This window comes from Harpia harpyja, chromosome 9 (genome assembly GCF_026419915.1).
Source record: "Harpia harpyja isolate bHarHar1 chromosome 9, bHarHar1 primary haplotype, whole genome shotgun sequence".
Classification (NCBI taxonomy): Eukaryota; Metazoa; Chordata; class Aves; order Accipitriformes; family Accipitridae; genus Harpia; species Harpia harpyja.
The window spans coordinates 24,769,178-25,032,500 of NC_068948.1; the positions used below are offsets into that span (position 1 = coordinate 24,769,178).

Consider the following 263,323-nt stretch of genomic DNA (forward strand, 5'->3'; position numbering starts at 1 on the left):
AGCACACAAAACTCTGGGTCTGCACACACTATTTCATACTGTTTCTTGAAATTGTGATCTGTTGGGAAGTAGGTAAGAATGTGAAGAAACTGGTGGACGTAACCTAGCCTTCTGCAGTCCATGGTATTTCCAAACTGCTTCTGAGTGCATCAGCTTGACTTCAATTTTTGGCATTAAAGACAGTAGATGATCTGCCAGATGGCCACAGGAGGGCATAGTACAGCTTGCCTGTTCCTTCATAAATTACTATTTCCTGGTTTTCACTCATTGATTCTTAATTTGAGGTCACAAATTCATGTATATTTCTGCTGCCAAGTCATATCCAAGACAAGTAGATGTATTTATATAAAAAAGAGAGTCTATCTGTAGCATTTTCAACAAGTGTGAGAGGACAGCAAGGTATATTATATCTCAGTTAGTAGCTGGGGAAGTTACAGAATGGAGAACGGTTTCTGCTGAAGTGAAGCCAGAGCAGTTGTGATGAGAGTCACCATTTAAAAACCCCTATTTTTTGGTCTGCTACCTTGAGCTCTACTTCTCTTGTGAAGACTGACTTCTTACTTTTGAGTCTAATAGTGTAGAGAAGTGCCTTGTTATATACAGAGAAGTGTAAAATGAGTCCTTGGAGTGGAGCCTGAAATGTTTAGGTAAACTGCTCAGCATATGTATTCCTGGTTTGCATTTCCTTCTCCATCACTGGAGGAAAGTCAACTGTTCTTGTTTTCAATTGTTACAAGGTTGGAGTCTGATTTGCAGTGCTCGTAGGGACTTTTGAGGAAAGTTGCCAATGCCTGTCTTTAGGCAGAGGCATGGAAGAGGAGAAAAAGCAGGTCCTGCTCGTCCGTCCTCCCCAGCTGCATCGTGCTGCCACTCCTCTTGTGTCAAATGGAGTGATTGTGCAGTTGTGGGAGGAGTCGGTCGGAGGAGCTGATCCGGCAGAAAACTGCGCTGCCAGAAAAGTGACTCACCGTCCATCTCCCTGTGGCTGCACATGGCAGGGCCCTTCAGCAGCAGCCTGAAGTCACTTCTCATTACATGGTGTCTGAAATCACAACCTAAGGATGTGGGTGTCGGATGGGTTTGTCCGGTTGCAGCTGTGGGCTGCAGTGGGGAGGGGTGATCCCACTGCTGCCATGCTTCTGGCCAGACCTTTCTGCGCCCTCCCCTGTGACTCCTGCTCCAACAGCAAACCGCTCATTTGGAGGGGAAGGGGCAGCTGAAATAGTAGCGGAGAAAAGGCAGAGAGGTGCCTTGAGGGAGAAGAAGTGTAGTTGTGCTATGCTGATGTTCCCTCCAGCAAACCTGGTAGCCTGCACATGGAAATGTGTTTTGAAGTGACGTGCTGAGGGGCACCACGTGTCCTGGGTGTGAGTCCAGTAGCCCTGTGACATTTGGTTTGTTTCTGCTCAGTGAGGGGATCGATAGATCCAGGGTGTAGGGTCTGAGCTTTGCACAGTCTGCTTGCTTTTAAAAACATTTGCCTTTTGTCTTAGATGTGCCTCTGCACTTCAGGCTGTTTGCGTACCACTTGCACCAAAGTTTTGAGCACTCTGTCTTTCTGTCTCACATGCCTTTGGTGGACTCTTCTGTGCTGCCCCCAGAGTCATTTGTGTCTTGCTACTGCCTATGTGCAGTGAGCTGTGCCACCTGCCATCGACTTCGTGTTGCTCCGCTGGGGATCTGCAGCTGTCAGGGAGGTTGTCTGCCAGGAATCTCACCATCCTGCTCCTTTCTGCTCTCTCCTCTGCCCTGGCAAGAGGTGAGCTCAGCTGGTTTTGCTCGGTGTTTGCCCGTGCCATGAATTTACAGCTTGCCAGCAAAGCTCTGTTTCACAACATCTTCAAGGGTTGGATGGTGTGGTTTTCCTTCTGCTCCTGAAGAGGGGAATGGACTGGAACAGAGTGAAACCCTTGGGAGATGTGGAGCCTGGGAAGGTCAAGGAGAATGTACCTCTGCTGGCATTTTTTGCTGGGGCACTGGCACTGGCTACAGTCTTTCCAAACTCTGCTGCTCTCATGGTGCTTAGTGCCTTGCTGACCTGTTTGAGTGTGGCAGAAAACTGTAAAGAGAGTATGGAGGCCAGGACAAAAGTATAGGACTGAGGGATTTAAGAATGCAAGATGATGAGCAACACTTAGACATCCTGGAGCACCTCCAGGGTTTTATGGCACGGTGAGGTGGGAAGCGAGAGAACCTGGAGAACGAGGGGAAGGTTGGAGGGTGCTCCCATAGTTGGGACAGATCTTGCTTGGGTGTTTAGAGCAGACGTGGTTTTCTTGGTGAAGCAAGGTCTTCTCCCAACACATTTAGTGCGCTGGGCCAGTCTGCACCAGGTTGTATCACCTTGTCTTGCCAATTGCCAAAATTATAGCATGTTCTTCCCTATCAGGGTTGGAAGAGATGGTCAGGAGGAGGGGAGTAGTTGCCACCTGACTGTGGGCTGTCCAGTGAAGCCCACAATTGCCTGGAGCACATGTTTGGGCCATACATCCTGCCAGCCTAGAAATTGGAATTTCCACTCTTTCTGGAAGGAGTGAAAATGAGCCTGCATTTTTTCCTTTTCTACTGCCTGAAACAAGCACCTGCCTCTGCATAGTGCACTAATTATTTGAGAAACTGCTTAAAGCTGGGCACTGATGCCAGGTGCCAGGCTACTCCCGTGTCCACCTGTCACTTGTTTAGAGTGCTGTTCTGGAACCAGAGAGCCATTAATTACAGCCCTAGTGAGACAGGCTATCTCTTCTGGTGGAGATCTCCCAAGGGCTTCTTTAATGGTGCTGTCAGATGTTTCTGCATTCCTGCGTGGAGCAATTACTTATCCTGTGTAATTTGCCCACTGATTGAGGAGTTCTTCCACAAGATACGATGCTCGTTCACGTTCCATGGCACTTGGTGTTTTCTTCCTGCTTTAGTTTGGCAGCTGGTGGCAGCCAGGCTCCTGGTGATCTCAGGAGGGGACCCTTCTTCCAAAATTCTTCTCTCCAATACCTTAATCCCTTTAATGGAGGCCTCTGCTGTTCCCATGGGTGTTTTGTGACAGTTTAGTCTAGTTTGTATGTAATTCAACCACACTGGTGCCAGGCACTTTGCAGCGTTAGTGGCTGCTATGGGGCTTTGGGTGTTCAGTGAGTGGACTGGTGGGGAGAGTAAGTAGCTACTGCTCAGGCACTGTTTCACGGTGCCCAGTTGCCCCGAACCCTAAAGGTTCCTATTTTCCACAGGTGGGCTGACTTCCCCACATGGAGATGCAAACCTGAGAGGCAGCAGGCATGTCTTGACCTTGTAGGTGCTGCATCAACAAGATCAACAAGGGCACAGTTTGCTTTTCCTGAGGCACCCATTCCTAGCCTGATGTGTTTTCTAGCTGTTTGGGAGCCATCAGCAGCTCCTCAAGTCTCTTCTGATGTCAGTACTGTTGGAGCCCCCTCCCTCCTCTGAGTGCTGTATCCCAGTTAGCAGTCCTTAGGAGCTCCCAAAGTCTTCTTTGTGGGTAGAGGCACCTCTGGGCCTGGCTTTCTGAGTTGACCCCAGGGAGCCCATGATGCCTTCAGCTCAGCCCTCAGAGAGAGACGTGCCTTCTGTCAGGGTCCAGGTTTCAGAGGTGCCTTTGGTGGCCTCCGTATGTTGAAACCTTGTAATTTCCAGGAGGCTGCTGGTGGGGCCGATTATCTAGCTGGACTTCTCATCCCTCGTGTGGAATTTGCAGCCACTGCACATTTGTATGGCAGGAGCCTGGGTATGGGGGATGGCTTTAATTAGCTTGTTTCTCGGCTGGGACATGGAGGCCTCCAGAGCCTGAAGAAGTCATTGGAAATCACCAGAGCCCCAGGATCAGATATGGGAGGTTGTGTTTAAGGAAAAGACCTGCATGGACCAGCAGATTTTTCCTCTAGATTGGTGGTTAGCAAGGCGGAAACAAGCTGCAGTGCTGGTCTGGCACCTCCCAAAGGCTTAGGAGTGATGGCTCCTCCCTTGGCAGCTTGCTTTCTCCCCCCACCCCTTTGCCTTGTATATAAGGCCCCCTCGGAGCAGCCTTGGCACAACACAGCCCACTCCAGTGAGGCAGGCAGCAAGCTGCACCTCCAGTTCCAGCACCTCTGCTCTTGAGGAGAGTGAACCAGAAGGCCTTCAGCATGGGTAAGAGATACTCTGCAGCCTCCCCGCAGCCCACAGCAGCTCCAAGCCTTGTAGCCCCATCCTGGATCTGGCTCCAGCCACTGCCTGGAGGCTGCAGACATCCCACCTTGAAACCCATTTGTGGACTGGTAGGTTTGTTCCTCTGCAGCACTGCAGGAAGGAGAAGAGTGGGACTGAAGTTTGGCGTGTTGTCTGACTGGTGCCAGAGGTTTCTATTGTCTTGCTACCGTTCTGCTTCCAGGGGCTTCTTTTTGCCTTGAAAAGCTACTTGCATGTGGCTGTAGCATCCGTGCTGAGGGGAGCCTCCCCTTCTGCTGCGGAATCATCAGGGAGACAAGAAACCAGACTTATTTTCCGGGCTAGACCTTCAATACTGACGTGGTTCTCTGTGTAAGCTCTCTCTCCTTCACTGCTGATGGGGAAGCGATCAGTGAGGTGCTCAGAGGATGCAGAAGGGAACTGAGCAGTGGTTTGATCCATGCTACGCCAGGTGGCACTTGAGAGAGGATTCCTCTCCTGCACCTGTGATTTGTCAGTGCCATAACAAGACTAGATGCTGGTCACAGAGGTCCCCATTGACAGCGGGGGTGGCAGAAGGTCCATCAGGTAGGACAAAGTCCTCTGAATAGGCACCTTTTAGGATGTGGATGTTTCTCATTTTATTCTTCTCTTCTTCTCGAATCAGACAGATGCAGAGTTCAGTGCTACGAGTACCCCACCTGCCCGGATGTTGTGAAAGGCAAGTCCTCTTGAGCGTGTTTTGGAGTGGGTGGTGTTTGGGAAAGAGCTCCGTGTTAGTGGAGACCACCATTAACTGTGTGTGTTATAGCCTCTCCAAAGGGAGAAGGCTGTAACTATATGGAGATCCACTTTTGTTCTCTTACCTCTGGGTCAGTAATGGAAGCAGGGTTGGACAGTTGACAGTGACCAAGGAGGAAGGTTGTAGCATCCAGAAAAATAAGTTCAGTCCTATCTGAGAGTCTGTTGAAGCTTTTCTTTTCCTTTCTGGCTGGTTCATGGTGTGTTTTAAAGGAAGCTTTCTATATACCCAGCTCCCAGAGAGGAGGTTGCCTACGTGACCTGTACCTACAGGGAAACATGCATCGACCAACCTGACTTCCTGGCCACCATCGATCTCAACCCCAGATCTCCATATTATTGCCAGGTACCTGTGTCTTGACTGTTTTTATTGGGCTGGTGACTAGCTGCTGGCTCTGTGCTTTATAGTGCCTCCAGATTCAGGACATCTACTCTTTTTTGCTGGGGAAAATCAGATTGCTTGATAGCCACCCTGTCATGCCAGCTGTCTGTTTATGCCTTACACCTTCTTGTCTTCCTGCATCTTTCTGTCTCATCCACCCTGAACTGACTTTTTTCCCCCGCTGCCTGTTCATATCCTGCCAAGACCCATCTGGGAAACCCCTTGTGAGTTTTGTCATGACAGGTCTACTTCTTGCTTCTCCACCGGTATTATGCGTGAGATAGGGATGTTGTCTGCTAGGAATCTCACCTTCCTGGTCTCTTTCCACTGTCTTCTGTATGCCTCACTCTAGTTGAATCACCTCTGTCTCTGTGTCCCGGGGACAAGTTGGCTCTGACTCACTTCCCAACTCACTTCCAGAGAATCTTGGTGCTGCTAGTGAGTTTTTGAGCAAATGCTCTGAATCACCCTGTCAGTGGCTGCTCAGCATGGAAAATGGTCTCCAGTGATCCAGGTGGTTTAGGGTATCCAGCACTTTTGCAGAGTTCAGCAATTTTCTACTGTGCTGCAATGTCGGCGATGTTCTGTTATGCACTGTACAACCTGTCTGCTGTCATCCTAAATGGGAAATTGGAGTTTACCTGTCTCCAAAGGCTGCAAAGACACATTATCTACATCTACTGTGCGTCTTTGAACTGATCAGTCACATTTAACGTTTCCGGAGATCTCCTTTGGTGTGGGCAGTGGTGTTATCATCTCTATGTTGCTGGTTGCATTAGGGTCCCCATTTCTCTGTGCCTCCCTGTGCGAACCCTAACTCTACCTTGAGTGCCTAGGTGATTCACCGCCTGCCCATGCCCAACCTCAAAGACGAGCTGCATTCCTCGGGGTGGAGCGCTGGCTGCCCCTGCTTTGACAATACCACAACGAAAAGGAACAAGCTGATTCTTCCCTGTTTGATTTCTTCCCGCATTTACGTGGTGGATGTGGGTTCACAGTGCCGGGCTCCCAAGCTGTGTAAGGTATGCCTGAGGTGATTCAAAGACAAGCTTCTGGGAAGGAGTTGGGAACTGGTGCTTCTTGAATAATGTAGAGGGAAGAAGGGTTCTCTCTTCATCTTCTCTTCCACCCTGATTTTAGAGAGCTGGGTCACTTTTCCCTCTCGGCTCTCTCCTTTTCAGACCAAGGAAGGCTCCGGTCATCATTGCGTTCCCTTCTGTGTGCCTGTTGCATTCAGAGAGAGTCTAATAACGGGAAGTCATGCAACACACCACACCTGCCCCCCTCCCAAATAGTGAGGTGGACAGAGAAGCTGTTATGAGTTAGGTGTTGCTGCACTCTTGTTGTCTGTGTAGAGGGGAGCTCAGAGGCTTCTGTGCTCCTCTCGAAGGAGGAGCAGGCCCTAGCAAGTGTGAGTTCTGGGAAAGAAAGCTCCGGCAAGCGTCAGAGATTTTCAGAAGTCTCTGATGGCCAAAGGCTCTGCCAGGGAGTGTGAAATGAGCTGAGCAGTCAGAGGCTGAAGTGTGTGTGTGTCAACTTTTTTCAGATGATTGAGCCAGTGGATGTCTTCTGGAAGTGCAACAAGGGATACCTCAATATACCTCGCAGCCTGCCTAATGGCGATATTCTGATTGCCAACACAGGAGATCCATCTGGCAATGCGAAAGGTACTTTGCCCTTTAATAACTCCATGAACAAACTGATTGGTTTGGAAGTGGAGTATGTGATATTTCGTGCATCCCCTTTTTGTATCACAGGTGAATTTATTGTGCTGGATGGAGAGACCTTTGAGCTGAAGGGGAACTGGGAAAATGAGTGTGACAGCCCGCCGAGTGGATATGACTTCTGTTACAAGCCACGCCACAACGTTCTGGTCAGCTCTGCCGGAGTAGTCCCAAAACGTATGGGATATGGATTCAGTCCCGATGACTTCAAGAAAGGTGAGGGAATATGGGTGCAAGTGCTGAGCCAGAATTCACTGAGGTGGTGGGAGGGTGTCGATGCCGTCAAAGAAAGGGCCAGAGCTGGTGAGAGGACACGGGCAGATTTCTTCCCCAATGGCCCATTTTACAGACACGGCTACAGGACGTGCAGCATCTGTCCTTAAGACAGGCTGGTTCCTGTCTTGTCCCACTGCTCCCTAAATCACTGCAGTTTCTCTGCTGATTCTGGCTCATCGCTGCCACGGCTGTCCCTGCCTGTGAGCGTTTTGGGGAGGGATTAGGGTAGCCCTCCCTCTTCTGACGTGGTTTTCCTTTTCCTCAGGGGTCTTTGGGCGCCACCTGAACGTGTGGAACTTGTCCTGCCGCAGCCTCATCCAGTGCTTTGACCTGGGGGAGGACTCTCTGCCCCTGAGCGTTAAATTCCTCCACAACCCCGATGCTGCCGAGGGATATGTCAGCTGTGCCCTGAGTGGCATCGTCTACCGCTTCTACAAGTGCGAGGCAAGTATTGTGCCAGCAGCCAGGGGAGACCTGGCCGTGGTGAGCTACAGAGGGATTGAGAAACACACAGAAGAAATTTTGGGTAGCAGAGAGAAAGAAGGGGGCGTGTGGAGAGTGCAGTGTCCAGACCCTGCTTTGGATGTGTGTGCTAGGACGAGAGGAGTCTGTTCTTCCACTGAGTGTAAAGGGAGCCCATCGTGACCAGCTGGGATGAACATGTGGGGGATTAATTTGAGCGATGAAGACCAGCCTTGCTGTTGGTATCAGACGATGCTGTCCTAATTGTGTCTGCTCATAGTAGCTGGGTGCAGTGGTAGCCTTCCACAGGCAACTTTGCCTAGCTGTGCAAGTGTGTGAGTGCAGGGGAGTGCTCTTGCCTGACCAGCCAGGAACGCTCATGGTGCGGTGCCTGTGTTTCTTGTGCAGAGAGACAACTGGGCAGTGGAGGAGGTGATTCGGATACCGGCCAAGGACGTGACGGGATGGATTATGCCCAAGATGCCAGGTTCGTGTGCCCTGAGGTGGTGTTTCCTTTTTCCTCCGGAGTGTTGTTTTGCACAGCCTGGCAAAGCCCACTCACTGACCGCCAAAGCCTTGCTGCGTAAACACGACAGAAGGCTCGTTGGAGGGGCTGAGGGGCTGCGCACACCCCCAAGAAGACAGTGCTGCCCCAGCTGGAGCCTGTGCACTTGAGCCTGTGAGATGTACAGAATGGCAGGGAGAGATGCGAGCTGGGGTTCGATGCAAGGCATGTTTTCTATTGCTGCTGTCTTCTCTGGAGCTTTTTGTTTCTGTGCCCTAGCATTCACAGTGGACCTTATCATCTCAATGGATGACAAGTACCTCTATCTCAGCAACTGGCTGCATGGAGACATCCGCCAGTATGAGCTCTCCAAAACCTGCAAGCCCAGGCTGGTGGGACAGGTAAGGCAGGAGCAGAAAGGCTTGCGCTGTTGGGTTCCTCGGCAGGATCTGGTGGTGGTTAGATGACAAGGCAACATGTCTCCCACTGCCTCACTTACAGGTGTTTGTGGGAGGCAGTATCCTCAGAGGTGGACCCGTGGCTGTGTGTAGAGACGAAGAGCTGAAGTGCCAGCCAGAGCCCGTGGTGATCAAGGTGAGTTCCGTGGCCTGTTTGCCCTCTGGTGTCCTTTGGACTTTGGCTCTGCTCTGCTAATTCTCTGCCCAGGGTTTCTGGGGTAGGTCGCCACCACGGAGGTGCCCCCATGTCTGCAGCATCTGGTAGCTTGTCTGTGTTGGGAGGGGAGGCAGCCACTCTGCTCTGCTCCCCTGCTCCTGCTTGTGCTTGACTGCTCAAAGAAGGAAGCCAGTAACATCACTGCTGTCTGTTGTGCCTTCAGTGCAAGAGAGTGTACGGCGGCCCTAGTAAAATGCAGCTCAGTGTGGATGGCAAGAGGCTGTACGTCACCAACTCCTTATACAGCACATGGGACAAGCAGTTCTACCCAAACTTGGTCAAGTAAGAAACATTTGGGAGACAAGGGGTCTCTTTTGCATGGCCTCTCTGTTAGAAACAGGAAAGGTGCCTCATCAGGGGGGCTACAAGGACGTGTTTGTGATTGCAAGGGGACAGCTCTTTCTAACACCATCCCCGCAGCTTCCTCATGTTGAATTTCACATTGTGAGTTGACTCACAAACATCTCTGGCTGGGCAAGGTGCAGCTGCTGCCTGTGTGGAGCTGCAGTGCCAGGGATTGGCTTGGGAGAGCCTAAGTGTTTCAGTCTGAAAGGTGGAGTGAATCCATCTATGGATCTCTGGGAGCCAGGCCACATCTCTGCTACAGCATCTCCCAGTGTATCCACCAGAGATGTTTCGATTTAGCAAAGCAGACGATGATCTCCAACACCAAGGCAAGCTCCGGCCTGCCTGTCACATCATGCCTAGCAGATACGGAACAGGAGGGTGAAGGGCAGGATCTCTTGAACAGGACCATGGTTTGCTTGTCTGTAATAGCTGTGCTCTTGTCCCCTCGCAGGGAAGGCTCTGTCATGCTGCAGATTGATGTAGACACTGAGAAAGGAGGCCTGACCGTGAACAAGAACTTCCTGGTGGATTTTGGAAAGGAACCCAATGGGCCTTGCCTTGCCCATGACATCCACTTCCCTTGTGGGGATTCCACCACCGATATCTTGGCCTAGGCGCCATGTGAAAGACTCCCTTCTTCTCTCTCTTCTGTAGTGCAGCCATTAAGAGCGTAGGGTAATTGGGTCTGGGGGTCCTCATTCATTGCTGGAGTCTAGATTTCTGCTAACATAAGCTATGGAAGCTCTGCCTTGTTGCGAGGGTTTGGTTCAGGCCAGTGAACAACGACACAGGCATGTTTTCAGTGCAAAGCAATCCCTGGGTGTGATTCACAGAGCAGAGCCCAGGGCGATTGCTCAGATACAGACACGTGCAGTGCGCACAGGGCCTTTCGGCAGACATCTCCATACCCACCATGCCTTGCCTCATTGCTACAGGCCTGTCGGACACCTGCCTTGATGTCCCCAGCCTGTTAGCAATCGCTGTCTAGTACCGGGGCCGGTAGCAAGGTGTTGGACTCTCAGTTATGCTTCAGAGCTTGTTCACCCTTGAAAACTAAGGCAAAAGAAAGTGAAGTGCCCAGTTTGTCCGAGTTACTGTTCTTCAGCCAGGACATTCCTGGATAGTCTTCCCCTGGCACAAGAGCCCTCTTGGCTCGCTTCTCACGTGCTTGGGTCGGTATGCATTATAGCTGAAGGAGTATGAAGTGCTTTATTTCAAAAAGAGGTGCCTGTTTCATGACACTGGTTTGCTCTTGTGTTCTGCTTTAAACAAGAATAAAATTGTTCTTTGCATCAGCTGGATCTTCACGTGTCTTATTTCATTGAAGCCTTTCTATATTGTTTTCAGCAGTGGTTAATGATTAGGTCAGGGGTTTAGAAATCCCTATGACAGAAACACTGTCTGGTCAGGAGTGCCTGTTAGTCTTCCTGAAACCCAAAGGTTGCAAAAATGTGGATCTAATGTGAATCCTTACAAATTTTAGCTTTTTCCATATTTACCTTGGAAGAAAAGATCTTTGCTTTCTTTCTTCACACTTCCCATGGACAAACATATTGCTACAGCTCTCTTGTGCCCCCTTAATGGTCCCAGGAGAAAAACACTCCCTTCTGGAGAACAGTTCCATAGCTTCAATGAGGTGTCCAAGAGGTCTGGGAGAAATTGCCCCCTTGGGGGTCCTCTTCTCACTGGCTAGAGAGGACGACATTAGACGAGGTCTTGAGTTTCAGGAGGTGAGAGGCATCCCTGGGGTGCTGCTTGAGGGTAACACCCCGTTCTGATCCTCCAGAGCTGCCTTGTTTGAAGGCCTTCTCGGGGGATGTCCCTGCTGTTGAGGTGGCTTTGGAATGAGCCTTATCTCACCTGCTCTCAGACCCTGCAAAGCCTCTCTCTCAGTAGAGGTGCCTCCTCCTCTCCCTTGGCTGGAGGGAGAGTCTGGCCAGCAGACATCCCTATGCCAGCGTGTGGTCCAGGTGGCTGGAGGCAGCTGTGCCAAATCCACCCTGGAAACCCCTCCTTGGGGTGGGGCCAGGCACCATCCACCTTAACGCAGGGAAGAACTCCCTTACCGAATGGCCTTCTTTATGGGGTCGATCAGAGAGTCTGCTGTCCCTCACACTGTCAACTGACCGCCCTCTCTGACTTGCAGGTGGTCACACAGCAAGGCGAGGACTCAGTCTGGGCTTTGAGCTGCAGCTGGACCGTGAAGACCAACAGGCAACGGTGCAGAGGTGACCCAGCAACTTGTTCCACCATCAGGCCATGCTATGCCCAAGCTGGATGGATGCAGACATGTTTCTGCTGGTATGAGCGAATTCCTTTGTCCCCTCCAAGGCCTGTTCCCAGGTCCTTGGGTCCTGATTTCAGTGTTTCAGGTCGTGTGGGCCTTTCCTCACGCTTGCGCATGAGTTACCCCGAGGAACGTGGAACGCGGTGCATCTGCAGTGGCTGAATGTGCCTTACCTGAGGAGATGGTGAATTGGGGTGGCTGAAGTTGGATGCTTCGACTGTTCCCTCTCGTGGTTATTTGGAAGATAGGCTTCTCCCTGGTGCCAGCACCCGCCAAGTCCTTCCCAGCTTCCAACAGCTTCCCAAAAGTGCTTTGTTCTGGGGTACAAGCTCGGATGGAAGATGGCGTTTCATGAAGGGCATCCTTAGACTGCACTACTCATTAATGCACCAATTTAAGATGAGGCTTGTAGCTGGAAACTAATGTCTTGAAAAAACTTGCTGACAGTGCAGCTGTTGTGAGTGCTCCATTCTGCCCTGGGTCTTCTTTTCAGAGGAACCTTCAATTTTCTGTCCCCTTCCAGATAGCAGCAGAGGCAAGAAATAATCCCAGCCTATATTCCACTCTAAGCAGCAGAAAACCCACACATTTGATCTCCTCCCCTCTAGTCTGCAGGCTGCAGCAGATGAATATTGAGATCTCCTAACCCTCCTGAATGCTTTTTGCTGTGCTTTTGTAGCATTTGCTCATTTCAGTGTTTAGAAGCCTGGCTGAATATGTGGAAATAGCACTGAGTGTGAATGTGACCTTTGCTTTCTTTAAGGGATGTTGCCAGGGAGAGGATGCAAATATAACTTTCTGTCTGTTTCTTAAAGTATTTTGCAGAGGAATCATAGATATTGCAGAGAATGGAAAAGGGTATTGCTTAGGTTGTTTTACCATAGATAAAAATATTGTCTCCTATAATAGATGAAAAAAACACTGATACATATTCTGCCTTTACATTCATAGTAGGATGAATAGCGACTGACCAGAAACTCATACAGAGAAGTGTAAAATGAGTCCTTGGAGTGGAGCCTGAAATGTTTAGGTAAACTGCTCAGCATATGTATTCCTGGTTTGCATTTCCTTCTCCATCACTGGAGGAAAGTCAACTGTTCTTGTTTTCAATTGTTACAAGGTTGGAGTCTGATTTGCAGTGCTCGTAGGGACTTTTGAGGAAAGTTGCCAATGCCTGTCTTTAGGCAGAGGCATGGAAGAGGAGAAAAAGCAGGTCCTGCTCGTCCGTCCTCCCCAGCTGCATCGTGCTGCCACTCCTCTTGTGTCAAATGGAGTGATTGTGCAGTTGTGGGAGGAGTCGGTCGGAGGAGCTGATCCGGCAGAAAACTGCGCTGCCAGAAAAGTGACTCACCGTCCATCTCCCTGTGGCTGCACATGGCAGGGCCCTTCAGCAGCAGCCTGAAGTCACTTCTCATTACATGGTGTCTGAAATCACAACCTAAGGATGTGGGTGTCGGATGGGTTTGTCCGGTTGCAGCTGTGGGCTGCAGTGGGGAGGGGTGATCCCACTGCTGCCATGCTTCTGGCCAGACCTTTCTGCGCCCTCCCCTGTGACTCCTGCTCCAACAGCAAACCGCTCATTTGGAGGGGAAGGGGCAGCTGAAATAGTAGCGGAGAAAAGGCAGAGAGGTGCCTTGAGGGAGAAGAAGTGTAGTTGTGCTATGCTGATGTTCCCTCCAGCAAACCTGGTAGCCTGCACATGGAAATGTGTTTTGAAGTGACGTGCTGAGGGGCACCACGTGTCCTGGGTGTGAGTCCAGTAGCCCTGTGACATTTGGTTTGTTTCTGCTCAGTGAGGGGATCGATAGATCCAGGGTGTTGGGTCTGAGCTTTGCACAGTCTGCTTGCTTTTAAAAACATTTGCCTTTTGTCTTAGATGTGCCTCTGCACTTCAGGCTGTTTGCGTACCACTTGCACCAAAGTTTTGAGCACTCTGTCTTTCTATCTCACATGCCTTTGGTGGACTCTTCTGTGCTGCCCCCAGAGTCATTTGTGTCTTGCTACTGCCTATGTGCAGTGAGCTGTGCCACCTGCCATCGACTTCGTGTTGCTCCGCTGGGGATCTGCAGCTGTCAGGGAGGTTGTCTGCCAGGAATCTCACCGTCCTGCTCCTTTCTGCTCTCTCCTCTGCCCTGGCAAGAGGTGAGCTCAGCTGGTTTTACTCGGTGTTTGCCTGCACCTACAGATTCTCTGGCTGAGGCTGGGAGCAGTGTCCCCTGAGCCTGGTTCATGAAGTCTAATGGCTCAGCCGCGTAGGGCATCCAGCAGCTTTGGCAGCGTGCCTTGTAACGTCCACGCTGTTGTGTTGTCCACTCTACTAACCACCCTTTCTCATCATATATGGAAAATCAGATTTGACCTCCATGAGGCTGTAAATTCTGTTTATCTTCTCAAACCATCTCTCTGAACAGATTAGTCTGCTCTTGCAAAGAGTATTCTATAAACCAATGTGTCTGTGGCAGAATCTGTCTCTCCCATCCTTGGAGCAGGAGACTCTGGAGTGGACACATACATAGTTGCCTGCATTGCCTTTATGCTGTGGAGAGAGAAAAGGGCATCCGGGGAGTATGTTCCAAGTCATTCAAGTTGGTCATTTCAAATAGGTTAGATGAGTGACACCCAGAAAAACTATCTTCTGATTTATTCTCTCCTGAGGCTGTTTGCCTAAAATGCTTCAAAGCATTGTGAACTTTGAATCCAGTGTTGAGGGCACTGGAAAAGTCCTATCTCTGGCTTCAAACAGGACATTTACAGCTCTCTTATTTATTTAGATAGTTGTTGTTCAGGTGTTCATTGGCATGGGATGTGTAATCCAGTTCCTGAAAGAATGTAGGACTTCAGCTTTCAGCTTTCCACATGTCTCAGGCAGAGATGTGCTACCAAACAGAAGCAGCAAGCACAGTGTTACTCTCACTCAGTCCCTAGAGGCAGTCTCAGTGCAGCAAGGCTTAAGTGACTGTTTGCATTAAGGTCCCCTTTTCTCTCTGCCTCTCCAAGTGAAATAATTCTGCCTTTGACTGGCTGTGTGATCCACTGCCTATCCATGCCCAACCTGAAAGATGAGCGTCAGCACTTCAGGGTGGAATGGAGGTATCACTGTGGTGGGTTGACCCTGGCTGGACGCCAGGTGCCCACCAAAGCCGTTCTATCACTCCCCCTCCTCAGCTGGACAGGGGAGAGAAAATATAACAAAGAGCTTGTGGGTCGAGATAAGGACAGGAGAGATCACTCACCAATTACCATCACGGGCAAAACAGACTCAGCTTGAGGAAAAATAACTCAATTTATTACAAATCAACCAGAGTAGGGTAATGAGAAATAAAACCAAATCTCAGAACACCTTCCCTCCACCCCTCCCGTCTTCCCGGGCACAACTTCACTCCTGGATTCTCTACCAACCCCCCCCCAGTGGCACAGGGGGACAGGGAATGGGGTTTACGGTCAGTTCATCACACGTTATTTTCTGCCGCTTCATCCTCCTCAGGGGGAGGACTCATCACACTCTTCCCCTGCTCCAGCGTGGGGTCCCTCCCACGGGAGACAGTCCTCCACGAACTTCTCCAACATGGGTCCTTCCCACGGGCTGCAGTTCTTCACAAACTGCTCCAGCATGGGTCCTTTCCACGGCGTGCAGTCCTCCAGGAGCACACTGCTCCAGCGTGGGTCCCCCACGGGGTCACAAGTCCTGCCAGAAAACCTGCTCCGTGGGCTCCTCTCTCCACAGATCCGCAGGTCCTGCCAGGAGCCTGCTCCAGCGCAGGGTTTCCACGGGGTCACAGCCTCCTTCGGGAACCCACCTGCTCTGGCATGGGGTCCTCCACGGGCTGCAGGTGGATATCTGCTCCACCGTGGACCTCCATGGACTGCAGGGGGACAGCCTGCCTCACCATGGTCTTCACCACGGGCTGCAGGGGAATCTCTGCTCCGGCGCCTGGAGCATCTCCTCCCCCTCCTTCTTCACTGACCTTGGTGTCCGCAGGGTTGTTTCTCTTACATGTTCTCACTCCTCTCTCCGGCTGCTCTTTCCGTCTGTCCCAACTTTTTTTTTCCTTCTTAAAAATGTTATCACAGAGGCGTTACCACTATCGCTGATTGGCTCAGCCTTGGCCGGCGGTGGGTCCATCTCAGAGCCGGCTGGTATTGGCTCTGTCGGACACAGGGGAAGCTTCCAGCAGCTTCTTACAGAAGCCACCCCTGTAACCCCCCCCCGCTACCAAAACCTTGCCACACAAAGCCAATACAATCACATGTTTTGTAGATGTGTCATCAAGGAAAAGAAACAAGGTGATTCTTCTGAGTTTAATTTTTTCCTTATTTTGTGTGGTGGATAGGAGAACAAACTTCTGAGCTCTCAAGCTGTGTATGCTATGCCTGAGGTAACATGCCTCTGAGAAGGAGATGAGATCTGGAGCTTTTGGAAGAAGATACAAGGAAAAGGAGTTTTGGATTACCCCTCAATGCTTGTGTAGGCAAATATGGAACTGGGACTCATCAGTAGTCACTTAAAATACAAGTCATTAAAAAGGAGATCTTAGATACAGAAAAACAGTAAAAAGTGGGAGACACTTATATTAGGGTATAGTTCCTTTGTCCATAATACCAGCTTTCTTGTTCTTTTTCAGAGGAGGTTGGTGGATTTGGGAAGGAACTCAACCAGGTTTGCATGCTCATGATAGTTGCTTCTCTTGTGGAGACTGCACATCTGATGTCAAGGTGTAGCAATGCAAGGAAGAGCCCAGATTCCTTTCTCTGTTCTCAAATGTAGTTGTTAGAGAAGGACATAAAGTGACTTTTTTCAGCAGAGACTTTGTCCACAACTTGAATCACCATGGTTTAGTATGTACTGCAGAAGCTGTTTTACTCCAGTGATCAGATTGAGAAAGAACAATTCCTCCGTTGGTCTTTTTCTGCACCTAACAGACAAGTGCCAGTGAGGTGACCTCCCGTTGTCACCTTCCTTTCTATCAGCAGTGCAATTTCACATTTCTTAGTTGTCATATTTTTCCTCACCCAACAGAAGGTTTCTGATGAGCGCATGTATCAGTCTGCCAGCTTCAAAAAATCATCCCCTTTTTCCTCTCTGTTTCATGTTCACTGCTCATGGGAGAGTTCGGACGCCTTCATATACACATTGGCAATGATTCCTTGGTGCTTGTAGATGAAATGCCAGGCCCCACAGCAGTTCAGGTAGGAATGACAAATGGAAATGGGGGCTCACTCCATGAATTTAAATTTGTCAGCAAAGCTCTGCTTCAGAACATCATCAAAACCGACTGGCAGCTGCTTATAATCAGACTCCCTGCAGGTCAGGATCATTAGGCAGTAAACACTGATGTGCAGAGCTGTGGGGGCTCCAATCTAGCACTCTCTAAGCCACATCTTGAAGAAGTTGACAGTAGACTTTATTAAGCTTCCCATACCACATCAGCAGCTTGTAAATTAACCTCCAAACCTTGCCCCTGCTGTTTGAGGTGATAAATTGTGCCTTTTTTGACACAAGGGTTGGATGGTGTGGTTTTCCTTCTGTTCCTGAAGAGGGGAATGGACTGGAACAGAGTGAAACCTTTGGGAGATGTGGAGCCTGGGAAGGTCAAGGAGAATGTACCTCTGCTGGCATTTTTTGCTGGGGCACTGGCACTGGCTACAGTCTTTCCAAACTCTGCTGCTCTCATGGTGCTTAGTGCCTTGCTGACCTGTTTGAGTGTGGCAGAAAACTGTAAAGAGAGTATGGAGGCCAGGACAAAAGTATAGGACTGAGGGATTTAAGAATGCAAGATGATGAGCAACATTTAGACATCCTGGAGCACCTCCAGGGTTTTATGGCACGGTGAGGTGGGAAGCGAGAGAACGTCCTCCCTGGAGAACGAGGGGAAGGTTGGAGGGTGCTCCCATAGTTGGGACAGATCTTGCTTGGGTGTTTAGAGCAGACGTGGTTTTCTTGGTGAGGCAAGGTCTTCTCCCAACACATTTAGTGCGCTGGGCCAGTCTGCACCAGGTTGCATCACCTTGTCTCGCCCATTACCAAAATTATAGCATGTTCTTCCCTATCAGGGTTGGAAGAGATGGTCAGGAGGAGGGGAGTAGTTGCCACCTGACTGTGGGCTGTCCAGTGAGGCCCCTGATTGCTTTTCCATGTCATGGCTTCCCATCTCTGCCTGCCATAGGGAGCTTTTCTTGGGCCGAGAGCAGACCACACTGATTGTGTTCTCTGCTAACCATCGCTTGCTTGCTTGTTGGTGTTGCTGAGCCTGCTCTTATCCTTCCTACTATCAGTTTTAATTAGAAAACTCTACATCCCCATAGCTTGGTTTTGTGAGAGGTGCCAAAGACGTCACCAAGGAAAGCCAAATAGGATGACCAGCAAACTTTGTTAATGAGTGGAAGACTAATGAACTTTTTAATTAGCAGGTGTGCAGGTGCAAGAAGAAGGTGCAGTGAGACATGCACATTGTGACAGCAGAAGCATGCAAAGAGGCATCACCTGAGCACCTGAAATTGCCTCTGATGGAGCAGGAGCTTCTCTCATGTCCTTGGGCCTGGTCGTGCTTCCTGCCCGCCAGGCAAATAAGGACGGCAGCAACTGAGGTACAATGCCTGAATCTCTCTTGGTTTTGATCGGGGAAAGATGGGCAGTTCCACCCAGCTCAGAGCAGCATGGGAGAGCAATGGTGAGCTCTGTGCAGTCAAGCAGAGGAGAGGGAAGGGTCGTTTTGAGTTGCTCTGAGGAGGACAGCTAGCTAGCTCCAGCTATGGAGCTGCTCATGGACTGGGGGCTTCCTTCTGATTCTTGAGGTGTGAGCTCTTGAAATCTGCCCAGTGATGATCGGAAGCCAGGTTGGTTCCCAACACTGTCACCTCTTTGTGAGCCCAGGACAAGCTTGCTGCCCTTAGGAGACATAGAAGAGTTTGCATCTGAGAATCGGAGATGGAGACAGATTCTTTGCTTCCACTTGTGCAAGTGTGGCCCAAAAAACGCATGGCATGTTGTGAAAATGTGTGGGTTGCAGTCTGATGAAGCAGAGCATTGACAGGCTATAGGCACTGCAAGAGGCAGACCCAGGCTGAAAGCTGTCCCAGGCAAGCAATACTGAAAGTCTCTGTGCTGCATTTTACAGAAAAGGTTGTACCAGCTACTTCCACATCTCTCTGCAGTAGGAGTTTGCTGGTGAAGGATGGGATGTGCAAACTCCTGCAAAAGCAGTGCCACAAGTCCTGTTCAGAAGCACACATCTATAAAATAAACTCTTTGAGAATTACTGTAAAAGGGCTATGACTGTTCTTAATCCAGAGGGAGAAATCTAGCAATATCCTGCTAGGCTTAGAAAGCAGTGCACAGCCCTAGGAGGCATCACTGTGTCCTTCACCTTCAGAGTGCTGCTGGCTTCATACAGCTGAAGTAGAAGTGTTTAACATTCATATAGCCATGAGGGTGGAAAGATGGCCATTGTTCAGCACTCTGGGTCTTTCGGCATTGGCCTGTCAGTCTTTGTTTTGTCCAATGTGGATTTACAGTGGTCTTTCATTGAGTGTCCTTACCTTTGGAGATGGTGTCATCCTGTACACATTGAACCTGGTGTTACACTTAAGCCCTGAAGTCCAGTGTGGAGGCCAGTGCCTTCATCCAGTTTGGCCTGGTGCAGCTGAACTCCCCCATGTACAGTGTAGCTCTTCGATACCTCTTTCTTCTGGCGTCCTTTGCAGTTCCTCCTTATGTTTGCTAGTTTTTCTGACATCCAAGAAAGGTCCCTCTGCTCGGGTCTTCCAGGTCCTAGGTGGAAACCATGCTCAATTAAATGGGCTGTTCTAATGCTGTGGAAAAGCCATCCAGAAGTGTCTCCATTACATGTCTGATTTGATATGAGGATAGAATTTCTTTCCATGTGGTTACTCTTGCCCAGCATGTCAACTTATTTCATAGTCAATAACATAAGGCTTTGAGCCACTACTGTGCATGCTTTCTCCTTTCATCCACGATACTATTTTAACACCTTCTCCTTGCCTTATAGTGAACCTTGATGTAACTGGGACGCAGCTGGTCAGTAATACATTGACTGGTAGCATAGAAGTGGCTGGCTTGGTAATGATCCCTCTCCTGACTGTCTTTGTCCCTTGCACTGAAAATGCTGAGATGGATTTCAGCTAAACAAATCACAACTTCTTCCAAGTGCAGCAGTTTGATGCTCCTCTCTCACAGAACAGATCAAGTGTTTGGCTGTTCCCATGTCCGCCTGTCACTTGTTTAAAGTGCTGTTCTGGAAGCCATTTAATTACAGCCCTACTGAGATTGGCTAAGCTGTCCTCTCTTCTGATGGAGGTCTCCCGAGGGCTTCTTTAATGGTGCTGTCAGATGTTTCTGCATTCCTGCGTGGAGCAATTACTTATCCTGTGTAATTTGCCCACTGATTGAGGAGTTCTTCCACAAGATACGATGCTCGTTCACGTTCCATGGCACTTGGTGTTTTCTTCCTGCTTTAGTTTGGCAGCTGGTGGCAGCCAGGCTCCTGGTGATCTCAGGAGGGGACCCTTCTTCCAAAATTCTTCTCTCCAATACCTTAATCCCTTTAATGGAGGCCTCTGCTGTTCCCATGGGTGTTTTGTGACAGTTTAGTCTAGTTTGTATGTAATTCAACCACACTGGTGCCAGGCACTTTGCAGCGTTAGTGGCTGCTATGGGGCTTTGGGTGTTCAGTGAGTGGACTGGTGGGGAGAGTAAGTAGCTACTGCTCAGGCACTGTTTCACGGTGCCCAGTTGCCCCGAACCCTAAAGGTTCCTATTTTCCACAGGTGGGCTGACTTCCCCACATGGAGATGCAAACCTGAGAGGCAGCAGGCATGTCTTGACCTTGTAGGTGCTGCATCAACAAGATCAACAAGGGCACAGTTTGCTTTTCCTGAGGCACCCATTCCTAGCCTGATGTGTTTTCTAGCTGTTTGGGAGCCATCAGCAGCTCCTCAAGTCTCTTCTGATGTCAGTACTGTTGGAGCCCCCTCCCTCCTCTGAGTGCTGTATCCCAGTTAGCAGTCCTTAGGAGCTCCCAAAGTCTTCTTTGTGGGTAGAGGCACCTCTGGGCCTGGCTTTCTGAGTTGACCCCAGGGAGCCCATGATGCCTTCAGCTCAGCCCTCAGAGAGAGACGTGCCTTCTGTCAGGGTCCAGGTTTCAGAGGTGCCTTTGGTGGCCTCCGTATGTTGAAACCTTGTAATTTCCAGGAGGCTGCTGGTGGGGCCGATTATCTAGCTGGACTTCTCATCCCTCGTGTGGAATTTGCAGCCACTGCACATTTGTATGGCAGGAGCCTGGGTATGGGGGATGGCTTTAATTAGCTTGTTTCTCGGCTGGGACATGGAGGCCTCCAGAGCCTGAAGAAGTCATTGGAAATCACCAGAGCCCCAGGATCAGATATGGGAGGTTGTGTTTAAGGAAAAGACCTGCATGGACCAGCAGATTTTTCCTCTAGATTGGTGGTTAGCAAGGCGGAAACAAGCTGCAGTGCTGGTCTGGCACCTCCCAAAGGCTTAGGAGTGATGGCTCCTCCCTTGGCAGCTTGCTTTCTCCCCCCACCCCTTTGCCTTGTATATAAGGCCCCCTCGGAGCAGCCTTGGCACAACACAGCCCACTCCAGTGAGGCAGGCAGCAAGCTGCACCTCCAGTTCCAGCACCTCTGCTCTTGAGGAGAGTGAACCAGAAGGCCTTCAGCATGGGTAAGAGATACTCTGCAGCCTCCCCGCAGCCCACAGCAGCTCCAAGCCTTGTAGCCCCATCCTGGATCTGGCTCCAGCCACTGCCTGGAGGCTGCAGACATCCCACCTTGAAACCCATTTGTGGACTGGTAGGTTTGTTCCTCTGCAGCACTGCAGGAAGGAGAAGAGTGGGACTGAAGTTTGGCGTGTTGTCTGACTGGTGCCAGAGGTTTCTATTGTCTTGCTACCGTTCTGCTTCCAGGGGCTTCTTTTTGCCTTGAAAAGCTACTTGCATGTGGCTGTAGCATCCGTGCTGAGGGGAGCCTCCCCTTCTGCTGCGGAATCATCAGGGAGACAAGAAACCAGACTTATTTTCCGGGCTAGACCTTCAATACTGACGTGGTTCTCTGTGTAAGCTCTCTCTCCTTCACTGCTGATGGGGAAGCGATCAGTGAGGTGCTCAGAGGATGCAGAAGGGAACTGAGCAGTGGTTTGATCCATGCTACGCCAGGTGGCACTTGAGAGAGGATTCCTCTCCTGCACCTGTGATTTGTCAGTGCCATAACAAGACTAGATGCTGGTCACAGAGGTCCCCATTGACAGCGGGGGTGGCAGAAGGTCCATCAGGTAGGACAAAGTCCTCTGAATAGGCACCTTTTAGGATGTGGATGTTTCTCATTTTATTCTTCTCTTCTTCTCGAATCAGACAGATGCAGAGTTCAGTGCTACGAGTACCCCACCTGCCCGGATGTTGTGAAAGGCAAGTCCTCTTGAGCGTGTTTTGGAGTGGGTGGTGTTTGGGAAAGAGCTCCGTGTTAGTGGAGACCACCATTAACTGTGTGTGTTATAGCCTCTCCAAAGGGAGAAGGCTGTAACTATATGGAGATCCACTTTTGTTCTCTTACCTCTGGGTCAGTAATGGAAGCAGGGTTGGACAGTTGACAGTGACCAAGGAGGAAGGTTGTAGCATCCAGAAAAATAAGTTCAGTCCTATCTGAGAGTCTGTTGAAGCTTTTCTTTTCCTTTCTGGCTGGTTCATGGTGTGTTTTAAAGGAAGCTTTCTATATACCCAGCTCCCAGAGAGGAGGTTGCCTACGTGACCTGTACCTACAGGGAAACATGCATCGACCAACCTGACTTCCTGGCCACCATCGATCTCAACCCCAGATCTCCATATTATTGCCAGGTACCTGTGTCTTGACTGTTTTTATTGGGCTGGTGACTAGCTGCTGGCTCTGTGCTTTATAGTGCCTCCAGATTCAGGACATCTACTCTTTTTTGCTGGGGAAAATCAGATTGCTTGATAGCCACCCTGTCATGCCAGCTGTCTGTTTATGCCTTACACCTTCTTGTCTTCCTGCATCTTTCTGTCTCATCCACCCTGAACTGACTTTTTTCCCCCGCTGCCTGTTCATATCCTGCCAAGACCCATCTGGGAAACCCCTTGTGAGTTTTGTCATGACAGGTCTACTTCTTGCTTCTCCACCGGTATTATGCGTGAGATAGGGATGTTGTCTGCTAGGAATCTCACCTTCCTGGTCTCTTTCCACTGTCTTCTGTATGCCTCACTCTAGTTGAATCACCTCTGTCTCTGTGTCCCGGGGACAAGTTGGCTCTGACTCACTTCCCAACTCACTTCCAGAGAATCTTGGTGCTGCTAGTGAGTTTTTGAGCAAATGCTCTGAATCACCCTGTCAGTGGCTGCTCAGCATGGAAAATGGTCTCCAGTGATCCAGGTGGTTTAGGGTATCCAGCACTTTTGCAGAGTTCAGCAATTTTCTACTGTGCTGCAATGTCGGCGATGTTCTGTTATGCACTGTACAACCTGTCTGCTGTCATCCTAAATGGGAAATTGGAGTTTACCTGTCTCCAAAGGCTGCAAAGACACATTATCTACATCTACTGTGCGTCTTTGAACTGATCAGTCACATTTAACGTTTCCGGAGATCTCCTTTGGTGTGGGCAGTGGTGTTATCATCTCTATGTTGCTGGTTGCATTAGGGTCCCCATTTCTCTGTGCCTCCCTGTGCGAACCCTAACTCTACCTTGAGTGCCTAGGTGATTCACCGCCTGCCCATGCCCAACCTCAAAGACGAGCTGCATTCCTCGGGGTGGAGCGCTGGCTGCCCCTGCTTTGACAATACCACAACGAAAAGGAACAAGCTGATTCTTCCCTGTTTGATTTCTTCCCGCATTTACGTGGTGGATGTGGGTTCACAGTGCCGGGCTCCCAAGCTGTGTAAGGTATGCCTGAGGTGATTCAAAGACAAGCTTCTGGGAAGGAGTTGGGAACTGGTGCTTCTTGAATAATGTAGAGGGAAGAAGGGTTCTCTCTTCATCTTCTCTTCCACCCTGATTTTAGAGAGCTGGGTCACTTTTCCCTCTCGGCTCTCTCCTTTTCAGACCAAGGAAGGCTCCGGTCATCATTGCGTTCCCTTCTGTGTGCCTGTTGCATTCAGAGAGAGTCTAATAACGGGAAGTCATGCAACACACCACACCTGCCCCCCTCCCAAATAGTGAGGTGGACAGAGAAGCTGTTATGAGTTAGGTGTTGCTGCACTCTTGTTGTCTGTGTAGAGGGGAGCTCAGAGGCTTCTGTGCTCCTCTCGAAGGAGGAGCAGGCCCTAGCAAGTGTGAGTTCTGGGAAAGAAAGCTCCGGCAAGCGTCAGAGATTTTCAGAAGTCTCTGATGGCCAAAGGCTCTGCCAGGGAGTGTGAAATGAGCTGAGCAGTCAGAGGCTGAAGTGTGTGTGTGTCAACTTTTTTCAGATGATTGAGCCAGTGGATGTCTTCTGGAAGTGCAACAAGGGATACCTCAATATACCTCGCAGCCTGCCTAATGGCGATATTCTGATTGCCAACACAGGAGATCCATCTGGCAATGCGAAAGGTACTTTGCCCTTTAATAACTCCATGAACAAACTGATTGGTTTGGAAGTGGAGTATGTGATATTTCGTGCATCCCCTTTTTGTATCACAGGTGAATTTATTGTGCTGGATGGAGAGACCTTTGAGCTGAAGGGGAACTGGGAAAATGAGTGTGACAGCCCGCCGAGTGGATATGACTTCTGTTACAAGCCACGCCACAACGTTCTGGTCAGCTCTGCCGGAGTAGTCCCAAAACGTATGGGATATGGATTCAGTCCCGATGACTTCAAGAAAGGTGAGGGAATATGGGTGCAAGTGCTGAGCCAGAATTCACTGAGGTGGTGGGAGGGTGTCGATGCCGTCAAAGAAAGGGCCAGAGCTGGTGAGAGGACACGGGCAGATTTCTTCCCCAATGGCCCATTTTACAGACACGGCTACAGGACGTGCAGCATCTGTCCTTAAGACAGGCTGGTTCCTGTCTTGTCCCACTGCTCCCTAAATCACTGCAGTTTCTCTGCTGATTCTGGCTCATCGCTGCCACGGCTGTCCCTGCCTGTGAGCGTTTTGGGGAGGGATTAGGGTAGCCCTCCCTCTTCTGACGTGGTTTTCCTTTTCCTCAGGGGTCTTTGGGCGCCACCTGAACGTGTGGAACTTGTCCTGCCGCAGCCTCATCCAGTGCTTTGACCTGGGGGAGGACTCTCTGCCCCTGAGCGTTAAATTCCTCCACAACCCCGATGCTGCCGAGGGATATGTCAGCTGTGCCCTGAGTGGCATCGTCTACCGCTTCTACAAGTGCGAGGCAAGTATTGTGCCAGCAGCCAGGGGAGACCTGGCCGTGGTGAGCTACAGAGGGATTGAGAAACACACAGAAGAAATTTTGGGTAGCAGAGAGAAAGAAGGGGGCGTGTGGAGAGTGCAGTGTCCAGACCCTGCTTTGGATGTGTGTGCTAGGACGAGAGGAGTCTGTTCTTCCACTGAGTGTAAAGGGAGCCCATCGTGACCAGCTGGGATGAACATGTGGGGGATTAATTTGAGCGATGAAGACCAGCCTTGCTGTTGGTATCAGACGATGCTGTCCTAATTGTGTCTGCTCATAGTAGCTGGGTGCAGTGGTAGCCTTCCACAGGCAACTTTGCCTAGCTGTGCAAGTGTGTGAGTGCAGGGGAGTGCTCTTGCCTGACCAGCCAGGAACGCTCATGGTGCGGTGCCTGTGTTTCTTGTGCAGAGAGACAACTGGGCAGTGGAGGAGGTGATTCGGATACCGGCCAAGGACGTGACGGGATGGATTATGCCCAAGATGCCAGGTTCGTGTGCCCTGAGGTGGTGTTTCCTTTTTCCTCCGGAGTGTTGTTTTGCACAGCCTGGCAAAGCCCACTCACTGACCGCCAAAGCCTTGCTGCGTAAACACGACAGAAGGCTCGTTGGAGGGGCTGAGGGGCTGCGCACACCCCCAAGAAGACAGTGCTGCCCCAGCTGGAGCCTGTGCACTTGAGCCTGTGAGATGTACAGAATGGCAGGGAGAGATGCGAGCTGGGGTTCGATGCAAGGCATGTTTTCTATTGCTGCTGTCTTCTCTGGAGCTTTTTGTTTCTGTGCCCTAGCATTCACAGTGGACCTTATCATCTCAATGGATGACAAGTACCTCTATCTCAGCAACTGGCTGCATGGAGACATCCGCCAGTATGAGCTCTCCAAAACCTGCAAGCCCAGGCTGGTGGGACAGGTAAGGCAGGAGCAGAAAGGCTTGCGCTGTTGGGTTCCTCGGCAGGATCTGGTGGTGGTTAGATGACAAGGCAACATGTCTCCCACTGCCTCACTTACAGGTGTTTGTGGGAGGCAGTATCCTCAGAGGTGGACCCGTGGCTGTGTGTAGAGACGAAGAGCTGAAGTGCCAGCCAGAGCCCGTGGTGATCAAGGTGAGTTCCGTGGCCTGTTTGCCCTCTGGTGTCCTTTGGACTTTGGCTCTGCTCTGCTAATTCTCTGCCCAGGGTTTCTGGGGTAGGTCGCCACCACGGAGGTGCCCCCATGTCTGCAGCATCTGGTAGCTTGTCTGTGTTGGGAGGGGAGGCAGCCACTCTGCTCTGCTCCCCTGCTCCTGCTTGTGCTTGACTGCTCAAAGAAGGAAGCCAGTAACATCACTGCTGTCTGTTGTGCCTTCAGTGCAAGAGAGTGTACGGCGGCCCTAGTAAAATGCAGCTCAGTGTGGATGGCAAGAGGCTGTACGTCACCAACTCCTTATACAGCACATGGGACAAGCAGTTCTACCCAAACTTGGTCAAGTAAGAAACATTTGGGAGACAAGGGGTCTCTTTTGCATGGCCTCTCTGTTAGAAACAGGAAAGGTGCCTCATCAGGGGGGCTACAAGGACGTGTTTGTGATTGCAAGGGGACAGCTCTTTCTAACACCATCCCCGCAGCTTCTTCATGTTGAATTTCACATTGTGAGTTGACTCACAAACATCTCTGGCTGGGCAAGGTGCAGCTGCTGCCTGTGTGGAGCTGCAGTGCCAGGGATTGGCTTGGGAGAGCCTAAGTGTTTCAGTCTGAAAGGTGGAGTGAATCCATCTATGGATCTCTGGGAGCCAGGCCACATCTCTGCTACAGCATCTCCCAGTGTATCCACCAGAGATGTTTCGATTTAGCAAAGCAGACGATGATCTCCAACACCAAGGCAAGCTCCGGCCTGCCTGTCACATCATGCCTAGCAGATACGGAACAGGAGGGTGAAGGGCAGGATCTCTTGAACAGGACCATGGTTTGCTTGTCTGTAATAGCTGTGCTCTTGTCCCCTCGCAGGGAAGGCTCTGTCATGCTGCAGATTGATGTAGACACTGAGAAAGGAGGCCTGACCGTGAACAAGAACTTCCTGGTGGATTTTGGAAAGGAACCCAATGGGCCTTGCCTTGCCCATGACATCCACTTCCCTTGTGGGGATTCCACCACCGATATCTTGGCCTAGGCGCCATGTGAAAGACTCCCTTCTTCTCTCTCTTCTGTAGTGCAGCCATTAAGAGCGTAGGGTAATTGGGTCTGGGGGTCCTCATTCATTGCTGGAGTCTAGATTTCTGCTAACATAAGCTATGGAAGCTCTGCCTTGTTGCGAGGGTTTGGTTCAGGCCAGTGAACAACGACACAGGCATGTTTTCAGTGCAAAGCAATCCCTGGGTGTGATTCACAGAGCAGAGCCCAGGGCGATTGCTCAGATACAGACACGTGCAGTGCGCACAGGGCCTTTCGGCAGACATCTCCATACCCACCATGCCTTGCCTCATTGCTACAGGCCTGTCGGACACCTGCCTTGATGTCCCCAGCCTGTTAGCAATCGCTGTCTAGTACCGGGGCCGGTAGCAAGGTGTTGGACTCTCAGTTATGCTTCAGAGCTTGTTCACCCTTGAAAACTAAGGCAAAAGAAAGTGAAGTGCCCAGTTTGTCCGAGTTACTGTTCTTCAGCCAGGACATTCCTGGATAGTCTTCCCCTGGCACAAGAGCCCTCTTGGCTCGCTTCTCACGTGCTTGGGTCGGTATGCATTATAGCTGAAGGAGTATGAAGTGCTTTATTTCAAAAAGAGGTGCCTGTTTCATGACACTGGTTTGCTCTTGTGTTCTGCTTTAAACAAGAATAAAATTGTTCTTTGCATCAGCTGGATCTTCACGTGTCTTATTTCATTGAAGCCTTTCTATATTGTTTTCAGCAGTGGTTAATGATTAGGTCAGGGGTTTAGAAATCCCTATGACAGAAACACTGTCTGGTCAGGAGTGCCTGTTAGTCTTCCTGAAACCCAAAGGTTGCAAAAATGTGGATCTAATGTGAATCCTTACAAATTTTAGCTTTTTCCATATTTACCTTGGAAGAAAAGATCTTTGCTTTCTTTCTTCACACTTCCCATGGACAAACATATTGCTACAGCTCTCTTGTGCCCCCTTAATGGTCCCAGGAGAAAAACACTCCCTTCTGGAGAACAGTTCCATAGCTTCAATGAGGTGTCCAAGAGGTCTGGGAGAAATTGCCCCCTTGGGGGTCCTCTTCTCACTGGCTAGAGAGGACGACATTAGACGAGGTCTTGAGTTTCAGGAGGTGAGAGGCATCCCTGGGGTGCTGCTTGAGGGTAACACCCCGTTCTGATCCTCCAGAGCTGCCTTGTTTGAAGGCCTTCTCGGGGGATGTCCCTGCTGTTGAGGTGGCTTTGGAATGAGCCTTATCTCACCTGCTCTCAGACCCTGCAAAGCCTCTCTCTCAGTAGAGGTGCCTCCTCCTCTCCCTTGGCTGGAGGGAGAGTCTGGCCAGCAGACATCCCTATGCCAGCGTGTGGTCCAGGTGGCTGGAGGCAGCTGTGCCAAATCCACCCTGGAAACCCCTCCTTGGGGTGGGGCCAGGCACCATCCACCTTAACGCAGGGAAGAACTCCCTTACCGAATGGCCTTCTTTATGGGGTCGATCAGAGAGTCTGCTGTCCCTCACACTGTCAACTGACCGCCCTCTCTGACTTGCAGGTGGTCACACAGCAAGGCGAGGACTCAGTCTGGGCTTTGAGCTGCAGCTGGACCGTGAAGACCAACAGGCAACGGTGCAGAGGTGACCCAGCAACTTGTTCCACCATCAGGCCATGCTATGCCCAAGCTGGATGGATGCAGACATGTTTCTGCTGGTATGAGCGAATTCCTTTGTCCCCTCCAAGGCCTGTTCCCAGGTCCTTGGGTCCTGATTTCAGTGTTTCAGGTCGTGTGGGCCTTTCCTCACGCTTGCGCATGAGTTACCCCGAGGAACGTGGAACGCGGTGCATCTGCAGTGGCTGAATGTGCCTTACCTGAGGAGATGGTGAATTGGGGTGGCTGAAGTTGGATGCTTCGACTGTTCCCTCTCGTGGTTATTTGGAAGATAGGCTTCTCCCTGGTGCCAGCACCCGCCAAGTCCTTCCCAGCTTCCAACAGCTGTCCATGAGGACAGGCACTGCTGGCATCACCCGTCTTCCCTAAGGGAAGTAACCCCATTATGGCAATCTTGCTGAACTGCAGCAGAAACACTTCCATGTAGGATGACTGGAAGGTGCATGAGAGGTCCAGATGAAGCTGGGGTGCTGCTTAGACATGCCTTGTCCTTTGGATTTAAGCCCTGAGGCCTCCTGGAGAAGCCTTCCTTGGTCAGAGGCAAGGTGGGACACAGGGGGACGTGCTGACCACCACATTGTGGATCTGCAGTGTGCTCCATAGACCGTGTTGAGCATCAAATACAAACAGATGAGCCCAAGCAGGTGAGTGTGGGAGAGACTCAGCCAAGGCCATCCGTCTTTTTGCTGGCAATCTTCAGGTGCAATGGGCTGAGAGCCTCTGATGGCAGAGTGATTGACTGTTTGAGCTTGCTGGTTTCAGAGTCTACATCTGGGGTGAACACTGGAGAGGACAAGGCAGCAACCTGCCAGCAAAGATGTGCCTGTGAAGGCTGAGCATCCACTGCACAGCCCTTATAAGCCAAGCCGGCTGACGCCCAACTTTGCAGCCAGAAGCAGTAGCAGGCACTGTGACTAAGACAGATGTGTCATGGGGAAAACTGTTACATAGCTTCTGCCCTCCTCCCAGCCAGCAAATTAACATCCCACAGTAAACACTCATCCTGCAATTAAAAGAAACCCAGTCCTCACTTTTCATTTTCAGTTGTGATTAACATCTGCAACCTCATAAAATTATTTCTGTGGTTGGGAATGCAGTGCTTGCCCGTTCTTCATCAGGGGCACCCTCTCAACCCCATAGGGAAATTCAAGACACTGCTTCTAGCAGGAAATCAGAGCAGAGGAGCAGCCTGCTTTCCCTTCATGGCTAAAAGCCCTTGTTTTTCCAGTCTGCAAGAATGTGTGCACTATGCAGTACAGAAACAGCCCTGTCCCCTACCCCTGTGGGAGGGAAGGAGGTTCTGGTAGCACTGAAACAGCTTCCCTGCACGTTTCCACTGCTGTAAGATGCTAAAGGCTGCCCTGGTACCTCCCACACCCCAAGGTGTGTGGATCCTCCCCTTGGCATGCTTTTTCCAAACCCTCCTTCTCCCTGTCCTGCTCCCTATATATTTGAACCCCCGCAGAGTTGCATCTTCTTTCTTGACTTGCTACTAGCAGGCAGAATGCAGGCGGGATCGTCTCCTTCCACTGCTCATCAGCAGGTGAGATCCAACCCAGCCTCCAGCACAGGTAAGACATCTCTCCGTTGACTGCAGCTTGCTCTCAAGAGAAGGCTTGGGTCTGTTGGTGGCTTGGTGCCTTCTGGCTGTGGGCTTTGCTCCAGAGTCCTCCTAAACTCGTTTGGAGCTGGGTCTTGTGGATTTGTTACTCTGACACCCAGAAAGCATAAAGTAAAAAGAAACGTGGGGATGAATGTGGTGTTTTCTCTGGCCAGGAAAGGGTTTCTTTTCTTGAGCTACTAAAAGTGCCAGGAAACATTTAGGTAGACTGATGATTAAAAGCCTTCTAACTATTCCCTCATTTATTCAACTGCAACTTGTACAGACTGTGCTTGCTATAGTCAGGTATACCATGGCAGGCGGTCCGCAGTGCAAAGTCTGGCTTTGATGGGGCTATTTTCCCAGGAGTAACATAAGGAGTAGGGAGAAGCAAGCTGGAGGGGTGGTTTCTCAGTGCTTCAGGTAGGAGCGTTTCCCTGGAGGAGCAGGGACATGAGTGATAAATAAGAATAAAAACAAATAAGAAGCTGATGCAGCAAAGCCAAGTCATACAATTCAGGTGGGGGTTTTCCTCCCTCTCCTCAGGCTTGCTGTTGTAAATGGGGAGAAGGGGTCCTTTTGGTGGTGGTGGTTGTTTCCTAACAAGCTTTTGTTCAACTGTATTAAGGACAATTTTCTCAGCAGTTTTAAAGTCTTTTGGAGAACGAGGCTGGCAGGTTTCAAAGTGCCCCGGAGACACACAGCAGCGTGATGAGCACTCCCAGGATGATGCTAGGGGCTGGTGAGGAGGCTGACGCCTCGAGCACTGAACATCTTGGGTGGAAACAGGCTTTCTGTGCAAAAGCTTTGCATTAATGTCCCCAAACCAAGGCACAGCAAAGTGAAGCCATCCCAAAGAGGGTCAGGAGGAGCCGCAGAGCAGAGCCTGGGGCTCGGCTTATCCCCCTCCTCATCCCGCAGCGAGGGGATGCTTTCTCCCCACTCAGCTCCCAGGAGAATCCTCTCCCCTCCCTCTGCCCCTGGTGCAGCAGCCCGGCCATACTGCCTTTCTTCGCTGCTGCCTCCCATCCTCCTCCTCCTTGCAGAAGAACCGCAGAGCTTTCAGCATCTCCTTGAGGCCATGCAAGCCTGGCATTGCCCCTACACGTGTTGAGCAACCCTTCCTCTCCACCACAGGGACATGCCGGGAGGCAAAGCGGAGAGACACAGCTGTGAGCCTTGTACCTTTCTGTACTAGAAATATATCACTGGCCTGTTTGGCTGCCCAGAGCCCCAAACCTTTCTGGGTTCATTTGGATGCATGTGGGCATCCTGGTTCACCTCAAACATTGCCATAGAGTGGGAGCATGCACAGCCACTCCAGTGAGCGGTTCCTTCGTAAAAAGAGGATTAAAAAAAGTCACTGTCATCTAATTTCTGTTTGTTTCTGTTCTTCTCAATGCAGAAAAGTGTGGAGCATGTGGTCCTGGCTTCGCCTCACCTCTGGATGCAATGAAAGGCAAGTCTGAAATCCAGGGCAGGCAGGGAAGAGCCCTGCGCTGTCTGTGATTTAGGTGAAGATTAAAACAATGCTTTCAAAAGGGCGTTATCAATTAACTCCATTCTCGGAGGAGGCTCCCAGCAAGCGTTAGGGAAGCGATGGTTTCACTTCTGGCCTGTCCTGAGGCCAAACATCAATTGCATAATGACAGCTTGGTGTCAGAACAAACCTTTTTAGGTTTCATCATGGCTTGGGATGGGTCATAGCTTGCAGCAAAGTCACCCGTGGCTTCCTTGTGCAAAACCAAATGGGATTTTTAAGTGTCTCAGAGGCAATTGTATTGCTATAGCCCCATGACACCACTACTGGAGCTAAACCTGGGGAGGGAGAGGGGACCATCCTGATTTTTCATTCCACTCTGCTCCTGATGGCTGGGATCACATGACAAAACCTCATTGTATAAAAAACAGCCTCACAGGCTGCTTCCTTACATGTCTGAACACTTTGCCTGAGAATCCTTCTTGCTGCATTGCCGAAACACTGGTGCTCTGATGTGAAGAGACTGATGAATGCATCATCTCCAGCTATCCCTCCCTTAATCCTCTTCTCTAGGGTTTAGCAAACACAACCCTGAAACCTTGGAGAGCTCTGGAGCTTGCTCATGATCTGTCATTCCTGTCCCTGAACCAAGAAAACAACAATGAAGAGATGAGTCTTTAAAACATCCCCGTGTGTTAGCAGGGCTGGACAGTGATTTAAATTATTAGCAAATAACACAAAACCTATTGACTCTGCTACTCTGGCAAGTTCCCTTGGGAACTATCTGGTGGCTTCAGTGGTGCTGAGTAACTTTGGCACCCAAAAAGCTCTTCCATGCAGACATCTGGCAGGTTGGGCTCCCGAGCAGGTGGTGAGAAGCTCCTTGGTGTCCTTTGGATACCTTGGGAGGTGTATGAGCTCTGTGGCTGTGTCCCATACCCTGACTTGTGGTGCCACTGCAGCTGCAGGGTCAAGACCCCTCGGCGTTTGGCAGCTGCTCTCAAACCCAAGACTGACACAGGCACCACTGTATAAAGGTTTATAAAGGCACCATGTTGCAAAGCCAGCTATTACCTGTTTTGGATCAAATCCAAAGGTCCCAAATCAGCTCTCTCTCTGTTTCCCACTGCTCTCTCTTCCTTAGCATTTCCTAAACCAGTTCTTCCCCACTAGCCCTCACTTTGGCAGTACTTTATCCTGACACAACTGAGAGCAAGTACCACCTCCGCAGTAATAAGCAGATTCTGTGGGGTCTGAATGCCCTTGCTTGAGGGCTGGGTGGTGCTTAGGTCCCAGAGCAAAGCCATTTCCCAGCAAAGCTGATCACACTTGCTATGGGGAGCAGTGCATGGAGCAGGGAGCATGGCAGACCTGTCGCGGCAAGGACATCCCTGGGGCAGAGCCCTTCTTTTCCCAGCAGGATGCCCTGCAGGCAGAGAGCTCTTGCACCACTGTGTCACGGTAGATTTTCACTGCTTAGTGGGACTATGGGACTGCACAGGAGGTTGGGGGGGCTTTCTGCCTTTGACTTCAGTCTGGCAAGCACTTCTCATGTGGTTTTAAGGCTTCTCCTGTGTAGATGTGATGGCAACAAGACACAATGTAGTTTGACTTGTGTGACTGATAGGATTGGGGAAGGGCTGGCATGTCCTTGCAGTCCCAAAGCCGTGGACTTCCTTAGGGACTCTGAGGTCCGGAGATCCCTTCCCAGGGCAAGGGATCTGAATAAGCCCAAACCCCCGCAGGGCAGCCCCCTGCAAACAGACACTAGCCTAGTGCCTCTGGTACGGCAGAGAGACAGAGATCCACTGCCCCATACCTATGGGGGAACACACCACCTCCTTGGGAGGGAGATCTAGGCTGACCAGAGACTCCTGCAAGGTTTTTATTCTGTCAAAGGTGGTTTCTGCTGATGTTCATGCAACATTTCTGTCTTGAAAGGTCCCCGGGAGGAGATTGTGTATGTGCCCTGCATCTACAGGAACACTGGGAGGAAGAAACCCGACTTTCTGGCCACTGTGGATGTCAACCCCAAATCTTTGGATTATTGCCAGGTACCAAATGCTTTATCTCGGTACTAAACTGGCCTGGGAAACAGCTCAGTGCTTGTCCTTCATGCTCCACAAAGCTGCTGGCTCAGTACCGAAGGCTGATGCCTGTTCAGTTCTCCCCAAGACTCTGAGCCTTCCTGTGCGTATGAAATGCATGTAAAATCCACTTCACACCCCACCCTTAGGATCCCCTGTGCACCATTGCTCCCCTCTGCAGGGTGAGACTTACCTGAGGCATCCTGACCCTGTGACAGGGTCTGCAATGCACTGAGTTCCCTGGTCTGCCTGTGATCCTGCACTTGGCAGAGGAAAGACTGGTGTAAGCAGGGCTGGGACTTTGCAGGTGATCCACCGCCTGCCCATGCCCAACCTGGGGGACGAGCTGCACCACTCGGGGTGGAACGCCTGCAGCAGCTGCTTTGGGGATGCCACCAAGAAGCGGAACCGCCTGATCCTCCCCAGCTTCATCTCCTCCCGCATCTACGTGGTGGACGTGGGAACTGACCTGCGAGCTCCCAGGCTTTTCAAGGTACCTGGGAGGTGGTTCCAGTACACATTGAAGGCTAAAGGACTGGGATTGTGGCTTCTGGCTGTGGTGACAGCTTGGCAAAGAGGCTTTGGGGTACATGTAAGAGCTCTGCAGGACCCCAATGCCTGGATGACAGTACGGGAAGGCTGTGGAAGGTGGTTGTTCTCCTGCTGATGTGCAAATACCGAGTTCTCCTTCTAGCTCCATGCAGGAGGGAACCAGGGCACACCAGGTGCCAGGCACAGCACTGCCTGTCAGGTTTACATTCCATGTCTCACCTGTGGCGTGTGTCTCCAAAGAAGCCCCAGGCATCTGCATGCAGTTTGCCCCAAGCCTGGGTGTGCGAGGGCCTCGCTGGTGGCCAGTAGCCAGCTTCTCGGGGTGAATGCAGCAGCCGCCCCATGTACCGGCATGCCTGGGGATGCAGGACTGTGCACGCTCTGCCCCAGCTCACGCGCTCAGCCCCTCTGGCTGCATGGCAAGTCCCATCTTGAGGTCAGGCAGGAACTGCCCGGCTGCGCCACAGAGTAACACCAGGCTTGTGAACCTGCATTCAGTGCAGCAGCAAACACACTTCTCACCTGGGACAGCCCGGCACGGAGGATATGACGGTGCCTGTGAACTCCCGGCAGGTTGTCAACTCGGAGGACGTCTTCTGGAAGTGCAGCCTGGGCTACCCCCACACCTCCCACTGCCTGGGCAACGGTGAAATCATGATCAGCACCCTGGGAGACCCAGCTGGCAGCGGGAAAGGTACCCCAGTCCCCTCAGTCTCCCAGGGAGAGGGTGCCAGGACAGGAGGAACAGTCCCCACATCCAGAGCTGTCCTGGAGGCTTCACCCAGGTCTCTCAGCCCATTCAGCAGCCTCGTCTGCAGTGGGTCGATTTGTCTGTTGCTGCTTGTTTTATAACATGTAAACTGTTAATCTGGATGATTTCCTCACTACCAATGTATTTCTGGTTTTGCATCAGGTGGCTTTATTCTGCTGGATGGAGAGACCTTTGAGATCAAGGGGAACTGGGAGAAAGGGGACAAGATCCCCCCGATGGGTTATGATTTCTGGTACCAGCCACGCCATAATGTCCTGATTAGCACTGAATGGGGAATCCCAAAATGCCTGGGATATGGGTTTGATCCAAATGATCTGAAGAAAGGTGAGAAAACAGTTGTTTAAATACTCCAGGAGGGAGATGCTGAGCAGGACTGCAAAAAGGCCAAATTTCAACTCTCTTCTGTTGCTAGTGAGAGCTGGCATCTACTGGGCATAGATAAAACTGTCCAAGACAGTTTGCTTGCAAAATGAATTTCACACCAGTTCCTAGAGATCCCGTGGATTTAAAAAAGACAAGCCCAGCCCATTTACTGGGAACACACTTAAGATGCAAGCACCAGAAGTTCAACCCAAGGCAGTCCATAAATGCCACTGTTGAGCGGTACATGGGGTTGGATTTCAGCCGTAGGGATGAAAGATGAAGCCCCAGCTCAGCCCCACTCCTCCCCAAAGGTCACACTGCCCTTCCCACCCCCACGCTAGCGAGATAGTCGCCGTTGGATGCTGGGCATCTTCCCATGGCTTTTGCCAAGGTCCAAAGCAACTGGTGTGTGCTGGTGCAGAGACCACGGGGTTGCCCCTGGGGAGCTAAAAGGGCTGAGGACTCACCGAACCCATAGCACATCTGCTTGAGACCTTGCGCATTGCAGCAGCCCCTCTGACCCTGCCTCTGCCCTCCCCTCCCAGGGTGCTACGGACGCCGCCTCAACGTGTGGGACTGGACCACTCACACCTACATCCAGGCCATCGACGTGGGTGAGGACGCGGCCCCCCTGGAGATACGCTTCCTCCACAACCCTGACGCCGCCGAGGGCTACGTCGGCTGCACCATCAGCAGTGCCATCCACCGCTTCTACAAGACCGAGGTACGTGCTCCCCCAGGGTTAGTGGAAAAGGGGTGCTGCCCCTTGGTTGACCGAGCCACAGGACTCTGCGCAGCATCCCGCTTCCCGCACCCCCCACTGTCCTCCCAGCCCAACTCCGGTCCTTGCTGATGCACACACCACCTCTCGTGCTGTGCAGCCACCTCCATGCACCCAGAACATGAGCTGGCTTGGGGTAATCTCACCAGAGGACTTGTTCTGACTGGCAGCAGTTTAGGCTGAAATGATTTAATTTAAAGGAGATTTATTTATACCTTTGTTGTGGATTTACAACAGCCCAAGCAATACTCTTCTTGGTGTCTGTTGTTGTGCATAATGACGAACTGGGTGAGGAGAGAGAACATCTTTCACCAAACCAGCTAATCTAGCTGGAAAATTAGACACGTTTTTGGCCCCCAAAGCCCTTCCTCAGGTCCCAGAGCTCATCCCCATCTTCCCCGTGGCTCTGCAGAGCCAGAGATGGCTGGCAAAGTAGCTGAGCTACAGCCCTAGAGGTGGTGGACACACACATGCAGCATCTGCCCCAGCACCAGGTCTTATCCTGCCTCCACCATGCACGCTGAGCCCCCCCGGGGCCATGCTCTGTCCCGCACCTCCTGCAGCGAGGAGACTGGGCAGCCGAGAAGGTGATCCAAGTCCCCAGCAAGAAGGTGGAGGGATGGCTTCTCCCAGACATGCCAGGTCAGTGTGTCCCCGGGCAGAGTGCCAAGGTGCTCCCTGGCTTCCCCAGGCGCTGCTGGTGCTGCTGCCAGTGCTGCTGCCGGTGCTGCTGCCTGTTTGTGCAGCTCTGTCATACCCTCCCCAAGGCTTCATCACCGACATCCTCATCTCACTGGACGACAGGTTCCTGTACTTCAGCAACTGGCTGCATGGAGACATCCGCCAGTACAACATCTCCGATACCCGCAAGCCCAAGCTGGTGGGGCAGGTGAGGCAGCAGCAGGCTCCTGGTCACATCCATCTCTTTGGAACAGCTGGAATCAGCCCCTCCTTACTGTCTTGGCCACCCAAACCTTTGGTCTCCTGCAGGTCTTTCTGGGTGGCAGCATCACCAAGGGAGGACCCGTGACTGTGTGCAGGGACGAAGAGCTGCAGAGCCAGCCAGACCCATTTTTCATCAAGGTGAGCCCAGCCATCTCCCCAAAATCCCAGCCTGGGCAGTGGTGGCAAGGCTGGGGAGCGGGTCCTTGCAGTTCTGCTCCACCGCATCCCATGGGATGGATGTGGCAGCCTGCACCGCTGGTCTTGGGGAGGCAGAGGCGTGTCCCGGTCTGGCACCCTCTGGCAGCACGTCCGCTCCTCTGCCTGCTCCCAGGGGAAGAGGGTGCCGGGAGGGCCCCAGATGATCCAGCTCAGCTTGGACGGGAAGAGGCTGTATGTCACCACGTCCCTCTACAGCGCCTGGGACAGGCAGTTCTACCCCAACCTCATCAAGTAAGAAAACTTTGATAAAACGAGGATGATTGTACGAGCTCATCAGGCGGGAGGTGCAGACCCCGCAGCTCGGGGACCAAATTTCGGCAGCTCCTTGGAGGCAGGAGCAGGTCCCCCCACACCCCAGCCTCCCTGCTCTCACCCCTCTGCAGGGATGGCTCCGTCATGCTGCAGCTGGACGTAGACACGGAGCAGGGCGGCCTGACAGTCAATGAGAGCTTCCTGGTGGATTTTGGGAAGGAGCCCGATGGGCCCTGCCTGGCACACGAGATCCGCTACCCCGGCGGGGACTGCACCTCCGATATTTGGGTTTAGCCACCTTCTGCTGCCCCCGAAGCCTCTCCGCACCCCAAAATCCCAGTGCACAAGGGCTTCAGGAGTTTCACACACTCAGCAAACTGCTGGTGACCCATGCATCCTGCCCTTGCTTAAATAAAACCAAGATGTTGTCGTCCTCTGCAGCAGCAGCTCTCCTCGCCTCAAATCTTGTTTTTAAATGGTTTTCAGGAGCCAGAAAACAAACCAGGGATGCGACACCGTGAACCTCTCCTTAACAGGCTGGATTTTCCTAACACGCCCCTCATGCCGCCAGGCTCAGCGCCGACAGCATTTTCTCCCAAAAAAGCAAACTTGGTTCATATGCTGGGAGCGGGAGCCTCTGGCTTGCACAGACACGGGCTGCACACACAGTGCACACACCCTGCCCAGCACATGCATGCAGCACACACGCGTATTGTGTGCACACGCATACTGCATACACCCCCATAGGGCACACACGCGCGTGCCACGCACACTTGCACACACGCTGTGCACGTACTGCATGGATAAACACACTGCACGCACGCTGTGCACTCACACATTGCAAACACACGCTGCGTACACAGGCTTTGTGCACACGTGCGTATGGCACACGCGCATATGCACTGTGCACACCGCATGCCCATACCCTACATGCATGCACACACGCTGCATGTACACTGAGGGCGCGTTCTGCACCCCTTGCATGCACACCCCATGCACACATGTTGCACGCACACGCACTACTCACGCACATGCTCGTTTACACTCGTGCTTCCTCCTCCCGTCTCACCAATCAGAAGCCTGTTGCTAGGCAGACTTCAGCTCGCGCGCGGCCACTCAGGACACTGACCTCGCTTGTATCCGGGTAGGAAAGCCAGAGCAGCGAATCGCATTAAAGGAGAGCGCAGTATCCGGGCTGACCGGCGGCGCCGTAGCCAATCAGAAAAAAGTGGCTGGCGGGGCCCGAGGGCGCGTCCCGCTGGGGCGCAGCACTTTCGGTTCCTGTTGCGCGCGGGGCAGCGGCACGTGGCGGGGACCGAACCGGACCGGCATAAGGCGGACCGTGCCGCCGCTGTAGCCGCCCGCAGGTGGGTGCGGGTCGGGGCGCTTCGGGCCCGCCGGGCTAGGGGAAGGAGGGGGGGGGGGACGTCGGTCCGGCCCGGTGCGACCCCAGCCCCGCCGGGCCTGCCCCGGTGCTCCCCGGCCCGGGACGCGGCTGTCCCTGTCCCCCGTCCCCTCCCCGGCAGCCGGCACTGGCGGGGATGCGCTGTCACGGAGCCCCTGGCACCCCCGTCCCCCAGGGACCTGCCCCGATGGTGGCCCTGGCCCTGGGGACCTCTGCCCTCCTGCTGCCCCATGTCGCCATCTCCCTGGGGACCTGCCCTGATGGTGTCCCTGGCCCTGGGGACCTCTGCCTTCCTGCTGTCCCATGTCCCCATCTCCCTGGGGACCTCTGCCCTGATGGTGTCCCTGGCCCTGGGGACCTCTGCCTTCCTGCTCTCCCATGTCCCCATCTCCCTGGGGACCTGCCCTGATGGTGACCTGCCAGGAGCAGGGTACCTGGAGCCGGCTGCAGTCTGTGCTGCTGGAGACATCCCTCTTGGGACCACTGGGGCTGTTTCCGTGTACATTGGTGCCTCGTGTCCAGCTGATGGAGCTCAGCTTGCAGAGCTGGGGCACGTCTTCTGACCAGGATGGACAGGGGCTGAGGACGGGCAAGTTTTGGGCTGCGCCAAGCGCCACAGCCGCCCTGCCTTCCTCCCCGAGCCCAGCCCAGGGGCAGGTGGCTGGAAGTCAGCCCTGTGGGTGTCCACTTGGGGCTTAACAACTCTGAAGGGTTTCTCTTCTCTTTTTTTTAGTTGAATTTTTGGTTTTCACCTCCCAACAGGAACCAAATGTCATGGCTGACGAAGAGCTGAGCGCCCGAGCCACCAAAAAGGGAAGTTTGTCACCCAGCAGCTCCCGGGGCAGCACGACGGAGTCAAGCACACTGCTGCAGGAGCTGAAGAGCACCATCTCGTAAGGGCAGCACTCACTTTTCCTTGGGCAGCTCTTGAAGTTAATCTGAGCATTACCAAATGTGGCTTAATTTAACAAGGTTGATTAATTTGCAGCCCCACGACTGAAGGGATAAGTGTTGCGGTGCCTTGCAGCGTTGCTGCTGCAGAGTGGCATGGCCTCAGATGTGCCCTGCTCTGTCCCGTGCTAGGTGCTGTACACAGAGTGCAGCCCCGCGCTGCGCTGCCAGCAGCTTGCTGCCTGTTTTGGGTGCAAAATCAATTCAGGGCTTCACAGTAGCGCAGACTGGTCTGCTATGACCTCGTGGGATGTGGTTTTACGCCTGCTCTGCTCTCCCTAGGGTTAGGGTAGAGCACGCTGCTCTAGAGCTGGGTTGTGGGTGCACAGGGAAACTCGGAGCATGGGAAGAAAGGGCTGTGCTGACCCATGGGTGCAGGCAGCCTTCGGCTCTTGGTGCTCCAGTGTCCCTGTCTGGCATTGTCGCTCACGCCGGGGTGCACATGTGGGGTCTGGAAGGGCCTGGGGACAGCGCTGTCCTCGGGAGCCCTGGGCAGCAGCTGTGGCAGAGAGCTGGGCGGGTTGAGGAATGCCCTGGCTGCTGCGGTGTTGTACTGCTCTGCACTAACACCTTTTGTCTCTGTCCCACGCAGCAAATCCGTGCAGAACAAAGTTGACGCCATCCTGGTGAGTGCCTCTGCGGCACGTTGGGCTGAGGGTGAGGGAATGATGTGTCTCCACCTCTCTCCTATCCTAGCTAAACTGAACCCTGGGCCCCATTTCCCATTGGGTCAGGATCTGGCTGCGGGGATTAGCCCTGAGAAACCCGTGAGCACCCTGCCTAGTGGGTGGCACCCAATCCCCCAGCCCTGTGTGGGACAATCCTTTCCAGTTGCCTCAAGGGGCAGTTCCCGTGACTTCATTTGCCTGGTTCCTTTGCGCGCAGGCAGTGTTCACGCTGACAAAGCTGCTCTGGTTTCAGTGCCCCATCATATTCTGCCGTTCAGAGGGTAACGAGAGCGCCGCCTGCATCAGCTCTTCCTTATTTTGGATCCTTAACCTTTCTTTGTCTCTGGTCCGTTCTCCCCCTCCCTGTGGACCCTTTGACCATAGCAAGATGTCCAGAAGTTTTCAGATAGCGACAAGCTCTACCTCTACCTCCAGCTGCCATCAGGACCAAGCCTGGGGGAGAAGAGGTGGGTGCTGGAGTGAGCTGGGGCTTTGTCTGTGGGAGCAGGGGCTGTCAGGATGATGGTGGGGGATACAGATCGCAAGAGGCCAGGGGGAGATTGCCACAGCTCCGCCTTCTCCTGTCCTGCTTGTGCTGCTTCTCCGCTAATTAAATGTTTGTCTCGGGCTCCCACGGGAGCAGCGGTAGCCTGGACTTGAGCTCACTGAGCACGGCCGAGTACATGCATGCGTGCAACTGGATCCGGAACCACCTGGAGGAGCACACGGACACCTGCCTGCCCAAGCAGGACGTCTACGATGCCTACAAGTGAGCGCAGGGGCCAGCCTGGCACGAGGAGCGTCTCTCCCTGGGGCCAGGCTTGTCCAGCAAAGCCCGGTGGAGAGGTCGGTTTGGAGGGCAGCGAGTGCCTGGGATTGTTTGGGAATGGCCTGGCCCAACCTTGGGTTCCTGAAAGGAGCCACATCATCGGGGAGACACTGGTGCGTCCGGAGGGCAGTGAGAAGGGCTTGATGGCTTTAACCCACAGCTCTCCCCGGCAGGCGATACTGTGATAACCTCTGCTGTCGCCCTCTGAGCACCGCCAATTTCGGCAAGATCATCCGGGAGATATTCCCAAACATCAAAGCCCGACGGCTGGGAGGCCGAGGACAGTCGAAATATCCTTCCACATGCCCAGCTGGCCAGGGAAGCCTGGGGAGCTGCTCAAACTGGTGGCGACTGCTGCTGCTTCTCCAGCTTCTCCCATTTATAAGTTGGCATACGAGGTGGTATTTTGTAGCTTCTGAGAGGGTCCAGTTCCTGGTTTTTTGGCTCCTGAAGGCTCAGCTCAGTTGTCTGAGAGGGGCTTGGAGTTGCCCCAGCTTTGCCATACACTCGGGGCAGCCTGGGGGTAGCTCATGGCAGGCAGGGTGCACACCGAGAAGGGGGCAGCTCAGCTCGGTCCAGGGCTGGCTGCTGTCACGCCTCCAGGACAAGCCCACCCTGAGCCCTGTACCCCTTCAAGCTGTGATCCGTCGCCTGTTGCGGCCGTGTTCGTGTGACAGCAAAAGACCTTAACCCTGCGAAACGTACTGCTACAGCGGGATCCGGAGGAAGACGGTGGTCAGCCTGCCGCCTCTGCCCAGCCTAGACCTCAAAGTGACCGAGACCGTAAGTCCTCTGCTGCCTCCATGGCTTGGGTTTTGCCCGCCTTCTTTTGGCAGGGTAACGAGCCTCCTCGCTCATTAGATCTAACAAAGGCAGGGGTGGAGGGACACCCTCTCTGGGAGCAGGTTCTGCTCTGTCCCATGAACCTCCCCAAGGGTGGACGAGGACCTGCCTGCCTGTGCAGGCTCGTGAGCTGCCGGGGTGTCAGGATCAGGCCCTATTGGCATCCGGGGGCATCCTGTCCCATGCCGCGAGGTCTCACAGCTCGTTCCACTGGCAGCAGTCGGAGCTGACGGACCTGGTGCAGTCCTACAACAGCGAGGTGATGGAGGCAGCCTGCGCCCTGACCTGCGACTGGGCCGAGAAGATCCTCAAGCGCTCCTTCAACAACATCGTGGAGGTGGCCCAGTTCCTCATCCAGCAGCACATCATCAGCTCCCGCTCACCCCGCGCCGACCTGGTCATGGCCATGGTGGTCTCAGGTGGGTGGGATGGAGCCCCAGCCCTGCTCAGCCCCCTGTCGGGCTCACTCGGACCCCCAAGGGGCACAGATGGTTTGGAAGACAGGGTCCCCTGGGACACGGTGTCCCCTTCCAGCTGCCCATGGTGCAGCTCTGCTGCTGCCAGCCCTCACTCGTGGCTGAGCTGTTGAGGGGCCCAGGGGGACGTCCTGCCTTTGTCACCTTCCGTGCACCCGCAGAGAGCATGGAGAAGGTCCACCGCGAGATTTGGACCCCGTCGACAGCGAAGAAGAATGGCCTGGACGCCTCCGAGAGCAGCGACAGGAGCCAGGGGCAGGTGAGACCCCCACTGGAGCTGGGTGGGGAGCCAGGACCCCCCCGTCTCCTGCTCAGCCTGGAGGGGGGCACGCCTGGGGAAGCAGCCCTGCTCCGCCACGCCATCCCCCCTGCCAGCACCTCTCTCCGTCCACAGATCAAGAAGGACAGCAGCCCCAAGCCCCCCGGCCCGCCCCGGCCCGAGAAGAAGAAGCCCCCGGAACCCCCCAAGGTGGCCAGCAGCCCCCAGGTGAACGCCTTGGTCGCCCGCCTGCCCCTGCTCCTGCCCCGCATCCCGCCGGGGGAGTGCCTGACGGCACCTGGCGCCGCAGCTGTCCGCTCCTCCCCTCCCGTCCTGGCCCCCAAAATCACGGCCGCCCCCCTGGGGGGCACCATCAAGGTGGCCCTGCCGCTGCCGGTGGGCACAGCCTCCCCCTCCCTACCCCTGGGGCTGGCCCCGGGGGCCAATGGGCCAGCGGGGCTCCTGAGCCAGCAAGCCGCTGTGCCGGTCCTCAACGTGCTGCTGCCCGGCATGGGCGTCCCCACGGCCGAGACCCCCGCCAACCCCCGGAGCGCGGGGGGCAGCGAGGGTCCCGGCCCCCAGGACTCGCAGCGCCCCAGGGCCACCAAGCGTCCCCTGGAGCTGGCCGGCGACGCTGCCCCCCAGAAACGGAGACGTGGGCGGCCACGGAAGAGGCTGGAGGAAGGGGCCACGGGGTCCCCGGGGGAGACGGCGGAGCTTGGCAGCGGGGCGGCTGTGGGTGCCGATGGCGGTGGCTCTCCCGGAGGTGGCAGTGCCACCGGACCCCTCGGGGACAGCCTGGCCGGGGGGTCCCTGCCCACCCAGGTCAGCGTCATCCAGGACGGCAGGACCAGTGCCAAGGTTGTTGACGGCCACGAGCTGGCACCAGAGGAGGAGGAGGCACAGCGGAGCCTGGACGAGGCCGGGTCCCCACTGGGTGACACCGGGACTGCCTGGGACCCCTCTGCCGGGGAGCCCCGTGCCTCACACCACGACGGACGGACACAGGCAGGCACCGGTTCCGCTGCTGACACGTCCAAGGGGGGCTCACCGGGGCGGGCAGGGCTCTGCGCCCACCCTGGCACTTAGGGGCTGCTCCCCGGGTGACCCCCCCCCGTGCCTTGCCCTGCATCCCGCCATTAAAAACCAAGCGCTCTGTCCATCCGTTTGTCTGTCCTGTCTGTGACCCGCGGCGGGGGTGGCAGCGCCGGGGCTCCCCCACCCCGCGGGGGGGGGGGGGCGAGGGGTGTGTGCGGGACGCCCCCCTCACCAGGGGGTCGGCCCAGCCGCGGTGGGGGGGGGTCAAATGGCCGGGGTGGGAGTTGTGCCCCCTCGGCCGGGGGGGGGCGGGGCCGGATGCGCGTGGAGCCGTGCCTCAGTTTCCTCTGCGTGGGGGGGGGGGGGCGCCGGGCTCGGCGCGGGGACCGCGTCCTGCGCCTCCCGCGGGGGCGACAGTGACGGCAGAGGCGATTTTCAACGGGAAAAAAAGCCAGTTTTGGCCAGCCTCCCCTCCGGCGGCACGCCCCGCCCCTCCGCTCGGGCCACGGCCCTCGGCCACGCCCCCTCCGCCGCACGGGTGCCGCCGGGCCGGCAGGGGGCGCTCGCGGGCGGCCCGCCCCCTCAGCCCCGTCAGGCGGCGCCGCGGTCAGCCTGGGCCGCCGGGGCCTGCGCCTGCTCCTGCCGCTCTGCCGGTCCGGCCCGCCCCGCTCCGCTCCGCTCCGCTCCGCCGCTCCGCCTCCGGCCCCGGCCCCGGCCCCGGCCCCGCGCAGGTGAGCGCCGCCCCGGTACCGGGAGACCCCGCGTCGGGAGGCACTGGGCTCCCCCCGCGGCCTCCTGCGGTCCCCGGGCCACGGGCCGCGGCGGAACCGTCACCCCGGCGAGGCAGGGAGGGATGGCGGCCGCTCGGGGAGGTCAGTCGGCGGGCCCGGCCTTCGCCGCTCACCGGGGAGCCGCCTCCTGCTTCCCGGCAGGGCCGCGGGGGTAGAGCGGGGCTGGCCGGGGCTCCGCCGCCCCCCCCGGGCCGGGGCTTTGCGGGCCCGGAGGGCAGCGCCTCGTCGAGCAGGAAAATCATCTTTTCTTCTTTTTTTTCTTCCTTTACTCCCTCCCTCAGCAGCAGGCGATTGTCCCCGGAGCCCCGCAGAGCCGCTGCCCAGGATGAGCCGCCCGCACTGCCCTGTCCGTTGGCATCCCAGACCAGAGACTCGGCCGTGCGGGATGGGATTGTACCAGGTACCGCTGCTTCTCCTTCTCCTTCCAGGGGACGCAGGCAATAATCTCTGCCAACCATCTTCCCTAAATCCCGCTGTGCCAGTGGGAACGACACCATCCTCTCTGGCTTCAGCGCTGGCCCGAAATCACAGCTCCCCTCGGGGATGCAGCCAGGCTCGTGGCCTAGGCCAGCCGGCTGGAGAAGTGTCGCAAGAACCCATTCAGAGACTTTTTCAGCTGATTTTCTCCATGCTGTTACTGTCATTTCTGACTAGGCTTTGCCACCCCCCCCTCCCCCAAGCCATCTGGTGCCCCTCGCGCTTTGTAATTGCCTAAAATATCTACTTAAAGACCGGAGAGGTTATGTAACACGCTCAGTTGGTGGGCTGCTGATTTGTCAAGATACGTGTGTTTGGCGTGGGTTAGTAATCCCTCGATGCTTTTTTCCCCCTGAAACTTCTGCTTCAAGTTGACAGTATCTTTAGGTATGATAAATAATAATAATAATATTTAATCACTTTGCTATCCCCTACTTCTATTTAACCCGGGGTGAAACTTTGAGAAGCGTTGTGGGGAAGTAACTGGGTGCAGATTTGGGTGGGAACGCTGGTTTCCAGCTCTTGCACCCAGCACTGCTGCCATCCTGCTCTCAGTGCTGGCTGGAAGAGCAGAGGCTTTTCAGCACCTCTGAGGTTTTTTAACTCCCCTTCGGGACTTCATCACCCTCTGTGTGAACCGGCAGCCGTGTCGGAGGCAGCCCTCAACTCGTGTGAATCTGCTCCTGCAGCCAGCCCCAGGACTGGGGCTCAGCCTGCAGTCTCTGCTCGATGGAGATAATAGTCTCTGACTTCTTGCTTGCAAATCTGAATGGGATTTCAGTCTGTGCCGCGGCCGTGTGCTCCTTAAATCACAGGCGATTTGTCATCACGCAGTTCAGGGTCCGTGCTTGGATCAGCAGCAGCAGAGTTGCTCTTGGAGTCCGAGCCGGGGATGTGGGCTCCTGCTTTTCTCCTTCTGTTTTCTGTCGTATCTAGACAGCTTATTTCAAGTCATGCTTTAGAGAAAGACTCAGATATGACTGTGGGTAACAACAGCAGCTTGAAATAGTGAATTTACATATCTAAACGAGTGTGGGAACGTTCAGGCACAAAGTACCTTGTGATCACTGGGAGGAGGAAACTTCCCATGGTGGCTGTGCCAGCATGGCTTGCTTAAGGGTTTGGTGTGCTCTGAAACAGGTTGCTGGGATGGAAGGGTTTGTCCTCCCTTGCTCAGGGATCATAATTAACACTCATCAGGGGCAGAGAGGTGTGAGGGAAGAGGACAAAAGGTTGGATGTGTTTGTGTGAGTAACGTGTTGGATGAGCCACCACTGTGGTATGCATGGAGTGAGTTTGCGAAGGGCTTCCTCCTGAATCGATGCCTGTTGCAGCAAAAGAAACCTTTTCCAAAGGGTTGGGCCACTTCTCAGCATCTCTCAGAGGTGAGAGAGATTTTAGTGCTCCCACAATTTTTTTTTTTTTTTAAATGGGGAAGTTAAATCCAGTGATTTGCTCATAGATTAACTCCTTCCCGTGGGGCTGTATCATTTGTGGAGGAGGAAGGAATGAAGAAAGTGCTGGTGGTGCGGTTCTGGGGCTGGCAGGCTGTGGCTTTCCCTCTTCCCTGCGCCTCTGTCCCCTCTGCAGCGCCGGGACCATTGCTCTACAGTGGGGGAGGAAGGATGCCACAGAGACAAATTATGGTTTGATGTGGATGGACATTCGGAGTAGGGAGTTAGTGGCGTCTCCCTTAAGGAGCCAAGAGGCCGAGGAGCGTTGAGAGCCATTCTTTAATGTGTTGTGTAGTTTGTCATTCTCCTGCTGCGTTTCTTGCAGTGTGGCTTTTATTTTATTCCAAATTTAGGGGCAAGCCATTGTTTGGCCTGTGTGAGCCCCAGGGTTATTGCTATTTCGGGGACACAGGCTTGGCCAAACACAGCTCGGCACCGGGATGCAGAGTCCTTCCAGCAAAAGCATCTTGGTGAGGCTGAACGGGAGCAGAGCGCTCCTGCATCCCATCCTACTGGAGGAGCCAAGCGGTGCCGTGCTGCCACTGAGCCAGTGAGACCCGCTGCGGGGCTGGGGACCACGATGGGTTTTAGGAGCTGTGCATCACGGAGCTAAGGTGTGAGCGAGCTCAGGCCACCCACGGCGGCTGCTTTAGCTGATGCTGTTTCTTCCAGCAGAGCGTTGCTCATAACTGCTGTTTTGTTAAGAAAACTGCTGGTCCGGTGTGTCGGGGCTTTGACATACTGGTTTGAGGCACCAATTCAGCTGAGAGGAGCTGCACTTGTCCTGCGCTTGTTCTGTTTCCCAAGTAAAGGCTCTCAAAGGCTGCTCCATCCCGAGGCCTCATGCAGGGCAGTTGCATTGGATGGAGGAGCCCATGCTGTCTGTCTGTGGTGGCAGCAATTGCTCAGTCTCTGGCTCAGGGCCTCCCATTGCCCATTTCCTTGAAAATTCACCTTTTTTGCTTTCCCTCTGCTATGTGCTCCATGGTGTGCATCCTTCAAGATGGAAGCGGTACTGTTCCATGGGAGGAAAGTCCCCAAGCAGTGCCCGTGTGCAGCAGGGGAAGTTTACAAGCAGAGTTTGTCCTCAGGCGATGTCTGGAACGTGGCTTTTTTTTTTTTTTTTTTGAAGTGGAGTGAGACCTGTGTGCTGTGCAGAGGTTGAATCTGCTTCAGCCAAGTGTGAAAAACAGGTGGGAGCCCATCTGTGTTGGTGCCGAGTCTCTCCTGAAAGGCCTTTTGGACTTGCAAGAGGGTGAAGCGTCCCCCAGGAAGAATTATTTGTCCTCTCTTCAGTGGTGTTCACAGCATGCTGCCCATCTCCCCCACGTGAGCAGAGTCAGTCACAGTCCCTTTGTGCCTCAGTTTCCCCTACCTTTAAGCTATCACCTAATAAGTTGCATTGAGTTGTTCTGCTTGCAGCGGGTCCAGAGGGGCACTCCGAGGAGCAGGGGCATTCCAAGGAGCAGGGGCTCTCCCCTTAGTATAGTGAGGGGCACTGACAGTGCATCCTTCTCCAGCCTCCAGCGCTGCTGTGGTGTTTTCTGCGCCCATCCCAACTCCTGTGGCCTTCCCGAAGGCACAGCAAGATGTCGAAGGCCCTCAGTGCTGAGCAAAACAAAAAGTAATGCAGCATAATAGAGACCAGATGTCTTGGTGAGGCTTCATCCTGTCCTCCTGGGTTTTTGCCAGGGCTAATATTTCTTATTCAAGTCAGGCAGGAGCGAGACTTTTCTTTTTTTTTCCTGTAAAGCCACAGCTCTGTTCCTGTAGATCTCCCTTTGCTTTTGTCCCTTCCTGAAGGAACCATGCTCTTGAATTGCTGCACTGACATGCGGCTGCTTCAGCGGTAGTTTCTGTGCTAGTAGGGGCTTCCCTTTATTTTGTATTTAATCACCGACTTCAGGGCCATTCCACCAGCGAGAAACTTGAACACATGAATTCAGCTCAGCCTGTTTTCCAGACTGGATTGCTTCATTGTGTGCAGCTGATGGGGTTTTTATCCCTGTTGAGACCAGCGATGTGGAATAGGGGAGTTATGCTGAGCCTCGAGAGGTAAATAGTACATTGTGGTATGTTTAACAAATGGTGATGTGAATCACAGAAAAATGCAGAGAGGTGCAGGAGGCAGGGAGTGAATTCCCTCGCTGGGATTTTAGGGAGCGCTAGGAGTGGAGACGTGTCCTTGGCGAGCTCCAAACAGCCCCATTGCTGGGATGTCACCGAAGAAGGTGGCTGTGTAAGTGTCGGGGGGGGGAGCTGAAGAGCAAAATAATAATAATAAAACAAAAAAGAGCAATGCACTGATTTAAAAAAAAAAGGCAATGCACGGATTTCAAAGCCATGCCTGCGGTGCAGAGGTAACCATGCAGGCCCGTGGGTGGATTTATCTTGCGCAGTTCCTTAATCCAAGTTTAACCCACTCAGCAGTTGCGAGCTCTGGCCAGATGTCTCCTCTCCGGTGCATGGGGCCCCTCCAGGCCTGGCTGGCTGCATGAAGGTGGCAAAAGGATCGGGGCGTTTGGGCTGGTGGTGGGAGCGACTCTGCTCGCGGTGACTGTGACGCGGGTGCCTCGGAGTCATCGGGATACCTTGCGTGAGTAGGTCAGGTTGGATCTAGCCTCTTCCGTGGACACGGAGGAGGTTTAATGTCCAGAATTGTGTGTGCCGTCACGCTGCACCAGGCTTCACCTGCAGGACCTGTGTTTATGGGGAGGGAGGTTTAACGGGATCCTACGCACTTTTTCTCCCTCTACAGCCCAGCAAGGAGGATGTCAAAAGCATTTCCCGGCATCAGATAAACAGTTGGGGCTCGGAAGGCCCTCTGCGGGTGACCGAGCTGCCCGGGATCGCAGGTACTTCTGCATCTGGCGTGTGGCCACGCAGCCATGTTTGGGACTCCAGCAGATGCCACCACTGAATTTTTTTATTTTTCATTAGTTTGTAGTCCCAGTTGTCTTGATGCAAACGTTTGAAGGACCCCAGAAGTGCTGGCACAAGCAAAGCTCTGTGCGACTCTTCCTTGGACCCAGCTCCACTCCGTGCATCTCCAAACCCCGCCTTGCCGAGTTACACCAAAGGATCTCGTTTTTGTTGGCGTGGTGTTAAGTTAAAAACTAGATCGTCTGGGCTTTTGTGGGGCAAGGCTGGGCTCACTAAGAAGGAAAAACAACTTCCTTCAGCTCCCAGGGTCTTTAGGATCTAATGACCACAAATATTTGAAGCATGCAGGATTTGTACCGAAGGGAATGGCAAGCACAGAGAAAAACGTTGTGTGTCACTGCCGTGCGGACGGGGTGAAAGATGCTATTCATATCAGTTCAGACTGCTGAACTTTGGTCAGCCTTTTTTCACCTCGTAGTTAGAGCTTAAGTGCTTTGAAAACAAGAGGAAGAAACCAGTCTCTGGGAAGTGGCGCTTGCATCTGGACACACCGACCTCATTTTTACTCGCTTGGAATATTTAGAAAGAAACGCTGTGGGTTTCCTTGCCCCTTTCTCCCACATCGGGAGCTGTAATGACTTGTAAAAATAAACAGATAAAACAAGGTCATTAAATTAACAGGGAAATATCTCATTGCAAGAACCTGCCGGCGCAGCTTCTGCAGGCAAAACAGGGGCTGGGGGTCGTTGGGGGAACAGACAGGCAGAAAATGGTTCAGTGAACTTCTTTTCCAAAGACAGTAATTTTTTCCACCGTGCTGGACGTGAAAGGCAGGAGGGAATTGGCAATCTGCTTGCAGTGCTTAACATTTGTAAAAGGCATTGTGCCCTTCTGCTGATCACGAGCTGTCTTGTTGTAGCGTATGAGCAATAAAGGGAAGCAGTCAGAGCCGCAGTAATGATGTTAGATTGAATAGAGTGCCTTATTTTATTTTTAGAGGACAATTTCACTTGGCACTGGCCTTCTTTATTCTTGCTGGTTATCCACAGAGATTCACCACTGCTCTTTTTATCAAGATGGGAAACCAGGAAGTGTGTTCAATCCCTCATTTATCTTCTTTTTAAAACGTAATTAAGTGCTAATCATTGGTGAGGATACGTAATCTGGGCAGTGGCATCTGGACTTTGAAAACAGGGACCTTGTTGCAACAAACTTAGTTCTTGCTCCAGCTCTCTGCTCACCCAGCACCGGCGAGGGATTTCACCATCAAAGTGCCATGTACCACCCTCACCCTCCGTCCCGAAAGGAGGCTAAAGGAGCAAAAGCTGAGCACGGGGGATAAACTTCATCTTTGCTAGCAAGAAGCAGAGCCACTGGGTCCACCCAGCCTGTGGCCCTCTAATCCCAAGCGTTGCAGAATGCCTTTGGGGTGGAGAGCATAAAGCAACCTGATTTCTCCCCCCACCTTTCTCTTTTTGGCTTGCTCAATTTTTTTATCGTCATGGTAACAGGGAAATTTTGTGTAATGGCTGATAGATGCTTACAGCTCTCTTTCAAGTCTGAGTGGAAGGGGCACCGAGAAGACCTTTAAAACCCAACATGACTAGCTTGGCATTGCGCTGGGCCGGCTTGTGTTGTGTGCGTTGGCTTGGGGTACCTTCCCTCTCTAGACAAAGGCTTTTTGAAAAGGTTTGCACCAAACCTCATCTCAGCTCTCGTTTCCCTTGAGGTGTATCCTGGCATGGATTCCTGTTTTCCCACCTTCAGGCTGGAAGCAGGTCTCCTCCACAGATTGTGTCCCTGACTATTTTTGTCTTGTTTTATTTCAGCTTTGAAGTGTGCAGACCTGCCACTGCTATGGGAGACTCTGTTGTAGACCCAGCCCGAGGGACAGGCTTGGACCAGGCGCCCAGCTCAGCGCCCCAAGGAAATGGCGGGACATCTCTCAGCGTCATCACAGAAGGTGTTGGGGAGCTGGCGGTCATTGACCCCGAGGTGGCAAAGAAAGCCTGCGAAGAGGTCCTGGAGAAGGTCAAGCTGATGCATGGCATCTCCTCCGACAGCTTAACAAAACCGGCCAATGGCAGCGAGGCAGAGCGCGCCCCACGGACTGTGGTGGATTTGGCCAACGGAGATATCAGGGAGGGCTGTGAAATCAAGTGCTTGGACGATCCGCCCAGCATGGCCTCTAAGATCCAGGAGGATGACGAGACCATGGCCAACACAGTGAAAACCGCCCGGAAGCGGCAGAAGAATAACTCTGCTAAGCAGTCCTGGCTCCTCCGGCTCTTTGAATCCAAACTCTTTGATATCTCCATGGCCATTTCATACTTGTACAATTCAAAGGAACCTGGTGTGCAGGCTTACATTGGGAATAGGTTGTTCTGCTTTAGGAACGAAGAAGTGGACTTCTACCTGCCGCAGCTGCTGAATATGTACATTCACATGGACGAGGACGTGGGAGATGCGATCAAGCCATACATCGTGCACCGCTGCCGGCAGAGCATCAACTTCTCCCTGCAGTGTGCCCTGCTGCTGGGCGCCTACTCCTCGGACATGCACATCTCCACTCAGCGACACTCCCGTGGGACCAAGCTGCGGAAACTCATCCTCTCGGACGAGTTGAAGCCAGCTTACAAGAAGAGGGAGCTGCCATCACTGAGCCCAGCCCCCGATATGGGGCTGTCTCCTTCCAAAAGAACTCACCAGAGGTCCAAGTCGGACGCCACCGTTACCATCAGCCTGAGCAGCAATCTGAAGCGCACAGCCAGCAATCCCAAAGTCGAGAGCGAGGAAGAGGTAATGTTGGGGCTCTCCAAGGCTCAGCCTGCCTGGGAAGGGATGCCCCCAGGGCTGTGCTCGTGCAGTTGGTTCTCATCTCATAGCTCCTCCTGTACCACGGACTGTTTTTGTCCAGAGTGTTTTGTCATTTGCTGCAAATGATTGAAGTTTTGATTCCTGTGTCTCTAAGCAAACTGACACGCACCGGTGGGTCATGCTTGAGGGTGCTGGGGCTCCAGAGGAGGAGTTTTCTTGGTGTGAGGGGAAGGGAGGGCATTAGAAAGCTGGGTCAGGAGGACTGAGTCGCTTCCTACACAGCTGAATTCCCGCACGATTTGGGCAAGTCGGACGGTGTCTCTGTTTTGCAATCAGCAGCCATCTGATTGCTGTTGGAAATCTCATTTTCTCCTTGTCCTGGCTTGTTCAGATTTAGCAACGGTGAGGTTTATTCGCAGGCAGAAAAGGCCCCAGGCAGGCGAGAGCTGGGAGCAGAAGGAGAGCAGATAAACCCATCAGCTCCGCCGTCCTAGGGCCCTGGCCAAAACGAGCCTCTCATGCACACACACTTCTGGCTGTAGGGCTGAGAGCTGCAGCTGTGGGATTTGTCTGCAGGTGCTGCCCTGTGCCGAGCTCTGCTTTGGATTTCTGTCCTCTTTTCGCAGCTCCAAGACAGTGGAAAGCCAGGTTTTCCCTGCTGGAGGGGGTGGGTTGCACGGAGGGGACGCTTCCAGTTTCCAGGGTTGGGCACTAATGCAGTTTTATGCCAAAGCAAACAGCAATTAAATAGGTGAACTGAGGCATACCTGCGTTCTGTGTCTTCCAAACCCAAATAGCTCCCGTGGGCTTTGCGGCATTTATGTTTAAGTGTCGAAAAGTTATTGGCACAAAGTTGCTTTGGCTTTGGTGCTGAGCTGCTGTATCGGTGCACGGTCACTGGAGAGGGAGCGTTTTCGCTTGAGTGGGATTTCTCCCAAAGAAAATGCAAATTATTCATTTCGCACATCTGCTGACAGAGACTTATGGAGCAAAAGGATGAGCAGCATCCTTGGTAGTGGGCATGCAAGGCTGGAGGGAAAAGAGCTGGAAATGGAAATTTTTTATTTTGCTGCTTTGTTTTGAAGAGCTGATGGGTTTTAGCGTAAGCATCAGCCTGAGATGGTGATGCCAAGCGGGAGAGGATGGAGGAGGTGAGCTGGTGCTAAATGCAAATTTTATGAGCAGTGCTAACCAAATCCGAGAAAAGCAATGCCTCTTCCAGAACTCAAGAAGTTGAAATGCTCCCCCGGGGAGGTGGTTCACCTCTCCAGCGGGGTGGCTCAGCAGGCTCGGAAATGGCTCGTAAAACCACAGTACCAAAGGTTCGGTCCCAGCGGGGCTTCAGCAGCCGTTTACCCAGCACCCGGGCAGATCAGTTAGACTCCACGCAGCTCCTTTTCTGGGTCATCCCTGTGCCTCATGTGGATGAGACCTTGAAAGCAGACTTCCCCGTGGCTCCGTCTAGACATTCGAGATCTCATGACTGTTTTCGTAACGGTGGAGTATTTCTTGGCTTTCCTGCCTTGCCTGAGATTCCCCCTTTCCCTCAGTTCCGCACTGGGTTGTAAATCGTTGGAAGGGGCTGCATGATCTCCCGCCTGTCTGCCGGACTTGGGGAAGGCTTCTTTGGATAGGGATTTGAAGGAGGTTTTGGAGGCATGAAGCGGCAGTCATCCAGGTGGGTTTCAAGTACAAACCACCCTGTCCTGCTCCCTACAGTTCTTGGGTGAAAACCCAGTTGCAAGCTGGGGTCGCAGCATTTGCTGATGGGTGAATGAAATCTTTCATATCTCTGCCCATCAGCTGCTTGGTGGAAAACAACCGACTGATGGAGAGCAGGATGCGCCGAGGTCTCTCTGCTCATGCTAGATGCAGCTGCTTGAATAATGGAAACCGAAGCTTTACATAATGATGGATGAAAGCAGCGCTGCAAAGAGTTTCACTTGGCAGTGTTTGAAATGTATTTTGATCCAGAGGCCGGGCAAGCTGTTTAAACGGTGCACAGCAATAGGGATACTTGAGGCGCTGTGAGAACTTTCCTGGTCTCCAAATATCCCCCACCAGCTTCCTGGACTTGTATTATTTTAAGTGCTGAATGTTTTTGCCTCCTGTTTGAAACCAGCAATCCCCTGCAAAAAGCAGCTTCCCTGGAGCTGGCCAGGTGGTGGTGGGGCCGGGAAGGTCTGGCATAAATTCCAGCAAATTCTGGAATTCACTACTTTAATCTACTTTAAGATACTTTAATCTACAGGTTGCTTGGTCCAGGAAACCCGCAGATGTCTGAATTGTGTTGTGCTGGCATCAGCCCTTACCTTGTTCCCCAGACTTTCTCAAAATAGAGATTTTACATCAATAAAACCTCATGTGTGCTCATCTGGGAGTTACTTTATTCCCTTTATACTGTTTGTGTCTCTGCCACCAGTGTCTGTGCCATCAAGTGTGGGTCGGGAACCTGCTTCTGCAGCTTCTGCTGCACCTCCTGAGAAACTTCTGTTTCTCTCTTTGCAAAATGTTGCAAAACTCGAATGTAAAAGCAAGAAGTCATTTGTCTAGATTAAGGAAGGCTGCAATGCCTGAATCTCCTTATCAAGCGCTGCCTGCAGTGTCTGGTCTCATGTTGGCCTCAGCCTGCAAAAACCCCAGATATAACCCAGCCAAGGGTAAAACATGACACTTCTTCAGCGGTCCTGTATTGCTAATGCAGCATTTCTGTGCACTGCAAACGTGGAGCTGGGGTATGAACATGGACAATTCATTGTCTGGTGCAGATGGAGTCAAATCAGCTGGGCCCAGGGGTTGGTCCTGGAGGAGTGGAGGATGGAGAAGAGGCTTTGCGGAGAAGTTGGCTGTTTCTGATCTATGGCTGAAGGCTGTTGAAGAGCAGGAGAAATGGAATAAACTCAGTCTGGAAGAGCTGTAGGGAGGAAAAGCTGAAGTGTTGGGCTGGTGCCTTTGCAGGTGGGCGTAGACCTGAAATACAAGCTGTAGAGGACAGGGCTGGAGATGAGTGGTGCAGGGAAAGGAGTGGTACAGAGAAGGCAGGTATGTCCCATCCGTCCCTGAAAGACTCTTGTGGAAGTGTCCTGCAAACTCTGCCCACGCCGGAGGCTCTGCAGCCTGCTGTAGGGCTTACATCCAGGCTTTTTCCCGGTTACAGTTTCTCACATCCAGGCTTTGTCTCCCCTTTGTTACTGGAGCCCGAAGCCACTTTTTAGCTCTACCGAGGAGGTGGTGGCACCACATTCCCTTCTCTGCAGCATCCCTCTGTGTCTGGCTGCGTTATTTTCCCATCAGTCTTTTCTCCACTGAACAATTTTGGGGTTACTTTCCCATGTCCCATCAATCTTCTCTCCACTGAACAATTTTGGCTTTTGGCCTCTTCTATGTTTCCCATAGGTCACCTATTACAGACCTCTGGGGTGTTATTTCTCCTCTGGACCTTTGCCTGTTGCTCCACATCTTCCTTGAAGCATGGTGCCACGTCTTCCCTGTTTCTAGGCTCTTAAAGGTGCCTCTGTCCTTTGCTGCTGGTCCTTGCGAGGGGCTCCGATACCTGCTGTTCCCAGATTAGCTGAGTCAGACCCAAAGCAGGTATTAATGCTACTTAAGAAAAAAAAGTCTGCATTGGTTTTAGAGCGGGGGGGGGGGGGGGGCAGCTCTTAGCAAAGTCAGTAGTCACCCCTGGGATGAATCTGTCCTTTCCCCCACAGCTGCCTGCAGCTGTGGCGCTTTGTTTCTAGAGAATAATTCTTCCCGCTGAGGTCTCTATGTTCCAGTTGTCACTTCATGCTGCATAGCCACCGTAATAACAGGCAGGAGAGGTTTTATTTCAAGTGCCGTTTGCGCTGTGGGTTTTTAATCCCCCCCCGGGTTATGCATCCATAACGTAATTCCATGATAGGGTTCTAATGGTATAAATTTATTTTGCATTTGTTACTTTTCAATTAATACAAAGGCATGCAAAGGAAAAGCCGCTCATGTCGTCTTGCATCCCTCCAGCTTGAGGTGGATGGACTCAGCTGTTCTTCCAGCCCTGGTATCCAGGGTGGTGGTTGTATTTTGCCAGAATCCAGGTGTGTCCTGTTCTCTGATCCATTTACAGACAAAGGGTGGATTAAAAGTGCTGGCTGGGGCTGCTCAGCGTTGAATTTTCCACCTAAGCAGCTTGAGACCTGGCGGGGAGGAACTTGCTGTAACCTGATGCTCATGCTGGAAACCAGGGGAGCACTGATAAGTGTTTCATTGTAGGAGATGGTCTGAGATGTCGTGGTTGGGTATCTTTGGCTGCACAGTCCGCTGGGATGCCAGAAGATGGATAGACTGTGGCTGGGATCCCCATGCTGCAGACGTGGGCAGATTGGCGTCCCAGCGCTGTGCAATGGGGATGCTTTACTTCTTTCTTGCCTGTTTAAATGTTAAACCTCTAAGACAGGTCCCTTGCTGTCTGCGGCACAAGCTCATCCTGCTGGTGCCTTTGGTTGCACAATAGTGCTGTTAAGTTGGTCTTGCTGGGCAGAAATATGGTGGAGTTGGGCTGCGTGGCTGGTGAAACCTCGTTGGGGCAGAAGCTGGCCGTGGGTGGGACATCATGTCTGGCTGCCCAGGGCTTTGGCAGGGCTGCAGGCAGCAACCTGGAAACAAAACCTCTCCCAGGGCAGAGCAGCTGCTTAACCTTCAGTAAAACCATTCATGTCTGGGCCAAGCTACTAGAAACATCTCAAGCTGACCTAGAGGTACCTGTTGGGGTGAGAGAGAGCTGAACTTGGAGCAGAGAAAGTCATCTTGCTGTCTGATCACCATTTTACCTAGCTCTACAAAACTCAAGCGTTGCTGGCTTTGGGGTGGTTGGTTTTTAATGACGCCTCCTCCGTAAACCCAACAGGATTTGCTGTAAAGGTGCAATGAGTCCTTGCCAGCATCCGCCCCGGGGGATTTGTTGCACAAACAGGTTGTGCTGCCTTTGCAGCATGCAAATGTCTTTGCCTTGGTTCTTCCTCAGCAGGCGCTGACCAGCGATGGCAGCACCTTAACCGCTCCCTGGTTCTCTGCTCTCATCTCCCCCACCTCTCTAGGGGTGGACAAGGACCCCCCGGGGTCTGCGCCGCTGAGCTGAGCCGAGCCGGGGCTTGGCTGAGTTGGCATTTTCAGGGATGAATGTGCCCGGGATGCACTGCTGCTCTGCTGCACCTTTTTGCATTTCTCATAGGGCTGTTGCTTTTGGAAAATACTTTTCAAATATGAAACCCCACAACTCTGAGTTAAAGCTGAGGCTGGTGGTGAGCTATTTCACTCCCCAGTTTTCCCGTCTGGCGGGCTGGGGTTTGCACCAGTTACCAACATTCAGCCCTTTATCTCCCCTGCAAGCCATTCTCCACAGTTTGACCCCGGCATCCCTGCCAGCGTGGCAGGGTGCAGCGCTGATGGTGCTGAGAAATCCGGGACCGTGATGGCGAGTCCTGGAGTTTAAGAAATTTTAATATTAGGGCACAGCGTCAAACTTTATAGCTGAGACCTTGTACCTGGATGAAACAGGGAGGATGCTCCCTGTGCCCCACTCTGCCTCCCACCAGTGTTTTAACTCCCAAAGCCTTGGAGGTGGGAAGAATAAATCACACTGTCTGCCTAGAGACGGGTTCATGTCTCGGATCCCTTCATGAGCTAAGATCAAGGTTCAAAATATGCAGAGCAGGAGGGGAAAACCAGCTTTTTAATTTTTTTTTTTGACCAACTGGATTGAAATCAGCTATTTTTAAATGGGAACAGCTTGCTTTAGCTGTGAGCCTGAACTGAGCTCCTGCTCAGAGCCAGGCTGATGGTGGAGAGAGCCGGGCAGACTTGCATCTCAGTGCGAACAGAAACGTTTGGCTGAACTGGTTCCACTAGTCAAGTAAAAAAATTTTAATTAGAAAGCTGCTAATTGAATAATCAGTTAAGAATCTAGGCTGGCTGCCGGTAAGGGAGCGCTGGAAATGGCAGCTTCTTAAATGCCAGTGCCTCGCTGTTAACTTGGAGCCATTGTGTGTGGGTGGGTGGTGGAGGAAGAGCAAAGCTTTCACGCGACACGAGCACTGCCCACAGCGTGGGGTTTTTATTTTTTTTAACAGCAGCATCAGTGTTCTCTTGAGGAACAGCAGCGAGGGTTTACATGCAAATCTGTTTACGTCTGCGTTTCTGCACAGATTCGCTTATTGGAGCGTGTGCGCTGGAAGGCGACTTCTGGATTTGAAAGCTGCATTTTATTCAAGGTTGCCAAATGTGTCTGACCCCAGTCTTTCACTTTTTAGCCCACGTCCCTGCCCTGCCTTTGCCAGTCGGGGAGTGGAGGAGCGTTGGCCTTTTACCTTTGGAATTGCACCTTCAGCGATGCTGGCAAAGGTGCTTTTTCTGGTAGAGCTTGTTTCTCTGCTGTGATAACAGCAGCATGGCTACCAGAGAATTGCTTTCAATGCTGTCATGGCAAATTGCTGTGAGGGCGGCGCTGCCAGGTGCGCCACAGTCCCATGGATGGGTCCAAGTTGGCAGGTTTTGCATCTTTTCTGCATCCTCCCTTTGGATTTAGTAGGGCATCCCTTTGCCTGTTAGGTTTCCACTTGACCACAGTGATAGCAGTCACTCAAGCTGCAAAGTCTGACTCCTCCAGGCATCCTGGTTTGTCTTTTAGCTAAAACTTCTACATTTCCCCATAATACAAGCAGTGTTGGTGAGGCGTTTGCCTCTCAAAAGCTGTCTTGATTTTAAATTATTTTTTAAGATATAAAACACTGCCATCCATAATACCTGTTTTCATTTTATAACACGTAGGAAAGTCCTTCTGCAAAGGATTTGTGGAGGCAAAAGCAATGTTGGGGCCAAGGTGTGCTGAGCTCACTGTCGAGCTCTTTACAAAGAGAGATTAAGTTATTTTTATCGGTATGACAGTATGTGTTTACTGGGTAGAAACTTGTGCTGAATGTTCCTACATCTTAAGAGAGACCAAGAATTTTAGCCTTAAAACCTCAAAGCAAACCCTGCAGAGATGGTGGCTGCGGATGAGCCTTGTCCCAAGCACAGGGCGGAGTGATAGGCAATGGGGAGAGAGCGGGTGACGGCCACGACTGACCGTAAACACCGCTTTGCACCTATGTTTCAGCTGAGACCAGGGTATTAAACATTCAAGGCTTCTTGTTTCTCGAGTGACAGATCTGGAAGCTCGCCCGCGCTTGGCAAATGGCTCATCCATATGTCGAGTTTGCAAGGGAGAGGAGTTGTGCTGCTGGCACCCTTTGAATGTGGTTCATTTTCCTGCTCCTTCCAGCCTGGTTTCCCAGCGAAATGAGTCTCGTGTGATCTTTGTCTCCTCCAGCAGCAACTTTTTGAAGCATCGACCAAATGCCACAGAGAGGAGAAGCCAGAAATGTGCTGAGTTTCTTTATGTTCTGTGGAATCGGCTGCTCTGCGGAGGTTTGTGCCCCTTGCCCGAGGCTGGCCAGCGTGCCCTGTGCTGAAGCAGCCCCCCTCGGTCACCAGTGAGGGGATGTGTGAGGTGTCAAGGTGCGGCAGGAAGCTTTGGGGTGGTTGGAGCTGTTGGAGGGGGAGGAAGGTTTGGGGGATGTAGGATGCATCTGGAGGAACCCAAACTTCGCTGGGTCTGCTCGCACAATGAGCTGTGTTCCATATTGCACTTTTTTATTTCAGTTTGCTGGCTGCCTGCCGTAAAAGTACCTGACCTCACTGGGGAGATCATCAGAAATTGAATAGAATCCCCAAAAATGTCTTTCCTTGGGTGGCCAGTGGGTCCGGCTACCCTGCTGTGTCTGGACCAGAGCCGTGCTGTGATGAACATGGGGGAATAGGGAATGACCGAGCCCTTGGGGGGCTGCAGCGGGTCCTTCTGCAGCCTTATCCTTTGGGTGAAGCAAGTGGGTTTAGGCCAAGTTCTGCCCCAGCTTTTCCTGCCCCTGCAGCTTGTTGTCCTTCAGAGTTGGGGAGCGAAACTGCCCATGAAATGGCATTGCTGGAAGCGCAGGCAGGTGGGGAAGAACAGGCTCCGAACATGTCGGGAGCTGCTGAGATTATGTCAGAGGGTTAGATGCTAAGCAAAAAAATAAGATGCACTTAATTCCCCCTCCAAGTTTGTTATTCCTGTTCTCTGGATCCAGGCCTCATGCTGCAAGCAGGTTTTGTTGCTCACACCTGGCATGGCGAGCAGGTGATTTGAGCCACAGCAGATACTGGAGCCTTCCCAGAGAGGAGGTTAAAAAGCCGAGGTCTCGGCTGCGCTCCATCTGGGGAGCGGCTTAATGACAGACCCGGAGCTGAACCTTGGAGGAACTCGCCTTGCCCCCCTGGGGCCATCTCTGACTCATTTTTCTGCATGATGGTGCAAACCCCTGTTGCATCAGCATGAGGCCGACAGGGCGGCAGCGTGCCGGCTTCCCAGTACCATGCAACACACCCCTGGTTTTGGCAGCTGTGCGTCACACAGCCAGGAGAAATCGGCAAAATCCCAGTGCGAGTAGCCTCTGGAGATCAGAGTCCATATTGATAGGGGCACCTTCGGTGGTTTTGGGCTCACGCAAGCTGGAAGCCGCCTGGCTCAGCTTAGAAACTGCCAGCGCTGTAGGTTGTCTTCAGGAAGAGCAAAGCTTTAACGGGCCGAGCTGTGGGTTTGCCTGGAGAGTTCGGACACGGCAGTGGGAGCTCCATCTTTCTTACTCCGTGATGGTTCACACCGGCATTCCCATCTCCATGGGGAGGCTGTTGCAGGTGCTGTCCTGAGCACGGCTGTTTCTGCTCCAGTGTTGCAGGTATTTTTCAGTACACTTTGCAAGTAGATAATTCCTGCCTTGTTTGAAGGTAGACCCTTCATTTAGATGTGTTAATGCACTGACACCTCAAATTCACTGAAGGGCTTTGGTTTAACAGCAGGTTTTGCTGAGCTGTGTGATGCCTGCATGGGGGGTTGTCTCCACCTCCTGTAGTCAACAGTTGCGATTTTCAGAGCCGGCATTTTTTGATAAAGTTGAAAAATCAATTTTAAAAGTTTCCAGCCAGATTGAAGACCTAATGTCATCGCAGGTGCTGCTTGTGAAGCTGTTGGGGAGCAGAGGCTGTGCACAGCAAAGGAGAGGGCACGCCTCTGTGCTGGACAAGTTGTGTGTGACCTTGATTAAGACTTTCAAATGAAAATTGGGAGCTTGGGTCCTAAATCCAAGAGGAATTTGAAAACTACCCTCAATTATTGCAGACTGGCACAGCTTTAGTGGAATAGGCTCTGCTCGAAAATGTACTGGGGACAGGGTCTAGCCCTGGCTCAGCTTGGCAGGTGCCAGGCTCATGGCTGCCAGAGATGAAGGAGGAGCAGACCAGATCATCCATGAGATCTGCTTTACAGCAGAAGATGTATGGATGCTATGAGAAGATGAGCTTCTGAAATCGCGTTTATTTTAATGGGAGTTGAACTGGGCAAAGTGCATCTGATAGATGTGTTGATATCTTGATTTAAGATACAGGAATGAGTCTGGTGCCTGTGAAGGAAGGCAGCAACGTGAGCCCAGAGCAGCCTCTGGGCTCCAGATATTTTTTTTCTTGGTGAGCCTTGCGGGGTCTCAGCACTGTTAGGGTTTTTATGTGGTCACGCAGAAGAGATTAATGTAAATGCTGTTATTTCTTATGGTGAGACTAAGCCTGGTGGAATTAGCGTATCCCTGTAATTAACATACTAAACCCAAACCTGTTTGTTTCTTTTGGGGAAATGAATTTTAAAACCAATTACACACCGCTCTTAAGGGCGTGAAGCTCCATTTTTTCTCTTTTTGGCATGAAAATAAAGGATTTATGGGCTCTAAGCATGGCACTGCTGAAATCATGGGACGTCTGGGATAGAGATGGAAATCACTGTTAGGTTGGGTGCACAGGGTAGCTTTTGGTGGCTGCAGGAAAACGTGGTTGATGGCTCGTGCTCATGGTACGCAAGGTTTGCTTGGCTGCACAGGGATGCTGCTTCATAAAATAACCCCTCTGCTGATGAAAACGGTCTTGTCAACTTGAAAATAGTTTAATTGTTGGGGGTTTTAATTTTAAGGACAGTTTCCATGGGGTTAATTTTATCCGCTGAAATTAGAGGCTAAACTAGAGTCCAGGAGAGAAAAATAAAGTGTTTTATTGATGGAGAGAGGCTGGTCTCAGGGCAGATATCAGCATGAGCGTCCCTGCCTGCCCTAGCAGCTCCCGCCTCTGCAGCTGATTTGAGCCAAGAAAGTCAGAGCTGAAACCTTAGTTATGCTTCTGGGGTAGAAGAATATTTTAAAGGATGTAAATGGGGAAAATCTGTGGGGATTTTATGGGCGTTTAGTGGTAGAATCTGCCGATGAGCTGTGAGCCCTGCTCCCTGTTTGGTACCACCATAAGCGGCCTCAATCAGAGGAGGCTCTTGTTTAGACCTGTGAAATTGTTGTCGCATTACTCTGGAAGCATCACTTGCCAATTTAGGTGCCGCTTCCTATCCAAGAGTAAAAGGCAGCAAAATTATGATGGGGTGGGGGAAAAAAAAAAAAATTAAATGAAAAGTGATCGTTATGAACCTGGAGCTAAACTATTGCTTTTTCTCCCCTTTTCCCTCCTTCCTCTCTCTCCTTTTAAACAAACACCACCACCCAAAACTGCCAACAAACCCCCTTTCCTCCGTTTCCCAGGAGCTCTCCTCGAGTACGGAAAGTCTTGATAAGTCATTCTCTCCCGTAAGTGGCCCGTTTCATTCCTGCGCCCGGGCTGCCTGCCTTCCCCGCGACAGCAGCATTTCCTCTCTGCCACGAAAATACTAAACTCTGGCACCCGGCGATGCACCGCAAGCAGCTCTGGTCCCCAGCCACCCCCCCCCAATGTTTGCACCGCTTGAGCCCCCAGCGAGGGCAAAGCCAGCATCTCTCCCCACCGCCGTTGGCACCGTGCTGGCCGTTTCTCGTGCCGCAGCAGCCGGCGTCGCGGTGGTGCCAGCTTCGTCTGAACATTTCCTGCTTGTTCAGCGAAACGCCTGCGGAAAGGGAGCTTTGGGCAAATTTGCTTGCACCAGTTTGGCTAAAATAAAGCAGAAAACCCCGAGGGGCTGGGGGGTGCCCTGGGTGCTCATTCCCTGCCCCCCCACCCCCCAAAAAAAAGGCAGCGAGGGAGAGAAAAACCCTCGTACCACTGACAAATGGAGGCAGGGGAGGGACTTGGCTGATGCTGCCGATTTTGGTCTGAGCAGTCGCTGACCTTTGCATGGCGGCGTCCGCACACGAAAGAGGAAATGCTGTTTCCTTGAATTTTACTTAGAAGTTCTCTGCCAGATGGGATTTAATTTGCTTTTTCCACGAATCATTATTTTTCCCCTTCTGTGTGTTAAACTTTGGTCTTTCAGTCAAAACCCAGCATTTCCCTAATAGAGCATTTTTCTTTCAAAATGAGCCTTTTTCATTTTTTTTTTTTTTAATCAATAGCATCTTCCTCATCTGTGTTGTTTTCCTGCCGATGGGTGTGTCTTCTCCATCTGGGATTCCCAGTGGGCTTCCACATGTTGAAGATGTAGTCCATGATCAAAACCACTTAACCCTGGCAGCGGTGCCTTGCGTAGCCCCCATCCTCCAGGACAGCGTTTGTATGGTGAACTCCAGCCTCTTTAGCCTTTATAAAGAGTTATTTGACACGTACCCAGCTCTTGTCCCTCTGTCCCTTCAGAGGGAGAATTTTCACACCTTTTACGCGTGGCATGGTGGGGGCAGGAAGGCAGGCAGGAGCATTGATGCTGCGGTCGTGGACAGACACCAGGCACAAGGCTTTTACCCCTGAGCCCACCCCAATGGAGAGTCCTCCTTTCATTTTTTGTAGAACTCCTCCAACTCTACTCTTTTTAAGAGGTGGAAGGGACAGTAGGATGCTCGGGCAGCCATGGGTGCTGGTGGTTGGGTGGGAGGTAGGACACCAGGCTCTGAGTCCCAGTTTGCCACCCAACCTGACTTAAGTTGCTTTATTTTTTTTCCCCCCTCCTGCTCCTCCCAGCAAAGGCAGTGACATCTCTTCCTCCAGTGGCTTTTTGAGGCTTGGCACCGGTAGAGCTCTTGAGGCTCCTCAGTCCCAGGACGTCGCAGAAGCATCCTTGCAGTCCTTGGGCTGCGGCGATGGTTGTTGCCATCACCTCATCCGCCTTGACCATGACACCCGTCTTGCCATCACCTGGGGCTGGGTGGTAGCGAGTGCCCATTCCTCTCCCATGTAGCAGGAGACCTTTTCTTCCAGGCTTTGCACACCCAGGTTGTTTATCCACAGCAGATGGTTATTGCAGCAGCTGGGGCTCTTTGCAAGCGTTTATGCCAAATTTAGAAACCTGCTGCAGGCACCTGCACTGAGCTGAATGGTCAAGGCATTTATAAATCATGCCAGGAATCGGTTATCAGTGCTGATGCTGAAATCCTCCTGGCAGGCAGCTAAGCTAAAGGGACCAGGTAGCAGCCCTGCTCCGCACTGCTGAGTAGTTTCCAACTCTGAGTAGATCAGGTGGGTCTCACTCCTGTGGAGTGAATGACCATGGACAGCAGAAATGGGGGGTTGCCACAACTTTGCTGTATAAAGCTCTGAAATGACAAATTGTGGTGGTTTGAGCAGGGGAGAGGTGGGATGTCAGGGTAAAGGTAGGTAGAACAGCGGAAAGCACTTTGGCAGCTGAGGCTGGAAAGTGTCCCAAATTAACCCCCCTGTTTTTCGAGATGCTTAAACCTCACCCAGACAAAACTGCCCAGATGTGATGGCTGTGCGGAGCTGGACCAGCCTTTCCCATTCGCCATGTCATGACACCTCCAGCACCACTCTGAAGCTGTCGGCTGAAGCTGAGTCTCCCTCCTCTGCCAGTCCTTTAGCCACAAACGCATCTGTATCATTGTCCCTGCCCAGTCCTGGGAAGTGTTTTAAACCACGAGGGGAGAAAGATGCTCCTGGAGTGTGTCTTAGCAAAACAAACACAAAGCCCTGCCTAATTTAAGAGCAGGAATTTTTTTTTTTCAAAGCCCTGCCAGTGAAATGTTTTGCTGTAGTAGACAGTAAATGGTAGAAAGTAAATATTTATGTTGGCTCAGAGCAACAGAAGGATCCTTGGGGTGGTTGGATGAGGGAAGAGCATCTCCCGTCCTCTCTCTTTGCTTGGCTTCAGGACCCTGATATTAATGAGCCGGGGCAAAAGCAGCTCTCCGCAGCCCAGCTTCAGCATGACGGGCTCTTTCAGCAGGCTGGAGACAGCGTTTCCTGCAATGGCTCGGGCCAGGGATGGCCCCGGTTCAGCTGATGCCATTTCCAAAGCTGCTTCTCCATAACAGGATGTGAAACTTCCCATGCCGAGTCCCCCGGTAACACCAAAGACCGGAGCAGAGCTCAGTGGGATGCCTTTGGAGCGCAGTGGGATGGGGAAGACATTTCCCAGCCACGTGTTTCAGGCTGGAGGAGCTGAGACCTGAAGGTTTTCAACTGAAGCATGAACATCAGAGGTGCAGAATGGGTCACGGAGGCGGCAGGGTGCTACCAGGGTCGGGACAGCTTTGCTCTGCTCACTGTGAAACTGGGAGAAGATGCATCAGAAGATGCTTTGGGATCCCTGGAGAAGAAGGGGTTTAAAAAATGCCTGTGCTTGCGATACGCCGATTGATATAAGTCTGAATCAGGAGGACTTTGCTTGCAATCTGCTCCTGCATGTGGGCACCTCCTTGCCTGGGCACAATCCCAAATTCTCACCAGTGACTCTGTCATTAAATTATTCTGCCGAGACAAGTAATGCACGGAGACCTCAGAGTGGGTGAGGGGGCACAGAGCTGTTTTGGGGACATTATCAACTAAGTGCCAAATCTGGGAACCTGCATCGACCAGAGAGCAGAAGGCCCTTAGTGGAGCAGGGACATCACAGCCATTAGGGTTTGATGGGAGCGGATGGGAAGAGGTGTCGGAAGGAGCAGAGTGTCTGTTGAATATTGTTCTGCTCTTTGCAGAAATTGGATTAAATGCAATTGAGGGAAATGGTCCCGGAGGTCAAGGAAGCATTGGGGCGCAGGGTGGGCTGGGTGGCAGGAGCCAAGGCAGAGCAGGGTCCGGCTGGGACCAGGCACTTTCCAACCTGTCAGGGGACAGCGTCAGCTGGTGCAGGGTTTTAAATATTTATCCTCTGCCTGGTAGGTGAAAGCGATATCGCTGGCTTAGATGCTGTGCAAATGCTTCCTCCTGTCCTGAGGATGCCTCTGCTGCGCTCACTAGCAAAGTGGGCAGGAGAGCAGAGCACGGTGGAGGAGAGGACAGCACTTACCCCTGAGTTTGGAAGGATTTTTGACGTGGACTACAGATACAAATGATTTCCCACCTGCCCTTTCCAAAAAGGGAACCACCAGACTGATCCTTCTCCTCTTTTTACCATCCCTTTATTTTGCCATGCAGCCATTCCTGGCTCTCTGGTGTTTTCCTTTGCTTCCTTTTCTCACACTCCATAGCTCCTTGCATGTGCATTTCCAGCATGATTGTACAGTAAACACTTTGCAAGTTTAATTCTGCATCTTAAATGGCAAAATCAGCTGCAATCGTTTGTTTTTCTGATTTAAAAGCTTGAAAAAGTCGAGCAGAGAGCTTGACTTAAGCTGCGGGGCGTGGGGGGCCTCCTGGGTCTAAGGGGCTTCCCGAATTGCAGTTTGATCTTTGCAAAATGGTTGAATTGAGCCAGGATTGAGGCTTCGGGATGAGGATACAACAAAACACCCAACGCCAAGCCTGGGATGAGGCCGATTTGCGCTCCCTCTGCTGGCTGCGGGCTCCTGGCCGCTGTGGCCCTGCGGGCCCGGGGGGTTTTGGGGGGACGTGAGCTCCAGAGTTTTGGGGAGGAGGATTTCTGGACAGGACAAAAAGTGCTTTGATCCTGCCCTGCTCTGCTCCTGGATAATGAGCCCAGCTCTCCGGTCACGGGAGTATCGTCCAAGAGTGGGGAAGAGGGTGGGATGGGAAGAGCCTCCTTCTCTATCTGGAGTTTATCCCGGTGCTTTTAGACTGCAGAGCCCAATTGCAAAACTGCCAGTGTCTTATCAACCTGCTGCCTTTGTAACACTTTCCCCCCCACCCTCCTTCCCTAAACCTTTTTTTTAGCCTGTCAGACTCGCCCCTGAGAGAGAATTCATCAAATCCCTCATCGCCATCGGGAAGCGCCTGGCCACCTTGCCAACCAAAGAGCAGAAGACCCAACGGCTCATTTCGGAGCTTTCGCTGCTGAACCACAAGCTGCCGGCGCGTGCCTGGCTCCCAACGGCTGGCTTCGACCATCACGTGGTACGGGTGCCCCACACCCAGGCAGTCGTCCTCAACTCCAAGGACAAGGTACAAGTGATCGGAGAACAGTTTTGCCTTGAAAGGCAGATTTTTGTCCTGCACACAGGCCCTGTTTGGGCATCTAGTGAAAGAAATGCTTTGAGCATGTGCTTAGGACATCTCCTGGGTCCCGAGAGTAGTGTTACCGCTTCCAGGGCTGGGAGCAATGGGGAGAGAGCTCTGTGCAGGCAGCTGGGAGGGGAAGACATACCCCTGAGAGTAACTGTCCTCTGAAACGTGCACTGTAGCAGTCTCTGGGAGGTCCAGTCCTGCCCTGGATGCTGTTCCACATCTAGTGAAAAGCACGGCTTTGCCCCAAAAACCATATGCCAAAAAGGAAAAGCATACACCCTGCAAGAGCAGAGAGCATCGTGCTGCCTCCTGTAGCTGCCTGGCACTTGCAGCGACTGTGCCCTGCTAATGCTTGGTTTTGCTTCCTGCAGGCTCCCTATTTAATCTACGTTGAAGTACTTGAATGTGACAATTTCGACACAGCGAATGTGCCCGCTCGGATCCCCGAGAACCGCATCCGGAGCACCCGCTCGGCCGAGAACCTCCCTGAGTGCGGGATCACGCATGAGCAGAGGACCAGCAGCTTCACCACCGTCCCCAACTATGACAATGATGACGAGGCTTGGTCCGTGGACGATATTGTGGAGCTGCAGGTGGAGGTGAGGCCGGGGGTGCCAGGCAGGGTTTGTCCCTTGCTGGCGCTGCAAGATGCTGCCGGGACCCGGTGCAGCAGCGTTGCAGGACAGGAACGCCCTTCGAGGAGCCAGTGCCAACCCAGCTCCTGCCTGGGATAAAAGATGAGTGGGAATTGCGCTTCAGTAGCCACTACATCCCCCCTCTCGCACCTTTCCCCTTCCAGCTGCCAGAGATTCACACCAACAGCTGTGACAACATCTCCCAGTTCTCTGTGGACAGCATCACCAGCCAGGAGAGCAGGGAGCCTGTGTTCATTGCTGCTGGAGACATCAGGTGAGGCTGGCATGGCAAGTGCAGCCCAGGCAGTGGCTTTATTGGGGTGGGTTATGAGTTCAGATGCAAAGAGGCAGGGGCATGCAAAATTTCTCTGCTGGATTCCTGGAGAAAAAAACATCTGCATGGGTTAAGGAGGGGCTGTGCAAATTCTGGGCAGTGGAAGTTTATGAGACCCCTAAATAGAGGCATGTAAGAGATGCTCTGGGCTGGTGCAGCCTCCTCTGCTCAGCCACTGGCATCTTCCTTGCTGGTGAAGCGGTGGACGTGGCCCTGGCTTGGGGTTTGGAGTGAACCCATGAGCTTTGTAAAGTGCTTTGGATCGAAGAGGCTCTGGGTGTGTGTGGTGATGCCACTTTCTCCCTCAACAATGGGTTTCGCTGCTTAAAAGCTCTTGTCTTGCAGACGGCGGCTCTCGGAGCAGCTGGCACACACCCCCACCTCCTTCAAGAGGGACCCCGAGGACCCGTCTGCTGTCGCCCTGAAGGAGCCCTGGCAGGAGAAAGTCAGGTAGGGCTGGAAGTGCTGGGTTGGTCTCAGCGCTGCAGGGACTTTGTACGTCCTGGAAATCCAGGGAAATTGCTCTCTGATTTGCCCAGTAAACAGCCGTGGCCTCGACTTTAGGCCCTGCTTGTCCCCAGGGTGGGTGTGTTGACTCGGGACACGTGGAGGCAGAGGGCAGCGAGCAGTGGGTGTGCTGGCAGAGAGAGAAAATCCAGGGCAGATTTGCTGCTGTTGGGTTAGGCTTTGAGGGGCTTTACCAGGTATTTATAGGCATCCTTTACGTCAGAAGAGTTTGGCCTGTCCCAAAATAAACTCGTTCGTGTTCTTGCTATATCAGAGTTGTACGTCCAACCCCCAGATTTCTCCTTGAGCAAAAGGGAGAGTCCTCTGGGCTCTATGGGTTTGGGGTAGTCTTGTCCACACAGTTCTGATGGAGGGACTGGGGGATTCAGGGAGAGTTAATTCCTTTCTGCTGTTCCCGGAGACAGCTTGTGGCTCAGGTAAGATTTGCACCATAGTTTGGTGAGGGCTCGATGTGCAGTTCTTGCAGTCCTAGGCCCTGGAGCTTGTTCTGCTGCAGTCCCCATTGAGCAGAGCTGCTGCATCTCCAGAGGCTTTCCTTGCCCCCGAACCCCTGATGGGAGACCTCCAGGCTGACTTGCTGCCCATGCTCCCTTTCCTCACGCTCCCATCCTTGCCCGTTCCCTGCAGGAGGATCCGAGAAGGGTCCCCCTACGGCCACCTGCCCTCCTGGCGCCTCCTCTCTGTCATTGTCAAGTGCGGGGATGACCTCCGGCAGGAGCTGCTCGCCTTCCAGGTCCTCAAGCAGCTGCAGGTGAGAGGGGAGAGGGGCTGCCCACGGGGTCTGCGGCTGCGTGGGGCCACCCTGGATCCTGAAGGATTTTGTCGCTCTCTCCCACAGTCCATCTGGGAACAGGAGCGTGTCCCGCTCTGGATCAAGCCATACAAAATCCTCGTCATCTCCGCCGACAGCGGCATGATTGAGCCAGTTGTGAATGCTGTGTCCATCCACCAAATCAAGAAGCAGTCCCTGCTTTCACTGCTGGATTATTTCCTGCAGGAACATGGCAATTACAATACTGAATCCTTCCTGACAGCCCAGAGGAATTTTGTGCAGAGCTGTGCCGGTTACTGCCTGGTGTGCTACCTACTGCAAGTCAAGGACAGGTGGGTCCCCACACCATAGCTGTGTCTTCTACCGGGATTTGTCATTTTGTCCCCGGGTACAGCAGGGAAATCCTGGGAGCAGAGAGTGCTGCCATGTATGCGCTTGCAAAGTTTAATGGAAAGTTTCCTCTCTCCCATGCAGGCACAACGGCAACATCTTGCTGGATGCGGATGGACACATAATCCACATCGATTTTGGGTTTATCCTCTCCAGCTCCCCCAGGAATCTTGGCTTTGAGACGTCTGCCTTCAAACTCACCACAGAATTTGTGGATGTAAGTAAGTGAGCGGGGGACGTGATGGTGAGGGCTGATCCCAGTGTCGGGTGGCAGAGTAGAACCCTTGGCAGCTGGGTTGACACCATGGCAGTTCTTGGCCAGCTCTGCAGCCTCAGCCGAGCTGCTCTTGGGACCCAGCTGATGAGCTGAAAGCTGGGGGCACTCTGTTTGCTGCGTGGGTTCACTCGGAGAAGTGAAATTCCCTAAAAAATCCCATTGTGCCCCTCCTATTGACAGTCCCTCTGCTCAGGGCACACTCTTGTCCTAAAGCTTCTCCACCCACTGGCCTCCACCCATACAGCCTCTCCCTTCCAGGTGATGGGCGGGCTGGATGGGGACATGTTCAACTACTACAAGATGCTGATGCTGCAGGGTCTCATCGCTGCCCGGAAGCACATGGATAAAGTTGTGCAGATCGTGGAGATCATGCAGCAAGGTAAGGGGATCCAGAGCGGATCAGAGCCGGGTCTTCCCCAGAGGTGCTGCGTGTGGGTCCAGGCTGTATAGAGCATTGCTCAAAAATGGCTTGGTGACCCTCAGCGCACGGAGGAAAGCTCGTGGGGTTTGGAGAGCGCCTGGAGAAGTCAGGAGAGGCTTTGGGCAGCCCTGCTAGGGTCTGGGGTCTGCAGGGGGAGCTCCTGGCTCAGGGAAGAGGGTTGGGGCACACTGGATCCCATGAAGCCAAGGCATTCCTGCATTCACCCAGCTATGTCAGAGGTGTGAGCGCTGCATGGATCAGAGCGGGTTGGTCTGAGCAGGGCGAGTGTTTCCTGGGGGGGAGAGGGAGGGTGTGTGTCCCCCAGCCCTCCTTTACCTCTCGGATCTCGCAGGGTGTGGGGGGTTCCTGGGCTGTGCTGCGGAGCAGGAAGGGAGCGGAAAGGTGCCTGTGGCGATGGCCAAGCACCATTGTGCCCCAGGGAAGCCTAAAACACACCCAAGGGAAGGGGGTTGCCATTCCCTCGGTGTGGGAACAGGCCATAAATGCTGCGGCAGCAGTGGCGTGCTCCATGACAGCGGGTTGTGACTAACCCTGACACCGCCTGGCAGCTACCGGGAAATCCCTGTGCCACAAACCAGCCTCAGAGCCAGCGACAGCCACGCTGGATGGAAGCCATCAAGCCCTTGGGGACTGTGCTCGCCCCAGTCCCGCTCCCCCCCCCCCGCCAAACCCTGTTCCTCCCTCCCTGCAGGGTCACAGCTCCCCTGTTTCCACGGCTCGAGCACCATCCGCAACCTGAAGGAGCGGTTTCACATGAACATGACAGAAGAGCAGCTGCAGCTGCTCATCGAGCAGATGGTGGATGGCAGCATGCGCTCCATCACCACCAAGCTCTACGATGGCTTCCAGTACCTCACCAATGGCATCATGTGATGGCCGCGGGCCTCCCTCTCCCAGACCAGCTCTGTGCCCGCTGCCGTGCCCGGCCCAGGCCTGAGCTTTGCCCCGGGGAAGAGGTCTCGGTCCTCGATGGTTAAAAAAAAAAAGGAGGCTGAGTCTCAGCATCTTCCTGGGGCTGCTTTTGCCAAGACTCCTCAACAAAATGAAATGAAAAAAAACCTGAAGCAGTCGAAGCAGGAAAAAAACCCACTCCTGAAAAATCAAAGCGAAATGGATCACGCGGTAACCGTTGCTGTCATGCAAGCGCAGGGTCTGGCAGTGGCCGGGTGAAAGCCAGCAAAGGGCCTCAGGACGTGGGGGTAGCGCTCGCCCCCACGCTGCTGCCTCTTCCTCCCATCAGTATTACGCCCATTGGTGTCCTGTGAACTCTCCCACAATCTCATGAAATGTTTGGGACCGGGTGGGGGTGGGCCTGGCCCCCACCCTTTGGCATCTGCTGTGACTTGACCCTTCTGCCAGTACCACTTGAAGGCAGCGGCGGTGAACCCTGATGGCCCTTCCCTGCATGTTCCTCCACTGCGGCCTCAGCATTCCACCCTTGGCCCCTTTGTTTCTCGCACCCCCCTTTCCGCCCTCCACACCTTTTAATGAAAGCTGAAATTCCCCTCGTCCCACCCAGCATAGGTCACTGCTCCAGCACCATCCCGTAGCACCCACGGCCGGTACGTCAAGGTTGGGTTCCCCTGAGGCTGGTGCCCACCTGGGGTGTTGGCGCTGCCTCCTGCGCTTTCGAGCAATTTTCTTATTTCTTTTTTTTGACTCTGTTCCAGGAATTTGGGACTGTGAAGCTTTCTCCCTGCCCCCCTCCCCCTTGCAATAATTTCTCTCTGCTTTTCCTTGCCTTCAAGTGTCAGGCAGGGGCTGGGCAGCTGTAGCTGGGCTGGTGGTGGGGGCTTTCCCTCCCCTGGAGCCCTGGCATGGGTTTGCCCAGGAGATGCTCCGGGGATGCGACAGGAGTGCAGAAGGAACCTGGCGCTGCCAGCCCCAGGGGAAGGAAGGAAGGAAGGAAGATGTGGCAGCCCAAAAGTTTTAACCGCCCCCCAGATGCCTAGGCTCCAAGAGGCCCCCTGCAACCCCCCCCCATTCTCCAGCCTCTTTCTTTGCTTTAAAAGCAGTGACACCCCCACACACACACACACCCCTGCACCCCCTGTCCCCCCAGTCTCAGCCCGTCCTGCTGGTCAGATGGTGACACCCCCACCAGCCCTTGTCCCCTCTGTGGCTGTCGCTCCTGGTGCCTCCCCTCACCCAGCGCGCCAGCCTGTAACCCTGGATGTCCTCGGTCTCTTTGTTTAGCACTAATTATTTGTCATGTTGATTATTTAGCATTAAAAAACAAAAATTCTATTTTAAAATGCTGGCTGCCAGTGGCCAGGAACCACTGGGGGTCGGGGGGGGTAATCAGGGACTGAAGGGGGGGGTCCCCAGGCCAAGGGCACCCTAAAACCTTGGTCAGAGGCAATCACAGACCTCATTTTGGGGTTCCCCACCAGCTTTGCCAGGGGCATGGGCTCAGAGCAGCCCTAAGGCCTCTCTGGGGCAGCAGGGAGGGAAGGGGGGGGGGGGGGGCCACTCAGCCCCTTCCACCCTCATTTTGGGGCAGGACCAACACCTTTGCGATGGGGTGGGGGACACAGACCCCTCCTGGGACCCACGCAGGGCCATGTAAACAAGACAGGGCACAGCAGGGGTTAAACCACTAAAAGTTTAATTGCATTATTACTACAAGAATAAAGGATACCTGAGAGCCTCTTGCAGTGCCCGTAGTTTTAATGTAGCATAATCGCAACCCCTAAAAACAAGTGTACAGACACCCCCCCTGCCCGCTTTAACAGAAGTCAATCTAAAGGCACTGAAGTGCTTGAAAACCAAGATTACAAAGCAATTTGTTTTGTTTCCTTCCTCTAAAACTCATAGAAACTTTAGGTTCTTCTCTATTATTAAACATCATTTACACGTTCACAGCCCCACACGATACAGCTGAGGGGGGGTCAGGGAGGCGAAGGTGGGGGAAGCAGCGGGGAGGCTCAGTGCCGGGGGGGTGACCTGGCCCAGGGGCTGTGGGAACCGCTGGTTGCTTTTATTTTTTCTCCTTTTATTTCAAAAGCCGCCCCCCCCGCCTCTGTGTGTGCCATTCAGCTGAATCCACCTGCAGCAAAGGGGAGGATTACCCCCTTGCACTTAAAAAAAAAGGAGAAAAAAAAAAAAAAGGAAAAAAAAAAAAAGAAACCCAACCCCAACCCTGGCAAACCAGCTTTCCCCACCCCAGAAAATAAAAAAAAACCCAAACCAAAACAAAACCCAAAATCACAACAGTAGTTTGGTTTTTTTGTCACTTTTAGTGTATGATACAACTTTACACAGCGTGTTAGAGGTTATTCACAAGGAAATAAGGAGCCCAAGGTTAAGTTACTGAAATAATTACTCACACGAACACCCTACCCCAAGCACAGGCGCTAAACGAACAGAAAAAGTAGAAAGTTTCTTTTCTGGCTGTTTTTTTCTCCTTCCCCGAAGGTAATGGGGGGGACACGGTGACAGCCCCGTGCAGGCGAGACCCTGCTGTGCCGGGGCTGAGCTCTCACATACGCATGAGTGCGGGGACGTGGTTCACAGTGGCCAAGGGAGAGCTCGGTCCAGCCCTGTGGTCCTGAGCCGCTCTGCACCCGTGAAGGGGATTGCAGAGGAAGACGAGCAGCCGCAAAACCGCCTGCAGGCCAGGCGGTAGCAGAGCTCTCAACCCCCAGAGCTGGGCGAGAAGGGGGCGGGGGGGGGGGTGGCAGTGGGTGACACCAATGCCCCTGGGAAAAGCCCCCCCCAAGACTCACCGTCAGCATTTCAGTCTGTAACGGGATTCGGCAGCGGCTTTCCCTCCTCATGGCCGGCACGGATCCTGGTCAGGGCATGGGGAGATTTCCCCCATCGGTGCAGCTTCGTGGTGCTGGGGGGGGTGTCACACCCAGAGGCCTTTTTTTGGCTTCTGTTTTTCCTCTGCCAAACGAAAATCTCTTCCTCCTCCTCCCCGGGGAAGGCTGCCAGCTGGGGCCCGAAGCGCAGCCATCCTGGGGCACAAAGCGACGAGCGTCCGAATGCCTGTGCCGCTTCGAGTTAGTGCAAGTGAACGTGATGAGGGACCTCGCACCGCTGGCAGGAGAGTAGAGCCAAGGACGGGCTGGGTTGTCTCTCTGTGACGACGGAGACCGGCCATGAGTCTGGAATCTGCTTTTCCCCACAGCCCCCGGCAAAATACAAAATAAGCAACATTCAAAAGGGAAAGAAGAAAAACAAATAAAGGCGGATTTTGCTGTGATGTCATTGTCAGCACAGACATCTCTGTCCTGCGATGGAGAAGTCTCCCCTGGTCCCCAGGTCCCGCCCAGCTCCAGCGCTCCCCCAGGGCTGCCCCTGTCTCGGCTGGGCTTCCCTTCCAGCATGGCACTTCCCGGACAGAGCAGCTGGGAAGAGACCCACGGTGTAGAAGAAGAGCCCGTGACTCAGGATTGCCAACAGCAGCCGCGGAGTGGGAGGTGTGATTCTCCCGTCCTTGTCCCCGTAAGAGGAAGGCCACCGTCCCTCCCCGCAGACAGGAGCGGCTGTGGGGTGGGTCACGTCCCCATGTGAGGACAGAGCAGCAAACAGTGAACAAACCATTTGGTCTCCCCGAGAGCAGGGCAGCAAGTCCGGACTCTGCCCTTCACCTCCTGTACAATAAGGCAGCTGAAATCCTGCCTTCCTCCGGCTCTTGGCCACAAACCAGGGTGGGCCGAGCCCCCCGGCCTAGGGGGATGCCGGCCGAGCCGATTCAGCAAGCCAGGCACAGGGAGTCAGGCCGGATTGTGCAAGCCGGGTTGTCGTCTCTCTTCATGACTCTTTGATCCAACCCCACGTCGAAATGCTGCCCAGGAGGAGGAGGGAGGGAGGAAGGGGGAGCCCAGGCGGGCACTGGCAGCCTGTGTTGCAAAGAGCTCTGTGCTGATTATATACATGTCCCGTTCCCCCTCTGCCGGGGCCCTAGTTTTCAGGGCTCGCGTTCTGCCTGGCACGGATGAAGGCCATGCCGTGGGTGCGGAAGTGCGTCTTGAGGTTGAGCTGACTGTCAAAGCACCGGCCGCACACCTTGCAGGAGAGCTTGCCGTCGGCCGCGTGCTGAGTGCCTCCTTCCAGGGGGCTCCGGGGCCCCGGCTCCTCCATCTCGCTTGCTCCCTTCTTCTTCTTATGAGTGATGAAGCGGTGGCGGTTGAGGGAGACCTGGGAGGTGAAGCAGAGCCCACACTCCCGGCACTGGTGGGAGCTCTCGTCAGTCCGGTGCTGGGGGATGTGTTCCTGGAAGTCGGCTGAGCTGCTGGCAAGGTAACCACATTTTCGGCACCGGAAGGGGGCCTTGCGGTCGCCCTTGGGGTTTTTGGAGGGAGGGGTGGTGCTGTCAGGCTCCTCGCTGCACGAGTCACCCTCGTCCGAGGACAGCTTCCGCTTCCGACTGGACACCTGCAGGAACGGTTTGGCTAAGCTTTAACGGGTGCCCGATTCAAGCAGCTCCTGGCATAACCCAACCTGCTCGGGGATTTCCCAACAGGCCCCTACAGATACTTGCTCAGATAAAGGCTGAACGGGCCTTGGCCAGCCCCAAGAGCTGTGCCCCTGCCGGTAATCCCAGCCAAGGGGCTCCCACAATGGCCTTTGACTTGCCTGTACCCCTCGTGCCAGGCGCCTCTGCCCCTCGCAGCCTGGGGCAGCTCCTGCGCAAGCTCTAAGCAAGAAGGGATGTTTTGCCTTTTCTCCCAGCGCACAGCAAGAGGCTGAGCCAGCCAAGTTCAGTCCCTGCCCTGCTGGCAGGGAGAGGCAGGAGCTAGGCAAGCTGTGCCCAGACAGGGTCCACACCCACCCAGCAGGCGCTGGGCCTCACAGTGGGAGGAGCTGCCAGTCCTAAGCACTGCAGGAGGTGTGGAGGCAAGAGTAAACCAGGATCAGGACTCACGGCGATGCCTTCAACCCTGCCTGAAACCTCCACAAGGCTCCAGCCTTTTGCGAGCACCCCGAGAGACCACAGAGACCTCGTGTACCTGCGTGGTGCCGGTCCCTATCCGGGCAATAATGACCTCCTGGCTCTTCGTCTGGTCGGTTGCCTTGATCCCATGTCGCACCTGGATGTGCTTCTCCAGGATGAGCCGGCTGCTGAAGGTCCTTTTGCCCTCTGTGCAGTACCTGCAGGGCCAGAGCAGGGTGGCAATGAAGTGATGCTCCGCAGCGAGGAGCCAAGCCCCAGGCCTGCTCCAGCACGGCTGTGCAGCCACTGAGCCCTGGCTCCCCTGGGAAAGCTGGCTCCGGCATCCTGACCCCCGACTCCAACCACGAACATGCTAATCCACATTCCTCTAGAGGGTATAAAACCCCAGAGTCCTTCCCAGTACCTCCTTTCCCTCCTACTTCCCAGACACTTGTTCAATCCCCATCATGCTTCAACCATCTGTACCTTTATACTCCCCACCACAGCTTGACTGGGGGAAACCAAAGTCACCCCTCTTAAACCAGACCAGACCCCTTTTCCCAGCTAAACCCTGGGGGTACCGGCAGGGATAGACGCGCTTGATCCCTTCATGATTCACTCGCACGTGTCTCCGGAGGCTTGGAGCGGAGCAGAACGAACGCTCGCACAGGTGGCACGGGAACTTCTTCACCGACTGCAAGAAACAAAGAGGCAAGTGGGTACTGCACAGCGAGCCGAGAGGCCAGAGAGCGGGGCTCCCTGCTTGCACAGAGAAGCCAGACGTGGGAATTCGGCGCTGCCTCAGTTTTCCTCTCCTTGCCCATCCCACAGCTGCACATTTGGATAACGAGTATCTGATCTCTGCTGTTCACCAGAACAGGTAACGTCCCTGCTCCCCAAAATCTCAATTTGTACCTGTGGGAGAAGTAATGTTCGGACTGTGGCAGAACATGGTCCCAGCCCAGCAGAGAACCCAGGTGTCCTGCCCCACTGCTCTGTGCCATAAACATTCCCTGCCCACATTTCCAAGTGCTTGGCAGAGCCAGAGCTGGAGCCCCCAGCTTTCTCCTCACCTTGCCGTGGTCCTTCTTCATGTGGGAGACGTATTCGTCACGCTCTGGGAACCAGGAGTGGCAAACACCACATGTCCACCCACTGCCCTTCGACTTGTTGACCGTCTTGCGCTGGAAGCGGCTTCGCTTGGTCTTGCGCAGCTCCGGGGAGCTGGGGGGCTCATCCTCCTCCGTGGAGGACGATGACTCCTCTGAGATCTTGGACACGGGGGTTTCAACAGGCTCCTGCTTTGGCGTGAGCAGGACGGCCGCCTTCTTTGCCAGGTCTTCCTTGGGTTTCTGGGGCTGATGAGTGTTCTGGAAAGCAAAGACAAGGGTGTTGGCAGCTGTCTAGGGTCAGGATTTCGCCCCCCAGCACTGCAGCAGGCTAGAAGGAAAGCCTGCCCATGCCCAGGCCCCAGCCTGCACAGACAGGCTCATCTCCTCAGGCTTTGGGACAAGGGTGTGGGGGACACCAGATCTCAGGGTCCTGCTGCACCAGTGATGAACTGACAGTCTTAACCCAGCCCCAGATGTCCCTGGTGAAGGACAGTTCTCAAATATTAATACCAAGGGGTTGTGGAAAGAGCACCAAGCCCAGCCACAGCATTACCTTGAGGTGCTCCAGCATGGTGCGCTTCTGGGCAAAGAGCAGCGGGCAGTCCGGACACTTGAAGACGCTGACCCGCTGGTTGAGCAGATGCTGATCAAAGTGGGAGGAGAGCAGAGGCTTGTGGGTGAAGACCGTGTCGCACATTGCACACTTGTAAATCATTCTGTTGGAGGAAAAAAACACCACTGTTTGCACAGCCCAAGTTTGGATCAAGAGAATCTTAGAAGAACCCTTTTGGCACGAGGGTTGAGAGCAGCCCTGCGCGCAGACTTACCCAGGCCAAGGGATGGGACAGTAAAAAGGAGATGGATGCAGCTCCCCACACTGGTGCTGAGCTCTTCCCCCAATGTCCCACCCACCAAGGATGCTCCTGGTTCTTAGAATCATAGAATCATCTAGGTTGGAAAAGACCTTTAAAATCATCGAGTCCAACCATAGCCTAACACTGCCAAGTCCACCACTGAACCGTGTCCCTAAGCGCCACATCTACACGTTTTTTAAATACCTCCAGGGATGATGACTCAACCACTTCCCTGGGCAGCCGGTTCCAATGCTTGACAAACCTTTCAGTGAAGAAATTTTTCCTAATATCCAATCTAAACCTCCCCTGGCACAACTTGAGGCCCTTTCCTCTCGTCCTATCACTTGTTAGGAGTGATCTCTTCTGGCGATATCTGTCGAGACGTCAGCTCACAGGGAACACTTACTTGGACTGCTGATTGCTGAAGCCAGGGTGCTGCGTGTAGACATGCGCGTGGGCGCTGGGGGCTGACTTGAACGCCATGGGGCAGATGGGGCATTTGTGGAACACCTCGCAGTGGGAGGTCTGGATGTGGGACTTGATGGAGTTGACCCCGCCGAAGACCACAGCACAGCTGGGACACCTGGAGAGCAGAGGAGAGCGGGAGGCAAGGGGTTGGCTACAAACGGCACAGGGGAGCTCAGCCGTGCTGCAGAGACTGGTGCACACCAAGTGCTAACAGCAAAGAGAAACCGGAGCACAAGGGCCCACGCCTGCTCCCTGTCCAACCACGGGACTTGGGATAACCCCCTGCCCCAACAGACACAGGATCCAAACCAGTTCTGGGCTCTGGGAAATCTCCAGTTTGGAGCAACCAGTCCTGCCCACTGCTGGTGGAGCCAGGGCCCAGGCAGCTCATCAGAAGGAGCAGGGAGAGATTGCAGGGGTCTGATGCTGCCAGCCTTGACTGAGGTGAAACAGTGGCCAGGAGGTCCCAGGAGGAGGAAAATTCCCCTGGGGTTAACAGGGTGAGGGCCAGAGAAGGGGTAAAGCGAGACGTTTACCCTCAGCCCTGCACCCAGCACCTGTGGGGAGAAAGAATGTAGATTCCTGCCCCGCCTGCAAAATGGAAACCCACTGCGGACTTGGGACTCTCCCCTCCAGTCCTGGGCATCCCCCCAGGTCCCTCTGCCCTGACCTCAGGCCACAGTGCCCTACCTGTACCCCACTCTGCGGGAGAAGTGCAGGCAGGCCTCCTTCAGGTGGGCCTCGAAGTTCGCCAGGAGGAAATTCCCTCCGCACTCGGGGCAGACGTGGGGAGGCCGGTTTTTGTGCATCCGCTGGTGGGCGTTAAAGCTGCAGCGATTGGACATGATCATGGGACACGTGGTACAAACCTAGGGGGAGAAGAGCATCGAGAGGTTCAGCCTGGCACATTCACATGTGTACAAAAGGGCTTTTAAGCCTTTTCCACAGATGGACAGGCTAACAACCTGCAACACCCAAAGCAGCCCCAAGCCACGTGCTGCAGGGGGAAGAGAAGTGCTGTGACCCTGCAGGGCACGACGTAGGAGATAATCTGCTTGTGCCGGCTTGCTGGGTAATTGTTGAGGGCGTTTCGCAAGCAGACAAGATGCCTTTTCCAGGCTTTTCATCACAGATGGGTCCCAGATGCAGTGTGTGCCAAGGGTTAGCTGGGGACCAGCAGCTCGGCAAGGGAGTTTTACCAGGGGGACCAGGGGCGTACTCAAACCAGCTGCCAAAACCGTTTTGAAACTATTTCCAACTCCATGCCAGGATATGGACATGGGAATATCAAGGGGAGAAGCTGACAAGGACTCGAGGAAACAGGACAGGGCTTCCAATAGCAGCTGCCCTGAAAGATGCAATAACCAGAGCAAAGGTGGGGCAAGGAAGGAAAGAAGCAGCCCCCAGCCAGATGCCACGCACAGCAAGCTCTCCTCAGGCTCCCCTCACTGCCGGTAGCCAGACCAGGGTCCAAAGCGCTGCCAAGAGGGACCCAAGGGTGATTTTGGCAGCAGGGTAACAAGAAATCGGACGGGGAACAGCAGCTAAAGACAGCCTGGGAGACGGAGCAGGGACACGGGGGCACATCGGGAAGGGAGAAGGGATGAAAGGTGGCGTGTGAGGAAGAGGATTACAGAGGCTTACGGCTTCAGCCATCCCCATCCCTCGCTGTGCCGAGGAAAGCCTCCGGGTCTCATTTTTTTTTAAAGGAAAAAAAAGCTGTTTGTAGGCGGTGTTGGTTTAGGGAAGAGTCCATCTGCTGGGTACGGGGACAAAGGTACTCTGGGTAGGTGAAGGCTGTTCACAGGTTTTGCCCTGCCAGCAACTTCACATTGAATTTCCAAGCTCAAGCACTCCCCAGAGATGGGCCCTCTCTGAGCTAGAAATATTACGCTGCTGCATTCACAGGCAGCAGGTGCCTGCAGGGAGACAGAACGATTGCCCTCAGCTCTCCTGCTCCTGATCTCCTCCTCTTTGTGCCCTCTCACTGTTCCTGCCGCAGCCCCGGTGTGGATGTCCCGTCTTCACTGTGTCCCAAACCCTCCATCGATACCAAGGCTAGGAGAGGGGGTGGGAGTAAAAAATCCTCCCCTGTTAGAAGAAAGCTCCTCAGGACAATCCATATAAGTGAATTTTGGTGCTCCTGGTGACCTTCAAACAGAAAGCAGCCCTCCTCTGTAGCAGCAGGACCACAGTATCTGCATTTGAACAGCATCCTGGAGACAGCAGCAGCTTCAAAGTAAACAGAGTTACCAGGAAACAGCAAATTCCTTCTATGCAAAGGAAGCCAAGGGGGCTGAACATCTCTGGACAAAGGGAAAGGTGAAGACATGCCACAGGGAGGACAGGGCTCCTCTGTGGACCTGTTTTCCCTCCTAGCCTTTTAAAGGTCATCCCTCGGCAGTGTTAATCCTGTGTGTTTGCTGGATGCTGCCTGCACTAACAAACCAGGATGTGTTGGCAGCAGCAGGAAGCGCCTAGGATCTCAAGGTTGGCTCTCGAAGAGGGGGAAAAGAAAAAAAAACCCAACACACACATGCTGGTTTCTCCAGACTCCATTTGTGCTTGAAGTTGGCAAAAGAGGAAGCAGCCCCCACAGCTCTAACATGGCTCTGTGGGGACGGTTACGTCCCACAGCGGGTGCCAGCACGCAGGGCACTGACGCTCTGGGGACTCACTCTTCCCTCCCTGCCACACCCCAGCTCCTGCAGCCATGAGGCAGCTTTATCACCTGCCAACAACTGACAACAGCCTCCCTTCCATCCACCCAGTGCCTTGTGGGCATGAAACGAACCCCAGCTCGCACATTTTCCTTCCTGCACAAGTTTTACATTGGGAGGAATCAGGCGTGCACAGGCAGGCGCTGCCTAGATTACATTTGGAGAGTCCTCCACTTCTGTCCCGCATCCCCAGGGATGGTTTGCTGTGGCTCTAACATCCAACTCCCACTGCCCTCCCACTCACGTACCGTGCTGCTGGTCGTCCCCGTGGTCACTGCCTGCTGGAAATGTGCAGCCAGCCCAGCTTTGTCTTTGCATTGCTCTTTGCACTCCAGGCACCTGAAGCAGCTGTAGTTGGTCTGCTCCGAGCTGTTGCTCAGAGGCAAGATGGGGAGGTCCTGAGCCCCGTTGGCTGTGGCCAAGGCATCCTGAGCCACACCAGTCACTTTGCTAGCGGGGAAGGAGGTCACCGAGACCAGGGGGGTGATGTCCGGCTGTCCGATCATTTGATCTAAAGCAATTGGCCTCATGACCAAATGGGAGCACTGCATCACCAGGCCTTTGTCCTTGTGCTCCCGGGCATGCAGGAGCAAACTGCACTTGTTGAAGAAGACGAGGCGTTTGGTGCAGTGGTTGCAGGTTACCTCTATGCGCATGCTTCGCCGGTCATAGTGGCGAGCCAAGCTCTTCTCCAGGGCGAAGGAGTCCCCGCACTCCAGGCAGCGGTAGCCGAAGGGAGGCAGGGTGAGGCTTGCATCAGCTGGAGGATTCAGGTTGGGTTTGTATGTTGGCAAGAGGTTTTTACTGTTGAGGATCTTGTTAAAGGCTTCCACGAGGCTGGACTGGCTCCGGGAAATGACCGTGCCCGCAATGGTAGGGGAAGGCTTCTGCGGCTGCACCATCACAACCGTGGTGCCGTTGACTTTTTGGTTGGCCGTGGTGGTGATGGTGGTGGTCTGCGTCACGGTGCTGATGTTGGTCCTGGTGTCAGCTTTGGGCAGGGTCTGCGGCACCAGATTGATGATGTTCTTGGCCACGGCTTTACCCGTCTTTGCTGGCAGCACCACGGATTTTTGCTGAGCCACGCTGGCAGCGATCAGCATGGCGCTGCTGGCATTCTGGATGGTGGAGACAGGCAGGACAGTCCCTTTGAGCTTGGTGCCATTGCCAAGCTGAACACTGACGATTTTTGGCCCCTCGACAGTTTTCAAGGGGCTGGAGAGCTCCATTTTCTCCTTGGGCATCTCCAGCATGATCCCTTCCTCTTTCTCTGCTGATGCTGAGAAGCCAGCACCCTCAAGAGAGGTCTCCCGAGAGCTCTGCTCGGCCGGTCCCTTGGTGGAGCCCGGCTCTGAATCTGATGACACCCTGGTCACTGTCCGGGTGATGCTGCCACAAGATGTTTTGATGGTTTTAATCCGCACTTTCAGGGGCCGCGAGGAATTGGAAGAAGGGGAATCATTGTTGTTATCTTCTTCCTCCTCCTCTTCCTCAGCACTGGACATACTCTGTGGACTTCCCATTGACTTCTCCAGAACTTCTTGCTCTTCCTTGAGGGCGATATTGTCCAGCTGCTTTGGAGAAGTGGGGAGTCTGGGGCTTTGTACCACTGGCGAGGAAGGTTTGAAGAATGGCTCCTGGGGGCTGGCGGGTGAGCGTTTCACTTCAGGAAGGTTGCTGGTGCTGCTGTCGAGGTTTGGGTCAGAACCGGGCCAGGACGTGATGGGAGAATCATCCGTGGAATAGCGAACAGTGACCGATTTCAGGTGATCCAAGGGACTGTCACCCAAGGCTGCAGCCAAACCCTTCGGGCTGGCTTCGTGGCCCACCTCCTCCGAGTCAGACTCCTCTTTTTTGATGCAGGGGATGGTAGGAGGGGACCCGTTTGCACCCCCTGCCTGGCTTGTTTCGAAGGACTGCGGGAAAGCTGGGGCCAGGTTCTCTGTGCTCTCTCCCATGGGCTCTTTGCAGTCCAGCGACGGGGTGGGAGAGGGTGAGAGGGAGGGCACGGCAAGGGATTTCTCTTTCGGCTTGCACTCCCGCGGTCTGTCAATCAGGTTGGCAGCGTTGTCTTCATTGGGATCGGGGCTAAAATGGGCGAAGATATCCAGGGGTTTGGGGCCTTTTTCCTTCACCCAACACTCCCCATTGGAGGATACCACAGCTTCCACAGACCTAGAGGTGGGGGACCTGGGCATCTCGGTGGCCCCAAAGCCATTCTGCAGCAAGCGGGGCCCAATGACATGCCCATCTTTACTGCGCCCATCCAGGGCATCAAGCTGCTCGGGGCAGACAGTGTTCTTCACAATCACACTGACAGCAGTGATGTCCGTGTGGGGGAGGACGTGGTCAGGGGGTCCTGGCTCCCCGGGGACTTGCTTGATGTGAGTGTCAGCTTCCTCGTGGCCAGAATGGATGGCCTCGTTTGTGTCAATGTCAGGAATATCAAAAGCTGCCAGAAGGTCATCGAAGTCTGGAGTTTTCATGTCACCCATGGTGGGGAATATGGCAGAGTCTGCAACAGAACAAGGAGAGGAGCATTAGCACCGTGACCTGGGCACGCAAACGAAGCCATCAGAGACACGTAGCAGAGACACAGACAGGAACTTGCTTTTCCTGGGCCCCATGCTAAGCACAAAATCCCTGTGCTGCCTTCCCTTTGAACCCCAGCCTTGAGCCCCTCGGGCAAATCGCAACACTTCTCAGCCTTTTTCGCTTTGTTTCTTTGCATATCATTTCTTGATTCCCAGCCAGGATGGCAGAAAGTTCAGAACGATCCCAGTGCCCTGGGAGAGACGTCTGAGACTGAGGGATGCAGCCCGATAAGGAGCACTGCTCCGAGGCCGGAGCCATTCCCCACGTAAGTACAAGCTGAGGAAGGGCAACAGCTCCATAGCAGAGGATCAGCGGGTTGCAATGAATCACCAGGCGGATGCAAGTCACGACCAGACAGCTGCAGAAAGAGCAAACACCTCACAAAGGGAACACACCGTTGGGGGCACCCGATACGACACAGGAACCATCCTTCCCCCCACAGCAGCAAGGCTGTCCCAAGGCCAGCCCCACAAGGACACAGATCACGAGGAAGGTGTCCAGACAGTAACAAGAAGACTCAGATAAGAGACCTTGAACAAGTGGGCTGTGGAGCAAAGGATGAAGAAATAGGGGAGGCTGAGGGGAGAGATGGCAACAGGTTTCAAAACACAGCTGCGGCAGAGACAAAGGGAATAATGTTCCTCCTGTCGCTGCAGGCTGCGTAAGAAATCCCAGGATTAAGCTGCAGCCAGGGGATGTGGCTTAGACAGCAGGAAAGACTCTGATTTATAAGGATAACCAGGCAAAGGATCCTGCTAGGCAGGAGGATGGTGGACACCCCACGTGCTGGAGAGCAGCTGGACGTGTGTCTGTCCAGGGTGAGCAGATCTGCCAGGAGGGGACAGGGAGGGTCTTGGGGATGGTATTGGGGTACACTGTCCTCAGGCTTCCTGCTCATAGCACGGAGGGTGGATGGTTACTCCTAACATCAATCAGCAAAAGGAAGAAAAAAAAGAAGAGAAACCCTTATCTCAAATGCTGTAAGGAGTAAACCCAAACACCCTGCAGCCCCACAGAGAGCCAGCCCTGGCAGTTGCCTCTTCCCCCAGCTCTCGGCACTGCCTCTCAGCTGCCGCAGATTAAGCCAAGGCCACTGGAGCGCTCACTGCCCGTCTGCCTTCACCCTGCCCTCGCCCTGCCTCCCTACTGCAGGGTGGCATGGCAGGACATTAATCTGCTCCTTGGACAGCACAGCTTACGCCTCAGGGAAATGGCTGCAGCTTACAGCCTGGTCCAACTGCTACAAGGAGATTCACAGCCGGTCCGGCTGTCCCTGAGTTGGGTGGCAGCTGCTGGCAGTGGGAAGGACAGGCAGCAAGGGTGTTCCAACAGCCACAGCAAAATCCACCGGCAGCCCTGTGCCGCAGCAGACTGGACAAGGACAACACACATCGTGGGCAAATCTGCTTTTTGCAGAAGGGAGGGATTCTCTCCCGGGAAGCCCCATTCAGTTAAAACCCACCAATGCCAATGGAGAAGTTTAGCCTGCGTGGCCAGCAGCCAGGGGACCGACAGCCCCCGCAACCCGGTGCTGGAAGCCCTCGACCTTGCCACAACTTATGCCAGAAACAAGTCACTGCTCTGAAACCTGCCAAACCACCAACAGGCAGAAAACCTGCAGCGTTTGTCTCAACAGATTAGCCAGAGCATCCTCACAGCCAGCGGCACATTACAAACACCTTTAGCTGTCATATCTCCTGGTCACAGCATCCGTCCCCATGTCCTACCCACTGCCAGACTCCGCCATGCTGCAAACATGCTGCTGTGATATATATTTCTTTAATAAAGATTTAATAATCTCCTCAGTCCTGTCCACTTATTTGTGAAGGGAGGGAGGGAGGGAGGGATGGGTTCTTGGCATCTTGGCGTTGGCCAAACAGGCAGCAGCACTAACGAAGCTGGTTTCCATCTCTCCTATCTAATCAGGGATGAATGCAGACTAGCTTTCCCCTTGCAGAAGCAGCATCCCTTCTCAGACACGTCCCTGTATGAGCTTCATGCCTTGGAGGCCACAACATGTTCACCTTCACCCCTACAAAACCCGGAGCAGCCAGTTCAGCATTTAGACCCTTCATCTCGCCTCAATGTGATGCTCCAGCTTCCTGCTGGTCACAGAAAGGCTTTTTCTGATGACTGCAGCCTGGCAGCGTGCAGTGTCCCTGGGAGAGGGCACCATGTCGCAGGCCAGGAAAGCATTCCTCGCACGCTGGTGCTGCTCAGGGGAAGGGCTGCATGCTTGGAAGAGCAGCTCTGAGCCTCCATGGCCATCTCCATTTTGGAGACCCTGCAGTGTACACGGAGGGCCAGACACTCTCCCACAGCTCTTCCTTTCCCAAACTGGAGGTGGATGGAGGAAACAAGCAGAGCTGATGCCCATCACCTCCATATCAGCATCTGGCCTCGGGGAAGCAGCAGCTCCCACCTAGCCTGGGTTTCCTTGGAGGCAAGCAGCAGCAATCACAGCTCCCCTGTGCTTGTGTCCAAAGCAAAAACTACCTACTACTTTGTGCAGCTGGAAGTCTCCTGACCAGCCTTCACTCTCTCCAACACAAGTACCTGGTGACAAAGCAGTGCGGAGGCCAAACGGGGTTCAGAAACAGTCTTGGGACTGCTCTCACACATGGTTTGGTCTTTTTTTTGTACCTGGCAAACCCCCTCATACACCCAATTCACCTATTCTCAGGCTTAGCGAGTCTATAAAGACTCTGGTGGTTTTCCTGACAGACAGCTTAGTAAGGAGGCTTAGTCTAGCTTTATTTTAACTCTCACCGTAGGTCACCCCAAGGGATCTCCGCTGGGTGCAGTGCGGGGTCTGTGGGCCACCAAGGAATCTGCTGCTCCAGAACGACACTGACATTTAAAATGCAAGTGGGCGACTTTCTACTGGCTTCACTTCTGCAATGCCCAAGCAGCTCCGTCTGCTGACCCACAGATCCTGCTGTGGCATTGTGGGGGAAGAAGTTAACAGGGCGAGTGCTCGCTGGCACTTAAATCTCCACTAAAGCTGAAGAGGAAGACAGCACAGAAAAAGCTGTCTTGCGTGGCAACAGTAATATTTATTGCCTGCAAAAGCACAAAGGATTCAACATCAGAACAAGCCGCTGAGAGACAAGAAAAGGGTAACCTCGGAGGAAGGCATCCACGCCTTGAAATGGAAAACCACCGAGACAAACAGCAGAGCCGCCTTCTAGCCAGGGACATTCCCATGAGAGCAGAGCAGTCTCCCCTGGGGACACTGAGGATGCTACGGCACAGGCCTCACCAGCCAGGCGGCGGAGGGGATTTTGTTAGCAACAGGAAGATCATCTTTGCAAGGTTCAAATACACAGGAATAAGGTCTCAAAGAGCACAAGCAGGATTGTGCTTCTTTATCTCCCCATAAACGTGTGGGAGTTTTAACCAAATGTCCTATTCCACTTTGGGAGGAAGTCAAAACACGCCTGCATTTGGCAGGAAAAGACTGTTCCTACAGAAGGGCTGATAATCTAGATCCCAAAAAGCAAAACTAGCCTTTGCTGCCAGTTGCCACGACTGCCTGCATGTGCCCCCTCAGACCTTCCTTTGCCCAGCAGGCCACCAGTCTGTGCTGCTAAACATCTCCTGCCAGCACCGGCTTTGGGGAAGCAGACTCATTTCTCGGGAGATTTCAACAAGTTCACCCCACTTTCTAAAACCAGTTTTCACCACATGCTCCTTTAGGCGATGCAGGACTTCAGCCATGACCTCAGCAGAGGGAAGCCATCGGTGAGAGGACCAGAAGGAAAAGCACCAGGCTTTAAAATACTGCAGCAGGGGGAGATACCGAACACTACACTTCTCTTCCAGCACTGCCATCTGGTTCTTCAGCACAGGATCTCTGCTGAGAACGGCGTGACACAAGGACATTTGTTTTTCAAATGACTTTTCTAATCACCGTTTAGCAGGATACAAATATTTACAGTAAAGTGGAGAGAAGCAGGTTGCTACGCTTGAAAAGATTCCCAAGAAGAAAAGAGGTGACGCGAGGGAAATCCTCCTCTATCCAGCACGGAAGGAAAGAGTGCCAGCTCTGTCCTCAAAGTGGGTTCGGGTCAGCAAGCTGAGCAGAGCCTGAAGGGATGACAATGGATCCGTCTTCAGGCTCGATACTGCTTTTCCCTGTGCCAGCGGGATGGCTCATAAGCAATGCAGAGAAGCCAGCCTTCCTAAACACCCAGCACCTCCTGCAAGGCACAAATCCCCCTGCCACACCTCCCTGAGCTAAACCAGACTAGGCTAAAAACACACAGCTGCCAAGAAGAGCTTCTCTCCTAGACAGGACGCACGAGCAGATGCTAGTAAGACAGTGAACCTCCATCAGGATGCCTGGGTTGAGCAGAGCCTGAAGACACTGGCAGAGGCAGGACTGTGCACGGTGGCCCATCTCTGGGCACAAAGACATCACTCCCATCTCTGAAGCACTGGCTTGTGTCACCACCGGCCCCTCTCGCCACTGATTAAGGGAAATGGAGTGGTCTTGTGTGCTAATGCCACAAAGGACCAGCCCAGTGCTCGGCTCGGCTTACTGCTTTTATTTGTGCTCAAGACCTGCTCTGCCATAAACCCTTAATTCGTTTTTATCAGGCTGTTCGATGGGGAGAGGAAAGAACAAACCCACAGCACCTGATTTCTCTGGGCTCACAGGTGGGTTTTAAATACATCCCACCGATCTTTTTTAAGTGTTTCCTTCAATCATTTCCTTCCCAGCCCCTCACTAAAAAGTTTCTGGCCCTTCTTGCCTTTAAACACCCTACCTCTGTCTTGGCCAACCATGCCCTGCTTTTAGCATCCCTGCTTTTAAAAGCAAAACTGATTATGGATCCTCTGACTCTTTTTTAAAAGCTCACAGCTTTAAGGCAGGAATGAAGTAATTTACAAACCGTTCATCACTTCGATGGTCTCAGAGATGCTCTTCAACTGATGGCTTCCCATGAAAGGAAAGCCCCTTCTTGCAGGAGTCCCTGCACAGGACTGATTACACGAGTATTTCTCCTTGTTTGGTGACAACGGGAAGGTCTCCACCCCAGAAGGGTTTTTGTTGTTGTTGTTCTTAGAAATCCCAAGTCTAAGATTCCCCATTCAGCCCCTTCTGATGGAAGAGGAAAGTCATGGTCTCGAGTCAGTAACTCCTATCAAAAAGGAGTCAGCAGAGATGGAAAGAGCCGAGCTCCACCTCAAAATCTACCAGGCTGACATGGGGAGTTATTTTGGTAGCTCAAAACACAACTATTTTCGTAGGCAAAAGAACTATTTTTCTTAGGCAAAACAAAGCCAATAAGGAGGGAAGGGAAGGGTATTTTTAACCTTACTGGCTAAGTGGTGTTAACTATCTTGCCTCACAGAAAAAGAGTTTACAACAAGCACCAGCTTTGCATGGAAACAGCTCTCTGATGGGGGCAATGGCACCCCACCGTGCACAAGCCCTCTGCATGCAGGCTGCCTTCAGAAGCACGGGCAGCACCAGTCCATGGTCACGTGGCTTGGAGCCGGTCTGATCATCCGTCAGTATGCTGGTCACCAGTCCCCTGGCTTCACAGCTTTGGAAACCATGGCACAGGGGAGACAACGAGTCAGAGATCCAAATCCATCTGTGGAAAAGATCCCCAAATCCTCTCTGGATTTGATGAGGAAGAGCTACAGGCAAAAAGGTTGCCAAACTTGTTCGCCAGCCTGCCCTGAACATCACACCCCGGGCTCTAAATTAGAGGCCAGCAGACTCCACATCTGAAAGTCCCCGCTCTGTGATCCTGCCTACTACCAAAAACACATCAAAGCACACGGGGCACAGGATCACCCTGAAAAACACCCCACGGAGATGGTTACCCTGATGGAAAACACAAGGCAGGGCTGTGCACCTCTGCGTAGCCAGCACTGCTGGCCACCCCACTGGGAGATGGCACATGGTGATCAAGCCATGTGCCACTCGGGAGCGGGACATGTCACTGGATCAGCAAGGAGGCCAAGCTGGGTAACCCAAATCCCTGGCTGGAGAAGGAAGTCAGTGCAGGCTGCCCAGTCTGAAACTATGGAGTTACTAGCATCCCCTTTCCACCCCAACCATGCTGCCGACCCAGCCGCCTCGTGCCCGCGAACCATAGCCTTTCGGTAGGTGACTCCTGACCTTAGGGTCAGGAATGCCAGACGTCACATCTCTAGAAGTCACCCCAAGGTTACACAGGGTTTTGAACTGAACTCATCAACTCTATGCTAAAACCAGCCCTTCCTCCAGCAAAGCACAAGGCTAGAGAGACAGGCCTAGAGCTGAAAAGCACGGCAGCCACAGCCCCTTATTTGCATAATGAATATACACACACACAAGCCCCAGCTAAAGCAAGTCATACCAATAATCACCAGGCTTTCAGTTTCAGGCAGAAGGAGATAGTTTTGCATTAGTCTGCTCTTCACAAAACCATCCCCAGCATCCAGCATGGCTGCCCAGGCTCTGGATGCACAGGGAGGATACAGCTCTCACAGCACAGCTTTGCTCTGGGATCAGCTGTGTCACTGCTGTCCAGATCTACACAGGACATAAACTGAGTGCAGGGACTGCAATCAGCAGCCCAGCACGCTTATTAAACAACAGCAGATACCTGGGATGTAACGGTGTCTGGCTGAGACGCGGCAGGGACGTGTTTTAGCTGGTCCCTGGCAGGAAGGGGAAGCAGTTCTGCTAATGCTCTGCTGCGAGGTTCAGGTTTCTGCCTTTCAGAAGAGCAGGAGGCTGGGCAAGAGGCAGGTCTTGGGTGGCTGCCCTCCACGGCACAGCAAACACAATAAAAATCCACAAGCTTTGGAAGAACAACCATGAGGAAGAGGAGGTTCCACTTTCCAGGTCTAGGTCCACAGACCTGCAGCTCCAAGTCTGGAGCAACCTAAGCATCTCTCCACCAAATCCAACCACGCAAGAGGCCAGGTGTTTCCCACCAGCAGATTATCCCCCACCAGAGAGAGACTGTCACAGGTGAGGCCCAGACAAACCAATGCCGAGCTCCTATTAGCAATGTAGAAAAGCTGGCCTGGAGGTTAAACTGGCCCCAGCTCCACCGCAGCACCACCGAGATGCAGACCCTGAATCAGTCTGGTTGAGGGGAACCACTGCAAGCCCCCCAGAAGTTAATGAGGCTCACAGCTAAAATAATAAGACAATGAGTAACTGCTAAAACACAACTGTTATTTTTATGGCTCACTTGCTTATTTAGTTTACCACAAAAAGACAAAATGTTGTTAAAAATCTTCTCTCCAGTAGTCAAGCCTCCCTTAAAAGAAAGCTTACTTGTTTGCCCAGCTCACTGTTTCAGAAGGAGGCTAACACCAAAGTTGGCCAAGGCACGCAGGGAGACAACGCTGTTTTCCTTTCCCCAGACTCCTCCTGCTTAAAACCCCCCAAAATGTGCCAGCTCTGCTCATGCCATCAGCTCGTACAACTGCTCACCCATCGCCACCCCACATCCTCCTCCATATGCCAAATCAGAGGCAATTCTCCATCTCCACACCATGTTCCTATGCTGGTCCCGTACCGGGTCATGTTAGAACACATTCGAAGGATCCCACCCTTGCAAACCATCTGGCTGTGCCCACCATGCAGCCCTTAAAATGCTCACATGGTTTTTGAGATTGACTTTCTGATCAAAGCTGCAGCCACACCAGCCCTTGCAAGCAAGGGGCTCCAAAACGCCCCTCAGCCCTGGGTTTGGCAGGGGCACAGAGGATTGCACACACACCCTCGATGCCAAGAGCACCTGAAGGGCTTCCCACTGCACATTTTTGGCACAGGACTGGCAGGCACCGTCTGCGGAAGTACCGGGCCCCCAGCTGCCGAGCCTGGCCCACTGGCCAGCAGGGCCTGCTCTGGAGCAGCCAGAGTGGTTCAGACAAAAGAGACCGAACGCTGGGACTATTTCAAGGGCTTGCTATTTTTAAAAGCTGCTTTTCCTGTTTCCCTTCCTGACCCTCGCGGGGACTTGCTGTCTGCCAGCAAGTTTGCACCAAAACAAGAAAAATTACCCTCCGAAACCCGACTTTGGAAGAAAGTTAAGCTAGGTTTAACCCCCCACCCGTGCCACCCTCCTGCATACACGCACATGGGGGACCTGCTGCCCTGCTTGCTGCCCTGCCTGCTGCTGCCATGTCCGAGGCTAACGGGAACGGCCGCGCTCCCGGCACCACGTGACAGGCGGGATTAGCTTCCGAGGCACAGAGGAAACCTTTGACAAAGCCTGTCCCCATGCCACTGCTCCCAGGCCTCGAGCCAGTGGCCGCCAGCACCCAGGGAGCCCTGGAGAAAAACAAACCTCCACCATGGGTATCTGCAAAACACAAAATAATAAGGACAGGTTCACCTGGCTGGCAGGGAGCCGAGCGGATCGCTGCCTCTCTTGTCCTCCTGGGGCTCTCGGAGCTATTTTAAAACTGATCCCCTGCTAAAAAGCCCCAGCCTTTGTGCAGAGGAGACATCACCAGTGAGAACAACTGTTTTTAATGAGCTGAATGAGTGCTGGATGTTATACAATCTCACTCCCCAGTGGAGACCTCGCAGACAATCTTCAGAGGACCTTGCAGGGGGGGAGGACGGGCAAATTCCCTGAGCAACAAAATCGTAGCACCTGGCGCAGCTTTTCTCCATTTCAGTACCTCCTTTTGCTCTCCAAATCCTCCCCAGCCCCCTGTTACTGGCAACTGGTGGAGAGGAGGAAAGAAAAGCCCGTGGTAGCCCCACTCTCAGTTATTTATGCAGCAGCTAGTGTTCATTTGTTCCCCTTCCCTTCTCTCCAGGGGCAGCTCCTCCTGCCGTTGCGCTCCCACGAAACAGCCACAATAATGGTTGATGTGGCTCGCAGCTGGTGCCAGAGAGGGACAGGATCGGCAGCATCTGCCCCAACACGGATAAAGCCATGGCGCAGCAGTCTTGCCTTCCCCGCAGCCCTGCAACTTGTCAAAGAAAGCACAGCTGGGAGCAGAGCCCAGAGCGCTGCAGAGCCACTGCCCGGATTTTGTGGTCGAGAGATTGTGTGAGATAAACGCGCAGCGTTCCTTTGTTTTGGGAGGAGAAGTGTAGTTTTGACAAGTTTTGCACAAGTTAGTACAAGCAGCCATGGCTTTGTAGTAGAAAGCCACTTTAAAATGAGTGGCTTTTGTTTAGATGGTTTAAGTTTCTCACTGCAACACACACAGCGCCCTGCTCCAAAAAGGGTATCTCCAAAAAGGAAAATTCCCTGAAAACAGCCAGACAGAGCTCCTCCCCACAGCAAGAAGCCGAAACCAACTTGTTATTTTTCAAGTGACACAGAACAGTGTCATTTTACTGTCCAAATTGAGGGAAGGCCAAAAAGTAAACAAGATTTCAGAGACGAAAGGATTTTAAGAGATACTATTAGTCTGACAGCAAGCTATTAAGGAATCACCCGGAAGGATCGCTTGCTCGGAAAACACTGGCTGCGCTGCTGTCAACCCAGCAGAAAACCGTACGCTGAACCTTCAAGAGGACTTGGTTTTTCTCTCCATCTCCAAACAGCATTTCCCTCTTAAGTGAGATCTGGTGTTTGGGTAACATCCTAACCAGCTCACACTCCTGACAAAGTTGGGTTTTAGCCCCTGTTCCCTGTTACATGTGAGGAAACTGAGGCACAGGATGATGTGAACACCATGCAACAGAGCCAGAGCAGCACCTAGCCCAGGACCATCTCCCATCACATCAGGACTCATTCTGCCACCGATGGATCCCACCCCACCAAAACCCCATACCTGTTGGAGCTACATCCTTCCCCTCTCTGTTTTCTTCACTTCTGCGTAGGCCCCTCCTGGGCCGGCTGCTCTGGGAGCCACCTTCTGGTATCTAGCACGGTGCCAGACAGATTCTCCAACTTCAACGTTCGTTAGCCACCCCTCACTACTTTCCAGAACTATAATTAGTTTTGCTAATATAAAAGGCAGAAGGGATTCAGCCAAGCTTCAGAAGAGATAACACAGGTCAGAAGAGAAACAAAGGTTAACATTAAGAATGGCTCTTGCACATTAGAAGTCTTTATTTAATTCTGTGTCTGTGGATCCAAAATTAAAATCTGTGGATCCACAGACATAGAATTAAATCTCCCACGCCCCCTTTTCTCCTTCTTATCAGGGAGGACATATTACCTCCTGCTTTTTGGGATGAAGGACGCAGGTAAAGAGTAGAAGCATCAAGGGCAGCAAAGCAATTTGGGGAACAGCCCGTGCAGGGAACTGGCACCGCCACGTCCCCAGCCCTCACGGGGTTTCTGCACCCAGCAGCCCCTGCTCGTGCCCATCCCTCGCACTTGTCCCACACTCCTCCACGACCCCAAATGCTTTTCCGCCCCTTCCCATGCAGCATTTACACCTCAAGTGATCCACACGGTCCCCTTGCCATCACCCCAGTGACACGCCCCTGCTCCCATTCGCATCCACTTGCCCGTAATCGTAGCACAAACCTGCACAGCCTATTTCCAAATCACAGCACCCAACCCCTTGCCAGCACATGGGATTTCTCTCTCTGCCTCCTGATCTCCTAAGAATTTGCTTATCTAGCAAGCCTTTAGTGGCACAATTTGCAAACGCCGTCCCCATTGCGTTTCCGGAGAGGCAGGCGCTGTGCCAGGGACCCGAGCCCAGTACTGACCTGATGGGAAGGAGTTTCTGGATGGAGCGGAGAGGGAGGAAAAGAGAAAAAAATTGGGGGGGGGGGGGGGGAAGGGGCAGAGAGTGGTCTCAGGTTTCACGTGTAGGAGAGGGGGAAAATGATAGAAAGGCAGGCTGGTTAAACAAGAACCAGCAACACGTCCTACTCCCAGCATGACATCACGAGGTCAGGGCTCAGCGGGGACGGCTGCAGTGGGAGGGGAGGTTCAGAGGGAAAAAAGCGAGAAATAAATAAAATAACCCAGCACCAAACTCCTCTGACTCCCTGGCACTTCGGGAGGCTGGCTCTGGGTACGGTGGTGGTCTAATGGCAACTGCTGGTAGCTCTGCAGGCGGTGGCGATGCGAGCTGGAGGGGTCCCTCCCCACCGCCTTGTCCCCCAGCGCAGTGGCTGATGGCCAGAGCGGCCCCCCGTTCCCCTGCCATCTGCCAGCGCTGGGATCCAGAAACTCTGCAGCTCAGCCTCCCTGCTGCTGCCATCCGCACGGGCAGGTCAGGGTGCGGGAGAGACGGAGGCTGCGAGAAGCAGCAGCGACTGCAGGGTGCCCGGGCTCTGCTGACATCAAATCGGGTTTCTCAGCCTCCCCGGCAGCATTTGCATCCTCCCCTCCACTTGAAACCCAAAGCAAAATCCTCGATATTCCTGGAGAGGGTCTTCCCTATCTCCAGGCAGGTGTCCTGGCCCTTTCCAGGGAGCTCTGGGACAGAAGAGGGTCTGCATTTGCTGAAGCAGCAGCCTCTGCAGTCCCCTGAGCTTGGCCAGACTTGGATCTGCCACGCAGGGGAAAAGGGAGCAAGAATCCCTGTGCTTCACCATCCGTAAGATCAGGGTACCCCAATGTCGGGCTTTAAAACGCATCAAGAACCACACAGGAGAGATGTTAGAGAGAGAAAATATCATCTGATGGGGGAGCACAGACCATGGGAAACCTCCAGCCCCCTGAAGGATGGAGTAAGGCAAAAGGCACAGGGTCTCTGGTTTTATGATTCTTCAAGATCTTGCACAGGGGGAAAGGTCCAAATCAAACCCCAGAAGCATCCAGAGGCCCGAGCTGACCGGTCCCCGCCTTCTTCACCTTAACAGGGCTGTTGAAGCTTCAACAGCTCAGTTAGAAGCAGGCATCAAGGAGGTAAGCTCAAGAAAAAGCAAGGCAGCATCTGGGGAGTTTCATAAGCCGTCATCTCCATGCCAAATCCCCTGAGCTCCTCCTGCTCAGAGGGAAACATACACACAATACCTGAGGTTCCCAGCTTTGGGACCTCAGTTTCCCCTTCTCCAGCAGGGAAGCTGCTGCCTGCAGCCTGACACCCACTCAGACCCAAGGAGAAACCCTCTGACAGGTGCCAGGCTCAAAGCACGCAGGAAAAAAGCACCTAAGGGAGGTCTAAAGACCAGTTGTCCCCAGTTTAGAAACCCAGGGCTCACTGAAGCCACCGAACAGCACAAGGAGCAGAGCAGGAACAGGCGTTCCAGGTCCATCCATGTCAGCCCTTCCCTTCACCCAGCCCGTGGCATGGAGGCATCAGCAGATCCTGCCGGATTGCGGAGAGGTGTGAGGCCTGTTCCTTGCTCGGGAGCAAACCTCAGTCTTATTTCTCGCACAATCTGGGCTGCTCTCCTGCCCAGCGGGGCCTCCACCTGCCACATCCAAATCTTTGTTCAGCTGTTTTCCAGGGTTATTGCTAGCCAACAGTATCCTTTTCTCCCAAATGCCCAGCTCCGCTTGATTTACCCAGAGTGCGGGGGAGAGACATTTGCTTCAAGCTTTCCAAAAAACAGCTCGCACCTCCTGGTTCAGACCAAACAAGGAAAGGATCACCCGCAAAAGAAACATTTTTAGCACACGCTCAGAAGGGGAAACAGTGCTGGAGGAGTAGCTGGCAGGGGCTTGAGCAATTAAGGCCTCAGCACAGCAAAGTGCAAAACGCTACTGGTACAAAATCCAGGCACTCAGCACCTCCGGGAACAAAGTCTACACCGAAAAACACCCTTGTACTCCATGTGCGACGGCCACCCCCTCCCTGGGATTTCATTCCCCCCCCCCCCCCCCATGTTAAGTGGCAAATAACACTTGGCCATGTCGGGAGGGCAGGGTTTATCTGCTTTCAAGGCACACGCACCATGTGCTTCAAGCAATGGACATGCCCCTGGCAGGCACAGCCCCCACGCAGGCTTTGGGGTTGTACTGTTTTGGCACACCCAGAGCGGCTTTCGCAGCATCCCTGTGTGTTTCCAGCCACAAAGGCTGGACCTAAAAGCAGCTGTGGCTGCAGGATTTGAGCGAAAGAAAAGAGACAATGATGACATGATCCCAGCAGAGTTTGCTCCAGCACTTCAGGCTTTTTTTTTTGTCATTTATTGAACGCAAATGTGCTTGCACACCCACAATAACAGCAAACGCTGCTGCCGAAACAGCTCCTGCAGACTATGATCCGATAACCTGTCCCACGAGGACTGGTCTATACAGAGCAGCCCACGGCCATGCTTCCTGGCATGTCCCATCTCAAGGCCAAGGGGACAAAAGGGGTAACGTGATTCAATCCGGATTTGATTTCAATCGATCCCAGCACACCTGGATATGTATTCCCAGCAGCTGTTAACAAGGTGGGAAAGAATGGCCCAGCAGTACCGGTGTTGAGGGAAGAAGCCAGGCAGGTATTGTGGCCTCCAAACATGAGCATGGGCTCAGCTTGGACAGCCGATGCTCACAGCCAACACGCTGGCTATTCGCTTCCAATCCATTCTCTCCAACACCTCCAGCCACACAAATTCAGCTTCTGCTGGAATAAAGCACACCCTCGCACTGGGTCTGCTCTGAGATACTCTTCTCCTCGCAGCCTGTTCCTCTGTTTTCACTGAGCTGTAAGCAGGGTACCTCTCCACGCTGCTCTGTTCCTCTCCGATCACACCCTTCCGAGGCCCAAGCTGTCCTGCTTAGATGGTTTCAGCAGGGTCCACTGCAGCAGGTCCCCTCTCTCCAGCCGCAACAGCCAGTGGATAACCAGCATGCTCTTGGAGAGCGGTGTGGCCAGAAACCCAAACAGGTCTGGTTCATCCCATATCCAGAGGCTTTTGCAGCACAGCCCCGATAACACACAAGGAGAAGGTGGCACGATGGGATGCTCGGCAGCTCTTGCCAAGCCTGGCTATCAGCTCACTGACAGACAGGGAGAGAACGGTCCCTTTAAGGTGCTCCAAGAGTTTAATTATTAATTTTTCCCAACGAAATCTACTGCCTCTCGGGGAGGCATGCTGCCTTGCCCCAAGCAGAGCCTGTGCCCTGCTGCTGACATGCCTTGGAAAGGGCTCCGTCTGTCTGTCCTTCCTTCCCCCTTTCCTTTTTTCTTTGCTTCTAGCACATGAAAAGGCTCTCTGGAGGTACCAGGTAGAAAATAATACTCTGCCAGGGCGCTCGATGGGCCATTTGAAACCCTCGGCATTGTTTTCCCTGCTCCAGACGGCAGCAGGGGATTAAAACTTCAGCCATTACGCGCATGTTTTGTGCTCCATTGTGCTCCGCTCAGCCGTCCCTCTGCATTAACATCTAAACAGGTCGCACGTCCAGCCCAGAGCCGGGTCTGGGCATCTCCCCGCCGCAGCAGCTTTGCCAGGGCCCGCTCTCCCTTCCTCCCTGTACGCCCAACCACCGGACCTTGCACAGGAGCCAAGCGAGCTGGATGTTTCCACAGGTCAAGAAGGAGCTGAGGAGAAACGCAGGGCGCTGGCAGTGGTTTTCTGAAGGGCCACGGCAATCCCATTGCCTGCGGTTCTCCCGCATGGTGTGGCAAAGCTGTCTCCGACGGCCAGGAGTGCAGCAACAGTGGGATCCCTTCCCGGGGAGAACAGGCAGGCCCTTCTCATCCTTGCTCTGGAATAAGCACGTCCATGCTTATTACTGCAGCTCACTGCAGCAGCCATTCCCCTTTGCAGAAAAAACCCAAAACCAAGGACTGCAAACGCCTTGGCTGAACCGGCTGGCGAGTTGCGTGCCTGCACAAGCCAGCCAGCACTGTTTCAGTTCAGCCCAAGGAGGAGGAGCACCGCCTGAAAACCCCTTCCTGGCTCCATTTCCTACGGGAGAGCGAGCGGGCAGAGAGCTGATGACGGCGCAAGGCCCGGCATTTGCACGGGAGTTGCACCGAGTGGGTAAGCCGGTGTGGCAAAGCACTCCAGGCCCATCCGCCAGCATGGCAATGCAAACACGCCTCACTCGGATGCCCCTGACCATATCAACAAGGAGAAATTATCCCCAACAGAACTAGCCGTGATGATGCAAACGCCATGGCAAATCCCAGCCTCCAAACCTGGAGCTGAGGCCGTCCTTGTGCCTGGACCCAGCCCAGGCACACCTAGAGGTTTTGCTGGCAGAACTCGCTTGGTGTGGGGTAAAAACCGTGGGAGTGGGAGCACAGAGCAGGAAAATCCTACTCCAGACCAACAAACAAGGCCAGCAACTGCAAAAAAACATGGGAGTTTTTTTGTGTTAGCATGACTTAATTCGGTCAGGCAGCATATATCTATTTCTATAAATAAATTATATAAGCTGTATCTATGCAAAGGGGCTCGCCAGCTACGAACAAGGCGCCTGTGTTCCCAGAGCATCCAGCGCGACCCAGCCCCGTTCTGCCGGGGAGGCCAAGGGACAAAGATCTGTGCCCAGCAGTGGTATTTTCCCCTCCTTTTTAAACACTGCCTCCTATCTCACGCACCCAAATCGTCCCCGCTTTAAAATTTAATAAGGAAGAAAATGTATTTTCTCCCCATCAAAAAACTCCCCCTCGCAGCATCCCCAGCTGCAGTCTGCCCACTGATTTCAAGGAAGCTTGAAGTATGGAGGCTGAATTACTTGCTGGAAAATGGGCGTAGGTAGCTCTTGGTTTTAGTCCTGTACAGACATCCCCAGAAAAAAAAAAATAAACCCCATGTTATTCTTTGCAGCACGCCAACCTTCCCGGACAAGGGAGCGGCATCTGTCAGCCCGTGCTGCACCATCGTTTCAAGCATCGTCTCCAAACGCTCTGGGCAGAGGTTGGAGCTCCTCACCGCCACAGAGCTGAGCGAGACGAGCCCAGTTCACACACGGGGAAGGAAACAACCTTCTTGCCGCTTTCAGTCTGAAGACGCTGGTCACGAAGTTTGAACCCTCTTTTTTTTTTTTTTTTATGATTTATGATTGCTGTAATTAAAAAACGTGCTCCTTTTGTTTTGCATGCTTGCTCTGTTCATCTAAGGCGGCTTCTTGGGGATCCCTCCCCGCTGTTCGGATCACACATGGCAAGAACAAAACCACCCCAGATCTCCCTCCAACGCGGGGGGGGGGGGCGGGGGGGGGGGGGAGAAAAACAGGAGAGAATAACATTTATGGCAAAAAAAAAGAAAGGGCTGGTGTCAGACCCAGAACCTGCAGGTATCACCACTGAAACATCAGTTTTATCCTTCAATAGATTTTGCGACAGCAACTGAGTCTTTAAAAGCAAGAGGCGAATCTAAAACCAGCTGTGAAAGGAGAGGGAGAGGAGACGGTCTCTCGCCAACACACAGCAAACACACAGATTCCCCCTGCCGGGATATGAATAGCTAGCTCACAGATTTCATTGAATTTAAGCAAAAAAGATGCTTCATCAGGGAACAGAGCAGGAAACTCAGTTCTTCCCAGTCTCCCCATCCCCACAATCAGGTGCAAATCCACAGAGAGGGGCCCGGTAGCCCCGTCCCGGTCCCAAGCTCCCATCCCAGCACAGAGCACAGCTGCCATGCAGAGACAACACATCCTGACTGGAGGCTGATTTGGGATTAAATTCCCATACGTTTAACAGAATTAAGTCTCTACCATCTGCTAACTTCTGGAGATATCAAAACAAACAAGGGGTGGACGAGATCCAAAAATCCCAACAATTTGGCCGGCCTGAAAAATTAAGTTTTTAAACACTGGCAGGTGTTTTTGTAGCTATGATCAGCGTAAAGCAGCCTCAATGTCAACGCGAGAAGGTTTTTGTTTTCAGATTTACCAGTATGACCAGGATCCACACTGGTGTCCACAGACAAGGGCTTGGTAGTTCCGGGCAGACATTTCATGGAAGAATGACCAGGATCTCCCCAGGCATTCAGCCTAACGACGCTGCCCTCACCTACGATCGTCTCCATGTCGCGATGAGCAGTTACCTCCATCCTGGCAGGTTTCGTACTATTTCATCACACTGGGGTTTACGATGTAAAGTTTCTAAACTCAGCCAGGACACCCCATTTATTCTAGCGGTATAAATAGAAAATCTGCCACGTAGGATGCCAAAAGGAAGGGAACACAGAGTTCCCTTGCTCCTGTTGCACACTACAACAGCCCCGTGCCATAACTGTATTATTTTTATAGTACCCAGATGTGTGCTTAGGTACTTGATGGTACAAATAAATTAAAGCCCTAGAAAATATCTTGCAGGGGGCAATCACACATTAGCAGGAGGAGGGATTAGACCCAGGAGAACCTAATTGGGGTGGAATAAACCCAAAAAACTAGAGACAAACATGATTCCTGCAAGATAATGAGAGCTTTGGGTGCTGTTGGTACTCCTGGTCACCACAGGAGATCCTGAGCTACCTCCACACTGGCACCACGTCTCCAACAACCCAAGCCTTGCATTTCTGCACAGTCCCACTGGTTCAGAGTGGTCCCTACAGGGAATTGGGGCCTCCTCGCGCAGCCCAGGCTGCAGGATTAACACCAGGAGTAAAAGCACTGGCAGAGCTCGCCAATCCTCCTGTTGCTCCTGACGAGGAAGACTCAGGGGAAGAAAGTCTTTGGGAAGCACCTCCGCCAGTCCTCCCGCCTCTGCTAATGCCAGCAAGGGCCACATGTGGGGTGACGTTTTTTTTCCGCCTCAGACACACTAAAAATACATCCTTTGAGGCAGCTGTTTCCACAAACAAGGCTCAATTCCTAATGCACTGCTTAAAACCTAAGCATAGAGGCTATCAAACTTTCTTGCTCACCTTCTAGGGGAAGTGTCTTTGAATTAAACTAATTGTGGAAAGATAATCACAGCCCTCAAGGGCTGCCCATTACACGCAGACACCAGCAGCGAGGAATTAAGGGACTTTACAGGGGCTGAGACTGAGAAATGGGAGAAGAGAGAAAAGAAACCAGGTTTGAAAGAAAACAACACGTTCTTGCTACCAACCTACTCTCCCTCTCACAAACAAAAACCCAAGAGGCTCTTAAGGAAGTGGCCGAGACCCACAAGAAATAGCCCCACTGAAATGTTCGACTTCCCTACAGAAGGTCCACTCCCTGCCCCTTGGCCTCCTCCTCCACCCCAGGACTTCAGAAAACACCCCCGGCCCAGGGCCACCTCACTGCCGGCAGTCCCAAAGCAGGTCAGCATCCCCCAAACCTCACTGGCCACCTCGAGAAGTGACAGCAAGAACCTGCTGTTAGTCTTCGCTATTCCCAGTTTCTTCCCTGCAGGAAGTCAGGCTGGACCTGGACCCTGATTCAGGATGGTGCCCACCTCTCCACAAGCCTTCTCCTGCATCTGGAACCACACCGGGCCCTTCTAGAAAGCTTCCTGATTCCTCCCAACCATCCCCAAGGAGGCAGACAGCTGTTACAGGACCCAAAAATGGTCAGACTGCGTTACCAAGGCTGCAACAGGATCCTCTCCACACCTCCCGTATTCTCTTCCCCCACCAAAACCAGCATAATAGCGAGATTCCCTCCTCCCAAAACCCTAAACCATTTGGCAGCCGCAGCACTGTTCTTCCCAGGAGATTGGGGTGTGATAAGAGACCCACATGCCCCGTTCTCAAACACCATCCTCGGGACAACGGTACCTAGAGAAACCAGAGAGGATCTAGACAGCCCAAAGCCTGACCAGCTTCTTTTTCACACGGCCACTCCTCAAAAACTGGAGAAACAAGAAAATCCCCCCAGGAACTGGGGCCCCAAAACAAGACACCACCTTTTTTGCAAGAGATGTTACAGCTCAAGAATTGGGGAGACCCCTGCCAGCCCCTCTCTGAGCCCTGTGCTGGAGGAGGAAGGCTGCCCCCCTCTCCTCAGCACACCCCAGGTCAGGGAGGAGGAAGGAGCTCAGTCCCAGGAGCTCTGGAAGGGAATGACAACAGTCCCAAACACCAGAACTGGAGAGAGGGAGCTGGGACCAGCCCTCCCAGGAGCTGTGGGGGCACATGAACAGCCCCCCCCCCAAAGCCCCCCAGCTGCAAAGGAACTGTGGGAGGTCTCATCTTGCCCCTAACCACAGGGAAGCATGACCGGAGCATGACCAGAGCCCCCCCCCCCCCCATTCCCAGTGATGTCAGGGAAAAGAGAACAAGCCCAGGTCTCAAGAGATGCAGGCGGGCACTATCAGCCTCTCCACTGTTGGGGAGGGAGGGGAACATGACCCGGCCCCACCTCCCCCTCCCCCCCCCCCCCCCCCCCAAAAAAAAAAACCCTCAGGCCCGGGGGAAGGGATGCGCTCAGCCCTCCCAGCAGACGCAGGGGAACACGACCGTTCCCCCACCCCAAATTCCCAAAGGGAATGACTGTAACGCTCCCCCCCTCCCGCAGTTCCAGAGGGACATAGGACAGGATGACCGTAAAGCTGCCACCCCCCCACCCCCAAATCTCACAGGGACGGTGGGGATAAGCGGTACCTCCCCGCCAGAGTCCAGCAGGAGAGAGGGTGACCGTCACCCCCGTCCCGAACCCCGCAGGGCTAAGGGGATGACCGTGACCCCACCCCAAGGCACGAACGGGAGGGGCCGGCCGTTACCGCCGCCCCACATCCCGACCGGGGACGGGGGGACGGCTCCTACTCTCCCCCGTCCCGAAGGGGGAGAGGGGCAGGACCGGCACCTCCCCCCGGGTCTCATGGCCCCCTCCAGGCCGGGGCCCCCCCCTCCAGGCCCCGGGTCCCCCGAGTCCCCCACACCCGCCCCAGCACCCCCCTGGGCCGTGTGAGGCCCGGGGGTCCCGCGGCGGCGGTACCTGCTGCTGCGGGCGGGGGGCGGCCGGCTCCCGCCCAGGCCCCTCCGCGGCGGCCGCTTCTCCTCAGCCACTTCCTGCTTGGCTCGCGCCCCCCGCCCTCCGCCGCCGGCCGCTCGCGCGCAGCGCTCCCGCCCCCCCACCCCTCCCCGCGCCGCGCTATTGGCGGTACTGCCCGCCACTCGCCACCGCGCGCATTCCGATTGGCCAGCGCCGCTGTCGCTCTCGGGTCGTCGGGGCTGTTCGCACTCGCCGTTGGTGGAGGGGACGATACGCCGAGGCTGGAGCCCGCCTCCCGTGGGGTGTGCTCATTGGGGGGCGTGAGTGCCATTCAAAGCATGGTCCCCGCCCACCCGGCTACCCCTCTTCCTATTGGTGGTTGGCCCTTGGCTCGCCCACGGGGCAGCCCCGCTGCTTATTGGCTGGAAGCTTTGTTCATCAAGCCAGCCCGCCTCCTCCCTCTTTCCATTGGTCAAACGAGGCTGTCCTTCAAGCACGGCTTCTCGCAGCTATTGGCCACAGGGAATGTCCATCAGGGCGTCTCCCAGCTCTTGTTTTCCTATTGAGCGAGAGGCCTGTCGCTCTACGCGAAGGCCCGCCCCCACCACCAGTCCCATTGGTCGGAAGCTCTCAGAGGTGGCTCAACCATCTTCTCCCATTTGCTGGCAACGCTGTCACTCAGGGAGGGGGCTGCGTGCCTGCCCCGCACACCTCCGTCTGGCACGTGATGCATAACGCTCAGCCCCGTTGGTGAAGAGCCCTGTCACTCAGGCACGCCCCTACCGCTTTGCTCCCCCATTGGCTAGCCCGCCCACCAGTCCGCCATGACAAAGCCACGCCACCCATTGAGCCGCCTGGCCGCCACTCAACACGAAATCCCGCCCTCCCCAGCTCGCCTTCCTACCCCATTGGCCGCCTCCCCGGCCCCCATGAACTGACAACATCCATGCAGGGCCACCCCTCGCTGATTGGCTGACTCCAATGCCCATCAACCACCAAGGCCCACCCCCTCCGGCCTCACTGTAAATATCCGGCGGGCAGCAGCAGGGTACGCCGGGAGGTGGTGCAGGGGGCGGGGCTTGGGCTCTCTGGCCCCGCCCCAGACACGTGTGCAGGGGGAGCAGAGGGGAGAGACCAGGGGGCCAGTTCCCCCAGTGCAGGGGAGAGTGGTGCCCAGTCCCCCACAGTATTGGGGACTGCCAGGGCCCAGGGTCTGCCCCCCAGGACAGGAGAGCGCCAGGGCCCAGTTCCCCCAGTACACAGGAGTCCCAGTGCCCAGTCCCCCCCACCCACTGAAGGAGATTCCCAGGGCCGGGCCCAGTTCCCCCAGGACAGGGGAAAGCAGGGGCCCAGCTGCCCCCCCCAAGGGCTCACCCCCACGGAGGCGCCAGGACAGAGACACCTGTGGAAAGCCTTTATTGCCCCGTTCCAGCTGAACCCACCCGCCCCCTGCCCTGCCGGGCGCTGCTCTGAACCGGCACCAGCCCCAGCCCCATGGGCAGGCGGCCGACTCACCCCCAGGGCCAGTGGCAGCGAACCTCGGCCTGGCGCCCCTCATTTCTTCTCCTCCTCCTTTTTGTCCTTGCTCTCCTTGGAGGCCTGTGAGGCCAGAGAGCCCATGGCGTTGCGGATGGCCTCGTTGTTGGGGTCTACGCCTGGCAGGTTCTCCAACACGCTCTGCAAAAACTCGGGGTCCTGCATCACGTCGTAATCATCTTCCTCCTGCAGGAAGAGGGAGAGGAGTTGGGGACAGGCTGGGTCCCTGTCTTCCTCCCAGAGGGAGAGGGAACAGGGATGGGATGGGATGGGATCTCCTCCCAGGAGGCCAAAACCTCACCTTAGCGGGTTCGGAGGTATCCATGGCTGTGCTGCTGTCCACTTCTGCTGCCTCCGCCTGGGCAAACTCTGTTGGAGGAGAGGGATGGCTGAGGACAGAGGATTTACACACCCACGGCCTCCCCACAGCTCACGGGAGCGACCCCCGCACCCACCCCGCAAGTGTTCAGAGAGATCTGGACCCTGCCCAGGTGACAAAGCCCCACTTTGGGGCACAATAGGGGCTGGCAGTTCCAGTTCCGGAGGCAGAGGGGCCGCCTCCTTGGCTTTCCCTTTGGGAATGGGCTGAGAGCCGGCACCAGCCACTCACCCGCTCCCTGCAGCGACATCTGCATGGCGTAGGCAATCTGCTCCTCCTCCGTCATGCTGCTGAGGTCAGGCAGCCCGGCCCGGCCAAACTCCTGCTGAGTTATCGTCATCTTCAGCAGAGCATCATCTGAATCTGCGCAGACAAAAGCCAGGCTCAGAAACCAGCAAGGGTGCCACACGTGATCCCCGGCTCCTCTCGCACACACAGCCTCGCTGGGGAAGGGGACCCGGGCAGAGCCGCTCCCCATGGCGTTCAGGACAGAAGCTGGTCCACCTCTGTTTGGGAGGTTCAGCGGAAGCAAAGGTAGCGCCCCCAGCACACTGCAGTTAAACTGCCTCCCTCCAACATTCCGGGGAAGAAACTACCTCTCGCCTTGCACCCCGGCGGCTCTGGGAACTGCCATGCTGCGCAGAAGGGCCCAGCCATGAACAGAGACGCTTCCCGCAGCATCGGGCAGCCTCGCAGCAATGAATGCTGCCACGGGAGCCCGCACGCTGGCCGGACACCCTCCCTAGGGAACATCCTGCCTGTCCCTGCCTGCTTTATTCCCTGCCCAGCTCCTTACCATCCCCGCCAGTGGCCGCAATCCCAGCCTCGGCCGCAGAGGCAGCAGCAGCCCTCCTGGCCTCTTCCTCTTGCCGCTGCCTCTGCTCCTCCATGGAGACACGCAGAGCCTGCGGAGATGGGGACAGACAGGGAGCTGAATGGGGCACAGCTCAGACGGACTGAGCTCAGCGCCCGCAGCCGCCCTCCACCTCCCAATCGCTCACCAGAGCCAGCTCCGGGTCCGCGCTGGGGTCCACGCCAAACTCGAAGTCGCTGGCGCCGAGGCCCAGCATGGCACCTCCCTCCCCAGCCAGGATGGGGGAGCTGATGAGGGCATCGGCCAGGCTCGGCCCCGGCGGTACTGTCACCAGGTGGGAGCCGGTGCCATCCTTGCCGTTTAAGGTGTTAATGAAGGCAGTCAGCTTGTCCGTGTTGGCTTCCTAGGGCCAAAGAGAAAGGCTGGGACTAGAGCTTCACCTGGCTCCCTCCTCGGCTCTGCAAGAGGGACGGCTGGCTGCTCCGCACACCCCGCATCTCTCCGCACTATGAGGGAGCCAAGAGCTCCGCTATCTCCATCATGACAGAAAGCATTTAACGACGCCTGCAGTGAAATGGGAGAGGTGTCTTCCCAGAGGGAAACGTTACTCTCCACATTACCATTTTTACTGGGGCAGCTGCTGAAGAGACCGAGGCTCAGGGAACTGTTTCTATCCTCACATGCCTGGTAAGGGCTCCAGGCTGGGAAGGATACAAAATCCTGGCTTGGATCTTATGCCAGAAACATGGCAGAAGTCTCACCTCTTCTCCAAAATTGATGATATCAACGTTGACTTTCTCCTTCTTAAGGCGCTTTGCCAGTTTCACCAGCTGCAAGGAGGAGACACGGCAGCATTAGCTTGGATTTCAGCTCTTACCCACACTCAGCTTATGAGAGACCAGACAACAGCACTAGGATTCGATCCTGGAGGCACAAAGCCCAAAATCAGCTTCCCAGTTTCAAGCCCTCCCAGCAGGAAAGCGTTTGAGGTATTTCACCTCCCTAGACAGGACAGGAGCTACTGCACGGTGCCCGAGGTGCTGCAAGGTGGCACAAGCAAGGGGGCTGTTCCTGCCAAAGCAAGTAACCGTCCCCACCGATGGGGACGGCAAGACCCTGGGACAGGCAGCATCTCCTCACATTTCTGACCTGTTCTTTCAAAGAGACCCAGAACATCTGGATTAACTTCATCTGCGTTATTTTAAGTGCCAACAGAACAGCATCTTCCGAAGGCTGAGAGCATTGTTTCTGCTCAGGGACACAGATTTCCTCCCGCAGCTCCTCAGACAAAAAGCCCAAAGTGGTCTAGGTGACAGCCACAAGCCAGGAAGTGCAGGACATGGCACAAGCTCCCTCTCTCTACCCTTGGCTCAGGCCTGGCTGTGCCCAGGGATCTGGCCTTCCCTCTCCCTCCCTCTCCTCCCAGCTGAGAACCGCTCTGCTCAAGAGGCTCTGTAAAGCAGCCTCCTCGCAGGGGTGTAAAGCCTTACTTTCAGTACGGGGCAGGGAACACACAATAAACCCAATATATGGTTCAAGGTGGAGCGCGGAGCTGACCCAACATATTTTCCTCTGACTGGCCATTACTCACATCTTTCTCGTTATCTTCTACAGGGCTCCCAACGAAGGCGATGATTCGCATCTTGTGGTTCTTGCCTTGGCGATGTTTTAAAGCCAGCTGCAAGACAGAAGTCATATTGTACTTGAGGAGCAATTCTGAGGAAAAAGGGGTGGCCAGCAGTCACCCCTGATACTTTTCCTGTTACGCAGGAAAATTTAGGCTAAATGCCAGGAGGAATTTTTCAGTAGCAAGTTTCACCAAACTGCCTACAAGCAGGCATGTCTCAAGGGCCTCCCCTTCGCTGGCAGTTATGACTCAGCTGGGAGCAGTTTGTTGGCACAGAGTGTGTGGGACAGAGAAAGAAAACAGGACAAAAGGGTGGCCATATCCTGGGGGACACTCTTCAGCTGAGGGCTGCTCTCCTCAGGGTGGGAAGGGCTGTGCAGCTTGGCTGGACTCCTGCAAAGCAGCTGCCAGGTTCCTCTGAAGCAAACCAGGACCAGACTATTAAACTTCTGAACTTCTATATTGGGTTTTATAAAGGAGGTTTCAGCTGCATTTTGCAGACAGGGAGACCAAGGCAAAACTGAAGTTATTTGCTCAGCATTGCTCAGCTGTAGAGGCAGGGAGAGAACAAGATTTCCTGTATCCGAGCCATCAACAGGACAGGTAATTTAAGAGACACGCTAAGGCAAAAGGAATTACAGAGAACGGCGCAGACTTGCTCGTGAGGAACCAACAAGGCCACTTACATGAGCAACTCTGATCCCTGTGCAAAAGGTAATTTTCCCTTTGGGTTGCACCGTGTGCAGCTTTGAAAGGATCCGGCCCGTGTCTGGAGTGAGTGTGGTCAACACTTCACAGTTACTGCAACACAAACACACTTATGTTAGCGACCTCTTCTTTGAGAATTTCTTTGCGAAACCCTTTATTTGCTACAGGGGTAAGAAAAGCCCTCCCTGCACTAAGCCTGCAGCTGGTGTCTGCTCCAAGAGTCTGCCAGCACTGGGCTCTGGTGGGTCAGTGCACACAGGGAGCAAGACTTTTAGCCTGGTTTTCCTAAAAAAAAAACAAAAAAAAAAAACCAAAAACCAAAGTAATGTGTCTGCGTGAAGGCGTGTGCGTGTGTCTGTCCCCTGCCCCAGCAACCTTGAGCGCACTAGCCAATTTTAATCGACTCTGGCTAAGAGGGAGCTCACAGAGGCACTGAAATCCTGCAGACTTCAGGAAAATGGAGGAATGACTCTGATGAGCTGCAGTGACAGCTCAGCCCTTACTTGCCACCCTTTCGGACACAAGGCCACAAAAGGATGGACCTGGCAGAGACCTCCTGAAAGAGAAAAGCCTCCATAACATATCCTGGCGTTGCAGGAGTGAGCCCAACAAGCTAGAGACCAGCGAGGAACCAGGTTTTCTTGTACCAGTCCTCCCGGAAGAACTGGCTTGGTTTTAGACTGTGCTATTGCTGCCCCATTTTGCAACACTTCCCCTGTCCCTTGCCCCCACGCTCTCTCATGGGTCCCCCCAGCTGCTCCTCAGCGTCACCCTGAGGCCAGTTCCCCCTTGGGGCATACTTGGCTAAGGTGATGAGCCCCACGTTGTTCTCAGGGTTACTGCGGGTTTTCGAGTGGCACACAATGTTGACAGCATCTTGTTGGGCTTGCAGGCGAGTGGGTAAGAAGTCTCCATTCCTCATGTACTCGCTGTTGTCAACGCTGGAACAGAAAGGAGGGTGTCAGCTTGTGAAAGTTGAAGTTTATCCCCAAAACGTACTGTTCAGGACAGCACACCTAGGGTCACACAGCTGGGACATGCAGTAGGACATAGATGTTTCCCAGGGCAGAGAGACAATTTGCCTCTGTGTTTCCCTGAGTTTTCAGAGCAGATCTGACCTTTGGGTCACAGGACAAATGCTGGCCCAGAACTGGAAGCTCCCACTCCTTGCTGAAGAGTGTGAGAAGTGACCGCGGCCAGACACAACCTCAGACTCACATCTCCTCGATGCCTTCTTCTGCCTCCACAACAAAAAAAAGTCAAGAGACACCACTCCATGGTAAAGTACAAAGCTCTGTGCTCTTTGCCACCATGGGGTTTTCATCAGGACACAAAGCAGCTCTCCCAGGGCAGGGACAGCGGGCACTTTCCAATTACGGCTCTGCTCCGCCGGCATGGTGCCCTCCTCAAAGTGACATGGTGATGAGCCGAGCCCCTGAGCCCCACAGCCCGGCTTCAACATCCTACACCTACAGTGGGTGTCAGGGCTTCCACAAACCGCATGGGCAACAGTGCCTCGCAGTGTCTAATGGCAGCAGCCACATCACAACATCGCTGTAATTAAATCCCTACCCTCCACTCTGTCAGCTATTAAATATAGCACAGAGCAGGCAGAAAAAGCCCTTCTCTTCCGCCAGCCTTCAGGAAATTGACCCCAGGAAGGAGGACTAGTTAAATAAGAGCTTGAGAGTTTATTTTGGCCCCAAATTAAGACCTCCCTGAGAAGCACTCCCAGAATGTCTTAGTTTTAACACCAGGGGAAAGGTTTCTTCTGAAAAAAACCCACCTATGACCATTTCCCTGACAGTGCTCGGGCTCGTGCTCGGCCACCTCTCCTCCGGCCCACACCAAATACCCGGTCACAAGCTGGGGAGCGAGGAGGCAGCAGTGGCTGAACCAAACCTCAGGCACAAAGACACAAAGTGACCTGGCCAAGGCCATCTGAACTGCAGCTTACTATTCACAGAGTAACAGTGAATTCCTCCTGCTCTCCAGGGCAACACAAGGAGCAGTGACATGTTTTAATACTCTTAAACATGAGTAAGCAAAGAGTTACCCAGAGAAAACATCAAGGACTTCGATATACAGTCAGCGAGTCAAGCTACAGTAATATCTTTATCCAAACAGCCGCGGGACCACGCAGAGAGCCAAGGAAACAACAGAACTGAGACAAATTTCACTGGTTTTCTCTATCATGGCCTTCTTAAACACCAAAACCAAAAAACAACAGGACCGTAGCTGCTGCGATAACAAAGACACAACAAAGTTCACATCTACTTTCAGCCCCGGCTGCGTTCAGCACCCAGGGACGAAACCCTCTTACCTCAACACCGATGCTGAGCAACAATAACAGAGAGGATGGCTGCTTCACATAGGACTGCCCGAGCACCGACCCACCACACCCCAACCCCAGAGGTGCCAGATAAGACCCCGAGCCCAAGTGGCCGACCCTCCTCAGGCCGCAGGTACACCTGCCTGGCGCCCTGGCAGGGCTGGGGCTACACAGTTTGGGTCTGTGCCCCAGCTCTCCTCCACTGGGAGGTGACCCAAGTTTGTCGTCACAGCATTGCCTGGCACTGCATCACACCAGAGCCCTATCGCAGCTCTTTACCTCATCCCCTTTGTCGGCCTCCCCCTGCCCGTTAGCGCCTACAAGAGCTCCTTCACCCTACTCTTGCCTCCTGACCCCCATGCCTCCACTCAGCCAGGAGCTTTTCCCACCAACAGACCCCTCCTCACCCCAGCCTGTCCCATTTACCCCCACACACACTTTCCCTCACAGCCCCCAGCCTCACCCAGCTCCTCGCTTCACCCAACCTCTCCCTCCAGCATCCAAAACCTTCACCACCACCTCGACCCCACCCCAACTTAAACCCATCCTCCCCCCCACCCCGTGCCCTGTCCCCCCCCACATGCCTCCCCGTACCCCAATTCCCTCCCCAGCCCCCCCCCCCACTTTGCCTCCCCACACAGCTCCTCCTCCACCAAACCTCCCCCTGCCCCACAACCCACCCCCAGCCCCCACAGGCCCTGCCTCCCCCCCACCCCGGCCCAGGCCTGGCCTGGCCCTGCAGCCGCCGCCCGGGATGACTCAGGGAAAGCCGCGGCGGCCCCGGGGGCTCGGGGCGGGCTCCGGCGCTGGGGGAGAGCGGCGCGGAGAGGGATGAGCCCCCGCTGCGGCCCGGCCCCGGCCCCGACCCCTGCCCGCTCACCACACCATGGTGCTCTCCAGAACCATCTTGCCTCCTTCCCTCAAGACCGAGCCGGATCCGAGTAAACAAGCAGCCCGCCGATTGGCTCCAGCCAGCGGCCAATCGCCGCTTCCCGTCTTGCGAAGTAAGTGGCGGCGGGCGCGGAGCACGCCGGGAACTGTAGTCCGGGGATGGCAGGAACGCCCCCCCGCGGCCACTAAGCAGAGCCCCGCCCCCAGCGCCGGGACCGCCCCCTCCCTCCACCACCCCAATGACGGGGCAGCAACAAGAAGTTTCCCCTTGGCCTCTGACCCCCCCCCCCCCCCCCCGAGGGTCCTGTGTCATCCCCCATCCCCATTTCTCCCCACACCCCGGACAGAGGAGGCAGGCGGGCAGTGGGTTCAGCAGCACACTGTGTATTGCGCGTCCAAGAGACAGCAGCGTGGTTCCAACAGCGGACAAGGCCACAAGCGTTACACAGCCAAAAGGACAAGGTGGGGAGGTCACGCATGGCACGAGCTGTTCCCCGGGGACGGGGACAGGTCTGTCCCTCCCAGGTGACACTCCCAGAGGGGGAGTCCCGACGGTGACGATGGTGACGCTGAGCAGGACAGGAGAGGTCCGTCCACCTGCGCTCCATCCCATCGCCCGGCATCGAGCCGGAGGTCACGGCGGCAGCGGCTGCTCCCCGATCCCTCCCCGGTGCGGCCGGAGAAGCGAAGTCCCCTCCCCGCACTGGAGAGACACCGCTCAGGTGTTTAAAAAAACAACATGAAAACCCATCGCCCATCACTTTGAAACACACACACACACAAAAAGAAGCAGTTCTGAAAACCCGTTACAAAGCAGAAGTCAATATATAAACGCCACCCCACCCCCCACCCCACCTCACCACTCACTGAATAACTATCTCCAGGAAAAGAAAAAAAACAACACTTAAATACAACTTCATAAATATTAAATCATGAAAAAAAGTGAGACTTTGTTTTCTTCCCTCCTGCTAAAATAAAACAAATATGGGTTAGGTGGGAAGATAAGAAACAAGTGTCTAATATAGACAGTTACTTCAGCTATAAAGTGTAACCTGCTGGATCAAGTCAGAGGTACAGGGGAGGGAGACGGGAAGATCCAGCAGAGACGGCTCAGGCATCCCCGAGCCGATCTTCCTCCCGCTCACGGGTCTCATCGTGACATTAATCGGTGTTGAAAGGTTTGAGAGCCCTTGAGAACCAAACAGGTTGTGAACAGCGACTGTCCTCACGCTCCACCAACCCCCTGGGGATACCCAGAGTAAGGCCATTCTGCTTGGTCTTTTGGAAAAAAAAAAAAAAAAAAAAAGTTAAAAAAAAAAACCACACGCTTTTTCTTAAAAAAATATCAGCTTGTGTCACATCCACTTGGAAAGGTTGAAGTGGAAGGTGGGAAGAGACTTGGGTCTGAAATATCACCTAAAAAAAAAAATCCCTTTCTACACCACTACATTCTTTGTTTCCTTAGCAATCATTGCTAATTAGTATAGAAACCCCTTGCATTATCGCAAGGGCAAGCTTTAAATTACTTTTTTTTATGTATATAAAAAAGAACAGAGGATTCTAACCCACCAGGAACACGGGGAAGAGTCACTTCATTTCTTTAAAAAAAGCATTTAGCAAAAATAACGATCAGTCCAACATCTGCTCTGAGATCTCTAGAGAAGCATCTGCAGCCAGCATGGGCCAGGCATCACCACAGGGAAATGGCAGCAGAACAATCCCTCCTTTCAGCTTATTATTTTGTTTAAAACCGGACTCAAAATGCCTCATACTTTTGTGGAGGCAGAAGTCTGTCCCATTTAGGTAGGAACCTTGGTTTCACGCCGCAGGGAACACTGGTGTCAACAGCGGCTACGATACAGGCGAGATATCAAAAGGGAGCCAAGCTATAAAAACAGGAAGAGTTTTGCACATGGTGCCCGCAGCAGGACAGAGGGCAGGGGAAGGGAACGGAGCAGGCTGGGTTTGGTCCATTTGCTTAAGAAATACTTTTAAAAAAGCACGCCCCTTACAAAGATCTCCCTTCACCTGCAACTCCCTGCTTGGCGGGGAAGGAACAAAAGGGCGTCGTTTAAAAACCAGGGACAAAGCAATCCAAAACCTCCCTGACGTCTTAAAAGCTTCACACATTCGAAATGCTCCAAGCAACACAGCGCAGCAACAACTAGCTCTCCTTGTTGCTGTCTCGGGGCGATGCAAGATTGAAAATGGAGGAGGCTCTGGCAGCCAGGAGCGGCTGGAGGAGGAGAGGAGGTCATCCACAGTCAGTACAGCTTCTGCTCCCCCTCTCTGCCTCTCTCACATGGGATACTTGCTGGTGGAACACTGGAAAAAAAACCCTACTTATTGAAAAAAAAAAAATTACTATATTGCAAGACTAAAAAGAAGTGATATGACTGAATTCAGAAAAACATTTAAATTAAAAACTTGTTTAAAATACAAAATAAAACCACGTTGCTCTGTCGCAAACTGCCCCAACGAGGCTCTAATGCCCGTTTCCCCCCCAGTAACTCCGACGAGTCGCCCATTCTCGCAAGGTCTGTGGCGTCAGCATTGTAAGCAGCTAACTCCCTGAAAGTCAGATCCCTTTTCCAGAGGGCTTCAGCCCACGCAGAGCAGTTCCTCCTCCTCCTCCTCCTGACAGCCGCCTTTGCTCTCGCCAGGCTTCAAAGAAAGGACAGCAGGGACACAGTGGTGGGCTCTGCTCTAAGGAGACTTCCAGGTGTCCAAGGCTCAGCTGTGCTGGCTCGATCTTTGTTAATACTATCCCACTAAGTGTAGCCCAGCCTTCCAGCTTTTAGGTTTCTGTCCAGATAAGATTACTTTAAACAAAATAAAATAATAAATCAGCAACAGGGGCTGAACGTTTGTCAGACTCCACAGACCACGCAGAGCACAGAACAATCTGCTTCCATCGCTGTGGTTTCGGTGTTGCTTCACTGTGAAGAGAAAAGAGGGGGAGATGCTGGGGAGGGGTCTGCCTTCCTCTGAGGAAGAGGAACAGGAGGTGTGTCCTGCCTGGTGTCTTCTCCTAAATCTTCTCCACCCTGGGAGAGGCAGAGTCAAGGGGGCAGCTGAGTTCAGGCTTACCCTCAAACACCACCTTACATTAAAACAAGAGGATCAGTGAGTATTTACCATCCGCCGTGGGGACAGCAAGATGAGCCTGGTCAGCTTCACCCCACATTATCTCTGCCATCAGACCCACTCTGGGCCCTCAAGAAAGGGGAATGTCTCTGCTTTGCCTCACTTATCACTAAGAGCACAAACAGTGCCTAGCACAAGGCAGGCTGAGCTTTCGCATACCAGAGGGGGACGAAGAACATCTGCTCCTGCTCTGGTCAACTCACACATCCCACTCAGTGCCCATGTTCCCAGCACAACTAGGGACCACATAACCCCCGCAATTCTCCATCTACCTCCAGAGCTGCACTTTTCCTCCTGAACAGGGAAGTACTCACAAAGCTTATCTCCGTCTCTTGCAGGTCGTCAAGCTGCTCTCTCATCTCTGCAGAGTGCTCAGGTACGGAAGGCCCTGGGGAGCCGCTGGGGAAACAGAAGGGGAAGACCTGTAAAGCAGTTTTTAAAAGTGAGCTGTCAATAAGTCTCATCTCCAGGGCTGCCCTGTTGTACCCAGCCAACAGAACATCCCAGCACCGCACAAAGGCATTTGTTAGGCAGGTTTAATATGGAAGCACAGGCAACACAATCCCTGCTGGGGCAGGCACCCAAAACACCACCTAGAACATCATCCCTCCTAGTCTGACATGACTTCAGACATTAGAAACGAGGATCTTTTGTCCATCCAAGCAGCAGCACCTCTTTACAGAAGTCTTCAAGCACCTCATCAACACAGAAATGGTCCTGGGTGAAAACAGTCCAGGTACAAAGAAACCATGAAGTACCGGATCCTGCCACATCTCAGCCTTTCCAGACACAGGCACCCTTGTTTGAAAAAGCCCCTGGCAAAACTTTAACAAACCTTTTATGCTCTGAATGTGAGCTATAGCCTGACAGCAGGATATATAACACGGGCACACTAAGCACCTGATAGGATACATCGCCAAGGAAGAAATGTGGAGCACAGAACAAGACTTGCTTTAGTCTAATAACCTGTTACCTCCCCACTTCTTTCATGATCCTACAGCTATGGGTTGCAACCTACTGGCTGAGGAACTCCAATTCCCAGCTTGTGCCTTGCCCCACTTCCTACTGAGGACATGGTGACCATGGCGTCTCTCCTTGCCCCTTGAGCAAGAAGTCGAGACTGAGAGTGCATACTTCACCTAGGCCAAGTGGTCAGGGCTTTCCAGTGCACTGGCGACTAACAGAGGAGGTTTCAGGATTGCCTACAGACAGCATGACCTGCTCGGCCCTCCTGCAGCTAACGCCCAGGGCTTGTCACAGCCTGCCTGCAGTGGTTGCCTTAATTAGCAGGGATTCAATTGCCTGTTGCTAGAGTACAGGAAGCATCAAGCTGGTCAGTCATCAGGCTACACGTCTCCCCAACCAAACACCCTTGGATCAACACCGAAAAATGGAATCCTCGCCAGGAAGGCACAGCTCCCTCTCTGCCTGATCATGCCTCACCTATGGACCTGGATACTCTGAGCTGCTCTGGCTTCTTCCTCCACCGAGCTCTCTAACTGGCGACTCGCTGCTTCTGACCTATGCAGAAATTAAAGGTGAGGATGCTCAGTGTTGTTTACAGCACATATAGCCCTTGAGGTTTGTCTTAATTAGCACCAAGCAGCACTGCCCTAATGCAGGGCTGCAGGATGAATCATAGAATCATTTAGGTTGGAAAAGACCCTTAAGATCGAGTCCAACCATTAACCTAACACTACCAGGTCCACCACTAAATTACAGTGCTTAAGAGAAAAAGAAGTGCCCCTCTCAAATGGAGGGGATCACCCTCCGGTACCCCTTGCTGCAGGATGCCGGTCAGCAGCTTCCATTCCCAGTGGCCCATGCCAACGTTTTGGTGTCCCCAACGCCAGCAAGCTTCTGCCAGAGGTTAATGACAGAGCTGGGCTGAGGACCAGGGGAATCCCAGCCTCAAGAGGGCACCCACGCCTGCACAGCATCGCTTATGCCACCACGGAGAGCACATCTTCAACACACAGGTTGCACACTGCAAACAGAGGCACGTGGCAACATTTCTGAGACAGGCGTGAGGCTGTGCTGCAAAAGAGAGACCGAGGTTGTGGCAGCACAGACAAGAGGGCTGAGCTTGTGTTCTTAAGACAGATCTGGAGCGGGCCAGATCCTGCCTTCCTCCTGTGCCCACGCTAGACGGGCAGAAGCTCTAGCTGGAGAGGTTTGGGGTGAGATCACTCCCCTTTGTACAGGACTACAGAGATTTAAGAGGTTACCTCTCCAAAGGGTGGTAAACACCCTGCTAGACTGGCTGATTCCGTAGAGAGAAAAAAAAAAAAACCACACCTTTTTAAATCCATTCAACAAGTTATGTTGTTATATATCAACAATCCACAAATCACTTTCATCCTTTTCAGGGTTTGCAGAGCTTTACAGATCTCCCAAGGTCGCAAAAGTGGATTTAAGCCTCTGACAACAGGTCTGATGCAGGAAGCCCAGATCTCAAGGCCCCGCATAGGAGAAAACACTGGTTTGTTCTCCTTCCTGGATTTCCTTACCACCGTCTGGCACTGGCACACGGTTTTACAGGCTATTGACAATGGGTAACCACTTGCTTAAGTGCCCACAGGGTACAGTAAGCAGTGTGCTCTGCTCTAGAGGTGCCTGGGGCAAACACAGATCAGGCTTTGCATCTGGGGAACCTCTTGGGACTCAACCCAGTTGTGCAGCAGGTTTGATCTTACCTACCAGAATCTGTGCTTTTACCAAGAATGGTGCTCAGCGCCACATGGGGTAAGGAGGACACCATCCTGAGAGGTTTTACCATTGAGCCTTACAGCAGACAGCCACGTTAAGGACTGCTGAGCCTTGGCCCAGGGACATACTGCGTTACAGCACTGCAATGTAGGAGTGACCTGACTGTACACCACCTCTGTAACCACCGGCCAGTGACAAGTGTGAGGCCAAATCCCAGGGTAAGCCTCACTGAGCACAGCCTCTAGACAGAAGAATGTTTCAGGCAGTCTCGTTCCTCCCCTCACCTAGACAGGAAGATGCCAGGAGCTGCTCTAGTCAAATCCTTTGCTGAGCTGTCAGCTTTATGCACTTGTACGCCCACTGACCTACGTAGAGATTGAAGGAGAGAGACCCGCAGTTAAGTAAGAAAGAAGAACACCTCAGGCATGCTGACATACTGGAAAGGAGCAGCTCTGGTTTAGGATCCCTACCAAGAAGTTTCCACGTTTTACAGAGGGAGTAAGAGGTGGTAATCACTGGTGCACCTTGTTCTCCTGCAGCTCAGAAGAGAGCAGGCACTTCTATCAGTGCCACTGTGTAGGCAGTGGCTCAGGAATGGGGAAGATGGTTTCCGATCGCTTCCAAGAAGAGAAGTTAGTACCTCAGAACAACTTCTACAAAAGGGATCGTCCTCTGACCACAGCTCCTCCTCATCCCTGCTAGTCTTACCACTTCAGCAAGAAATAAAACATTCAAAGGCAGACACCAGCTCCCTCAGGGCTCTCCATGTATTTCAGCTTCTGAGAGGTTTTGAACCACACCTGCACACACCCTGCAGCCTCCTTTCCCGAGGAGTTGAAGGAGCTCAATGCTAACCCAATCAGTAAGTTGCAAGAGAGCCCAACCCTCTGAAAAGAGCAGCCGGAAGGTCATCTTCAGCATCACCCATCATCACATTAATGCTCTTCACATACACTTTGGCAGTCACACTTTCACCAACTCACTTTAATTAACACAATTACCCCAATTCCAGAACAAAGCCATTAAATACAGAACACACAAGGAACTAAAAGCCACTGGGACCCCCAAACAGCCCAAGCAGAAGACGCAAGATCACGTCATCTGCAAGGGACTGCACGCAGGAAGAGCAAGACAACCCTCCCCCCTCACACATGCTTGAACCGACAGCAGTGAGCTTGCTCCACAACACACAGACCACTCAAACAGGTATTTCTGCAAGCATGCCAAAAACTGAAACATCCATAAAGCGGCACAAAGTCCTCCCATGGCTCATGAACCTGACTTGCAGGAGTCGCTGGCCTGCCATGCGCCAAACCAGCAATGGTCTTACCTATTTGCGGGCGAGTTGAGGCCTCCACTGCCCAAAGAAGAAGTGGACAGGGTTGTTGCGATGGAATCGCTGTTAGCTTCGTCTACTGGCAGGGTCCTGGGCAGGAGATCTGGGCGACCAAGGTGGGAACCTGAGTTGAAGCACAGACTGTTCCATCTGATCCCCAACAAGTGGGATCGTGTGGCACAAGCTCCCACATTAGCCAGGGATCAGGATCCGTGCTGGATCCCACCCAAGACATCTAAGACGCTCGAGCCCTGAAGAACCAGCCCTGCATGCAGCTCTCTGTTCCAAGTCCAAGCCTCCACACGACTGCCTAGCCCAGCTTCTCCCCTGATACAAACTCCAGGGGCACGAGCTGTTAGGAAGAGACCAGGCACACAGGACTGCCACGCAACCACATCCCAGGGGGAGCATGGGCCACACCGGATGCTTGGACGAGGCTGAAAAATCCCACAGAGATGCATAAGCTAACAATTCCCCACCTCCACAACCCGGTCTAATCCTGCTTGTGAGTAAAGACTGGCCTTTACTGAAATATGAGGTTTAAGATCCTGCCCTGCATTTGTTGCAACAGAATACTTGGAAAGAGCTGAGCATTTCAAGGGCTCGCTGCTCCTCCAGGCTTTCTCATGGTGCTCTCAAAGGCCATTCGGTGTGTATGAGTTTTTGGCCCCATCTGGTTTCTTGCACCCACAACCCCAGAAAACAGGACCTCCCCTGAAAAGACCACAAAACAACATGGAGGTGTCTTCAGGAGGCAGCAAGCTTCAATCAGACAAATACAAGCCAAACTTCTCTAGGTTTTTTTTGTTTGGTTGGGTTTTTTTTTAGCCCAGGCACCAACCTTGCTCTACATCCACCTCTGTCGTTACTTGTGCTTTTGTCTCGCATGACATGTGTGACTGGGAAGGCACTCCTCCTTGACAGCTCCGCCGAGGAACTGTTGTGCCAGACCGGCTCTTCTTAGAAGGCGATGGCTTTACTTAAAGACAAAAACCAAGAAAGCACTTTTCTAACACATTCAGGAAGGAGTAAAAAACCCAATGCAGCAACTTTCCAGTAAGAGTCTGGCGCGAGGGCTGTGCCCTGAAGGAACAAGCTGATGGATGAAACAGTTCCTATAAAGTCACATCTGTGAGGCAAGAACAATCTAGGAGGAAGGAAGGGGTGACACAGCACAACAGACTTCCTAAAGCTCTTGCACGCTTTCGTCCACCTTCCCAAACCACAGCTGCTGAGCAGGGAGAAGCCAGAAACCATAGCAATTGCCAAGGGTACAGCTGCATGGAGGTACTTACATGGTATTTTCTTGAACGCTGTGTTGCACATGAACCGTTGGAACCTTTCAGCATAGAAGCTGGGTCTGTGCACAGATACAGTGTCCTAGAAGTCCAAGGGACAAACATTAACGTGTGAATCTGAATTAAGTGATCAAGGTTGACATGAGCTTCCCTCAGGCTGTTAACCTTGAAACACAAGCTATGTTGGACTAGGAACAGTCAGGGATTCTCAGAGTTGCTCTCACTAGCAGCTGTGAGAAGCACATTAGCTACAAGCAGTAGGCATTATATACAAAGCAATCAATGCTTGTTAATGAACAAGTAGATGACCAGCATTAACAAAACCAACATTTTTAAGAGTACCTAGAACGTAATACTTCTATATAAGAGGGCAAACACACACACACCTTATATATCCAGGATGCCCAGAAGGAGCAAGGACAGCAGGCACAGTTTAAAAAGATGCTGGTATTACTGCTGAACAAGTTAAAAAGGGATGTTTTCTACTTACCCCATCATGTACCAGGGCCTTCCAAGAGTGCTCCAGCTTCTTGACAAATCTGACAAAGGAAAGAATTAAGGACAATTTTCATACCAAGTCCCCACTGTCTGTATCATATCATGCTCAGTACTGAGCCCAGCTTCTGACCACAGTGGCAAGCACACCCCAAACACGGACTGCTTTGGATTCTCTTCATTGTCATACTTTTCTAAGACTGTTCCACAGACACCAGGGCTGACTGCACAGTTCACTCTCCCAAGGGGAGAGTTTCACAGGCATAATTATCAAGGGCAGTTAACTTGCAATGACATTTAACAGAGACTTTACACATGTAACCCTCTGCACATTGCATTTTAACATAAATATAAAAAAAGGTAAGCCTTACAGCTATTTTTCATTTTATAGGGAGAAGTGGTTATGGCCATTTTAAGCCACCACTTGTTTTTTCGTTGCCACTTCCTGCACAGTGCCTGTGTACAACCACCACAGCATAGAAAAAACCACTTTGTAAGAGTAAATCTATTCCAGGAACATGAAGTAAATACAGTAAGCAAGACCCAGAAATTGATCCCCAAATGCCCAACTTCAAGAAAATAGAAAGTGGTAAATTAAACAAAAAGAAAGAAATGTTTATTTGTGTCTTAACTATTTCTTGAAAGCCAATCTTGACAACCAAACAGGGGTTGACAATGCTGTAAAGTGGTCTTCACCCTTAGGTGATACACAGCTGTTATTGTTTCTTACCTGTAGGACTGCAACACGTCAATGATGCCGATGTACAGCAGCAGCCTCTCGCCCTTTGCGTTGCGGGCTGGAATGCCTCCCATCCTAGAAGAGGACAGGACACAGACATGAAACAGGGTGTTCTCACACCCCACTGCCTCTCTCACGCAGCCTAGCGTGGGCTGAATATTATGTGAACTATTTAAAAAGCGTCAACATGTGGGAAGGACCTACTGTTCAGCGAACAAATTAGGGAAGTCAGAGCAAAATGCTTTTTCAGTAAATTAGCTAAACCTCCTGAGAATTGACCCCCTTTTCCCTCTGTATGACAATTTTATTGAAGATGAGGATTAACCCCAACTCAAGCATGAGAAGAGACCAAGCAACTGTAGAGAGCATCTACTACCATTCATACTAAGATGGCAGCTGGACTTTATGGGCTGTTAGTCTGATCTAACAAAGCTCTTGCTATGCCTCTTAGAGGTGGATGGAAGTAAGTAGTTGAAGCTGCCAGTAACTGGTGGGCAGAGAACTCTTAAAGGCCACCTGGAAGGCGAGAAAAATCTTTTGTACATGAAGGAGGGGAAATCAAAGATAAAAGCACAAGATTTGATACCAACACCTCTCTGCCCAGCATGACAGCAATCCTGTATAGCTCAGCCTGCATCTAAATTAAGTCTCCATTAGCCAGACTTGGGTTTTACCCCTCGCTCCTCAGCATTTACTGGGAAGAGCAACACCAACACAGACTTACTGGTCATCTGTTTCTATGGTGCCACCTCGCCGGGCCTCTCCTTGGATGGATTCCATGGCTGTCGAGTAGAGGGCTTTCTGGGCAGCGGGTCGCCGTGTATCAGTCTGGGATGTCCCATCTGCCATCGCGTGCTCTCTTTGTGCCAGATCGATGTTATGGATTGCAACAAGCAAACTGTAATCCATGATTTTAAAGCTCTGCAGGACCTGGGCAGAAAGTCAACAAAGGCTCACTCATTATTGCAAGCCCAGTGAAACCGTCAGAGCAGACATTTTCAGAAACATAGTCAGCATTTTTGCCTAGAGCCCCGAGCATATTGAGGGGATGGCTTTTAATCCACAGCTTGTGCAGAGTCAGCTCATCTACAGTCGCCAAAGGGAGTTAGAGGAAAGCCATCAGTGGTACTCCTGTGCAGACGAGGACCCAAGCCAGGGGAGAACACTGACTTTTGCACAGCCGCCCAACTTTGAGACCAGACTCCGGCCCCTCTCCCTAGATCCTGCCCTGCTCCAGAGCTCAACCTTGGCAGAGGGTGCTTTCTCCACCTCTAGAGGCAGTGCTGGATTTAATTCAGGTTGGAAGTATTGAATGAAACTGGGGTCCAGGTCTGCGCTGGGTTTAATTCAGGTTGGAAGTATTGAACGAAACTGGGGTCCAGGTCCTGCTTCTTGTTCACATCACCACCAAAAAAACGGGCTCTCTAAGTTAACTGGCAGAGGCTACAAGGGTGGCAGCTACCATCTCCTTTTTGTGGGAAAGACTCAGAAAAAAGGAAAGAACTCTCCACACCACCCTTCACCCTTACACTTACCAAACAGTCTCTCTGTAATGTTTTGCACAGAGCATTATACATGTCAGAGTCCAAGAAGAGGCCATCAGGGATGTCCTGCATAAAATCCAAGTCCTTGTACGTTGGGAAGACCTTCTCCCGCTCCTTCTGGGATGCTCGGCGTTTGTAGGTGGAGCCCTTCAGGTCGTATTTCAGGTGCATTTTGACGGAGCGCGGCAGTAGATTGTTCATCACAACAATGCGAATGTTTTTGCCTCCAGCCTGGACACAGTACAAGCCATAAAACTTTGGCAGCAGCGTCCTTGGGTTCTGGTTCAAATTCTGAAATGCCAAAGACAAAGAAATACCTTCAAAGCCATTCTGGCTATTCACATGCCAGTCAGAGGAGTTATTTGCTCCTTCCTGTGCTTCCCTATTGAAATGGGGCTGGCAATGATTCAAAGCCATTGCCAAAGAAGCTAAGAGACAAGGGCAGGTGAACACAGGGAACAGATGGGCAATGCCTGCAGTTGTTCATGATCACTCTGCAAAGCTGAATGGGTCAGAGAAAGATGGTAGGAAGGAAGGAGTTTGCTGATCATTCACACAGAAGCTAAGCTGGGGAGGCTTCAGAGCAGAGGAAGATCTTGTGCTTAGCCTTTTTAAATTTGGCACTTAGGTCAAGCTAAATACATCAGGATAGAGATGGGTCTAAACTCTTGTGGCAGCATCAAGAGTCCTAAGGCACTTCTACATGGCAAGACTATCTCATGGCTAAATTCCCTTACACAGAGGAGGCTTGTAAAGGCCAGGCTGGACACAAACACGAGCAGTCAGACCACACACACATTGTGTTCAGGGTAGGATCTGATTTTGCTCCAGAACCGATAAAGCCTTTTTTGCTATAGCCACTTTCATAAAATTAACACACCTTTACTCTCAAAGCTGCTGCTGCTGCTTCTATATATAGAAACTTAAAATCAGAGTTCAACTCTTCGTCTTTGCAGACAGAAACAAGCATAGCCCTGGGAAGGGAAACACAAGAACAGCTTTGCAAGACAAAGTACCATGGGCCTGATGCTGCGCAGCATGGAAGCAAACAGTTCACAGCTGGTCACAAAGCAGGCTGCAACTTTCCAAAAGGGTCCGAGTCACAAAGTGCAACCCAAGACCCCTGCGCAGCACTCCAGGCTTGTGATACCCAGGTAGCTTGTGTGAGTCCGTGACTGTCTTTGTCACCGGACAGTTGAGAGAGAAGCTGCCACTCAGCTGGGGCACAGATCAAACCTTCACTCATATCTACCAGGCAGCAGACAGCAATATCTGTCACACTTATACATTTGGGGGACTCTTCCCTAGCTCACAGAGGAAGCCTCACCCAAGTGACTCACCATGTAGTAGCCAGGCAGCAGCTTCTGTAAGAACTCAGCCTCTTTGTGCTGAACCGTTTTGATGATAAACTCATCATCACTGGATACATAGAAGAGGGATCCACTGGCCCCAGAGTTTGAAAGTTCAATGAGTGGCTCATTGCAGAGCGAGTACTGAGGAGGACAAGGTGAGAAACGCAGAGGTGAGAGAGACATCAACAGGAAACTTCAGCACAAAGGCTCTTCCTTTTAAGCATTAACAGAGGCAAATGCCAGGGTCACATACAGCATCCACTGCTGTGCTTACAGAGCTTGCCTCCGGGCCTCGCAGCACTCCATAGCTCTGAGAGGGGGAAGATGACAAACACCCGTCACACAGAGCACGCAACAAATGGGAACCTGGTCCAACCACCAACTTACCAGATAGTCATCTGGTCGGATCCCAAAGAGCTCCCGGAAATAGCGAAAGGCCACTGGAGCATAGGTTTTGAACCGAAAGTCATTGTAGTGATGAGCTGGGGTCAGGTTACTCCCTTCACTGATCAAGGAGAGAAGCACACATAAGTATTTGTATTTGAAACATTCCTTAAGAAACTGCCCTAAAAGCAAACACCCGCTGGCTGGCTGCTTCTAACACACTCGAGGGCTAGAAAGCACCCACGCAAAAGGGACACATGTAGGCACACACAACAGCAAAATTGCATTTGTTCACACAACCGATGGTGGACATATATAGGAAAAAGCCAGAGTTCTTCAGAAACAGGTGGCAGGCAGGAGCCAGAGTTGGTCCATAAGCAGTGCACTGAGTAGGTCTGCTCAGGAGACCTACGGTCGCTCCTGCACTCAACTGTCCTGGTTTGGTGCAGCTTCCTCATGTGCAAGCAGCGTTAGGAACTAATGCTGCTACCCACTATCAAAGCACCAGAGAGAGAAGAAAGCAAGCACTGACCTTGGGAAGAAAATACTTTCTACTACATAGAAATCTTGCATGAGAACGTCTCTTTCAGGTTTGGTGCTCAAGCTTCCAACTGTGTGTGTAATGCCCAGCTGAATGGCACCTTTCAAGGCAGATGATGTTGTCTGGAGGGGCAGAGAAAGTGAGTTAGACATGTGGAGCAGCAGGCTAGAAATAGGAATGAAAGGAGTTAAAGAAAAGAGAGCCCCCAGTTTAAAACAGCACTGTTACCTGGGGTATTTTACACCTACTGGTTCCAGCTTCCATCATTTCTTTCTCATTGACTAATACCACTTTGGTGATGAGAACACCTGGGAACACCCCTACATCTCTGATAGCATCCTGCTTGATCCTTGCACTCTGGGTGGTCGAGCAGTAAAAGACTTGAGCTGGAATCAACATCCAGCTGGTCCTTAAAAGGACTGAATTTCATTTCATCCTCCCACAGCACTCATCTCTACACACTGCAGTCAGAGGGGGAAGACACCCAGGGACAGATTACCTTGTGCCCCTAGGAATAAAACACACTTCTTGACACCTTGGTTTTGGAACTATACACTTTGAAGCTTGCTCTTCCCGAGCTTGGGGACAGACTCAGGTCTTCTACAGGACAAGGCAGGCATGGCCAGCACACAACACACGTTTCTGTTTGGTGCTACCACATTCCTCTGTCTGCCTCTCTTGCTAGGTCATGGCTCTTTAACCCTAAGGAGTTCACTGTCATTTTTAAATAAGGAGCAAAGACACAACTCCTGCTCCTGCAGCCTCTGCACAAACTGCCCAAGAACAATGTAGGACTGTGTTCTTGTAACATCAAGAGTCCTCTTCTGTCTACGAAACACATGATCTCATCTCAGACCACTCGGACGTGCTTCAGCCTAGCTCGTGCTATGGGCTGTCTTTCCCAGAACAGCCCAGATGAGATCTGCTCAACACCCTGATGTTATATGGCCTGTCAGTTCCCGGAGCATGGAGATATGAACTCTGCTGTAAAGCCTGCTGGAAATGTTGAGGCTGCAGAGCAGGTGCAGGTTGGATTTGTGCACTGCAGCTCATGGACATTTCACTTGGCTTATACATAAAGCAACTGGACCCAAAACAAGACCAGGGCTCAAGATCCAACTAGTTTGTGTTTGTTTCCTTACACTAAACAAAGCCCAGCCCCCTGCTACATGCAAGAAATCACTGTAGATCAAAGCATTTGGCAACAGAGGACACCACAGTATCTGGGGGACAAGCATTTCAAGTTTTTTCCCCAGGCACACATCCTCCATGAAGCCTTGTAAAACAAATGGGAACATTTCTCCCAGTTAACTCGTTTTCTGTTATAGCTGCAAGAGACCTGCTCACAGTTCCCTGAAGTGAGAGCAACAAAAACTGGCAGTAACTCCAGTTTGTCGACAGTGTCCTTTTCTACTTCAGCTACCTGTTTGTATCTGACATTTACTTCAGTATTAGATGGGGAAGGAGGAAGAACTTGACTCCGCTTTCCTTCCTTACCCTCTAAAGGCTAAAGTCGCTTGAAAACAGATCTCAGCTCAGCTCACCTAGCCCTGCTTAAACTTCCAGGACAGTCTCACTGTTGAGAAACAGAACTTACCAACACAGCACAGCAATGCTGCCTTGTTTGTGAACACAGAGCCACAGGGCCAGGTTGCCAAGGAACAAGTATTTTTCTCTTCTATTAGCCAGCACAATCAGCTGAGCAGCTGACTGCCTGTTTACAATCACTTTTATAAGGCAAAGAATTTTAAAAAACAACTTACCACCCCTGGAAAAGGAGGGGATGGAAAACAGACAGATTGTCAATTAGTCTCATTCCCAGATAAATCCCATGCAGTGTCCCACAAGGTTTCTGGGACCGTTGCAAGGGACATTGGCTCCTACTTCTCTCTTCTATTACTGCTGTGTAACCTTCTACCTCTGAATTTGCTGGGAAACTGAAAGCCAGATCCCAATCTTGAAGACGCAAGCAGTTTCAAGAAGGGCAGTATAACAAAAGCTGGCTTCTGTAGAAACACCATTTGGATTCCTTCCTTTAACTCCGACTCCCAACAGACAGATGGATTAGAGATTTCAGACCAGAAGCTTCACTTACACGAAGTGGTGAAATGCCCATATCAAGCCATTACCCATTTAATCTACATCCTAGAAGTCAATCTTGCTTCAGAGAAAGTCAGCCCAATCTGATGAAGTCCAACAAACAGGAAGCAGCATCCACAAAATACCCACATTTACAGGCTTTTTAAAAATACCCAAACAATCTCCCCTTTGTAAAGCAAATTCCAATAATGCCACAAGATCTATAGAAGCTATTGTTCCCAAAGAGCACAGAAAGCACCCAATAAGCTAGAAGAGGCCTAGGAAGTGTTGCTAATGGGCAAAGTTTAAAAAGAGTCCCCTTTTTAGAAGGCTACAAGAGAAGCTAAGAAGCACATATTCAGTTCTTTGGTTCCCTTCCTTTGAGATCTCCTTCAGCAACTGTCACAGACATTACTCACTCTCTAACATCAGACCTCGTGAGACACGCTGCTGCTCTGGATGGCACTTGCATTGCGAAGAGGAGAATAACAGTCAAATGAGTTGTGCAAGAGGCAACTTACCTTTTTATAGGTGGTCTCGCCTGTGGAGTCCACGCCTCTGTGCCCTTTCTTTATCGTCTGTGAGCCTGGCTGCCCAGAACCACCTGGCATCTGGGATCGGAGTAAAAGATAGCAAGAACCAAGGATGTAAAACCCAATGTCTTAGAGGCCAGTAGCTACCCAGAACCACCTGGCATAATTTTGCTATTCTCAAAGATGGAGCCTGTGAAGCACATGCTGGTGAAGCCCCAGACCCCTGCATGAGCGCAAAATGAGGACATGGTACAAGCTGGCCTCCAGGACAGCAACAGCATTGAAATGCCTTCAAAGAACCAATTGACTCCTGTGTGATTGAGGCTGGCCATCTAATTAGAGAGAAACACCTTCATGCAAGACCACCTGGAAGAGTTTGGTTTTTTTCTAATCACCATCATCACAAAGAGATTAGCTCTAAGCAAGTCTGGACCAACTGCAGCTAGTCACTGTGCATTCTGCCAGTAAGGCCAAATCTTCAAGGAAACATTTTAGGAAGGTGGCAAATTCTACTCTGATTCATGCCACAAGAGCTCACTTGACTCATTGTCTTCTAACACACGCAGTTGTTAAATGGTGTTTCTCAGTCAAAACGAGTTGAACATCTTGCTCGCGGCAGGAGATCTATGGTGTTTTGGTGGCACAAGAATTGTTCAGTTCCAGGACAAGCTAGATTTTTAAGCAGAGATCCCCTTGGTAAGGAGAAATGCTCCAATTTCCCAAATAAGAACCTGCAGCTTACTGTACTTACTGCTGCCTGGTTTACCCCTAACTTGAATGAGATTGGAAAAATAGCAGGCAAGATTGAAATTATTCATTCTCTCAGGCAGGGAACAAACCAGCTTGTCGGTCAGAAACTTACCTCAGGGGTGAGTGATTTTTTGAAAGTAGATGATCCTGTCAAAAGAATAAAGCCACACTCAGAAAGGGTTAATCATGATTATGCATTACAAAAAAGCCTGACACACCACCTTGGTTCAAACAAATATTAAGGCATCTGAAAAAGCACTGACTCATGGCTGATTTCTTCCTAGCTTCTCCTCTTACAGCAGAGAGGATTTTTGTCAAGCCACAAGGAAATGCTATTCTGCTTACCACTTGCCAGCCAAACTCAGTTTTGTGTCGGTGTTACCGGCTAGGGTCTGCTCTGCCCCGCTCAGCTGGCTTCCAGCACTTCTCTGGCTGGGCATGAACACGCAGGACCACCTTCAGAGGTGGTATCAGCAACTTCCCTGCCTTTGATGGACTTGTATGGCTTTGCAGGATTATTGCCATCTATTAATTAGAACTGGGAGGGCCAAGTGCTCTGCAGTGTTTCAGTAGATGCGCTGACCATGCTTTATCTTAAAATTATTTCCAGGACCTTTTATTAAAAGGCCCAGAACATCAACCCTTCCGCTTGAAGCCAAGCCCAGGGATTTTCATAACCACGATGGAGTTAAATATCTGCGAGGTGATGTACTAACTTTTATCTTTTAGGTCTGGATTCCCATCTTGGGTTTTTTTTTGGATGCAGCAAGGAAAAAAAGGCAATTAGGTGACACTGCCCCTCTGCGATGTCTGTCTATACCACAAAGCCACCAGCCAGATCAAGCCCAACACCAGTGAGGCCAAGAGCTCCCAGGACAGGGACACTGCCCCTGCCAGGCAGATGCATAAAACAGTGATGTGCTTTCTGCCTCCAGCCCAGAAAAGCAGACAAGCTCTTTCATTTTGTTTTTCTGCTTCAGACACAGCAACTGATTTTTTCTTTTTTTACACAGGAGCCATGACCACAGCCTTAGAAAACTGCCCCCACCCAAAAGCAACACCCCCATCGTACCAGGGAGTAAGCACAGGGTTGCTTCCCCCAACATCCAGTAATTGTTTTAGCAGATTAAGCATTACAACATACAATCCTTGCAGCGGTTCTGGGTCCACCCACCGCTCGCCCAGCAGAGAAGCCCCTTCTGCTCGCCTGTTACAGGCAGTGTAAAGACTCATGCTGCGATTTCATCAAGCGCTACAGCTCTACAAAAACCGCATTTCAGCAGAAGGAACAGAGGTACTTAACAGCAAAATCCAGCAGCCTTCTGATCCCCTTATCAAGTGATCAAAGTTCTCATTTCAATACATATTAAACAAGCAAACAAGAAAAAAATCTGTGACAAACGCTTTTCACTAAACAAAGCAAGCACAGAACGACTGGCTCCAACCACCTTCCCACCCCCTCTCATCTCCCTTTAAAGACAAGAGAGTTTGTCCCGACAAGCTCTAATTTTTGCATTTGAAGTTTCTCACAGCTGGCTGTCTTCCTCCTCCCCCAACACACTCAGGGCTCTTTGGAGCCAGTCGCCCCGCTTCACCTCTCAGAATCATTTAGGTTGGAAAAGACCTTTAAGAAAAGACCCTCTCACATCCCTTCCCTCTTCTCCTCCCCACCGGCCCAGGTCTGGGAGCATCTCCAACTAGAAGGAACCTCCTGTGACTTAGTGTGTTACGACGAAACCAATAAAGCTCAACTCCATCACTTCATCACAAGGCTTTTGAACCTGCCAAGATCCAGCAGGACACAGGGATGGAGGAAACATCCCGGGCATCACAGTATAACACCTGTTCAATTGCAATTAAGCCTTTTTTTAAAGCAAGTATGTGTAATTAATTATGTAGATCAAAACCTCTAAAAGCCCCGTGATTTAAGCAATCCTGAAGCAGCACCGCCAGCCTCATCACCTTGGAGATTCGCTGTGTTAGTATTTAATCATCCGTGCAAAACCGTGTTCCACTAGGATTTAACTAAAGCTCTTTTGCCAGAGGACCCAGCAGAAAATCTTCTCTCTGCTGCCTTAATCACACACAACACACGTTAAAAGCGAGAATATACAACGAGGCTTGGTTGGAAGAGCTAGCATCCCAAAGCACGTCTCGTTTGTCCCCTGCAATACCATGGGGTATCCTTATCTTAGAGGTGTCACTGTGATTTTAAGGAAGATGTACAACATCCCAGCACAGACCAGAGCATCAGCTTCACCTTATTCTCTTCCCCCACTGCCCCAAGACCACGGTGCCTCAGTTTGTCCTTTCACATAGCGATTTGAGAAGCAACAACAATGATCCTCCCAATCAGGCTGGTTACAAAGAAAGGGTGAGTCAACAAGGGAAAGCTGCAGCCTGCGGTCAGAGCATCGGTGCGGCCACAGCATCGCTCAGCTCCCAGCATACCCAGTTTCCGCAGCAGGAAGCTCCCCATCCCTCCCGCTAGTTTCCAAATGAGTTTGTTGCTGACTGGGAAATAGGTAATTCCTGTTTGACTGTGATAAAAAACGCCTATTCACGCCCAAGCGCAAGGATGAACACGCAGCTGATGAGGTCTGCTCGGCTCCAACTGAAGCTACGTATGGGTCTATCGTGTGTCCTCCTGCAAAAACAAGCTCTCTTGATTATCAAAAGTGTTACTAGCTGAGGTCAGAGAACAAAACTCAGAAGTTTCCATATGAAAACGTTTCAGTTATCTCCACCTCTTTTTATTGCTATGTAAAGGCAGTTTTGTGTCATCCCACACACACACTGCTTGGAGAAGTGAAGGTGTTAAATTCCATGGCATAAACGTAACAAAATGAAATTATTTTAAAAAAGCTGCTATTTCTGGATCTATTTAAACGTCTCTTTAAAATGAAAGAATTCATCAGTCATCATTCTGACCCAGATTGACAACCGAAAAAATGGCTTGAGACACCTAAACAATTAATTCTGGCCAAAGGAAACAGATCAGTCCTGTCCGAAAATGAATTCATGATGTCCCAAAAAGTTTCCTTTTTTCTTTCTTTCGTGATTCTGTGAGCAATCCCTATGAGCGATTTCAGAGCATTCCTCAGAGCTGTTTACTGGAAGCTGAATCAACCTAAATAAATAGCTGTCTGCCTTCTGCCAGCCCTAGCTGTCCAGGATTATTTTCAGCCAGCAACAGATAGTAGTATACTCTTACCAACCATGACATAAAGACTAGGAAAAAAAACCTAAAAAGTTGTGGCGATGGCATCTGCCCAAATGGTTCAGACAAATATTTCACTGGAAGGAGTCTGTAACAAGGCATTTGGGCCAGATGCTCACTTGTCTAGCAAATGAGCATGCTAATTTGGTATAGCCAGGACAAACACTCGCTTCACTCTATTTTTAAATAGAGCTGCTCAGACAGATTTTAGCTGCGCCTCATGTTTTAGACAAAAATAAAAAGTGAAAACGTTAGCACACCCAAACACATCATCAAGCTCAACTCTCCAGCGTCTGAGCAGGGCAAGCCGAGCGCCAGGACACATCACACCGGCATGTGCTGCCCTTCCTCCCCAGTCCTGCTGCTGACTGCAGGGTTTATCTCGGCCAAACAAGTGGCCAGGATGAGAGAGGCAGCTGGTTTTTTCCCAAACAGGCCCTCTTAATGCTCAAAAATGGGAATGTTCTCCCTCCTCACCTGGACTCTGCCTGCAGGTGGTGGCACCATTGACAAGAGCACTTCTGCACACGCAGAAGTCGCTCACGAGCCCAAGCCTTAGACCCACCAAACGCTACCTGGAAGACGTGTAGTACATTGGAGCCTCCGTGGACACATCCAAGGTGCTGTCTGCACAGAAATCCCTCAACACTTTCTTTTTTTTTTCTCTGCCTGCAAATCCCCCCTCAAAAAGTCTGTTGGGACGAGTTGTCCCCCCCAATCCAAGGCCATGCCTGCAAATGGGAATAGCAGCGAGATTTCTTTTCTTCAAAGTGCAAACCAGGCAGAAACCAAAGCAGAAAAGCCCCACTGGAACAATCCTGCTGGTGCACACAGGGATGTAGAGAGCTGTTTAGATGTCAGGAGAGCACTTATGCAACACACTTCAATAAAATAGCAGCTTTTGTTGAGAGCGGTAGCAGTTTATTTAGGGGAAAAAACACCCACCAAGTTTTGTCAATCCTCAAAAGCCAAGACAGTTATGTAATAAGGCATTTTGCTGCTAGTTACTGGAGAGGAAGAAACCATGCTTTTTTTAAGTACATGTATGCAATACATCTACCTCTTCGAAATGACATCACCGAGCAGCACAAAAAGCTGAAATCTATACGAGGAAAAACAAAAAGGTTATACAGTTGTGGTGGTGAACTGATACTTCAGCTACTTGAAGAAACAAGAGATATTTTCCCCAAGAAAGTTAAAGAAACACAAAAAGAAATCCTATTTCCACTAGTTAAGAAAACAAAGGTCCAAACTTTGCAAGCAAAACACTTCTGAGCAAAGCACCTTAGTCGCGCACAATAAAAACGTCTTCCACGGCTCTGGAAGATAAGAGCCTGAGTATTTCATTTACTTCTCTCAGGAAGCTCTTATGGAAAAATGCAGAAGTCTGGCCTGAACTAAGAGTCAAAGCCAACGTTCTTAATCACAGCAGCTGGAGATGGAAGAAAACCTGTGAGATCACACAGCCCACCCCTGCCAGCACACAACACGGCCCTCCAGAGGAAGATAAAACACTTACAAACACTTGATCTTGGCCAGAAGGCCAAGCAGTGAGTAATAATTTTGAAATTCTCTGCATCGATAGATTTGTTCCGATAAATTATGTTAAGGACATTAAACCAATGGCATCAAAGCTGCCGTAAGAGAGCTCGTGAATTCAGTTTCTAGATAAAGAGCTCTTGCACATTGTAGATTTCTGTTTGGGGGTTATCTTTCCCATCACCATTAGCAGTCAGCAGCTGATGTATGCATGACTGATTTTACTGTGCTGGATTAGCGCATCTTCCTCTCTCTCCCCTACACTTCTTTTACAAGCCTGTTGATGAAGGCGCAGGACAGGACACTCCTGAAAGTCACTGGATACTGCTGACGTGTCCACACCAGCAAGCGGGTGACATGTTGGGAAAAGGGCCAGGGAAAGATAGAGGAGAGTCAATCTCTGTAACGTTATCTAGACACTTCTCGCTGCTTTGCAGAAACAGTAAACCCTTCCTCAATCTCTCTTCGCCAGCAAACTGCCAAGTGCTTTTTGAGGAGGTCAGCACACCTAGCCATGGAGAAATCAAGCAATTTTTTAATCCAAGAGGCCGGGGCAGAATTAAGAACAGGTTTCCACGCACAAGGTTACCAGCATTTTCTAAGTACCCAGAAGAGAGCTGAGGCCAGGCATGACATCTAGAAATCTATTTAAAAACAAAAACCAAAAAAGCCCAAGAACAAAAACAAGCGACTCCTCTGCCTTCTGCAGAGGTGAGCAGAAGAGGTGCTCATCGAAGGTGAGAAGAGAACATACCAAAGAGGATGGGGTTTGGGTTTCCACCTCTATCACCTGGAGGTGGGTGAGCACGGGATAGTGCTCACATCAGCAGACGAGTGCTGACCTCACTGAAACCCTGGATCCACTATTTGGGACTTATGCCAGCGATTCCACAAAAAGATGTGCTTCACGGCAACTAATTATTTGGGCAGTGCCAATCTAAAACCAACACAACTCACCAGGGCTGGGAAGAAACCTGCTTTCCTTTGTGTCTCTTCAGCACAGCAGACCTCGACCAAAGATCAGTGGTCACAAGAGCACTGACAAACAAAACCCTGTCTAAATGTGCATGGAAACACAAATACATCTTGATGGACAATGAGTTACTCTCTCCACTGAAAAACACTTGAAATAAATAAAAACCCTTCAAGGCAAATAAATGAGACTCAGATGCATGACGTCTTCAGCAGCAGAGAATGGAGACAGCCCACGGACCAGTAGGCAGATGGCAGGACTAAAGGGTGGAAACTCTGAAGACAAGATGACAGTGAGCGAGAAGTTTCAAGCATCTGCTCCTGACTCCTGGCCATATTTCTTCCCCCACCATCCCTCTCCTGAGACGAGCCCTTTGGCCAGAGCCATGCCCTCCTGCTCCCCAAGAAATACCAACTCTGAGGTAGAGCAGACACGCAAACTCTTTGGTCCTCGTTATTGAGCCGCCTGCAAGTCAAAGAGTACCATGGAACTGCAAAAATCACAATTAAAAGAAACAGCAAGCAAGTTCAGCAAAACTACCTTTGGCTTCAGGGAAGGGGCTGGAAACGAGGCACATATGAGCAAGGGCTAACGCAGCCGGGCGAGCCACCAGCCGGCGAGTATTCCTAGTTTTACTGTGAACCATACGGAAAAGCAATAACATCTCAGGGGGAAGAGGAATGAGGTTATCTCAAGTTTCCCAGAAGAAGAGGGGGCAGACTGATTTTTGCTGAAGGCATTTTGGACAAGACCACTTTCTGGAATATCTGATGGCAACTCCTGCCCCTGCAACCTGTAGAAAAGCTGGGGAGACCCTCCTTCCCTACAGCAGTGTCTTCTGGCACATCGGCTTTGCACAAGGTTCTGCCATTTGAAAATTAATCCTACTGTTGGCCAAAGACCATCGATTTTACAGCTCTGCATTACTCCTGCTTTCCACCAAAACAGTGATTTAAAATTTAAGCCAATCCCTGCTCCCAGACAGCAACATCTATTCAAGAAACACAAGGGCACCGGCCTTTCCAGAGTGTTGATGAATTTTAAGTCCAGCTTTACGGCTATTGGGAGCTACTTCGGGGATATGAATCCTAACGATAAATGCTCCAAGCATTCCTTTTCCAGGCTGCTCTGCAAACATCACCAAGCACCGGGAAGGGAGTGTGTCAACAGCCCCTATTCCAGCTGAGCGATTGCGGGACTTGCTCAAAACCGACCCCAGAGGGAGCTGGCGACAGGGAAACCAGAATTAGCATCCTGCCTGCTGCGCCACCTTTTAATTTGGGGGGAAAGATAAACAATCCTTTCCCAGAAGAGTAAGATATAGGTCAGATGTAAGGTATCTTTCTGCCCTGCGAGCGCTCTGCTTTTTAAACATGGCAGAGTCTACAGGGATGCAGTGAGATAATATATTTAATCACCGCTATTACAGAGTAATCAAGAAAGGACAAGAACAAGTACGATACCTTGTTTGGGGGAAAACGAAGCCCTGATCCTGGAGAAGGAAGCTCTGGGTGAGCAGAGGGAAGCAGCACAGGCAACATTAACTCACCTCCATCTCAAAAAAAAAAAAAAAGGCTTTTCAACCCTGCAGGGCTAACAGGGGTGGTGGGGAAGAGAAATAAAACACCAAGCAGCCCCTTTCAACAATACATGCTGGAGGGAGGGAGGAGCGGCTTTTACTTTCCAAAGGGAAATTCAGTTATAATTCAGGAAATATAATCCAGGTATTCAGTGCCCCCCCCCAAAACCAAACAATTCTCACTCACTTTCTAGCTACTGCTTTGTCAGACGAGCTTCCCTCCAACAGACGAATCTCTCATTTATTTAGACAAGCTGGCTCCTACCTTTGTTCTTTGGACAGTAACCTTTTGCCTCCATCTTAAAGTAAAGGAGCTTTGCCCCACACCAGGGTGACCACCACACACCAGCACAACTCCCACGGCACCAAAAGGGACGGCGAGAGTTTGGGTGACAGGACCCGGCTGATGATACTAACCTGAGACACCCAGAGAGATTTCACAGCTGATGGTTGGGAAGAAGAGAGATTTTTATAACAGAGACAGGATTTGGAGTCATTTGACAGTCCTATTTTAAGCTTGAGGATGATGAGCCATTCAGATGTTTCTATTTAATAACCTCATCTTCCCTCCTGCGCGCTCGGTCTCGGCGAGGTGGGATCAAGAAAGCTTTGTCCCTCTTGCAGGAATTTGAGGGCGGGGGTTGGGGGCGAGTCTTTCTGGGTGTTTTACACCTACATTAAGGGCTCAGCAGTTTGGGATCCTGCTCTCAGCTCGCTTCAGATGTGTTGGGATGATTTCCCTGTCCCCAGAAGTGACTGAGCCATTTTGAGAGCAATTCTTTTGTCTGTGGACTCCAGGGAGGAGCCTGAAGCCAGGGTGACAATGAACTCTCAACTCACTCGGACCCATAATTATAAAGCAGCCACAGCACCCAAGGCACAAAGGGCCAAACAACTGAAATCCCACATTAGCATTTTTTGGCACATGCTGCTTCAAAGTGAAAGCAGCAAAATGAGAAAACCTCTTTGGGTGTTTCCCCAGAGAGTTAAATACACGTTGAGGCAGGGAGAGGGGGAACCGCTGCCTGGTCTGGGAAGGGTTTCAAAATTATCCACATCCCCTTTATCTACACTGGATGATGCCAGTAATAGAGTAATAGTCCCCCGGGGCAAACTGCACCATGGGCCGCTGAGGGTGACAGTGCCCCAAAAAGCCATGGCAGGGCTTCAGATGGTTTAAGGTTTACCATGGAGCAAAGCAAAACCTTGCATCCAAAATAACAACCAGTCTCCTTTTGTCCCCTGCCTTCTGCAGAGCTGCTCCTCCAGCATCTGAGCCCTTCCAGCACCCATTTCAGGATCACTCTCCTCAGCTCATGGCTCTCATCATCCCTGGTTCTACCTGTTCTTTCCAGAAGCAGAGGAACCAGGTCCCACCCAAAGCCTGAACACTGCCCGGGGCAGAGGGCGACGACCCAGAGAGGCCCCAAGTCTCCTGGAGGTGGGGCTGAAATCCGAGGTTTAAAGCCTGCACCATCAGGGATCAGCCAAGATGAACATGCGTCACGTATCGCACATGTCACACAGCGGAGGCTCTGTCACAACTAGAATTCAAATCCTGTGGGAAATGCGCGTTAGCCAACATCTCACTAGCTAGAGAAGCAATTATTCTACCAGGCAGGGAGAAGAGATTTGCTTGTAAGCTTGCATATTTTCTCTTACGTAACGTTCTCAAAACCCTTCAAGCTTTCTGAAGCTGGCTCCTCCTTCTCAGCTCAGAAGATGAGCAAGCATGGGAGAAGATCACGATCTCAAAGGAAGCCCCAAAGCAACAGAAAAAGACCCAGTGGTCTTGCCCCTGGACACTCAGCCCTGTGCTGAGGCACCTCAGCTGCCACAGCCAATAAAGACCCAAGCACTCTCTTCTTCCTCTCAAAACTGGCTTTATTGGACAGACAGGTACAACTTCCGCTGTGCCTGCTCACACAGTGAACAAAGATAAAGCAGGTACATTGGATGTCCATCTTCAAAACCACCCAAAAGACACAGCTAAGAAGCCAGAAAATTGAGCACATATGGACATCCCTGCTAGATGATACTTCATCAATGCTGCAGCAATAATTAAATTAATTTCTTTTACTGCAGTGCTCAGCTATCTGGCCCTAAATACTTCTAGAAGAGAAGTGGGGTAGCAGGCAGTAGGGCTTAAGGTGCAAAACACCAACACTCTGAGAGCACCAAATGAAGACAAGGTTCAGACGCAAGTCTTCCTGTGCGTTTCTTCTTTCCTTGCTGTGGCTTGGGTGACAAGTGGGGTCACACTGACCAGGAAGCTTCAGCATGTTGCATTATAATAAATAAAAAGCCTGGCCACTCTCTACTAGAGAAGCTCAGGAAGGATGGCTGGATCTTGCCAAATGCAAATTTCAAGGTTTTGAGAAAGTCATTTTGGTTTCTAGCCACAAACTAGCATGAAGAAGCTAGTTTGGGGCCTGTGGAAAGGGGAATAGGGCTCTCGACTCCCTCAAGAACACTGCCAGACCTGTGAAACACTGGCAGGAGGCAGAGTCACAGGTTTAAGAACCAAAAGTGCCCTGTTTTATCCCAGACAAGGTTTCCACCCCTTGTTACCATCCCTCTGCGGGAATGAGGACGGTGCCCAGTTCCAATCCTGTGTATTTCTGGTTCAGCTTGCATTTTGAATCAGCAGAGCAAGACAAACCCTCAGCTGTCAGAGGACTTCAGGACCTTCCCCTTGACTCTTACTGGCCCCGATTCTATTCATCAAAACAAATCTAACCAGAAGATGTTTACATTCCCACAATATCTTGCCTCCCACAGGTACCAAATGGCTTTGACGCGCTACCTTCGCCTTGCCCAACACTAGATGCAGCAGAGAAAGGGAGCCTCTGCCAAAGAGATGCTATCCTCCCCCCTTCCTGGCAAGGTCCTGACTAAAGGAAGATACTTCTGCTATCCCCACCCATCTGCGTGCCAGCAGCCGAGTCTGGGGACCCGGGACCCGCTGCCACCCCCAAGGCAGGTGACCTGACCCACGGGCTCAGGCTCTAGAAATACAAGGGAACAGAGAATCAGGTTTACCCTGGCACCAACCCCTCCACTCCCCCCACCACATCACAGCACCTTCTCATGTAATCCAGTCCCCAACCCTCCCCAAGACCCTCTGCCCCCTCCAGCTACCCTTTTGTAGGAGAGAATTCAAGCCCCCCAGGCCCCCATTCATGCCTGGAGGATCCTCACCACACACCCACAGTCTCCTCCCCAGGAAAAGGTCAGCCCTACACCCACCTCCCGCAGCGAAAGGCCAACCCCAGCTCACCCCACGGAGCCCCAGCCCACCCCACGGAGCCAGCTGGGCTCTGCAAAGCCCATCCCACCCGAGCCTCGGCCCATAACCCCCCGAGTGCTCGCTCCCACACACCCTCCGGATTGCTCAGCCTCCTCGTCGTCCCACCCCCGGCTTCACCCCACAGCACCAACCACCCTGAGAGCCCTTCCCCGGCTCGCGGCTTTGCCCATCTGCTCACCCCACCCAGGGCCCGGACCAGGCCCCGAGTCCCTTCCTGTACACACCCGGCCCCACGCACCCCACAGGCCTCCCACACACCCCCCCTCCAGCTCCAACCGGCCCCACGGCCCTACTACGCCCCCCATCCCTTACACCCCCCCAGAGCCCTCCTCAGCCCCACGCACCCCATGCCTCTCAAGCCTTCAGAGCCCCCCCTCAGCACTACACCCCCACTCCCCAGAGCCCTCCTCCTAACCCCGCATCCCAGAGCCACCAGCCCCACACCCCCCGGCCCCCGCAGAGCCACCCCCGGCCCTCCGCCGGCGCCGGGACCAGCCCCGTACCCGCCAGGCCGCCGCTGCTCCCGCTGCTACCCCCCGACTCGGGCCCCGCCGACGCCATCTTGGAGTGCTCCCTCCTCCTGCGGCTGCCGCCGGCTCGCGCGCGGCACCCGCGCCCCTCCCCGCTTGGCTCCGCCCCTCCTCGCTAAGGTCCCGTCCCGCCGGACCGCACCATCCAGCCGCGGGTGGGGGGGGGGCGGACACGCCGCGCCGGCCCGCAGAGCGCACGCGCAGTCCAGGTAGCTGTTCCCCCCACACACACACACTTGGACTCGCCCCCGCGGACGCGACCACCCGGGGCGAGGGTGACAAACCCTCAGGGCGCATGCGCAGAGGGCGGTGAGGGCCAGGGCCGCGGCCGCGCAGGCCGCCGCGGGTCACGTGACGGGTGAAGCGCGACCAAAACAAAGCCGGGGGGGGGGCACGTGGCGCACGGGACGTCACGGTACCACCCGCCGTGACGTCGCGCGGTGACGTCATTTTCCACATTCCATCCCCAGGGACGCGACGTGGCCATACCGGGGGGGGCGGGCTGGGCCCAGGGGCGGTTCCCCCCCCGGTACCCCATGGAGGAGCTCCCGCCGCCCACAGGAACCTGCAGTTACTCCTCCGGCCCGCAGGGGGGGGCACCAGCCGCCATCGGCCGCTCGGCGCTCGCTTTCGCCTGCCTGGCGGTGCAGCGTCAGGCCGGGCAGGACGCGCAGCAGTGCGCCGATCGCGGCGGCGGCGCGATGAGCCTGGCGGAGGGTCGTGCCCCGCGGCGCACGGCCGGTAACCGGCTCTCGGGGCTGCTGGAGGCCGAGGAGGAGGATGAGTTCTACCAGACCACGTACGGCGGCTTCACCGAGGTGCGGGGACGCCGGCGACCCGGGGAGGTGGGGGGGGGGGAGTGGGGCCCGGGGAGTCTCGGGGGTCCTAGGGCGAACGGGACCGAAGGTGTCCCGGTGCTGTGAGGGGCTCGGGGGCGGGTGTCTGGGGGTGCCGGGGGAGCCTCGGGGGGGGTGGGGCTGTGGATGGGGAACCCCGGGGAAGTGAGGGTCCCCGGGGGGGATCACCGGGGGCCCCAGGGGGTTGTCCCCCGGGCAGGGGGCTGCGGGGCAGCAGGAGGGGCCAGGGGACGAGCAGTGGGGACAGGAGGTGTCCAGCCATTAGAGAAGCCGCGCCCCCGCCCCCAACCCGTAGCAATGAGGCCCCCGTGGCTTCGGGGTGGGAGGGCACCGGGGCTCGGGGCTGCGGCTTGGGGAGCCCTGGGGGGGGGTGGTGACGCAGCCCCTCTGTCCCCGCAGGAGTCAGGCGATGACGAGTACAGGGGTGACCAGTCGGACAGCGATGATGAGGTGGACTCAGACTTCGACATCGACGAGGGCGAAGAACCCGCCAGCGACCAGGATGAGAGCGAGCCCAAGCGCCGCCGCCGCGTTGTCACCAAGGCCTACCGGGTACAGGCGGGGGGCTCCGGGTCCCCTTCCCAGCCCTGCGGGCAGGGGACGGGCTCCTCATTAGGAAAAACTGAGGTTTAAATGAGGCCGAAGCCATGGCCTGGGGGATTTTTTCTCCCTCCTCATGTCCTCTGCCCCATCCCTTAGGAGCCCCTCAAGAGCCTTCGTCCCAAAAAGATGGATGTCCCCAGTGGCAGCTCCCAGAAGCCACGGGAGGTGAAATCTGTCCCCTTGGAGCTCCAGGATGATGTGGGAGACAGTGAGTGCGGGCAGGGCGGGACGGGACAGGCTGGAAACGGGCCCCCTCCAGGAGAGCTCGTGGTGAGCCGGGCCGGCCAGTGCCTACCGGTGAGCCCCATCGTCCTGCCGCAGGCCGGAAGCACATGCGACAGTCAACGACGGAGCACACGCGCCAAACCTTCCTGCGCATCCAGGAGCGGCAGGTCCAGTCCAAGCGTAAGAAGGGTGGCCCCAACTACGACCGGCCTCTGACGCAGGAGGAGCTGCTGGAGGAGGCCAAGATCACGGAGGAGATCAACCTCCGCTCCCTAGGTGAGCCAAGCGCCATGCCAAGGGGTGCAGGGACGCCCAAAACAGCACAGGGAGAGGGGGTGAGGGTGTCGGTGAGGTGCTGAGCCTCCCCCTTGGTTTGTTGCCGCTTTCACAGAGAACTATGAGCGCCTGGAAGCCGACAAGAAGAAGCAGGTCCAGAAGAAGCGGAAGTGCGTGGGGCCCGTTATCCGGTACTGGTCCGTCACCATGCCCCTCATCCCGGAGCCAGGCAAGGAGGAGAATGTAGATGTGGAAGGGTAGGTTGGGGTCACCTGAACATGGCCCCAGTGGATTTTTTGTGCCCCACCACACCCAGCTGCACCCTGGCTCCTGCTGCTGATCCCTCCCTGGGCTCTGTTCCATTGTGGTAAGGGAAAAGTGGGTTTTGGGCAGCGCCTTAGAGCCCTGCAAGCCCCACACTCCAGGCCTGGGGGCTGGCTTGAGTAGATTTGGCAGCTCTGCCCACTGTGGGAGCTCTCCCAGGGTTTCTCCCCACCCCGGGGGTCTCCTGGGTGCTGACTGTGGCTCTTGCAGGTTGGACCAAGACCCACAGCAGGCCGAAGCAACTCCAGCCCCAGCTCCAGCTTCTGCCGGGAAGTGCTCCCGCACTTTCATCTCCTTCAGCGACGACGAAACCTTCGAGCGCTTCTTCCCCAAAGCGAAACCACCGCGGCTGCCAGTGCGGGAGATCTGCCCCGTCACCCACAAACCAGCCGTTTACCGTGACCCCATCACTGACATCCCCTACTCCAACATCCGTGCTTTCAAAATCATCCGGGAGGCCTACAAGAAATACATCACAGCACACGGGCTGCCCAGTGCCGCTGCCTCCGCCGCCCTGGGGGCCACTGCTCCCCCTGGCCCCGACCCCAACGTCCGTCCCACCCGCCAGAAGATCATCATCAAGCAGAGCGTCCCCACAACCTGAGCGCCAGGAGTCCATGGGGGGCTCGTGGCCTCTCCGGGTCGAGGCTTCTCCTTGTTCTGACTCCTGTGGGCAATGGTTCATTGCTCTATTTATCTCATTCCTACCTTTTTTTATATAAAAATGAAATAAATCTGAGTAGCCCGCATACAGCAAGGGTGCGGATTCTTATTTCCATTCAACGTGCAGTGCCTGCAACACCAGGAGACCCTACAGTAAACACAGGGTGCATACCACCCCTTATTTTCCGAGAGACCCTACAATAAACAAGCAGTTCATCCCTGGTGCTGCTGCTCACAGTCCCGCGCTGCCACAGGAGCCCCGATGACGGCGGCCTCACACACCCACCCCCAAATGCAATTTTGGGGGCTGGGGGGCACTTGAGAGCAGAGTCACCTAGACAGTCTCGGGGTGAGGGGGCATAAAATGTCCCTGGGAGGGGGTTCGGGGGTCTCCGAGGGGCTGCAGGGCCCCAGGCACAAGGTTCAGCCTCTCCCTGTGGCCTCTCTGGCCAGGGCACCCCAAGAGGTAACAGGGAGCCACCAGCTCGCGAGGGCCCCCCCCCATTGCCCAGGGGTGCCCCTGCCATGCCAGGGCGCTGGGGTGGAGCCGGCACGGGGCTGGCAGGGCTCGATAACGCCTGGGGATATGTGATCTCGCCCCTCCCCGCCGCCGCCGGCTTGCAGAATAAAACGCTGATCTCATGCCCTGCGCGGCTGGAGCCCTTGGCTCAGCACCGGGGCTCACACCCAGGCAGGCTTCGCCACCCCAGTCAGCGGCCAGGTAGGGCCTCGGAGTGGGGGTCCCAAGGGTGGGGTTCCCCAGGGTGGTGGGGGGCACATCACCCCCATGGACACTGACTCCGGGGTCCCTGGGTGCTGTTGGGGATCCTCTTTCCAAGGGATCCCCCACCCTGCAGCCCCCTGGCTCTCACCCATGGGTGTCTGGTCCCTCTCCGGGGCAGCGGGTGCATGTGTGTGTGTGCGTGTGTATGTGTCCTCCCCCAGCCCTGGGGACGCAGGTGTTGGGGGGCAAATCCCAACCTGGTTCCTCGGGGGGGGGGGCCCAACCCCGGTGTCGGGGGACTCATGTCCCCAGCGTTTACCCCTGCTGCCCCCCCCAGGGAAGTGGGGACCTGTGCTGGGGGGCAAAGGGGCACTGGGAGGGGTCCAGGGGGGCTGGGGCTGCTGGACTGGGACCTTCCCCCCAAGAAGTGGGGGAGTCTAGGGCAGATGCTGGGTCCTGGCCCTGGGGAGCACCTCGGAGCTAGGATTTAGTTTCCCCAAGAGCTCCCCAACCACACCACCTTGGACCCCCCACCCTGTGGTGCCCCACGGCCCCCCCAGCCCAGTGGGAACTCAATACCACCCATAGCATGAAGGTACCCTGCAGGTCGTGGCATGGAGGGGATCGCCATGGTGTGTGGGGGTCCCCTTGCAGTGCAGGGCATCCCCCCACCCTAGGGAGCCTCTCGCCAGCTGCTCAGCCCCCCTGTCCTCCCCCCCAGGCCGCCTCCTGGTCCCTCACCATGACGTCCTACCGGCAGGAGCTGGAGAAGTACCGGGACATCGACGAGGACAAGATCCTGCAGGAGCTGTCAGCCGAGGAGCTGGCACAGCTGGACTTGGAGCTGCTGGAGATGGACCCCGAGGTGGGTCCCGGTGCGGGGGGGGTGACAAGCAGGATGGGTGACACCCGGCCATCGGGGTCCCCCATGGGTGACACAGTGGATCCCCAGAACGTGCTGCTGCCGGCGGGGCTGCGGCAGCGGGACCAGACACAGAAGAGCCCAACGGGGCCGCTGGACAGGGAGGCCCTGCTGCAGCACCTGGAGAAGCAGGCACTGGAGGCCGGCGAGCGCGACGACCTGGTGCCCTTCACCGGCGAGAAGAAAGGTGCGGGGACCCGAGGGGGGGGGACGGGACAGCGGGGACCAGGGGGGGACAGGGCCACGCAGCGCCGGGTATATTTAGCTCAGCAGAACGGTCCTCGCCAGCAGCTCGGGTGTCCCGGGCGAGCTGGGTCCCCGCCAGCCCCGGGCACAGCCACCCCCTGGCAATGTCACCCCCCATATGGCCACCCCTGCAATGTCACCCCCAGTACGGCCACCCCTGCAATGTCACCCCCAGTACAGCCACCCCTGGCAATGCCATCCCCCCATACGGCCACCCCCTGTAACATCACCCCCCCAGTATGGTCACACAACCCCCCCCAGACTGTCACCCCCAGGCACAGTCACCCCTGGGGAGGTCACCCTCTGGCAGCAGCTGCATCCCCACGCGCCCCTTCCAGCTCTGTCCCCGGGCCACCATTTCCAGTGTCACCCGGCTGGTGCGAGGCTGGGCAGGGCGTGACCCGTGTCTCCGTGCCCAGGGAAGCCCTTCGTGCCCAAGAACCCGACACGGGAGATCCCGCGGGAGGAGCAGATCACGCTGGAGCCCGAGCTGGAGGAGGCGCTGGCCAACGCCACCGAAGCCGAGATGTGCGACATCGCTGGTGGGTCTTGCACGGGGCAGCCGCATTGCACCGCAACCTTGCATGAGGCTGCTGCATCGCACCGTGGCCTCGCATGGGGCAGCTGCGTCGTGCCGCAGCCTTGCGCAAGGCTGCTGCGTCACACTGGAGCCTCGTGCAGGGCCGCTGCATCGCACAACCACCTTGCACGAGGCTGCCCCACAACATCGCACGGGGACAGCATGTCCCACAGTGGCTTCACATGGGGGCAGCATGTGGCACCGCAGCATTGCACTGGGAGGGAGCACGTTGCACAGGGAGGGAGCATGTTGCATAAGAATAAGTGTTGTATGGGGGGGAAACGTTGCACGGGGCCAGTGTGTTGCACGCCTGCCCCAGCCCCATGTCACACCCATGCTCCCTGCTGCCAGGCGTGTGCCAGGCCCCCCCGCCCCCCCCCTGGGTCCCTGCCAGGGTCCAGCTAAAAGCAGCGCCATGCCCCCATGCTCGGCTTTCACCGCTGGCCCCCAGCCCACCCGCTCCCCATGGCTTCCCCGGCCCACCTCAAGCAGGGCTGGGGGGGCTGTGGCCACCCTCGGGAGGACACAAAGGGACCAGGGGGGGTCCTGGGGCACCTGCTGACCCCCCCCCCCCCGGTCCCACAGCCATCCTGGGCATGTACACGCTGATGAGCAACAAGCAGTACTACGATGCGATCTGCAGCGGGACCATCTCCAACACAGAGGGCATCAACAGTGAGTGCCCTGGGGACACGGGAACAGGGGACATGGGGACGAGCCTCCCAGGACAGGGGACACAGGGACCATGGGGCTGTTTGGGGGGGATTTGGGGACCAGAACCCCTCCAGGATTCCCTGTGGTGACCCCACGCACGTGTGCAAACATGTGTGTCCCCACGTGCCCGTGCCCCCATGCGCAGTCACGTGTGTCCCCACGCACACGCGTATGCTCCAGGCGTGGTGAAGCCTGACACATACAAGCCGGTGCCGGATGAGCCCCCAAATCCCACCAACGTGGAGGAGACGCTGCGGCAGATCCAGGCCAATGACGGGGCTCTGGAGGATGTCAACCTCAACAACATCAAGGTGAGGGACCTGGTGGCAGTGTCCCCAAGGTGCTAATCCCAGTCCTGGGGTGCCAATCCCCATCCCCATGGGGCTGGTCCCTATCCCAGGGTGTCTTCAGGGCACCCCAAGGTGCTGGGGGGCATCATGGTGGGGCTGGTCCCTGTCCCAGAGTGTCCCCAGGACGTCCCTGGGTGCCGCACGCTGTCCTGGGGTGTCCCTGTGGGGCTGGTGCCTGTCTTGGGGTATCCCTGGGGTGTTTGTCCCCAACCTGGAGTGGCTCCGAGGCACCCCAGGGTGCTGGTCCTCATCTGGCAGCATCCGTGTCCCTTTGGTGCCATCCCACGTCCCCTCGGTGCCATTTACATCCCTTGGGTGACATCCAGCACCCTCTCAAGGATGCCTCTGTATCTTTGGAGACATCTACACCCCCTTGATGCCACTTACATTCCCTTGGTGACATCCTGCATCCTCAGGGATGTCCCCATCCCCTTGGTGACACCCATGTCCCCTTGCCATAGGACATTCCCATCGCCACGCTGAAGGCCATCTGCGAGGCCATGAAAACCAACACGCATGTCAAAAAGCTCAGTCTGGTAGCTACCCGCAGCAATGACCCCGTGGCCAGTGTGAGTCCCGGCCCCGTGTTCCCCATGTCCCCACACGTCCCCAGACAGGGAGGGGACACAGTCCCCTGCCCCTGGCTCCATCCTGGGCACCAGCAAGGCCAGGTGACGGTGGCTTTTCCACCATCACCTGGGGCATCGGTGGCCCAGGACGTGCCAGAGAGGGGGTGCCAGCCCTGGGGGACACCCCGAGGTGACACCCTGAGGTGACATGCAGGCTGTAGCTGAGATGCTGATGGAGAACAAGACCCTGCAGAGCCTCAACATTGAATCCAACTTCATCACCAGCACCGGCATGATGAACATCATCAAGGCCATGTACCACAACACCACCCTGAGCGAGCTCAAGGTGGACAACCAGGTAAGGACGGGCATCCATGGGTGGCCCAGGGAGGGGACATGGGTGTCCCCAACTTCCCGGCACACCCGGTTTCACCCCGGCCCTGCAGTGCCAGCGGCTGGGCGACACGGTGGAGATGGAGATGGCCACCATGCTGGAGCAGTGCCCCTCCGTCGTGCGCTTCGGCTACCACTTCACGCAGCAAGGCCCCCGCGCCCGCGCTGCCATCGCCATCACCAACAACAACGAGCTCCGTGAGTGTCCCCCGCGTCCCCTCTGGGGGCAGGAATTGTGGTGGGGCCCTGACCCCCCCATCCTCTCCTCTGCCCCCAGGTCGCAAGCAGAAGAAAACCTAACGACCCCCCCCACGGCACGAACAAGCTCCGGCTCCTGCTCCCCGGGGCTGCTGTAAATAAAGAGGACAGAGAGATGCAGCTTCAGGATCCATTTGGATGTGTCCCGGGGCAGGATTTGCGCACAGGGGCCAGAATCAGAATTGTAGGGATGGGCTGAGGGAGAGTAACACCACTAGGGAGGCAGCGGGGGTTCCCCCACCCTTGCAGGGCTCAAGGCCCCTGTTAGCCTCCAGCCGTTAATCCACGGGGGCCAAGCCCGACAGCTGGATCCCCTCAGGGAGCAGCAGGGCTGCAGGGTCGGGGTATTTATACCCAGGGGATTGGGTTATGACACTAGGAGGGGTGGGGGGAGCAGGGCAACCCCCCCCGGTGGGCAGCCAGGTGCCCCTGTGGCACGGAGCCAGGCACCCAGGGCCCGTGGGGGCCGGCACCCGTGGCCCGGTGAGGCGGGTGGGGGGGACACAGGGCCTATTTATAGGTCCCACCACCTATTTATAGTCACGAGCCAAGTGAGCGGGTAAATCCTGGTGCTCAGGGGTAACATCACCCTGGGCAGCACTGCCAGGGAGCCCCCCAGGGACAGGGTCCAGCCCTGGGGCCCAGAGAGACCCTTGGGTGGGTGGTGGGTGCTGTCCCAGGGGCACGAATGCCAGCTCAGGGCACAGCCCCATTAACAGCAGCCCTATAGGTGCCCCCCAATGTGGGAGCACCTGCAGGCACCCAAAGGCTGGCAGAAAAAGGGGAGGGGAAACTGAGGCAGGGGGAGGGTGGCACAGCCGTGTGCTTTCTGAAGCACTGGGACAGCTGCCGGGGCTGGGGAGGAGGGGGAGAACCCAGCGCTGCCACCCCAAAAGGCCACGACCTGCAGGCAGCTGCCAGCATGTGAAAAAATGAGTGTGACTTGGGCCAGGGACAGGAGGGGATGAGGCGGGGACGGGCCGAAGCCCACATCGAGGTTGGCAGCACTTGCACGGCTCTGGCCAGGATGGAGACACCCCGAAAAGGCAGCAGGTTGAGCACCCCATGGCAGCAGAACACTAGGACCCCCAATATCACCCCTCCCCAGGACCAGCCACAACGGCTCAGACACCTCAGACCTCTCCAGCTGCCTCTATTAACGGTGGGGCTCGGGGACAACCTGAGGGGACCGTCCCCATGGGGACCGGTGGGGCAGAGGGGGGCCTCAGGCTGGCAGCAGCACAGGCGGCTCGTCTTCATCGGAGTCGAATTCGGCGTTCTCGTCCTTCACCCACTTGCCGGAGCAGTCCTGGATCCAGCCAGCACTGGGGATGGACAGACAGATGGAGGGAGTGAGAGGCAGCTCGTTACAGGGTTCCCCGCGCCAACAAGGCCTGAGACTCACCTCCGCAGCTGTAGGTATCGCTCCAGGGCCTGGCGCCTCTCAGGGCTGAGGGCTTCAGGCCGGCTCCGGGCCGACAATGAAGCTTTTCCTTTGCTGCCTCGCTGCGTCTGGGCCGGAGCTGCCTTTGGTGTGTCTGGGAGGGCAGAGAGGGGCTGTTGAGACCCGCAGGAACAGGAGAGGCCCAGCTGAGAGCCCGGGTGCCCTGCCCTGCCAGTGCTGGCACAGCCCTGGAGCTGCCAGCCAGCCCTTACCCGCTCGCCCACCGCAGTGCCCCAGCAGCAGGGCTGCAGGGCTGGCATCCACAGCTTCTCCATCCTTCTGCAATGGCAGCGTCGGGGTGGCACTCAGCCCTGTCTGGGCTTGCGAGCTGCTTCCCTCCACCCTGCGATGGCAGGAGGAGTCAGGGCCTCATCCCACAAACGCCCAATGGTGGTGAGGCCACAGTGCTGCCGCTCCCTCCTGGAAAGCCCAGAGCTTTCCCTTGTCCTCCAGTAGCGAAACCAAAGGTCTTACCCCGTCCTCCGGCAGCAGCTGCTGTAGGGAGCTGCTTTCAGCAGAGCATTCTGGGCGATCCTCCTCGTCCGTGCCAGAAGAGGTGCTGGGGAGCCCTGGGGAGAGGGGACAGAGCTCAGGGGGGCATGGCCAGGGGGTCCAGCAGGGTGAGGAAGGGGCATCCGCACCAACCTGCACGCCTGCCTCCTCTGCCTGCACCTCCTCCTCATGCTGCCGCTTCTGGGCCACGTCCTGGAGCGAGCGCTTCCTGCCGTAGAAGCGCTGCAGGCCTGGAAGAAAGCAAAGGGGATGGGGGGATGCACTCGCTGGGCACAGCCCACCCGGCTGCCAGCCCCCCACTTACTGCCCATGTGCTTCTTGCCGGCCCTGTGGACCGTCAGCACATCCAGCGTGTCAAAGACAGGGCGGTGGGCACACACTGTGCAGGCGTACCTATGCCGAGGGGGGAGGAAAAAGGTGCCATCAGGACCCCGCAAGCAGCTGGAGAGGGGGGTGCCCTTGGGGGTCTTGCTCACCTCCCGCTCCTCAGCAGCAGTGCCTCATCCTCAGGGATGTAGTTGGCCAACAGGTCCGCGATGCGTCTTTTCTGGGAGAGACCAAGGGGGCCGGGTGAGCACTCGTCCCCCTGAGCCTGCTGCTGGGGGCGGAATCTGCCCCCAGTTCGTCCCACAGGGAACCAGTCCTTGCCCCCAGCCCTGTCCCCCCTTAGGCCAGGAAACCTGGACAACCTGGTGACCCCCCCTCTGTGGGAGCAAGGTGGGGGACAGGTGGGGGAATTGGGGTGTCAAGGCTGGGGAGGGGGCGGTTTGGGGGATTGCACAGGTTGAGGCAGGGGAAGTGGGTAATTTCGGTGTGCGGCCTGGGCCAAGGGCGGTATTTGGGGCGATGGGAGGGGAACCCTGGGGGGGGCGTCAAGACACCGCAGGGGTGAGGGGGAATTGGCGGGGCAGAGAAGCATTTGCAGGCAGGGACGACGGCGGGAAGGAACGGTGTTTACGGGCAGGGAGGCGCGGGGAAGGGCTGGGGGGAACCGGGGTAGGGGGGCAGGCCGGGGCAAGGCGACGAACCCGGAGGGGGTCTGGAGGACTCGATGAGGGTCTGGGGGATCCTGGGGTGGGTCGTGGAGGGGCCGAGACCCACCTGCAACACGCCCAGCTGACCGGGATCGTCCCCCTCCCGCTTGAAGGACATGGCGGCCCCGGCGCCGGCCCGCGGTTACTATGGGAACCGCCCTCCTACCGCCCAGCTTCCGGGTGGCTTTTCCCGGCGGGCTGCGCGCGGGAACGACGACCGATTAGAGAGCGCGAGGGGCGGGGCGGGAGGGCCTGCCGTGCCCCCAGGCTGTGGCGGCCCCGCGGCATGACGGGAGTTGTAGTTCCGCGGTGCCGTCCCTGGCGGGGGGAGGGGCAGAGACCCCCCCCGGGGTTAGGGATGGGGGGGAGGCGCAGGGGCCGCTGGGGCGGGGAGGATCCCGAGATGGGGGTGGTGGCATCACTGCTCGAGGGGGCGGCGGGGTTCTCCCCTCCCCCCCCCCCCCCGCGCCCCGGACTACAAGTCCCAGAGGCCTCCGCGAAGGCGGCCGGGCCGGGCCTGGCGTCTCCGGTCTCACCGGAGCCCGGAGGCGCCCGGGGGCGGGGGTGGGGCCGAGCCCGCCCCCGTGAGCGGCGGCCGGAGCGCCGGGGCCGTGGGCCGGTCCCCCGCCCGGGCCGGGGCTGTTCGCATGAGCCCCCCTTCCCCCCCCGCTCTGGCGGGGACCGGGGCTGAGCGGGGCCGTCCCGCCATGGCGGCGGGGAGCGGGGGAGCGGGGGCCGCCGCCCGGGAGCACCGCCTGGAGCCCGGGGACACGCTACCGGGGCTGGCGCTGCGCTACGGGGTAACGGTGAGCGGCCACGGGGTGACAAGGAGGAGGGGGAGGACACGGACTTCCAGGGGTCCGGAGAGGCCGTGGGGTGGTGTGGGGCGGGATCCCCGGGGCCGGGGGGGGCAGGACGAACCCCGGGTCCCCCGGCAGCCCTGCGGTCCCCATGGGGCCATCACTGTCCCCGTCCCCTTCCCTCACCCACCCTGTCCCTGTGACTGTCCCCATCCCCTCGCTGTCCCCCTCCCGGCCCTTATCTCTGTTCCCATCCCATCCCTGTCCTTGTCCCTGTCCCCACCCTTACCCTGTCCCCATTCTTGTCCCCATCCCATCCCCATCCCATCCCTGTCCCCGTCCCGGTCCCCGGCAGATGGAGCAGATCAAGCGCGCCAACCGCCTCTACACCTCGGACACCATCTTCCTCAAGCCCACCCTCCTCATCCCCGTGCCGGCACAGCCAGGGGGACCCTGCCCCGAAGATGAGGACAAGGACGAGGACAAGGACGAGGAGGAGGACAAGGATGTGCCCATCCCCCTGGGGGACATCCCGGTGGCCCCCATCCCATCCCGCCATGACCTCTCAGCCACTGATTTCCTACGGCAGCTTGACGCCGAGATCGGGCGCTCCAAGGCGGGGTGGCGGCGGCACAACGGCTCCGCGCCGGTGGCACAGGGTGAGCGCGCCCGTCCCACCTCCCCTTTTGGGGCAAAATGGGGTCTTTTGGAAGGTGGGTTTGGCTGCAGGGTGGGTGGGTGGGTGGCAAGGCCACCCCTCAGTGCCACCCTGCTGCGTCCCCTGCAGCATGGCCAAGGCCGAAGGCACCCGGAGCCCCGATGCTGGGGGCCCACCGGCTCCCCGGGGTCCCCGCCTCGGCCCCCGGCCCCTCACCAGGACCCCGCGGGCGGCCGCCCTCCGCGATGCTGAGGACGAGATCTTCATGCTGTGACGCCGAGGATGCCAGGGGATGTGACACCCCGTGGTGACAGGGATCCCAGGACACCCCCAGCCCCAGCTGGGGGATACCGGAGGGGACACAGGGATTTTGGGGGGACGGGACGGGACATGGTGTCCCCTCCCTGTCTCCTTCAAGGGACCTTTCCTGCTGCAGGGACACCCATCCCCTGAGTGCAGAGCCAGCCCTCTTGCAGGGCTACTGGGGGGTACTGGGACAAGACTTACCAGCTGATGTTTTTCCTCTGGTTGTATTTATTTGTATGTCTTTGCTCTCACGGGGGAGTTCGGACGGCGGTGGGACCCCCCCATGCCAGTGCCTGGACCCCCATGGGGACAGGGATGGTCAGCCCCCACCCTGAGAGGCTGTAAATAAAACAGAGCACTGTCACCCGGCTCTGCCTGTTTGTCACCCCCCGAGGACACCTGTCACACCCCCCTGGGGACACCATCACCTCCCTGGGGACATGGACATCCCTGTGGGGACATGATTTCCCCCCCCCCAGGGACACGGTCACAGCCCTTGGAACACGGTCATCCCCTTGGGGGCAGGAACACCCCCCTGGGGACAGTGTCACCCCTGTGGGGATGCTGTCACCCCTCAGGGACACGGTCTGCACCCAGGGAACACAGTCAGGCCCCTGGGACTGCGGGCACCCACTCGGGGACACTGGGACACTGTGCATGTGCGTCACCTCCCCGGTCACCCGGGGGACCTGGGTGCCACGCCACTCAGTGCCACCAGGTGTCACCCTGTCCCCGCACCCTTGGGACCCCCCCCAGAGCCTCGGGGGTCTCCCCACGGTCCCCCAGCACCCCCAGGGCCACCCAGTCCCCTGGGATGTCCCCATGGTCCCCTGTGTCCCCCCCGTGACACTTGGGGACCGGAGCCTGAATGGCACCTTGGGGGGGGAGCCCAGTCCTCCCAGTAGCTCCCAGTCCCCACTGGGCCAGGTGCACACGTGCATGCAAACGGCCACTCGCTGGTGCAGGGGAGGTGACAGGTCCCCACTCAGGACACACACACACAGAGGTGACACCCAGCCCCGTCGCACGCGCGTGTGCGAGGGTCTCCGCGCACGTGCCTGGCCGTGCGCGGCACGTGCACCCACCCGCCTGCCCGTCTGTGTGCGTGGACGCTTGCACGTGGGCGCGTGCACGCACGGGGGGGCCGGGGCCGCGCACACGCGCGTGCAAGCACCCACGCGCGCCCGCTCCCGCGCGACTGTGCACACGCATGTGCAAGCCGCCCCCCCCCACCAGCAGCTAATGAGGATCATCTCATTAACGGGGATTAATGACTATCTATAGGGTGGCCCCGGCGGGGGCGGGGGGGGGGGGGGAGGTGTGTCCTGGGGGGGGTCCCACGGGGGGGGGTCCCCGGTCCCGTCCCCCAGCCCCGCTCCGGCCGCCGGCCGGTCCCAGCCCGTTCCGGGGCGGAGCCGTTCGGGGCCGCTCGGGTCCATTCGGGTCCGTTCGGGACTGCTCGGGGAGCGGAGCCGGTATCGAGCGCAGAGGGGTCGGGGCGGGGCGGGGGGGGGTGTGTGACGTGAGGGGTGTAGGGGGGGTGTTGGGGCGGGGGGTCGGTGGGGTGCTGTAGGGGGCGTCGGTGGGGTGTTGGGGCAGAGTGTTTTGGGGGTGTTTTGGGGGCGTTGGGGGGTACTTGGGGTGCTGTGAGGGTGTTGTGGGGTGTAGGTAGGGTGCTGTGGTGAGGTGGTGTTGTTGGGGGGGTGCTGGTGGGGTGTCGGTGGGGTGTTTTGGGGTGCTGGGAGGGTGCAGGTGGGTGCTGCAGAGCCAGGCGTGTGGGGTATGGGTGTGCGGGTGGGGGAGCGGGTGCGGGTGGGTGCGGGTGTGCGCACAGCCTTGTCCCGCTGCACACGCTTGTGCTGTGGGTGGTGTCCCGGCGCTGCTGGCAGCAGTTCCCGGGGCACTGGGAGCACTGGGTCGGGGGTACTGGGAGCACTAGGAGCACTGGGACGGGGGTACTGGGGACATTGGGACGGGCCCATCGGAGCAGAGGCACTGGGAGGGGGCACTGGGGACACTGGGATGGGGATACAGGGCCACTGGGTTGAGAGCACTGGGAGGAGGATACTGGGGCCACTGGGAGGGGGCACTGGGAGCACCATCCCCGCACTCAGGGTGCACATCCCTGCTGTCCCCGTGCCCCCCCACCCCCAGGGCTGCCCTGTGCCCCACTCCCCCCGTGCCTCAGTTTCCCCCTGCTGAGATCAGCCCCTCGCAGCCCGGGGTGGGGGGTCACCCTCAGCCCCGCGTCCCCTCCAGGCACCCACGACGATGCCAGGGGTACTGCTGCCCTTTGTCATCCTCCTCCTCATCCCGGGGGACCCCGGGGGGGCGGCGCAGTCCTTTCCACGGGACCTGGTGGCACGCAGCACCGTGGGGCTGGCAGGTGAGCGGGGCGGGGAGGTGTCTGGGGGGGGCGTGACCAGGGCTTGGGGGGCTGGCAGGGTGTCACCACATCCCCCCCTGTCCCCCCAGCCACCGCTGCCTACCCCCGCTTTGGTGGCCTTCGAGGGGATAACGTCACTGACCAGCTCGGCCTCGACTTCCAGCGCATGCTGTGCCTCAACAGCACCCTCTTCGTCGCCGCCCGGTGAGCAGGGCCACGCGCTCGGGTGCGCTTGTGCACGCTCGTGCGTGCTTTGCAGTTGTGCACGCTTGTGCATGCTTCCACATGCTTCTCTGCGCTTGTGCGAGCTCCTGTGCTTGTGCAAGCTTGTCTGTGCTTGTGCAAGCTCGTGCATGCTTGTGCATGCTTGTGCGTGCTTGTCCATGTTTGTGCACACGTGCATGCTTGTACATGCTTGTCTGTGCTTGTGCAAGCTCATCCCCCCTTTGCATGCTTGTGCAAGCTTGTGCATGCTTGTCCGTGCTCGTGCGTGCTTCTGCATGCTTGTACACACTTGTCTGTGCTTGTGCAAGGTTACGCATGTTTGTATGTGCTTGTGTGTGCTTCTGCAAGCTTGTGCATGCTTGTTCACATGTGCATGTGCTTCTGGAGGCCTGTTTGCTTCTGCAAACTTGTGCACGCTTGTGCAAACTTGTGTGTGCTTGTCCATGCTTGTGCACGCTTGGGCACACTTGCATGCGCTTGCGCCCACTTCTGCATGCTCAAGCCTGATTATCCGTACCTGTGCACACTTGTGCCCACCAGCATGTGCTCCTGCGCGCTTGTGCGTGCTTGTGCCCCCACATTCCCTCCCATGGCCCCATATGTGTCCCCGCGGTCCCTTGCGCCTGTGCCTGGCACGTGTCCCTGTGTCCCCTCGCACGTCCCCGTGCCCCTCGCACGCTCACGCCCTCCCTCCCCCCCTCCAGGGACCACATCTACGCCTTCAACCTGGGGCAGGACAAGGGGACGCTGTACCCCGAGCGGGTAAGGGGGCCAGGGCTGCCGTCCCTGGGGACATGGGGGGGCCAGGGTGGGGGGTCCCTGTGCCCACCCACCCCACCCCCCCATCTCACCCGGCAGCACCTCACCTGGGAGACACAGGACAGGGAGAACTGCGCCATGCGGGGCCGGCTGCAGGTACGGGGGGTAGGGGGGCAGAGGGGTACAGGGTGTGGTGTATATAGGGGGGTATGGGGGTACAGGGTGCTGGGGGTTTGGGGGTACAAGTAGATGTGGTGTGGAGACATGAGGGTATGGGGATATGGGGGTACAGGGTATGGGGGTGTGGGGGTACATGGTAGGGGGGTACAGAGATAGAGGTTTATGGTGGGGGATACAGGGTATGGGGGTACATGGTACGGGGGTACAGAGATACGGGTTTATTGGGGTACAGGTGTACAGGGGGCACAGGGTATAGGGGTACAGTGTATGGGGGTGTGGGGGTAGAGGTATGGGGGATACAAGGGATGGGGTCAAACAGGGGGCTCAGGGCAGGGGAAGGTGGTGACACCGGGGGCCCCCTGTGTCCCCCCCATGTCCACGCCCATGTCCCCTCCCCTGCCCCCGTGTAGGACGAGTGCCACAACTACATCAGGGTGCTGGTGCCCCGCGATGCCGGCACCCTCCTGGCCTGCGGCACCAACGCCTTCAGCCCCCTCTGCCGCACCTACCAGGTGGGGGGAGCCTGGGGGGAGCGTGGGTGTCAGGAGTGGGGAGGTCTCAGCCCCGCCAGGGAGCACAGGGGGGTGGTGGGTGTGATAAGCATGGGGGGCCTCAGCCCCCACTGGGGAGTGCAGCGGGGCAGTGCCCAGAGGTGTGATGAGTGTGGGTGTCCTCAGCGTCTCCCTGCTGGGGCTGGAGGCAGCATGAGGGTGTGATGAGTGGGGGGGGGGTGTTCTCATTGCCTCGGCCCACCCCCCCCCCAGGTGAGCAGCCTGGCGCAGGAGGGCGAGGAGGTGAGCGGCCAGGCCCGGTGCCCCTTCGATGCCAAGCAGAGCATCGTCGCACTCTTTGTCGGTGGGTGCTGGACGGGGGTGGGGGATGGACACGGGGGTACCCAGGGAGGGGGACAGGGCTGATGCTCGTGTGACCCCCCTGCAGACGGCAGCCTGTACTCGGCCACGGTGGCCGACTTCCAGGCGAGCGACTCGGTGATTTACCGCAGCCTCAGCCCGGCCGCCCCCCGCTGCGCACCCTCAAGTACAGCTCCCGCTGGCTGCAGGGTACCCCACTGTATGGGGGGGGATGACACGGGTGTTGGGGGGGTGATGGGGACAGGTAGAGGGGTACGGGTCCATGGAGGGGTGATGGGGACAGGTAGAGGGGTATGCATGTATTTGGGGGGCTGGGGGTAGGTAGAGGGGTCGGGGTGTATATGGGCTGGGGTAGAGGGGTATGGGTCCATGGAGGGGCAGTGGAGTGGGTAGACGGGTACAGCTGTGTGTGGGAATAGCACAGAGGGGTACCAGTGTAGGGGGGTGATGGGGACAGGTAGGGGGGTAGGGGCTGTGGGGGGAGTAGGTGGGTCTGGGGCTGTGGAGCTGGGGGGGATGCAGGGGCTGGGATCTGGTGGTACAGGGCTATGGGGCCATCGAGGGGTGGAAGGGGCAGGGGAGGGGGTGAGCGCAGGGATGGGGGATGGAGACAGGAGGCGGCAGGGTCTGACAGCCCCCCTCCGGTCCCCCCAGAGCCCCACTTTGTCCAGGCACTGCCTATGGTCCCTACGTCTACTTCTTCTTCAGGGAGGTTGCCGTGGAGCTCAGCGCCCTGGGCAAGGTGGGCACGGGGATGTGGTGGCACAGGGGGTGGGGGCACCTGGGTGCCCATCCCCCTAGCATGAAGGCAGGGGAGACCCCAGTGCCCCCCTCCCTGGGGTGTCTGGCCAGGTGCTGGTGCCCTCCAGGGTGCTGCTGCCTGTGGGTGCTCGTGGGTGCCCATGGGTGCCAGCCCGAGGTGCCAATGGCCCTGGCTGCCTGGGTGATGGTGCCGATGCCCGTGGGCCCTTGGGTGCTGATGTCTGTGGCTCCCTGGGAGCTGACGCCCATAGGTGCCTGGGTGCTGATGCTTGAGAGTCCTCGGGTGCTGATACCTGCAGGTGCCCATGCACGGACACCCATGGGTGCCCAGGTGCCGATGCCTGTGGGTCCTTGGGTGCTGATGCCCACGGGTGCCGGCGCAGGTGGTGGTGGCACGGGTGGCGCGGGTGTGCCGCAATGACCGAGGGGGCTCCCCACGGGTGCTGGAGCGGCGCTGGACGTCCTTCCTGAAGGTACGGCTGCAGTGTGCTGTCCCTGGGGACGCTGTCTTCTACTTCGATGTCCTGGAGGCGGTGACACCCCCCCGGGCCCTGCACGGGCGCCCCGCTGTCCTCGCCCTCTTCGGCACCCAACCCAACAGGCATGGCGGCAGGGATGTGGGGACACGATGACGGGGGGACATGGGCTCACGGGGGACGTGGGGACATGGGTGGCCAAGGGTACAGGGGGCTGTAGGCACACGTGGCAGGGGAGCATGGCATGGGGGGACATGGGCAGGGATATGGGGACGGGAGAGATGGGGACACGGGAATGCACTCACATGGGGACACGGGGACACAGGAGATGGGGACATGGGGACATGGGAGGGACAGACATGGGGACATGGGGATGGACTCACAGGGGGACATGGGAACACAGTGGGATAGAACACAGGGGAACAGGGCATGGGGACACAGCGGGGACCAACAGGGACGCGGAGGGGTCCTGGCCAAACCAAGGCCGACCTGGCAGCCGCGGGAGGGGACAGGGGTGTCCCCAGCACCGGTGCCACCCCCTGCCGCTGTTGCAGCATCCCTGGCTCTGCCGTCTGCGCCTTCTACCTGGCGGACGTGGAGCAGGCATTCGAGGGACCCTTTGCCGAACCCCGCGGTGCCGCTGGCACCTGGGCCCCAGTACCCGAGGACAGGGTGCCCCGACCCAGGTACACCCCCCAGCCTGGACACCTGGGTCCCCCTGGGGTGCGGCATCTGCCCAGACCCCTGGGTCCCCACACCGGCTGTGCTGCAGGCCGGGCTGCTGCGCTGGGATGGGACTGGCTGCTGGTGTTGTCACCTCCGGGGACTTCCCCGATGAGACGTTGGTCTTCGCCAAGGAGCACCCGCTGCTGCACGGTGCTGTGGCACCCGCTGGCGGGCTGCCCCTCTTCACCCGCACCGGCACCAGGTGCGCCCCGGTGGGGGGGACAGGCTGGCCTTGGGGACAGGGTGGCCTTGGGGATGGGTGGCCCTGGGGACAGGGGGTAGCTCGTGCAAGGAGGGTGTGAGTGTGCAGGGGGGGGTGAGGGTGCGGCCAGTCCTGTGGGTGCTGCGGGGTGGGGAGGGTCCTCGTGCAAGGCCCCTGTGCAAGGGTGCACAAGGCCCTGGTGCAAGGGGTGTGCAAGGCCCTCGTGCAAAGATGTGCAAAGTCCCGGCCAAGGCTATGTGAGGGTGTGTAAGACCTGGCTGCAAGGGCCCTGCTGTGAGGGTGTGCAACAGTGTGCGAGGCCCCATTGCAAGTGTGTGCAAGGGTCCCATGCAAGGGTGTGCAAAGCCAGCGCGAAGCCCTGGTGCACAGGTGTGCAGGACCACGGTGCAAGGGTGTGCAAGTGGCTGCAGAGTGGCATGCAAGGCCCTGTGCACGGCGGGTGCGAGGGTGTGCTGGGTGCAGGCTGACGCAGCTGGCAGTGGACACGGGCGCGGGGCCACAGGGGAACCAGACCGTGCTCTTCCTGGGCGCTGAGGACGGGCGGGTGCTGAAGGTCCTGGCGGCCGCACAGCACCCCGGGGCCACCCGGCACCCCGGCAGCACCCCGGCACCCAGTGACAGCCGAGAGCCTGGTGACACCGGGGACACCAGCTCTGAGACACTGCTGCTGGAGGAGATCAGCCTCTACGACCCCAGGCGGTGAGTGCCAGGCACTGGGTATCCGGGGCTGGGGCTGCTGGGGGGGACACCTGGGCACCGTGGGTGCTGGGGGGCTTGTGGGCACCATGGGTGCTGGGGGGGGCTCATGGGTGCTGATGGGTGCTGGTAGGCAGCGGGCACCAATGGGTGCAGTGGTAGTGTGGGCACCACATGGGTGCTGGGGGGCCATGCGCATGCCATAGGGCATTGATGGGTGCTGCGGGGCCATATGGGTGCCATGGGGAGCTGATGGGTGCCATGGGGTCACGCAGGTGCTGCAGGGCCATGCAGGTGCCATGGGCTGCTGGTGGGTGCCGTGGAGCTGCAGGGTGCCATGGGGTGCCATGGGAGTGTGGGTGCTGAGGTGGGGTGCAGTCATGATGGGTGCTATGGGGGATGCAGGTGCCGGGGGCCGCAGGGCGCCAGCCGGGTGCTGGGGCTGGAGCTGCACCCACCGGGCCAGGAGCTCTACGTCGCCTTCACTGGGTGCCTGGTGCGTCTGCCCCTGAGCCGCTGCGCCAGACACAGCGCCTGCCGCAGGTGAGCGGGGGGTGGACAGGGCGTGCGAGGGCACGAGGGCATGCAAGGGCATGGGGACCTGTGAGAGCACAGGGGTGTGCAAGAGTGTGCAAGGGCACAGGGGTGTGCAAAGGCATGCGAGGGCCAGGGGTGTGCGAGAGTGTGCAAGGACCAGGGGTGTGCAAGAGCGTGCGAGGGCACAGGGACATGGAGGGGCAGCTCCAGCACCCAGCTGCCTGGGTCCCCCCACGCAGGAGCTGTCTGGCTGCCCGTGACCCCTACTGCGTCTGGCTGCCCCCCAGGGGCTGTGTCCCCTTCTCTGAGGACCTTCCGTAAGTGTCCCCCGCAGTGGCCTTCCCTGGGGGCTACGCCCCCCAGTCTCCTGGGTCCCTTCCTCGTGAGGTGGGGACACTGGGGATGGTGGGTGACATTCCACCCGTGTCCCCCAGGAGTGGCTTCGAGCAGGACGTGGAGGGATCCCCCGGGATCACTGGGACCTGCCAAGGTGATGGGTGGGAGACATGGGTGACACTGGGGGCACTGGGGACATGGGAATATTGGGGGACATAGAGGGTCACTACGGGAACTTCTGGGGGACATGAGGTCACGGGCGGATGCAGGTGACACCGGAGGATGTGGAGGACAGTGGGGGGGCACAGGTGGTCCCAGGGGATGTGGGTGGCCTGGCCCGACCCCACTCTGCTCTCACAGATGCACTGGCTGCAGGGGACGGTGACGGGGACTTGGCCCATGGTCAGTGACACCCCGTCTGTCCCTCCTGGACACCCATTGGGAGGGACCCTGGGGACCAGGGAGGGATACGGGCGGAACCCAGGGACTAGGAGGGACCCCTGGGGTGGGAGAGGGATCCCAGGGGTTGGGGGAGGGATCCCAGGGGTTGGGGGACCCCAGGGACTAGAAGGGACCCTGGGGATGGGGGTGATCCCAAGGACCAGGAAGGGACCCCCAGGGACAGGAGAGGGATCCCAGGGATGGGACAGGGATCCCAGAGACCAGCAGTGGCCCTGGGGATGGGAGAGGGACCCCAGGGGTGGAGGAAGGACCCCAGCACCAGGAGGGACCCCAGGGACAGGAGAAGGACCCAGGGTGGGGGGACCCCAGGGACCAGGAAGGGAACCCAGGGGTGGGAGAGGAACCCCAGGGACCAAGAGGGATCCCCGGGGGGGTCCAGGTTGGGGTCTGGGCCCCCCACACACATGGCAGGCTGATGGGTGCTCCCGCAGGGGTGCGTCAGGCCGAGCCGGGGGCTGCAGCGACGGTGCCAGTGCCAGTGCTGGTGGGCTGCGTGCTGGGCGCCTTCACCCTGGGTGCCCTGGCCGCTGGGCTGCTGGCGGCCTGCTACCGTCGCCCCGCTGTCCCCAAGGGACCCCCGGAGTCCCCCGCCACCCCACAGCACCTGGCCCAGCCACCTGCCCCCCGCCTCTACCCCCCGCTGCCGCCCCAGGGAGGGGCTGGGGGCCTGCGGGAACCCCCCGAGCTTCCCACTCCTGAGGCCACCCCGCAGCCACCCACCAAGATGCCCCAGGAGCGGGTGGCAGAACACCAACGCGGCCAGGCCACCCATCTTGGCACCCCAGGTTGCCCGGAGCCCCCCGGCCCGGGACCCCCACCCAAGGCCACCCTGGAGGAGCTGCTGCAGCGGCTGCACGGGACAGGGGGCTCGGGGTGGCCGGTGACCCCCCCGGCTGCCACCTCCTTTGCCAACCGGGTACAGCCGGGCGCCCCGTTCCCCAGCCTCCCCCCAGCTCCCCGTGACGGGGCACCTCAGCGGCTGGACGTGCCCCCCGACAGCCCCCCGCCACCCAGGCGACCCCTGGCACAGAGACACTCGCTGGGGGGGACGCCCGTGAGACCACCCGGCCTGGCCCGGGGGCTTACCCGCATGCACTCACTAGGGGCGCCAGGGGGGCCACCCTGGGGCCCCCGGCCCAGCACCCTGGACCGCTCCCTCTCCACGAAGCCCCCCGTGCTGCCCAAGCCCCTGCTGGTGCCAGCGGCCCCCGGGCAGCCCTGAGCCCCCCACCGGGGACACGGGGGCACCCCTGCTGCAGCTGGCACAGGGGGCCCAAGCCATCCTCCACCCTGGGTGGCAGGGTCCCCTCTTCCCTGGCTCCATACCCTGAGCCATGAGGATCCCCATATCCCCAGGCTGCCCCCATCTCTCTCCCTTGGGTGGTGAGGGTCCCATGTGTCCCCCCCCAACCCTGCCCTGTCTCCCTGCCCAGGGTGACAGGATCCCCCAGCTCCCAGGGCTTTTTCAGTTTTTGATCCTTTCTAATTTATTCGCTGCTTTGGGGGTCATTGGAGCCACCGTTGCCCACCCAGATGGCCACAGCCCCCCTGCCCTGGGGACACCAGGAAGGGTGTCGGACACAGCGGCTCTCCGCACCAGAGCTCAGTTCATCCTACCATGTAGGACGAGGGCTCGGCCCTGTGCTGGCCACAGCAATTAAATACATGGTCGCTCCTATGCAGCTGCTTGCCTGGCTCTGTCCAGGGCAAGGGTGGGGGGGTGGGAGTGGGGGGACAGGACACCCCTGAGCCCAGCATGGTGGCCCTGGGCAGTCCTCACAGAGACAGTGGCACATGGGACACCAGAGGACACGAAGGGGCTGGCAAGGTGGTGGCTTAGGGGGACTGGACTGACACCAGGGGTGAAGGAAAGCTGCTGAGGGCATGGTATTTTATTAAGAAACCTGAGGGCATGGTATTTTATTAAGAAACATAGTACACACACACACACAAAAAAAAGTATAAATGTTGAAATTTCCGCATTTCCAAACCTTTACCCTCAGTTGAAAAGGGGTCCCAAGCACTTGGTTCCTCATCACAGTGCTAATGGGGTCCGCAAGGGACCTGCCACCGTGAAGCAGCCATTTCTTCTGCGATAAATACCCCGGCACTGTGCCTGGCATGGGGGAATGATAAAGGCGAGATTAAAGAAATAATCAGATTTGGCACCAAGAACCACCCCACAGGCGGTGGGTCAGGGTGGAAGGGGGGTACGGATGGGGAAGGCCCCAGCCAAGGTCTCCGGGCGACCCGCGCCCCACTCAGCTTAACTCCCAGGGGTTTGCTATTTGCCTTCACGGTTGTCTGGAGAGGATTTAGCTCATGTTTCCGTGACCTCCTCCGCTCATCCCCACCGGATTTACAACGCCCTGCTTCCGATTTAGGATAATGGGAACTGTTTAGAGCTGGTTACTGCAAACAAGAGGCAAACAGACCTCTAATCAAACCTAAACGGGTTCAATTAGTGCCACACCACCTCCTCCACCAAGGATAAACAACCCGCGTTTGTTTTAAGACCGCAACTTCTGCATCGGCGTCTCTGGGAAAGGAGCCGGGATTCTCCCACCCGCAGAAGCACGCAGGCGAGCGCGGGTGCGATCCCAAGCTCACAGCAGAGGGGAAGTCAGGCTGGAGGTGTGGGCGGAGGGGAGCTGGGCTGCTCTGCCTCGATAAGAACGCGACCATCGAAAGCAAAGGGGTTTGTTTAGCCTTTAACCTCTTCGAATCCTGCGCTGGCCGGTGAAAAGTGGCACGAGGATGGCAAAGGTGTGGGTGAGAAAAGCCCTGACACAGCAGAGTCCAGCCCAGACTCCAGTGGGAGGTCGTTTACCCGCTTCAGAACAGCCCTACGCTGCCACAGCTGACTACGCACTGACCAGAAAACTGCTGGTCTTGGCTTAAAAAGCTCCAAATCCTTTCTGTGGAAGAGCAAAGGTTGCAGCAGGGTTTAAATTCTTTCTAAATGCTGGGCAGAGATCAAATTCTCCTCGTCTTTGTTCAGACCCCGTACGCAAGTATTTCTAAAAATAAAATTAACGTGTGATTTCAGCCCCCCACAAGGCAAAGCAGTAAGAACACTGTCAGCTTTATTTGTTCCAACTCTATAAACCAAATCCAGTTACCGTGAGTGCCACGGACTTTTTTTTTCTTTTCCTCCTCTTCTGAAGGGGAAGTTTGTTTCCCAGCTGAAGGGACTTTTTGGCAAAACCGACCCTTTTCAGGAGAAGTATGGAAATAACTGAGAATCGCAGTGCTGTCGAAGGCACAACGCAGCGTTTATATACACTACAGTTGCCGAGCTCTTCAAATTTACAAATAATAAGCACAAATTTCAGGCAAAACGTAAAAGCCAAAATTGACAGTGTCCCTTTACATCTGTAAATGCTTCTGGGTATTAGAAGAATCTGCCTGGATTTACTTTAATACTGCCTTGAACCCTCTGACGCAGATTTTTAGTTCAAATAGACCCAAACCATCAATGTTCTGGGGAACAAAAGAAAATAATGCATGCCTGAAGTCAGCGAGGAAACACTGAAGTAATCAACAGCCAGGACCCGAGTCTCTCCAAACATTCGTCCATAAAAAATAATTATTAAAGCCTTCTTCAAAACATCTTTTGGAAAAAGATAAAAAAGTCTTATTTATAAATATAGCTACACTGGTTATAAATAAATGCACTTAGATTCTCGTAACTCAGCAAGTCTCACAAAGCCTTTACAACAGTCACATAAACCTTCCTCTCCTACCGCTCACTGGTGAACCCAACCAGTGAAACACTGTGAAACATTGCCGAAGAGGGGATTTTGGCAGATCCCGCCTTCCTTTCAGGCCCAACCACCAGGAACTGACTGATTTTAGGATGAAAAGCAGTTTCCTCTTGGGGTGAGAGATTCCTTCGGAGCCGTGACCTCACGTTCATACCTTTATGAACTTGTTAGTCCGTATTACATCTCCAACGTCACAATACGGGCTGATCTATCGGCAAAGAAACATTAACAAAGGCAGTACCTGAACCAAGAGAAAAACGCGTTATCCAGACACGCTTGGAAATAACACAGAAAAATGCAATGCAAGGACCATGAAATCAAATTGTTACCTTGAATCCTGCCAATGGTTACAAAACTAGGGCAAAAAAAACCCCAACAAACCCTAAATCCGTAAACTACAGGCCAAAAGAGCTAGGGATTATCTGGCAGGAAGACATTCTCAGGGAGCAGCCCAGCTGCTAGGGCCTCGGAGCTGCAAGTCACTCCTCACCCTTAAAACCTTTTCACGGCCGACGGCACAGCTTGCGTGATGGTATTTTTCTAACCTTCACTTGTTTATGGTATTTTTCTAAACTTCCCTTGATAATCTTTCATTATTGAGCTCCCCGCAATTACTCGGGGTGCTTCCAATCAGTTCCCTGCTGTCTTGAAACCCACAATCCACCGTACTAAACGGATCCCTGCACTAAACGGGCCTGCAAAGTAAAAAAAAAAAAAAAACCACGAACATTTCAGTAACAAGATCAGCTGCTTCTTAAAAAAGGTTTTAGTATCTTTAAAAATAAAAACTGTTTAGTAAAAAAACAAAAGTGACATATATATCTCCAGAGACAACTTGACTCTCAAGCTGTCTTGTAGCAACCACCGTATGTATAGTTTTGCATATATTATCAGTTAACGCTACTGTTCAGCGCAGAAGTGTCAAACAGAACATTTGACTAAATACCATAAAACTGAGGAGGAATTTTTTGCAATCCCTCTGGGTAGTTAAGAGGTCTGACAAAGACCTTCCCCAAAACTGTTCCTGAAACACAGAGGGCAAAGCGTGGTATTCCCTGATAGCTTGAAATGCTCCATCTGACAGACATTCAGCCTGGCCTTTGCTCTTGCATTGAAGGTTGCCTCAATCAAAGAGATTCATGGTTTTGCAAGAAAAAGAACATGCAATTTGCTCTCTGGCTGAAAGGGGAAATCCCCTCCACACCTCTGAAGTTTTTAAAGCAACACCCCAAGAGACGACTTTTTCTGAAGGTCCAGATCCAGTCACTCGACTTCGCCGAAGGGAGCGAACACCTCAGGTTATTGCAGAAAGTCTGTTTTCAGTGCTGTAACTTCCAGGTAGCTGAGCGCTAATACCAGCTGCTTTGGCAATGAGGTATTTCTTTTCCACTCCCCAACAATGCAGGTATTGACATCACCAAATAAGCCGTTAGGTCACTCACTGGCTAAGATTTTGTTAAAAAGCTTCCAATCTCTCAAGGTCAAGCTTTAAAAGCACCTTTTGGCACCACGCTGAAAGCAGAGTTACATTGCAAGCGGCTGGAGAAGCTTCTACCCCCAGCAACGGGGTGGCTTTGACAACAGCCCTCTGCTCCAACACCACTTGCCAACAGCACCTTATTTCACACACAAAAAAAAAAAAAAAAGGTTATTTTCCCGTACAAAACCCAGTCAATCACCAAGGATTAGGTGGTTACAGTCTCCACAGTGGTATCGGTTGGCTGATCTGTTTCTAGCATGGCCAGCACAGATTCCTTGATGTCCTCTGAGGTTACCACAAGCGGGTCAACCTCGGCGACCTCTTCGAGCACCGTCACCTCCACTCTGTTGGGCTGCTGCCTCACCATGGCTGCCAGCTTCAGCCGGTACTCCTCCGCCTCTTGCTCTTTCTTCATGAGCTGGCTGCGATATTCCTGAGCCTTCCGGTTCGCCTCTTGCAACTGCTGCTGTAGCACTTCCCTTTCAACACTGTCCTACAGAAAACAAAGTTGAGAGAGCCCACGATGGAGGCCCAACCTGCGACATGAAGGCAACAGGGCGTGCAAGCACTCCAACAGTTACGAGTCATAAAAGCAAAATGCTCTTAGGCAGCGCTAGAAATGTGCTTGGGTCAAGTTCTGTTCAACTGGTTTGCTTGTCACACGTTACCAGAGGCAACCGGGACACAGGGAGGCACAAACTGGCTGGCAGGTGTCCCCACAGCATGCAGGGAGGTGGGCTGGGAAGTTATGCATGATCTCACCGTCATGAATTTCAAAGGCTGGAAGCAGGTGTAACCAAGATGCAAGAAAAATAAAGAGCTATTAGTGCTGAAAAGTTGAGAGGCAATCAAGAAGAACGTTCTTCCTCCCCAACAGAGAGTGATGGGAGAGTCATTCCTGCTGCTTTGTGAAGAGCTGAGGCTTGGCTTACACCCAGCCTGTATGTTCTGCTTCTACAGGAAATCCTAAATAATCTCAGTAAATGACCACAACTAATCTAAAAACCCTGAGCTACACCTTCAGCACAGGCAAAACAGCCACAAGTGATTTAGCTGGCTCTTTTCCTCCTACTGATATTCAACTGAGCACCACTCCTTTCAACCTCTCGCCTGTTCACTGCTAACACAGGAGCACGTGCGGGAAGAGCAGGGAACCTCCGAGCAGAGTTTGTTACAGAGACATCCCCAGGCTCAGCCGAGCAGGGCGCAGCTCATTTCTATTCTGAGATGGCTTTGGCAGACCGGGAGCCCGACATCTTCAGCACGGCAGAGAAACACGCAGGAGACAACAGCAATCGAAGTTACAAGCTGGAGTATCTACCTTGTCTTCCTTTGAGTCATCTATATTTTGTTCCACTTTTTGCTTCTTGGCAAGCGGCTTTTCTTCATCTTCTGCGTCACCTCTGTCTTCAAGAACAGTCTCTTCTGCAACCTGACCAGCAGGTACAGTTAAAACTGAAAAATTAAAAGGTGACAAATTATACAGTGTGAGACATGCTTTTGCACAGATGTTTCCCAAAAGACCTCTCTGAAGTCAGTGCATCAGCGTGGTTCTGGAGAAAAAGAGGAGACCTGCTGATCAGCAATGCCGAAGTCTTCCCAGAGAGGAGAGAAACTCTGGACCGGGTTTCCAGTTTTCTCTACTCAGGCCTCTGAAATACCCGAATATTCCACCACAACAGGGCTGACAAAATCTGAAATCAAAGATTTCCATCTTAGAGAACATGTGAGGTAAAAACTACCATTCCAATGCCTCAGTAATGCAGTTAATAGCCGGGACAGACTAAGCAAGAGGAATAGAAAGCTCTTCTCGAAAATTCCCAGTACACAGTCCCAGTGGCTAAGCTCTGAATCAGCTTTAAGCGCAAGCAAGAGCTGCAAATACTCCAGAGAACAAACACATTTTAAATCTGCAAACATGGGTTTTCACTTTGGGAAGCCAGTAGCAAGAATTTGTCCAGCCAAGGAGAAAAGCACCACGTGAGCTACTGAAGGTAGCGCTACCTAAACAGTTCTCCCTTTGTCTTCCTTAGAACAGGTTACAAGCCAGGAATTATTTGTAGTAATTTGGCAAATAATTCTGAATAATTAACAGCTTTAGAAAATTGCTTTTCACTCATGAAATCTGTAAACAGACACAACTCATGTAACCCATCTCACATTGTAGCACTGTATGCATGTTACAGGAGAGCTGCTCTGCTTCCTAATCCTCTTTTTCTGCACCAACATTAATCCAAATAACCGAGTATCCCTAGGACACGCTAAAAGAATTGTCGGTAGTGGACAAGGCTGATGAATTACATCCCTTGAGGAAACAAAAATTCACTGTAAGAGCACTCTGGAGCTCTGCCGTGCTTTACTGAACACGATTTACATTTGCCTTGTAAAATTGATAAGATTATATCACCCTAGGCAATATAACCAGAGTTATGGGAAGAAAAGATGTATTTAAGCTGATATTAATGGCCTAATACTAAGTTTTACAAGAACAATGGAGTGATTGCTAAAGGTAACAGGTTGCAGTTTCATCAGCTGCGTGATTTACTCCCAGACCAGGAAGTTTGCCGCAAGATAAAGGAATTGTCTTTGCGCAGCTGCCAAAGAGACAACGGCTAACTCGGCATTTCTCCTCCTGCAACATTCTACTAAAGGCGTTTGGTTTTAATGCAAAGACCAAAATATTAAAGCATAGCAGTGTGAATGTGTACTAAGCTACAAATAAGTTGCTGGCAAGCTTTACCGCTGACGTTAAGTCTCACAGACATTTTAACCCCTCCTGGGGCCCAGCAGTCAGGCACAGATCTGTTACATCACAGCACCAACAAGCCATATCACACCAGCCGCCAGCCTTATGGGGCTCAACAGGGTTCACAGGCAGCAGTTTCTTTTTTTCTTTTTGAAGTTAATCCTCAGCACTGCCTTCCGAGTTCAGCTCCTCCTTACCTTGCTGTCCATCTTGCATGGTTAGGATGAAGGGCTGGCTGAGGCCACTGGTGGGGATGGCCGTTTGCAGGCTGCTCAGGGGAACTCCGTCTGTTACAATGGCGATGACGCGCTGCCCTCCACTGCCAACCACTTGTTGTATGGCAGAATCAACAGAATTTGCTTCCACTACTTCCTCCGTCTTACCTTGAGAAATAAAGTAAGTGCCAAAAAAAAGTCAGCGTTTCCTTCTCTCTTCCTTGAATAGAAACTGAAGTCTAGTGAAAAAGCTCAAGCACGCAGCTTGAGACTCCTGGGATGCCCGCTTATGGGGAGAAAAAAAAAAAAAAAAAAAAAAAATCGGGAAATACAGTAAGTCTTAGTAGGGGAAAAGAAAATAAAATCCACTACACTTTAGCAAAACAAGTCTTCTAGAGTAAACCCAGCATTTTTTGTGTTAATTAATAAGTACTAGCATCCAAGCATATTAAACTAGAAGGCCTGGAGCTGCAGGCAGCTGTTAAGCAGACCTGGCTCTGCAAAGCTTCCTTCCACGACCCTTCCCCCAGCTCTAACGAAGACAAACCACACGCAAAAAAACTCTTCATGCCTTAAGAGCCCTGTCCGCACGAGCATGGCCAAACAACCATGAGGAGGCTATTTAGTTTGGCTGGATGACCGCGGACTGGTTCAACTCCCTAGAACACTTCTTGTGTAACTTAACGGCTTGCACAAATAATCAGGATTGCAAACTCTCGGCTGCATCCTGCTCCCAGCATACGCTGCAAGCGCAGGAAACAGAGGGGATCTGACCTGTTAGGTGCACTCTGGGTGCCAAAGAGGAAAACACTCAAGCACCGCAGGTCAAGGAATCAGCGGTGTGGCACCAGCAGCTTAAAGAAGTCAAATTGCTCATCTCTAGATTCTAGGAAAAACATTCAGCTTTGGGAAAATAAATGAATTCCAAGGTGAAAGGATTATATAAACCTTATCAAATTTCTAAATCTGAAGTTAATTAAAGGTCAAACATTACACTCCACAAACATACCATAAAAGATCATAAAAAAACCCAAACACAAAAACCGCCCAAACCTTTCCATAAGAAAAAGTTACCAGAGCCTCAAGAGACTCAAAACATTTTTTTGACTACCAACATTTTACAGCAAACTGGAGACAGAAAGCATTTCAGACAATTTCCTTCTTAAAAATATTTATCTACATTTATATATTAAAGTAAACTCATGTTCTGGAGTGGGTTTTTTTGGTTGGGTTTTTTTTTTTTCTTTTTTATGTAACTGTTAAAGCACATCAAGAGCAACGTACTGTGATGTCGGGGTCAGACATGCTGGTTAATAAAAATTAAGTTACTTCTATTGGTAACCGTTGCTGGTTTTTTCATTAAGTTTGAACTGGGATTAAATAAATAAATAAACAAACAAAACGAACCCACAGCTTCACGAATATTTGTCATCTGTTCTTTACCCTGAAAGGCAAATTCACTTCCACGTCTTAAATTTCCTCCACTTTCCTGGCAAGATACTCGCTAGAACTACACAAATTTGAATCAGCATCTGACCCGTTTCCCCTACCTGTGTCTCTGTTTGAGTTGGAAAGTGGTGCCGATACTTCAGCGAGGGCTGCAAGTGTGGCAAGCACAGAGGTTGTCGAATTGGAAAACTGCACTGTAGAGACATGCGAGTCACCTGCTTGGGAAAGATGAGGGCAAACTGAAGGACTGTCAAGATCTGCCGTATCTAAACAGCGAATAAAGCAGTCAGAATGCAACAATTTTGTCATCTAAAGATCAAGACATCAGGTATGAAGAATTTTCTGGGCTCCCACTGGTCAATGGAGAAAGGGAGGTGGTACATATCATTTTTCATGAGAGGTGCCTCTCCTACTGCTAACTGTAAAAGGGGCTTTGATACTACTTTAGGACAGACTGGACCCACTCTGCATATTTTATGATAATTTTAATCAAATTTAAAGCAAGCATTTAATTAAGTTTTTTCTGAATTATGTAACAAAAAGAACAGCAAATGTAAACCGACTTGCTCCAGCTTTATTGTAAGAACTACAGAAAGGCAGGCTGTCTACAGGGCTAGTTGGCATGCCGAGCTTTGATCTGGAGACACAGACAGCCTTTCGAGATGCAGCTGCGCTGCCTGATCACACTCACAGACATGCTGGAGTCTGATTGCTGTAACGTTGCGCAGAGCGGTTGCTACGCACATAATTACTTGGCTTCGCATTGTACTGCAACTTTCAAAACTGCAAAACCTAAAGAATATATTAAACATGTTGGCTATTATGAGTAAATTACAGCACCCAGGTCCTTCCTCAGTTGGGAAAGTCTCCAAGTACAGTCTTCAGAATTACTTCATGGACCAAGCATTTCAGCACAAGTCAGTTAACAGAGACTTTTGCTCAAATGCAGAAATTGGCTACGTGTATCCCTTGATTTCAATGTACTGGGCATGCAGGTCCTTTCTTCTTCCCCTCTCAAGTTCAGTAACGGAAAGACCACAGTCACTGCAATGGTGTATTGATTTGAATGAGATAAACAAGTCTTCTCGGTTCCAAAAAACAATGTTTCTTCCTCCAATTGACCATAGTAATTCCTATTCAAAGGCAGACTTAGTAAAAATGGAACAGGAAATTAACTAAATGGGTGCAAACTCAGTGCATATAACCCACAATTCCTCTTAAAAAAAAAAAAAAAAAAAGAGAGAGATCCTGTACCTCATTGCCAGTGTAGATAAATAGATTATAAGCACACAAAGGGAAGTTCATCTAAAGTTCCCCTGCCTCAACCCCTGCAATCTATTTTCTCTCTTTCTCACTGGCTCCTGATTTTACAAAGGTTATCAAGGGACTTATTTTCAAAGAACGGTACTTTCACAAAGCCGTAGGCTAGGCACATGAAAATGCCACAGGCCTAGTGACTGTTTTCAGCAGCTTTGTAACCAGATTTCCTCAGACCAGCTAAAGATATTTGTTCCCGTTTAAAAACCTTTTCAATAACAGAAGACATAGCGAATTTTAAGAGGAGTAAGAAAAATCATTAGTCATAAGAGTTACAGAAGAGATTTTTGTTGTAACGAAGGTGCAGTCGCTGATGCCCTCTTGTGGGAAATGAGCAAAAAACCTCCTGACATGGCCTAGAGCAGGAGACAGCGGCTATTTTCACACTGACCAGCTACTGCCAATGCTTGAAGTGTCATGGGGGGAAAAACCCACAGTATTTTAGTCCAGTCACACATGGACGATAAGCCATTGTCGTGTTGTGGCACTGAAAAAGGCGATTACATTGCAGGATAGACAAGGAGAGGTGCAGTGAGAGAGGGGGATTTACAAGGCCAGTGCCAAGAGCTCATCTGGAACACTGCCTGCAGCTGCTCACCCACACACCGTGGATGGATTCAAGGGACTCAGGGCGACCGGCTTGCTTAGCCCAGCAAAACAAAGGCAGAGAGGGGACAGGATTGATTTCCACATCAAAGGGATGGAGGCAATGGAAAAAGAAGAATAATTTCAACTAAAGGGCTGTATTTGCACCAGAAGGTCTAAACAGGCTGTGAATGTGTTTAAGCTGGAAATCAGCGGTTTTCTAACAGCTTTTCAGCATTGCATTGGCCTCTGTGACTCCTACCTGGCTTCCAGGCAAAGCCAGATCCGTCTGCAGAGAGTGACGCTGAGCATGGCCAGAGCGTCATCCAGGATACAAAAATCCCAAGTTTTATGCCCCTTTGAGTTTGTGGAATATCCTTGACTGAAGATGTTCTGCGCCAGCCACGTTGCATTTTCCTCACGGGTGGAAGAGGAACACTTTGGGTCATTTCTCCCCTTCTAAATTAGGGTTTGTCAGTGCCTCAAAGCTGCGAGCAGCCCTGAAAGCTTTGAGAGCAAGTCCGGAGCGTTGCTGAAGTCGCTGTGGCCCGGCATAGGCAGAGAGGCCTGGGTGGGACTGCAGAAAATCAGTATCTGGGATTTTAAAAGCACTCTCTAGCCAATAAGCAAACATTCACGCATGTGAACAGTCCCACTAATGAAAGAATTACTCACATGCAGAAGTGTTTGCAGGATGAGGCCAAATAGCTTCACAAAACTTGTATTTAGTAGCCTCCTTCAGACTGAAAAGAAACAATGGTTTGGATTTCCCCAAATACAGAAAATTCACTTCAAGAGTTATGAAAATTGGAATTACACAAAAAGAATTCGCGCTCAGCCTTAAGTTAAAAGCGTTTTCCCCATGAAAATAAGGCTCACAGAACAATGGGGAACCTAATTATTTCAATCTAATATGTGGGACAGAAGAAATAAGGAGTAATCTACATATCCAATAGACCTGCTTATTCTGCAGTTTCCTTACTCAACATTTATATATAGCAAAACATTCACTCAACTCTTGTAGCCAGTAAAGAACAAAGCAAACTGTTCCCCAACCGCTCTGCAGTGCTCAGGATTTGGCACAGGCAATAACTCTCATTATTCTTCTGTTGCAATCAGCCAAATCCATTTTCTCAAGCTCTGTTGCTTGTAACAGACCTGGAGCAGCCCCACAGCTGAGCTCAGCAGAGCTTTGCCACTCACAGTGGAACCACCTTTATTTACATCAGCTAGAAAACTGCTTTGTTACCTTCGACAGCAAAAATATTCTGGGGCAGGAAGCAGTAGTTGGGTGTGTTTGGCTACATTTCACCACTTTTCCTCTACTAAATGACCATCTGCCCTCTACTGGTAAGCAGTCTTAGGAGATTTTTTCAAGACTTTGCCACTCAAGGTCACTTAAAACCTTACCTGAGGTTGTTTTGGTGTTTGCTGAAGAGACGAGACTAGTGAGGTTGAGAACTTCCCCTGGCGTAAGAATAAATGGTGAGGTGAGAGTCACAGTGTTGGTGACGGGATTTGTTCTCTCTGGATGAGTATTTACCTGGTTCTGCATTGCTTCCTAGGAAAGAGTGGGGTTGGGCATACATTAGTCACGCTTTCTGTGGTAAGCAATGGTATTTAGCATCCTTGAAACATTTGAGAGACAGATTATTTCTCTCTGCAATACATCAGGGACATCAGTGCAAAAGCTGTGACAAAACTGCCACCTAAACTTGGCAACTTACACTACGACCGCACAAGATCTGTGGCAGTAAAACCCTATCACCCACTGAGTCCTAACAGGCACGGACTAGTTGATGTAGAAATAAAACAAACCTCATCCACCTCCGTATTTCTGGTTCTCCCTGCAAACAGAGAATGATCCCATCAGACACAACAGGATCCCTCTCACTCTAGCACAGATACAGTTGTGGGCCAGAGAATTACCAACAAGTTTCTCCCTCCTCAACCTACCTGTAGCATTACCAGAGTCTCTGGATTGTTCTTGTCCAAAGCAATATCAAAAGCCGATTTATCAAACTTGCTGAAAGCATGGACATCAGCTCCGTATTTGAGGAGCAGCTCTACGACGTCTCGGTGGTTGTGCTCTGTTGCCCAGTGCAAAGCAGTCATTTTCAGCATGTCCTTGGCGTTTACATCAGCCCCGTTCTGAAAGAAATTAGCGTTACTTGTCTGCACGCTGTCTCCTCTCAATGTCTTAAAGGTAGTGCCTGCACTAGCATTTAAACAGGGACATCAACACTGAACTCCAAGGGTGATTTAGACCAGCCTTAAAGTGATACCTAATTTGCTATACTTACCCTAATTAGCAGTTCTACAATATGAGTGTGTCCGTCAGCTGCAGCCATATGTAGTGGTGTCCGGTCCACTTTTGTTCGGGCATCTCTGCTAACACCAGCTCGAAGTAGCACTTCTGCTGTCGAATAGTGGCCGTACTGGGCAGCGAGGTGAAGAGGCGACGTCCCAAGCTATGTGTTAATTTAGAAGAGTTACTGTCTGTTCACAGCAAGAGAGGACAGGCACAGTAATCACCACGCATATGTCCAGCAGTAATTAAAATGACAAAGCTTCTGGAATAAATTAATTTTTTTTCTCCACTTACAAATAGGGGGCTGCACATCCAATAATTTTCCCAGCAAACTTCAAATTTTCTAGGGATCTTTACGTTATCTGGTAACTTGAAGATCAAACATGCTTTTAGTTTCTCCACTGTGCCACCCCTTCATCACAGAGCCTCTTTTCCAAACCACAGCAGGACACCTCTGCCATTTCAATATCATGACAGATAATCTCACCACTGGTCAGAAAAGGGCAGTATTACAATATTACAAGGCTCTGCTACCTCTCAATACAGTTAATTCCTTCATCTCGCAAAGTTATGAACAAACACACTGGTAAGTTAGGAAATGATGACAACTGGTGATGGAAAATGGCTACCAATGACTTGTTCGTTCCTTGTTTATCCAACTGTTATTCTTCAGTTTCATTAAAGCTTTTATTTCCTTTCCAAACTGGGATGGGCTGGTTTGTTTTCGGGGGGGGGGGGGGGGGGGGGGTTTAAGGAAACAAAAAAACCACCCCAAAGATGAGTTTCTCGACTGAGAAAATTTAAACAATTAAATAAAGCATTCTTAAAAGAACTTCCTACTACTGACAGGTTTAACAGTTCTTCTAATTTGACTTGACTCATCATTTCTCTCAGCTGTTGGGAACTGAACATCTTAAAGCATCAAACCCTACATACACTGCTGGCTGGGCAGCACAGCACTTGTGATTTAGCTCTTGTGCATTAGGCAGAGATCAATCTTTACACAAACTTTGCCTGAGGAAAGTCTTGGTTTTTAAAGTGCTTTATCTGGAATCTGCTCTGCCACAGAAATCCAGAGCGGCATTTTCTGTCAAGCCACACTCTGGTTTTACTGCTCCAACTTCCATTTGCATCCTTTAGGTTCAGCCCTAAAGAGCACACAGGCAACCCGTTTCGCACAGAAAACCAACGTCTATTGCCCCGACGTACCCAGTCAGTGGTGAAGGGAGCACCGCTTGCCATCAGCTTTCGCACTTCGTCATCTTCGCCTTTGCGAGCTGCTTCTAGCAACCTCTTCCCTAGGTCCACTAAGGACATCTTCATACATGGGAACAAGTATTTGCCGAAAGCTGCTTTAAAAGCAAGAAACAGGAAACAAACAGACAAAAAGCAGTGAGGCAGAGACATTTTAAAAGTGCTGTACAACTACAGCCCATCTGAACACACCATCTTCCCATACAGAACTAGGCCCAACACGATCAATAAACAGGCATAAATATTTATCATATTTTTCAGTTCCGTGCCCTGAAACATCAAGAGAAGGCAGCACACAGGCTCAGCAAACAGGTCAGACACCACAAGCCTCCAGAGCTCCTGCAAAATCCCGCTTACCTCAACAGCGCCTTGCACAGACACAAAGACTTGCCCATGTGGATCCAGTTTCAAGAGCAGAACCTGTAAATGCAACGGCAAAGCTGTTCACAAGATCATTTTGATTTTTAAAGCACTTTAAGAACATGATTTAATCTCTGAGACACTCTCTCTGACCCCAGCTCTAGCAACTAAGCATGGGGGAACTATCCCTGTTCTTTGCTGGTAGAGGATAAAACAAACCTTGGTAACTTCATTGTCTTGTTCAAGGTCATAAAAGGAGCAGAACCCAAAAGCTGTGCTCAATGTACTGGACAACAGTGTCTCTATTCCAAGCTACACAAAGCATAGCATAATTACAGCAATAGTGAACTACAGCATTTTTCTCAACGATAGGGTTACGCTGGTAGGCCAGTCCTATCAAAGACTGACTTTAAGTCTATCCATTAACTCATGTAGGATGTTCAGTAAGTGGCTACAAACAAACATCTCTGCAAATGGGCACTGTGCCACCCAGCAGAACAGTGACTCCAACAGCACTGAGGCCCTCGACTGATTTTTTTTCCTTCAATTACAGTTCTATGAAATAGTTGGAAAGCTCTATTTCTTTCTTTCTTATTCTTTCAAGAGAAACATCCCACCCTCTCCTCAGCGACCAACAGAACCGGCTATGAGTAGCACAAGCCCTTTAAAGTAAAGCCAAACAGCAAACCTCAGCCCTAAAGTTCAGCAGGACACACTGCCCACATCATCTCCCTCCACAAACACATCTCACTTTATAAAACTATTTTGCACATGTAGCTTTTTCCGAGCGTGCAGTTAATGTGCAACACCTGAAGCTTGGAAGTCAAGAGCCCAGAGCAGTTACTCGGAGGTTACGCTGCAATCAGGACCTTCGATGCATTTACAATGCGTGTGTTTGACTACCACAACCCCTCTGCCCTTCAGGACTTTCCAGGTTTTTTTTTTTTTTCCCCTTTCTCACTTCTTGTAGGACAGAGAATATTTCTTAAATGTTCGTCCTCATCGCCCACGTTGAAAACACTTGCGTGTTTTCCAGGCATGAGTAGTTGCACTGAACTCTGCGTTCACAAAGTTAACCACCAGCTTACATATTTGCGAGACTGGAGTTCACCACTCCGTGTGCGTTTGCAAAAGAAAGGAGAAGCTGGGCCATTAACAAAAAACATTAGTTTCTCTGCTTGTATTAAACTGAACCTTTGACACTTATTATTTGGAGGCCTCTCCTTGCATTCCTGCTCTCTTCCCAGCTGCATGCTTTCAGGGAGGATTTAAGTCTGAGGCTCCTTTTTTTTTTTAAAGTTATTTACAGCATTCGCAGCTTGGATTACTATTGACAAACTCCTCCACCTCCCCTTCGCCGCATTTCAGAAGTAAAAGTGAAGAGCACGCTTCTCAAAAACCCAAACCCTCCCCATGAGCAGCCGGTGGGGGTGTCAGCTCTGCAGACATGCCTCAAGACACCACCACCCCCACCCCAAAAAAAACCCTCCCGAGCCCCCCTCCCTGTAGCATATAGGAGCCCGCTTCCCCTCCCCGGTCGAGGACCCCCCCCACGGCTCCCCCGGGGCAGGGACCCTCCTTCCCGCGCCAGGACTCCCCTCAGGGACCCCCCCCTTGCTCCCTCCCCCGTGCCGCCCCCATATTGACACCCAACGGGACCCCCAAAACAGCCCGCTCCCATCCCCTCCAAACCGGCCCCCGGCACTGCTCCCTCACAGAGGTGTCCCCTCCCTCCTCAGACCCTCAAGACCGCCCGTCAGGGGGGTCCCCCTTCACCCACCCCCCCAACCCCCTTCCCACGCCCCAACCCCACTCACGCGGCGGCTCGGGCCCCCCCCAAATCATGCCGCTGTTCCCGGCGCGCGGCACCGCCCCCACCGCTCTCGCCCGCCCCCCCCTTCGCGGCTGTTCCCACCCCTCCCGCCGCAGCCACACAAAATGGCCGACCCGGAAGCGACTCAAGGAGGCGGACGCGGAAGGATACGACTTCGGTAACAAAAGAGTCCCTCGCCGCTGTCGGCGGAGGAAAGGTGGTTTGGACTTCCCCACGCTCGGTCGCAGAGGGCATGGGGCGGGATTAGGGAATTTCTCCTTCTTTTCCCCAGCTCTCTGCCCTCCCAGGGGCCTGGAGGAGGGCGGCGAGCAACGCGAGAGCCCTAAAAAGGGAGTATTTTCTCTAGCGGAAGGATAGTACCAAGAGACCAGTGACATTAAGGCCGGATGTGTGTGATGCGCCCCTGCAGTTAGTTCCGGCAGAGGCGTTTAGGCGCCAACTATAAAAGGGCGGTGGCACCTTCCTGAGGCAGGGTGGTTGGTTTTCGTGGCTCGTAGAGGTTTTGGTCCTTTGATATGTCTGTGTCTATAAATACATGTATATGGGTACAGTCTGTGTGTCTCTGTCTCCTCTGAGCGCCTTCTTGTCTAGGAGTGGGCTTCCCTCAAGAAAGGGCGCCCAAGCCCTTCTGTGGTGTGTTACTGCCTTAGGCACCCCTAATGTGTTACAAGTGCCTGTTTTGGGGTAAATGTGAAACCCTGGGGCCTCTTTCCTCTCTGGGGTGCCTCTGAGACGTTTTCCTGTGGGGCTTGGAAAAGCTGAAGTTTAAATAATATCCTTAATGTTCTTAGAATAATCACTTAGGTTTAGTTCTTCCACACTTAAACTCTCTGTAGTGTTTGCAAAGACACATGGGTATGTGTTCCCATGTCAGTTCTCGGGTCGCCGTAGAAAGATTTAAAACAATTTAATGGCACATTACAGGAAGAATTTGATGCCAGTCTACATGGATTTTTTAAGTGTCCACAGGAATGAGTATGTTTTTAAATCATTTTATTTAAAGCTTCATAATAAATACTTCTGTGGGTTTTCCCAGCTGGGAACACAGAAATCAAACAGCTCTGCATAGGAAAGTTTACATTTTTCACCTCTGGTTTTACGTGGGTAGTTCAAAGTCAGCAGGCTGGGTCATTTCTGAAGATTACAGGAGAGCTGTGCTCCCTTTTCATAATGGAGTGCAGATTATCCCAATATTTGCCTCTTTTTGGGGGGCACCTTTTAAGTGCTGCCTCAGCCTCCCCCCAGCCACGTACCCCCTCCAACTCTTAGGACAGTTTTGGGATGTTCCACATCACCCCAATCAAACCCCAAAAAAGCACGTTCAAGAAGACAAACCAGTCATGTTCACTCTCCCAGAAAAAAACCATGGGGAAAAAACTGTTTAAAAGCCAAAACTGATTCAGGGTTGGGGTTTTTTTCTCCCCATTTTGAGATGATGCTCAGAAATAAACCTCAGCCTGTGGAGAGCGCAGGTGAAAACCTCTTCAAGAAAAATGCAAGGCTTCCACTTGAGTGAATGCAGCATTTTTTTTTTTGTTATATTTAAAGGGGTTGATTAATTGAGTGGGGAACCAGAAATGTTTTCATTTTGGGGTAAGATCAAACTAAATTCTCCATCTTATCTTTCAGCTCAGCCCCCATTACCCATATAGAGCCCATGATGTATCCAGCCTCTGTCCCAGTCGGGAGTCACACATGGGATAAAGCACGTAAGGGATAAAAAAGGGAGAGAAAAATCAAATTTTGGGCAGTGAACATCCAGCCTTGACCCCATCAAGCAAGGTCGGAACATTTCCATGTGTATTTACCCTCCTGGCCATCATTTCTCCTGCTTGGGCTCAAGCCACAAGGCTCAAAGAGATTATTTCTTTCAAGAAAGAGGTTTGTGCTCCTGTCCTGGGCACATCCCTGCCTCTTCCACCTTGCATTCCTGAGGGGAAGGTTAAGGAGCAAAGCAGCTTTTGGAGAAACTGGGCCAGAGGAGCACAGAGGGTCTCTGTGTCCCTGGGAGAGGAGTAGGGACGATGCTGTCTGCAAAGCAAAGACGATTCCCATCGGTTCTGCGCTGCTCCCTTTGCACAAATGAGTTTCTTAAAAAAGCACATGAGAAATGAGCTCAAACGCTTGTCCTAGAGCACGGGGATGCCCACAGTCACACAGCCATAGGGTGCGGGGTGGTGGCAGAAACCCCCCAGCATCTCCCACACCCGCTGGCATGTGGACCTGGGGCAATGGGGTGGCTGTTTCTGCCCCCTCCCCTCATATTTCCACTGTTAGCCCCTGCTTGCACCATCATGGTGTTTCCAGCGCTACTGCAAGAAGGGAAGAAAAGAGGGGGAAGCTGGAGAGAGGTTGAAGCTTTGCGGGGAGCCCATCAGCATCAGGGCCAGGGTGAACTGCTGAGTTAATTAGTGATGCCAAAAACTGCCTGAAAACACAAAAAACAACCTCCAAACTGACAACAAAACCAAATCCTCACATACCTAGCAGAGAAGGAGAGGGCAGGGGGGTGAGGAGGGGCAGAAAGAAAGGCTTCAAATTAGATCGAAATCTAACGAGCTAATGCTGGCAATAGGAGCTCTCCAGAAATTAAAGCTGTTGAACTGCAGCAGACTGTCCTCTTCTTTGGAGATGTCCCGGCTGACCTGATCCTGCTCGCCAGTGAGCTTGCCCAGCCCTCCTTTGGGTTTGTAGAGGGCCACGTCACTAATCCCCAGCCCCTCCAGCTCCGCCACGTCCAGCCGTGGGATTGGCATCCTCCAGTAGATGAAGGAATCGTACTGGCTGCTGATGGTGTCCAGCATTTTCGGGCTGTGAAGGTGAAGGGGGAGAGGGGAGAGAAGAGGAGGAGAAACACTCTACCAAAGACACAGGAGTTGCCCCAAAGCAGCCAAAACTCTCAGGTGTTGCCGTATTGACCAAATCCTACAGGATACCCCCCCAAAAAACAATCGATGGGGCAGGAAAACATGGTGTCATGGAGGTTTGACTATAGGGTGGATCTAAATGCACACTTGAGCCCTGCAACTAGTCTTATCCATGGCCTTGGTCACAGCCCTTCTCTGAGCTCTAATTTGGAGGGGTGTGCAATGGGACTTGTCACCTCATGCCTCAGTTTCCCCATCCGCACAAAGGGGAGTGTGGAATGGAAGGCCAGGGTGGGGGCTAGCCCCTTCCCAACCACATCTCCCGACATCCATCCTGGGCACCTCGATGTCTGTGGGGTGGCATCAGTGGGGAGCAGAGACGGGCTGTCCCCCACATCCCGCTCTGCCTGGAGGAACAGGAACTGGGATCCAGATGAACCCTTTTTCCACCAAATCATGCAGAATGGTCTCGCCCTTTCCCTGTGCCAAGCCCCCCATGGAGCGGGCAGTGAGGGGGGGTCCCTGCGCATCCCCCCACCACCCACAGAGCCCGCACTGTCCCCTCCCACCCCAGCCTGCGTGGCATTGTATTGCCCCGGGGGACCACAACCGAACCGTCTAGAAAGGGCTGGAAGAAGCATTGCTCGGCATTGCCATCGCACCCCACCCACCCTGCTGGTGCCGGCTGTGTGCCCGCCATCCCGCCGTGCCATGCCATCCTGCCGTTCCATGCCGCTGTTCCATGCCGCAGAGCCCCTCCCGCAACCCCACCCGGATCCACGGAGAATTGGGAAAGAGCAGGAGGAGATGTGGTTCAGCTTTTTCTCCAGCACAGCACGGCCTGAGCTGAGTCACTGCCACGCTGACTTGCTTTTCCCCGGCAGAATTATGTCATTCACCTCTGCACATTTGGCAACAGAGATGGGGAAAAAATAAAATCAACTGACTGACCCAAAATATCCTCCTTTTCCCACTGATTCCCCAGTTTTAAGCCCTGGGAATTGGAATCCTTAAGGATGATTCAGACATACCTTGAATCACACCCTCTCTCACTCCCCGTCTGTGCAATGAGGGGTGACCAGCTGCTAAATTTAAGATTCCCGATGTAACTCAGAGGCTATGAAAGGCTCCTGTGTCACCCCCCCCGGGTAAATTGAGCCACGGTGCTTTGAAATAGCTTCCTCTCTGGGGATGTATCCCTGGGTATCTTTCTGCACAACAGCAGTGAGTTATTTAATGCTGATGGATGTTGCGGACAATGGATTTTAAAGCTTCAAAGGGGGGAAAAGGGAGTTTAGTGACACAAAATAAAAAATTCAAATATCCAGAAAAGGCAATCGATGCGGGGAAAAAATACCCTCCTGCGTTGCCTGTCACCCCCAAGAAAGAGCATCTCCCCTTGGATCGGTGTGGTCCACTTGTCCCTTGGGGGCAAAAATACCTTCATCTGATTAATCCCTGCTGGTTGCTGCTCACATCCCCCCCCCAAAAAATCCTGGGGTGCCAATGCCTCCCTCCACCCAAGTCTTTTCCAAAATAAAGCATCCTCTTGCTTCTCATCCCCCTCAGCCTGCATCCCACCATCCCTTACCTGTCGAGGATGGATGGATGGATGGGCTCGATGCCGGCTGGGCTCTTTGTGCTGGGAAGCCGCGGGCGCTGCAGCGTCGCTTTTGTCTGCTGGTGCGTCTGGGTCTGCAATGCAGCCCCTCAAAGCTGCTCGATGAATTCCCCTTCGTCGTGGGGGGGGGAGACGACGGGCAGATGAGTCAGCGGCTCCCACCCGCGCCGGGGAGGGGGAGGACGGCCGACGTGGACGTGCAGGAGGGGATCCTGTGTGCTGGACCCCCAAAATGGGGATATATTAAACCTACAGAGGTTGGGAGATTTTCTGCAGCAGTTCCCGATTCACTCCTGAAGCCTGCAGCTCAAGATCTGGGGGGATAATGGATCATTTTCAGCCTCCAAGGAGCTGGCAAACGTTTCTTTTTACCTGCAGGCAAAGAAATGGTGTGCTGCGGTACCCCCGAACTTTGGGCTGTAGGAGGACTCTTTGCAGGTCAAGCACAGGGAGGTTTGGTGCATAAAAACCCAGATAAGGTTTTTTTTTGCAGCGTTGCTGAATCTGGAGGTGTTTGGTCCTGATGCTTCATGGCAAAAATATCTTGGCTTTGTGTTTGAAGCCTGATGTGGAGCTAGAAATAGGAGGGAGACACCCAAAGCCGACATCACTGCCAGGGCTGGGAGAAGGGCTGCTTTGAACCAAGGGATGGGGGGCACCTTGTGCAGCCCCGCTACCCCCTGCTCCCCGCCACAGCACCCGTGGGCACCGGGCCATGACCACAGCCCCTGTGCTGATGTGGTGTTGGAGGGATGGGGATCCCAGGGAGCAGGACAGCAAAGAAAACCCCAATGCAACCCCTTCGACCTGTGAATCTCCCTGCCCCGGCCACTGCTGAGCCCTGAAACACCCTTTTTGGGGGCGCACAGGCTGGATCCACACACCTGAGAGGCTGAGAGCAGCCCTCGCCCTCCTCTCCCCTGGGCTTTGCCTGGCATCAATATTCCTTTGGGATTTAGGGTTTTTTTTCTCCTTTTTCTTCTCCATTCCCTGTGTGCTGCTCTTTTCAGCTGGTGCCAAGTCCTTTTGCCAGTGCTCGGCTTTCAGCTGGGCTATTTCTGCTTCCTCCTCCTCCTTCTCCTCCTCCTCTCCCTGCTGCTGCCATGAGCCAAGAGGATGCCATGTCCCCTGCTCCTAAATAGACCTGGTCTCAGCTTGGCCCCGCCAGTGCCCGGCGCGGGGCAAATGCCAACCAGAGGCCCGGCAAAGGATGCTGATCCCTCTGGGGGATTGAGCTGCTGTGGTTTTGGGGATCCCGGAGGCCATGGGGTGCGGCTTGGCTGGGCGGCTCTGTGGGGAGCTGGATGTGACCCATCCCCCTGCCTGATCCCTTCACTTCGGGGTGTCACCTACTGAAAGGGGTGGCTCACATGTGACAACCCAAACCTATGACGTCCCTCCCTGAGAGGAGAAGGGACTTGGGGCCAAATCCCATGGGTGAAGATGGGGGAGGTGGTGATGTGGGATCCCTCTGCACCGCAGGGACCGAAATCTCTTCACTGCAGCGGCTTTGGACCCGGTGGTTTCAGGAGGGCTGCTCAGACCCAGCAGACACATCGGCGGGGCGAGGGGGCTGTAGCAGGGAACAAGGTCCTCTGGCACCACAAGAAGCAAAAAAAAAAAAAAAAAAAAAAAAAAGGGCTCTTCAGCTGAAACGAGGTCTCAAACACTCGGGGTATTATCAGCCAGGGCCGCCCTGACAGCTCAGGACAGGCGCAGGACAGAGACCCGACTGAGCGGGGACAGTGCCGCCTTGTTTGGGATTTCTGGAGTGGGAGCGATGGGGATGGTTGGGATTTGGGGGCTGATGCAGAAAGGGACACTCTGGGGCTCACCCAGGGGTGTCCCCTGCCTGGGTTCCTCTGAGCAGGCTGGAGACCCCAGAGGTCCCAGTCCAGCTTGGCCAGTTGCTGGAGCTGTGGGATTTTGCCGGTGGCAGTGGTGGTGGCAGGACTATGGTGGGTGGCAGTGGCGGTGGTAGGGCCATGGTGGGTGTTAGTGGTGGTGGCAGGACCGCGGCAGGCGTTGTGCAAGCGGAAGGGCCCTGAGCTGAAAGTGGTGCAATGCTGCTTGACGCCGGCCACGGGGTGGTCCGGGGATTTCCACCCTTTCAGGTGCTTTGGTCCCCTGACACATCCATAGAAAAAGAGGGAATAAGACTCGGGAGCAAACGGGAGCATAACTGAGCCCTGCTGGGGACCCCCAGTCTTGCTGGGCACCCCCAGCCCTACCAGAATCCCTGGGACCTCCCCAGGGCTCCCAGAAACCCCAGCCATGTGGGGCCCTCCAACATTGCTGAGCCCCTGGACCCCTGAGCTGGGGACCCCCAGCCCTACCAGGACACCCTCCCTTGCTATGCCCGGGGACCCCCAGTCGTGCCAACCCCCCCTGCAGCCCTACCAGGGACTCCCAGCCCTACCGGGACCCCCAGAAACCCCAGCCCTGCCAGGGACCCCTACCAAGGCCCCCCCCCATTGCTGAGTCCCTGGACCCCTATCCCTGTGAGCCCCATCCCTATCAGGACGCCCAGCCCTCCTGGGACCCCCCAGCCCTATCGGGACCCCCAGGACCCCCAGCCCTACAGGGATGCCCCCAACCCTGCCCAGACCCCCCCCCCCCAGCCCCACCAGGACCCCCCAGCCCTGCCGGGACCCCTCAGCCCTACCGGCACCCGAGGACCCCCACCCCCGCCGGGACCCCGGGTACCCCCGACCTCGCCGGCTCCCCCCTGCCCCCTCCCCCCCAGCCCTGCGGTGGCCCCTGCAATGCCGGCGGTGTCCAGGGTGGGAGCTGTGCTCCTGGCCGGGCCGGGCCGTGCCGCGCCGAGCCGAGCCGGGCGGCGGGGGAAGCGCCGCGTCCCGCACCCGCCGGGCCACGCCTGGCCGCTGCGAGCTGGGCACCGGCACCGGCACCGGCACCGGGACCCCGCACCGGGACTGCGCACCTTGCGCTGGGGCAGGTAATGGAGCCGCCACCGGAACCGGGACCGGCCCGAGGGGGTGCGACCCCGGGGAACGGCCCCCGAAACCGCCGTGGAAAGGCGGGGAGGGTACGGGGGCGGCACCGGGACGGGAGGGGGGCGGCGGGAGGACCCCCCCGACAGACCCCTGGTCGGAAGGGGGAGTCCTGCCGGGACCCCCAACAACTCTGCTGGGACCTCCCCAGCCCCACAGGGACCCCCCCAGCCCTACCGGGACCCCCCAGCCCCGCCGGGACCCCCCAGCCCCACCAGGACCCCTGGGGTCCCCAGCCCTTCTGGGATCCCCCAGCCTTTCTGGGACCCCCCAGCCTTAGAGTGACCCCCGGGACCACCAGCCCTTCGGGCACCCCCCAGCCCTATTGAGTCCCCCCACCCTTGCCGGCACCCGGTGCCCCCAGGATGGCAGCCACGTCCGTCCGATGCAAAGGGGGTTCTCCCCCCACTTTGCCACCCTATCCCGGCCATTCGGGGCCCACAGCCAGGGGGGTCCCAGGGCTCTCACCCAGCACACTGCCCTCCCTTCCAAGCTTGGGGGGACCCCAGAGAGCACCCCTGGGGTGGGTGTACCCCAGTGCTGGGGGGCCTGGAGTGGCTCCCCCCAAACAGCCTCGCTCCTCTCCCCAGTCCCCCGCCGGTGACGCAGAGCCGCCGAGCGGTGGTTTCCCAACAGGGAAGTCATTTTGTGTGTGCCGGCGCAGGCCGGGCCATAAGCCGCCCTCCCTGGGGCCACCACGGGGCCAGGCCCCTCCAACCAGGTGGGCTGAGACTGGATAAAACTCATTGCAGGGGTGGGCAACCAGTGAGGGGGACGCGTGAGACCCCTACGGGGCAGGGGAACTGGGGCAGCTGCAGCCTGCGGGACCCGCCGCAAACAACTGCCTGGAGCCGGGAGATTGGCTGGATCCGGCCCCAGCCATCACCCTTCGCTGGGCATGAGGACGTGAGGCCTGGTGGGTGCTGGGGGGTGGTTTTGGGGGGAGGAAGGAGGGGTCCAAGCTGGGGGGTCGTGGCAGCTTGAACCCCTCTGGGTTTACATGGGGATTCACTGGTAGCTCATACGAGGCTGTGCCCACTCCCGGGGCTCCCCATGGAGGCTCTTCCAGCACTCCAGGGACCGGTTGCAATGCCGAATTTGGGGGCTACCCCCCCCAAGGCATTTCCGCCGTGCTGCTGGATCCGGCAGTGAGCCGGGGTGTTATGGCGGAGGCTGACTCTGGCAGCCTCATTTCCTAAGGAAATCAGGCTAGAAAAGAAAAGGCAGCCTCCCCCACCCCGCTCCACTCTGTCCATCTGTCTGTCCGCAGCCCAGGGGAGAGGCCGAGTTTGGCCCGGGGGGTGCCAGTGCGTGGGTCTGGCATGGGCATGGCCCCGGTTTACGCCACCCCGGACGTGTCACAACCTGCCTGTTCTCAGCAGCTGCGCTTGCCGGGCTGGTGGCTGGGAACTGGGGACCGGCTGCCAGGGTGAGGGGCGCGGGGGGGCTCTGGGGGGGCTCCCTCGGTTGTGCCTCAAGTCTCCCTGCTGGGAGCCAGGCCCAGGCTGGCACTGGGTGGGGGGACGGGGCACGGCTGGGCACCCACCCCCCCTCAGTGCACTGACACCAAGGGGATGGGCTGCGGGTGCTGTCCAGCCGCAGGGTTGTTCCTGGGGGCAGCTGGGTCACCCTGGGGCCAGATCCTGCCTGCTGGCCCTGGCAAGGGGACAGCACCAAAGTGATGCAATCCCGTGGGGTTGGAGCATCCCTGGGCACTCAAAGGGGGTTCAGCACCCCATTTTGGGGTGCTGCCGGCCCCAGCACCCAGCAGCCGTGGCCACGGGCCCTGCTCCTCCCCACCGCAGGCAGGAAGCGCCGGCCGGCTGCTGCAGACTTTGGACCCATCCGGCGTCGCTGGCACAGGGGCAGAGGAAGGGAGTCTTCCTGTTTGCTGGCGCGGTGGGGTCTGGCACCCGTCTGCCATGGAGGCTGAGCTCCGGCAAAACTTGGCCTTGCCTTGGCGCAGCCACTAGCTGCCCCCCACCCCAGCGTGGGGACTCTCCGGCGACTGATATAGGGTTGTGCTCAGGCTGCGGCCCTTCGTGGGTGGGTGAGTTTTGTGTGCGCTGCTGGGTGCTTTTGCAGCAAAGGAGTTGTCTCTCCTTGGGGCGGGGAGGGTGAACCCCCCTGTTTCCACACCACCCTTGGCTATCCCAGCCAGGGCCATGGGGTTTTGGGGTAGAATACCGCCAGCCAGGCAGAACCCCTGTTTATTTCTACCCCATCTGCTTTTCAAGCCGGAGCGGAAGAGCTCAGCCTCTGGCCCCTTTTCGGAAAGGCCGGGATATTTATAGCCGCCTGGCTCAGGGAGTTGGGATTTGCTATGGCTGCCTCCGTGCCCCCCCCATCCTGCCGCAGCATCCTTCAGCTGCGTCCTGCACCGGGGCAGCGGCCAGGGCCAGATCCTGCCCTGGCCATGGGGACAACTCTTCCAGGTGGCTGTGCAATGCCTGGGGTCCCTTGGGGTCTCTATGCAATGCCAGGGGCCACCCAGGGGTTTCTGTGCAATTCCCAGGGTCCCTCAGGGTCTCTTTGCGATGCCTGGGGTCTTTTTGTGATGTCTGGGGTCCCTCAGGGTCTTGGTGTGATGCCTGGGGTCCCTCGGGGTCTCTGTGTGATGCCTGCGGTCCCTTGGGGGTCTCTTTGTGATGCCAGGGGTCACCCAGGCGTCTCTGGCTCCGTTTGGTTGATGGCACATGGATTTGGGGTCGATTTGGGGAGTCAGGACTGCAGGCATCACCCCTCCCTTCACACCCACAGCCGGCTGCTCCTCTCCACGCCGTGCCTCCCTGACCAGGTCCCCCCACCCATCCACATGGAGTGACCCTGCGTGGGGGTCTCTGCACCAGCACGGCTCCCCCCGGCAGCTGGCCCGGCACAGAGGGAAGCTGGCCACCGCGAATATGAGCGACTTCTGGCACAAGTTGGGCTGCTGCGTTGTAGAGAAGCCACAGCCCGTGAGTAGCTTCAGCCTGGCCGGTTTGGGGAGGGTTTGGGGTCCTGGCGTTGTGGGCTCAGCAGGGGCTGATGACCTTCATCCGCTTGCAGAAGAAGAGGAGGAGACGGATCGACCGCTCCATGATCGGCGAGCCCATGAACTTCATCCACCTGACACACATCGGCTCTGGCGACATGGCCGCAGGCGAAGGCCTGCCCATGGTACCCTACCCATGTGAACAGTTGGGGTGGTGGGTCTCATGGTTGGGTGATGGGTGTTGCTTTTGTGGTGCTGGGTCTCATGGTTGTGTGGTGGGTGTCATGATTGGGTGATGGGTGTTGCTTTTGTGGTGCTGGGTCTCATGGTTGTGTGGTGGGTGTCATGATTGGGTGATGGGTGTCAATACTGGGGTGGTGAGTCTCACAGTTGAGTGGCAGGTGTCACTGTTGGGGTACTGGGTCTCACAGTTGGGTGATAGGTGTTGCTTTTGGGGTGCTGGGTCTCATGGTTGGGTGATGGGTGTTACTGTTGGGGTGGTGGAGTCTTGTGGTTGGGGATGGGTGTCAGGGTGGTGTGAAGCACCCTTATGTTTGGGGGACAGGTCTTACACTTGGGTGATGGGTCTCACAGTGGTGATGACACATCTCTGCACCCTCCCTGCAGACCGGCGCCGTCCAGGAGATGAGGTCCAAGGGCGGACGGGAGCGACAGTGGAGCAACTCCCGGGTCTTGTAGCGTGTGAGTACACGGCCGTGTGGGTGGCTGTGGCAGCCCTGAGCACCCACTGTCCTCCTCCGAGGCACCACCACTAATTAACACACCCAAACGAGCCACCGCTTGTGTGGTTCCATAACCCGGCCTCTTGGACTTTGCAGATTCCTGGCTTTTTCAGCCCAAACTTGAACTGCCTGATCCCCCAACTGGAGGAGAAGCTGACCTCGAGTGCTTGAACCCCGCAGTAATTTATGCAGAGTGATCCTCACCTGGCTCCCAGTGGCTTTTGGTCGTCAGCCCCCTGGCAAATCCCTCCTTCCCAGAGGCATCGGGTCGGTGACGTGGGGAGGGAGCGGGGACGGCAACCCCCACCTCATGCCCGACTGGCATTTCAGCCGAAAGGACGCAGCCACCCTCCCGAAGCGTGCCAGGAGCTGCCGGGCGCAGCCCAGATGTGCCAAATCCTCCCGGTTTTCCCTTTTTCCATGCCGGTGTCTCGCATGGGCCCCTCTTGGCACCAGGCCACAGTGCCTCGGTTTCCCCGTGGGATGGTGGTGAGGCCGGTCCTGGTGTGGAGGCTGATTTGGTGCCCTCCCGGACACGTGTAGAAGAGCAAAACCGGGATTAAACCCCGGCGCTTCAGTGTCTCACCAGCAGCAGCTCAGCACCAACACCACCAATGAGCCCGCGGTGTCTCCAGCCGGCATTTCCACCGCCAGCAAACTGCCACCTTCCTTCTTTTTTAGGATTTTTTTTTTTTTTTTTTTTTTTTCAAAGCTCAAGAAAACAACTACACAGCCTCTGCCACCTTGGAGGCAGGACAACGGTGGGGTTACCTCCGCCCGGGATTGCCACTGGGGTTTCACCGGCACCAGCCGAGGCAGGACGGGGCCTGACCCAAGGAGGCACTCAGGCTCCCGAATTCAGGCGCAGGTGTATATAGTTTAAATAGCGCCGGGATTAAATATTAAATAGCACGTGCCGGGCATCACAACCAGGTGGCAGAGGCTTTCCCCTTTGCCATGCTCCATGCCACGTGGAATGCTCCTGCACGGAGCTGGGCTTTTCCAGCCCCACGGCACACTCAGCATTGGAAAGCAAGTGCCGATGCTTGATTAGGTTTTCCCTCCTCTGGGAAAAACAACCCTTGAAATAAAACCCTTGTGCTGGCCCGAGGAGCACGTCCGCAAGCTGCCCGGGGCTCCTCGCGTCCCTCCTTTGCTACTAGGGCTGCCAAATTTGCCTGGAAAAGCCGAGACACCCCACACATGCTTGGCACTGTGCTCCCATCCACGTCCCTTTATTCCCATGGGCGCTCGGGGACTGCTTTGGGCATGCCGAGACCCCCTGATGCCACTGCTTGTCCCTGTGTGTCCCTGTCACCGTATCACATCCCGGCTGCCATCCCAGCTTGGTTCCAGCCTATGGGGAGAGAAAAGCATCCGTGGCCGGCACCGCATGAACCCGCCCCCCCAACCCCCAGCCCTGCAGAGGGGACTCACTGCCGGACGGGCTCGGGGACATGCGCCAGCTCCAAGGGGACGAGCTGGGAGAGCTCCCGAAGGCTGGCAGCGAACCAGACCTTGCCGCTGAAGGTGGGGCTGGGCGAGATGGGGGGGCCGAGGCCCCCGCAGCTCATTACACCCTTGTGTGATGGGGCCGGTTCACCAGCAGCTGGCATAGGAAGCCCCGGGGAGGAGGCGAACGTCCCTGTGTGAGGCCTTGCATGCGTGGGTGCGAGCAACCCTACCTGAGAAAGGGCCGGGAGAGCGTCACAAGCGCCTTGATGTACCAGGTGGGGTGGACGATGATCACAGCCTGGAGGCTCTTCCAGAGCTTGGGAAGGACCGGGATGGTCCAGGGCTCACCGTGATCCCAGCACGCTCGCTGCCACCCCCGCCCGGCATGCTCACCGGGACCCCTTGCACGCTCACCGCCGATCCATAGCCTGGTAGCACCGTTTCATCCAGCCGAAGGAGGGGATCTGTCCCCGTGCTGCCACCCCACTCAGGCATACCAGGACGTAGCAGTCAGCCACCGTCCTCTCCAGGGTGCCCACAATGTACCTGGAGGGACAGCCTGGCCTGTCAGCTTGGGGAAACTGAGGCATGGGGCATGTGGAAAGATCCCAGCCCGCCCGGGACCCCCACCTGAGCAGGTTCTCCATCACGTAGCTGTACCGGGGGATGCTGCTGTCTGGGAGGTGGCAGGCAGCGAAGAGCAGCATGGCACCGAAGCCCTCACTGTGGTACCCTGGCCAGAGTGGAGGGTGGCACAGCCAGCACCTATTGTCCCCTCCCGAAAACCCAGTGGGCTCAGGGAGGAGACCCAGGAGTCCCACCCCAGGCACCCAGCCCCGCGTTACCCCCGTGGGAGAGGACCCCGCTGTAGGGCTCCACTGCGCTCAGATCCACACTCTCCACTGGCTGCTTGTCCTCCGCGTCTGGCACCCGCTGGCTGCCAGCCCCCTTGGCGAAGCTCCAGGTGTGCAGCAGCTCCTCTGCGGGCAGCCGGTTAGCGTGGCACCAAGGGGGAGGAACCCAGGGGGTCCCCCGCGCCCCCACCCCAGCCGGGTCTCACCCTCCCACTCGAAGCCGTCGCTGCCCGAGGGTGTCTCCAGCGCATCCAGGTCGATGTCGATGCTGGCGTCCGGCAAGCGCTCAGTGCTCTCGGTCCACTCCAGCGCCGGCAGCCGCCTCCGCATGTGCCGCGGGGCACCGCCGGCCCCCGGGCACCCCTCCAGCAGGGGCCTGGCAGGGACAGAGCAGGGGGGTGAGCGGGTTTGGGGGTGCCACTCCCATCACCCCCTTACCCAGGGAAGTCCTCGTCCTGCCACTCCTCGCTCAGGTCCAGGCTGTCCCCAGTGGCCATCACCACGGCCATCCTTGTCCCCGTCACCTGCAGAGAGACGCCAGCCTGAGCTCAGGGACCAGCTCCCGTGGGGCTCTCGCATCTCCCAGCAGCTCCACACCAAACTGCCCTCATTTCCCCTTTCTCCCGCCATTTCCAAACCAAAAGCTAATGCGAACAGGTGCACCCAGCCGCAGGGAGACAACACAGATGCTCCCCGGGGACCTCCCGCTCCTCGGAGACCCCCCATCGCAGTCCTGCTCAACCCTCTATGAGACTTCAGAGACTCCCAGCACTGCACCAGGGCTGCTTACCTCTCCGGGGAGCCTCTCTCACTCTGTGGCTCCCCACCAGTGAAGGGCTCCGGTGATGGCACTGATGGCTCATCCAAACTGGTTTGGCCGCATTCACAGCCGGCAGAGGCCAGGGCTCGTCGTGGCACAACCGGTTTCCTCCCGGCTGGGCTGGATTTGAGGGTTCGGTCACATTGAGCTCCCCCCACCCCATCCATGCTACGGAGCCCCAAAATGCTCCTCTGACCCGGGGGGGTATTGGCAGGGGGGTTTGCACCCCCGGAAAAGAGGGGGTTCGACCCCCAGGATGCCTGCGGTGAGGGCAAGGGCCATGCTCGGCACCCCGAGGGTGAGCGGGGCATCGCAGGACCCATCCCGGAAGAAGAGTCGAGAGCCAAAAGTGGAAGAAAAGAGGGAAATTTAATCCTTGGACCACATGGGTGACAGTCCCGGGCTGGCTGCGCATACAGACCCACCATCTGGGGCCCCCCGCAGCCCCCCCCAAGGGAGGAAGAACGGCAAGAACTTGTTGACACCCCCAGCGCCTTCGTTAAGTGGGTGCGATGAGTGCTGCTCCAGCCCCACTACCCGCAGGGTCCCAAAACACACACCCTGGAGGACCAAACCCCAGCGGGGCTGTTGGGGTGGGGGGATCCCATCGGAGGGGGGGGCAAATTGCGACGAGGACCCATCTCCAGCAGGGAGCCAAGCTCTAATGAAGGCAGCTGCCACCCTGCCACGCCTGGGCACCCTGTCGGGACCTGCCCAGGGACCCTACCTCCTTGTACAGCCCCAAAAGCTGCTGGGTGCCTGTTCTCATTTCGGGGAGCTGGGGGGCTGCCCAGCAGCAATGCGGCTGACCCGCTCCAGGACATCGTGGGGGCAGAGGGGGGGCACGGCCTGTGCCAGTGGACATTCCTCCACCAGGCTGTTCATGGGGGTGGGCGGCGGGACCACCTCCTCCTCCGGCCCCCTGGCAGCTCCCGGCCCCCCCAGAGCTGCCCGCAGGATGGGCAGGACCTTCTTCCGTGATGCCAAAGTGTTGCCCTGGGCATAGGCGCCCACACAGGACCAGGGGCTCGGGAGGGGCTGGAGGTGCAGGGACGGCGTCGTTGCCTCTTCCAGCGCCCGGCACACCTGTGAGGGAGGGAGTGTGGCTGCTGGGACCCCCCAGCACCCCCAAAATTGGGGACTTTTGGGGCAAACCACAGCTGAAAACTGCCTGGCTCCTACCCCAGACCCCTGTGCTGTGGGGTGCCCGGTCCCCCCACTCACCGTGCTGCGGAGGGTCTCACACCAGCTGTAGACCATGAGCTGCCGGGAGGGCTCATTGCGCTCATTAGAAGAGATCGTCATAGCCACCAACCCTGTGTAGCCCCGAGCCTGGCAGAAAGCATCCAGGTCCTGCAGAAAGCCAGGCCGGCACAGGAAGGTCTGGATGAGGAGAGATGCTGGCGTCACCCCAGTGTCCCCATTGTGCCACCCCCTGCCTCAGTTTCCCCCTCCGCTGAGCCTCACCTCCAAGTCAACGTAGATGGCACTGACGGCGAGGACCAGCTCATCACTGGAGAGGACTTTGAGGTCCTTCCGTAGCATCTGCTCTGTCATCAGCCCTGGGAGAGGAGAGGGGCCGAGTGTGAGCCCCAGGGACGCATCCTTGTCCCCAAGGAGAGGGGTCTGTCCCAGGACCCACTCCCAGCCAGACCCTGGCGCGCGGACCTGAGACGTCAAATTTGGCTGCTTGCAGGGCTTCGAAGATGGCATCACGGGCCAGCAGCTCAGGGAACCTCGCCTCGAGCATGGAGACGCATGCCACGTCCCTGGGCGTCACCTTGCCAGCGGCCGGGCTCAGGTTCACGCAGTCCAGCAAGATGGTGCCTGGGGGGAACAACCAGGGGCCATCAGTGGTCACCATCCCTGTCGGATGGGGCTCAGCGAGGGCCACCCGTCCTCACCATGCAGCAGTGCGGCCGTGGTTCTGTCCAGCACACCTGGGGGACCTTGGGCGATCCGCTCCGTCACTAGTGTGGCGCAGGAGCCCACCAGCTCTGCTGTCACCTGGCAGCCAGGAGCCCGGTCCCGTTCCAATGGCCGGTGATCGAGGACCTCCACCACAGCCTCTTCCAGGGCTGTGTCGGCGCTGGCGGGCAAGACGGGGAGGGTGAGACCCCCCGCACAGCCCTGGGGTGCAGCTGCAATGCGTCACCCCCCAGCAGAGCATGGAAACCCCCTTTGTTCCTCTCCTCCTACCCTAAAAACACCCCGGAAAGGGAAAGGTTTTATCCACCCTGGGCCAAAATCAAGTGAGGAAAAAGCGAGACTTCTTCTGGTGGGTGGCCCTGGTTGTCCCCACATCCCCCCACCCCTGGCTCACCCGGGCAGGACGTGGTGATCGACCAGGGTCAGGGAGAGCAGCCCAGCGTGGTGTAGCCCCCCCAGGTCAATCTCATCCCGAAAGATGAGGGAGGTGGCGGGGATGCCCTGCTCCTGCAGCAGGAATGTCGTCTCCGTCCGGAGGGCAAAGTCGGCACGAGGGATGTTCAGGACCGGAATGAAGGCAGCTTTGGGAGCCGGGGAGGTCTGTGGCAGGGGGGTGACAACCGGTGAGGCAGCCCCCAAGCCACCGTTTGTCCCCAAGCCAGCGGGCGAGCCTCACCTTCGCCAGGAAATAAGCCAGAGCCAGGGCTGAGACGGTGGAGTCCAGGTCACAGGCCTCGTTGCCCATCACGACGTGGATCTCCTGGTGACACTGGATGTGCTCCTGCCAGGGCAGGAGGCATCAGGCACGGCAGCGACGCGTCCCCGTCCTCCAAAGACCCCCAGGCCAGTCCCTTCCCCTTCGTTGCCCTCAAGGGGACATGCCAATGTCCCCGGAGCCACTTGTCATGGACGTCACCCACAGATGCCACCTGCTGGCACTCATCTCCCAGCTGCCACTGGCAGTAAACTGCCTCCTGGCATCCCCGAGGCACCAACTGGCCCGGGGCTCTTGGGACGAGACCTGGCCGGGATCCATTTCTGGCACAAAAGCCTTACATTTTTGGGGCACGTGTGCAAAACCAGGCACATCAAGGCCCTGGGAAAACTTGGCCACAAGCGACTGTGGCAGGAGGGACAAGGACCCTCCTGCCCTGGGGGACACCGTCACAACCCTGTGACCCTTCAGTATTTTAACCCCAGTCCAAAGTGGTTTTTCCAGACATGGTGAGTTTGGGGCTGGCTGTCCCCCAGAACATGACGTTTCACCCCTTTTTTTCTTGCCTGCAGCAGCAAGAAAAAAATGTCACCCATGTCACCCCCGCAAACCCCCATCCCCAGCTGCTGGCACCCATCCCGTCCCGCTCCAGGGAGCCACCCTGTCTCCAGGCCCCTCTTTGGTGTCAATTATTTCATGCCATAACCCAGACTCGCTCATTTATTCAGTATAAGCCGAGGAAGTAAGTAACTGAGAGCCACCTATGGCGTAACTGCCAGTTGGGGGACCTGCACCCATGTGCTGCGAGACAAGGGATGAAGCTGCAGGGGTGGGGTGGGGGGGTGCTGGGGAACCCCCAGCCGTGGAAATGGCTTGGGGTGTCCCTGGTGCCAGCTGTGCCACCCCGGCCTGGGCTGTCGTGGGGCCGAGGGGCAGCACATGACCAGGGGAGATGGGTGCACCCCACTCAGGGGCCTTGGTCCTCTGTGCACCCCACTCCCCCCTGCACCCTGCTCCCTCCCACTCCGCACCCCAGTCCCCGAGCACCCTGCTCTCCTGAGCACTCACTCTCCCTGCTCCCTCGGGCACTCAGTCCCCATGCACCCTGCTTCCCCCCATGCACCCCACTTTCCTGGGCACCCTGCTCCCCCCTGCACCCCCAGTCCCCGGGCACCCCACTTCCCCCTGCATCCCATTTCCCCCTGCACCCTGAGCACCCAAGTCCCCATGCACCCCAAGCCCCTGGGCACCCCCGCTCCCCCCTGCACCCCCCTTTCCTGGGCACCCAGTGCCCATGCACCTCGCTCCCCTGGGCACCCCACTCCCCTCAGCACCCAGTAACCCCCCCCCCCAACACCCGGCCTCTCTCCCGCACTCCCTCCCAGCCCCGCTACCTGCAAAACCGCCCGGTTCCCCTCCACGAACCGCTCCATAACGGTGGCGATCCGGGCCCAAAACCGCCCGAACCCTCCCAGCCCAGTACGGCCCAGTACGGCCCAGTACAACCCCTCCACCGCCCCGCCTTCAGGCCTTGGGGGCGTGGCCTCCCGCGCGGGCTGCCGGGAAGGGGGCGGGGGCAGCGCCGGGGGCCGCCGTTGCCCCCGCCCTCTTCCCGGCAGCCCGCGCGGCCGGGGCTGAGGGGGGGCGGTTGGTGTCAGTGGGGGTGACAGCCCCAAACCCCCCTGACACCCCCAAGGCCTCCTGGCACCCCCTTGACACCCCCTAACCCCCCCCGACACCTCAACCCCCCCCGACACCCGCAAACCCTCCCTAGCACCCACAGCCCCCCCGGCACCCCAACCTCCCCTGACACCCCAAACCTCCCTGACCCTCCCGCCCCCCAGGCCGGGTCTGGCACCCCCCATTTGGGCTGTGACCCCGCCCCCCCCCAAATTTATTACACCTCAGGATGGCGTCACCCCATCCTGACTGGTGACCGGCAGAGCCGCCGTGGCTGTCGTGGGTGCCATAAGCCCGTCAGTGGGTGAAATCGGGGGATTGGGGAGGGCACCCATTGCCCCCAACACTCCTCCTCCTGCCCAGCACTAGGCCTCAAAACGGGAAAGAAACCAGAAAATCGGTGGGTTTTGGTGCTGCTGTCGGCCAGGCCTCGCCCAGAGAAGCCAGCGGCTCACCCCGACGCCTCAGTGTGCCGGAGGGAACCGGTGGCAGGTCGGTGTAGCGGCGTTGCAGGCAGCTGCCTTCTCTCTCCACCCCTCCTGCCCATCCTCCTCCTCCTCCTCCTCCTCCTCGCCCGGCAGTAAATCCGCCTTCCCGGCAGAGAGCCGGAGCGTGGGGTTCGGTGGCGGAGAGCAGGCCTCTGCCTGGCCAGGGAAAGAGCGGAGAAAGGAGGAAAAAAGAAGGGAAAAAGGAAAAAAGGAAGGGAAAAGGAGGAAAACGGGAGGGAGAAAGAAGGAAAAAGGAGGAAAAAAGGAGGAATAAAGAAGGGGGAAAGGAGGAAAACAGGAGGGGGAAAGAAGGAAAAAAGAAGGAAAAAGAAGGAATAAAGAGGAATAAAGGAGGAAAGGAGGAAAACCAGGAGGGGAGAAGAAGGAAAAAGGAGGAAAAAAGAAGGAAAAGGGAGTAAAAAGAAGGAATAAAGAAGAATAAAGAAGGGAGAAAGGAGAAGAAAGGAGGAATAAAGAAGGAAAAAGGAGAAAAAAGAGGAAAGGAGGAATAAAGAAGGAAAAACAAGGAGGGAAAAGGAGAAAAAACAAGGAAAAAAGGAGGAATAAAGAAGGAAAAAGGAGGAAGAAGGAAAAGGAGAAAAAAAGGAGGAAAAGGAGGGAGCAGGGAAACAACAGCAGCAAAGCAGCTGCACAGTAAGAGGGGGTCAGGGGGCTGCTGGGGTTGGTGGTGGGGGTCTGGGTGGGTGACTGCCCCCCCCTGCCCTGGCGATGCCGCAGGGCAAGGGTGACCCCGGGGTGGTGGGAGCGACGGTGGCGTTTTGGGTTGTTTTGGGGCGTTTTGGGGGCAGCGGAGGTGGGTTGAGGGGGACCCTGGGGTGACCCCCAGCCCCGCTGCGGGCTCGGCTGCTGATGTTTGGGCTGCCCCTGCTGCTGGGTGGGGAAACTGAGGCCAGGCGGCAACCCGGAGCCCTCGCCGGCCTTGTACCACCCCAGCACCGCCCAGCCAGGGCTGGACTGGCCACCTCCAGCCGGTTTTTCCAGCTCCCGGCACCTTGCCGGACCTCGATCCAGCGTCTGGTGGGGCCAGTGTGGTGGGAGCGGCTGCGGTGGGTTTGGCTTGGCACCGGGCAGTGGGTTGGGGAGGTAGTGCCTGCTTCTCCTCAGTCACACCGCCGGCCTCTTGGTGGTCCTGTTTATAAAAAGAATATTTATTTTATTTATAAAGAATATGTACGTATTTATTATTTAGTTATTAAGACTATTTATTTATCCATCTACTTATCTATCGAAAATATTTATTGTTTACTTAATAATACTACTTATTTATTGACTTACCTATATATCTATTTATCTATCAAGAATATTTGTTTATTTATTTCCATGCTATTTATTTCTAGAGATTATATATTATTTATTTTATTTATTAAGAATATTGATTTATCTATCTGTCTACTTGTCTATCAAAAATACTTGTTTATTTACTATTACTATTTATTTATTTATCTATACATCTATTTCATGAGAATATTTGTTTACTTGTTTATTTACCTCTGCACTCCTTATTAATTAATTAATAAATAATAATAAATAAATAGACAGTTACCACTGGGCATCATCCCTTTCCTTTTCTTTCCCCCAAGACCCCTCTGCTCCAGCCCTAGAAGAGACGGGAACGGCTCGGAGGGCACCGAGCCCCTTGATTTTCTCCTGGACTTTTGTCACCTCCCCAAAAAAAACCCTTTCTCCCCCCAGTTTCCACCCTCCCTGGGTGTTTCCAACACCATTGCCTGCATCCCTCTCAGAACATCCCCACGTCTCTTGGGAATATGGGGGGCTTCAAGAGGGTTACTTATCATGGCCATGAGCACAGCCTGCGCTGGGCGGGAGAAGGATTAGGGGCTAAGGAGATCTCACGGTGAGCCGGCATGCGTGGGTGGCCGTGCCGCGGCCGGGGGACTGCGGAGGGTCCAGGCGGAAAACTGAGTCAAAGCTGGAGCAGCCACGCCTCTGCCTGCATGGAGTGTTTAAAAGCCAAATTTTCCAAATCTCTTGAGTATTTCGAAGCTGAATTTTCCAAATCTCTTGACTATTTAAAAGCTGAATTTTCCAAATCTGTCTGCAGGAGCATCTTCGCTGGGCTGAGTTTGCAGGAAAACCCTGGCGGAATCGCAGGACTCCGACCTCTCCCTCGCGCTGCTTTGGTTCCATTGAACCCCTCAATTCTTCCCAGGTTGGTTCGGGTTTTTTCCTCTTTCTGTGCAAATGGGAGGCCGATAAAATCCGCACGCATCCATGGCATTCAATTTTTTAACGGCAATTTAGAGGCATGAGCAGCCAATGTTTTATTTTTCATTATTTAAATAAATGTAAAGGGATGGGGGAGAAAAAAATCTGAGCTAAACAAGCCATACCTGGTAAACAAATTGGACTAATATATGTATTTTTTCTTGAAATACCCAAGTTTTACCTTCTAAGGGAGAGGTTTGGGATGCGGCTGTTCCTGGACGGACCCAGAGCGTTCCCAGGGGCCTGATCTGGAGCCGCTTGAGGCAGGACGCCACGGTGAGGGTCCTGCTGCCACCTGCTCCAATGGAGCAGCCGCCCGAGCGGGAGGGGACGATCCCGGCCCCTTCCAGCGGTGAAGGGACCCGCCACCTCCCCGAGGAGGCCGTTGGTGGGGAAGAAATGCCAGCTGGCGGCCGGGATAGCCCAGCACTGGATGGGCAAGCCGCCACGCCGTGCGGTGGGGAGGCGGACGTGCCTTCCAGCCCTGGCGTGGGGCAGCCGGGCTGTGCCTCACATCTCCCCTCCGATGAGCATCCGAGGGAAGATGCTTGGGAGAAGCAGCCCGCGGAGGGTGGAGCGTCCCTGCCAGGTGCCCCTGTGCCCAGCCTGGATGCCAGGGCAGTGGGGTTACCGGCTGAGCCCCCCCAAACCCGAACCCCCAGTCGGGAAGCGGAGGCAGATTTTTATTGCGTGAAGTGGATTACCTGGAAAGGCGAGCGGACGCCTGTCATCATGCAGAGCGAGAACGGGCCCTGCCCGCTCCTGGCCATCATGAACATCCTCTTCTTGCAGTGGAAGGCAAGCAGGGTGCTGGGGGTGGGGGGGGGGATTTGGGGGGGCTGGTAAGGGGGGATCGGGCTCTGCTCCCCCTGGATCGCTAGGGGAAGGGGCCAGGGGATGGTCCCCAGCCTCTTGGTGCTTCCAGGTGAAGCTGCCCCCACAGAAGGAGGTGATCACAGCCGAGGAGCTGATGGCACATTTGGGTGAGCTCCCCAGGGAACCCGTCATCCCTGCCCTGCTGCCGGGATGTGCCGCAGTGTGCTGTGGTTAACCAGGTCACCGGGGGCTGACTGCGTTGCCTTGTAGGGGATTGCATCTTGTCCACCCAACCCCGGGAGCCGTCGGAGGGGCTGCAGCTCAACTTCCAGCAGGTGAGGAGTGAGGTCGCCTGTCACCCAGCACAAAAATTGATCCCCCTTCATCTCGGGGAGCACTGGTGGCCTTGGTCTGCAAGACTTGGGGTGCCGAACCCTTCCCCAGCAAGCCCCCCTTGTTTTTCTCCCACCAGAACATCAACGACACCATGACAGTCCTCCCCAAGCTCTCGACAGGGTTGGATGTCAATGTGCGGTTCACGGGTGTCTCGGACTTTGAGTACACGCCCGAGTGCATTGTTTTCGACCTCCTCAACGTCCCACTTTACCACGGCTGGCTGGTGGACCCCCAGGTGAGCTGGCCCCATGGCTGTCCTGCCGCCTGGCTGGTGGCTTGCGTGGGTCCAGGGACACAAGGGAATGATCTGAGGGATGATGAGACACTGGCACAGGTTGCCCAGAGAGAAGCTGTGGATGTCCTGTCATTGGAAGTGTACAAGGTCGGGTTGGACAGGGCTTGGAGCAACCTGATTGAGTGGGAGATGTCGCTGCCCATGGCAGGAGGTTGGACAGGATGATCTTTGAAGGTCGCTTCGAACCCAAACCCTTCCGTGATGGGTCCTTCCCCATGGTGGAAGCTGCCAACGCAACTTCTTGGACGTCCCTGTGGTGGAGCAGTGGTCCAGCTGGTTGGGGAAGGTTCAAACTGAACCATCCTCCTCTTGCCCTGGGCTGCTGCGGGGTGGAAGGGCAGGTCCTCGCAGTCCTGGTGCTCACCCCCCCGGCCCTTCCCCTCCCTGCAGAGCCCAGAGGTGATGCAAGCCGTGGGCAAGCTGAGCTACAACCAACTGGTGGAGAAGATCATCACCTGCAAACAGGCCAGCGACTCCAGCCTGGTGAGCGAAGGTAACCAACAGCCCCCCTGCTGCCTGGCCACCTGCTCCCCAAGGGGGGGGTGTGGACGCCCCGGCCCCACTCCCACCCCACTCTCGCCCCAGGGCTGGTGGCAGAGCAGTTCCTGGAGTCCACGGCCTCCCAATTGACCTACCATGGGCTCTGCGAGCTCACCGCTGCCGTCAGGGAGGGTGAGCTCAGCGTCTTCTTCCGCAACAACCACTTCAGCACCATGATAAAGCACAAGGTGCGGCTCCAGCCCCTTCCCCACCTTCCTTCGAGCTGACAGACACTCCCCCCCGACACTGGCCGGGGCCAACTGTCCCCTCTCCCCTGTCTTCAGGGCCACCTCTACCTGCTGGTGACAGACCAGGGCTTCCTGCAGGAGGAGAAGGTGGTCTGGGAGAGCCTCCACAATGTGGACGGAGACAGCTGCTTCTGCGACACCGATTTTCATCTCAGCCACGCTCCGGGTAAGGAGGGGGCCACCGCGGCCCCCCTGGACCACCGGCTCCAGCAGAGACAAGTGGACCAGGTAGGGGACAACCGATGGTGGCGGGGGACACTTGAGTCCTGTCCCAGCTCTGGGGGATGCTGCAGGGTTTGGGCCTGCTGCGCTGAGCCCCCCCACTCTTTCTTCCCGCCCCAGGATTACATGATCGCCCTGTCCCTGCAGCAGCAGCAGGGACAGGACCCCTCTGTGCTCAGTGACCTGGAGCTCGCTCACCAGCTGCAGCAGGAAGAGTATCATCATCATCATCATCATCAGCAGCAGCAGCAGCAGCAGCGGCAGCAGCAGGTCCCAGTGCAGGTAACCGTGTGCTCCCTCCCGGGACTGCAGCGTGGGGTGCGGGTGCTTCTCACCCCCTCATGCCCCTGCTCCGCCCCACTGGCCACTCCCGGGGAGGGTGGCAATGGCCCCCCTGGGGTGATGGGGGGGTCGCTGCTGGTCCTCCCACTCCCCAGCCCCCTTCTTTTGCCCCCAGGGCCGTGCGCAGCCAGGCGGCCGGCCAGCTGGAGAACAGAGACAGCGGCAGAAGCCGGACTTGGACTGCACCCTCCTATAGCACCCGGGGCCCGGCCCCCCATGGGGGGCACCTGTGGGGGCCCTGCCTCATCCCCGCTGTGCCCCTCCCCCCAGATCCTGGCCAGGCTGGGGCGTGTGGTGGGGCCCCTGCAGCTGGAGCCCCCCGACTCCCCACTCTCGTCTGTCCTCCGGGGAGATCCCACAGGGGTCCCGGGGGGACACGAGTGGGGGACACACACACGCACGAGGGGGTATCCTTCCTTCCTTCCTTCCCCACTGCCGGGACCACCCAAATCTTTCCAGTGGCCTTAACACGTGGGGGGTCACACCCGGGGGAAATCCCACCGGTCCCTGCTCCGAGACGCGGGGGGACACGCGTCTGGGGGGGTGGAACACACCCCCCCGGGAGGGACATGCACCCCTGTGTCTGAAATGTGGCCTTAGCCCTTGGCAAATAAAGGACTTGTCCCCGCGCACACGTGTCCGGCTGCCTGCACCGGTGGGGGCCACCACGACCCACGGACACGCGGGTTTGGGGAGGGTTGGGGTGACGGGACCCTCCGAGGCCCACGGACACTCGGGTTTAGGCCCTGCCCGCCGTGGGGTGAAGCGGCGCGGCCGGCAGGGGGCGCTGCGCACCGGGATCGCCGCCAGCGGGGGGGGGGCGTGTGGGGGCGAGCGGGGTCTATACGGGGTGTATAGGGGTGCATAGGAGATGTATAGAGGTGTTTGGAGGTATATAGAGGTGTATGGGGGTGTATAGAGGTGTATAGGGGGTGTATGGAGGTGTATGGGGGTGTATAGAAGTGTAGAGAGGTGTATAGGAGTTGTATAGGGAGTGAGCACCGGGTGTGCACAGGAGCATCTATAGGGGCATATCGGCGGAGGTTAGGGATGAGCGTAGGGCGTGCCCATGGCTAGGTGTAGGGGCTGTATCGCGGGTATGGGGATGAGCACAGGGAGCGCCTGGGGGGCATAGAGAGGCTGCGTGGGGTGGGTCCGTCCGTCTCTCTCCCCTCCGCCCCCGCCGATCCCCGTCCCGGCGATGGATTGCTCACGCCTGGCTCCCCGCCCCGCCCCTCGGCGGGCCCCGCACCCCTCCGGGCCCTCGGCGTTGGCGGTGACGTCACTCCCGCCCGCTGCCTGGCGCGGGGCGCGCGGGGCGGGGGGGTGCGCGAGCGGCAGCGCGAGGCGGCGGCGGCGGCACCGGCGGCGGCACCGGCGGCGCGTGAGTGGGGCCGGGGGACCGGGGGCGGTGAGGGGGGGGCGGTGAGGGGGGGGCCGGGGTCTCCGGTCTCCGCCGGGCACGGCCCCTCACCGGGAGGGCCGGGCCGGGCCGGGCCGCGGGGTGGGGGCTGGTTCCCGGTTCCTCACACAGACTCACCCCGACTCACCCCGTCTCCGCAACCCCCTCCGGGCCTCCCCATTGTGGCGGGTCCGGGCCTGGTGCGGGGCGGGCGGGGCAGGGCCCGCTGGGAGGCCCTGCGGCGGCGGAGGGGGAGGAGGTGTCCGCCCCGGAGCCCGGCGGGGTCCCCCCGGTGTTTCCCGGCCGCCCCCTCGGGCGGCTCCGTGCCTCGACCCCCCGCCCCCCCGCCGCCCAGGGCCCGGCGCCCCCCCCCCCCGGGTTCCTCCAGCCGGGCGGGGCGGGCCGGGGCTGGAGGGAGGCGGTGACCCCCCGCCCGGCCCGCTGGGAGGCCCGGGCTCCGTCCCCACCGGGGCTGGGGTGCGGCCCCCCGCTGGGCGGGCCCCTGCCTCCCCCGGGTCTCTCCAGGCGGTGGTGACTCGGGACTCTCCCAACTGGGGAGGACACGACACCCCAAGAGCCCCCGGTGCACAGTCCTGGCTGGGATTCGGTGCCCAGTGATGCTCCCGGCCCCGGTTTTTCCATCCATAACCTAAAAATTTTAGGATTTTCTCACTTTGTAGCAGGATCTCTCCTAAAATCCCCTCGGGGGGGTCCCGGCTGATGTTACCAGGCCCCCACCCCGGCTCGGCAGCACCCGGTTCCAGCTCCTCTCCCTCCCTGGCACATCAGCAGGGCCCCGGTGTCCCGGTTTCCCTGGGGGAGAAGATGCCGCCACCCTGACCCGGGCCTCACCCTGAGTCCTCCCACGCGCCGCTGACCTGCCCTGCCTGCTCTGCCCGTTACCTGCCCGCCTTCTGTTTGCGGCACGGCCATCCCGTCCCGGTTAAGCGGGAATCGGGGCACGCTCCTGCCTTGGCTTGCGAAACCAGCCCCGGCGGTTCCTCTTTCCACTCTCCGCTGGAGCGAAGCTGGCTTGTCCTTTGCCTAAATCTCTGCTCTGCATTGGGGATTTGCCTCCCAGGGGACGGGGACCCCCCACCGCCCCCGCCCCCCATCCCAGCCCCTTGGAGCCCGGGCTCAGCTCCCCACGGTGGGAAGGGGAAAACCGGCTTGTGCCCAATGCCAGGAGGTGCCAACGTGGAAGGGAAGGAAGAGCTGGGATGCGCTGACCCCACGGTGGGGGCGGCTTCCCCGCACAGCAACGGTGACGGTGACAGCGCTGGGCTGCTTCTCCCTCCCTGTGCCCGCCTTGGTGCCCGTCGGGAGCCTTTTTAAGGCACAAAGGTGCTCATTGTGCCGCTGGCAAATCCCTAATCCTGCACCGCACAGCTGCCTTGGTCTGGTTGACCAGCCAAGGGGTGGCAGTGGGCTCTGTGCCTCGGTTTACCCCCGCTGGTGTTGGGCTGTGTGCCCGGGATCAGCCCTGGGTTGCGGACACAGTGCTCAGGAGAGAAACCATGTCAGGGGGCTTCCCCCCCCTCCTCTTTATCCCGCCGCGATCCCGGGGTTGTGCCCGTCCCCGGCTGATGCCATGCCGTGCGATGCTGTCAGGGAACCAGGGTGGGGAAGTCCCGGAGACTGGGAACCCGGTTCCTCCCTCCCACCAGTGCCAAGGATCCATCCTGCCAGTTGGAAGCGAAAGCCAGCCTCGGTTAATCATCACCCGCTGACCTCTCCGCTGCAGGGAGCAAAGTCCCTCTCTGCCGGAGCTGAGCACCTGGCTGCTCCGTGCGGCACAAGGGGGATTTCACCAGTCTGCAGACCCTCCCCAGCGGGTGGCTGGGCTGGGGGCTCCGCCGGGAGCTGAGGTGGGGCTTGGGGCGCCGGGTCCAGCCGGGGCATTGCAGACTGTGCCAGTGGCACTGGCCAGAGGGAGACGTGACCAGCTGCGAGCAGGGACCCCTCCCCGATCCTCGCTGGCCACAGCCCCTTCCTCACCACCGCCCTCTGTTTTCCTTCCCCCCCAGCATGTTTCAGACCTTGTACAGCTATTTTTGGTGGGAACGGCTCTGGCTCCCAGCAAACCTTACCTGGGCCGACCTGGAGGACCGGGATGGACGAGTCTATGCCAAAGCCTCCGATCTCTACATCACCCTCCCCTTGGCCTTCCTCTTCCTTGTCATCCGGCACCTCTTTGAGACGTGAGTTCCTTCCCTGGCATGGGGCGGGACCCTGATCCAGCTCTCCCTGCGCCTCGGGGGCTGTGCATGGGGCTGGGGACACGCTGTGATGAACCCCTGGATGTGTTACCCTGTACTCAGCCCGGCTGGGGGGGGGGTGTGGCTGTGGCACCCCAGGGGTCCACCCCCCACCCCAGACCACATTTAGGGCTGGGGACCTGCCCCCGGCAGCCCCACACAAACCCGGCTTTGTGCATCCTCCACCTCCCTTATCACAGCACGGTTGGCCACTGGCCCCAGCGTTTAAGGAGCAATTTGTTGGGCAAACAATGGCGAGTCAAGGCCAGGAACAGACGGGGCTTTGTTGGGACAGCGGGAGAAGGGGAGGCACCCTTCGCTGGGGTGGATACGGCCCTGCCGCTTTGTGGGGGGCCGGTCCCCCAACCCTGGGGTGACAGAGGGACCTGGGGGAAGTCCCCCATGGTAAAACCCACCTTGGAGAAGCGGCAGCAGGGTGGGGAAACTGAGGCACCAAGTGGCTGTGGGTCCCTGGGTGGCTTCGATGGGGCCATATCAGCCAGGTGACGCAGAAATGGGGACATTTTCTGTCCCTCCACTCCTTCCCCAGGTACGTGGCCACTCCACTGGCTGGGCTACTGAACGTCAAGGAGAAGATCAGGTTAAAAGCCACCCCCAATGCCGTGCTGGAGAAATTTTACGCTGCCACCACCAAACACCCCAAGCAGGTGAGGGGAGGGGCGTACCCAAAAGGGGCTCATTGTGGCTGGGTGGGGGGGCAAGTGGCAGAGCCAGGGCCCTGTGGCACGGTGGTGACATCCCTGTCGTCCCCCAGGCCGACGTGGAGATGCTTTCGAAGAAGAGCGGCTGCACAGTGCGGCAGGTGGAGCGCTGGTTTCGTCGCCGCCGCAACCAAGACCGGCCCAGCCTGCTCAAGAAGTTCAGGGAGGCCAGGTGGGACCCCTGCACCTGGTGTCACCGTCACCCTGCAGGCCATGTCCCTGCAGTGGATGGGGCTGTGGGGGCATCCGCTTGGCTGGGAGCTGCCCTGGGAGGGGGGAATATGGGGCTGGTGGGTCCATCCTTCTCCCTCCCTCACCCCGGTGCCCATCTGAGGACTGTCTGCTTCCTTTTTCCAGTTGGCGATTCACGTTTTACCTTATTGCTTTCATTGCTGGCATGGCTGTCATAGTGGATGTAAGTATTGGCCTCTCCCGCCCCTGGCGCATGCCTGGTCCTGTTGACTCCCCCAGCCCTCTCTAACACCTCTCTGTCTCTCTTTCCTCCCTGCATCCCACAGAAACCCTGGTTCTATGACCTCCGGGAGGTGTGGAAGGGATACCCCATCCAGGTGAGCACCTGATCCTGTCCCAGCCACCATCCGACAGCCCTTCCTACCCCCGGGAGCTGCCTGGGCGATCAGAGATGGGAACTGGAGGCCCCGGGGGTGTGGGAGGGTCTCTCCAGGGTGGCACAGTGTCTCTGGCACCCGTGTGGGTTTGGCTGATGCACGGAGAAGGGGTTTGCATGCCCTGAGGTGCAGAAGGGTCCCCAGGACACCCGTGGGTCTGGCTGGCGCCCATGGAAGGGGATCAAACCCGCCCAGGGCACGTGGAGCTTCCCCCCCAACCTGTCTCTTGGGTTTCAGAGCATGCTGCCCTCCCAGTACTGGTACTACATGATTGAGCTCTCCTTCTACTGGTCCCTGCTCTTCAGCATCGCCTCTGATGTCAAGCGCAAGGTGGGCTGTGACGGTGGGACTCTCTGGGGACAGGGATGGCAGACACGGGGACAGTTTTCTTCACCCTCGTGGTGGGCATTAGGGACTGGCAGGCTGGGAGGACCTGGGGCCACAGAGGGGATCTTGGAGGCGAGAGGGATGGCGGGGGGCTGGGGGTCGGAGCCGGGCTGCTGTAACCCCCAGCTCCCCCTTTCCTGGGCGCAGGACTTCAAAGAGCAAATCATCCACCATGTTGCCACCATCATTCTCATCAGCTTCTCCTGGTTCGCCAACTACATCCGTGCAGGGACGCTCATCATGGCCCTGCATGACTCGTCGGACTATCTGCTGGAGGTACGTCCCTTTCCGCACCACCACAGCCACGTCCCGCATTCCCTCCCTGACTCACCCCCTCTCTGCCCTCACAGTCCGCCAAGATGTTTAACTACGCCGGCTGGAGAAACACCTGCAACAACATCTTCATTGTCTTCGCTGCCGTCTTCATTGTCACCCGCCTGATCATCCTGCCCTTTTGGTGAGTGCCGGTCGCCGGTGAACGGGTGGGGAAACTGTGGCACAGGTTGGGGAGACCCACTGGGGGTGGGGGTGGGGGTGCCGGTCCCTGCCCGTAACAGAGCTGCTTCTCCCGGCAGGATCATGCACTGCACAGTGGTTTATCCGCTGGATCTCTACCCTGCCTTCTTCGGCTACTACTTTTTCAACTTCATGATGGTGGTGCTGCAGTCGCTGCACATCTTCTGGGCCTACCTCATCATCCGCATGGCCCAGAAGTTCATAACTGGAAAGGCAAGAGGGGGCCTGGGGATGGCTCAGGGCTCCCAATCCTACAGGGTGACGCTGGTGCGGGGTGAAGGGGCTGTATCCGGACCTGGCCGATGCGGCTTGGGGTGGATGGAGGGTGCGGGTCTGCCCCAGGAGCAAGGTGGAGGGTTTGCAGGGGAGATCCCCAAACCATGAAGCCAGACTGCACTTGGCTCCCCGAGTCCTGGAGAGTCCTTGGCGGGGAGGAGACCTTAGTGGTTGCGATGGGGGAAACTGAGGCACAGCAGGAAAATGGGGTGCCACTGACCAAGCCCCCTGGCTTTCCCTCTCCCGCCATAGGTGGTGGAGGACGAGAGGAGTGACCGTGAAGAGACGGACAACTCGGAGGAGGAGGAGGAGGCAGCGAAGAACGGTCCCCTCTCCAACGGCCACCCTGTCCTCAACAACAACCACCGCAAAACCGACTGAGTGCCCTCGCCCTGTCTCTGCGCTGGCAGGGGCAGCCAGGGGCCCCGCTGGAGGCCAAACCCGTGAGATGACAAATCCCACCAATGCCACCCTCACGTAGCGCCAAGGTCCCCGTTCCCTCCATCCTCTCCCCTCCCTGGTCCAGCGGAGCAAACCGGGACCCCGGAGAGTCCGTCCCAGCCCCCTCCGTCACCTCCTCCGGAGAGGAGCCACGGCTCTGGGGGTGGCAACGGTTGCTGCTTCTCCACCTCATGCTCACTGTTGGTGCCCTTTCTGCCTTTCACCTGCTGCCTTAATCCACCGCGGTGCCCTGGGACAGGCAGAGCGAGGATGGCTCCCGCCAGCATCCCTCTGGGACGGCTCATTCCCCTCCTCACAGCCCCCTCTGATCCGCTGTGGCTGGAGAGCTTGGCTCTAGCCCCTCGCCAGGCTCCAGCCCTGTGTTATTCCCCCCTGTTCCCGACCATCCCTTTGCCAGAGGGGAGCGTGTCCTGCAGTGGCCTCTTCAAACACCGGGAAAAAGCCTTTTCCCCGACCCCGGTCTGGCTTCACTGCCGGCACCAAGTGAGGGAGGGCAGTGGAAAAGCTGAAAAGCTGGCGCAGTCCCTGCTCTGCCGCCCTCGGGAGGGCTGGGAGGGAGGAGCGGATGAAGTCCTGGGTGTTTTAGTGGCTGAATGATGAGATGACACTATGGAAGTACTCGGGGAAGGAAGCTGCGGGGTTTAGTCACTACTAGTGTCTCACGGAGAAGTTTAATCCCCTCATTTCTCTTCTGTAAATGGGTTTCAAGTCTCTCCCTCTCTGTGGCCTCTCCCGGTCCCTTCCCCAGCTGTAACAGGACAAATTTGCATCTGATTTTTTTTGTTTGTTTCTATTTATTTGGAAGACAGAAAGAGCCGGGCTTGGCTCTGCCTCCTGCATCCACCCGGGATGCAGTGAGTCGTCCCAGGGCGGAGGGGTGGGGGAAAAGGACCATTAACCAATGTCAGACCAAAATGTGTTTTGTTGTTTTTGTTTTTTAAAAAAAAATAAAAGGTTAAATATATTAAAAGTTTAAAAAAACTAATAAACTTCGGTATAAAAAATAAAGGGCTTGGGCATTGTCTGTGGCTGGCACAGTGGCCCTAGCCCTGGCGGGGGTTTGGGGGGCACTGGGCCTTTAGTTTTCATTTGGGCAGTGCTAAAAAGGTGGCCAAATTGGAGAATTTTGATAACTCCCCCCCCCCCCCCCCCGAAAGCTCTCCATGTCTTCAAAAACCAGCCTGGAGTGTGGGCTTCAGCCGCCTGAGGAGCCCTGGCCCCACTGCCAGAGGAGCAGCCACCCTCCTTGCCCAGCTAGGATGACAAAGCTGCTATTCAGGTGGATGCTGAGGTTGGAACTGGAGCATGCAGAGGCCCTAGAAAAGTTTTTAAGGGGAAAAAAAAGGTTGTTTAGCATGATTAAAAAAAAGCCTCCCTTGTGTGAGTGCTGTTGCATGGTTGGTTCGGGTGCCTGAGGGATGGGGGTGTGTGGTGGCTGGATCCTGCTTTTTGCTGCTCCAGCTCTCCCCCAGACTGGCATTTTGCATTTCAGCTGGTGGGTGAGGGGAGATTTGATTCCAATTTGTAAAAAAAAAATCTGCCTCTTTTAGCCCCTGTTCACAGGGGTTTAGTGAAGTTTATGAGCCCTGCCACCAAAAAAGCCAAACCCCAACGCTTGAATTTGTGCGTTACTGCCGGGGGGTGGGGGGGTGGGAAGAGCAAGTTTTACTTGTAGTGTCGCTGCTCGGTTTGTGCCGCCGGTCGGTTTGTGTTGTGTCCGGCAGCCAGACCAGGCAGCAGCTCCACCCTCCCTGGCTGCCTGCAGCAGCTCTGCCCTTCCCTGCCCCCATCCGCAGGTGCCCAAATCAAGTTTGGTTTGATTGAGTCAAGTTCAAGGCTGTCTCAACTGCCATTCAGTGCCATATTTTAAGCCAAACTCTGTATTTTGAGCCTACGGTTAGATCCTAGGAGGGTGGGAGAAGGCAACTGCCATCAAATCTGCCTACATAGCAAGGGAAGTTCAACCAGCTTCTCTTTAGTTTTAACAAGTGGAGGATTTCATGAGTATTTGTTTTGCTAGAAGGAAGGAAAGGTGAAAATGCCTGTGGGACCTTGTTACCCTCCCTGTGCCACTGCACATCTTAACCTGCCTGGGCCCATCTGCCTCTGGCAGTTTTCCTGCAAGCCCTGTGGAAACAAGGATGAAGGAAGTGGTTAAATCCTGCTCTTTCAAGGGTGTTGGCTGTGTCTGAAGTTCAGAGCTTTTTTTTTTTTTAATAGAAAAACATACTTTATTGCTTTTTAACAATGAAAAGATTCTTTACAACATATCACAGTTGAAGACTTTTTTTTTCCCCACTTAAATTTATGTCACTGCTATAAGCCCAGTATGAGTAGACCAATCTGGATTTACCTCCGCTACCCTCGCTCCCTCCCAGTCCTATCCCAAGGCTGCATGGACATCAACAGCTCAGTCCCAACTGTGAAGCACTTCACTGAAGTCTTGGTGAAGTGTTTCCTGCTGGAAAACTGGCAGCAATGCCCAGGGCTTTGTGTCTTAAATTTGATGGAGAGCTGGAAGAGAGCAGGAACAGCTGCTTGTCAAGGGCTCAGGCAGGTAACGGCTTCGCTAATGGCCTTTCCAGCGGTGCTGAGGGAGAGAAGCAAAGCTCACAGCATCAGGTTTGGGCACCACCCCCCCACCGCAGCGGTCACACATGTGCTAGGTTACGTTTCTGTTCTGTGTCCATCTGCCGCTGTAATTTTCAAGTGACCAGGAGAACTCAAAGCCGCTGTGCTCAGCTTCGTAACAGTTACTATTAAACAACCACCTCTTGGGAAGAAACTTTACCCTCACAAAGGGAAAATCAGCACCAAGCCTGTGGTCAAGAGGGAGCTGGTAGGAGCATCAGGTGGGTGGGCTCACAGCAGCCGCCCTCGGCACTCGACAGCCCCGCAGCAGCACAGCAGCTGTTTGCCTTCCACGCTGCCCACTTCGTAGTTGTAATCCCACGTCAGCTCTGTGCCAGCTCGTATCCTCCTGGGAAGTAAAAAAGAAAGCACGGGATGGGAGAAGAGGCCATTGTGAAAAGGAGGATAAGCTGGCCCTCCTGCCTGCATAGAGCAACGCTTACTTATGACCTCTCTGGACAGGGCAGCACAGTCCAGCTTCCCCTGGGGCAAGGGTGGAGCAGCCAGCGCAGCTGCCTGTGGCTCCACAGCGAGCAAAGGGACAAAGTTCCCTGATGGATCACTCCCGTGGGGCTTCACAGAGGAGATGCCACACTCGCGGTGCCCAAGAGGCACGTAGCAGGGATTCACCACCGCCCCGCAGTGCCTGCAAGGTTTGCGACTCGAACAAGCTGGGCAGCCGGCTGCTCCGTGCTTAGCTCTCCCCTTTGGAAAGGTCTAAAACTGGTGCAAATTGCACCAGAATCTCCAGCACAGAAGAGAGGTCCTCACCCAACTCATCTCCAGGCTTCTCCCCGCTCAGGCTGGTGTGAAACCAGGGACTGAGGTTACCAAGAGTAGGAAACGCCCAGCCCGGACCAGTTGCGCAGCCCCGGACCAAGGAGCTGGGTCCAACCAAGCCCCGTGAATGGGCAGCCCTTCCCCAAGTGCACCAGGACTCACTTGCTGGCGAAGAAGGCGACCCAGGGGAAGCGGAGATCGTGCGTGTCCACAAAAACGTTCTGCACAAAGAGGTTAGGAATGCAGCTGTGCTGTAAGGGGAGCGGAGACAAACACAGTAAGCAAGTTCCTGTGTGGGGAGGGATGCAAACCAGCCAGCAATAAACACAAGCCTTTATGAACAAGCACCATTCCCGATTTGTCCGCTGCATCCAGCGTAAGCCTGCTGAAACAGGACACACTCCCTCCCCTGCCTGCACAACCAGGGATGAGTCATAAGATCCACGCTCACAAAGGTAACGGTCACTGGAAGGACTGACTTAGCCATCATCCTGCTTACCACATCACGGGGCCAGAGCAGCTGCCCCATTTCACTCCGGGGGAGTGGATCATCCTCCCCGTCCTGCTCTTTTCCCCCTTTTTTTACTGTATTTATCTAGTCTTGGGTAGGAACAGGCCCGCTGAAAGGACAGGTCACCCCAAATATGTCCTTTTCTTCTCAGCTGCCAAGGGCCATTCCCCTTTCATCCCCTGCCAAGGGCAGTGACTCACATTGAGGTATCGGCCCAGGTTCCCTTCCAGCTTGGCATCGATGATATAACAGGACTCCTCTCCGTCGTAGAACTGGCGGGTGGTTCTGCGGACGGGTGCGCTCTCGCCCTTGTCGGCTGCTGCCATGTTGGTTGATTTGATGGCGATCCCGTGAGTGGATTTCAGGGCAAAGCCTCGGGTGGACTTCACTGCCACCTGCCTCTTCACAGGACCTGCCACAAGAGAGGAGCAAACACTGCCGCATTCTCTCTGCATCTTCCAGAAGAAGAACCTCACAGTAGTGCTGCTGCCCCACGATGCTCTCTTCTTTCACACAGGGGTAATAAACCCCTTAGGGATGCAGCTCAGATCTAAAATACCACCCTGGGATGGCTCCTGGGAATCTTCCAGCTCTCCGCTCGACCCAGCGAAGCCTGGAGACCCACAATAAGCCTCACAGTTGGTTTTTTTTTAGATACCCACAAATCTCTAGTACTTGAGGACTGGGTTTTGCAGTTATGTCTCAAACAGCACTTGGGGAAGCTTCAGACCTTGGTCCTTAGGCAAAGCTCAGAGGTGCTTGGAGCAGGATGCACCATGTTCACAGCTGCTATGTCCTCATCAGCCCTTCTTGGTGGTTTCTGGCCAAAATTTCTTGCTGTACTTCTGTACTTTCCACCTTCAGCCCTTGTTCCTCCCCCAGCTGTCCTCACCTGACCCAGATGAGGGGTTTTTCTTGTCGTCCCCTTCCTCCTCCTCGGAGCCCGAGGAAATGGTCTGGATGTCATCACTGTCGTTGGTAGTGCCCTGGGCCTGCCCCACCACCGGCTGCCCGTTCTCCCCCTCGCTGTCTGTGCTGCTCGACAGGGTCAACACATCCTGTAGAAAGGCATTAACAGCTCCTGAGTGCAGCTTGGATCAGGGGAGAGCATTGCTTCATCGCTCTCCAAGCGATGCTCAGGGGTCCCTTTTTCCCCAGTAGTATTTTGCTCTCTTCTAGCAGAGGACCTCTGTCCCCCAGGAAGCCCTTTTGAAGTGGATCACACATGTGGACACTGCGATCAGAGCTGGAACTGGACAGAAACCCCATCTCGCAGGCCAATGTCTGAAATAGCAGTGGGGTTTCAGGGGGCTGGTTAGTCCTGCAGCACCCAGACTGCCAGAGACTCATGAGCCTGCACCATTAGGTGCTCTGGGTTTCACAAGGAAGGGAGAAGATCCCAAAAATCAAAGACCGTCCCCCAGGATAGCTTCCTAGACCTGGCTCTGCTGAGCAAGGGGTGCCTAGTGTGCTGGTATGTGAACCAAGGTGCTACATCCCATTATAACACATGGCCCAAACCCCATGCTGTCCTCTTTTTTTTTGGGCTTTCAGAACCATGAAAGACCCCCACTGTCTGAAGAAAATCAACTGCTCCCCCAGGAAATCACAACTACGAACCACAAGCCCTGCGCTGGTGCTCAACTGGGAATGAAAGTGGCATATAAACAACCCAAAGTAAGGTTCAAGGTCTTCATCAAACCAGTTTGGTGTTGAGGCAGAGCCAGGCCCACCCCTCCCAGCCCATGTCTGAAGCCCGAAGGATCACCACTTACATCTGTGGGGGGCTGTGGGGCAAGAGAATGCCGTCTGCTCTGCAGCAGGGCGGTCTTGCTCGTCGGCCTGCGGATCCCTTCCAGTTTGGGAGGGCTCGGGTTGTAGCCATACATCCTTCCCAAGTCGCTTAGCCTGTGGGGTAAGGATGAGAGCGGGTCATGCTTGCATCTCCAGGGAGATTGTCTGCAGGCCAGGCAGAGAGAGAGGAAAGCTGAGAGCTGGACAAGACTGCCATCAGCTCCAAGCGTTTAATTTGCCATTGGGGCACAGCCCAAACCCTTGCAACCTCCCAGTTTACTCTGGCAGTGGCATTAATAGAGCTGAGGGGCAGCCCTAGAGTTGCAGCAATTCATTCAGAATGATATTTGGAAATAAAAAGCAGGAAAATACAATTTAAGGAACCTTACCCAGGAATTTTGGTTGGATCTTCAGGTTCCTGCGGAGGGGAAAAGTACAGATTAAAATCTCTCCCTTTTGGAGCACTTTCAGCGCTTCTGTGGAAATGCTCCCCAAACACCAGCCCGGGAGTGAGAGGCCAGGCGTCCCCACTGCTCAGTGTGACACCCAGTCCAGGGGGTGCTCCAGAAGGGCCAAGTTATGACCACAGGTCTCCCACCCTCCACATCCCACACAGTGGGTCTCCAAGTCCCCTCTCCAGAGCAGGGGGTGGACAGAGACCACCTCCATCTCCCTGCTGTCCCCAGCCCTGTCTGAGCCCTCTCCACACCACCGCAGGTACCCCCGGCAGGCGGTGGCTCCCTCTCTCAGGGCTGCACAGGCACATAGCACCCAGGGCAGGAGGGATTTTAGCTCAGCTCATGCTGAGCAACTTCTTTGTAGTCTCTTGTGCCACAACTTCCCTCAGGAAGGGGAAAGGCACCTCCTTACCCCGCCACAGTGGGCAAAGGCCAAGTAAGCAGGGCAAGGGGACACCACACAGCACCATGGTCCACCTAGTCATGTTGTATGGGTAGAAAAGCCATTCCAGCAAGAGCACGGCTGAGGAGCACCTCTGTGTCTCCGTTTCCTCATCCACGCCCCCAGGGCAGGGGGCAATACTCATCTGCCAGTCCCACAGCCCTCCCTTACATCTTTCTTCAATGCCTTTGACTCTCCATCCAGGTCACCCGGGGCAGCAGCACAGGCTTTCTCTCTCTCACATGGGAGCTCTGTTTTGCTGGCCTTGGCTTCGCCGCTTTCACTCATCTTGAAGGAGGAGGCACTGTCATTGTCCTGGAAGCTGTCAGACATGCTGTTGGAGCTCAGCCACGAGGCCACTTTGTTCTTGGAGGTCTCCTCCGACACCGGCAGCTTACAGGAGGCAGCCACCGCCATCTCATCGTGGCTGATTTGCCGGGTGAGCCCTGAGTCCTTGGAGGCTGTCTCCGACAGCCCATTCTCCTTCTGGCCCCGGGTCTGCCGTCGCGTGGCATAGCTGCGCCATACTGAGCTGGTGCTGAAGTCCTCGTCCTTGCAGAAGTTGTCGTCAGAGCTGTCCTCATTGGACTCCTCCTGCTCCTCAGTGCCTGTGTTGTCCTCCTCTTCGTCCTTGAGGTCCACCCCGCTGCTGTCAGAAGAGCATTTTGCGTCGCTCTCATAGCCCTCCTTGAAGTTCTCCACGCTCTCAATGTGATCCAGGTTTGCAAAATACTCGTCACCCATCTCTAACCCCTCTTTGTCGGCAAAGTCATCCGTGAGGATTTTCCCTGGGGGGGGGAATAGAAAACTAAGTGTGAGTTTTCCGTGATGACATTCCTATCCCATAAATTTTATCCTCCCCAAAGGCTCCTTGAGGAGCAAACAGGACTGACACCAACTTATTCCAAAGCTGGGCTGGGAAAGGACAATGTATTACCCTGATACTCGAGCTAATGAAAATCTGAAGCAGGTTTGATCTAAAGGCTGATCTAAAGTGGGCCCTTGCTAACATCTAGGCTTCCAGCAAGGAAATCTTTCAACAGCAATTCAAATAGAGTGACTGCTTTTCCTCTGAAGGGCTCGAGGTGAGGGTGTAGCGCAGAGGCAATATTAAGGGCAAGAAACCAGGGCACCAGAACTCAGGCAATGCCCATGGTTAGTTTCATTTCAGAATTAACACAACCATACTGCGCAACTTCTGCATTTTATTGGTTTGTGCCGATGCACCAGCAACTGGTTTGATGTAAACAGGAAGCAGGTATCTGTTGATTCATCCTCAGTGTGCAGAAACAGGTTTGGGGATCTGAGCACTTCTCTGGACACTGGCACTGCAGACACAGATTTCTGCAGCATCTTGTTTCAGAGTTGAGCAAGGGAGGGGCATCAATCAGGAAATCAAAGTGCTGCAAGTTTACCATCTAAGTCTTCACTTTCCTGTCCCCTTAATGAGCACAGGAAGAGCTTCACACCCATTCTGCTGGGTTTTGCATTTTGCAATAAACAAAGCCTAGATCTCAGGCCTGACACAAGCTTGACACAACCAGATCTTTTCAAATACTTATTCCCCCCACCCTTAACCAAAACAAAGCAGATTCATATCTGAGTATATGTGACCACTGGGAAGAGCACTGGCTCAACAGAGGCTTTTCATTCACAGCACCTGTTTCAAAACTAAGAGGCTTCTACCTGCTTTTCAGCAGGGTGAGATCCTACCTGCGTAAATGCAGACAAAAGAGCCTTTAGCAATATCATCGAGGCAGCGAATGCCCCAGCCTTTGTTCTGCGTCTTGAATAACTGCAGGCGGACTTGGAGCCCGTGTTGGACCAAGCGGTTGGTGCACATGTTAATGTTGCACTTGCACCTCTTGTTACACTCGTAAACTCTGAAAGAAACAACAGTGACATCTTCCTTGATAAAGCAATATCCCAAGACTTGGTGTTATACCAGTAATGATGCAAAGGGACTTGCAGCAGTGACTTAAAGCTCAGCAGAACAGGGAAAGCGTAGTTGCCAGGTATTACGGTAATGCACAGAGATCCCGGGCCACACATTAGCAGATGGATCAAGAACAGAGGCAGGTTTTCAGTATCTGCACTTAGCTCTGGGAAATACTGCCTCTCTGATAGCATCAGAGGCCAAGTTTCTGGGGCTGGTATTTGTAAGGGAAGGAGAAGACGCAGCTTTACTTACCCTGTTGGGAGGCATTCTTCCAGCCTTTTGTGCTGGTATCCTGAATTGGGGTTGATCTGCCCGCCCGGGGTGCAGCCAGTCGCTTGGACTGTCAGCTGGTGACAGGCACATTTTGATCTAGAGACACACACAGAAAAACCCACCCATGCCCCAGAAGTTAGTTTTACACACCGGTTTTGCAGAAAGGAAAAGAAAGCTCAACTTTCTGCATGCGTATATGCAGAGATGGGCACACAGGGCTTGACTTGGAGTCAAACCTGCAACCGACCAGAGCTGCGTGGGCTTATAGTCCAGAGCAGATCCACCTTGGGCTGTTATCAGGGCAGGCAGTGTGCCGTCCCCCACCCTCCAGGCTCAGCAACACACAAGGGGTCACCTACTTGTCTCTGCAGCCATCTTTGCAATCGCAGCCCACGAGGAACTCCCAGCTGGTGTTAATGTAAACCCCTTTGCCAGGGATGCGTTCTTTGCTGTAGGCCACCTGCGGAGGCGGGGTGTTATCGATCTCGTTGACACAGGACAGCGGCACGTCCTCCCTGCCCTTGGTAATGTCTGCGATGTAGTAGTAGGGTTTGTAGGGCTGGAACTTGCGATCCACCAGCACATACGGGTCCAGGCAGAACATCTCCAGGAACAGAAAGTCACAGTCCGTCTCAAAAAGGTAGCGTTCGATCTCCTGCATGGTTCTCAGGCACAGCCCACAGGGCGTCTTGTAGAGGACGTGGAAGCCCATCTTGCGGTTAACCCGTCGGCGGGCTGTCATCCGTCGGAAGTCGTAGAGCAGCGGGATGAGCAGGGGGTTCTTGCTGCGGTACTGATCGCTGCGGATGGGACGGACGCGGGACAGGCAGGTGTAGCTGCAGACGTGCGGCAGGTAGAAGAGTTTCTCCAGCGGGGCTCGGTAAGAGGGCTCGTTGGGCACGCGGTCCATCATGCCGTGGAAGGCCTGCGCTGTGCCACTGCCTGCCTGGCAACTGGAGAGCCTGTTACAGGAAAAGAGATACACTGAGCAACTGCGGCTTAAGGAAGAGTGGTGCTTTCTCCTCAAACTGCAAAGGGATTTTAGGCCCTTAATTCCTATCAAAGCAGGTGCTAGTTACACACTGGGACACTGTTGGCTTTGCTGCTTAGTCCAATTAGACACAAATCCCAACATCCCTGGGGAGCAAGCCTGGGCAGGCCCCAAAGGGAGTGTTACCAGCAGCAGAGAACACAAAAAAACCCCCAAATCAGAACTAGGGAAGCAAAAAGAAGTGCAAGCTGGTTGTGGTCTCAGAACTGGGATCAACAGCTTCTGTGCTGTGCATCGATTGCCACAAAGCAACCACTGTGGAAAAGCCACCTGCAGATTGATGTTAATAGCAGCTTCCCCCTGACCCTGGAAAGCCTGTAGTAACAGGAGTCCTCTAAAAACAAGCAGGATCAGAGGCTTTGGCCAGGGTCCCACTGGGGTAAGTTCTGGTCAGAACTGATAAGAGACCCTCCAAGCAAAATCCACCAACAAAACGTAACAAACAGTTGTCTGGGAGGGAGAACAAGGCAAGAGGAAGACAAATGCTCAGGACGTAACAAGCTGGCAAATAAAGGTGTCAGTCCATAACAAAATAGACCTGCACTAAACCAAACAAGCCCCAAATCTGTACCAGCATCCCAAACTCTCACAAGGATGCAGGGATGAACAAGCTTTGCTTACCGATGCTGCTGGGATGCACCAGTCCTTCCCGCCGGAGGTGTATCACTTAGGACAGGTGAAGAAGGTGATGACTGCCCAGAGCCTACGGAGCCAGGACGGAAGGAAGTGCTTTTCTTGGCCACTTGCTTTCTTGACTGGGCCAGCTGACTGTCAGAGCATCTGCACAAGGGAAGAAAGGAGGCGATTTGCAAGATGCATATGCTCACACAACTGGTAGGATTTAGACAGACAGGGGCAGTCAAAATAACATTCCCCCGCAGAAGTCAGCAACAGCGCCCCATCCAAGAGAAGCCAAGCAGATTTTTTCCTAACGAGTGTGAAAATCAGCTCATTTCTGACTCCTTGTGCTACAGTGATCCCGCAACAACCCCAACCAAATGCCAGAACTCAGCTACATTTAAAAGTAAGTCCTGACATACTGCTATTTGGAAGCGAGGCATGGGAGTGGGAGAGAGTGTAATGATGATGTCCAAGGCCTTCACTTCAGGAAGCCAGACAAACCAGTACATGAAAAAACCTCTGCAACAGCAGAAACAAGAGTTTACAGAGGCTCAATCAGTGCAACAGTACTGAGCAGTGGGAGGAACAAGAAGTACAGAGGAGTCTCTTCTCCATAGCAAGTAACAAGATAAGATTGTACAAGGGAATGTAATAACATCACTGACAAAAGGGCTGTGAGGGGCTCCCAAACACCTCTGCAGCCCAACGCACAGCATTGGGAAGGTGGGAGGCACCTGGAAGACTCTGCCCTCACATTCTGAGAAAACAATAATGGAGGTTTTCAATCCATTTATACCGACTAAACAGAAGAACACCCCAAACCAGCCACTGTTTTTCCCGCAAGTGGAAGAACGTAACTTATGTTATCAGGGCAGAAAGGGAGGAGACAGTGACAGCAGGAGGGGGCAATTGTTTCTGCAAACATCTGCCTTAAAAGCAAGGTGTTAACACACACTTCAAAATTCAAGAGCAAGAGAAAAAAGCTTCCATCAGCGGGCTTTAAACAGGCAGAAATGGCCAACAGCAGCTCCCTGGCACCTGGAACTTGAAAGTGAGACTAGAGAGGGAAGAATACTGGGCCTTCCTCAGAGTAAACAAAACACCAGAGTGAAGAAACCATTCTCCCAGTTTTAATAAGCTAAAACCAATGTGTTTTTAACCCAACAATATTCGTGGAACAGCAGGGACATGGATATAGTACACTGCCTTCAGTCAATGTTAAAAAACAGTTGTCTTTAAGCAGTTCACTATTTAACAGCAGGGCAGGGAAACGGCTGTAGTGTCTGCTTGCATTAGACCTGAAAACAAGATCCTAAAGTCAAAGCTTCTGTGGGGACTGTTAAATGGAAAAGGAGAGATTCAGCAGCCAGCGAGACTGCAGGCTGGCTGATTGCTGCAGTCCAACTTTATTGTCTTCATGCCGTGTCATTGCACATCCTTCCTACACCCTCGACAGCTCAGGGTGCCCTAGTGTTAGGGCAACAGCCCAGCTCTTCCTCTGTTCACAAGTGGGGCCCTAGACTGACGGCAGAGGAGCCAGTGTTGCATTTCTCATGCTGGAGCAGACCTCCTTCAGCATCGGCCTCTCTTCTCGGGTATGTAAGAGATAAGGAACAAGGCTATTATGGCTTCAATTCTCAAGTCTTGGTCAGAATGGCACAGGAGGAGCATTTCCAAGTCAGCACCCGCATCCAGGGGCACAATGGGTCATACTACACTGGTACTTGGGAGAGGAACCCCCTCTGAGACTGGAGGCTGGGGGCAGGCAGGGCTTCTTAGACACTGCTACACCTAGAGAGCATCCGGTGAATAAAGATTTACTTGCTGCACAGGTTCCTTACAGCTAGGACATCTCCTTTCTCCCGTTTGCCCATGTGACAAGGCACAGTCACAGCAGAAGACATGCTGGCAGGGGGCCAGGCGTCCACAAATTCGGATGGGAAATCCACAGTGATGACAGAACTGAACCGCGGCAGCATCTCTCTCCCCTAGAGAGTTATTAAAGTCCCTGAGCCCGTGCCCAGGTACCCTGGTGTTCTCCAACATGCTCCCTTCATCGCAAGGCCGAGTTCCTCCTTCATCCAGGCCTCCTTCAGCACTAGCCCACACCTCCGAAAACGTCCCGCTTGGGCCCCTGGTGGCAGGAGGCATGTGTGCGACTTGGTCGTGGCTTAGCTTTACCAGGCTTGGTCCGTGACCACTGAGACCAACCACTGATCCTGAGTTCTCAGTGCCTCGTAAGTCATTGAGGTCTGCGAGCAGGTCAGTCCAAGTGGAGGAATACAAGGCAGCCGGGGGCCAGTGCCTGGATCGTGACACGAGGGAGCAATTCAGATTTTCAGAAGAGAAGGAGCAAACGTTCTAACTCGGAAATAAATCAAGCGCGAAGCTTCAGCCCTGAGTAAGAACATGGCATTTGGCTCAGGGGGTGCTGGGCTGTCAGCTCTCCCGCCCCCAATTACTCATCCAGCAGCCTTTATCTATAGTTTCCCCCAGAAGCATGACTAAAACTGATTTGTGTAACCAGGAAACAAGCCTAGTCATGGAGGAAACCTGCACCTGAGGATTCCTCTACACAGAAAGGGTGGTGCCTGAAAAAGCTGAGCACTGGAGATGAAACGCAAAGGAGGTAGTGGTGGAAGCAGAGAATGGACTCAAGTACTTACTCCATCTCAGCAGGCTGTGGAGAAACGGACTGTGCAGCCAGCGAGGCCGCCTGCATTTGCTCTAAAGGTTTGTACTGGGTACCAGCTCCTGTTAAATCTTGTGTATATTGTACTACAGGCCCTTTGCTCCTGACAGCACCTAGTGGGGAAGGGGAGAAAGCAAAGTATCAACAGGAAAAGCCTCCACCATCAGCCAAAGTTTCTTGCACTAGCCACAAAATATTGATTTAGCCGCTGAAGGCAACCAGAACAGAGGTATTTGCAGTTAACACTGGGTCACTGGCTGAGCTCTGAGTCACAGCCAGTCACCCCAAACAGATTCTGGCTGCTTCACACAACTGCAGTCTGGTTTTGTGGCATCTTTATGCCAGGAGAAAAAGCCTACTGTAAATCTTAAATCTCCAGGAGTTCTGCTAAAAAAACCCCACCAAAACCCAAAACAACCCACCCGCCCCCGCCAACCCACAATGCGTTCATTCAAATTCCAGGATACAAATTAAAACAAAAAGATGCCACATACCAACATTGGGACGAGTCCTTGCTTGTCCACTTTGCTTCTTTTCTTGGGTGGAGGCTGTGGAAGTTTTCATGCTGAACATGGGCTCAAGGCGTGTGGAACCTCGGTAAATCCACTCACAACGTTTGTCATCCTGCAGTAAGGAGAAGGCAACGCTCACAGCACCTACAGCAAGAACTTCCAGGGGTACCATACAAGCCTGGGAGACAGCAGTGTGCTTTTACGGTGAGCAGAATCAAATGGAAAGGAGGCAAAGCATTGACCTGAAGGCTCTTGAAAGACCATGCAGCCAAGAGAGGACAAAGGCAGTAATTCATCGTATCTGGGGGAACACTGAATACAAACCGAATCTAGAAAGAGGTCCAATACCAAGACCTCAAACCTCAAACACAGTTCTATTCTTAGCCCAACAACTGACTAACGAGGCACTGTTGGAGAAACCAGACTCCCTCACGGGACAAGCTAACTCCTCAGCACAAACTGAATCTGCTCTAAGACAGGGAGGTTAAATTTGCAAGCACACAATGTCTTCCGCAGCCCCAGTGGCCAAGCAGTTATCTAGACAGGAAGGCAGCCAAGCGGGCACAGATACTAATGTCTGCTCCCTTTCTGCAATTTGTACAATATGAGCAAGCCGACTATCGCAGCTTCTGCTCAGTTTCTCTCCTGCTTCTCAAACGAGCACTTGTATTTGGACAGTAGACATGGCTAGGTGTTTACATCAAGAAAGGGACCAGGATAGAATGATGATGCAGGTGAAGGATTTTGCTTCTTATTCATCTACCACTTTAAAGTTTCACACGTGAAATGCTTTAAAAGGCTTTTGAAGCTTTTGTCATGCAAGTGGAAGAGTCTCACCATCACATCAGCACACAGTAGAAATTGGCAGTCTACCTACTAAGCAAAATACCTGCTTGCTCCAGGACCCTGTCTGACATTAGCAAGGAAACTGGACTTGATCAGCCCAACAGAGTCAGCCCCCCCCCGCCTCCAACTCAAATTTAAGCCCGTCTTCCCTCTCTAATGGGAGAAAGGAAATTGCCCTACCAGGAAAAGGATTTTGACCAGACTGCCATCCACTTCTTCCACTCTGGATTTCCACCAGGTCCCTTCCCACTCTGTTTTGATCAGTTGGCCATTCTTCAGCAGCACCATGGGACGGTTGGGGTAGGCCGTGATGTACTCCTCAATGAAATCACGACAGGAAACATCCTCTATGTCTTCCCAGGTCTTTTTCACTGTTCAGAAAAGGATGGATGGGAGAAAGGGAAGAGGAGGAAAGACTCTTACAAAGAGAATCTTTAATTCTTTTTTAAAGAGATCCCAGATGGATTTTTACCTAAGAACAATAAAGCAGCAATGCCGAGTGGCCAGATTTTTGGTGGTAGGGCATCCAGCCATGTTAATGCACCCAGAGTGCAAGAAGTCACAGCACACTCACTCTGCCAGTAATAAACCACTACTTCCTCCAGCTTCATATGCAAATGTCTACAGGCACAGCACTGGAGAGGACACGCAGTCTGTCCCCTGTCTTTTGAGCCAGGCTCTGTCATATACCCAAAGGCTCTCCATACAATTTCAGCATCAGGACGCAGGAGGGGCAGAGATCACTCACGTGGCCTGCAGATCGGGTACAGCTCCCACTCCTTGACATACGAAGCGTAGCCATCATCAAAGAAGATCAGGAACCTGGTGAACAGCAGCGTTGGAAGTTGGAATTAGAAATGCAGCTGAATAAAATGCAGCTTCACATCATATAATGGAAGTGGAGCACCCCTCCTGTTTCTCCTGCCAGTCCCAAAGGCCCTCAAATCATACAGTGGGTGAAGACAGAATGAAGCAATCGCTTCTGCCAGGAGATTATGAGCTTTGCAGTACCACCACTTCCCTCGGTTCTTTCAGAACAGCTCTCCCCCAGCCCTGAGCTATCCCTGTGCTCCCAAAGACAAGAGAGGCTGCCCAAAGGCTTCCCAGCAGCATAGCACAGCCAGGCCCTCTTTCCTCAGCTCCAGATTCCATCTGTGCCTCAGCCACAGGAGGTAAGGGAAGAAAAAAGACAGTTTTTAATTGCTCCTAATCTCTGCTAGAAAAGACCTTTTTGGAACCTTTGGGACAAAGCAGCAGCAGAGGCTGCACACTGTGACTTGAACAGCAGCACAGGGAGGGAGCTGTGGGACACCTCCAGGGCTCCACCTGCAGACAGGAGAGAGTCCCAGTGCCTGTGGGGGCCGGGAGCTCAGAAGGCGATACCCACAAGGCTGGATATGGCACCTGCTTAGCGCTGCGTGCCTCTGAATAACAACTTCAGGATATGGAACCGTATAAAGGTTGCATTATGAGAGATCAGCATTACAGCCAGCCTAGCCAGGAGGAGTAAATTTGCAATACGAGTAATAAATGCAGTTCATTTTCAGTTACTAAACGTGTATCAGATAGAACTTGATGCAATTAGGCATTTACGGCAGATCCACATTCGAAACAAACAGGGTGATTATACCCTTTATGAATCTTCCCAGAAAGATCACAAGCCGAAACCACAACATCGAAGCAGCCCTGCCCCTTATTTATATGTGACTGAAAATGCTGCTTTAGACCTGCTGTTTCTTCTCCTTAAGCGCTTTGGCAACACTCCTAGCCCTAAATGCTTCTAGGGCTCATATTTCCTAACACTAAGTTTTATGCCTTGAGCAGTGCAGACTTACATTTGTATGATAATTTGAATGAATTACCAGATATAATTTCTGACTCAGGGACATGAGTAATAGAATGGAAGCTCCACCCAGAGCTTTCAGAGATAAGAAAGACTGAAGAAACAACATTCAAAGCTATGTCCCTGGAAAGGGCAAAAAAGAATTTAGGTCCCACAATACCAAATACACCAATATACCTTTTTTCTTTTCTTTTTTTCCTAAAAACAAAACAAACAAACAAAAAGAAAAAAAGAAGAGAGAGGGGTACATGACTACAGAGAATTAATACCTGTCTTTATTCTTCACGTTTGGGGTTTCAGCCACAATGCCAGCATACAGCCAAACCTGATTCCCATCTTTGTATTTTGCCACAACCCTGCTGCCAACATAGTGTTTCTCAGGCGAGGGGTGATAGTCATAAGCGATGTGATTGCCAGAAAGCAAACTCTTCCCTTTATTGTCAAATTTCACTTTGTACTTCTTTCCAGCACCTGAAAGACATTTCAACACGGCAAGATAAATCAAGCCAGGTGATTTCATACAAGAAGTCCGATACCCTATACCATTCTGATCCAAGTTCAGAACTTATTTGAAAGCCTTTCAGAAATTAATTTGGAAGGTGAAATATTATAGTGGAGATGTGTTGCTTTCACAACTCTTTCCAGGTGACACTAGGTGCTCTGACACGGGAGGGGACCTGCTCTAAGCCTGATCAACATTACCCACCCAAAGCTCAGTGAAAGCCACAAGCACTGAGTCACAGCATCAAGCACGGGACATACCGACGGTCTGGATTGCAATTAGAGTTCCTTTGTGCCACGTTTTGGTTCTTTTCTTGCCCAGGATCCTCATGCCAACGTTCAGATCACCGTCATTGCTGAGATCACTCCCAGCTGCTGCAGGGCCAACGGGCTGCAGGGTACCAGGAGCTTCCTGAGGGGTTTGTGCATCTACCCAAGGAACAACAATAAAAGGTAAGTTAGAAATTGCCCAAAGGCTCCCTCTCCTATGTACGCAATTGGAAGAATGCGTCGGACCTGAGACAGGAGGCGTTCTTGCTTTCCTTTACCTCAGTCAGCTTAAGTGCCTCGGTTTTACTGGATGGAGTAATCAGCAAGTGAGGTTTAAACAACATTAAAAAGCTTTCATGGTATGGAAACTGCACCACTTGTATCTGCTTTTGGAAAGGCCTTAAGAAAAATAGGAATTTGGAGTCAATATATCCTAATGGGTCTTTCCAGCAGGGAAACAGAATAGTTATTTTCTTTTTCAGAAAGAAAACCACCGGGTGTAAGATGCAGACAGGACCAAGGTAAGGGCACACACAGGCACCAGCCCACGTCAGTCACCCCCAGGAAGCTCTCATAATCTGACCTTTTTGTGCATCCTGGGCATTTGTTTTCTTGTTCACGGCATCCATAAATTTCTGAACATCCTGGGCAGACTTTCTCATTGCAGCCATGGCCTCCCGCAGCTGAAGGGAAGGAAAGAGAAAGAAAATATGAAGAACCGTTTCTTTTTTGCACCAAATACAATGCTGTCCTAAGTGTTCCAGTAAAACCCTGCTTCAGAAGTACACTGTAGTCAGGTGTTTTCCAACTCACCAGAGTCTGATCCTTTGCAATTCTGGGACTACTATCGCCTGTGATTAAAGAGAAAAAAAGTAGTTTAAAACATCTTGGGGAGGAAAAAACCCATCCTAGTTAAGTCACCGAAAGAAGAGGGAACAGAGAAAAGCATCCATTCAAAAACCTCCTCTGTCCCTGTCAAGAAATCAGCTCAAGCAAGGCTTTTACTAAGCCACCCTTTCTAGATGCACAACACGCTGCACGGGCAGCTTCCCTGCAGGGGCAGCATTTGATGGGGACAACAGTCAGGCAGGTGGCAAAACGGAGAAGTCCCACTTTGGGACTCCAGGAACCGCACAATAGTTAGGGGCCCTGGCAGACCATGCAAGCGGCGATGTTCCTCACGAGCTAACGGCATTTCCTACCTGATCCTCTCCTGCTTATGGACCAGTGTAGCTTATGGCCAACTTTACAATATCCTTATTGTGATCCCTCTCATTCCCATGCTCCTCCAGGACACGCTCAGATCTCCATCCCTCCCCTCAGTACCATGTGGTGCAATGAGATACTGAACTGTGTTTCCAGCCTGAATCGATACTCATGACATCATCGTCGTCCTCATCTGGGATCTCAATCACTTCCATGGGCTTGGCAGCCAAGTCCTCGTCCTCAGAACTGCTCTCACGGTACTGGAGGCCCAGCTTGGAGTACAGATCCTTCACCAACATCTCGCATTTATCAATGGCTCTGGGGAAAAAAAGGAGAAGGGCAGAAACAGGAAAAGACAAGGTGAGCCCAGCTGTACATCCCACAATACTGCAGAAAGAAATAGGAACCGACCGCTGGGGAGCTGCTAATTAAATACAACCATGATGAGGTGAGGGAAGAGTATTCACATGAAGGATTTAAAACCACAGGGGAGTAATTTTAATTATCCCTCAATAACCACACACAAATGAACCGATGCAGAATCACAGCGTCAGTCTACACTGAAGGGAAATGGGCAGCACTCATCAAATGATCTCCCCCTCCTCTGCTCTGAGGCCCAACTCTGACACGTGGCTGCGATTCCAAGCGCACCCACCTTGAAGCATCATCAAAGAGCCGGTCAACGCGAGCCACCTCTTCTTCCTTCTGTTTCACGCACATTTCCAGCTCCTCCAGCTGCTGCTTCCTCTGCTTCACGCACTCAAACTTCTCCAGCTCTTTGTCGATGATATCCTGGAGCTCCTCCATGGAGATTCCCAGCTCCTCCATCACTTCTTGCTGCAGCTCTTTGATCTCCTGGGAATCCATTTCTGCTGCACCTGACACCACAAAGACGTGAGAAAAGGCTGGTGAAACCCTATTGCTGTAGCCCATCCCCTGAGGCACAGCGCTCGCAAGAACATACGCTCAATTTTTTGAAAGCTAGTCAGGAAGAAAACATTATATATGTTGTTAAGATAACATCACAAGGAGCCAAAAATAACCAAAGTGCAAGCAAACTCATTCCAGGACAACCAGGGATTCCTGACATCTCCTCCGATCTCTGCACAGACTCTCCAAACCCACTGAATGCCGGAGACTTACACTTCACCACCTCAGTGCCATTTCCTCCGCAAAATCTGTGGAGCAGTTCCCAACCCTCTGCCTTGCCTGGGAGGAGAACCATGCCGATGCCTCTCCCAATCTGTCCCACAACTTCACCTTCAGGCAGCAGCCCAGAAGAGCTCCTGTCCTCCCCTGCCTATGGTGTTTAAGGAACGTTATAACATCCAGCCCCAAGGATGGCCCCAGCTGTTTCCTCTATCCAGGCCTGCAGACCCTGCATCTCCCTTTGAGCTGGGCGTGGCGATAATACATCCGGTCTCCATGACTTTGAAGTCTGTCCCCTGTCAGCACCACTTACAGACACCTTCCTCCTTCCCACAGTGCTCCCCACTCTCACCTCTCCCTTCAGTCTCCCTGTCTGTACTAAGCACACCCTCGTCTCCAGCTCCCCCCTCACCTCCTGCTCCTCTGCCAGCCCTGGTCCCACACCCCCCTCCTCTCTCCCGTCACCCTGCTCCAGCACCGTTCAGCTCCCCCTGCCCACATTTCTCTCCCAGCTGCACCCAGGCCACCCCTGGCCACAACCCCACACACTTTCCTCCAGCCCTACAGATGCAAAGACAGCCCACAGCCCACCGACACCTCCCAGTTGCACTCCCATCCCAGTGACCGCCTGCCCCCTGCCAAACGCACCCCCATCACCCAAACAGCCACTGTCAGCACCCCACCCCAGTGCCACCACAGCCCCCCTGCAACCCCGAACCCCCATCAACCTCTCCAGTCCCCCACTCCTAATGCTCTTACGCTCTCTCTTACACCCTATAACTCCCTTATATTTGCAAGTTTCCATCAACCCCTCGGCCTATAGAAGTCCCTGCCCCACAGCCCCGCCGCCTGCACCTCAAAACAAACCCCACACCTTACGCGTGGGGACCTCCTCACGCTCTCTTCTCACCCCAACCGTCCCCCCCACAAAGTCCTCACCCCAATTCCTCCTGCCCCACAGCCCCCTCCTCACCTCAGTGTTCCCCCCCGCTCCCCCTCACCTCCCTGCCCGCACCCTCCTGCCCCACATCGCCCTCCTCACCCCAAAACCGCCACGCAGTCCCCCAACACCTCCCACCCCACGATCCCCTGCCCCACAGACCCCTCTTTACCCCCCACGTCCCCTCACAGCCCCCCCCACTCCCCCCCTGCCCCACAGCCCCCCTCATCCCCGCTGTCCCCCAGCCCAGTTCCCCTCCCCCACAGCCCCCCTCGGGCAGGCCGCACTCACCGAGGCCCGGGGCTCGCCGCGACCCCGGTTCTTGGGGAGAAGGAGGAGAAAAGAGGGGGAAAGGGGGGGTGCGTGTGTGTGCTCCAAGCCGGAAGCTGCCAAACGTTACTTCCGGTATCAGCAGCCTCCACCCCCCCGAGGAGCCCGATTCTCCCCTACCATCCGGCACGACGGCGCATGCGCAGTACCGCGCATGCACGAGGGGCGGGCCGCTACCGCCTCTCCGCGGGGCTGGCCGAGGCGCATGCGCGGAGGGGGGTGGGGTGGAGCCGGGAGCCCTTAAAGGGGCAGCCCCCGGGAAAGGCGCAGTGCTGCCACCTATAGGAGGGCCGGGGGGGGACCTGAGGGGGCCAGGTAGAGCCTGAGGGGCCGAATAGGCCCGAGGGGTGCTGGGGGCCCAGAAGTGATGGGGTGCTCGGGGAGGATGAGTGGGCCCTGGAGGAACTGGTGGCTCTGAGGTGATGGGGCCTGGGTGGGCCCTGGGGGACTCTGGGGTGCTGGGGGATGATAGGGAGCTCTGAGGGTCCTGGGGGGCTCTGGGGTGCTGGGGGCAATGGAGAGCTCTGAGGGCGCTGGGGGCCCCTGGGGTGATGGGGGTGATGGAGAGCTCTGAGGGTGCTGAGGGGGGCCCTGGGGGGCAATGGAGAGCTCTGAGGGTTCTGGGGGGGGCCTGGGGTGCTGGAGAGCTCTGAAGGTGCTGGCGGGAGCCCTGGGGGGCAATGGGGAGCTCTGTGGGTCCTGTGGGGTGATGGAGAGCTCTGAGGGTCCTGGGGAGGAGCCCTGGGGTGCTGGGGGCAAATAATGAGCTCTGAGGGTCCGGGAGGGGGGGCAGGGCTGAGGTGCTGGGGGTGATGGAGAGCTCTGAGGGTACTGGGGGGCTTTGGGGGGCGATGGGCAGCTCTAGGGGTCCTGGGTCCTCCACAGTGCTGGAGGGACCTGGGGTGCTGGGTGGTTCTGGGGGGACTGGGAGATCTGCAGTGCTGGGGGTGCTGGGGGACTGGGGGTTGTTGGAGGTCCCTGGGCTGCCCTGGAGCACCCTGTGGTGAGGGAGGGCTGTGGGGTATGCTGGGGAGCTGTGGTCCCTGGGGGTGTCGGGGGTCCTCAGTTGATCTGCTCCTCTTCCCAGGTGGAGGTAGGGATGGCACTGTAAGGATCCACGATGAGCTTGGCGCACCGCACCATCATGGCCAGGAGGAAGAGGCACATGAGCACCACAAAGGCCATGGCAAAGCCCTTGTCCACGTCGACTGCCGGCGGCACCGTGGCGTTCTCCATGCAGGCGGCCCTCAGGTGCGCGGCCCCGAGCACCCGGCTGCCACTGCCATGCCTGTGGGGCGGAGACGGGTGGGATTCACAGGGGCTAAGTGTTTCGCAGGTCAGGGGAAGTACTAGGGGGCTGTCAAAAGCAGCCAAAATGGCGAAATCGTGGCCTTGAAACCCCTCCACTCCTTGTCGTGGCTGTCGGTTGCGGCGCGGGGGACAGGCAGTGTCTTCCCATCCTTGTCCCAGGTGCCCTCCCCACAGGGATCTTCACTGTCTCACCCTGCCACCCTGTCCAGCTTCCCTTCCCTGCCCAGCCTCCTCCTTTCCCAGGAAAAAGCAGGTTAAAATACCCCTATTAAGTTGGGTTTTTTTTTCCACAGGACCCCAGACTCCCTGCTGTGTTAGGTGCAATGAGTGCACCAGGGCTTGGCTGACCCCCAGCAAAACGAACGCTGGCTGAGGTTAGAAGCAGGACAGGAGGAAAAACCGCTGGTAAGCAAACAGGGGTGGAAAAGCGGGTTTTCTCGTTGCTGAAGAGAGATATTTGTGGCAGCAGACGGATAATTAGATTTGTACAAGGTTGGAGGAGAAGTGGAGGCTTGTTGAGTGGCGCCAGGAGAGCCACGTGGACCAAGCTGCGTGTATAGAGGCATATGCCTATATTTTTTTTTTTTCAATGTGTTTATAAAGCTAACATATGCTCCAGGAGCAAATGACCACAGCCCTAACTACGCCAAGGACAGCAGATAAATCAACAGGACCAAGTCCTGCAGCACCCAGAGATTGCGGGAAGCCCCTGGGTCTCGGCCCTGTCCCATGTGTGCCGACTGGGGCAGCTCCTTACCTCCCTGTGGGCAGACGGACAAACGGACGCTGTGCCCCTCTCCCTGCCCCGCTGTCCCTGGCTCCCTTGCTGTCCCTGTGCCTGCCGTCACCGGGACTTCATGAATACTGCAGGAATGCGGCGGCGTCACCTTTCAGATGCTCCCAGTAACGGGGAGAAACAATCTGGCAGATTAAATTCTCACCTGCTATTTCCAGCACCCCCTTTGCCCGGCGGGTAAAGGCTCCAGGGTCCCTTCATGGGTCTTGCAGGGCCCGGTGGGGGCATGGGGTGAACTAGGGAGCATTGAGAAGGATTTATCGCCAAAATGCAGCAGGAGCCAGGTCCTCCCCACCCTGCGAGATAATTTAGAGCTGGTCCTTGGCTCATTTCCGACTAAACTGGGGAAAACTCTTTGAAACTGCGACACTTTGGGCTTTGAACGGAGCCGCCCATTTGGCTCTTGCAAAACAGCCTCGCAACAAGCCCCAAAACAGTTTAAACACCGCAGAAATCCCGCTCCTCCCTCGGGTTTCTTTATTTCCACCCCCCCAACAGGAAAAAGGATCACCGTGAGAAAGAGGATTATTTTACGGCGAAGCTTTGCCACCCCTGTGAGTGCCCCCAGGCAGACAGGGGGTGGTTTTTCTGGTGATTTTTTTTGGCAAAGGCTGAGTTTTGGGGTTCCAGTCCCAGTTCCAGTTCCATGCCCAGTCTGAATCCCCGCTTCCAATCCCCACCACAACCTCCATCCCAATCCCAATCCCAGTCCCAATCCAAGCAGGATTCTTGCCCTCCGACAAAAAAAAAAAACCCAAACCACCCCAAACGTCCAGCACGTGACGTCACCCCACCCGACCTTTAACTCGCCCCACGCGCGCATCCCTCCCCCCACACCCCCGCCATAGCCACGCCCCCTCCAGAGACCCGCCCCCTCCCGTGGTTAGGGGCGGGGCATGGCCACCCTCACCTTACCCTGCTGGCTGTGCCGTGGGACGCATTCGCTCCGCCCCCCGCCCCTTGCCTGAACCAATAGGAGCACCGTGCCTCGTCTCCGCCCCGCCCCTCCTTCCGGGCAGGTTAGGCTGCGCGGCAGCACAGAGGGTTTTCCTGTGCCGCCATCTTGGCAGTGGCGGTGAGGAGGGAGGTGGGGGGTGTTTGCCTGCCTGCCCACCTGCCCTGGTCATGGCAGCTACCGCCGCCAACCCGGGTGAGCCGGGGCGTCTGGGTCGGGTGGGCTGCGGAGAGTGCGGGCGCCTGGTCTACGGGAGTCATGGGGGGGGGGGGCTGAAGGGGGTATTGAGGGGGGTCGGACCTGGGGCGTCCCGGGGACCCGAGGAGGCCCTGAGGCGGGCAGGGGGCTGCTGAGGAGCCGTTGAGAGAGGCAGCGCTCGGTGGAGGGAGGTTGGGTCGGGGCGGCTGGGCTGGTGGTGCCGTTAGTAAGGGCCAGGTTGGGCTAAAGAGCTTGCGGAGGAGGCCCGGGCTGGGCCGTAGGAGTGTGGGGCTGGGTGGAAGGTGTCACCTGGGGTTGGCGACTTTCGAGGAGCTGGGTTAATGGGGTTGGAGGTTTGGTCGGGGGCGGAGCTTTAGAGGAGCCAGGGGGTGTTATCTGGAGGTTGGAGGGTTTGGGCCTGAGCTGAGGGGGCTGGGGGCTGAGTCAGGAGGGGCCTGTGGATGGTGGAAGGGTGGGATGGGGTGGGGGACACCCGTGAGAAGAAACGAGGGAGTCAGTGTGGGGAAAGGGTGCTCAGGGAGCCGGCTTGGGGTGCTCTGGGAGGGTTTGGAGAACCAGTGTAGTTGTCAGATGGCAGAAACTTTTCAAGGAGGCACTTCATTGAGTGTCAGATGGCAGAAACTTTTCAAGGAGGCACTTCATTGAGTGTCAGATGGCAGAAACTTTTCAAGGAGGCACTTCATTGAGTGGCAGGCTATTTTGGAGAGAAGGTAAGCTGGAAGTGGAGAAGGAAATATTGTGTGAGCTTGTTATGTTGGGGAGGAAGAAGTTTGTGCTTGTCTCTGCTCCCTGAGCTTCAATGGTTGGCTCAGGCGTGGGCCCTGCACATGCCTGGTCTGATGTACCTGGCGCTGGGGTCTGGTTTCCATCATCGCCCTCCCGGGAGGGAGCAAGCAGTAGCAGGGCTCACTTGCGTTTGTTGTCCTTAATGGTTTATGTTGTTTTTAGACCCTTTTTTTGCTATATGTTTCATTGAGGTTTTCTTAATTAGCAACAGACAAAATCTGATGTGCTGTTTTGAAAAGGATTTTTACAAATCTCTTCTCTGCCTCTTTTTGAACTGCTGAGCTGAATAGCTGGTGCATAACCAAGGGTGTGAGTGCCTGTCAGCAGAAAGCAAAATATTCTTTCAACTTTTGCTCCCTCAGGTTGATAACCAAGGGGTGACTCCTTGTTTGGAGGAAGCTGGAAGTTGGTGATATCTGATGCTTGTGGAATAAAGTCGAATCTTTCAGGCTTTATCAGATTTCTGGCTGAATTGCTCTGAAATTAGTATGTATCTGGAATAATCCAGTGTCTGTGAAGTTGTAATGGATTTACAACGTGGTGACTGAGATCAGAATTTGAGCTTCTGTGTTTTTGGGGTTGGTTTGTTTTTTTTTTTTTTTGGGCTTGTGGTTTCTAACTATTCTTGCTTGTGGCTTGAGGCTGGCGAGGTCTCGTGTCGTGTGACATGTTCAGGTTTATCAAGGACTGTTCAGTGTAACTTCTAAAGGATGATTATTTTTTTTTCATTCTAAGGATATAGGAAGCTTTTGTGGCTTTAAATATTGAGAAGACTTGTTGGGTCATTTGTGGTGATTCTGAGGCAAGGGTGCAGAACTGGTGTCTGGAAATACGTGGTTGTGGTTTCACATAATGATCTGAAGTTCTTCAGTAATCAGAAGAGATAGCGTGTTAGAAAAAAAAATTCCTGATTCAGCTTAGTAAAAACATATCTGAAATGCAAACTGTCAAACTTGTGATCCCATCCTGCAGCAAAATACACTTTTGGCTCACAGCAATATCCCATAAAGCAGTGAGAGTATTCCAAGTAGTAAAATCTTAGTTATGTGTATTGGTGGTGGTGTGGGCTTGATCAGGAAGTTCACTACTTCTCCTGCCAGCATAGTGCTAGATCAAGGTTTTGCAGTTTGGCGGGCAAAGGATGTGTAGCTAAATGTAAAGCAAAAAAAATAATGCTGTTGCTTGGGGTAAAAATGGAAAATGTATGTTATGAGCCAGCTCGGTAAGAATCCAGTGAATGAGAACGGAAGATACTTGTGGCTTTAACTGTTAGTGTATTGCAAAGTGTTTATGTAACTGTAGTCCTTGGAGTTGCATGGTATTTTGCATAAAAGGAAAGTTTTAAACAAATTCGCAAGGAAAAGAAAAAGAACTTTCACCATCTGTGTTTAATATTAATAACTACAGGCAGACTGACCAACATTAGCTTGGCCCTTTTAAACGGGGGGGGGGGGGGGATACTTACAGTCTGCATAAGCGTTATGTACATAGCTCTTATTAGTACAATAAATGACTTGTGAAAATTGTTCTTTAGAAGCTGGGTCTGCTTTTCCTTGCTGTTGAAAAATGGACTGCGGGGCTCCAGTGAATACTGGATAATGCCCCCAAATATGCTGAATGTCCTCGCAGCTTGAGCAGGCTGTGACAAAAGATGGGAAAACTGACCACAAAAATAAGTTGGAACTTATTTTAAGTGTTCAAACTGCAGCTTGTGTTCAGTGTTGTGCCGTCCTGGGCCTTCTGCCCTTCCTCGAAATGCTACACAGGCAAAGCAGGTCACCTCAGAAACCTGAGAGAGAGGTGGGTAAAGCACTTATCTGTTTTCAGACAAACTTACTGAAAAATAAATCTGCAAAACCTTTCTGCTACCTCATCTTTCTGAGGGTGAGGTGAGCCACCACACTGCTTACTGGTCTTATTTAATGGAAAGAGACTTGAACTGTGAAGAGTGCTAGATTGAAAGCTTTCAGTTTTGCCAATTTAAGCAAGTTTTATGTTGTTAAAATCTGTTGATTAGGAGTGAAAAGTGAATAGCATCCACTAACTGGGAGGAAATATGAGGAGGGATTAAAAAAAGAAAAGTGGCTTGCCTTACTTGCATTACTTTACAGGTTTTCATGTTAACTTGGATTATTAGGACACCTTTAGTGCTGGCTGGATGAATATATGATTGATCAGCTTCACTTCAAACATTTACTTTTATGAATGCCTGATTTCAAACACTTGAAAATGGAAGATACATTCTTTTCTACATTTTTGTAAGTTAATTTCTGTAATGCTTCTTGGAGAAGGTTCTCATGGGGATGGCAGTGCTGAGCTGGCACTGCATGTGAAGTTCAAACAACCTAGAAAAAATCCCCACCTACTTAAAAAAAAAATCTGTTTAATGTGCCTGGGACACTTTGTAAATACAAAGCCATGTGCGCTGTTCAGACCGGAGCCTTATAGTTGTGAGTGAAATGCAAGTATTTGTTAAAGTAGTACACTGGTTTATCTTAGCAGCTGTTATCAAACCTGCTTTAAACTTCCTTGGCCCTTTGGGGAGCTCATTAATGGTTAAGTTTAAACTAAATCTTGCTACGCTAAAATGTGCTGGATCATACAACCATACGCTAAAACTCTCTGCAGCATGAACCACCATTTTTGCTGTTCTTTGTACAGTGTCTGGCTGGAGTAGACTAAGTGGTACAATAAAAATGCATTTAATAGCTACGGCAGGCCCATCTTGTAAATCACAGTTCTGAATATTTTCTGTGACTTTATTTCTGATGCTTTTTCACTATTGAGATGCCAGTAGTTGCAACAGAGCCCTTCCCAGGAGAGCTGGGCTGGAAGTCTGGCTCTCGAGATGACATTCCCTTAGCGATCTTCCAGCCTATTCTATTCTGGGTCAAACTGTTGGCTGAATTGTGGTTGTGCTTGCAGATTTGTATTCAGTTACAAATGAGGATCCGTAATTTCTCTGCGCTGCCTCTGTTTATCTCTTCTGGCCTTAATTAGATTTAACATGTTAAAGGCAAGCAGGGATTGATTCTAGAAAGGGCTGGAACAGAAACTGAACAAGGATATTGCTTCTTGCAGCAGTGACTCTACAAAACCCACCCTGCCCTCTGAGAAAGATCGACTGGGACTTTTGGTGGCACATCTGTTTTTTTGAAGAAACCACTTTCGAAATGAAAATGAACATTTGTCCTGTTGCTCTTAACATTGTTTCGAAGGAATGTGTTCATTGCTTCTGTTGTTATTTTGGAGTAGTTGAAAAATGTTGTTCTCGCTGCTTTGGATATCAATATGTTGAGTCAGAGCTAAGCATCCTGATATCTGGGAACTGCTAGTCACTGCTTCGAGCAACTGATCAGCAGCTTTCCTGGTGACCATAGTTTTTGTTTGTGAAACTGGTGTTTCATAGGTTATAATGTACTAGGCTTGCTTAGAATTGGTTGACTCCGTTAGCTGGGTCTTTGGCTCAGGTTGCCTCTGACTGCTCACATCTTGCCTTTTACACTTGGAGCCAGTGGCTATCAAGTGCAGCCGTGGAGGGATTTCTGTGAAGTGACTGCTTTTCTCACGATGGGCATCTGGACCAGTGGATTTACTGAGCACATGTGTGCTTGAGACACCCTCACCAGCACCTGGCTGTCGTGCGCAAAACTTTCAGAGCTTGCATTGGTAGGTTGGGTTCCATCAATTCTACGCTGACCTCAGTATAATATTGCTGTACAGCCTGTGATTGGATTGGGGAAAAATGGGGGGTTTGAAAGGAAGCTTTGTATTTGTGTGAGTGCCCTAGAAATTCTGAAGGGTGAAAAAGCTAGACCTCTTCCCACCCCATCCACCTGCCCCATGCTCTCCCTATTTTTGGGGTGAGGATGTGGTAGAGAGGCCAATGGGTTGTGTGAAAGAGTATATAACCATTTTGATGCTCTCCCTCAGTATGCAGAGCAAAATATTACCGATTTACCTTACCAAATCTCAAGATATTTTATGTTCTTCCACTTGTGAAAGGGCATATTGTACCACGAGAGGGAAATGTTTCCGAGTAGGAAGGCGAAGCATGAGGTAAAGCAGTTTCATCGTGTGATGCTGCTGTGAGATGCTAGTCCATGCAGTAGGCTCCTTAGAAATAGCAAAGGCTCAGATGAAGGCTTCAAAAACAAAGGCGCCCTCCTTCCCCCTCAACCCTATTTAAAAGTTGATTTGCAGAGGAACAGCACAGTATCACTTCCTTCCCCTGCCAGAAGGCGGAAATTCCTCTCTCCTTAATAAAATGATTATCTGCCATGCTCCAGAAACTTTTTCTGTTCAGACCATGGTGTTTAAATACATGTGTTGAAAAGCCACAGGCTCCTGGAGAAAAGGAATAAGCCTTCTGACCTGGTTTACTTGCACTTGAGGCCACATTCCACTAAACCAAGACCTTTGATATCAGCCCTTTCTGCACCTTGGGGCTTTGCTTAGAAATAAGGGAAGGAGCACAGAGGTGTCCAAGTGACCCGAAATTGAGTGGAGAGGAGATGGGATGGGTCTGTGGTCTCAGCATGGAGGATGGAGTGTGAGGAAGGCCAACCTCCGTTTATTTTAAGTGCATCACATCATCTGACTTGACTGTATTACATAGGGACTGATTTCCTCGCAGAGACCTTATGTATTCACATGTTGAAAACCAGCAACCTCAAATAATCTTCTGTCTTTTAAAAATCTTTGTTTCCATGCCTGCTTCTTTGTTCTCAAGGTTTTTTTGAAACTTTAGCGAAGCCCTTGTGTTTTGTTGTTGTAGTTAGTGTTGAAATTGGGTGTGCTCACTCATGCTGTTGTTTGGGACTGCTGTTGTTGGCCCCTTCAACTATGAAGCATTATGCTGGATGCTTATTCCATATTTTAGTCACCCCTGGGAAATACTATGGACTGGCAAGGAAGAAACTTCTTCAGCAATGCCTGCTGCTTGGAGGAAAACAAATCGGGCGGTAATAGAGGCTAGCAATGTTACTGTGGTAAAAGATTTTTTTGGGGGGGGGGGGGAAGAAACACCAGAAGTTTTGGAGCATGTTTTCTGAGAGCTGGAGCTGTTACTGCGAGCCAGCTGCTGTGGTCCAGCCACACCGCAGAGGTGGTTGGGCTGTTGCACAGCTCCGCTTTTAGCTGCAAGCAAACCACCGTCCAACTCTAGAAGTACTGCTTAGATTAAACTGCTGTTGGATTGAAATCTGACTTCAGGAACTGTAAAAATACTTGTTAAACCCAGATGTATTTATGATGTTGAAAATAGGGGGTGTTTCCTTTTCTGTTGGGAATACAAAAGGCTGGTTTATGTTTGATGAGGCGAGAAGTAAAAATGGGCACTGTTGCACAGAAGCTTGCTATAGTATAGCTCACCTTTACTTGTCGAGCAATATCCTCATGGTCTCGGCTAAGCTAAGATTTGACAGCCTCACAGCTTAAGCCCTGATTTGTTGCTATATTTGTTAAACCTGACTTTGATTCTTTTCTTTGTCCCACCAATTCTGGCAGCATTTCATGCATATGCAGCTCTTGGTGTCAGCGTACCACTTTGCTGTGGTTTGGAACCCCAACAATAGGCTTCTTTGTGTGTGTTGGGTTGGGTTTTTTTTGGTCCCCTCCACTTCCATAAAGCAGAAGCAGTTTGTCTACCTTCAAGGCACTCTGCACAACGCAGTTTGCAAAGGTTGTGGTGGAGGTTCTCTGGCTGGAGCGACTGTTTTGGTTGCAGCCTAGGAGTTGGTTAGCAGCAAGCTTAAAAAACCACAGCCATTAAATCAGCTCTGTACTCATTTTATTTCAGAAACATGAAAAAATGCCTTATAACTTGTTTAAAAACTCTGGTTCTGGTGCAGATCAGACTATGTTAACGTAGAAGGACGTTGAATGCAGCTCTTGCGGCAATGTTACGACATGGTTTCAGTTTAAGTCATGCTGAGCAAGCTTTGAACAACTACAGAGCCGGTTATGTGCGCTCCTCAACAACTGGGATTAGGCAAAAGCCCTACTTGAGGATCGAAGAAGTAAGGCTCAGTGTCTGCTATCAAACACTGCTTTCAAACGTAGTGTCTCACCTTGCAAGGAAATCCCTGCTTGTGTTGGAGCTGGGAGCTGCTGGTGAAGTGTGTGGGGAGGAGAATGGGGCATTCATGCTGCTTGAACATGGGCAGGGGTTGGGAGCCCAGCCTGCCCATACAGCCGGGGAAGTGGTTTAGTGCGTGTGTGGTTGCGTGGAGAGCCGAGGCTCTTTGCTTTCATTGTGGAAAAACCCATAATGCATTAACAGGCTTGGGCCTGCCATCTGACTTGTGAGGGCAGCGCATTCAAGTTCTCCACTTAGATGCTTCTTTCCTTCCCGTACACCATAAAGGGCTTATTTTCACATCTCGAAGTAGACATTTTATTTTCTCAAATGTTTTATCTGTGTGGAACCTTTCGTAGAAGCAGTACTGCAATATTGTGTGGCACGGTCTCTGAAGGCTCACCGATTCCATGCTTCTTGAGTGCATTACCTGCCTGTTTCATCCTTAGAAAGCATTGATTAGGTTTCCTACTGCTTTTGCAACTTTTCTACATGTAAAACCCAAGGTTTTTAGCTCCAAGCAAGACTGACATTATGCTTAGTGGAGGTAGTATCAGTTCTTCCCCAAAATGACGTTCTTTCGCTCTGGGTGTGTGGCCAGTTGTGGAGGAGCATAGGCAGACTGGTAATCTTGCCTGTGGTGCCCGCAGGTTGGTACTGCCAAAGAATAGAAATGACTGTCTGAAAGATCATGGTTTTCAAGGTGCCTTACAAGCATCTGGGTTAATTCTTTCTCTCTTAGATTGGGAAATAAACCCTCTTGAAGAGGCGGCGTTAATGTTGTTAGGCAAACTTGCAACTCTTCTCCTCCCTTTCTGCGTACTAATGCTGCTAGCATATGAGACTGGGTTCAGCCCCTACCCACAATCACATCAGACTCCTCCTCTGTCTAAAAAGGAGACCACATCTTTTAGTTTAGCAATCTAAGCTTTTGAGCTTATGAAAACAGCATGTGCTCAAAGCTTGAAATGGACCCTTAGTGCAGGCTCTGGAGAGGCAGTAGATGAAAGGACTAGAAACACACATTGCACAGAGTCTATCTACATCAGATGCTGAAATGCAATCGCTTTTAATGGAAGCTATATGCAGAGAACACTCCACCCTCTGAACTGGAGGGGGATTTGACGTAATACTGGTTTATTTTCTTTTTTCCACTGTCCTGTTTAGAAATGGCATCAGACGTTTCCTCGCTGGGTGCAGCTGTCAGCTCTGGGAACCCTGGACCGGGTGCACAAGCTGGAGGAGGCATCGTTCAGAGAGCCAACAAGAGGCGTCCTGGGTGAGTGTGTGCTCTGTACCTGTGTGGTTTTTACTTTTTGAGGGGGAGGTGTGTGTGTGAAGTATATTTTTGAGGAAGCATTGCTCTCTTTCAAGAGTTGTCAGCCTTGTGATGAGGAAACTTGTCTACTTCTAAGCAAAGAAGTTTTCTGGTTCCTTCAGGTGTGCTGTATCCAGTCTTTTTACTTTGTAGTGGTATGCTTTATGGCAATCATACGCGTTAAAGCCAGGTTCTGTATTACATATAAAAAGAGGGGATTAGAAAGTTGAGTTGCACCTTGCAGGAGAATAGGGTTGCTCACCAAGGATTAAGAGTGAAACAGGAGTCACTGAAGCAGCAAGACAGGCCAGTTGCTGCAAGAGAGGTTGAGGAACAGAGAATGTGAATGTTGGGGCCTTACTCAAACCTTTGCAACTGTGCCCTCTCTGGGAGGGGCGGCGGGGGAAGCCGCAATGGGCTTGTGGTAGGCTTTTTGTTTGCTAAAAACGCCTTTGCAGATTAAAAGGATATTGAGTGGCTGCTCTTAAATTCCTGCCACAAGAAATTTCCTCTTAATTTTGAAGCTAATTAAAATCTCTCCCTGCCCCCCCCCAGTCACTCAAACTTTCCTTCACCTCCATTTGCTGATGCGCCCACTCCCCTGCAGCTCCTCCCACGCTGTCTGCTACTTGTTCCTTGCACTTCATTTACAAACACGCATGCTGCTGTGCTGCATCTACACACCAGTTTTCCATCCTGAAGGGAAGTGTGGTGAAAAGTCTGTCCTCCCACATATGCTTGTTAGAAATGTTTTTTTGACCCTGTTAGAGCAAACACAGTGACGTTGTCTGCTGTTGAACTAAGGATGGTAACTACGCAGGTCACCAGACTGAACTTTAACTCTTGAAGTATTTTGCCCTCCTCTGTTTTTTAAACGCAACTGATCCAAGCTTTTTTGTTGGGAGTGCTCCATTTGTAGGCTGATTGGTCCCTTGAGCAGTGAGGAGCAGTTGTGGCAGCCTGTTGGGCTTCAGATCGCTGCTAGGAGATCCAGAGCTTTTGGAACAGGAGTTTGTGATGCAGTGGGTGCTCCAAGTGGGCTTTCTCTCTTTTGAACTGTTTCCTTGCTCTGTTTCTGATAGACATGTAAAGGAAGCCCCCTTCTAAACTTTGTGGATTGTTTCATGTTAGCCCCTGGGATTACTTAAATTTTCCTTTCAAGAATCGTCTGCATCCCTGTAGGGACAGATGGAAAAGCAACCTCTAAAGGAGAAAGCACTTGGTTAATAATTATCTTCTTGCTTCTGTTTTTCAGGCTTGATTTTGATGATGATGGAGAAGGGAACAGTAAATTCCTCAGGTGAGGGAGAACATTGCACCCAGAAGTTTCTGTAGTGTGGTCTAGGTGTGTCTGTGCATTCCCCCCAGAGCAGGAGCTTGCTGCTCATGTGGCTTTTCCTCTCCAGCAGTGCAGAGGGAAGCAGGGGGAGTCTGAAGGAGGCAGTGCTCCACTTCCTTAAACTCTTCCCTTCCTCATAGTCAGCAGTATCCCTCCATCTTTGCAGCTAATGCCAAAGCAAAGCTGCTGTGCAGATGGGGTCTGTAAGTCCAGAGAAGGGACTGTGGCTGCGAGGGGATCCCATTACTCCTTTGGATGCAGTCTCCATCTCAAGTCTCCCTTGTAGGCTCCATAGCGAGATGAGGTCAGCTGAAGAAGTGAGCCTTGTGAGCCCTGGGCTGAAGCGCTGTTACAGAAGTCTGTGATGATGTTGCTGTGTTCGATACCAGCATCTCAAAAGATTAAAGAGTTTCCATGAATGCTTCCAGCAATCCGCTGGTTGTTCCAGCGCAACACCAGAGAAGCACTGCTGCTGGCCAAGCCCTTGTTGATTGTAGAGAAAAATCTTCTGCCAAATAGCTTATCGGCACAACAGTGAGATGCTGAGCTTTTGTTAGTGCCTCAGACACGTGTTACTTAATTCTCATCTGTTGTAAGGATGCTTCAATTACAGAGACATCCTTACTCCCGAGGAGTTGGCGAGGCTGCGAGTATCTCCTCTCATGATCCATATGGAACGCAGAAGAGTTGGAAGATCTCACGTTATTTATTTGTAGTCTCACTACATGGTTTAGGATTGGACAACTCTAATGATACTGGAAGTCCATATGTTACAGTCTTTTAAAGATGACTGCAGAATGGCTTTGCGATGATAATGGTCCTGATGAACGTAGGATTTACCTACCGAGATCCTTTGGATGAGGGCCTTGATTTGGGCTAACTGTATCTTCAAAGTGTAGTTTCACCTATTTCTTTGTGTGTGATTGTGCTTAAATTACTGAGTGTGATGCCACTGTCCTTGATATGAATGTGATGTGGAAAACATCATCAAGGTGATAAAAATAATTAAACTGTAGTCTTTTAGCTAGATAAATGAAGAGTATGGTTCTGGATTGTCTACACGCAGCAGTTTGCCTTTTTAACGTCAGGCCTTTTTTGTGTGATTTATTAAACCTTGTTCTTCTCTCAATGTCTTTGGGAAAGAATAATTGTAAACACTTTAAGAACTCTTTGTCCCCTCCCCCTTCTCCTAGGTGTGATGATGACCCGATGCCAAATGATAAAGAGAGATTTGCCAGGTAAGAATCTGCTGTGATGCAGTTTTTGAAGCTTTTGGTGACAAACCACATTAATGTAAGAGAGATCCTGCAGCACCCTTCTAACTAGTGGTTAGATTTTTCTCTCTTTGAAGGAAGGTGCACCAAAGGATCCAGACATTTTCCTTGATGTTTTTTGGACCAGTTCGTTATGAGTGTGATGAAATGACGTTCCTCTTTTTCAACATTTCTTTCAGCTGTTGCCTTGGACTGTCATTCTTTTCTGCTGCTCAAGAAACTTGCAGAGATACAAGTTTCTTGTTTAGTTCAAGTTTTAGTTGAACAGGGTTTCCTGGCAAATGTGGTTTGTGTGTTTTGTGGGGGAGTTAGGCAGAAGCTTTCTCTGTAAATGGGGGATTTCCTAGAGATCAGTGTACAGTAACATTATAGGCAATGTTTTGACTTGGGATTGTTTACTTGTTGGTGTCTGAAAGTAACTCTGTACCATCTAGTACTGGGACTGACCTCATGGTATTTTTACAGCTTTCTGAAGCCCATGGAACTCAATTAAAATATTTCATGGCTTTATTTTGTGTTGATGTGTAATGTTTTTGCCAAAGTGAGGTTTTTTTGTGTATATCAGAGTGCTGTAAATTCCAGGGTGTCCCCTCAGCGCAAAGGCACATCATGCCATGTCTTGCTAAGAGATAAAATGAGCAAATAGAGAGTAATGGCCAAGACACTATGCTTAGCAGCTTGTCTTAAGGAGGGGTCTGGCTTCAGAAATTCCTGAAATTGGAGTTAAAATTCAAGTGATTGAGGACATTGGGGAAAGGACTGCCCAGCACGTTGTGTCAAGGAGCCTGAGGGTCAGCAGGGCAGATCATGTCGCAGGGTGAGCCAGGGATGATGTTGGGTGCAGAGGCCTTTCCCTGTGATCTCACTGAGGGCATGTACTGAAACTAGGGTCTAGAAATGCTTTGCAAAATGTCTATTCAGTAATGTTTCAGCCAGAGCTATAAACCTCTGTTGGTGCCTCAATGCAGACAGGAAAGAAAATTGCAAAGCCGAAATTTCAGGTCACCATCATGCTGTTATCTGTGAAAGGGCTAGCAAGGACTTCTAAGCTGGGGTTCTCCAGCTTTTTAACTGGTTTGACTTGTTCTGAAGTCAAGCAAATTAGAAATGTTTGCCAGCCCACATCAAATGACTTTTTTCCCTAATGCAAGTCATAAGCTCTAGGAACTGAAGGTATAGCAGACCCTAATAATACATTTAAGTGCTAAGATAATACAAAATACTAAAAAAGCACATGCTGTAGGCAAGCATTGCAGTGCTGAACAGCTTCATGGCCCTTAAAGTTAAAAATTCTACCTAACTGTGAAGTGCCATAGCTGGAGTGGGGTCTTGGCTCCCTGTGACCCCTGTTGTGGTGTGGCCTTTGATCATCCCAGTTAATGCACACGTGGTAGGCAAGGAGGGAATAAACAAAGAAACAAAACAACTGAATGTCAGGTCTGAATTGCCAAAGCCCAGAGCCTCTGTCTCTGGTGGGACATCAGCAGTACCTGTGCGCTTTAACGTAGGGATTATCACTTCCATTACTGGCTTAGGTAACAAGGACAGTGGCGGGAGGTGAAGAGCAGTGACGAAGTCATCAGTGGTGTTAGTGTGCTGACACCCTGAATGCAGCTATAAGAAAAGTGTGGCACAGCTCCCCCCTGCATCTGTGCCCCTTGACCTGCCCATAGCTGTCAGATCTGTTTTCTGGGACTGCTCATATCCTGTTCCTTGCAGCTCTGGCAGCCCTCATTTTCTAGTACGTTCTTCCCTCCTCAGATGATGTGAGGCAAAACAGAGCGTGGAAGTGAACGTGATTACTTTTTTTAAGTACTGTACTAAAACCTGTTTGAAGTGGAAGGGTACCACAGCTGACCAATGCTAAAAACACCTCCTGTACTCCATAAATCCACAGTTACATTTTAGATGCTCAGCCTTTGAGAGATTGCATGCCTGCCTTACTGAACACAGGTGGTACCTTCTCCTTTCCTGGCGGTAGCTTTTGGGGGATTATTTGTTTTCCAAGGCAGCCAAACCTCAAGGAGGAAAACTTATCATCAGCCTCTGTAAAACAAGGTTTGCAGATTCCTCTTCCCTGAAAACTGAAAGTGCATGGAGGTTGGTGGGGATGTCTGTGTGCCCTTTTGTAGATGATGCGCATAACATCTCTGTGTGCAATTTGTTGTGTAGCCATCTCGACTGTGTTGTCCTGAATGGTGTTTATGTAGCAGCGTTACAAAAATGCGTGGTGTTAGCTGTGAATTTTACACTGTTTGTGGATTTGGGGTTTTTTTAATCTGCTTTTCTGGTTTCTTAATACTATCAAAGAGACTATTGATTTTTTTTTTTTTTTCTCTTTAAAGGGAGAGTAGTTTAATGTGAATGGGACCCCAATTCCCAGTTCTGCTATTAACCTTCTAATCTTGCACAGAATAATCTGTGCCTCGGTTATATGTAAAACAGAGCTACCCCTTGGCTATTTTACGGTCTTGGTAAGCGTCTTAAAACTTCGGAACAATGTAGATAACAGGCACCCGATTAATGTGTAATGTTGCAAACTAATGACTGCTTTGTTTTATGGAATTGCTACTCTGCAAAACAGACGTGTCTGCAGGCTGGGTTTCCTAGTACATCTTCCCATTTTTCATTTCTTTAAACTTTTTCCATTTTAGCTTAGATCGCTGATTTTATTTTTAGGTCTGATGATGAACAGAGTTCAGCGGATAAGGAGAGACTTGCCAGGTAGGAGAATGGAGATTTCAAGCATGGACAAGCAGAGTATTTCCTTTCCTTAATGTTTCTCTAGGCATCCCTTCTCTCTCTCTCTCTTCCCCCCCCCCCCCCCCCTTCCCTCATCTGCTGCAGTAGAGGACTTGAAACTGAACAGACCTCTGGAAATTGCTGTGTAATTGGAATTAGGAGGGGAAAGGCATTTAGTCCCTTTGTGAGAATGTCTTTGGGGAAAACACAAAAGGATTTCTTTGCCAAAGACCACAGGGTAGAGTGTGGTTGGGCCATTGCTTTCACCGAGTATTGTAGCTTTGCTAACCTGTGTTAAATACAATTTTTCTTGTGCTGGATCAAGGTGCCAAATGGCCTGTTCTCACCTTGGTAAGGTTTTGTTGCAGGAATGCTGTTGTAGTATCAAACCAGACATTAAAAATTGCACTAGTTTTAGTTTTTTTTTCTACCCCATAAAACCTTCCAGGAAAGATGGTGTCCTGCGCCTTACAGCAGTTTAGCCTTACTGAAAACAGGAATTTTTTTCTCCCCAAGTTCCTTTTTGTGATTAATGAGGGACTGTGGCTGAAATGACCAAAGCAGTCATCTTGAATGGTGTACCATCAATACAGAAATGTACCCCCAGAAGGTGTGCACACAGCTGCAGCTGGTTGAAATGGTGTGTTGTCAGGATGGTATTTCTCCAGCAGAAAAACACCAACTCTAAATATACTGTTCCCTGTTTTCAGCTGCAAAATAAAAACTGCTTAAATCACCTTCAAGGTTTCTGTTCCTTGCCACCCACGGCTTGTTACTGCTGCAGAGCTGAGGATTGGTAATTCATGAAGAATGGCTTGTTTTGTGGCCAAACTTAGCCTGGTTTCTTGCAAACTTACCCTGTAACTTCTTTGGACTGTTCCACCCTAGACTTGTCTTAAGCAACGCACAGGACTAAAAAGACTGTCTTGGGTGCTGAGAATGCCACAAGCCTGGTCAGTTTGTTGCCTCCTGGCTGGCTTTAAAACAAAAAATAACCCCCAGACATGACCTTTCCTAACTGTGGTATTGCATAGCTTAAATATTTGAGGAGATAAGGAAACCCTAGAGGTGGGGCCTGTGAATACAGCAACCGGCAGTGCTTTTCAGGGATTTCTCCTCCAATGAAGTAGTGACCCTTTCCTCTGTTCCCAGTAGTCAGTTGTTGCTGTCATGCAAGAGCCTGTAGTAAAGAACGTTTGGCAGTGGAGCAAGTAAAATATCTGCTAGTTTCCCAGTAGCTTTTGTAGTGAAGAAGCTTCATTTTCACACTTGAGTATGTGAGTTTGGAGAAACTGAATTAAAGGTGAGTGTGATAATTGACGCACTTAATTTTCTGAATATCAGTTTCTTGCAGCAAGGAGCAAGGTCATTGAATGATTGCACACACCTGGTAGTGATAGATGCTCCATTTTTGTATTTATCCTCTTTAATTCACTTGCCTGTCTTATGTTCCTTCCAACACTTTCATCTCATTTCATTTCCCACCATGTGCTTCCTTGCATCTGATCCATTCTTCTATATAGGAAACCTGGCTTTTAAGTTCTGTTTTGAAAAACCCACCTTAGTAACCCAGTTAAACTACATGCTGGATAAAAAGAACCAAGTCTAAACAAGTTATGTTCTGATCTGGGGGTTGATGGGGGCTGTGCCCTGTGAGCAGGCTTGCAAAAGGTGTGTGAAGAACCTCTTTAAGGACTGCAAGTGGGCAACATTCGTCGTGGTGCCTCTGTAGAGGTCTGCGCGCACCACCCAGGTGTGTGCCTGGTAGATGGTCCGTCCGCATTGGCCTTCATCTCTACAGAAATCAGGTGTATATCTCCTCTAAAGCTTTCCCTCCTGCCATGATACTGTAAAAGGCTCTCAATGTAACTGAGAAGTATCTTCATAAAGGCACTGCAAGGTGAGACTCATCTGTTGTAATTTAGGTGCCCAAGCCTTAGCTGTGGCCCTGGCCTCCTTGTATCGTTATTGGAGACACATGGGTGTCTGCAAGGTGATGGTGGAGGGGATTTAACGCATCCTCAGACAAAGAGTGGATGCGATGAGTCTTCATAATCTGTCTGCACCAGTGCTCTTTAAAGGCAAATTTCCTCAGTAAAGTGAGGTGAACCCCACTTTGAGAGCAGAGGCCATGGTAAAGGAAGAAATCCTTTGGCTTGCCACAGTGTTGTGGAATTGATGGGGAAGCTTCTTTCTCTGCTAAAATAGCTTAGCCTAGCTTGTTGCCTTCACCAGACACCAGGGAACGGATGTGATTTAAAGCAAGGCTTTTGTCCACAGCAAAGAAGGTCCAACTGTAGGCTGTCCTCCTTGCACTTGTTCCTGCGTTCCTTTGTGCACGCCCAGCATGTGAGGTGCTTGTAGTCCTTCTAACTCCTGATGACCCTGATGCATCTCTGTGTTTTGCACTCTGGCCTTGTGGAAGTGTTGACATGGGGAAACAGCTGAGGCTTCTGGCCTGTTGGTAACTTCATCTTCCTCCTCTCCTCCCTGGCCTTTTGCAGGGAAAATCACAGCGAGATTGAACGTAGGCGAAGGAACAAGATGACTGCCTACATCACAGAGCTGTCAGATATGGTGCCCACCTGCAGTGCCCTGGCCCGCAAACCAGACAAGCTCACCATCTTGCGCATGGCTGTCTCTCATATGAAGTCCCTGCGTGGCACAGGCAATACCTCCACTGACGGCACCTACAAACCCTCCTTTCTCACTGACCAGGTCTTGGCTTGATGCTGCTTTGTGGGAAATACTGCAATCATGGGGGGGGGCTGGAATTAAATTGGGGATGGAGGGAGATAGGTGCCTAGGGTGGGTTTAGAGGGTGTCACCTGCTTGGCTCTGGAGTTGAGAGGATGTCTGTCTGTCTGTGAATGCAGGAACTCAAACACCTGATCCTAGAGGCAGCTGACGGCTTTCTCTTCATAGTGTCCTGTGAGACTGGGAGGGTGGTCTATGTCTCTGATTCTGTGACTCCTGTCTTGAACCAACCCCAGTCTGAATGGTTTGGCAGCACCCTGTATGACCAGGTGCACCCGGATGATGTGGGCAAGCTGAGGGAGCAGCTCTCCACATCGGAGAATGCACTGACAGGTAAAGCAGCCTGCAAAGGGCCTGGTGGGGGCAGGCAGTATGAAAGCCTGCAGAGGACTTGGATTAAAACCTTCCCTTTGTAGAAGGAACCAAACCCTGGTGCCTTTCTAACAAGGATCCTGCAGCCCCCCCTGAGAATGCATCTAAAGGTACCATTGGTGACACTTGTGTCTTGCTAGTTTTCTAATATGTTACCTGGTGCCTGTGTTGGTGAAAGGACTCACGTGGCAGCGGCATCTTGGTTTTTTTTCTTTCTTTAGGTCGCATCCTAGATTTGAAGACAGGAACTGTGAAGAAGGAAGGCCAGCAGTCCATGAGGATGTGTATGGGTTCACGAAGATCCTTCATCTGCCGAATGAGGTAATGAAGAGATTCCTTGGGGAAATCTCATTTGAGCCTGAAGCTGAACTTGCTCCCTGGCCCCTTCATGCTTTTATTTCAGCTTTTTTTTTTTTTTCTCGTTCTGATGTAGACATGATATAACATGGCTGAGCTTTCCACACAGTGCTAACAGTCAAGTTATTGAGATTTTTCTTTGCCCTATGCTTGGATAGCTCTCAAGACTGTTGTTGTAGAAGATCCAGTTTCAAGTAACAATTTTTGACCCCATGTGTCACCTCCCTTGAAGTCTGTATAATGAGGGCTTTTCACTTGTGTGATGGAGGTTCAAAGGTTCATCCCCATTTATAGACTGCTTCCTCTTATTCAAGATTGTCAAATTGTTTTGATGTTGTTCAGGAAAGATAAAAGCCTTTCCCCTTGCATTTCTAATTCTGGTACAGGTGTGGCAACAGCTCAGTGGATCCAGTCTCTGTAAATCGTCTCAGCTTTATGAGGAATCGCTGCAGGTAAATTATACAAGAGTTATGGGCAAGCACGCTGCATTGCTAGGAACAAAAGGACCTACAGCTCCATCATCAGAGTGGTGGGGACACACTAGTGAGTGAGTGTAGGGTAGACTAGTACAGCTCATAGAAGAGTTTAGATAGATCTGCTGGTAGAGGAACCAAAGTACCACTATGCTGAGGAAGATAATCCTGGGGAAGATTAACCTTTCTTTATTCCGAGATTGGATTTGAAGTCACTTTAACACTGCATGTTCTTTACATGGTTCTTTACATGGTGTTGGGCTCTGGTGTATATTGTCCCTTTTTAATTTGAAATTGAGATGAATTCCAACCTATTCTGTTCTTGAGCCTCTTGCATTTATGTTAAGTCTTTGTTCTTTTTTTACCCTGAAGATGTTGTGTGGAAGCTTTTTCAAATTTCAAGTAGAAACCTTGCCTCACCTTACCCCAGTTTAATATATAGCACAATCAGACTGTTTCTCTCTCACAAGGAATGGCTTAGGTGCCGCAAAAGATGGCGAACCTCACTACGTTGTGGTGCACTGCACGGGTTACATAAAAGCCTGGCCCCCTGCAGGTAATGTCTTAGCCGAAGTGTTCAGTTGTGGCTGTTTTTAAGAGCATATGGTCTAAAGTTGTTCTATGAACTGAATGTGGCAATGAATGCTTTCCAAATGTATCTATCACTTTTTCTTATTTTAAGATTGAACTAATTTTTGCAGATGCTAGATCAGAGATCTGTGTCTCTGGACAGTAGAGATACTGTAGAGGATGAAAATAATATTACACCATCTGATATGCTAGCTTGTGCTGAAAGTTACAGAGATCTTTAACCCTTCTGGTGAAAAAAGGGAGGGGGAGGTAACTTCATTTACCAAATTCCTTCATGGGAAAGGGTACTGAATTACAAAACAGGGTGGGGAGATGTATTGAAGTCAGAACTGCATGTCTTTTTCCTCTGAAATTAGCAATTTTTCTTGTATTGACCTTGCTGGAATTTTTTGGCACTCGCCTCTCAGGTGTTTCACTGCCTGATGATGACCCGGATGCTGGCCAGGGCAGCAAGTTTTGCCTCGTGGCTATTGGCAGGCTCCAGGTGGGTAGCATCTTTCAATGGTTCAGCATTGCCTTGTCTGAAAAGTCCACGGAGTTAAACTGTTCTGTCTGAAGATGTTCCTTGACTGCCGCAAATCCAACTGCAGGGCTGGCTGGTCAGGAGAAAGCAGCTCTTGCAAGATTTGGTAACAGTGTGCTGTCTTGCCTTGCAGGTCACTAGCTCACCCAACTGCACAGACATGAACAATGTTTGTCAGCCGACAGAGTTTATCTCCCGACACAACACCGAAGGCATTTTCACCTTCATAGATCACCGCTGTGTGGCCACAGTTGGCTACCAGCCTCAGGTGAGAAAATGGTAGGAGCTTTCTAAGAAAGAACTGCTGTTGAAACTTACTTTTCCCTCCTCCCTCTCTTGTACATCATGGCTCTGCTTGTCTAACAGATCTGATAAAACGATGCCCAGGGCCTAAACATGTGTTTCTTCTCCACCAGTTGCTTTTTCATGTGCTTTTCTAAGTACTTTGATCATCGGAGGGATGGGTGGCTCTGGATTATGTCTAATGTCAATTAAGATTGGTTTTGCCTCCATTTGAGTTAGAGATCAAATGTTAGTCAACTGCTGTTGTGCTTCTCTTTAAAATACAGCATGCCAGTTCCTGTACTTGGTTTGTGTAACAGAGATTTGGTGGAGGGGGAGCAGTAACTACCTGTCCAAAGTGGAATAATTAATGAGGCAGACCTGAAAGAGGGAGTCTGCCTGCCAGATGAACTGACTTGATCTCTCTCCCAATTCCTTTAAAATTAGGAACTTCTGGGGAAAGACATTGTGGATTTCTGCCACCCGGAAGACCAACAGCTTTTGCGGGACAGCTTTCAGCAGGTAAAACACTTTAGCTACTACTTCGCATGCGGTGTGGCATTCAGATTGGAATCTGTCTTGGTGCTTGCAAAGCAATGAAACTAATTGGAAAACCAAGAGGAAAATAAACCTTAGATATTTCTCCTTTGCCCAATGGCAAACAGTTACAGATATAGTCACGTAACTGTAAATGTGCAAAACAAAACAGAAGCATCTGATGTCTAACTCTTGAATTCATCCTCTGGCTGCTAGTCCAGTCTGCTTTTAGGGCCAGAGACGTGGCTCCAAAGTGCCTACTTGAATGCCATGCTTCTGTGGCTGAAACACTGGTTCATCTCTAGGGCCCAGCCCAGTGCTGCAGAACTCGAAATGGATGTGGTTTGCTTGCCCTGTTGTCGTTACTCTTATTTCTGAGGGCGTTGGACTTGTGGCAGGGCAGGTAAGACTGCCCCTGTGCTTTCATGACTCCAAAAAGTAGCTGCTCATATCCATTTGCCCAAATAGTTGGAATCAGAAGCAACAGCATGTGCTTCATTTACTGGAGGCTTTTTCATACATCTCACCAGTGCAAAGAGATAAGAAAAGTGAAAGTCAAAAAGGGGATATTAGATTGTCCTTCCATATCATTCAGGAATCAACATAGCATAAGGGAATAGTAGCAGTGGCATTTGGTTGGGGAAGACCAAGATATGGTCTTGTAGGCTGTGAGGCAAAGGGCCATCACGAGGTTTTAGTGGAGGGTGGCTTATGCTCAGAAGCAGGTTGCTCTTCAACGCCTTCCTTTATCAGGTACTACTGATGGCATTACGTTTTTTTAGGTGGTGAAGTTAAAAGGCCAGGTTCTGTCAGTCATGTTCCGATTCCGATCCAAAAACCGGGAATGGCTCTGGATGAGAACCAGCTCCTTTACCTTCCAGAACCCCTACTCGGATGAAATTGAGTACATCATCTGTACCAACACCAACGTCAAGTATGTACATGGAAATGACTTGCCAACCACCAGTGATAGCACATGAACCTGCTGGGATCTTGTCCCAGAATAACCAGCAGCACAGAACTGGGGGAGCTTTGGCCTCTCCCCCTCACCAAGCTTCCCATCAATTTGCATAGGCCCTGGAGAAATTGCTAAGTCCCATGAGTGCTCTTTTCCTGGGCCGTGGCAGGCACTACAGGACTCTAAACTGCAAGAAATTTAATTCCTTTGGCTGTCTCGGTTGTATGGCTTAGCAAGCTGCCAACGTTCAGCTCCAGCAGTGCCTTTTTTAACTCTGATTATTGGAGCAAGTCTCCTGTCTGTGTGCTTGCATTCAGAGTTAATATTAGTGAAGTCTGCCTTTTGAATGTAGCTCTTGGACTCCTGTGACAGTCAGGGGGGCAGCTGGTCCAGAGAGTGGCTTTTCATGTGAGCAGGACTGTCTGCACCTGATGGTAGGAAGTAAACGCTTATTTTTCTTTGCTGTTGTAGTTTGTCCTTGGACTCAGAAACAAGCTCCAGTGGGGAGACTGCTTTCATTGCTGCTGTCTTCTTTTCCCTCTCTTGACTATTTTAGTGGGTTGGTGCATCTCCGTTGGGAGTGATCAGAGCTGCTCTCTCTTCCCATGAGTGAGCTCCAGGCCCCTTGCAGAAGAACAGCAACTGAAATTAAAAAAAAAGTGCCTGCATGTGATTCATAACTGCAGGCTTGGTGGGTGCAGCAAATGGAGTCTCTCCAGCCAGGCAAACAGAAGGCTAGATTGCTTGTGGGCAAGTGAAGCCAGGAATTTTTTTTGTAAAGGGGCAAAGTCCTAGAGTGCAGGTAGCATTTCTTCCCTTCCTGCAGCTGGCAAGCTGATGCTTTCTGATGAGAAAGTATTAAGAGTTCAGCAGTGACAAATCCCTCTGGCTTCAAAGAGCTGTGGTCTGAGTGCAAGGCTGAAAGCTGATGCAGATCTGATACAGGCCTTAATTCCTGTCCCAGTGTTAGAGATATCTCTTTGAACTCATTCATTCCACACGCATCCATTCTCACATCCATATTACGCCTTCTAAAAGCACTGCATAAATTCAGACCAGATAAGCAGCAATCTGTGTCTGTGGTTGAGGTGCATTTTATCTATGTGCATCTTTGCTAGGTTATCTGTATTGTCTCATCTTTTGAGATCAGGTACTATTGAAGCAGCAGCTTGCGAAAGAACTGTCGAGAAAACGCTGGATTTTTATTCCTTTCTTGTGGGAGTTAAACATTAACTGACTTCTGACAGTTAACAGAAGAGCATAAAGAACTCCACCAACGTCTTGGGCTTAAAACCTAAAACTGCTGGTGGTCTCTGCAGGCTCCAGCTCTGGAGTGTCTGACATAGAGCTGAATGGAAAAACCTTGGGGGTTTTTAGGTTCCTACAACCTTTTCTTGTGCTTTAAGGATGTTGCGGATCTGGCCATACTCCTGGTTCAAGTTATTAATTGCTCCCCTGCTCAGTGACTGAGTGGGAGGGGGCAGAGCCCTTTGGCTCATAGCTGTTAGCATTATATTACATGACACCCTCCCCTTTCAGAGACCACGGAGACTGAGTGGAGGGATCCTTCACTTGAACAGGTTTTGCAAAAGCAAAGCTTCCACTCTTGTCCAAGACAGGTGTACTCTCCTACACACAGTAGCCAACTGTTTGCTTTCGTTTGGTATTTTTTAAATTTATTTTTTTCTTTCTTTATTTGCTTTAAAGGAACTCGAGCCAGGAGTCTCGGCCTGCCCTGTCAAACTCAATGCAGAGGCCCCAGCTGGGGCAGAGTGTCAACCTTCCCCTGGAGATGGGCACGGCACAGCTGCCCTCAAGGTCAGGAGGTGCTCAGCTCCTTTTACCATGTCTCTCTTGCTGGTTCTTCCCTCCTGTCAAATAGCCTTCCTACCCAAACTTTCCTCTCTGCAGCAATGAACTCCTCTGGGCTAGTGAATCATTGGTGTAACCACAGAGTATCTGTTCCCTTGGCAGTCATTTTTAGCAGCTGGTGTTCTCCTGTTACAGAGACTTTCTATTTTAGGCAGCAGCAGCAGCCACCACAACAGACAGAGCTGGAAGTGGTCCCAGGAAGAGAGAGCCTGTCTGGTTACGACCACTCACAGGTAAATCAACAGGGGGTTTGGTTACTCCTTGCATTTGTTGTCCTATATTATTTAAATTACCTTTTGCTGGGGCTTGAAAGGTGGCCACACGAGATTGACTTGAGGCTGCTGAGGGTTTGGAGAGGAAGGTGTTCTGCCTTGGGTTTTGCTGGATCTGCTTGCTTGATTCTGATCTGCCGCTGTGGCATCCTCCCCACTATGCCCACATCAATGCTGCCAGCCCTAAATGGCCCCGCTGTCCCGATAAAATACGCAGGAGTCCAGAGAGCAGCCTGGCCTCTTGCGTGCAAGGTCTTTGCCTGCAAAGCCCTCAGCTGTTCTCCGTGCTGGCTGCGAGACCACTGACTTCCTTTGTGCTTGAGGCACTGACGGCTCACATTTATACCTGCTCCTAGGTTCCTGTTCAGCCTGTGACTGCTGCTGGCCCAGAGCACAGCAAGCCCTTGGAGAAGGCAGAGAGCCTTTTTAATCAGGAGCGGGACCCAAGGTTCAGTGAAATCTACAGCAGTATCAATACAGGTAGGGAGTGCTGGGCTGTGAGGCATGGCCAGGGGCACATCGCATCTTTATCTGATTTCAGCTTCAATCTGAGTGCTCTTTGCTGTTTCCTAAGTCACTCAGAGCCGTTCTGGGTGTGGAGGCTCAGCGTGACTGTGTTGTGGCAGCCCAGGTCTTGCAAACTAGTGCTGATTTTCATGCTGGATGGATAATTCCTGTCTAGGCTGATGTGATGTTGTGGCAGTGAATTGTCCTTCAGCCAACATTTTGCTAGAGAGGTGTGGGGAGGGAGTGGGTGATAAGGTGTGTCTTGCTCTGGTCTTAACTGCCTGCCTTAGTCTGATCCTTCCTGCTTGTCCCCAGAGAGCAGTTCTCGGTATTCCTAGTCTGAGCACTGAATGCAGTGGCTGCTCTAACCCCAGAGGACCTTAATGCAAGTTTATTAGAAAATGGAGAGGAAATCAAATTAAACAGGCTTTTAGAAAACCATCTGGAGTCCATGTCTGGATAAGGAGCAGTCATGTTTGCTTTGGCTCAGAACAGTCTTCCTTCACATGGGCATGTCTCTTGCAACTGCTTCTCTGTCCCTGTTCCTGCTGCTGAGACTTTCTCAGCCCTGAAGTGAATCAGCCTCTCTCCACAGACCAGAACAAAGCCATTCCTGCCAGCACAGTGCCTGCCAACCAGCCCCTCTTTACGCAGGGAAACACTTTCACCCCATCGCGACCTGCCGAGAACTTCAGGTGAGGCTTCCTATGCTGTGCTTTGAATGGGCTCGTGTTAATTTTATCTTGTCCTGCAGTTGTTCCTGTTCTGTTTCTGTGTCCTTCTGCAACAGCTGAGTGTTCCCAGCCTCTCTCTGCATGGCAGTGATTGTCCATAAATGTGTTCCTATATACTATGCACAGAAAATACAGGGGGAGCCCATCCAGGCATTGGTTTCTTTGAGGGGTGGGTGTGAAACTCTCTCTCCTGCCTGGTGCTGCTTTGCTCCTGGTCAGAGGTGCAGGAGCTTTGAGGCAGTGTGCAGAGTTGGCATGGCCCCTTCTCTGCTGTGCCAGTCCTTGCCCTCATCTTCACCTCCCCAGCTACTGCCTCGATTCCCTGATATCCCTCTGCTCTGTTGCTTGCCAGAGCTTGTCTGCAGGATAACTGTGCCTCTTGGACATGCTTAGGCTGAAACCCCAGAACTGAGCTGGGTGAGAGTAGCCTTGCCCACAAACCCGGGAGCTCCTGCCAGTTGTGTCCACAGCAGGGCAGCATGATGGGCACGGGCACATGAGCAAAGTTACCCCACGTTTCTGGGCTCATTTCCCCCCACCAGTAACTTGCACGGATGGTGTTTGTGCCTCTTTGTCCTGTATGTGATACCTAGTGTCCCAAGAGCACGTCTCCTGTCTTCCAGGAGCAGCAGCATGGTACCTCCTGTGAACATTATTCAGCAGCAACCCTCATCAGCGGGCCGGATCTTAGCACAGATTTCACGCCACTCCAACCCAGCTCAGGTCAGCGGAACCAACTGGGCTCCAGGGACACGGCCAGCGTTCACACCCCAGGTAGCAAAGCCTTTACCCTCGGTGCAGTCCCCGAGTCCCCGCTGCCTTCCAGACCCTTCTTGCCATCATGAAACCACCTGCTTTAACTCTCTAGCTGAGTGATGGAGCAATGCTGTGTGCCCATATGCTTTCTCATTTGGGGCCAGTCCAGCAACTTCTCACCCTAGTTAAGACGAGACTCAGAATAAATGCATCTCTCCTCTTCCTCTCCCATTTCTTGCTCTGTTACAGCAAGTGGCATCCCAGACGGTGAAGACTCGGCCCCCTTCTTTCAGCATGGGGACTTTCCAAGGCACCCAGTCCTCCTTCAGCCCCATGACAGCACCTGGCTCTACGGCTTCCCCTACCGGGGCTGCTTACTCGAATCTTGCCAGCCGTGGCACAGGCTTCAGTGAGTATGGCTTGGGATGCTGGGGAGGTTGGGGTGGCAACAAAATCCCCTCGGAGGAAAGCTGGGAGCATCAGTCAGATAAAGCCTTGGTGTGATATGATCTCTGTCGTTTTCTTGTGTATGTTGGGAATGCCCAAATGTGGAGAGCACAGCTAAATCCCTGCTTCGGCTAACACTGCCTTTATCACCTTTAACCATTGTCCCAGCATGAGGCTCCAGAGCAGATGAATTTTGAACCATTTTAAGGCTGACTGGGAGGAAACAAACCCCTCTGGGACTCCCCTGCGTTTGTTCTTGTTCTGCCCCATAGATGGGTACTTACAAATGCCTTAAATGCATGTGACAGTTTAGTGGCTTTTCTTGGAGGGGATATCTTACTCTGTTACAAGTAGGCACCACACAATTAGTTGTGCACTTTCTAGTCCCGTTAAAGGATCACAGAAACCACAGCCCTCCACCAGGAATCACTTGCTGACTTATTCTCTGTTAAGCAGCTACAGAGGCAGCGCAGACCCCTGCCCCATTCCAGACGCGGGCAGCCGAAGGTGTGGGGATGTGGCCCCAGTGGCAAGGACAGCACCACGGCCCGGCATCGGGGGAGCAACACGTGCAACAGCCGCAGCCAAGCCAGCCTGAGGTCTTCTCAGTAAGACGGTGCTTTTTTAACCTCCTGAGTGAGGACTGGTGTGGGCCAATCTTATGGGAATGAGTGATCTTTGCTTCCCCAGCGTGGGCAGCTGGCTGAAGCGCCGAGAGCTTGTCCCTCTAGTTCATAATATCTGGTGAGGTCTCAAAGTTGTGAATAGCCTGACAGAGCTGAAATCGGAAAGGAGAGGGCAGAAAGGCTTCAGCGGGACTGGCTTTGTGTCTTGGTCCGTTGCGGGATCAGTGTGAAACTTTACTAGCTCCGCAGTTGAATTAACCCTTCTAGCTCTAATTAAAACCAATAACAAAAAAGCCAAACACCTCCGCCCCCACCCCTCAATCCAATAAAGTGAAGAGAACTCCCTGAGAGTTCATATTCTTGCAAATTGCTGCCCCCTGCTTTCAAAGGAGTCAGTGCAGTCGCTGCTTATGACTTCAATTTGCTGCTCTCCTGCAGCCTCGGACACAAACCCTATATATGCCCTTGGGAGGGAAGGGACCATCTTGGTGTGCAGTACCTACTCTGGCAAACTCCTCTGTGACTGAATTACCAACGTGATATTCTAGTCCAAATAATAACTCTCTCCTTGTATCCTCACAGGACATGCTGACAATGCTGGGAGACCAAGGACCCAACTACAACAATGAAGAGTTCCCAGAGTTGAATATATTCCCTTCTTTTTCAGAATAAAATAAGCCCTGGGGGAAGCAAATTATAGCTATATATAATACCCATGTGTAAAGGAAAACATCTAAGTCTTTTTTCAAAGACTGCTGAACTTTCTAAACACTTCCTACCTTCTGGAGGCGAAACTCTGCCCGACAGCCTGGAGGATGGGTGGCCGTGCAGGAGGAAGATGTTGTGATTTTGGGCACCTCCTCTGTGTGGTGCTGGCAGTGGGGGACACTTTGCCCGGAGGCTTCAGGACTCGAGTGCTGCGAGAGCAGCCGCACTCATTGACCGAAGGCCCCGCATTTCCAGAGCCGCTCACGAGTGGTTTTCGTTCTGCACGCTGGGTTGGTCGGAGGGATTCCTGCCTGGATTACAGACAGCCCCTCCAAACTCATAAGGTGGCTTTTACTGTTTTTATTTCAATCTTCTATACCGTGACTCTTTTTCTATAAACACAAAGTATTGTAACTTTTTAAATATTGGAAGAAACTCTTCCAAGCGTTAACCCTGTATAACGCAATTCTGGAGGATGCTTGCCTAAGAATCCTTGTCGTAAGCTGGCTTTCTTCTTGGAGTAAGCTCGGCCATATTTGGAGAGTTGTTAACTGCATCTCCAGTCTGGGGTGCTTTATTTAGAGATTCCCATGTTGGCAGGCACGTTGGTGTTTGTTTGGATGCCGTCTCTCTTCTGTGAACTGTGCAATGAATATGGGCCTCTGTAGTCAGTGTGACCTGTAAACTCCCTCAGGGCCCAGTCATTCGTGTGAATGACACAATAGTTACGAGCCATAAAAATATTACCTATGTAGCTTTGTTCTCGATGCATCAGTTTTGCAGCTGATGGTTTCTGTGCTGCCATGAACCAATGTTTCAACAGGCTTTTTGTCAGCTTTTGGGGGGGAAAAAAACTGCTCTGCACTGTCCATGCAATTTTACCATGTCTAGATTGAGTTCCTTGTCTTCGTTTTGGACCTGGACATCTGGTTCCCCGCACAGAGAGGCCCTGGATTTGTTCAGGGCCTTGCTGAGGAGTTGCATTTTCACTACATGCTCTGAATGGCAGCATTTGTTTTTATACTCACCGTCTCCTTAAAGAAAAATTCAGGCCATATGATGAACCTGTTGCCAAATCACAAAATGGAGGAGAGCAGGGGAAGATGGGGAACAGAAATTTTTTTTTTTTTTTTTTTTTTTTAATTTTAAACCTTGACTTTGAATCTTCTGGCTGCTTCAGTGGAAAAAACTTGCGGCAAATCTTGCTCTCCTCAGAGTGTGTGGGGGCTGGAAGAACAGTTTGATTCCCCCTGTGATGGCAAGCCTCACTTAATTTCAACAGGAAAATTTGTTCATTGCAGAGTTTGACTTGGAAGGAAACTTGGCACAACTGCAACAGGGGAAGAATATGAAGCTTTCCTGGAAGCCTGGTTTTGTTTTGGATGAAATCTGGGCATTTCTTCCTCCTCCTTGTGTCTTGGTGGGACTGCTCAAGACCCCCACGCTGGCTGCGAACATCCTCTCTGCTGGTGTGGGGCAAAGCAGGGATGTGTTTGGAGTCGCAGGTCTTGGTGCTGCAATGGTGGGGAAGACTCTCCAAAGAGCAGATTTTGGAGATGTACCTAGCAGATAACGTCCATGTAGGGAAGGCCTTCAAACTTTTGTGTTACTGACAGGTTTCAGTGCTTGCAGAGACCCAGAGAGGTTTCTCTTGGTAGTGGAGCAGAAAGCTTTTAGGCTTTTTTTCTCTTCTGCCTTTGTTGGAAAATTAAGATTGGAAGTTTTTTTTTCCTCGCTTCAAACACCACTTTAAATTTAATCTGTGGAAAGGTGGGAACCTCCCATTAGGGACTTCGGAAACATCCTGTGATCCACACCTGTCCTTTTACCCAGGGAAAATGTTACCAGCAATAACCACGATGGGCCCCTCTTTGTCCGCAGCAGCCCGTTGCATCCCATGCTGTCCCCCTTGCCAGCTGTGGAGTTTTCTCAGGCTTAGAGGAGATGTATTTTGTAAAGTAGCAAGGTGTTGACCATCCCAGGCATTCATACTCAGGCTCGCACCACCTGCTCACAGGGTGAAGGGGGCATGTGAAGGACCAGCACTGAGCTGCACCCTGTCCTCCAGCGTCAGAGTTGTGCCGACCTGATCTGATGGAGGATGGAGCAGCGTTCAACTGCCCAAGGAGGAGGAAAAGTCCCATTTTTTTATAGAAATCAAGCCCTGGGGAACTTGACTTTGTGAAGCTACAGCTCTGATGCTTTCTGGAGTGATGTCCTTCAGCTCTTGAGCTTTGTCCCAGGGCAGCAGTGGGAGCTGGATTTGCCTGTGGTGCTTTGAACCCCCACCCCTACCCTGAGCACAGCAGGACCCGGGGACTCCATGGACAAAAAGCAATGACTTCCAGGTCTGTGTGTCCCCCGGCCGAGAGCCTGTCTCTACCTGAGCTGTCATGGGTGATGCTGCTGTAGCCCCTTGATTTCAGGTCCTGCCATGGACGATTCAAGCTGCTGAGGAAAAGAAACCAGCTGGAGCAGCCA

General features: G+C 53.8%; 24 protein-coding genes across 73 annotated transcripts in view; 14 read left to right on the forward strand and 10 right to left on the reverse strand.

Moving 5' to 3' along the window:
* The first annotated feature begins 4,737 nt into the window (after positions 1-4,737).
* Positions 4,738-10,623, forward strand: LOC128145681 (methanethiol oxidase-like). The gene is made up of 11 exons (XM_052796197.1): positions 4,738-4,876; positions 5,190-5,302; positions 6,175-6,360; positions 6,885-7,005; positions 7,096-7,278; positions 7,604-7,786; positions 8,213-8,287; positions 8,585-8,706; positions 8,807-8,899; positions 9,144-9,262; positions 9,780-10,623. Exons 3-11 carry the CDS (start codon positions 6,193-6,195, stop codon positions 9,940-9,942), a joined length of 1,227 nt encoding a protein of 408 aa, XP_052652157.1. The 5' UTR covers positions 4,738-4,876; positions 5,190-5,302; positions 6,175-6,192; the 3' UTR covers positions 9,943-10,623.
* An 11,294-nt stretch (positions 10,624-21,917) lies between these two features.
* LOC128146174 (methanethiol oxidase-like) lies at positions 21,918-27,801 on the forward strand. Its single transcript, XM_052797343.1, has 11 exons — positions 21,918-22,054; positions 22,368-22,480; positions 23,353-23,538; positions 24,063-24,183; positions 24,274-24,456; positions 24,782-24,964; positions 25,391-25,465; positions 25,763-25,884; positions 25,985-26,077; positions 26,322-26,440; positions 26,958-27,801. The coding sequence occupies exons 3-11, from the start codon at positions 23,371-23,373 to the stop codon at positions 27,118-27,120; spliced, it is 1,227 nt and encodes a 408-aa protein (XP_052653303.1). The 5' UTR covers positions 21,918-22,054; positions 22,368-22,480; positions 23,353-23,370; the 3' UTR covers positions 27,121-27,801.
* Positions 27,802-30,136: 2,335 nt separating this feature from the next.
* LOC128146494 (methanethiol oxidase-like) lies at positions 30,137-38,253 on the forward strand. Its single transcript, XM_052797916.1, has 12 exons — positions 30,137-30,337; positions 31,772-31,825; positions 33,788-33,900; positions 34,241-34,426; positions 35,059-35,179; positions 35,399-35,581; positions 36,166-36,344; positions 36,965-37,043; positions 37,169-37,290; positions 37,392-37,484; positions 37,678-37,796; positions 37,949-38,253. Exons 1-12 carry the CDS (start codon positions 30,172-30,174, stop codon positions 38,109-38,111), a joined length of 1,578 nt encoding a protein of 525 aa, XP_052653876.1. The 5' UTR covers positions 30,137-30,171; the 3' UTR covers positions 38,112-38,253.
* Positions 38,254-38,790: 537 nt separating this feature from the next.
* On the forward strand, positions 38,791-44,408 carry RFX5 (regulatory factor X5). Of its 11 annotated transcripts, none has more exons than XM_052797475.1 (11): positions 38,795-39,184; positions 39,646-39,889; positions 39,985-40,115; positions 40,766-40,799; positions 41,226-41,308; positions 41,485-41,610; positions 41,844-41,960; positions 42,372-42,453; positions 42,731-42,932; positions 43,151-43,248; positions 43,384-44,408. In XM_052797475.1, the coding sequence occupies exons 3-11, from the start codon at positions 39,997-39,999 to the stop codon at positions 44,335-44,337; spliced, it is 1,815 nt and encodes a 604-aa protein (XP_052653435.1). In that variant the 5' UTR covers positions 38,795-39,184; positions 39,646-39,889; positions 39,985-39,996; the 3' UTR covers positions 44,338-44,408. The 11 variants fall into 11 exon arrangements, with proteins under 11 accessions (XP_052653443.1, XP_052653435.1, XP_052653436.1 ...); XM_052797476.1 differs by having other exon boundaries at positions 39,652-39,889; XM_052797483.1 differs by lacking the exon at positions 39,646-39,889 and having other exon boundaries at positions 38,791-39,184; positions 42,734-42,932.
* A 542-nt stretch (positions 44,409-44,950) lies between these two features.
* Positions 44,951-72,942, forward strand: PI4KB (phosphatidylinositol 4-kinase beta). Of its 5 annotated transcripts, none has more exons than XM_052797947.1 (13): positions 44,951-45,017; positions 45,362-45,477; positions 51,721-52,690; positions 63,382-63,426; positions 67,829-68,056; positions 68,491-68,718; positions 68,919-69,028; positions 69,434-69,538; positions 70,244-70,367; positions 70,455-70,720; positions 70,863-70,995; positions 71,314-71,434; positions 72,189-72,942. In XM_052797947.1, exons 3-13 carry the CDS (start codon positions 51,749-51,751, stop codon positions 72,368-72,370), a joined length of 2,484 nt encoding a protein of 827 aa, XP_052653907.1. In that variant the 5' UTR covers positions 44,951-45,017; positions 45,362-45,477; positions 51,721-51,748; the 3' UTR covers positions 72,371-72,942. The 5 variants fall into 5 exon arrangements, with proteins under 5 accessions (XP_052653907.1, XP_052653906.1, XP_052653911.1 ...); XM_052797946.1 differs by having other exon boundaries at positions 44,964-45,017; positions 45,359-45,477; XM_052797948.1 differs by lacking the exons at positions 44,951-45,017; positions 45,362-45,477 and adding exons at positions 49,450-49,604; positions 49,767-49,863.
* A 2,413-nt stretch (positions 72,943-75,355) lies between these two features.
* ZNF687 (zinc finger protein 687) lies at positions 75,356-104,908 on the reverse strand. Of its 3 annotated transcripts, none has more exons than XM_052797944.1 (9): positions 104,786-104,908; positions 82,784-85,050; positions 80,506-80,684; positions 79,754-79,930; positions 79,047-79,209; positions 78,455-78,751; positions 77,963-78,075; positions 77,458-77,599; positions 75,356-76,882 (listed from the first exon to the last, which is right to left on the reverse strand). In XM_052797944.1, exons 2-9 carry the CDS (start codon positions 85,028-85,030, stop codon positions 76,409-76,411), a joined length of 3,792 nt encoding a protein of 1,263 aa, XP_052653904.1. In that variant the 5' UTR covers positions 85,031-85,050; positions 104,786-104,908; the 3' UTR covers positions 75,356-76,408. The 3 variants fall into 3 exon arrangements, with proteins under 3 accessions (XP_052653904.1, XP_052653905.1, XP_052653903.1); XM_052797945.1 differs by lacking the exon at positions 104,786-104,908 and adding an exon at positions 94,890-95,042; XM_052797943.1 differs by lacking the exon at positions 104,786-104,908 and adding an exon at positions 93,230-93,388.
* A 1,275-nt stretch (positions 104,909-106,183) lies between these two features.
* Positions 106,184-113,185, reverse strand: PSMD4 (proteasome 26S subunit ubiquitin receptor, non-ATPase 4). 2 transcript variants are annotated; one of them, XM_052797495.1, is made up of 10 exons: positions 113,059-113,185; positions 110,647-110,787; positions 109,825-109,939; positions 109,103-109,189; positions 108,273-108,341; positions 107,699-107,914; positions 107,494-107,602; positions 106,929-107,060; positions 106,620-106,687; positions 106,184-106,504 (listed from the first exon to the last, which is right to left on the reverse strand). In XM_052797495.1, the coding sequence occupies exons 1-10, from the start codon at positions 113,082-113,084 to the stop codon at positions 106,337-106,339; spliced, it is 1,131 nt and encodes a 376-aa protein (XP_052653455.1). In that variant the 5' UTR covers positions 113,085-113,185; the 3' UTR covers positions 106,184-106,336. The 2 variants fall into 2 exon arrangements, with proteins under 2 accessions (XP_052653455.1, XP_052653456.1); XM_052797496.1 differs by lacking the exon at positions 113,059-113,185 and adding an exon at positions 112,170-112,335.
* Positions 113,186-113,437: 252 nt separating this feature from the next.
* PIP5K1A (phosphatidylinositol-4-phosphate 5-kinase type 1 alpha) lies at positions 113,438-141,234 on the reverse strand. Of its 3 annotated transcripts, XM_052796268.1 has the most exons (17): positions 141,101-141,234; positions 134,257-134,298; positions 130,089-130,123; positions 129,215-129,304; positions 126,606-126,736; positions 126,077-126,194; positions 125,678-125,830; positions 124,329-124,628; positions 123,518-123,723; positions 122,785-122,868; positions 122,050-122,098; positions 121,557-121,641; positions 121,103-121,240; positions 120,256-120,385; positions 119,210-119,290; positions 116,531-116,615; positions 113,438-116,008 (listed from the first exon to the last, which is right to left on the reverse strand). In XM_052796268.1, exons 1-17 carry the CDS (start codon positions 141,156-141,158, stop codon positions 116,006-116,008), a joined length of 1,788 nt encoding a protein of 595 aa, XP_052652228.1. In that variant the 5' UTR covers positions 141,159-141,234; the 3' UTR covers positions 113,438-116,005. The 3 variants fall into 3 exon arrangements, with proteins under 3 accessions (XP_052652228.1, XP_052652229.1, XP_052652230.1); XM_052796269.1 differs by lacking the exon at positions 119,210-119,290 and having other exon boundaries at positions 141,101-141,232; XM_052796270.1 differs by lacking the exon at positions 119,210-119,290 and having other exon boundaries at positions 116,531-116,638; positions 141,101-141,232.
* Positions 141,235-141,726: 492 nt separating this feature from the next.
* Positions 141,727-144,169, forward strand: VPS72 (vacuolar protein sorting 72 homolog). Of its 2 annotated transcripts, XM_052797893.1 has the most exons (7): positions 141,727-141,745; positions 141,825-141,945; positions 142,384-142,536; positions 142,684-142,795; positions 142,909-143,088; positions 143,204-143,345; positions 143,623-144,169. In XM_052797893.1, the coding sequence occupies exons 2-7, from the start codon at positions 141,829-141,831 to the stop codon at positions 144,014-144,016; spliced, it is 1,098 nt and encodes a 365-aa protein (XP_052653853.1). In that variant the 5' UTR covers positions 141,727-141,745; positions 141,825-141,828; the 3' UTR covers positions 144,017-144,169. The 2 variants fall into 2 exon arrangements, with proteins under 2 accessions (XP_052653853.1, XP_052653852.1); XM_052797892.1 differs by lacking the exon at positions 141,727-141,745 and having other exon boundaries at positions 141,775-141,945.
* A 498-nt stretch (positions 144,170-144,667) lies between these two features.
* TMOD4 (tropomodulin 4) lies at positions 144,668-148,953 on the forward strand. Its single transcript, XM_052797079.1, has 10 exons — positions 144,668-144,796; positions 145,521-145,664; positions 145,752-145,908; positions 146,387-146,509; positions 147,133-147,222; positions 147,442-147,572; positions 148,073-148,180; positions 148,395-148,538; positions 148,627-148,771; positions 148,851-148,953. The coding sequence occupies exons 2-10, from the start codon at positions 145,542-145,544 to the stop codon at positions 148,871-148,873; spliced, it is 1,044 nt and encodes a 347-aa protein (XP_052653039.1). The 5' UTR covers positions 144,668-144,796; positions 145,521-145,541; the 3' UTR covers positions 148,874-148,953.
* A 1,014-nt stretch (positions 148,954-149,967) lies between these two features.
* On the reverse strand, positions 149,968-152,011 carry SCNM1 (sodium channel modifier 1). 2 transcript variants are annotated; one of them, XM_052797081.1, is made up of 8 exons: positions 151,890-152,011; positions 151,265-151,335; positions 151,093-151,181; positions 150,921-151,018; positions 150,750-150,844; positions 150,500-150,618; positions 150,237-150,369; positions 149,968-150,156 (listed from the first exon to the last, which is right to left on the reverse strand). In XM_052797081.1, the coding sequence occupies exons 1-8, from the start codon at positions 151,938-151,940 to the stop codon at positions 150,057-150,059; spliced, it is 756 nt and encodes a 251-aa protein (XP_052653041.1). In that variant the 5' UTR covers positions 151,941-152,011; the 3' UTR covers positions 149,968-150,056. The 2 variants fall into 2 exon arrangements, with proteins under 2 accessions (XP_052653041.1, XP_052653040.1); XM_052797080.1 differs by having other exon boundaries at positions 150,488-150,618.
* A 345-nt stretch (positions 152,012-152,356) lies between these two features.
* On the forward strand, positions 152,357-153,954 carry LYSMD1 (LysM domain containing 1). The gene is given in 4 exon segments (XM_052797091.1): positions 152,357-152,628; positions 152,978-153,241; positions 153,244-153,281; positions 153,410-153,954. Coding segments are annotated over 4 exon segments (606 nt in total). The 5' UTR covers positions 152,357-152,469; the 3' UTR covers positions 153,555-153,954.
* A 1,680-nt stretch (positions 153,955-155,634) lies between these two features.
* On the forward strand, positions 155,635-163,915 carry SEMA6C (semaphorin 6C). The gene is given in 19 exon segments (XM_052797093.1): positions 155,635-155,972; positions 156,062-156,176; positions 156,902-156,959; positions 157,056-157,112; positions 157,547-157,648; positions 157,901-157,991; positions 158,076-158,141; positions 158,144-158,197; positions 158,663-158,683; positions 158,686-158,750; positions 159,154-159,371; positions 159,801-159,932; positions 160,019-160,174; positions 160,658-160,894; positions 161,297-161,434; positions 161,668-161,745; positions 161,863-161,918; positions 162,125-162,166; positions 162,658-163,915. Coding segments are annotated over 19 exon segments (2,592 nt in total). The 5' UTR covers positions 155,635-155,857; the 3' UTR covers positions 163,449-163,915.
* A 1,375-nt stretch (positions 163,916-165,290) lies between these two features.
* On the reverse strand, positions 165,291-179,589 carry GABPB2 (GA binding protein transcription factor subunit beta 2). Of its 5 annotated transcripts, none has more exons than XM_052797068.1 (10): positions 179,528-179,589; positions 177,708-177,770; positions 177,351-177,445; positions 176,089-176,256; positions 175,742-175,936; positions 175,196-175,346; positions 171,985-172,122; positions 170,417-170,602; positions 168,795-168,928; positions 165,291-167,966 (listed from the first exon to the last, which is right to left on the reverse strand). In XM_052797068.1, the coding sequence occupies exons 3-10, from the start codon at positions 177,417-177,419 to the stop codon at positions 167,679-167,681; spliced, it is 1,329 nt and encodes a 442-aa protein (XP_052653028.1). In that variant the 5' UTR covers positions 177,420-177,445; positions 177,708-177,770; positions 179,528-179,589; the 3' UTR covers positions 165,291-167,678. The 5 variants fall into 5 exon arrangements, with proteins under 5 accessions (XP_052653028.1, XP_052653027.1, XP_052653023.1 ...); XM_052797067.1 differs by having other exon boundaries at positions 171,985-172,098; positions 177,306-177,445; XM_052797063.1 differs by having other exon boundaries at positions 177,306-177,445.
* Positions 179,590-180,520: 931 nt separating this feature from the next.
* On the reverse strand, positions 180,521-184,482 carry MLLT11 (MLLT11 transcription factor 7 cofactor). Its single transcript, XM_052797092.1, has 2 exons — positions 184,003-184,482; positions 180,521-182,355 (listed from the first exon to the last, which is right to left on the reverse strand). The coding sequence occupies exon 2, from the start codon at positions 182,346-182,348 to the stop codon at positions 182,079-182,081; it is 270 nt and encodes an 89-aa protein (XP_052653052.1). The 5' UTR covers positions 182,349-182,355; positions 184,003-184,482; the 3' UTR covers positions 180,521-182,078.
* Positions 184,483-186,856: 2,374 nt separating this feature from the next.
* Positions 186,857-191,692, forward strand: CDC42SE1 (CDC42 small effector 1). 5 transcript variants are annotated; one of them, XM_052797087.1, is made up of 6 exons: positions 187,845-187,962; positions 188,852-189,092; positions 189,807-190,003; positions 190,095-190,205; positions 190,648-190,722; positions 190,860-191,692. In XM_052797087.1, exons 3-5 carry the CDS (start codon positions 189,950-189,952, stop codon positions 190,717-190,719), a joined length of 237 nt encoding a protein of 78 aa, XP_052653047.1. In that variant the 5' UTR covers positions 187,845-187,962; positions 188,852-189,092; positions 189,807-189,949; the 3' UTR covers positions 190,720-190,722; positions 190,860-191,692. The 5 variants fall into 5 exon arrangements, with proteins under 5 accessions (XP_052653046.1, XP_052653048.1, XP_052653050.1 ...); XM_052797086.1 differs by lacking the exons at positions 187,845-187,962; positions 188,852-189,092 and adding an exon at positions 186,857-186,991; XM_052797088.1 differs by lacking the exon at positions 188,852-189,092 and having other exon boundaries at positions 187,825-187,952.
* A 282-nt stretch (positions 191,693-191,974) lies between these two features.
* On the reverse strand, positions 191,975-194,139 carry BNIPL (BCL2 interacting protein like). 4 transcript variants are annotated; one of them, XM_052797084.1, is made up of 10 exons: positions 193,863-194,139; positions 193,511-193,596; positions 193,279-193,448; positions 193,064-193,198; positions 192,849-192,951; positions 192,633-192,764; position 192,581; positions 192,449-192,534; positions 192,201-192,299; positions 191,975-192,120 (listed from the first exon to the last, which is right to left on the reverse strand). In XM_052797084.1, the coding sequence occupies exons 2-10, from the start codon at positions 193,579-193,581 to the stop codon at positions 192,078-192,080; spliced, it is 840 nt and encodes a 279-aa protein (XP_052653044.1). In that variant the 5' UTR covers positions 193,582-193,596; positions 193,863-194,139; the 3' UTR covers positions 191,975-192,077. The 4 variants fall into 4 exon arrangements, 3 of the variants coding, with proteins under 3 accessions (XP_052653044.1, XP_052653043.1, XP_052653042.1); XR_008236662.1 differs by lacking the exons at positions 192,449-192,534; position 192,581; positions 193,863-194,139 and having other exon boundaries at positions 192,201-192,448; positions 192,633-192,951; positions 193,511-193,771; XM_052797083.1 differs by lacking the exons at positions 192,201-192,299; positions 192,449-192,534; position 192,581; positions 193,863-194,139 and having other exon boundaries at positions 192,633-192,951; positions 193,511-193,771.
* Positions 194,140-194,242: 103 nt separating this feature from the next.
* On the reverse strand, positions 194,243-198,051 carry PRUNE1 (prune exopolyphosphatase 1). The gene is made up of 8 exons (XM_052797074.1): positions 197,931-198,051; positions 196,498-196,602; positions 196,216-196,421; positions 195,797-195,981; positions 195,561-195,719; positions 195,360-195,454; positions 195,117-195,275; positions 194,243-194,978 (listed from the first exon to the last, which is right to left on the reverse strand). Exons 1-8 carry the CDS (start codon positions 197,967-197,969, stop codon positions 194,658-194,660), a joined length of 1,269 nt encoding a protein of 422 aa, XP_052653034.1. The 5' UTR covers positions 197,970-198,051; the 3' UTR covers positions 194,243-194,657.
* A 1,230-nt stretch (positions 198,052-199,281) lies between these two features.
* On the forward strand, positions 199,282-204,434 carry MINDY1 (MINDY lysine 48 deubiquitinase 1). 5 transcript variants are annotated; one of them, XM_052797069.1, is made up of 11 exons: positions 199,282-199,358; positions 200,788-200,895; positions 201,127-201,749; positions 201,877-201,934; positions 202,038-202,102; positions 202,240-202,398; positions 202,849-202,951; positions 203,044-203,186; positions 203,283-203,474; positions 203,589-203,750; positions 203,926-204,433. In XM_052797069.1, the coding sequence occupies exons 3-11, from the start codon at positions 201,255-201,257 to the stop codon at positions 204,004-204,006; spliced, it is 1,458 nt and encodes a 485-aa protein (XP_052653029.1). In that variant the 5' UTR covers positions 199,282-199,358; positions 200,788-200,895; positions 201,127-201,254; the 3' UTR covers positions 204,007-204,433. The 5 variants fall into 5 exon arrangements, with proteins under 5 accessions (XP_052653029.1, XP_052653030.1, XP_052653032.1 ...); XM_052797070.1 differs by having other exon boundaries at positions 199,283-199,358; positions 203,589-203,738; positions 203,926-204,432; XM_052797072.1 differs by having other exon boundaries at positions 199,283-199,358; positions 201,127-201,227; positions 203,926-204,430.
* Positions 204,435-205,178: 744 nt separating this feature from the next.
* On the forward strand, positions 205,179-211,470 carry CERS2 (ceramide synthase 2). 3 transcript variants are annotated; one of them, XM_052797078.1, is made up of 11 exons: positions 205,179-205,194; positions 207,240-207,413; positions 208,021-208,138; positions 208,246-208,364; positions 208,550-208,607; positions 208,711-208,761; positions 209,059-209,151; positions 209,356-209,484; positions 209,559-209,665; positions 209,784-209,937; positions 210,253-211,470. In XM_052797078.1, exons 2-11 carry the CDS (start codon positions 207,241-207,243, stop codon positions 210,379-210,381), a joined length of 1,131 nt encoding a protein of 376 aa, XP_052653038.1. In that variant the 5' UTR covers positions 205,179-205,194; position 207,240; the 3' UTR covers positions 210,382-211,470. The 3 variants fall into 3 exon arrangements, with proteins under 3 accessions (XP_052653038.1, XP_052653035.1, XP_052653037.1); XM_052797075.1 differs by lacking the exon at positions 205,179-205,194 and adding an exon at positions 205,641-207,080; XM_052797077.1 differs by lacking the exon at positions 205,179-205,194 and adding an exon at positions 205,641-206,448.
* Positions 211,471-212,705: 1,235 nt separating this feature from the next.
* Positions 212,706-231,382, reverse strand: SETDB1 (SET domain bifurcated histone lysine methyltransferase 1). Of its 3 annotated transcripts, XM_052796956.1 has the most exons (22): positions 231,213-231,382; positions 229,488-229,710; positions 228,978-229,150; positions 228,440-228,477; positions 228,210-228,309; positions 227,618-227,785; positions 227,125-227,326; positions 225,761-225,834; positions 225,193-225,383; positions 224,149-224,278; positions 223,629-223,767; positions 220,963-221,121; positions 219,650-220,252; positions 219,270-219,386; positions 218,792-218,961; positions 217,250-217,866; positions 216,568-216,596; positions 216,160-216,292; positions 215,277-215,442; positions 214,585-214,796; positions 214,036-214,124; positions 212,708-213,442 (listed from the first exon to the last, which is right to left on the reverse strand). In XM_052796956.1, the coding sequence occupies exons 2-22, from the start codon at positions 229,697-229,699 to the stop codon at positions 213,325-213,327; spliced, it is 3,840 nt and encodes a 1,279-aa protein (XP_052652916.1). In that variant the 5' UTR covers positions 229,700-229,710; positions 231,213-231,382; the 3' UTR covers positions 212,708-213,324. The 3 variants fall into 3 exon arrangements, with proteins under 3 accessions (XP_052652917.1, XP_052652916.1, XP_052652918.1); XM_052796957.1 differs by lacking the exons at positions 225,761-225,834; positions 227,125-227,326; positions 227,618-227,785; ... (3 more) ...; positions 229,488-229,710; positions 231,213-231,382 and adding an exon at positions 225,485-225,709 and having other exon boundaries at positions 212,706-213,442; XM_052796958.1 differs by lacking the exons at positions 212,708-213,442; positions 214,036-214,124; positions 214,585-214,796; ... (6 more) ...; positions 219,650-220,252; positions 220,963-221,121 and adding an exon at positions 222,077-223,267 and having other exon boundaries at positions 231,213-231,357.
* Positions 231,383-232,036: 654 nt separating this feature from the next.
* Positions 232,037-233,664, reverse strand: CTXND2 (cortexin domain containing 2). Its single transcript, XM_052796979.1, has 2 exons — positions 233,504-233,664; positions 232,037-232,539 (listed from the first exon to the last, which is right to left on the reverse strand). Exons 1-2 carry the CDS (start codon positions 233,584-233,586, stop codon positions 232,314-232,316), a joined length of 309 nt encoding a protein of 102 aa, XP_052652939.1. The 5' UTR covers positions 233,587-233,664; the 3' UTR covers positions 232,037-232,313.
* A 714-nt stretch (positions 233,665-234,378) lies between these two features.
* ARNT (aryl hydrocarbon receptor nuclear translocator) lies at positions 234,379-260,837 on the forward strand. Of its 8 annotated transcripts, none has more exons than XM_052796965.1 (23): positions 234,379-234,508; positions 242,565-242,676; positions 243,971-244,015; positions 245,248-245,292; positions 248,008-248,052; positions 250,575-250,788; positions 250,947-251,160; positions 251,244-251,309; positions 251,421-251,520; positions 251,943-252,008; positions 252,500-252,585; positions 253,028-253,104; positions 253,277-253,411; positions 253,873-253,947; positions 254,745-254,896; positions 256,628-256,738; positions 256,944-257,025; positions 257,421-257,544; positions 258,167-258,266; positions 258,929-259,079; positions 259,311-259,470; positions 259,965-260,116; positions 260,717-260,837. In XM_052796965.1, exons 1-23 carry the CDS (start codon positions 234,484-234,486, stop codon positions 260,804-260,806), a joined length of 2,427 nt encoding a protein of 808 aa, XP_052652925.1. In that variant the 5' UTR covers positions 234,379-234,483; the 3' UTR covers positions 260,807-260,837. The 8 variants fall into 8 exon arrangements, with proteins under 8 accessions (XP_052652925.1, XP_052652919.1, XP_052652924.1 ...); XM_052796959.1 differs by having other exon boundaries at positions 256,947-257,025; positions 259,962-260,116; XM_052796964.1 differs by lacking the exon at positions 256,628-256,738 and having other exon boundaries at positions 254,745-254,900; positions 256,951-257,025; positions 259,962-260,116.
* Positions 260,838-263,284: 2,447 nt separating this feature from the next.
* The window catches only part of CTSK (cathepsin K), a 4,884-nt gene continuing 4,845 nt past the window's right edge, over positions 263,285-263,323 (forward strand). For 2 of the 3 annotated variants that reach the window (XM_052796973.1, XM_052796976.1), the window contains exon 1: positions 263,289-263,323. This exon is cut by the window's right edge and continues 69 nt beyond it. The gene's annotated coding sequence lies outside the window, so the exon portion shown is untranslated. The other variant, XM_052796974.1, reaches the window with a different exon arrangement.

Bases quoted from the DNA above. Each gene is read 5' to 3' on its own strand.
- LOC128145681 (XM_052796197.1), top strand. From the start codon at position 6,193: ATGCCCAACCTCAAAGACGAGCTGCATTCCTCGGGGTGGAGCGCTGGC. The intron at 6,361-6,884 runs GTATGCCTGAGG...AACTTTTTTCAG, and splicing joins GGGCTCCCAAGCTGTGTAAG to ATGATTGAGCCAGTGGATGT. The intron at 8,900-9,143 runs GTGAGTTCCGTG...TTGTGCCTTCAG, and splicing joins CAGAGCCCGTGGTGATCAAG to TGCAAGAGAGTGTACGGCGG.
- LOC128146174 (XM_052797343.1), top strand. From the start codon at position 23,371: ATGCCCAACCTCAAAGACGAGCTGCATTCCTCGGGGTGGAGCGCTGGC. The intron at 23,539-24,062 runs GTATGCCTGAGG...AACTTTTTTCAG, and splicing joins GGGCTCCCAAGCTGTGTAAG to ATGATTGAGCCAGTGGATGT. The intron at 24,457-24,781 runs GTGAGGGAATAT...CCTTTTCCTCAG, and splicing joins TCCCGATGACTTCAAGAAAG to GGGTCTTTGGGCGCCACCTG.
- LOC128146494 (XM_052797916.1), top strand. From the start codon at position 30,172: ATGCTTTTTCCAAACCCTCCTTCTCCCTGTCCTGCTCCCTATATATTT. The intron at 35,582-36,165 runs GTGAGAAAACAG...CTCCCCTCCCAG, and splicing joins TCCAAATGATCTGAAGAAAG to GGTGCTACGGACGCCGCCTC. The intron at 37,485-37,677 runs GTGAGCCCAGCC...GCCTGCTCCCAG, and splicing joins CAGACCCATTTTTCATCAAG to GGGAAGAGGGTGCCGGGAGG.
- RFX5 (XM_052797472.1), top strand. From the start codon at position 40,542: ATGGGTGCAGGCAGCCTTCGGCTCTTGGTGCTCCAGTGTCCCTGTCTG. The intron at 41,611-41,843 runs GTGAGCGCAGGG...TCTCCCCGGCAG, and splicing joins GACGTCTACGATGCCTACAA to GCGATACTGTGATAACCTCT. The intron at 42,933-43,150 runs GTGGGTGGGATG...GTGCACCCGCAG, and splicing joins CATGGCCATGGTGGTCTCAG to AGAGCATGGAGAAGGTCCAC.
- PI4KB (XM_052797947.1), top strand. From the start codon at position 51,749: ATGGGAGACTCTGTTGTAGACCCAGCCCGAGGGACAGGCTTGGACCAG. The intron at 52,691-63,381 runs GTAATGTTGGGG...TCCGTTTCCCAG, and splicing joins AAGTCGAGAGCGAGGAAGAG to GAGCTCTCCTCGAGTACGGA. The intron at 68,057-68,490 runs GTACAAGTGATC...TGCTTCCTGCAG, and splicing joins TCCTCAACTCCAAGGACAAG to GCTCCCTATTTAATCTACGT.
- ZNF687 (XM_052797943.1), bottom strand. From the start codon at position 93,374: ATGGGGACAGGCTTTGTCAAAGGTTTCCTCTGTGCCTCGGAAGCTAAT. The intron at 79,210-79,753 runs GTAAGTGTTCCC...TTCCTCCAACAG, and splicing joins TTCAGCAATCAGCAGTCCAA to AATGATTTACAAGTGTGCAA. The intron at 78,076-78,454 runs GTGAGGAGAAAG...TGTTTCTTGCAG, and splicing joins TGAAGAAGGACCACGGCAAG to TCGGTGAAGAAGTTCCCGTG.
- PSMD4 (XM_052797495.1), bottom strand. From the start codon at position 113,084: ATGGTTCTGGAGAGCACCATGGTGTG. The intron at 107,061-107,493 runs GTAAGGAGCTGG...TTGTCTGCGCAG, and splicing joins TGCGGCCACTGGCGGGGATG to ATTCAGATGATGCTCTGCTG. The intron at 106,505-106,619 runs GTGAGGTTTTGG...CTCTTCCTGCAG, and splicing joins ATACCTCCGAACCCGCTAAG to GAGGAAGATGATTACGACGT.
- PIP5K1A (XM_052796268.1), bottom strand. From the start codon at position 141,158: ATGGCGTCGGCGGGGCCCGAGTCGGGGGGTAGCAGCGGGAGCAGCGGC. The intron at 130,124-134,256 runs GTAGATGTATTG...TTCTTTTGACAG, and splicing joins GGTGATGTCATTTCGAAGAG to GATCATCTACTTTCAAAAAA. The intron at 129,305-130,088 runs GTAAGTTTCTGA...CTCCGATCCCAG, and splicing joins AAAAATCACTCACCCCTGAG to ATGCCAGGTGGTTCTGGGCA.
- VPS72 (XM_052797893.1), top strand. From the start codon at position 141,829: ATGAGCCTGGCGGAGGGTCGTGCCCCGCGGCGCACGGCCGGTAACCGG. The intron at 141,946-142,383 runs GTGCGGGGACGC...CTGTCCCCGCAG, and splicing joins CGTACGGCGGCTTCACCGAG to GAGTCAGGCGATGACGAGTA. The intron at 142,796-142,908 runs GTGAGTGCGGGC...GTCCTGCCGCAG, and splicing joins CCAGGATGATGTGGGAGACA to GCCGGAAGCACATGCGACAG.
- TMOD4 (XM_052797079.1), top strand. From the start codon at position 145,542: ATGACGTCCTACCGGCAGGAGCTGGAGAAGTACCGGGACATCGACGAG. The intron at 145,665-145,751 runs GTGGGTCCCGGT...GTGGATCCCCAG, and splicing joins TGCTGGAGATGGACCCCGAG to AACGTGCTGCTGCCGGCGGG. The intron at 148,772-148,850 runs GTGAGTGTCCCC...CTCTGCCCCCAG, and splicing joins CACCAACAACAACGAGCTCC to GTCGCAAGCAGAAGAAAACC.
- SCNM1 (XM_052797080.1), bottom strand. From the start codon at position 151,940: ATGTCCTTCAAGCGGGAGGGGGACGATCCCGGTCAGCTGGGCGTGTTG. The intron at 151,336-151,889 runs GTGGGTCTCGGC...GGTCTCTCCCAG, and splicing joins GTCAGCTGGGCGTGTTGCAG to AAAAGACGCATCGCGGACCT. The intron at 150,845-150,920 runs GTTGGTGCGGAT...CCCTCTCCCCAG, and splicing joins CAGAGGAGGCAGGCGTGCAG to GGCTCCCCAGCACCTCTTCT.
- GABPB2 (XM_052797063.1), bottom strand. From the start codon at position 177,419: ATGAAGATGTCCTTAGTGGACCTAGGGAAGAGGTTGCTAGAAGCAGCT. The intron at 175,937-176,088 runs GTAAGTATAGCA...AATTTCTTTCAG, and splicing joins TTGTAGAACTGCTAATTAGG to AACGGGGCTGATGTAAACGC. The intron at 172,123-175,195 runs GTAAGGTTTTAA...ACAGTCCTTCAG, and splicing joins AAACACCAAAACAACCTCAG to TTTGCCCTCATCTTTCCCAA.
- MLLT11 (XM_052797092.1), bottom strand. From the start codon at position 182,348: ATGCTGGACACCATCAGCAGCCAGTACGATTCCTTCATCTACTGGAGG.
- CDC42SE1 (XM_052797086.1), top strand. From the start codon at position 189,950: ATGAGCGACTTCTGGCACAAGTTGGGCTGCTGCGTTGTAGAGAAGCCA. The intron at 190,004-190,094 runs GTGAGTAGCTTC...ATCCGCTTGCAG, and splicing joins TTGTAGAGAAGCCACAGCCC to AAGAAGAGGAGGAGACGGAT. The intron at 190,206-190,647 runs GTACCCTACCCA...CCCTCCCTGCAG, and splicing joins CAGGCGAAGGCCTGCCCATG to ACCGGCGCCGTCCAGGAGAT.
- BNIPL (XM_052797084.1), bottom strand. From the start codon at position 193,581: ATGGCCGTGGTGATGGCCACTGGGGACAGCCTGGACCTGAGCGAGGAG. The intron at 193,449-193,510 runs GTAAGGGGGTGA...TGTCCCTGCCAG, and splicing joins CAGGACGAGGACTTCCCTGG to GCCCCTGCTGGAGGGGTGCC. The intron at 192,952-193,063 runs GTAACGCGGGGC...CACTCTGGCCAG, and splicing joins CGGGGTCCTCTCCCACGGGG to GGTACCACAGTGAGGGCTTC.
- PRUNE1 (XM_052797074.1), bottom strand. From the start codon at position 197,969: ATGGAGCGGTTCGTGGAGGGGAACCGGGCGGTTTTGCAG. The intron at 196,603-197,930 runs GTAGCGGGGCTG...CTGCCCTGGCAG, and splicing joins GGAACCGGGCGGTTTTGCAG to GAGCACATCCAGTGTCACCA. The intron at 195,455-195,560 runs GTCCGCGCGCCA...CTCCTCTCCCAG, and splicing joins AGCCAAATTTGACGTCTCAG to GGCTGATGACAGAGCAGATG.
- MINDY1 (XM_052797069.1), top strand. From the start codon at position 201,255: ATGGAGCAGCCGCCCGAGCGGGAGGGGACGATCCCGGCCCCTTCCAGC. The intron at 201,935-202,037 runs GTGAGCTCCCCA...GTTGCCTTGTAG, and splicing joins GGAGCTGATGGCACATTTGG to GGGATTGCATCTTGTCCACC. The intron at 202,399-202,848 runs GTGAGCTGGCCC...CCCTCCCTGCAG, and splicing joins GCTGGCTGGTGGACCCCCAG to AGCCCAGAGGTGATGCAAGC.
- CERS2 (XM_052797078.1), top strand. From the start codon at position 207,241: ATGTTTCAGACCTTGTACAGCTATTTTTGGTGGGAACGGCTCTGGCTC. The intron at 207,414-208,020 runs GTGAGTTCCTTC...CTCCTTCCCCAG, and splicing joins ATCCGGCACCTCTTTGAGAC to GTACGTGGCCACTCCACTGG. The intron at 208,762-209,058 runs GTGAGCACCTGA...CTTGGGTTTCAG, and splicing joins GGAAGGGATACCCCATCCAG to AGCATGCTGCCCTCCCAGTA.
- SETDB1 (XM_052796956.1), bottom strand. From the start codon at position 229,699: ATGGATTCCCAGGAGATCAAAGAGCTGCAGCAAGAAGTGATGGAGGAG. The intron at 221,122-223,628 runs GTAAGTACTTGA...TCCCTTGTGCAG, and splicing joins CCACAGCCTGCTGAGATGGA to ATGCTCTGACAGTCAGCTGG. The intron at 220,253-220,962 runs GTAAGCAAAGCT...TTCCTGTAACAG, and splicing joins GGTGCATCCCAGCAGCATCG to GCTCTCCAGTTGCCAGGCAG.
- CTXND2 (XM_052796979.1), bottom strand. From the start codon at position 233,586: ATGCCCCCACCGGGCCCTGCAAGACCCATGAAGGGACCCTGGAGCCTT. The intron at 232,540-233,503 runs GTGAGAATTTAA...TCCGCCCCACAG, and splicing joins GGGGGTGCTGGAAATAGCAG to GCATGGCAGTGGCAGCCGGG.
- ARNT (XM_052796965.1), top strand. From the start codon at position 234,484: ATGGCAGCTACCGCCGCCAACCCGG. The intron at 259,080-259,310 runs GTAGCAAAGCCT...GCTCTGTTACAG, and splicing joins GGCCAGCGTTCACACCCCAG to CAAGTGGCATCCCAGACGGT. The intron at 259,471-259,964 runs GTGAGTATGGCT...TCTGTTAAGCAG, and splicing joins CAGCCGTGGCACAGGCTTCA to CTACAGAGGCAGCGCAGACC.